This window comes from Clytia hemisphaerica, unplaced genomic scaffold (assembly GCF_902728285.1).
Source record: "Clytia hemisphaerica strain Z4C2 unplaced genomic scaffold, Clytia hemisphaerica genome assembly, whole genome shotgun sequence".
In the NCBI taxonomy this organism is placed as follows: domain Eukaryota; kingdom Metazoa; phylum Cnidaria; class Hydrozoa; order Leptothecata; family Clytiidae; genus Clytia; species Clytia hemisphaerica.
The window spans coordinates 547,871-789,970 of NW_027104594.1; the positions used below are offsets into that span (position 1 = coordinate 547,871).

Below are 242,100 nucleotides of genomic sequence, written 5' to 3' on the forward strand. Positions count from 1 at the left end.
GGGATTAGTCCTGAATACAAGAAGATGGAAATACCGAAAAGCTTGTTGAGAACTTTGAGCTATTAAAAAATATCGATTTATTATTTATGATTTTCGTATTCCACATAATTATCCATTTTGAATTATCTTTTCGAAGAGGTATACTCTACAACTCCAAACCAGTAAATCTGCTGCTATATGAATAAGTATGGTCGAGCATAAAGTTCGAGGAGAAATCTCTAATGAGGATACTATAAGATCGCACACAAGATCGAATCGAGGGACGCGAGAATGGCGCCATTGATCACCAACTTTGCCGCCCTTTTCCTTATTCACATAAAAAAGAGCAATGTTTTAAGAAAAAACGAGTAAAGTATCCAAACATTCCTTGCTCGCCAACACGCTTGCTTAGATCTTAGAAAGGCTACAAAATTATAAAATCAATGCAAAAATAAAATCTAAATATTAAATAATCAGAAAGAAAGCTCCTGTCTAAATGCTATGTAATCCAAATAATTTTACATATGTTACAAAAACGTGAAGAAAATTTCATGAAAAAAAACTTTAGAAAAAGGAAGACTGCGTCGGATAAGTACGAAAACAGCTGAAATTCAAGAAAGTGCAATGTGACGAGAACATCAAATAATAGCAAACGATTCGGTGCGCGTGAATGGTTGTCAATGCAAAACGTACCATACATACGGTCTCTGAAATTCATTTTTTACTAGATTGGGCTTTTCCAGAAAAAATTTGAATATGAGGGGGGGGGGGGAGGGTTTTACCCCGGACAAAGTGACTTTTGCCCCCCCCCCCCCGGACAACGGGTTTTATCCCCTGAACAAGCATCAGTTGACCCCCCGTACAACCCAAATTACCTCCAGACAGAGCAAATTTATCCCAACCCCCAGACAAAATAATTCTCCACCCCCCATGTACGGATATTTTCTGGAAGAGCCCAATTGTTCAAATTGCCATTGCTGAATATTGGTCTAGACATTGGTACAGAGTACTCAAGATAAGCTGGATACAATGAAATTGATATGCTCTTTTTTTGATGTGGAGCATTCTCTTTGTCCCACATAGTGTACTAACTTATCTAGAGCCCTCTGTAGCTATCAAAATCTTTTGGCAAAAAATACAAAGCGAAGTGAAATTCAGAGGAAACTCGAGAAATGCCTAAACTACCGGGATGTTCTGGAGTTTTTATAAGATACTTCAGTAATTGGTCATTTGAAGTAATAAAAATGACGTATTCTTTAGAAAAAGCAATAAAATTGTTGTATTACTGGTTAACAACCAACCAAATCAAGAAAGAGCTTGTAAAAACTCCAGCTTGTCCCAAACTACCACCAAACAAAAAGATCAAGTACGAAGATACCAATTTCCATTGAATATTTAGTTAGACTCAAATTGGAACCACTCATCATTTTCTTTCCGTCAGTTAAGGTTGAGGTTGTTGCATTTCCAACGACAGCTTCTTATGAATTTTCGCGATAGATTCTTCGTCAAAGGCGGGCGGTTTCGGGAGCGAACGTTTCTGCTGAGGCGGTGATTTCATTTTGGTGGGCGGAAGCGTAACAGGGACGACAACTGGTTCTAAGGGCATCACTGATGGTAAAGGGTCTCGCTCGATTAATGGTGGTGATAGGGGGGTCGAGGGCGAGGTATCATCTTCGGGAAGAGCAACAGCAGGTTTTTGTCCATTAGGATCGTCAAAGAAATTGACGAAAGGTTGTAGTGAGGGAGAAAGTTTTCTTCTTGGTGATCGCGGTGATGAAAAACCAGAAGATGAACTATGGATTGAAGTTGGTGATAAAGTATTGTTCCTTTCTTCTGGGAATTCTGTAGTTACAGCACTCAAATCAAGAGCGGGTGGAAGGGCGCTTTCATGAGATAAAGCGGGCGGTGATAAAGAGTTGCCTTGGCGGGTGGAGTTTTCATCTCCTTCATCGATGCTTTGGCGTTCGTCTCCTTTAGCGGACGAGAATCGGTCTCGCGACAAACTAGATAAACGCTGCGTCGACATTGTTGCTAGACCGGCGATTTTGAGCGACGGACGTTCATTACGGCGTTTGACGGCCGGTGAACGTGAGAGCGAAGGATTGTGGCTGAAACATCTTGGACGTTCTTTGAAACCATCATTGGAATCGATACTGGAGCTCACAGACAGTGTATACCTGAAAAGACAACGTAAGAGTACTTTAATGGGATTATCAAATTTCGCGGCTGGGTTCATCGGCGCAATTTTAAGATTTCACGGGAGCTTAATTTCAATGATGGTTGACAATATTCTCACGATTTTGTGCATTTTATTGTCAAATCATGTTGGTTGTTGCATAGAATTCTATGGTTGTTGCAATACGTATTATTAGCGCCTCTTTGATGCCAGTAAATATTCAAAAAGTATTTATTTGACATTTTTCGAGTTTTTGTTTTGGAATATTTCGTGGATAAGGCCTTTCCAAAATTTTATTGGGACTTAATTTCGCGAATGACACCCAAATCCGCGAAATCCGCGAAATTTAATCCCCGCGAAAATTTATCACATTCAAGTATAGTCTAATAAACGCTTTTTTTTTAAAACTAGTTTTTACCAAGCAGCCTCGATGTTTCTTCAGAAATCGGCCTTTTGAGCCTTAAATGTTTCTTACATGTTTCTAAACTTTTTGACATAATCAGCCTATTTTTCATGCAAAGAAAAAAAAATTGTTTTGATTGAAAGGTTCTTAAAAAAAACGAATTAAAAAATGTTATTTTCTCATTCTCAGCCTCAGGATGTTTCTTAGATGTTTCTTAGTTTTTAGGCATTCGAGCCTCATGTTTCTTAAAAGAATGTTTCTTAAAAAAACGTGTACTGGGTCCACCACAAAAAGAGTCATTGCATCAAAGGGAAAAGACAAACTTAAGATTTGTTGCTCAATTTGGCAATATTAAGAAAATGCATAAAAAGTGTGTAGCGCAGTAAGACGATGTAAAGGGTGAATGAGATCGATTATGGTGCCTTCTGGTGTTCTAGAGTTTATCAAACAGTAGGTTCGTCTTGCAAATCCTGCCATTGTTACACGCATGCGTAATTTGTCGTTCTTCTAAACCACATGTAGTTAATCCCCGTGATAAACAAAGAGGAATGAATCCGTAGGGGTGGTACAGTCACAAATTTGTCGTTCTTTTTCTATTTTTAGCAAAGCAGGATTGTTACATAGACCCCCTCCATAATAGCTACCACGAGGTGAGTTCTTCAAAATGTATCTTATCAAAGAAAAACACGAAGATCAGTCAGAAAAAAAAGTTGAGTAAGGGTTACCTTTCACCATTCTTCGGTGATGTGATGGATTCGTTGAAGATTTCCTCTTCACAAAACCTCCCACCACCTCCGCCATCTTTCTTATCGTCATTATTTTCTGAAGACGCCGTGGAAGAACTGGAGCTCTTCACCAGTTTCCCTTGACTATCATCTGACAATTCGTGATCATCATGAAGGTGGCGAGGCGGGCTTGAGCGGGCCGCGCGGTCATCATCATTCGGTATAATACTTTTTTCGTCATCATCGCTACAGTCTGTTGAATCTTGACGCCGAAACATTTTCATGTGTTTGGTACGTTTCGATAGTTTACCAATTTTCCGACGCGGCGACGACAAATTTCTTGTCGGTGACGATTGGAAATTCGTCGGTACTTCTTGCGTCGTCTCCTCCATGGTAATGTCGGTGTCATCTTCGTCGAGACTTGTTTTTGACGGCTTGAAACTGACTGTTTTGCGTAGACGTTCTTTTTCTTTCGGTGAAGCGTCAGACGTCTTCGTTTGACGTCGTTTCATGATTGAACCTGCAATTGAACAAAATCAAAACAATCAATCTCAAAGGTCCTCATTTGCGTCATTATTGAGAGAAAGAGATAAATGACCGAGAAATTTTCGAATCGCATCCAAAATGCCGTAAAACTAGAGAAAAAGATGAAAATTATCTGTCGTTTCGCTCGAAAAGGTGCCCAATCATAAAATAAAAGAAATAAGTCTTGCGTTTGTTACAGAAACCAATACTGCACAGTTGATTTATAAAATTGAAACAAGTTGAGTTCCAGAAGTATGCAAAACATTACTCATACCTTTAGGAGAGACACGTGACTTCTTAGTGTCACGGCGTCCACTTTTCCACGCGCGCTCTCTTTCCGTTTTGACGCGTTTGATGTACGATTCATCGTCTTCTTCTTGGGAAACACGGCGTACTGGAGTGTTAGATAGCTTGAAATCCGTCTCATCAATTTCTCCCTCTTTTACGGTATTGTCATCCAGCGTTCTTACTTCTCCTTTAGCTAAGGAGCTGAGCTCTACCAGGAGATGATCCAAGACTTGAGAACGGCTTCCCATGACGGGCGGGTTAGCGAAATCTTTTTTGATACGCTGACATAGTTGTTGAATCCGGAATGGATAGCGTGAAATGTCGGCAAGCTGTCATGGAAAGAATTAAAGAAATTACACGGAAACTTTTTCGATAAAGCTGGATTCATATAGAAATCTTTGTTATTTATTTCTAAGCTCCAGGTTGTACAAATCAGGTCTCATTCATATATTAACAGAGCAAGCAAGATATCTGCTACTAAAATTGAACTGTTCTTTAAGCTGTAACCAAACAACCGTAGTTGGCGGGTTGTAAATTACTAAAAACTGAGAGAAGGCTTTGAAAATGACTTGCTCTTAAAATACTTTGTCCGATGCCTTGGAAATGACCGCTAATACACAGCTTGCAAAAATAAAGTTTGAAGTCAAACCACGCTTTTACTCGAAATTGTTATGTGCTTATTACATGACCTTTATTTCTGATTGGTTCGAATTTATTAATACTAATAAGGTAATCAAATTTGAGTTGTAAAGCAAATAACATGGGAATAAAATCACGTGAACTTTTTCGAGTAATCACGTGTTTTGACTGCACTGCTATAATTTTGAAACCTGTGTATTGATGATGACGATTACTGTTACTGCCACAGTGCAGTAATTAATTTGTATATTTTCAAATGTGTCTCGTGAAAATTATCATTTTTATTGTATATAGTTAATTGTCTTTTATCGCCTTTATGTTCTGTAATTACACGTTTTAGTTTTAGTATTTTCCTTTGGGATTTAAATTGCATTTAGAAATTTATAGATTTTTTGTATAAATAAGAGACTTTGTAAGAGCAATATTGTGTGAGCTATGCTCAGAGAGCGTACGTGGTGAAATCCCCGTGAAATCACAGTTTTTCACCTATTGGAAAATATAATGTTTTATGTTTATTCAATTCTCGTTTCACCAAGTTTGGATTAAAAGTTTTGTTGGCAGTGGCCTGCCATTACAATTACCTTTTTCCTGATAACGGGGATGAGGTGCATTAGTACCGGCGAACGATTGCTGACGATGTGTGAGATAAAAAGCCATACTGTGTAATCACCTATGAACAACAAGGAGAGTAAAAATCTTCAAATCTTTGGCTTTTCTATCAATAAAAACTGCTTTGTGATGCTAAATGAAATTTGAAAAATATATGTTCCACCATTTACAAATTTAATACTTGAAGTTTCGTCTAATTTCCATTGACAGCTAAAAATGCTTGGTACTAGACACATAGTTTCCCCGTTGTTTCACCGAAGAATTAACATGAAAATCGATTTGGAATATAGAAAGAAAAGCTAACACATTAGCTGTCAAGGGTTAAAGGAGAATGGAACATGAAGAACACTTACTTTCATTGAAGTCGATGTAATGGATGAGAGCTGAGCGCAACGACTTCCATAACTTTCCAAATGCTTCGTTGAAAACATTCAATAGGATTTTCAAACCTGTATTGTAATTGAGTTTATGATTATGCTCTGAACCCTCTGTCTGTTAGACATTTTGAAGACATCCAACACAATCAATTCTCTGTTATTCTAACATTTTATCGTTCGTTATCTCTTCGTAATTTTAGATTTTTCACCAGTTCAAAGAAAATTTTTGGACACTTGAAGATCATAGAGGGCGAGACCCTGTTTGAACCCCTTTAACCAACTAAGTTACTTATTTTATTTGAAGTTTCATTGGTTTGAAATATCAGCAACGAATTTCAATTTTATGACTTATATGAAAAATGTGGTTAATTCTTACCCAGGAAGCAAATCTGTGACATGGCCGGACTGATCGTTTGATGTTGTCGACCGAAATTGAAAGTAAAACTGGTCAACATGGAGAATGCTTGATTTGCGACGTGCGTCGAACCATCAGCGTTCTTCAGTTGTAAAAGATTCATCAAGACGTTACTGACAAACGTGACGTCGTCCGTTGATAATGTCGGCATGTCTAGATCGAGAAGGTAAAAAGGAGTTATTAAGTCTTTCTTTGAATGTTCAAGATAATGACGAAAGTCAGTCGAACAAGATAAGATGTGATGTTAAAAAACTCAGAGAGCCTAAGTGTTGTCATTGGAAGAATATTTGCATTTAGGCCATTAGAACGGACGTGTTTAAAACGCCTGGTATTTATTAGAGGGTCTCCTCAATTTAGGACTTACCATAACGGCCAGTACCCATGCGAATACATAGAGGTAACAACCAATGGATCAAGAATCGTTCGACTTTTGTGGCGTCAGGGTCTTGCAAATACATCATCATGTTGGATTCAAGACCAAATTGATCGTTTCGTATGTACCTGTGACGGATGAGAAGTAGTACATTTTGGACTGTACCAACAATTTTCAATCTTAAGCAACAAGAGTGTATAGAGTTTTTCAGGTTTAGTACATTCGATTTGCATAAAGTAATCGTTAACAAAAAAACCTTGCAAAATGAAATAAACTTGATAAACGATTAATTGATAAACATTAAAGATACTTACAGTAACTTAGCAGCAAGCTTGATGACCATAGTATTGAAGCCAGGGGATGAGGGCGACCTAAGGCCGTCAGGAATGTCTGCCGTGGACGAGGTCGGTGCTGATGGGTCCAGTTGAGTGCTGAAATCTCCAATCATAACACGAGTGCAAGTGTGTAGCAATGACTGAAAAAGAGATTATTACCAGTGTTGACCTTCATCCTTCTAATCAAACTACGCTACAAAGGTCGTAACATTTGAGAAAAAGGGAAATCCACCTGGAAGTTTTGAAACCACGATCGATTTGTAAGTGCTCTACAGCAGGTTCAAAGGGTAGAGTTTTTAACTCTGAGCTTTAACGCTAGACTTAAGACTTAGCACCTTAGGATCTGAGGATCCAAAAGTTCAAAAAGTTCAAAAAATCGACTTTCTCTTCGGAACTTCAAATCTTGAAAAACGTTAAAATAGCCGGAATTCTCAATATATTTTGACCATGATTGTAGTATCATTTAACCGCAAACTATTTTAGCCGAGATGGAAATTGAGACGCAGATCTACAGAAAAGATTAATCATTTATTCTCATGCTCAAGTCATAGTTGAACCTGATAATTTTTAAAAACATTGAATTTCCTTCGGAAATGATTAAGATTATATCAAAGATTTGACTCATTTGACTCTTTCTACATTGTAAAAATGAAAGACACTCACTCTCAGGTCTTCAACGTCGGCTACGGATTCATCTTTCTTAACCGTCAAATTCACACCTATGCCATGAAAAAGAAAAGAAGAAACTCTCGGTCCGGGGTTTTATATGATTGTCATTGAGCTACATTGGATAAATGATAGATCTTTGATATATCGAGCTTCGAGATGGACTGCAGTTGTTTATAGTCTGTGTAGTATAGTAATATGGGTGTTATATAATAATAGGATAGTTTTAACGAGCTTATATTTGTGTTTTTATTTAATCATCAAGCCTGGTGTAGTATGCTAGACTAGCATAGAGATTAAGATACGATGAATTTTCTTTAGAAGAAAGGCTACTTAAAATTTTTGTTAAGCCTGATTCCATGTCTACCTCGCATAAATTCTATGCTAAATGTCACATATTAAAGAGATTTGAAGATATTTCTCGTTGGCAAAAAATAATAAAGTGCTTTAAAACTATTGCAGAACTTTATGCGGATTCTCATAGAAAACAAAACGTTAGTCCACAAAAAAAAACAGAATCCGCGGTTAAAGATGTTTATTAGAATATGGCGGAAGGTTTTTTGAATGAAACCCATATCATTTGGGGAGGGTGTCTGCTAATTCTAATTTCTACTCAACAATCAAGATTTTACCTTTAATCAACACTTCCAATCCATCCCAGTCCACGAAACTCTGGATAAGAAAAGTGAAGAAAGTCGATTGTTGAAATAGATAAATTCATTGTAATGTAATGAAAGCTTCGCTGAATTTTATGATTTTTTCGCAAACGCCGGTTAAGCTTGCGCTTCAAAAGCCCTTAGGATAATAAAGATGGAGGCTTCTTCGATTCGAACGTCAAATCCATTTTTGGACGGGGTTTTCATCGGAAGGCAGTGCTAATTTTCGCGCTCAATGAAAATGAAATTTTAAACATAAATCAAAACCAAGACGTATCATCAACTGTTTTTTCGAAAGACAATAAGATATTTTTTGTCACAAAACTGCACGAAATCCAACTTTCTTACTCGAATTCCTCGAATCAACCCCCTGGCAAAATTTGAGAATAACAGCTCAGCTACCATCTTGCGTTATACACATTTTTCATAAACTCAATTAGTATAGCATGAGATCCATTGGGATCAACTTATTTGTCAACATACCATGTAAGCAGGTTTGAGAAGAAGTTTATTGAATATACGGTTCATCCTCTTGATGATGATTGTGAAAGCTTCCAAACTCTCCGTCCAAGTGATGCTCGGCATTGCCTCCAATAAGAACCTTTAAGGTGAGAGGGAGAAATAAAATGAAAGACCTAGACTATTGAAATAATCCATTGCACTCAATAAGGTCAGTCTTCACTTTCGCGCGAAATGAGCGAAAAGGTAATTGTTCGGTTGAAAAATGAAGCAATTCCATCGGTCAAAATTGACGTAACAGACGAAAAAAGTAGAACTTCCTTCAACTTTTTTTTTGTTCACGCGAAACTTTTTATGACGTACATGGTGTTTGTTTTTTTATAAGCAAGTGTAGGCCACTTGGTCAGGCTCGTGTATGCTTAAGTTCTCAAAGCATCCAGGCATAACTTAAGCCGTGGAATTTCTTATTTTTTACTAGATAAAAATGACAACTTGAAAAATATTCCAGGCTGGCATATATGCTCATGTTATGCTTAGAAATTCTGCAAATCTGAGCCTTCATATGCTTATAAGCGTCATGCTTATAAAAAAAAAACATGTAATCTTTTCATCAGACAAAAAAGGTTAAGAAAAAAACTGTCGCCCATTTCGCGCGAAAGTGAGACCGGCCTTAAAAAAAAAACAGTAGACTGCTAGACTACGAAAGCCCGGGCTAGATTAAGAAAACAATTTTACGGTCTCTAATTGTGATATTAGAATTTGATTTATTTCATTTCGGTTTGATCATTTTGGCTCACAAGTAAACAACCAAATTTTTGAGCAACGATATATAAAATACAAAAACTATGAGCTAGCCTTGTGTGTTGTTGTTATTTTTCAAACAAAACCTACCAGTTAATTCAGAGATACTTTTGAGTAAAGGGAAGAGTATCTCATTGGGTACAAATTCAATTCTACACTACAAAACTTGTAAAATTCAATCGTAAATACAGTTGATGATCTTTAATTCGATTTTCAAGGGGAATTAGATTTTCATCGAGTTCTTTTTGACGGTGACTTTCACTATTATCGAATAATGGAGCGTGTCTAATAGTAAAACTTGTAAATAACGATAATTCAGTTCAAGACTGAAGAAATTGCAAATGTATTATAAATTGTCAATACCTTTGGAGTCCAGCATTTTTCAGCACATTGTGATCATAAAACACCAATTGCAATAAAGACATCGCTACATCGATTAGAATCTAAAATGAAATTGGAATTTCGCTAAAACATGTGTAGTACAAGAGTTCGAGCACCTTGGCCGAAAGGAAGTTCTTGGCAAGAAAGATTCATCACGAACAAATTAGTTACTTTTAGGTTCCAAATAAACGCCCCCCCCCCCGCTTGTTAATTTTTCGAAATTTTTCCAAACCCCTCCGAACCTTATTAGGACCCCCCCGCCCCCGTTTATTAATTTTTATGAATTTTTTCACTTTTTTCAAAGAGAAGGTCTCATATGTATTCTGCTCTAATTATCCTGATTTTAGCCTATATTTACCTTATTTTGGGGTTTTCGTAATTACAATTTCCAACCCCTCTCAGAAATAAGGTACCCCCTCCCGTTTATTAAAAGAATTTTGAAAAATTTTCTGACCCCTCCCCCCCCCCCCGTTTATTTGGAAGCTAAGAGTACCACAAACAATATTCGCATCGCAGGCAGTGTTACAAATAAGTTATTTTCTTATATTTCTAACCTTGTCAGCCCTGAATTTCTTATCCAACTAGAGAAGACACGAAAGGCTTTCTAACGAAAAATACAAAATCTTACAAAGGCATTTTCTTCATCGATGATATCTGAGAATTTGGTGTCATTCTGTCCGCGCGTGTTAGATTTGAGTTGGGAGTAACGTTGAGTGCATTGAAGCGTGAATTCAGATGCCAGTGTTAATAAAACAGTTCGTGGTTGATAGAAATCATCTAGTTGCTTCTTCTCATCTCTGTTGGTCGCATTGACGAGAAGCGGGTTCTCACCATCTAACAATGGAAAGAGAACACAATGAACGTCACTAGAAATCTTGGATTTTCACCAAAGTCAAAAAGTCTTGAAATTTAACAAAACATGGAATATTTAAGTTCACGTTATCACAAATTTTATCTCTGTAAAGAGTCATGTTTTCACTTAAAATTGTCTCTCTAAACAGACTCACTCTTGCTGCCATCAAGATGTGAATCACGACACGTCAAATTACGTGACTAAACCATAATGTGTACCAATGTAATAACTTCACTAAATTATGTAATCGTTTTCTTTTACTCAAATCGTCATTTGCAACCATTTCAAAGGACATTGCAGGAAACACTAAAGAGGCTTTACATGTTTTGTTACGTAATTTCAACCCTTATGGAAACAAACATCCGTTCGATTTGTGTAAAGGTTCACCACTACAGATTCGAACATTTGCTTTCATAATGTAGCAAATTTCATAACTTAACAAAACATTTAAAAAATCTCAATTTCTTACCTTCAAAGATATGTTCCGGTTCGTCGCCTTCTTGAACCATTTCGCCCGCGTTTCGCCACCAATTACGAACGGCCGTGTATGCGCTTTGCATGCGGTCAAGGATTCCACTTGACGACGGGTTGTCAAGGAGATTGTCTGCATTCATACTGCTATCGTTCCGGTATCGACTGTAAACAAAAAGAGATCCATAAAAAAAACCTTTTCGATAAACTTTATCAGCACCGCGAAAAGGACTAGTTTCGGTATTTGAAATTATTCCATCATAATTGGACAGATCCCATTGTATACACGTTTTTTGCTTATGGGTTAAATGTAGGACAGTCCCAACCCTCTACTGTGTGTGTCCCTCTAAAAATCATTTCTATGTTTCCACGGAAACAAAATTTATAAAATGTTAAACCCTGCTCGGTTTAGTCAATAATACTATGACATGGTGTTAGATTATAATCATGATGATACATTATTTCAAGCCGTCAATTTTCCAGTTCTAAGAAAACAGTGAAACAAATGATGAAACTTACATCACAAGAGCTTCATTGTGTTCGATGATAGTTGCGATGTACTTGATGAGTGATTTGATCTGGCGCATCTCGTGCTTCTTATGATCACTTTCGTGAGGGTTGGCATCGGTTTGAGATTCCAAATATTTCAAATGGTATGGCACAATGGCGGATAACACGAACTGGAATAAAAAAGCAAAATAAACTTGTTAAAACAGAGACAAGTTATTTTTTTACAGTCAACTCTTGCTAATACGAACTCGAACTCGGCTTTTTCGAATTACAGAAAGATTTGAATCATCATAAGTGTTTTATGAGGTTTTCCAATTGATGGGGACTGAGAATTAGTTCGAATTATAGAAGGATCCAATTAAAAGAAGCTCGAATTAGCGAGAGTTCTCTGTAACAAATAAAAACATAAGATTTCATCTTCACTGTAGATCTAACTTCATGTCAAAATAATACCAGTTGAATAGCCTTATGAACTATCCTGACTTTCCAAACGCACTGCACAAAGACTCCAAGATGCAGAAATTTCACAAAGTTTTACAATTGAAATCAGTTAAAATCAGTATTAATTATTTAATGTTATGTTATATTGTAATTAGTATTTTTTAAATCTGAGGATCAGGTTGTTCATGGCAAAATTTCAGCCTAAATATAATCTTATTTTCAAAAAGCTGAACCATTTTCTTATAAAGTGTAAAATTTTATCTCAGTAAAGCAAACATAAAGTCAAACTAAAATACTCATACCATCATTTGCAGGGCGCGACTTGATTCTGGTTTATAAGCAATGATGGTCAGCGCCAAACGAATGCTCAAGTCGATCTTATTGTGGTCATTATCTTCTAAAACGTCGTCCTATTAAATAAAAAAAAAGATATGAGAATGCAGTCATGGATGTTACAGTTAGGTTTTCAGTCGTCTTTTTCCTTAAAAATGTCAAAGTAAGTAAAGTCTGCAATCGCAGTCGGAGGCGTTCCGACAGCTACTTATTCGTTAGTTATTTAACCGAAGGTAAGGGGGTAAGGGAGGGCGCCACTATTTTCCCTAGATTACTTCACTAGAAGTCTAAGATTGTTAAGAAAAAGAGAATGTTGGTATTTCTAAATATTAAATTTTCGAAGCACAGTAATGTAAGCTGGGACCCTAACACCAGAATGTCGAATGATATAATTATATTTATAATTGAGGAAATGTGGGAGATCATGAGGGGTTTTGAAAAAATAGGTATAGTAGAGTCTCTCTAACTCGAACCTCTATAACTCGAATGTCTCCTAAACTCGAACAAGTTTTATGGTCCCTTTACTTAACAATGCCTTATAAGTGTTACCCCATAATTCGAACAAATTTCAATTCCCCGTGTGTGTTCGAGTTATGGAGAATCCACGAAAAGCAAACAATGGGCTACATACATAAGGTCGTATTGGTTTTTCACCATCAACCAAACTCATGATGTCCAATCGATCTTCTATTTCATGATCTAATGATTCCAACAAGGCGAACAAACAACGAGACGGAATCTGTGGATACAAGAAATCGAAATCGAGTGTCGTATTGAGTAGTGTTCAAGAAGTACAAGGACCTAATCAATGCTGTATTTCATTATTTAATACCGTCCCTCTGAAGAGGCACCATAGTCTCCAAACTAGAAAGTCTCAAAGATTTTTAAAGAAAGTTACGGCGCTTAAAGCTAAGTCAAAGCTTCCAACAAAGTAATTGAATGTAAACTCTAATGGAATAATGATATAAGTGAAGCGAAAAGGTTGCTTTGCTATTCTTGGATTGATAAAACTTAAAGCCTACATCTAAATAAAAGGGCATTGAATTTTTACTAAAAATTAGCAATTTCTCACCAATTCATATAGTTCTTCAGGTGTGAGGTCGATCATATCATCTGTCATCAGCATGGGAGATACACTGGCAAACATCTACGAAAGGAAAAATGTACATCTAAATATTTTCCTGTGTTAAATCATTAAAATCATAGCATAATACAATAGACACCATTAAGTTTTGGAGGTTACATTTCTCCGAACTTAAATTTTAAGATTAAGAGATTCAGCAAAGGAGACATCCATTTTTGACACCAAAAGAAATTCTATTGTAAATCTGCTTGGTCAGTATAAAAGAAGTACACAGAACCGATATTTACGGCTAATTTCAAAATTCAATGCCGTAGAGGGTCTGTTGTCAATGTCTTTTCTGACTTGAGATTTCTCAACACGACCGCTGCGATGGAGTGAGGGTGAGAAAGGGGAGACGACGAGAAAAGTGTTGCTATTTATAAATCAAACTTCATCACAGAAGTTTCCGTAGGGAAATTCTTATCAAACAGACAAGCTATATCATAAAAAGAATATCTTGAAGTAAAAAAGTTCCCTATTTGTGCATTTGGAGTTTACTAACCTGAAGTAAGAATGGGCTCCGATGAAGGTTGTAAAATTGTGCGATTGCAAACTGATTGAGAGAACGAAAATCAAAATAATTAATCTAGATTGTATACAAATTAATAAGGTGCTACAGTATACTAAATCGATTCTTAGTTACAAGAGCGCTAAATATACCGTCATTTAGGGTCCAAAGTCTGGTTAACCTTAGTACATGGATTTTTCTAAGCATTTTGAGCTGGGGCCGTTTTTGTGAATTAAGATTGAGTTTCTAATCTGCTCAGCGAAGCTGTGAATCCATGAAGATAGGAGTCTGGGGGACATTTTCAGGATTCAAAGAAAAGCTCTCGAAAAATGTTGAATATGTATAAAAAATTAGTCATTTTTACTTACAAACATCAAAGTTTTTAATTAGCTATTATTCTTGCCCACTAGAATAATATATTTATAGCTTTCAGACCAGAAGAATATGCTGTTTGGAGGCTATGAGAGTTACCCCTTGCTGATGAAAGTAACCATGATTGACGGTCAGCAAAGCCGATGAAGGTCAGTTTAGAAAACTGATTAATTCGATAAAAAACATTTCATTTTTTGAACTGATTAACCTTTCCGTTAAGGATAGTTTTGACCAATTTCGCATAGTGGTACCGTTAGGATAATGTAGTATTACCCTGATTAAGGCTATGATAGTTTGTGCCAAACCCACATAAAGCTTAGAAAAATATGATGTAATGTTACCTCGAGGACTTCTTTGACGAGCATGTTATTTTCGTGTTGTGAATACACTTTGAAAATGGTCGGTAAAACGTCGAAATACCTGGGATTGAAAGGGAAAGAGAAAATTTGGTAGGTCAAATATGTTGACTAAGTTTATACAAATATTACATATCGGAAAATGACAAAAGTATATAAAGGAATTTTCTAATTTCTTAAACGTTTGATTTACCTTATTGGAACTAATTTTCGCGGGTTTTAATTTTCGCGGTTTTGCCCTTTTTTGGACAAATTTCTTTCATGTTCCTAGGGATTTTTCAAATTTTTCGATAAAATTGGAAAAAATTGTATTTCGCAGGAATTAATTTTCGCGGTTTTTAACTCTCAAAATTTTTCGCGGGATCAAATTTTCGCGATTTTGACGAAAAACCACGAAAAACGGTAAAATTAATTACTGTAAAAATTGGTTCTAATAAGGTACGTAAGGAATCGCCTCTATAAATTCGAACGTTTGCTTCCATAATTACAATAATTGTAACTTTGGCAAAACCTGAAACCTCAATCTTGGGAAAATAGTTTGGGAATTTTTCTCGTTCAGTATCCCAAGTAAGTAAATTGAAATGTTGAGAGAATAATTAGGACGTTCTTTTAAAATAAAACTTCAAGACATAAAGAAGCTTTGTTAGGGACAGTGTGTATCGCCAACAGCCACTCGAAGCCATGATGAAAGCGATGTAATATTTCCGTCTAATTTAATCTAAATTTTGAATTCGGTATACTGTAAAGAATTATTATGTTGCAATATGGTATCTTATTACACCAACAATGTTAGATTAACATGTTTACCCATCGTTAGAGAATTTTTTGCCATACTCTCGAGCAACGTTGATGAGAGCTGCAATGGATGATCTTAAGATCATGACGTCTTCACAATGCAAGAGGAGAGCACCGTTGATTGGCTCCAAGAATATTCCGATTGCATCTTCACCAAAATGATGCATTGTGGATAAATGCCCCAACAAGTTGTTGATAAACTGTGTGTGAAATGAATAAAAAAGATTGTAAACAGATTAGTCGAGTAAAAGAGCTTACAGTTGGATTTGAAAGGGACATATTTAACCCTTTGAGAACCTATATGACGGATATATCCGACATGTTGTGCTCATGTGAAGTCCAGTCTTCATTTCGGATGCAACACATGTATGAATTGTATTTTTTTTTTTGGAGTTTGAGAGAGAAAGTTTAATTTTTCCTTTTTCCAGCAAAAGTAATGGCTGGGATATACTTAACTCTCTCTAATTCCATCTTCAAAGGACAAAATGTTTTATTCGAACTAGAGAAAGATTCAAATTAAAGATCGAGTAATTTAAACCACTTTTCAGCTGAAGGGACCACTATTTTAGTTCGACTTAAAGAAAGATTCGAATAAAAGAATTGAAAAGAATTAAAAAAGTTGATCATATAGTACCTTCACCCATGTATTCTTGTAAATGATGTCGAGATCCAAAATTTCCTGCAAAAAAGACAAGAAAACTTTGAGTATATATTCCAAAAGTAAGCAACTCTGCCATTCGATGACGGACTGAGTAAAGCGCTTTGTTTGACTTTCGAAAAGCATGTGACCATGCATCTTGTGTAAGAATTACTCATCTTATTTAGGAAATTACTCATCTCCGAGCAGATCCAGATTACTCCACTCTGCATCCACTCTTAAGGTCAAATTTGGCAACTTTCAAAAAATCGTAAAAATTCTAGCCTTCTCATTCTCATTGTGTTACGTTTTTGAGCGTTTTAAAATCTTAGGCAAATAGTCCAATGCCGAAAAATGAAAACAATCAGTTAGAAAATATAGCGTTTAGCAAAAATGCATAACGCATTAAATTCCATTATTGTTTGTTGATGGGGGAGAGGTAAGGGAAGTAGGGGAAAAATTAGAAAGTTCCGGTTGCAAAAATCAGTTTTATTGACAATTGAATCATGCTTGATGGTGGGCATTGTTATCAATAATATTTTTGTGTGAAAGAAACAAAGAAATATAAGGAAAAAGCCCAATAAAAATCTGTAAAAACGGCGATTTCCAGCATTTTCGGCCGGAAAAAAATCTTTCTCAAATATCGGACTCGGCCATGTTTTGGGCATTGCTACTTTAAAACTTTGTGCAAAATGTCAGAAAAAAAAACTGATGCTGAAATATCGAGAAAATGCCAAAAAACGGTTTTCCAGCATTTTTGGTCGGAAGATTTTTTTCTCAAAAATCAGGCTCTGTCACATTTCAGGTATTTCTATTTTGCATCAATGTGCAAAATTTCATGAAAAAAATATAAAGTACATCTCGAGAAATTCAAGAAAAACCGTTTTCCGGCGATTCTCGGGTGTTCGGACAAGTTTTAGAAAGTTCCAGCTTCAAAAATCAGTTTTATTGAAAATTAAATCATGCTAATGGTGGACATTGTTATCAATAAAGTTCTTGTGCGAAAAAACAAAGAAATATCAGGAAAAATTCCAATGAAAATCTGCAAAAAACGCCAATTTCCAGCACATTTCCGGCATTATCGGCCGGAAAAAAATGTTCTCAAAAATCGGACTCGGCCAATCTTTGTGCAAAAAAATCAGAAAAAAATTAATGATGAAATCTCGAGAAAGATACTAGTTAAGACATAAAAATGCAGCTTCACAAAAAAATAAAAACTTGCAATGGAAAATCTTATAAAAAACACTTAAAAAGCTGCTTTTTCCAACAAATTCAACTTTACTACAACCAACTAGTTGACCAAATGGCATCGGCTACATCATCCGTAAGGCCAAAACAATCTACTGCTTCTAAGAAAATCTTAATGAAAGAAGATATCATTATATGCACCGAAAATCGATGTGTTGACGACAGGGATTCAGATTCGCTAAACCTGTGCAAAATGTAAGAGATCCATTCACTACAGATGTTGTATGCTTCCTGCATTCCATATTCAAACACTCAAAGCCAACAGAACCCAGAAATACATTTGTATCAACTGCGTTGAAGTTGAATCCAAGCTGCTCGAACTGGTCCCCAAGAAGGAAAAGGCTCAACCATCGCTTCAAACCCAATTAATGAAATTAAACGCCTTCGCAGAGAAATCGACGCATGCGAAGGAATTATAAAAAGTAGTCGTGACTTTGAGGATCACCTTAAGAAACAGCTTGAAGATAAGGACGCAGATCTCCAACTCTTGAAAAATGATTTGAAAGCTGACCCCGGCCTACATACACTCGAGTTTGCTGAAAAGAAATTCGAACGAAAGCTTGACGAATTCAAGGACAGTATCCTGTCAACAATAAAGAACGAATGCCAACAAGCTATGAAATCGTATTCAGAAGCCACAAAATCTGGTCTCCCTCAACAACCGACGAGTGACACGAGCGGAATCAAACTTGCTATTAAACAAGCCAGAGACGAAGAGATCGCTCTTGAGATGGAGAAGAGGAGAAGAGCCACGAACATCATCGTTCACGGAAGAAAAGAAGAAGAACAGGTATGCGATAATAGTGACAAAAATAATCATACTAGGGACTGTGAATGGGCTGATCAATTAATTAAGGATTTACATGTTTCTTCTAAGATCAAAAAAATATTTAGAATAGGTAAGAAACCAAATCGTCCACTGTTAATTTGCCTCGATAGTGAAGATGATAAACTTAAGATCATGGGAAATCTCCCATCACTTAAAGGTAACGATACTTATAAAGGCATAAGTATCACAGAAGACCTATGTAGGTCCCAACGTGAAAAGTATAAAGAGCTATCACAACAGGCGAAAGACCTAAATGATGACCTAGAAACCGATGAATTTATTTATCGGGTTCGAGGATCGTCAAAAAACGGCTTCGACATAAAGAAGGTGTACAACAAAACACAAAAACGATACAACAACCCAATCAATCAATAAAACCGATCGATAACGATAACGACAGCTTGAATGAAAACCCACCTAACAAAAACGATTCAAAAAACACAACCACAGCAATTAGTGAACTTACTATCATCTACACAAATGCAGACCAAATGACATCTAAGAAGAAAAACGAACTTTTAAAGCACGTTGCTACTGAACAACCTCATATAATTGCGATCACCGAAGTCAACACCAAACGGATCTCTGAGAGAAAAGATCAAGACTACTCAATTGAGAATTATTCTACACCATATAAAACTAACATAGGAATACAAAAAAAGAGAGGAATCATCATTCTAGTCCACAAGTCTATTGATCACCTCATCCTACAAATACAAACGAAAGTTGAATTTGAAGAGACTTGTCTGTTAGAAATTGCAATGGAGAACAAAGACACCATGTTACTCGGATGTCTTTATAGAAGCCCGACAAAAACTGAAACAAATATCTTCGATGAAAATAACAAGAACATGAATAAGCTCATAAAAGATCTCTGCCTAAATCCGAAATACACTCATATATGTCTTATAGGTGACTTTAACTATAAGAAAATCGATTGGGTCCATTGGTCCTCACCTTGTGAAGAAGATAGCGACGAGGAGAAATTCCTTCATGCTTTAAGAGACTGTTTTTTATACCAACATGTCCTTGAGCCGACACGGCGACGAGGCACCGACAAACCATCAATACTCGATCTCATCCTTACAGGAGAAGAAAATCAAATTTCCGAGATAAAATAACTAGCCCCACTCCATCTCAGTGATCACAGTGTCCTCTCCTTTAAATTCTATGGCTATTTCACAATTAAAAATGAGCTTGATAGATTTCAATACAGCAAAGCCAACTACCAGTTTATGAGATCTCATCTAAGCCATATCAATTGGTCTATCGAATTCATCCAAAATTCGATTGAATCAGATGTGAATGAGAGTTGGGACCTATTCCCAAAACAAATGATCGAGCTCCGAAACCTCTATGTGCCACTTACCCATAATAAGAACAACCTGTCAAATCAAAGAAGGAAAGGGAAGCATCCCTTAGATCCAAAAATTTGTCAGATAATTAAAGAGAAACGTAAGGCGCATAGAAAATGGATCATCTCACTTCAAAATGACGACACTGAGAGACGTAGAAGGGAGTACGTAAGATGGCGCAACGCCGCTAATAGAGCCCTGACTCGCTCCAAGAGAGAGTTCGAAAAAAAGATCAGCGAACAATCAAAAAGATTCTGGAAATATGTACGCAGCAATCTGAAAGCAAGAACGGGAATACATCCTCTCCTCGAAAGCCCTAATAATGAAAATTCGATCAAATATGATGACAAAGCCAACATACTCCAGAGCCAATTCTGTAGTGTCTTTACACGTGAGCCACTTGAACAACTCTCTGAATTCCATTCCAGGACGGATAAAGAAGTAGAGATAAATATACTAACTGAAACTATTAAAAAGGAGCTCAAGGCGTTAAATCCAAACAAATCCATGGGGCCAGATGAACTTCACCCAAGGATGCTCAAGGAGCTCGCTGAATATATTGCAGAACCGCTTTTCCTTATAATGACAAAATCTCTCAACGAAAGTTGTCACCCAAACGACTGGAAGCATGCTAATGTATCACCTGTTTACAAAAAAGGAAACAAAAATATAGCTGAAAACTACCGTCCGATTAGCCTGACATCCATTGTGTGTCGAATGATGGAAAAGATTCTTAAAACACATATTATGTCACATCTAGAGCAAGAGAAACTACTTTCTAACAAGCAACATGGTTTTATCAATCGCCGATCAACAGTAACACAACTGCTAAACTATCTAGATGTGTGTACCGAAGACATTGCTAACGGTAAAGCTGTTGACGCAGTATACTTCGACTCAGTTCCCCACCAAAGGCTCTTAATCAAATTAGAAGCCTACGGAATAAGAGACAAGTTGCTTGAATGGATCAGATACTTCCTGAAGGATCGATTTCAGATAGTTAAAGTAAATGGAGCTGAATCCGAAAAACAATTAGTTCTTAGTGGAGTACCCCAAGGTAGTGTCCTAGGGCCTACCCTTTTTGTTCTATACATCAACGATTTACCGGATTCAATTAAATCACAACTCTTTCTATTTGCTGACGACACTAAACTTGTCAATAAAGTAGAATCAATTGAAGATGCACTTATAATCCAGGAGGACATCGATCGACTACAGCAATGGTCAGATACGTGGCTTTTAAAATTTCATCCCGACAAATGTCATGTACTAACGTTAGGTAAGCCGAATATAATTAAACATGTACATCAATACACACTCGGAGGAAATTTACTGAAAAATGTACAATTCGAAAAGGATCTCGGAGTTATCTTTGACCAAAATCTCTCATTCGACCAACCATAGAGGTATAAAGAAAGACAGGAGATGAATTTGTCGGTAATTGGTCGTTAAAGTCTTTTGATTTCTTTTATGTAATAAATCAAAAGAAATTCTAGGCTCGCCCGACGAAATACGACTTTTTAGTAGAACTCAAATCTGTTCTGAACATTCTTACTTTCAGCATCGAAGATTTCTAGCCTTCTAATATACGAGAATAAAATAAAATTTAGCACCACGAAATAAGTTTGCGTTCAATTTTGGCATCCATTAAATTTTGTTTTGAAAAGATATTTTCTCTAGCCAGAAAATAAAAAGTTCTTTATAAGCACACACAATTTCAGACCCAATTTGTAGACAAAAAGTCGCTGGAGAATTTTGGAGAAAAGTATTAAGCAATAGGGTTCACCTTGAAGAAAATGTTGATCGAAAAATCTTGTCATTTGATGAAGGACTGCAAAGTTTACAGGCCCTTTTTTAGTCCAAATATTTTCTTACACCAATGTCAGAAACAATGAATCTCGTCTCATCTTATTTCCAACACTTAAGTTAGCCAATAAGATTTCACCTATCAACAAAAGAGCTCATTAAAAATGCACGATATATGAGATTATAAGCATGCCTACCTCGTAATTTTTTTAATCGTAGGGCGAGCATGGTTACAATAGCATACTTCTCCTGTTTCTTTATACCTCCATGGACCAACATATATCAAACCAAGTAAAAAAGGCAAACTCAATGGCTGGTCTAATTAGAAGAACCTTCACGTATCTCACTCCTGAATTATTCCGTAAACTTTACATAACATTTGTCAGGGCATTACTATCGGGGCATTCAACAGTGGAATAGCCTACCTGAAAAAGTAGTTAAATCATCTACAATACAAGAGTTTAAAGAAAACCTCGGTCTAGCTTGGAAAGAGAAAATGTTTGAGTATGATTGAAATTGTCACTATTGTCGCATATCTGTTTGAAGTTAACCTTTGTAATAAACCAAACCAATGTATGAGCGATTTATAGAGGCCCATGTGCTTGCACGGTGGCCTGGAAATCTGTAAAACATTATTATTATAAGATTATGAAGATTCTTTTTATCAGGAAAAAAACAACCAAAAACTATACAAATTGTCTTTACATTATTATATACAAAAAAATCCATCGAACACTCAGTACAACAAAAGAACGGGTTTAAAATATACAATAATTACAAGTGCCATAAATGACATGATCAAATAATTTTAAGATGCTTATCAAAACGTCTCGTATCTCTGATGTGATCATCTCGTCTGACTGCGATCTAAAAATGATAATATGACCATTCATCTTAACGTCAGGTTAGCAATCTGCTTATCATGAATTGGATGATGTTCTATTCAGTGAACCGCCGCGTTGTTGTTGATTCCCGTTTGTCTTTGATGTTGTAACATATGAGGCTTTGGAGATTGCAGATGCGGGTTTAGACTTCTTGGTTAAACAGAACGTGAGATTTGAATTGATCGGTCGTGAAGGGTGCATGCATAATTTTGAAGATTGAAGAGTTGATGAACTTGAAGATGGCTGCATTTTATGTTTGTAGTGGACTTGAAATTTACTTCAATGGTTAATGGACGAGGCTCCTCTGAGGCGTTTGTACAGAATCAACCTAAAAAAATATAAGGGTATTGTTACTTAACTTGAAAACTTTTTCCAAAAAAAAAAAAAGAATTCAACCAGACTTATATGCTCTCAAACCTCTGCTTCAGTTAGTCAACCAACAGAGACCACACCATGAAATTGAAAGTGGAGGGGGCAATGAATATGGAGCCTAAGGAGGCACAACCAAAAGTTTTTGGACATGCTCCCCCCCCCCTTGTGGCGTGGAAACTGATCAAATATGTACTCAGAATGAATAAAAGAGAGAGGAGGGGGAGGGGGGTAAGCGATTTTTGGAAATCTTCGTTGAAATGACAGATGAACTTAAAAGGTGCAATATAACAGAGAAACAACGAGAAAAACATTGTAGGAATTTGTACTAACCTTTATGCGTGTTCTTCTTTACTTTTATCGTTGTACTTGTGCTTGATGTACACAAGATGTACGCTTATTTATACCATCACTCTCTCTCTTTGTGTTTCAAGATAACGCAATGTTTCCTAGGTGATAACCAATCACATTGCTAGTCTTAGCCTCTGAATATCGCTGATTTCAAACAATAAGAAAAAACTCGACCAACCAAAATGATTGTATGTAGAATTGACGTAATAGTTTCCAGTTAATCAACCAATCAGTGGGCCATACAAATACCATACCAAATATAGAAAGAAGTATTCTTCAAAAAACGGCACATGTGACCAAAGAAATCATATGACCAGCCACCCATAAAATATTGAGCACATTTTTTGGAGATTGCAAAAGAAGATTTCGAAATCCTCTTTTTTATTGCGCAAATACACGCTGTTTTTTTTATAAGAATGGTGTAAATCCATTTCATCATTCTTAACTTTTTGGTCGAAATCTCTTAATGATGATATTTAGATTTTAGTCATAGTCTCAAAATCATCGAAAAGTAATGTAAAAACAGAAAACTTTCATATGTGTATGCATAAAAAAACAAATACAATGTATTAAACAGCTATGTAAAGTAATAAGGAAGATAAAATAAAATGGGCTAGCTAAATCAGCTCGAAAAAGTTATAGATGCATTTCATTTGAAAACATTTCATTAAAAAAAGTGAAAATTTTCATGATGACAATACTCTTACGATATTCTTAAATTTTTGGTAATTTTCATCATGGACATTCTTATAGTGTATTCTTATAAAAAAAGGGCGTGTATTTCCAAAATTGAACAAAATTTCCCAAGAAAGTTTTGTTGAGCGGCTGATTTATCAACACAAACTAATATAGTAAGAAAATCATAGATCTAACAACAGCTGTGATCCAGGAATGTCTCTTTAAAAAAAGGTTCCTGTAGCAAAATTGAAATCTTCCTAGTGTGTGTAAGGTGAGGTTTTGCAACTGGCCCTCCTTATTGCAAAACTGTGTACTATTTAGTCTACACAATAGACAGATCCAGGCTTTTAGGCCTTACTCTTGGTCTATAGGCACTGCTATAGGCGGCCACTAGTGACCCCCACCGGGAATTGCTTATTAATAGGTTTAAACATAATAGACAACATTCACAAAAGATGTTTATCAATAGAGATTTTAAATAAAAGAATGTTTAAAACATAGCTGATTGGCTTAGGTTTCGAAACTCTCTATTGTTTCATTAAAACCTCAGTGCGCATGCGATTTATCTGGAGAATTTCAATATTCAAAACAAGAGCAGTGCTCATAGCCCGAAGAGTAGGAGTTTTACGCTCGAAACGAAGGAAGATATGACGTAGCCTATGTACTATTGCATTAAAACAGTTTTTATGTGATTTCTATAGATTTAAAAATATTCACTTGAAAACCACACAATGTTATTTTGCAAGAAAACAAACCCGATGTTTTTATGACTTTATTTCCGATTTTTGGAATAATTAGAGAGTTCTGGTTCTGAGAGTTCTAAGTTTACATGGTATTCTAAACTAGCTAGATCTTTCATGGTGATTACGATGCAAGTTTATAAGCTTAAACCTTGTATCCCCTCCTACCACCTTATAAAGTTGTAGACATGCTTTAATAATAAACCATAACAAACATCAAGTATATACAGGGTTCAGACAGACCTTCGAAAATAAAATTCCCTGATTTTCCCTGAATTTTAATCAATTTTCAAAGGTTTTTTCCCTGAGAAATTCCTCATTTTAGCTATTTTTTCCCTATTTTTTCCCTGAGTATCAAGCAAACCATAAAAACTAAGCAGAGTCAAAAGAGATGTATCTTTAAACAAAAGGCACACAAATCAAATGGTAAACCTAAGGTAAAAATTGAAGCTACAAATACTGCATATGAATAAACACTTTAAACCTAAAAAAACTTTTAAATCTGTTTTTCCATTCATTCTTCAAAAAATAAAATTCCCTGAGTTTCCCTGAGCAGACTGGGAAAAAAAAAATTTTTTCCCTGGGTTTCCCTGAGTTTCCCTGATTTTTCTGAAAATTTATCATATTTCCAGGTTTTCCAGGGTCTGTCTGAACCCTGGTACATAGACAATGTCCACTTAAGGCTTTTTGATAGACTGGATGGCGCGATTAAGTCCGGCCAGAAGTAGACTCTAGTTTACACTAGACCATTTACCGTCAGGCCATTAAATCGCACCATCTAGACCCTGGCTCAACCAAACAAATTTCACTTAGCATACCTTTCCAAGCTCTGGAGCATAACACAATTCATAATCCACCTCGATGGCTTTGCGTGGAAACGAGGCTTGTTGATATAACTCCGAATGTAAGAACATCACGTGTTTCTGAGAGAGAAGATCGGGAAAATTATTCATATTGAGTCTTATAACTTCGTAGGGTAATGATGCACGGTTTTCATTTTTCTAAACCTTTACATTGAAGAAAATGTACTAGGCTGCTGGTATCCACTAACGGATTCGCTCTCCTTATAGAAATACTACCTGCGGTTTTGTAGAGGTCTGGCATTCAGACTAAAAATATACTTATTTTATTTCGGGTTAGGTTAGAGAAAATTTGGTTTCATGAAGAAGGCCTCCTTTGAGAGCCATTTAGTTTTACCCTCTAGAAAGATAATAAAAATATCATCGTCATCCATATGCGCATACAGAAAAAAAATCTGAAGAAGGCTTGGTTATAAGATATCGTTTAAAACACTTTGCAAACAGCCAAATTTTGCAGGCCGACGCAAAATCTTTAAAAGATCTTAGGCCAAAAATAGAATGCAGAGGGGTCCACCCCTCAGCAATTTTGAGTAAGGAGGGGAGCTAATGTAACCTCAGCTAAAGCTTTAGAAAGTTGGCTCCACCCCTACGAAACGGAAAATCAAGAAAAAAATTGCACTTAAAAGTCACCCTGAAAATCAGCAAAGAGTTCACAAGGTTTTTAAGGATTTGGGAAGCCGTTGATTTTGTCAGCTGCCTTGTAAAATCACGATAAAATTAGCATGCGTGTAAAACAGCCTTTAAAGTGAAACAACTATGAAGATAAACGGTAAGACCCAATACACATTAACATCAACACAACATACCTTATTAGGTAGGACGTCGAAAATGGACATTGTTAACAACAACTGATTCAAACTCATTTGTTTCCCTGTTTTCGCCTGTAGACCACGTAAAAAGAAAAAGAAAATACAGTCTATAATTATCGATAAAACAACCAGATAGCACACATAATTTTAGTACATTATTGCTCTGAACGAAAGGGTGAGCTTCCTAAGATTACTGTAACTTACTTACAAGCATTTGTAATAATATCATTAAACGTGTAAATGACAAGGTTGTCCGACTAAAAAATTTTAATTTACAAGCTTGATAAAGGAAAATCCTAGATTTGGTCTGATCTACCTTAAAGTACTAAGAACATTGACCAAATCGAAGATTTTCAGCCCGTATCGATAGATTTCCGGGGGCTTTTCCTACGTAAAATATAGAACAGTAAAATCACCTGCTGTTGCCGTTTGGAAAGAACGAATCCATCGCTAAGCTCTTCCAATTTGAGGACAGGACATTGATAACCACGTTTGAAGACGTACACATCGCGAATCTTGGCGTTGTTCTCCAGTAATAAACCTGGAGAGACGGAAAAGTAAGTAAAATTGAGGGCAACTTGAAGGAAGGAAGCACAAAATTCAGATGAAGCTGGATGTAATCATCATCACAACTAGATGTATAGGGCGGCCGATATACGACCATACTAAAATGTCAAATCATTCAAAATATATTTCTAACCCACTAATCTCTAACTACATGACTCGTCCAATCAAGTCACTCAGGCTTCCCATATAAAAGGTAGCGTGTCCAGTTTTAGAGCTGACTAGTGCACCATCTCGTTTTCAATTCTGGTCTTCAGAAGGGCAATTCCATAATTTTGAAATTCGGACGGTCGAAAATCCGAGGTAAATAAGAAAAAGACGTATCGGACTAGTTAGCTCTAAAACTGGACACGCTTCTACGGGAAATCTGTGGGCATTTAGCCTATCTAGTCTGTGCGTGTTTCTACCTGAGTATTTATCAACAAGCCAATAATTTCCAGCCTCGATTTCGAAAGCACCTTTCATTTGTGTTAACAATTCTTTGAACGTCATCTCCTACAATTTGTTGGAAAAACAAAACAGATTTATAATTTGCGGTTGACGCTCTCTTAAGGCCGGTCTCCACTTTCGCGCGACATGAGCGAAAACTTTTTGACGTTTTTGTAAAGTCATTGGTTGGTTGAAAAATGAAGCAATTCCATTGGTCCAAATTGACGTAACGGATGAAAAAAGTAGAACTTCCTTTAACTTTTTTTTTTGTTCGGGCGAAACATTTTTATGACGTAATCTTTTCTTCAGGGAAAAAAGGTTACGGAAAAAACTGTCGCCCATTTCGCGCGAAAGTGGAGACCGGCCTTTATACGATTTTCAAAAGGGAATTGGATTTTCATCGAATAAGGGAGTGTATCGAATAGTAGAGCGCTGTTCATATAAGTCTTTTGTTGACGATGACTTTCAATATTATTGAATAATAGAACATATTGAATAGTAGAACGTCGCTCTTTGAAGCTTTGGGAGCATTTTCAAGATAAAAAAACACAATAACTTGATGAACGAAGATGAGTAATACAGTAAAGGAAACAAATAAATAAAACATTTACGAATGGGTCAAATAAGTCATACCATCACTCCCTCCTAAACCCTTCTTTAGTAAGGGAGGTTGAAAACTTTGTTTCCAGCCTTATTCTAAGAACTTTTCGTAAGAGCTTCCCTGAGAGGGGGACTCAAGGTAAGCAGACTACCGTAGGTGCGGCCCTTAATGTTAATGGTGCGTTTTCAGGCTTCTCAAAGTGCATTGTAAGGGTCAAAATGAGAGAAAGTGAGAAAAAGTGTACTCTGATGATGCAGAAGGTGAGAAAACAAAGTAAATTGGGCAACATTTTGAGAAATCTGGCCATTTTTTGTATGACAAAAATTTCAAGAAAACGCAACATGAGAATCGATAATCCACCCAAATATAATGAAATCTGGGTAAATCCCTCTGTACTGTAACGGTTGGGTTTTTCTAACCTAATTTCGGGCCGCACACGGTCGTTTTCAAATCGTGTACTCCACCCATCCCCCCGGGAAAGCTTCCGTTCTATGTTTTCTTTAGACAACGCTAGGAGCATACTACTTACATCCATAATGTTAAGGTTCTCTCGTTTGTTGCCATGTCCAAGAACAATCAATTCCTAAAGATGTATGAATAAAGAGCCATTTATCATTTAAAGAAAATAGTCGTTGTATCGTCAGACAAAGGTACCAGCAATTTATCTCTAGATGGAATAAACGTAATTTTTACATAATCGAATTGCTTTCCAATTACCTTAAATCCTCGAATAAGCGCCCCACTCGAATAAGCGCCCCCTTATACCGGGTGCGCCACAAAAAAGTTTCTCTCTTTAAAACTAACTTTCTAGAAATCTAAAAATTTTGAAAGAACCATTCCTATTTCATTGGAAAGAAGAAAGATAAATTTAAATTTGGATGGGTCATTTATTAAATTCGGTTCATTAGATCAAAAGTTATGCTCAATTGAATAAAAAAGCTACTTTCAGAAAGTGCCCGAAAACGTTAAAAATCGACCTATCAAATTTTTATTTTAAAACTGGCAATCGCAATAGCCTTTACATGATTAAAAGCATTTTTCAGTAATTAAACACATGAATTTTGAAGCTGATGGGTCGGAAGGGTTTAAAATCTTCATCAAAATCATTTTAATTTACTTTTACCGATATTTTCCTCAGATTTTTGGTTGTAGACAGAATAAAGTCTATTTAAGGCTGGATGTACGTCGAAACCCCAATTTGATGTATTTTTATGAATATTACAAGATTTTTTTGGCTTTTTTCGACAATTTTTCTGCCTTTTATTGAAATTCAACCTTCCTTTATATAACAGAAGGTCATTTAGACAGCTAATTATCATTTTTAATGACTGAAACGAAGATAATGATGTATCGTGTAGTTATGCTTCTGTTTAATTTGATAGGTCGATTTTTAACGTTTTTGAGCACTTTCAGAAAGTAATTTTTTTATTTAATTGAGCATAACTTTTGATCTAGTGAATCGAATTTAATAAATGACCCATCAAAATTTAAGTTTGTCTATCTTCTTTCCAATGAAATAGAAACAGTTTTTTAAAAACTTTTAGATTTTGAGAAAATTAGTTTTAAAGAGAGAAACTTTTTTGTGGCGCACCCGGTAGTTAAAATAATATTATAAGCGCCCCGCTCGAATAAGCGCCCCTCCCCCCTTTGAATAAGATATTGAGTAGACACTTGTGTCTTAAAAAGAAAGAAAGCGATTAAGAATAAAATGATAGAAATTGTCAATTGGATTTTTCCAATTTTTCTTTTATTCGTCCTTTTTTGAAAAACCAACCCTTTGAAACAGTTAAGTTTAAGCAGATTCCGAATTTATTGATATACGAATTTCTGAAATAAAAAAATAAGCGCCCCCCTTAAAGCCTGAAAAATTAAATAAGCACCCTAGACTAGTAAACTAATCGGTTATTATTTATAACCTTATAATAAAACTGTCAATCAAATAATGTAAACACTAATTAAATATTCAGCCCGCGTGAGAGAAAAGGAAAATAACCGACTAGAAGCTACTTCCAACGCCTTTTTTTCTTCACCTAAAATCGTAAGGAGAGACATACAGATTTCTGTATGTCTGACCCGTGCGGCATTGCATTTTTTTTTCTTCTGTTTATTGTGTTTTTGGAAATACTCATTTATTTATATGTTCCCATGTTCAATGTTACTATGAAATATCATTTAGTCAAAAAAGTTGGATGGATTCTCAAAAACCTAAAAAAAGTTGTAAAATTAAACAAAGTTTTTGGAGGGAAGTAGCTTCTAGTCGTTGAAATTCAGAAAAGAGACGCAACTTCACCCCTTCGATTCTTTTTATTTGGAGCTTGATTTTTTGTATATGATGGGTCTGTTTTCAACGACTAGTTTACTAGTCTATAAGAACCCGGGCGCTTATTCGAGGATTTACGGTACGAAGATTAAAACATTTCCTTGTCTAGCATGCTGTAATGAGGAAATATATCATGCTATTATCGACCGCCGGAGGCGGTTTCTTTCATAGTGGTACGCTAATCTCGTTTTGCCTTGGCTCATTACTTTGTCTACCATTTACTTTCGTTTTTTTTAACTAGATTACCCAGGTGTTTCTCTTTTTTTTCCCTGAATGTCTTTTATTCGGAATTGAATAATCGAGACATGAAAAATGACTATATTGTAATCTGTTTTCAATGAATAATCTAAAATGTACTGGAGATGACATGTAGGCGTTAATAATGTGCGTGCGCTCTTTCGCGAGCGTGATGCGTGATGGAAGGCGGTCGTTTCAGTGTGGTTTAGATCCACACTGTGACCTAGTTATTATTCTATAAGGGCTACTTAGACTACACAATATATTGACGAACAATATTCGACAATATGGTTTGCGGACCGTAATGTACGAAGTAAACAACAGGTACTCTATTATAAAAAGGAATTTTCTTTCGGTAAACAATCCCCCTTTATTGTTGGAATATTGCAAATCGAGCTGACAATATATTGGGCCATTCCAGAAGAAAAAAAATTACCCCCTAAAAATGGATGACATCAATTTTTGAAATAAATTTTGGCACGGAATTCCAGGCAAACTTTAAAGAGAAAGTATCGGAATTCCATGAATTTTACTTAATTTTGCATTAAAGTATTGGAATTCCATGATTTTTTTAGGTTACAGTAACGGAATTCCACGGTTTTGATAGGTATTTTGTAGATTTGTTACGGAAATTCCGGACTTTCTTGAAAGCAATTTGCTACGGAAATTCCATGTCATCCATTGGGGGGTAACGAATAAAAACTGGAATGGCCCATTGCGGACACCTTTTCAATATATTGCCGACATTCAGCAATATATCATCAATATATTGCCTGACAATATATTGTGTAGTGTATGTAGCCCTGTCCCACTGTCCGCGGAGATCAACTACACTAGCACCTTTTTATGATAATGTACCAGAAAGCTGAAATAAAAAGAGTACCTTGACACAACCAACGTTAGCCGTCACCATCAGTGTGTGCTAAAAAATAAAAATTGAAATATCATAAATATAATCACTATGTGTTTATCTTTTGTTGACAAACATAAAATACTAAAAGATCATAGCAACAAAAGCACGTTGTTACTAAAAGTGGTAACACAGGGTAACACATGGTAACAGGGGGTAACACTAGGGTAACAGGGGGTAACACATGGGTAACACATGGGTAACAGGGGTAACACTAGGGTAACAGGGTAACAGTTTGAAAATGGTGGCTCTGAGGGGTCGGAAATTTGAAAATTGACTTAACCAATGTTGTTGGTGAATACAATGATAGAATGAATGATGCTGGTCAATGCAATGATGGTGTTACTGGTGAATGCAATGATGGAATCAATGGTGCTGGTGAATGTAATGCTGGAATCAATGGTGCTGGTGAATTCAATGTTGGAATCAATGGTGCAGGTGACTGAAATGATGGAATCGATGTTGCTGGTGAATGCAATGATGGTGTTACTGGTGAATGCAATGATGGAATCAATGGTGCTGGTGAATGCAATGGTGGAATCAATGGTGCAGGTGACTGAAATGATGGAATCGATCTTGCTGGTGAATGCAATGATGGTGTTACTGGTGAATGCAATGATGGAATCAATGGTGCTGGTGAATGCAATGGTGGAATAAATGGTGCAGGTGACTGAAATGATGGAATCGATGTTACTGGTGAATGCAATGATGGTGTTACTGGTGAATGCAATGATGGAACCAATGGTGCTGGTGAATGTAATGCTGGAATCAATGGTGCTGGTGAATTCAATGTTGAAATCAATTGTGCAGGTGACTGAAATGATTGAATCGATGTTGCTGGTGAATGCAATGATGGTGTTACTGGTGAATGCAATGATGGAATCAACGGTGCTGGTGAATGTAATGCTGGAATCAATGGTGCAGGTGACTGAAATGATGGAATCGATGTTGCTGGTGAATGCAATGATGGAATCAATGGTGCTGGTGAATGTAATGCTGGAATCAATGGTGCAGGTGACTGAAATGATGGAATCGATGTTGCTGGTGAATGCAATGATGGTGTTACTGGTGAATGCAATGATGGAATCAATAGTGCTGGTGAATGCAATGGTGGAATAAATGGTGCAGGTGACTGAAATGATGGAATCGATGTTACTGGTGAATGCAATGATGGTGTTACTGGTGAATGCAATGATGGAACCAATGGTGCTGGTGAATGTAATGCTGGAATCAATGGTGCTGGTGAATTCAATGTTGAAATCAATTGTGCAGGTGACTGAAATGATTGAATCGATGTTGCTGGTGAATGCAATGATGGTGTTACTGGTGAATGCAATGATGGAATCAACGGTGCTGGTGAATGTAATGCTGGAATCAATGGTGCAGGTGACTGAAATGATGGAATCGATGTTACTGGTGAATGCAATGATGGAATCAATGGTGCTGGTGAATGTAATGCTGGAATCAATGGTGCAGGTGACTGAAATGATGGAATCGATGTTGCTGGTGAATGCAATGATGGTGTTACTGGTGAATGCAATGATGGAATCAATGGTGCTGGTGAATTCAATGGTGGAATCAATAGTGCAGGTGACTGAAATGATGGAATCGATGTTACTGGTGAATGCAATGATGGTGTTACTGGTGAATGTAATGATGGAATCAATGGTGCTGGTGAATGTAATGCTGGAAGCAATGGTGTTTATCTTTTGACTAACTCGGGTTAAGATGCATTCCACTGCATCGCCAAATTTATCAAAAAAAATCGAAGTGTCCAGGGGTAGATCTTTTCAAAAATTAAATGATTTTTCATATCCCGTAGAACAATTTCTTACTAAAATAGCCTAAATTATAGAATTATCATTTTCCTTGCTCTGAAAGTTTTAAACTATTGAGACATATTTTTGATTACTTCGTTTGCATTTAGGGGGAATGTAAATTGCATTCACCAGGACCATTAATTCTACCATTGTATTCACCAGCACTGATTGCATCATTGCATTCACCAGCAACATCGATTCAATCATTGCATTCACTGGCAACATTGATTGCACCATTGCATTCAGCAGTAACATCATCATTGCATTCACCAGCAACATCGATTCCATTATTTAAGCCCTCTGCACCATTGATTCCACCATTGCATTCACCAGCACAATTGATTCCAGCTACAGATACCAGCAATATTGATTCCATCATTGCATTCACCAGTAACCATCATTGCATTCACCAGTAACATCGATTCCATCATTTCATTCACCTGTACCATTGATTCCACCATTGCATTCACCAGCACCATTGATTCCATCATTGCATTCACCAGTAACACCATCATTGCATTCACCAGCAACATCGATTCCATCATTTCAGTCACCTGCACCATTGATTCCAACATTGAATTCACCAGCACCATTGATTCCAGCATTACATTCACCAGCACCATTGATTCCATCATTGCATTCACCAGTAACACCATCATTGCATTCACCAGCAACACCATTGCATTCATCGATTCCATCATTTCAGTCACCTGCACCATTGATTCCAACATTGAATTCACCAGCACCATTGATTCCAGCATTACATTCACCAGCACCATTGATTCCATCATTGCATTCACCAGTAACACCATCATTGCATTCACCAGTAACATCGATTCCATCATTTCAGTCACCTGCACCATTGATTCCACCATTGCATTCACCAGCACCATTGATTCCATCATTGCATTCACCAGTAACATCGATTCCATCATTTCAGTCACCTGCACCATTTATTCCACCATTGCATTCACCAGCACCATTGATTCCATCATTGCATTCACCAGTAACACCATCATTGCATTCACCAGCAAGATCGATTCCATCATTTCAGTCACCTGCACCATTGATTCCACCATTGCATTCACCAGCACCATTGATTCCATCATTGCATTCACCAGTAACACCATCATTGCATTGACCAGCATCATTCATTCTATCATTGTATTCACCAACAACATTGGTTAAGTCAATTTTCAAATTTCCGACCCCTCAGAGCCACCAATTTCAAACTGTTACCCTGTTACCCTAGTGTTACCCCTGTTACCCATGTGTTACCCCCTGTTACCCCCTGTTACCATGTGTTACCCTGTGTTACCACTTTTAGTAACAACGACAAAAGCAACATTGAAACTTCACAGTAGAGAATTGATGGAAATAAACAACTTCAAAAAAATTGCCCTTTGAACACCCTTTGATTTTATCCCGAAGATGATCTTCTTCAGCACTAGGATGTGACAAATGATAATGGGAAGATATCCAACCTAGCTGTGAACTTACATCGATGTGCTCTCTCCTTAAAATTTGTTTCATCTCGTTGAAATACAATTTGTCCACACTTGGTACAATCTGAATTTTGTAAGAAAAAGACGCTTGTTGTATGATGCATACACTATTTAGGTTAAGCTTAAAGTTTTATGCCAGAAGTATGGCTTTCTGAATATCAGTAGTTCAGGATGATACCATAAATACAGGGTTATCAAAAAACGACAGTTATTTTTGTGGGATAATATTTCCGTTTATCGCAATAGAGTTAAAATAAGTATTTCAATAATAAAATCTTTTCTAGGCCGGACTGTTGTTTCTGTCATCCGACAGACCCTACCACGAAACTATTTCGACTACATTTTTATCGGATTCAAGGAACATTTGTTACTTTTTAGCCGATTTTCGTTTAAAACTTCTCATTTTTACTCAAAAAATCGCAAAAAAGATATTTGTTCCTCGAATTCGTGAAAGTAAATGTCGTAAATTTCGCGATTTTTCGACCTCGCGAAAGTTTCTGCTCCCGAAAGTTTGTACGCCAAAAGTATATTTTTTGAGCGGCATTCAAAGCGCAAAACTTGTGATTCTATTCGCTGAACACTTTTCTCATTCCAATGAAACCTTCATGTTTTTTGATTTGTAACAAAACAATAGCAATGACGCAGAGAATGATAAAAGTGATTATCGGAACGTCAAATATTTTTTGCTGAAACGTCCCATACCACGAAGTAACAAATCCCCTTGCAGGGCGAAAATTTCGACCGAACGACCCACCTCCAAAATATAGGGTCGGATGACGGCAAAAAACAAGTTTTCTTCAAGTCAAGCCCTAGGTTAATTTGAAAATGTTTTAAAAGGCAAACTGTGATTTACCTGCCACAAGAGGGGCATGATTTCCGCAATTTTATCATGATACAACATGCGTTGTGCTTTGTCGTTTGTTCGCTCGTAAAATGATATCAATCCAATCTATCAAATGAAAAAGATAGTTACCTGAAGCGCCGAAAACGTTATATTTCATAAGCCATGTGCTTGTGAATACGGACTAGTTAATTAGGCTGGCGTTCCTGCGTCTCAGGAAAGGCAGACGCTTGCCGTTCTAGAAATGACTCGACACAAAGAAAATGTTAAAACACTCAAGCTGATCTAATGGAAGAAACATATTGAATGACAGATCCTTAATCTTCAGATCAACAAGTGAACTGTAATACGTACCAAATTATTGAAGAGAATCACAGCTGCGTTGCCCGGTAATTTCGGGATGTGGAAAAGCAATTTACGAAGCAACAAGATAAGCTCCTCCTAAAACGTACGAAGATAAGAAAATTTTAAGGTCTTGTTAGACAACCCAATTTCTGCATTGACTTCCATTATTTTTTACGAAAGTTTGAAGAAAGCGACTTTTTAATGTAAGCCCATATCAGATCGGTCCATCTTTCAGGTCATGTACTAGTAGGTCTGAGCCTAGGAGTGCCCACCCAAAAGCTGCTAGAGAATTAAATTCAAAAGAAAGTGCGGGTATGGTAAAAAAAAAACTGAAAAAATATTATTATAGTAGTTATAATATCATAGTATAGTAATATTTACTAACTAACATTATCCCTAACAGTTATTGTATGATCTGGTATGATCATATAACAACTATATTATTGCATAGCACGTATTATAATTGACACATCAACTAGGTTGTTTGAGTTTTCAACTGTTATATACGCAGTGCTGCAAATAAGGAAATTTCAGTTGGCCGGTAATTTTTCGAGTGTAACGAGCAGGGGGTCTGGTTGAATCATCTTAGAAAATTTTTTAGTATGTGATGATTTAGATTGGTTAAACACCTATTTCAGTTTGAAAACTGTTCCTCTTTTAATTAGAAGCGCTATTAAGTATTTATCTAAGCCTCTAATCTTCAAATTTTAACCGGACAAAATGAAAAACTGAGCCTCAGAATGACCGGTAGAAACTACAAAATGGCCGGTAATTACCGGTCACCGGCCGTTATTTGCAGCACTGTATACGACAAGTTAACTTTCATTTAGAATCTCTAGCTGCAGTCAGTGAAATGAATAATCACACAGAAAACAGCCAAAAGTATCAAACGACAAGTATCGAGATTCTTTAAAAAGAATACCTGTTTATTTTTGTTGGTGATTTTCTCGAAAAATCTTCTGAAGAAAGTTTGAGGGTCATCCACTAAACAATACCACACCAACGAGTGAGCCAAATCACCCACTGAAAAAATGAGAAAGTTAATACTTATTTCATCATTTCCTCATTTTTTAATGAATCCGCCATGATAACAGGAGCTAAATCTATACTTTAGTGAGCAGTGAGGAAATACATTGATATTGATATAATTATATAAAATAAAGTAAAAACGCTAATTTCTTTGGACAAACGGAACGAACGAACGAACGAACGAACGAACGAACGAACGAACGAACGAACGAACGAACGAACGAACGAACGAACGAACGAACGAACGAACGAACGAACGAACGAACGAACGAACGAACGAACGAACGAACGAACGAACGAACGAACGAAACGAACGAACGAACGAACGAACGAACGAACGAACGAACGAACGAACGAACGAACGAACGAACGTTCATTTAAAGCCCTCCAAGGAATTAAGTTTGCCAAATATAAAAAAATCATTCAAGATTTCTTAAAATTAAGTAATGAGCAGTATTTAAGCGAGTGAAGTTAATAGAGTCCTGGTAACGAGAGAAAGACTCACCTGATTGGCTGTTGATGGTGGTGATGGAAGCATCATCCAGGAGCGGGATAATGCGTAGAATGCCAACATTCATAGCAGGCGGGAAGAAAGGTTGGTGGGCGGTGGCGATTTGACACGCCATCGCATTAGTCTCTTTCGGGGTGTTCTCTGTGAAAAAAAATTACAATAAATGTTTGACGAGTTTTCAGGGAAATGGTTCAAAGAAATAAAAAAAATCCTTCATTTTTTCTTTTAAGATGTTTTCTAAGGTGCATAATATACTATATATATAACGAGCATCGAGCTTCAAGCTCTGCTACAGGTTTCAACAGTACCAAAGTGAAATTTTTAGAAAAACATGCTTTTTAGATTAAAGAATTAACCGAAACATTTTATTTATAAGTGACCATGAATTAAAACTTGTCCAAAAATTACACAATACACCTTTTCCACCGTAGTCGCGTGGCACTTTATTATTCAATTACCCCCCCTAAACTTTTTTTCCACCTTTTTCTATTGTCTATAGGTGAGAAAAAAGACTGGGACGGTGTTAGGGTGGTAGAACGGGCAAAAATATTGACGCGAGGCATTTGGGTCCGGTTGTCGTTTCAAAGTTACCGTCAGCGATTTCTTCAACCATCCACGTCTCAACGGATGCATCCAAATTTAACGGAACCGAAGTGATGGGAAAGTCTTCTCTCATTCTTTTCAACTTCTTCAAACGTCTTTCTTGCTTGATTTTCTTCTGTTTCTCGCTGTCATGGAAATACAACGACACTTCATCGTCTGAAACGTCTAGTTCATTGAAAGCTTGCTCGTCCGGATTCCATGGAGCGTCCGGTAGCTGTTCTGGATCCGGTTGCTGTCCAATGAAGCGTGAAGGTACGGTATATTCAATCTTCGGGAACGGTACCTGAAAATCAAAGTGACAAGGAAGTCTTGAGAATAGAAAAGAAACAAAAAGAAAGGTCCAATTTTTCAAAAAAACAATTTTAAAGTTCTAACGTGCAGACTTTCGACCATATTTAAAATTTAGATGACAGATTTTTTTCGTGAAAAATAAACATACCTTCAATGCAGTTTTACTTGTTTCTTCCAGATGGTTATAAACAGTTTTCCGACAATTCCATAACACTTCGTATCTGAAATATTCAAATAAGAAACAAAAATGATTTCCTTGTTTGGTTTGACTTAGTATTCGGGCATTGATGTCATACTTCAGAGGCTTCCCTTCACTCCTTTACTTTTCCGGTCTACTTTATTGACGTTATTAGAAAGTTTTGTGCCCGCAGTTGGAGGCGACCCGAAGGCTCCTTCTTCTAGGGGGGGGGGGCAATCTTTTTTATCCCTTAAATTGCTGAGAGTATTGAGAAGAGATGTATAAAATACCATGAGTCTTTGGTATGATCCGGCCAGGGATTTGACCCCCGGCCTCTATCTTTAAACTACGGCAGCTCCTTATTGATCAGAATGTCAAATCGAAAGGTACAGGAAAGACCAAGCAATAGTTTCTTATCATTGCTATGAAGAAGAATTGACAAAGAAAATACAAAAGTTTCCATTATAAAGAGGAACAATGGCGTTTTCAATCAAGTCGATCGAAAATCACGTATCTACTTTTTCCAAATTTCTCTTGATGCAAAGTATGTATTAACCTTTGGATAGCCTTAGCTCTGTCAATGTCACCAGAACACGTCAATTCTTTGGTCAAGAATGTGGATACTGTTGCTTCCATCTTCGATGCTGCCACCAGAAATAAACAAGCTGGAATAGAAAATTGGATAACAGTCATTCAATTGGAAATTCAAAACTTGTCTATACACCTTATATTGAAGAGGTTTCAGTAGCGTAGACAGGGGTGAAGACCGATCTGCGAAGGATAGCATATTTTTACGACAAAGCACTCACCTATTTGTGGTATAAAAACATAATATAAAACATAATTACTGTGTCGTTTGAATCTGTTCTCCTATGCTAATGTTCCTTCACTCCTGTCTACGTTACTGAGTTTCACAACTAAGTGCAGCGGCTCAAATTTATTTAGGCAAATTATTCCTAGTTATGGAATAATATTTTAAAGTTTAGTAGATAAAAAAGCCGAAAAAGTCAAATCCAATGTACAAGTGTCGGTGGAGCATCCAAAGATCGGGTTGAAGCCCGACCTCCTTAACACTCTAATTAACAATTCAATTATTCATGGTATAGTCAAATTGACTGTTTTAAATCAATTCTTTCTCCAGCGTTTTTCCTCACTCTAAATTATAACTATTTCGAAGATATAAAGGGTTAATACTGGGAAACTAGAGAGCCCTGCACGCTACGGTTTACATAGGGAAGGGCGGTCAAAATAAAGAGTATCTCAAATCGCGTTGTTACCTGCGGCAGATTTGAGTTGTTCATCAGGGTACAAGAGGACTTCCCACGAAGCAGCAACAATGTCACTGAGCTGTTGGTTATCCATAACGAAGGCTCCTTTACATAGCACAGAGTATGGAACGTGGTAAAACGACCCAACCTAACATTGAAATAATAAAATACAAATTATTAAAAGAAAAATTAAAGTACATGGTTTTAAGCATGGTATTAGGGGCACTTTCTACCAGTCTCTGAAAGCCATGAAGAGCTTTTGAGAAAGTAGATCATTCGAAAGTTGTTATCGAATGTCATGAAATCTCAAGATGTAGACATTTGAAAGTAGAGGTCCTGCGGGAGAGTAGAAACTCAGACATCTTATATAAAAATCTAACGATCAAAAAATGAATCAAATTTTTTTACATAAAATACTAGATGGAGCTACTCTGTATTTCCCAAGCAACGGCAATTGAAGCAAAATCTTTACGAAAAGTAGGATATAGGATGTCTGTGAAGAGAATGAAAAAACAAGCTGCTCAGTGATTTACTCGTAGTGTAGCTCTATCAGATGTTATATATGAAGATATCTGTGGGGAGAAATGGACCAACCTGTTTAGTGATATACTCATAAACCACATCTTTTTTCTGCGCATGCGTACTATCCACGTGATCTAGTTCTTTGTCATCCAACCTGCCTGGTTCATACAGCAGCTTCAAGGCGTGGAGTAAGGTATTGCACGATTTCACTTGTTCCAATGGACAGTCTTCAGGACATTGGGTTGTGGAATGAACACATAAGAAATTGATGGAGCGGTTCATATCAATAATGACTGATAACCAAGGAAATTCTGACGTTTCTTCGCTGTTGTCCACTAGTAGAGAATCGATGTTTTGATCTTCTAAAGGGAGACGGGAGGTCTGTTTCGAGTAACGGCGTCCGAATTTCGGACTCCTACTCCGGAAAACATTGCTCGTACTTTTTTTGCGTGCAGGGATGTGGCGATTCGGCGAAGGGCTTGAGCTTGGTGAGTCACGACCGTCAGGGTTTGAAGCAGAACCGACTAAAAGATTGACGGAGCTTTTCTTCCGTTTCACTTCAATGATTTTCTTTGAAAGTGCTGACGCGATGGATTGTTTTGGGCGGCGGCTGCTGGCTGCACTTGACGAGTGCGAGATCTCCCGATGAAACGTCATAGGTGAGTCATTGTCCGACGGGATTTGAGCGGCGATCAGGGAAGCATGACGTTCACGTAGATAGGCCGTGATTTCTTTGAGAAGGTGGCACGCGACGAAACGCAAAGATTGAGGACAATATGAGGAGACAGACCCAATGTCACCTAAATGAACAAAAGGAATAAAATAAATCAGCTTCAATTTATATTACACCTGATTACACAGAAGTTAGATTCACCTTGCTTTAGCCTGTAGAGGTGGGTTTATTTTTATATTTTCAAATTTAATTTGAAATAATTTTTCAAAATGTTTTCACTAATCCATTGCAATTTTCGCAAATTTTTTTAAGGGTCTAAAATTAGGTCTAACAAACTTATTGTAGGAAAGTATTGTAGGAAAGCTCTGGATCTCAACTTTTCTGCATTTCTGCTTAAAATCACATGTTTCTGAGATATCACGTGTTGCCGTAGGGCAGGTAAAATGTCCTTTTAAATGACTAGACATACCTTGATAAAGAAAATTGACTTTCTCTCTGTTCACCGGCTTCGATAAATCTTCAAGAGACATTCGGTCTTCGTTTAACATGTCTTCCAATTTTCGACCAATCACAATACCCCATTTATAAAACAAGCGACCGGCTTGAAGTTTTGTGGCGGTGAGTTCGTGAATGGATGTTTTGATGTGGCCAGACTTCATCAGTTCCATGAGCATCGGCCAGTCCTCTTTATTGCATTTGTTGACGAAATAAGCAAGTTCCATCAGATAGCTGGCCCTAGAAACCACTGGAGCCTCCTAGAGAAAAAAATACGGGGGTTCATTAGTACCAGTGCCGTAGCAACTGGGGGGGGGGGGGCAAGGGGGGCCCCAATAATTTTTTCAAAAATGGTTATTTTTCAAAATGCAAAGTTTTTCTTTTTTAATTTGTCATAATTGTCTTTTATGTGCATTTTTAAGCAATCTAAAGCTCAAATTTTCAAAATTCCCCACCTCCCTCGGCCAAACCATGGTTGGCCCTCGCGGTGTCCCTAAACTTTAACCCCCCCCCAAATATGAAAATGCTTCCTACGGCACTGAGTACAATATGGCTAATTAGTGTAGTTCTATGGATTAGATTAAGCTTGAGAATTTGGATCTGGAAGCTCCAAATATTAGAAAGGGGTTCGGTTTGACAACTTGAAATGAGGGGCTAAAGTATTTTCAGTGAAGCATTTATAAAAATAGGTCACAAAAATGTTCGACAATTGTTATTATCAGCAATGATTTTTTAAAGAATCGAGCCCAATTTACCCGTTTCTCACTTTGCAATTGATGATAAATTATTCTTAACACATGAAATACCATTAATTTCACATAGAAATTAGTTTTATCTGTTAGATATTAAGAAGGTTTTTTGGTTCTCGGACCAAAACCTGGCTGAAAGATGGTATTCTCAGTTTGAATTCAAAAAAAATTTGGGCTAGTGAATAATCTTTTCTAGAAGAAGAGCCCGATTATTCCTACAAATAAATACACCGTCGTACCAGATCTAGCAGAGCACCAACAATCAACTCATCAGGGAGGACACCAGGTGACATCAGATCAAATAAACACCTCAACTGCTGTACACCGGCTAGCAAACCATGCATATTAGTACTCTTCCCCCATTTGGTACGTATCTGCGCTCCTCCTTTGGGTGATTTTGAATCATCTGACATGGAGAAATTTCTTGGAAGGCTTGTGGAGAATACAGATGAGGCATTTTGTGATGATTGCGTGGTGTTTCTCGGTAAGGTTGCGAAGGAGACTTCGACATCTTCAGTTTTCTGCTTAGCATGCATCATTTTCAAGATCTCCTACGACAGAGTAGAAAAAAGTTTACATTGTAATGAGATTTTTGTATAAAATGTTGGTCTTCTTTTTAGCTTGGTTTTCGTTTTTTTTTTTTTTTAATTTGAAATTGATTATTAAATATAACACAATTTTGTTTATCTGATATTTCGACCTCTTACGTGTCTTTCTCAGAATTCAAGCTAATAATCATTGAATAACAAATATTTTCTGATGGCACTGATTATTAGTCCAGAATACTGCGAGTTTCTCAAACAATTTTGGGAAAATAGACCCTTGGATGGGGGGATAATATTTTTCTCAAATTTCCCTTAAAGCTGGTCAAAGTTATACGCTAACTAACACAGAAAAAAAAATATCCTTACCCCTCCTCTTCTCCATTTTTTGCCACCACCACCGCCACTTGCAGTGTTTTCATTGCTCGGTGAAGAAGAACTATTCAAAGAACTTCCATTAGAAAATACACTAGCATTAAATGAGTCTTGTGACGTTGCTGTTGGAGGGTTGGTTGTTTTGGTGAAGGAATCTAACAGACCTGACATAATAAGTTTACGAAATATCATGGGATGCTTGACCTGCACAAACTGGATGAAATGGTGCGCCAATGTGAACATCTCCTATAATGAGTAGGAATGAAACAATAAAGTCAGGCTAGACATCAATGCCTATAATTGGTATATTTCAAAATTTCTTTAATTTCTGGTGCTGACAAACGGAGGGGTAGCATCAGTAAAACGGATTACAATGGATCAAAATAATGAACCAAAAATCATAGCGTCAACCTGGGTTTAGGTCCCAGGCCAAAATTAGGTCTCCCTGAGTTTTAAGTGCCTCCAAAGATTCCTGTTAATTAATTAATTTGATACTGTCTTTTTCGACGTTTTTTAACTGTTTTTATAATGACTTTTGACTTTATACCTCCATATCTCGATAACTATTTTTCCAAAATTAAAGAATGATACATCAAAATGTAAGTTAGCTTTTCCTCTTTACCATGAAAAAAGAATTTAGTTGAAATTCAATTGTTTTTGGACACAGTTACCCTCCAAACTCTTATACTTTTTCGTGGGTCACCCGGTACCTAGGGTTCAAATCTTGTTTGATCCATAAATGTCACTTACCATGTGATTTGAGGATTTTTCTTTTTTCCATTTCAAAAATATAAATTTGATTAAGGAAGGCGTGACCCATTCAATAATATTTTTCTCATTAGAAGCGCGATTTTCAAGATATTTTTCTTGCTGTTGTGACTGGCCATCATCGTCTATTAATAAACGTAAAGTAGACTTTCCGATCTGCTGGTGGTGTGGTGAGCTTTCACAGATACCAAACAAGGCGTGAAGGAGATGAAGAGGAATCTTCAACTTTCTCAGTTGCCACAAAATTGATGAACCATTCTTCTGCTTTCTCCTTGTCTGCATATATGATCCTCTTCAAATAACTGTGAGCCAGATAACGATAATTCTCTGCTTTCCCTCGTATACCAATCCCACAATTACGCTCACAGCCAAATAGCTGCATGATTTTAACTTGACAGTATAAAAGCGGTGAAAAATGTTTCAAAAGCATTTTAAAGATGTTTTGATCGTCAAGTGAAATCTCCACAATTTGTGAGTGGACAAATAATAGGCTGCCAGACAATTGATGAATATTAGGATTTTTGACAAGTTTTTCTATCAGCTGAAGAAGAAATTCGGTCCTCAGTGCACCTTCCTTATCTACATACATTTTAAGTGATTCTGGAACGGTTTCACTTAAAGGTGGAAATGCTGTGGGATCAGAATTTGAAAAGATGTCAGCTGGTTTCATTTCCCCTTGAGAATCCATGGTCAATAAAACACTTTTACGATGAGTGAACCTATTAATTGCTTTTATGACTTCACAGTTCTCGCAATCGAAACCCAATTTGAAGAGAATATTTTGGAAATGATTTTGCAGATATTGTAAGCCCCATCGATATCCATACAAAGTCCAATGGTCCACCATCATGACTTTCACAAGAGCGATATCAAAATATGTGGCTGTCGTATAGAAAGTTGGTATCTCTTCTTTGCCGGATGTAAAAGTTGAATGATCCTTAGGTTTGATGACTGGTAAAGCTAGAAGTGTATCTCTTGGTGGTATATTGTTCCATAGGGGTTGCCAAAGATGCATTCCACTTTGAAGACTGTGTGTGTCAGATCACTTCATCATGAGGTTAGATAAAAAAGGTATACACATGTGTAAGAAGAGTTCAATATCTGTCAAATCTAGACCTTCATCTTTAGGTTTGGAACATTCCTTGTAAGCTTCAGTGACAATCCAGTGAAGTGTATACAACAATTTGATGACAAATGGTTTCAATTGATCTGTCATCCCCAAAACATATCGTTTTTCTAATATCATTGCTACACAATGAATGACATAGGATAAAGACCCTTTGATGAACGTCCAACGGGGTATTGATTTTATTTCAGAAAATAATTCAGGTGAAAAGAATTTCTGCAGCTCCTTGACCTTGTCGTGTACCAGCATTTTTTCAAGCCGCTATGAATAGAACAGTTAAGAGATTTAAAACAGATTACGAGACCAAGAAATTTATTTCGTTTGTAGAGTGAAGCTACAGTATAGATTGTGCAATAAAAAAATTCCATAGTGCCTGCATTGCTGTTCTTTTTGTAAGAATAAACAAAGAATAGAGGAAGATCCAATGAGATTAGGCTGGATTGTGGATTCAAGCTGCTTAGTCATAAGAATATCATCAGTATACTTAAAATTATTCTCCTGGTCTCTTGTATCAGCTTAAGTTTTAAATTTCAAGACTATGTATCATTTTGCTCAATTTGGAGTCAGAAAAGCCTCATTTTGTAAATATTGGTAAAGTTGCATTAATCTGTCATCCCCAAAACATATCTGATGATTGTACGTAAGTGCATGAAACTTTTAGTTATGTTTTTAACATTTTGATTTTTGGAAAATACATATTTATGAATCACTACAACTGTATTGTGCACTCTTTGGATGTTTGCTACGCATTATTCATTAAAGTTGCATTAACAAAAGTTGATACCTGGCAAACAGTACCAGTCGTTGCAAGTGTTTCTTGTGATGCATGTTGGGTTTTCAGTTGAAAAACAGTGCTATAAAAATACAGGAAACAAACAAACATAGTTGATAGAAAGCTAGATGGACACTCCCAAAAAACTTGAAGAATATCCCCTCCTTTTGAGGATGATAAACTTTTCAAAGGCAATTCTCACAATCCAGTTAGTGAAGAAAAGACCCAACACTTCTTACCAAGCCACTCTTGAATATTTATTAAGAGTTGGCTCGAGGAGGAGTATTGGATCTTTAGGTCGGATTTTTAAATCTGAAAAATCATTTAAATTCTTGTTTAAAATATCGAACATATTTGAAAATATTCAACAGACCTAAAAATAAACCCTTCAATTTCTAAAAGGGGGAGGAGTTCACTATTCAAAATTCTATAAGAAAGTCTTTCAGACTGTATCGGACAATGTTCTATATACTGTGGGGGAGAGTTCGTTTGACATTTCCTGAAAATTGGGTTCTAGCAAAAATGAATTTCTAGGGAGAGGTATTAAACAAAATGGGTGCAAAGATCCTTTATTATCATCATGTTACCTTATTTGATCCCAGAGATACTTTTGAACGGCTAGTGGGAGGATTTTGGAGTCAATTTCTTTGAAAACAACCATTGTTGTATTGATCTATCTCATCTTATCACATCCATGTTGGTACACCATTACATTTGATTTTTAACATTATTTTTCATTTAAATTTTCTAAAAAGATACAATTTAATATTATGTCTATATTAAGCAGTTATTGGACAAAGTCGAATCCAATTTGCAAAATTATTGGGTGTGCGAGAAAAGATATTGGACGAGGCTTCGCCAAGTCCAATATCTTTTCTCGTAGCCCAATATTTTTCATATTGGATGACACTGCATCCAAATAAATGGTTTATTATCCGTTTATCGCTAAAATATTTCTCGTTTTCAAACATAATTTCAATTTATAAGCTCGTAAATCTGATTTCTTGGTAGTTTTTTATTTTTTAAAGTCTTATTTTTATTTTGTGACGTAACGTCAAAAAGAAGATGCTCAATTGTCATCGAACTCGTTGTGTGACGTCAATTTTTTAAATATGCAGCCTCCATGGAAGCTCTATATTAAGTGGGACACTCAATGCAAATAACTTTTCCCCATGAATAAATTATTTGGCATCTTCCAGATTTCCAGGATTTTTCTTGAAGCCCTGTTATTTTTACAAGGCTAGCTTTGAATACATCTCAAGGATGAAATAATACGAAATGATGTTTTCCTTTTTATAAGAGACATAAACTAAAGGTTTTTAACCTAGGATAATTCAGAAGGAGTGAAGAAAACTGAGATTCAAATAAAACATATCTTTAACTTCTAAAATTCCTCTTTAAAAATAATTCAAGGGGATGACAAAATATACACGTGTTCTTCCTTCTTTAAAAGCAATCAAGTTCAAAAGGAGCTCAAGAGCATGGTAGTGCATCAAATTCAATGTTCTCTATTGTGAATCGAGCTATGTCGGGCAAACTGCCAGGCACTTAATTAACAGAATCAAGGAGCGCCTCAACGTAAACACTCCAGCTGGGAAGCCATTTTCAAAACTGTCATTGCGAAATTTCGATGAAATGTAATGATAATAGATTGCACAATTAAGTCTGAACAATGCTTAATGTCCCTTGAGGCACTATGGATTAATAAACTAAAACCAAAATGGAGTACCAAAGATGAATACAAAATTAGAAGCCTTACAATAAAGATTTAATTGATTTTATTGCCTTAGGGGAATTCGTAGTGGAATTCATTTTGATTTAGTGAATTTTAATTTTGATTTTTAGATACAGAAGTTCTTTGATTAGAGTATGTTGTATGTATGCGTGTAGTTATGGAGAATATATATATATTTACTGTATGAATCACAAGTATTCGAAATATACTGTTTAAAATAAAATAAAATTGCTGGTCCGATTTCATTGATGTGCCAAAAATAAATTAGCCTTTTGAAGTGAAATTTCTCGAGTTCTATCAATTTTTCATTGGAAAAAGGAATACTAAACTTAAACTTTGATATCCTATCCCTATCCTAAAATGGGATGAGCTGGAGTTTTTACAAGATGCTTAACTGATTGGTTATTTCTAAACAATAGGGATGACGCGTTCTTTAGAAAAAGTAATAAATACGTTTGTCTCAACATTTAACGATCAACAGAGTCATCAAAGAACTTGTAAAAACTCCAGCTCGACCCCCTAAAATGAGCACACAAGTTTCATCATTCATTAAGTCATCAAAACAATAACAAAGATTCGGCTAATTGCATCAAAACGAGAAAATTGCAAGATTTTGAGTTAAAAAAGAAAATTTCATTTAAAAAGCTAAAAATTAGCTGAAAAACCTGTCGAACAATCTCAGAAAATCATTTATTTAATTTCAGAATGATTTTCATATAATGAAATTAAAATTAATTTCCAATTAAAAAGGTTTGATTCTTTAAAAATTCGATCAAACTCAAGAAATTCAACTCCAAAGAGGGTAATTTATTTCTGGTACACTCTGTAAAAGCCGTCCATAAAACAAAAAAATTGTAACAAAATGCTGAAGTAAAATCCTATAAACTTTTTGACTTATGCTGCAAATCAGTTTACCAGGATAAAAAAACGGATTTCAAACACTACATTTGTAATCAAAATGATAGTGTTTTTTCAATATTTGCTGACGATGCTCTTCAGACAGAATCTTTTCACAATGAACAATATCATCATCCATGGTGTCACCAAATACAACTGACTTAAACTCGTCATCCCACATAGAAAGAACACAGTTTTGTCTTATTGACTCAAAACCTAAACGCTTCTTGAAAAAGAAGTCATCATTGCTTAAGTGATACTGCAAAATGTCATCTACATCTTGAAGATCAATCTCCTTGGACATGTTCATTTGGAATTCATTATACCATTTGCCAGGGTTTTGTGCAGGATAAAAAAGTGATCGATATTTGTCTTTGCTTTGCAAAACCCAAACAGAACCATTCAATTTTGATAATTTAAATGATCCATTTCTGCCTTGATCAGTAACTCCCTCAGCTAACTTTATGGGGCTGTAAAAACCTCTAAGGCAATAGCCAACATCAACAAGATAACACTCGTTTGTAAAACGAACTATCAAACAAGTATGGTTGGGATATGGCATAAGTTTATTGCTTAACCCACTGTAAACATTGCACGGATACATTACAACATTGTAGCCAAGGTCTTTGAGTAGACAATAAAATGAACTGTTTATTTCGAAACAAAATCCACCTTCCTTCTTTGAAATAACTTTTCTCAGTAAATAGTCTTTGGTAATTTTCATGTCTTTCCCCAAATAACAAGCACTACTATTGAACACAACATGTTCTAAATGTTTTTGTTGTAGTGCAAATAAATTTTCAATGCTTACAGATTTCATATCATTATTGAAATTTAATATCTCGAAATATTTCTCAACAAATTCAGTCATTTTAAACTTAAAAATGAAATTTTCAATAAGTGGTGAGAGTAAAATGGAGACATTTGAGAAAAAGAAAAAAATCATATAAAATGGATAATTTTGCCAAATCAATTATTAGACTTCAAACTTTTGTGGTCATTCCTCAAGGCCTAAGCTTGGTTAGGACATGTAATATCTAATCACCTGTATGTTATGGATAAAAACGTCATGATTGTCACTTTCTTCTCATATAAAATAGATAGCATATTTTTGTCTTCTGCTTCGTTTGGAAAGGAGTGATTGATCCTTTAAAAAATCAAAAATTGATCAAGGTAGTGAGACATGATTTTGTCACTAATTTTGGCAAAATATAGTCCTACTATGTCCTAAAATTTATATTTTGCTTTAAGATATGAAAAGCTGTGGTACAAAGAAAGCAAAACGAGCAACATGCTGAATGACCTACCTGATGATGAGATAAATAGGACAAATAGTAAGAGAGTAAAAAAGTGTAGTGAGCAGCTTGAATAGATTACCGTGATGTATAGTTAAAGTCACAGTATGACTTATAATCGTAAATACTGGGGTGAATAAATATTTTAGCGTGATTTCCCTATTGACGATAAAAGGCGATTTTCCCCAAAAAATATTCCCAAAAAAATCTGCTTGAGCCATTTTTTAGAGAACCTTGCCCTCTATATTTATGCAAAAAATTTGATAAAACTAATGAAGCAATTTCACACAAGGTCCAAAAAACCCCATTTTCAGGCACTTTTTGGCCCAAGTTTGCCCAAAAAAATATTTTTTTTCAAAAATCGGGCTCCATCACTTTTTTGGAATCACCATTTTGCATCACTGTGCAAGAAATCAGAAAAAAACAAATGAGCCAATCCTGAGAAAAACTAATAGACGAACGAACGAAAAAAAGAACGAACTCTTGTCTACTATCTGGCATAGTTATCTATTAATGATGTAAAGGAATAGACCTTGTACAGCCCCAAGATGTGACCCCTGCCCTAAGATGTGAAACCTGCCCCAAGATGTGACCCGATTGCCCCAAGATGTGAAACCTGCCCCACGATGTGAAACCTGCCCTAAGATGTGACCCGTTTGCCCCAAGATGTGACCCTAGAAAAAATCACTGGGAAAGTATAGGTTTTGGTATATGTACTGGTGGAGTTGATGGTTCTGGTGGAGTTGATGGTTCTGGTGAATATACTGCTACTGGTGGAATTGATGGTTCTGGTGAACTTGCTGGTGGAGTTGATAGTGGTTAGTGCAGTTGATGGTGCAGCTCCTTGTCCTGACGGCTTTCCTGCAATTCTCTTAAAACAATGTAAAGAAGAATTATCCACTCCCCTTTGCATCCTTTGGAGGAAAAGCCTTGATAAAGGAATAGTCCCAAACGGACTGAAACAAAGCACAATTACACCAATACACAAAGGGGGTAGCAGATCACTGGCAGTAAACTACAGACCAGTAGCGCTTACATCACATGTCATAAAAATATTTGAAAAAGTACTTAGATCACATATAGTACAACATATGAATGTAGATAATCTGTTCAATCCAAGCCATGGCTTCAGAAGTGGACGCTCGTGTCCAAGTCAATTGCTTGAACAATATGACTTGATATTGAATATACTTGACAAAGAAGCAAATGCAGACGTTGTCTACCTAGATTTCTCAAAAGCCTTCGATAAAGTTGACCATGCAATTGTCCTACACAAGATAAAGCAACTAGGAATTGATGGAAAAATACTACAATGACTCAATTCCTTTCTTACAGGAAGAAAGCAGTCAGTGCTTGTAAATGGTGTGAAGTCAAAACCACAAGATGTCTTATCAGGAGTCCCTCAAGGAAGTGTTCTGGGTATAAACTTACCAAAATCCCTGGCTTCACTGGCTGTGTCAACTGTCTATCTCCAAGAATCAAACATCCAAGCTTAGAGATTGCACTCTTTCTGTACAAGGTGCAAAACTATTCAATGCAATGCCAAAGAGCATAAGAAACTTAAAAAACATTTCAACTGAAAGATTTAAAAATGCCCTTGACACTCACTTAAAGTCGATCCCGGTTAAACCCCAAATTCATGGATATACTGGGTGCAGGAGAGCTAATTCAAACTCAATACTTGACATGAAAATATTTGCTGAGATTCTTTTTCCCTCGACAGATTGATCAAACAGATAAAGTTGACCATGTGGTTCATCAAGAATCTTACCTGGGCACTTTGCTCGAGTCGAACACCTACACAAGTAACACAAGTAACACAAGTAAGTTGATGGTTCTGGTGATTCTGCTGGTGGGGTTGATGGTTCTGGTGAAATTGCTGGTGGAGTTGATGGTTCTGATGAATCTACTGGTGGAGTTGATGGTTCTGATGAATCTGCTGGTGGATTTGATGGTTTTGGTGAATCTGCTGGTGGAGTTGATGGTGCTGGTGAATATGCTGGTGGAGTTGATAGTTCTGGTGATTCTGCTAGTAAACGTGATGGTTCAAGAGATTCTGCTAGTGAAGGTGATGGTTCAGGTGAATATACTGGTGGATTTGATGGTTCTTTTGAATCTGCTGGTGGAGTTGATGTTTCTGATGAATCTACTGGTGAAATTGCATCATGAATAATTAAAATATATACCATAGAGGCCTTCTTTCATTCTCAATAGATTCGTGCCTTTCTCATGCCACTACGCAATTTTGGCACGCCAAATAGGGCCATAAATAACACCAAGTCAAAAATGAAAATTGACAAAAACTTTTGATGAGGAGTTGATGTTTTAAGCAAATGACAGGTAATTGTCATTTGAAAGAGCAATTTGCACTCAGCAGATTGAACAAGAAACATCAAATCCACCAGCAGATTAACCAGATCCATCAAATCCATCAGCATATTCACCAGAACCATCAAATCCACCAGCTGATTCACCAAAACCATCAAATCCACCAGTATATTCACCAGAACCATCAACTCCACCAGTACATTTACCAAAACCTATAATTTCCCAGTGATTTTTTCTGGGTCACATCTTGGGGCAAGTGGGTCACACCTTAGGGCAGCTTTTTGGGGTCACATCTTGGGGCAGCTTTTCGGGTCACATCTTGGGGCAGTTTTTCGGGTCACATCTTGGGGCAAGCAGGTCACATCTTAGGGCAGGTTTCAGTTTCCCATCTTGGGGCGCTCGGGTCACATCTTGGGGCAGGTTTCACATCTTAGGGCAGGGGTCACATCTTCTTGGGGCTGTACATGGTCAATTCAAAATACCTTTTTGTGAAAATCGTGAATATTCGTTGCACCCAACCGGCACCAACACACTATACTTTTTAAGCTGTCAAAAATAATTATATTTGTGTATGAATTACATGAAAATTTGCTCGCATAATCCCATTGGTTCGCACTATAATATCATTACATCATATTTTTATTGTTTGCGCGATCGAGCGAACCACATCGCACAAATGGGCAAAGAAGGTGGTAAGCCTAAAGTAGGGTGCACACTCGTTGGGATTTTTGCGCGGAAAGAGGAAGAATTTACAAAAATGAAATTCAATGCATTAGTACTTACGTTTGAATCATCCAAATCTGTTATTTCTTTTTTTTTTTAACTCAATCAGGAATTATCAGGGAAACAAGTAAAGAAAACTGCATCCAGGTATCTATTTTCTTTCCAAAGATATTGATGTTTTTGACGTCAAGGTGAAAACACGAATTAGCGCTGACCTGCACTGACCATGGCACCGGAAAATTCTCGATCCACATTGAAACAAATGGCTGTCGCTATTGAGCTGGTTCATCTTTTCAATCACGGTTTTTTTAGTAAACCCAGGGTAAGATTAGGCTATAATCTATCACAATACGCTTTATTTGAAAATCTACAGGCCGTTTGGAATTTCCAAAAATAGAAGAAATTGCAAATTCAAATTGAACGCGTAATTACTAATAGCAATTAACATTACATAACTCATCGATATCTCTTCACTATAGTGAAAATGTGATACAAAATTAAAGTGAGGAGAGAATTACAAAAAAAATCAAGAATTGAAAAAATTGGACATCCATTGGAATCGAACTCCCAGCCCCATGCTTATGAGACAGAAGATTGAGCTAACCACGCTTTGAAATTAGTGAGAGAAAGCGTGAACTGATAAGAAAGAAAAAGGAAAGAAAGAATCGAGAAGAAAATTAATTCCCGCTTTGATGTTATTATCGAAAAAAAAGGTGATTTTCCGGTGCGGAGATGCAGAAAAAAATCTGGGCAAAGCAATTTTGTCAGTGTAGACCTAACTCTTCATACAAAAATTATGGGAAACGCATATTTAGACTTTGTACCCTATGCTGCACTCAAGCACTTGAGCAAAGGCGGGACAAAAATCAGTTTTTTGAAGTTTGCAAAAAAACGCCACATAGAAGATCTTTCAAATTCAGTATGTGAATAGAGCAGTAAAAAATACAACTTTTCTATTTTCCCTTTTTCTAGGAAATGAAAATAAAGGGATAATGATAATTGAATACAATCCATTGATGATCCGCGGCACTATCGTAAAGCTAGAATCGCTTCGCCTACTCTTCGCATGAGAAAAGAATTGACAGATTGAAGTTTTTCATCACCGCGGTGCGCACCGCGCGGGCGCTCGTGCGCTCTGCGAGAGTTCTTGGCTCAATCCCCGGACCGCGCTAAAAATGGTAGACTGAGCTGTGATAGATAATTTCGATGGAAGTTGTTGGAATGTTTACAAGGCTCTTGACAGAATATTGTTTGTTTTATTGTCAATGATGACAGTGCCGTTATAAATTTTGTTAGATCTGACAAATTGATGTTTGTAAGTGCACTTTATAGTTTTGATTCCCATTGAAGAATCATATTCTGGTTTTCATGTTATTAGATGCTGTTTTAGAGCTTTAGAGCTCGGTTAGTGTAAAACGCAGGTCACAGGTCACAGGTCACAGGTCATATAAAACCATTTCAAACATCAAAATTTAACCATGTGCTTTTATCGATCTTTCGCAGTTTGAGCCGTGTATAACGCAGACCAGAACATATTTGAAACCATATTATACGTATAACAGGTATATTGTAATGTTTGTAATGTTAAATGATGGTTACATATAATAAAACACATCGCTCTAAAACTACCTTCTCAGAGAACTCACGAGCTTCTGATTGGTGTAATTTTATATCCAGCCATATTGTTATCATCACATTCGGTATGCTAAATATTTTTGGTGTTTTTCTCTTGTAAGACATGATATTTTGTGATTCTGTCAATATTTTTGTCAAAAATTGTCATTAAGTCATTAAAATAACAATTGAATGATTAATTAGTTTCATCCTTCTAAAACCACTCTCTTAGGGACCTCACAAGCTTCTGATTGGTGCCGTTTTATATCTATTCACACTATCAACATCACATTCTGTATTATAAATATTTTTCGTGTTTTTGTCTTGTTAGGCATCATATTTTATGATTTTGTCATTATTTTTGTAAGTAAGTGTCACTAGGTTGTTATTCTATTCATTTTATAATATCTAAATAACATGTATTACCTTTTTGTAATTTAATGCGTTATGTATTGATGTTATGTTATGTATATGTTATGATCTTATTATCTTTTTTCCGGTTTGCACTTTGTTGACCTGTAACCTGTGACCTGTAACCTGTGACCTGTAACCTGTAACATGTGACCTGTAACCTGTGACCTGTAACCTGTGACCTGCGACCTGTAACCTGCGGTTTACACAAACTGGCCTCAGAGCCTCTACACTAAGTTCTACTTTGGCTGAAACTTTGCGTTTCGATAATTTTTTATGACGCTGAGCCCAGTGACGTAGACTAGAAGCATTTGGCGAGGTCGCATCATTTTGAGAAAAAATGTTAAAAATCCAAATAACAAGAAAACTACCGTAAGTTGGTCTAATGTCGACATACGTCTTCTAATTTCGACACCCTTCTATAGAGATAGGAACAATAGAAACTGAGGAAGGTCGGAATCGCTGATTTACTTTGATTAGCGCGATGAGAGGAAAAAATCTTTAGTATATCAGTGATTTCGATCTTCTTATTATTCCAATCTATAAAGAAGGATGTTGAAATTAGAAGACGGATGTCGACATTAGACCAACTTACGGTATGTAATTGCAATTGAAGTTGAGAGATATAATCCAGACTCCCGCACTCGATAGGATCGATGATCGGAACAGCTCGATGACGGATCGATATGTGATCGATGGATTACTTAACGATCCGGATAGGAGATCGATGGAAGATTCAGCCATTAAAAAATCTTGAGTATCGATCCTTCGTTGACCCATTTATCGAGCTAGTATTTCAATCGAGTATATCGATTCGCCATCGATCGTTAATTGATTCCTCATCGATTCGTCATCGATCGTTAATCGAGTATGCATCGATTATAAATCGATTATGCATCTATCATGTATCGATCATACATCAATCGATAAAAGCATAGCTGTCAACTCTCCCGCATTGAGCGGGAGACTCCCGCATGTCAACGATTTCTCCCGCGTGAAGAAAATTCTGCCAAATCTCCCGCATCTTTGGGATTTTCTCCCGCATCTCCCGCATTTCCAAAAATTTTCTGATTTTGGAAAAACCAAACGGCGAAATTTCTGGATTTTGAAAGATCGGAACGAAAATTCCCCAATTTCCCGAAAAAAATTTCCAAAAAATCGGATTTTACGAGAAAATTTCCCCGATCTCCCGATTTTCCGATTTTGAAAAATCGGATTATCGGGGAAAATTTTTCCGACTTGGAGCTCTCCCGCATTTTTGTGAGGCGAAGTTGACAGCTATGTAAAAGATCGATGATAGCTATCGATAAATAATCGATAACTAATCATAAGCTTAAAAAAATCTTGAGTATCGATCCTCTATCGATCTCCTATCCGGATCGTTAAGTAATCCATCGATCACATATCGATCCGTTCCGATGATCGATCCTATCGAGCCGTTCCGATGATCGATCCTATCGAGCGCGGGAGTCTGGTATGATTAAAAATGAGAAACAAACATCAATAACAGATTTGCAATCCCTTATTACGCACGAGCGAGCGCAGCGAGCGAGTGCGATTCTTTTGGCAAAAGCGTGGGAAAAAAAGCTGATATGCGGAGTGATAAAATCGATTTTTACCCTTTTTCAGCCTTGTTTCCATTCAGACTTTCGTCGTCGTGTGCAACTGTCTTAATAGTCGCGCGGCTGAGGTCGAAAAAAGTGGCTAGAAAATGATTTTCGTGATACACCTCTTAGATTCCACTTTTTTCGATGGAAACTCTTGAATTAGTATATGTAGATTCCAAAATCAAAAAGTTTCCACGATATTATCGTGCAAGTAACGAGTAAATGGCGATTTTTTGCGTTTCCAGGCAAAATTGCAAGGCTTGGAAATTCATGATTTTTGGGGGGTATTCAATTAAAAAAAACCTATATCACATGATAGCTTTCAAACTGAGCAAAAAAGTGTATTACACCAAAGTCCAACTTCTCTAGATCAAAATTATGGGCCTATTTGTGGTCAAAAAGGTGTTTAATTTTGCATAAATTATGCGATTGTGGGGAATTCCTGCTTTTCCATCAGTTTTTTACCACAAATAGGCCCATAACTTTTGATCTAGAGAAGTTGGGACTTTGGTTGTGTAATACACTTTTTTGCTCAGTTTGAAGAGCTCTATCATGTGGTATAGGTCTTTTTTTAATTTGAAGACCCCCCAAAAATCATGAACTTCCAGGCCCCTTCCAGGCCTTGCAATTTTGCCTGGAAACGCAAAAAATCGCCAATTACTCGTTACTTGCACGATAATATCGTGGAAACTTTTTGATTTTGTAATCTACACATACTAATTCGCGAGTTTCCGTTGTTTTTTTTGGAATCTAAAATATGTATCACGAAATGAAACGTTTTTCGACCTCAGCCGCGCGACTATAAGTCCCAATATCGAGAATTGTCAGCTACACCCGACTGTCTGTTGGAAGCATTACGTAATGGATTTTTTCCAAATCTCTTTTTAAATCGAGCTCCGGCGTGAAAAACAGTAGGATGTTTTTCATACGACGATGAATACGTCATTTCTTCGAGAAACGTCGAGGGAAAATATAAGTATCCTTCTCGATCGGGAAACGTCGCTCGGTTCGGAAGCGTATTGTTGATCGGACCATACTGCCTTTTAACAGTCAAAACAAAGATGGCGGCAAAAATAAACAACTGGTTGCTACCGCTCTTTCGCTATTTTTCTTTGTTTTTTATGCTTTAATGAGTTGAATTGGATCATGATTTTTGTGTGATTGTTACAAGAAATGGTTGATGAAAATTTCTTATCATTCCTTCCTGAATTTGATGTTTCCTTTGGTTTGGCATGAGAGATTGATGCAATCTCTTCTTGAAAAACAGGATTATTTTATCCGGTCGATATTTTATCAACTTTCACAACAAACTAACTTCAATTTTGCCCGTATATTTACACAAATTCTAACAAGGCAGTTGTCTGAATATTTGTGGATAAAATCTGTCCATGCTATATTTGAAAAATTAAATACTTGCGACATCAAAAAAGTTTGAACTCACTTTTTTATGATGGTCAGATGGTAGATGCGGCACCCAAGGAAATGGTTGTGGTTGGATATGAACTGGTTAGCTTTAATGTAAAAATTTAAACCCAGAGCAAAATTTACTGATTGATGATTGCGATGTTTTAAAAATGCAACGTGGAAAACTTTTGGTTGTGAATTTGGACATTTTCTTGCACACGTGTGTTTAAAACTTGGAAATTTTTGCTGTGAATTTGGACACTTTCTTCTACGTGCGTTTTAAACGTGGAAAACTTTTGGTTATGAATTTGGACATTTTCTTCCTCGTGCGTTTAAAACGTGGAAAACTTTTGGTTGTGAGTTTGGACATTCTCTTGCACGTGCGTTTTTTAAAACGTGGAAACTTTTGCTGTGAATTTGGACATTTTCTTCCACGTGCATTTTAAACGTGGAAAACCTTTGGTTGTGAATTTGGACATTTTCCTCCATGTGCGCTTAAAACGTGGAAAACTTTTGGTTGTGAATTTGGACATTTAACGTGGAAATTTTTGCTGTGAACTTGGACATTTTCTTCCCCGTGCGTTTAAAATGTGGAAAATGTTTGTCGTTAACTTGACATTTTCTTCCACGTGCATTTAAAAAATGTAGAAAAGTTTTGCTGTCAGGCAAAAATAAAAAAAAATGTAGTGTTTCCGGAATGCGGGTGAAGGAAAAAAGCTTTGATGCGGCCGGCCAGAAAAAAAAATTTTATTTGATTTTTTTGATGACTTTTTAAAGTAATATGTAAGATTATGAATAGAACTTTAACAATAACTTTTATGTACAAACAGTATGAAGTAAGCCCTGAATATACTAATGTATCAACTACTAACTAACAAACAATTCTTGATCTACAAGTGGGAATATCTAACCAAACTACTTTTATAGCTTAAATGCTCCAACTTGATTTCTTTTATAATGAACTATATAGATGAACCCATAGTCTGCGACCAGATCAGAAAATTATTTTTTTTCCCGGTTGGTTTCCAGAAACGCTACATTTTTTTATTTTCGCCTCAATTGAAAATTTTTTCAAGTAATATCCTGCCATGAAGACTTTTCTTCTTTTTGGAAATTTTGGAAATTATGATTGCCAATCATGTGACATTTTTGCTTTTGCAGCATGCTTTTGAAAATCACAAAATGCCTTCTGCTAGGGGAATTTTTTCCTTTCGACGTTCTTTCAGATTATGAGAATGTTTCCCAGTATATATATATGAGATTATTTTTTCTTCTTTTGCATTACACTTTTTTTTATATAAGAACCAGTAAAATTTTTCTGAGCCTCGACTGTTCTTTTTTTCTTTTTTTTTTTGCACTTTAAGCTTCTATCATGTTCTTATTAATAGGATGTAAGTCGGGTATTTTAGGAATTATACCCAATTTTTATTACTCTGACTCCTAAATTGATTGAAATTGAGTAGTTTCAGGCTCAGCATTGTTCTTATAAAATTGTTCTTATATTAAAAAAAGTGTATGTTTGAAATTATGAAATTGTTTCCCTGTTTTGAAAGTTTTTTACTTTTTGACATGCATTTCAAAAAATATAACTTTTGGATGGTATAATTTTTTACCTTTTTTTCAATATTTTATATATTTTACCTTTTCTCCAATATTTTATATATTAAATTTTTTTTCCAATATTTTATATATGAAAGTATATGCAAAATATTTCATCTATTTTGAAAATATAAATTTTCCTTTGGTTTTCTTATTGTAAAATATTCTCAATTTTTGATGAACAAGATCAATTTTTGTAGATATTCATTACCCCCTGATTTAAGATAACGAGAAAAGAGAAAAAGTATTTTACGTTGAAATTTTAACATATTTGAGTTAAAAAAACTTCAAAAAAGCAGTTTGTTTTGAAAATAGAATATCAATACTTCTTCAGTATACTTCAGTTTGATTTGATGATATTCATCTGTCCAGCTCGTTGAGCCCAACACGTATTATTTGATCGAAAAGAGCATTTGATTCAGCCAATCTTGTTTGTCGCGACGTAGTGTGAGGTTCGTCGGGTATAGAGCACAGATATTTATCGAGTCGTTTCTTGAAGGAATCTTTTGAACAGCCAGTGATATTTCGTATGTCAGAGGGAATACTGTTGAAGAGTTTTGGACCCTGTACAGCTAAGCTCTCACAAATAAATTTGCGAAAGCTACTTCGTTCGATTGTTCGTAGTTCGCATTTTCGACCATGACGGCTTGTATTTGAAGACGAGACACCACCTTTTACAGTGCCATCTCCTTCGGTGTGGCTGAAATTTGGTACTATACCCTCTAGTATCGACCAAATATAAATAATTCTGTATCTCTCTCTCCTCCTTTGTAGAGAATACATTTTCAACATTTTCAATTGTTCCCAATAATCGAAAGCACTAAGGCCTTTGATTTTATTGAAGAAGTTCTTTTGTACTGATTCAATCTGTTCAATTTGGTGGATGAGATCAACTTTCTTTTGGTTCACCAGAGTTGTTTGTACATGTTTAAAATGCATTGATAGAAATTTTCCTTGCTCTCGTGACGATCATGAAGTTGAAGTTGGTTTGATATTCTACGTTTGACGTTTGATATTCGTTTGATATTCTCAAATTTGCGTTTTGAAGTTTTTGTGACTACTTTTGGAATTGGAAACTATTGGAAGCCAATAGAGTTTATTCTCAAGGGTGTGTGTGCAAAATTTCAGCGCTCTCCCTCGCAGCGTGCTCCCTCTAAAAATTTGTAACCGTTAAACTCATTTCGGCCGAAATGACAAGTTGGGCTCCTGTGGGGGAGAGCGGTTATCTTTGGAACTGGAAACTATTGGAAGCCAATAGAGTTTATTCTCAAGGGTGTCTGTGCAAAATTTCAGCACTCTCCGTCGCAGCGTGCTCCCTCTAAAAATTTGTAACCGTTAAACTCATTTCGGCCGATATGACAAGTTGGGCTCCTGTGGGGGAGAGCGGTTATCTTTGGAACTGGAAACTATTGGAAGCCAATAGAGTTTATTCTCAAGGGTGTATGTGCAAAATTTCAGCACTCTCCGTCGCAGCGTGCTCCCTCTAAAAATTTGTAACCGTTAAACTCATTTCGGCCGAAATGACAAGTTGGGCTCCTGTGGGGGAGAGCAGTTATCTTTGGAACTGGAAACTATTGGAAGCCAATAGAGTTTATTCTCAAGGGTGTGTGTGCAAAATTTCAGCACTCTCCGTCGCAGCGTGCTCCCTCTAAAAATTTGTAACCGTCAAACCTCGCATTTCGGCCGAAATGACAAGTTGGGCTCCTGTGGGGGAGAGCGGTTATCTTTGGAATTGGAAACTATTGGAAGCCAATAGAGTTTATTCTCAAGGGTGTGTGTGCAAAATTTCAGCACTCTCCGTCGCAGCGTGCTCCCTCTAAAAATTTGTAACCGTTAAACTCATTTCAGCCGAAATGACAAGTTGGGCTCCTGTGGGGGAGAGCGGTTATCTTTGGAATTGGAAACTATTGGAAGCCAATAGAGTTTATTCTCAAGGGTGTGTGTGCAAAGTTTCAGCGCTCTCCGTCGCAGCGTGCTCCCTCTAAAAATTTGTAACCGTCAAACCTCATTTCGGCCGAAATGACAAGTTGGGCTCCTGTGGGGGAGAGCGGTTATCTTTGGAATTGGAAACTATTGGAAGCCAATAGAGTTTATTCTTAAGGGTGTGTGTGCAAAATTTCAGCGCTCTCCCTCGCAGCGTGCTCCCTCTAAAAATTTGTAACCGTAAACTCATTTCGGCCGAAATGACAAGTTGGGCTCCTGTGGGGGAGAGCGGTTATCTTTGGAACTGGAAATTATTGGAAGCCAATAGAGTTTATTCTCAAGGGTGTGTGTGCAAAATTTCAGCGCTCTCCCCCACAGGAGCCCAACTGTCATTTCGGCCAAAATGAGGTTTAACGGTTACAAATTTTTAGAGGGAGCACGCTGCGACGGAGAGCGCTGAAATTTTGCACACACACCCTTGAGAATAAACTCTATTGGCTTCCAATAGTTTCCAGTTCCAAAGATAACCGCTCTCCCCCACAGGAGCCCAACTTGTCATTTCGGCCGAAATGAGTTTAACGGTTACAAATTTTTAGAGGGAGCACGCTGCGCGACGGAGAGCGCTGAAATTTTGCACACACACCCTTGAGAATAAACTCTATTGGCTTCCAATAGTTTCCAGTTCCAAAGATAACTGCTCTCCCCCACAGGAGCCCAACTTGTCATTTCGGCCGAAATGAGTTTAACGGTTACAAATTTTTAGAGGGAGCACGCTGCGAGGGAGAGCGCTGAAATTTTGCACACACACCCTTGAGAATAAACTCTATTGGCTTCCAATAGTTTCCAGTTCCAAAGATAACCGCTCTCCCCCATAGGAGCCCAACTTGTCATTTCGGCCGAAATGATGTGTAACGGTTACAAATTTTTAGAGGGAGCACGCTGCGAGGGAGAGCGCTGAAATTTTGCACACACACCCTTGAGAATAAACTCTATTGGCTTCCAATAGTTTCCAGTTCCAAAGATAACCGCTCTCCCCCACAGGAGCCGAACTTGTCATTTCGGCCGAAATGAGTTTAACGGTTACAAATTTTTAGAGGGAGCACGCTGCGAGGGAGAGCGCTGAAATTTTGCACACACACCCTTGAGAATAAACTCTATTGGCTTCCAATAGTTTCCAATTCCAAAAGTAGTCACAAAAACTTCAAAACGCAAATTTGAGAATATCAAACGAATATCAAACGAATATCAAACGTCAAACGTAGAATATCAAACCAACTTCAACTTCATGTGACGATCATGAAAATTACCAAAAAAGGTTTGTTCACCATGCAAATATCGCGAAAATAGCCCAAATCATGCCTCGAATTATTTCCCGATCACGCATCACGCAAACAGCTGGGTACAACTTTTTAAAATTGTATCATAAAATGGCTAACTTTCTCATTTCCGGAATAACATATCTGCCCCGTCTCAGGGATCTTTTTGCTTCTAGGTGTGTCTCTGGCTAAAATCGGTGTTAAATCTATTTTTGTGGCGTTTTGGTCCTTTTCCGTTGTACACTAGCAATCGGAAAGTTTCGCTGGGAATAAGGAAGTTTAGCAATCCTACGGTATGTAGTGTAAAAAACCTTTCGCTTGCGAACACGAGATTTTCGTATCGTGCGTAACCCCTTTTACAATTGATTCTCAAATAAAAACTACAGAGCCTCCTACTCCTGCAACTCAACTTAAACGAATAGAAATAGAGCAACATACCAAAATATAAAGAAAAAGAGAACTGTTCATTGCATTGCAAGATTGTGTTCCTTATACTTCCACCGACTGACAATTTGCATACAGTCGCATTTAACTGTAGCATACTAAGACCTTGCCGTATTTCTTAGTATAATAAGACAACGTCATAATAATGTTTTTAACATTTCAATTCTACAAAGTGACTGTGTAATACGACTTAAGTCGTAGTATACTCGGTGGTCTTAGTATATTACAGTTAAACCCGACTAGATTTAATCCTTACGAATTTTTTTTGAAAAGGATTGTGTGAAGGGCGGGAGGGTTGAGGCGAAGAAGAGGCGGGGGCGGTGAGAAGAATTTTTTAATCTAGATCTACACAATTTAGACCCTTTTATCATAGTCAATAGAATAAAGAACTATTATGAATCTGACAAAGAAACTTGCTCTGACCTAAACTGCATGCATCCCCCTGATTAAAAACATTCATATCCTCGACCTGATTGATAGAGTTCACTTTTCAAACGCCAGCGGCACACCTCTATACTGCTATATTACAGAAGCAGCGAGCCATGCCAACAAGCCCATTTCCCCAAAATATCTGTTTCCCTTTTCCAGGAGAGAGCTGGGGAAACAGATCCGATTTTCTAGGAAAAACCTTTTCCTTAGAACTATCTGTTTCCCTACTTCCAGCTGATGACGTCATATGATAAATTGGGAAACAGATATCTGTTTCCAAAAACAGTGGCGGTGTCTGGCAGGGGTTGCAGGGTGTGTTCTGCACACCCCAGACAGAACTGAGAGGGGCGCCAAAAGAGCTATTCAAGGGGGCGTCAAAATTCCGTCGATGTTTAATTGGGCGATTTAGCGCCCTTCCGCTACAATCTAACGATCGTTTAGCGCCTTTTAAAAAATGCAGTGTTAATTTTTTTTCGCGCTTCGTTTTAATTTGCGCTCTTGCATGATTTGCTCTTGACTTTTCCATTTTTCCATGAGTTGGAAACGACCATCATTATTAAATCACGAAAAGCAAAAGCAAGAGGAGTGTTGTGTATCTACCAGGGGTTCAAGAGGGCGCTTATTCCTCCCCAAAATGAGAGATTGCCAAAAAGATCGAAAATTGTTGCTGCTCACTGTATTTTTTGTATCTTACGCTGACTAACTTTCTCTTTTTAGGGGTTCTTTTAAGCTGTTTGACTTTTCTTACACCATGAAAATTTTACCTTTGGGGCCAAAATTAAAAAAAACGTTTTTCTTATTTCTGTGCCCCTTATTCTAGCCAATATTTTTTGGGACCTCTTTTAGCCATTGAACTTATTCATCAAACCACCTTACTAGTTGCAAAATTTTGATTTCAATTTGATTAATCCGATTTGAGTCCAATTTGAGGGGAACCATCAGATTTTGAATATTTTCAAAAAAATAATTTTTTGCCCAGCCACCTGATGACGGCATCTGGCAGGTGGCCAGGTGGCAAAATTTGGTGTTACTGTTTAAAATTAAGTTTTAGACCCTCTGAGGATCATCTGTGCCAAATTTCATACTTTAATCACCATCTGAAGTATTCTTACGTTTTATGTGCTACCTGACCTCACTATTGGAAACAGATTGAACTTTATGGGCAAAGACATATATCAATAACAAAAGGCAAGGGAAACAGATGAAAATTTCCAGGAGAGGGAAACAGATATCCTATTCCCTATGGGAGAACAGATCAAAATTTTGATTTTGAAAGTTCTAAAAGTTGTGGAAACAGACCAAATTTTCTAGGTAAGATACTTTGAGATTAAAAATATAGGTTTTGAGGAGAAACAGATCTTCATTTCTAGGAATAAGATTTTTGAAACTTTTGGCCAACAGATCAAATTTTCCAGGAAGGCTATGCCTGGGAAACAGATGTTTAAAACACATGGCTTTAAAATTGAAATATTGTTATCTGAATCTTTTATATTTGCGATACCGAGGAAGCACTCATAGCTTCACGCAAGATATTGGACAGGTAGCTCATATTTTTGTTTGTCATATACTACTGTTCCGTGCAGTTCCCAACACTTTCCTGTATTTTCCAATGTTTCAAGAAAATTATCTAATTAATAAAGCAAACATTTGCTACTTTCGCCAAGTTGATTTTTCTATGAAAAAATAGTGATTGATTTTTCCTCGAACGCATACCCAGCACATTTCCTAAAAATCTTCTTTTTTGAGAACCGAAATTGACATTTGAAGAAGTGAACCAATATATCTCTAGATGGAGATTAAGGGTTAAAAGTACTCTAAAGTCCCGAATAGTAGAGGGGTCCAGATAAAAGGGGGCGGGGTCCGAAATCTTTTCAAAATCTAATAAACATGGGGTCCAAAATTTTACCCTCAAAAACCGCAAATAAGACAATTATAAGATAATACCAGTGGAGCTAAAATATTTTTTTAAATAAATAAACACGGGGGGTTCAGAAATTTTTCAAAATCATTGGGCGGGCGAGACGTTTATTCGGGACCTTATTCCCTTTCCAGCATCAAACCTCAAAAAAATTCATAACAATGTACAAGTTGTTATTGTTTTGAGTCACATTTAAGCTCAATATTCTAATTGAATTAAAGTAAATCTCAATGAATACAAAAAAATAAAAGTAAATATCAATATAAATTAGATCAAAATTAAAAATTAGGTCACCCCCAACCAAACGACAAAAAATGATCGGCCCAACTCTCGTAACTAAAAACTTTATTGAATAGGAGGAAAATAAATAAATTGTTTATTCACGGAATTAAGGGGCGAAGATAAAAGTTTTCGCCCGGCCGTAGGAACGTTCTTTTATTAATTTAGTCAAATGAAAATATACTTAAGGGCTCTGACCATAGTCAGAAAATTGATTTTAGTATCTGAACATAAAAGTTATGTTTTAGATTCTTTAACACTTTTAACAAAGAATTGCCTTTATAAATCGCTTTTTAATCAAACCCCTTAAGAGTAATTAAGAACTTAATTGCAAAAATGACGTTATGAATTTTAAAAAGACGTTAACAATATGTTGCATCACCTTCTTTTATAAAAAGTGCTAAGTTTTAATGGGTAATTAACCTTTTTGTTTCGAACTTTTTTCAAACTTTCCGCAAAGAATTGAGCTATTTTAAATTTTGCGGAAAATTTTTCTAAAAAGATGTGTCAAAAGTTATGAATGTTTTTTTAAGCAAAATCCAGATGAAAAATTGATGAAAAACCACTATTTTGAAGATTTTGAGACAAAGAAGCATTTACAAAAATTTTCCGCAAACATTTTTATTGTTTGGTAAAAGATACACCATCTACTGCGTAAATTTTTTCAAAATGTTTTTTCTTCGCCGAAACTAAGCTCTTCAAAGTTGAAATACTCTTCCTCGCAAAAGGAAATTCATCCAATTTTTTCAATGCAATTTTTAAATTTTCAGATTCAGGAATAGTTTGTTTAACAGAAAATGTATAACATACCATAGTTTTGTTGGTTACATCAGTCAGAAAACACATCTTAAACACGGCAATTATGAAAAATTCACTATGGTCGGAGCCCTTAAACACGAAAAAAATTTTCCCGAAGCAAACAATTTATCATCATCACCCTATCATTATGTACAAACACGGCACTGAATTTTATTCAAATTCCCAAAAAAAAACACCCAAAGATTTCAGAAATTTCTAAGTGTTCCTCAGTTTCTTATATTTAAAAGTGGATTGGGATAGCGGTTAGTTTCGTTTTCATGAAAAAATACATAGAAGTGACCCAGTAGAAGAAGTAAAAATAACGGAAAAATTTCTGTACAAATTTCTACAAAAAATTCATTTGACTTGAATGTCTTGTGGAGTAAGCGGTTCTTTGCGGTGAGTTGCGTGCGGCTGAAAATACAAAAGAAATCTCTAATGTCACTACATGGGTTTCATGTAGAAAGTCACGGAATAATTTCGAGTAAACAAGTTTCCATCACTAGAAGAGTTTCATTTCAATTCACGTTTCTCACTGTTTTTACAAAGAATATCGGAGGAGTTGCTTTATATAGAGGTTTTCCACTATTTTCCAGACTAATTGTAGATTAGTCTACTCTGAAGAAGAAGTTTTAAATCTGAAAGGATGAGGTGTGACGTAGCCTAACTGTGCACGTTTTTCAGAAGAGCAAACTATATAAGAATATAAGGCTTCATGGGCCAAAATATTAAGAACAAGTTAAGAACATTTTAAGGCTACGCAGACTCTATTTCTAAGAAATTTTTCAAAAATACTTAAAATGGTGAGAGTGAGAATATTTTTTAAGAACATTTTTAGGCTTGAAACTAAAAAAGTTAAGAAACATGTAGATGAAACAGGAAAACGTGTACCTTTACAAACGCGTGTGTTGGTAACATCTTTTGAGTGATTGCATCACTGTTGAGCTGTTGATATTGTGGCAGGTTGACGTGAAACTGTGGTAACAAGACTTCTCCACAAACCAATGGGTACATATTGTACGACAAACTGTGCTTCTTATGTGGGAGGATACGTAATTGTACCTGAGGAATAAAAAGAAAAAAATCATCAGAATATGCAGTAACATTTTTGGTCAAAGGTTCTCAATAAAAGCAAATTTTTAATTCAGTAATCATGTTTTTATGTCTGTGCACTCTTTTGCGAATCGAGTTTCACAAAGACAATTAAATGATGACGGAAGATAATTTTTCAACGTATTTCTTGAAGAGAAATTTGAAAATATTTATGCATCCCCCCTGGTCTGTAAATTCGGTACAAAATAACATGCAACAAGCAACATGCTGAATGGACCTACCTAATGATTAACATCAGATGAAAATAAGAAAAAAGTGACAATAACTGTACAAAAATTCAGAATGGAAAAATAAAGCTTGTGTGTTGAATAATGTAAAATGGTAAAAAGGAATTTCCCCAAATACGAAAATCACTTTAACCATTCAGGCCCAAAAAACCTTTTAAGCTGTTTTTGGCCCAAATTTGGCCAAAAAAAATTTCCTTAAAAATCTGGCTCCTTCACATTTTGGGCATTGCCATTTTGCATCATTGTGCAAAAAATCAGAAAAAAATTATGAGTCAACATTGAGAAAAGCTATATTTTCTTATTTGGTTAAAGGGAATTTCCCCAAAATACGAAAATCCGTCTTTTAAGGCGAATAAGAATTTTCCAGGAAAAACCACTTCAGCCATTCTTTAGAGAATCTTGCCCTCCATCTTTGTACAAAAAATCAGAAAAAAGTAATGACAGGATTTTGCACAAAGTCCAAAAAACCCTATTTTTAGGCAGTTCTTGGCCCAAATTTGCCCAAATATATATTTTTTCGAAAATCGGGCTCCGATACATTTTAGGCATTGCCATTTTGCATCATTGTGCAAAAAATCAGAAAAAAACAAGCAACATGCTGAATGGACCTACCTAATGATTAGCATCAGATGAAAATAAGAAAAAAGTGACAATAATTGTACAAAAATTCAGAATGGAAAAATAAAGCTTGTGTGTTGAATATTGTAAAATGGTTAAAAGGGATTTCCCCAAATACGAAAATCACTGAAACCATTCAGGCCCAAAAAACCCTATTTTTAAGCAGTTTTTGGCCCAAATTTGCCCAAAAAAACGTTCCTTAAAAATCGGGCTCCGTCACATTTTGGGCATTGCCATTTTGCATCATTGTGCAAAAATCCTAAAAAAATTATGAGTCAACATTGAGAAAAGCTATACTGTCTTATTTGGTTAAAAAAAATTTCCCCAAAATACGAAAATCCGTCTTTCAAGGCGAATAAGAATTTTCCGGGCAAAACCACTTCAGCCATTCTTTAGAGAATCTTGCCCTCCATCTTTGTACAAAAAATCAGAAAAAAGTAATGACAGGATTTTGCACAAAGTCCAAAAAACCCTATTTTTAGGCAGTTTTTGGCCCAAATTTGCCCAAATATATTTTTTTCGAAAATCGGGCTCCGACACATTTTAGGCTTTGCTATTTTCCATCATTGTGCAAAAAATCAGAAAAAAATAACGAGTCAACATTGAGAAAAGCTATATTTGCTTATTCGGCAGGTACAAAATGCATAAAACATAATGCATATTGCATAATGCATAATAGTATTGTGTAATTTACAGAACGATTTTATATTTTCTAAAACCCTCCTTTGCAGAGGCTAAAACTGCAAAAACCTCTTTAGAAGAGTTTCTTGTAAACATTCCAATCAGAGAGATTTCCCCAGACATAATATTTACTTTTCGAATCCGAACGAAAGAGAAAACATTCGAATTATAACAACAAAGGGTTTTTCAGCATAAATAATAAGAAGATGCAACAGATCAGAAAGGTTTCCCCCTTCTTCTTTCTCAAAAAAAAACATAAACATTCGAATGTAAAAAGATTCGAAGTCTATTTTCTTTGATATACCTTTCTTTAATTTATATTGGCTGGATATTGGCTTATCTAACAAAAAGCATTCACATGGTTAATGCTTTGTAAGAAGGAAAACCCGAGGAAAACCCGTTGAAATTTATTAGCACTTTTTCGAAAAAATCTCTGAGAAAACCCAGAAAGATCTTGCTTTAAAATTTACGTTTTCGAGTCAGAAAAGTAATATACGGAGGAGATATTTTCGTGTTTTTACTACACTATACTACGTTCTGTAAAATACAAATATGAAAATCAAAATGGCGACAAGCATTTTCAGTGGATCATGGATTTTCTTCATCATCCAAAATTCAAATTTACAGCTTTCTACCCTTTATTTTCTGGTAGAAAATGGTATATTTGTTTTGTTGAAAGTATTATCTTTCAAATTCTCCTTATTATAGCCTCTAAAATTGACATTTTTCAAATATTATGCTTTATGCATTATGCAATATGCATTATGTTTTAAGCATTTTGGACCTGCCGTTTGCTTATTTGGTTAATAGGAATTTCCCCAAAAATACGAAAATCCGTTTTATAAGGCGAATAAGAATTTTCCGGGAAAAACCACTTCAGCCATTCTTTAGAGAATCTTGCCCTCCATCTTTGTACAAAAAATCAGAAAAAAGTAATGACAGGATTTTGCACAAAGTCCAAAAAACCCTATTTTAAGGCAGTTTTTGGCCCAAATTTGCCCAAATATATTTTTTTTCGAAAATCGGGCTCCGTCACATTTTAGGCATTGCCATTTTGCATCATTGTGCAAAAAATTAGAAAAAAATAATGAGTCAACTTTGAGAAAAGCTATATTTTCTTATTTGGTTAAAGGGAATTTCCCCAAAATACGAAAATCCATTTTTTAAGGCGAATAAGAATTTTCCGGGAAAAACCACTTCAGCCATTCTTTAGAGAATCTTGCCCTCCATCTTTGTACAAAAAATCAGAAAAAAGTAATGACAGGATTTTGCACAAAGTCCAAAAAACCCTATTTTTAGGCAGTTTATGGCCCAAATTTGCCCAAATATATTTTTTTTCGAAAATCGGGCTCCGACACATTTTAGGCTTTGCTATTTTGCATCATTGTGCAAAAAATCAGAAAAAAATAACGAGTCAACATTTCAACATTGAGAAAAGCTATATTTGCTTATTTGGTTAATGGGAATTTCCCCAAAAATACGAAAATCCGTTTTATAAGACGAATAAGAATTTTCCGGGAAAAACCACTTCAGCCATTCTTTAGAGAATCTTGCCCTCCATCTTTGTACAAAAAATCAGAAAAAAGTAATGACAGGATTTTGCACAAAGTCCAAAAAACACTATTTTTAGGCAGTTTTTGGCCCAAATTTGCCCAAACATATTTTTTTTCGAAAATCGGGCTCCGATACATTTTAAGCATTGCCATTTTGCATTATTGTGCAAAAAATTAGAAAAAAATAATGAGTCAACTTTGAGAAAAGCTATATTTGCTTATTTGGTTAATGGGAATTTCCCCAAAAATACGAAAATCCGTTTTATAAGGCGAATAAGAATTTTCCGGGAAAAACCACTTCAGCCATTCTTTAGAGAATCTTGCCCTCCATTTTTGTACAAAAAATCAGAAAAAAGTAATGACAGGATTTTGCACAAAGTCCAAAAAACCCTATTTTTAGGTAGTTTTTGGCCCAAATTTGCCCAAATAAATTTTTTCTCAAAAATCGGGCTTCGTCACGTTCTGGGCATTGCCATTTTGCATCATTGTGCAAAAAATCAGAAAAAACTAATGAGCCAATCCTGAGAAAAGCTGGTAACAGACGGACGGACGGACGAACGAACGGACGGACATGGGTTAATTTATAGAACCTCCACCGGGGTACCCGGAGGTAGGTCCAAAAAGATACAAGAATTTTATGAAATAGGCTTATTATAAAAATAATAATCTGATTGTGGGTTGATATCAAAAGCCATGATTACTCTTCAGACCTTGTTAAAAAATATATGCAACAGTTTATTTAAAAAACTGGCTAAAAACAATAAAGATAAAATATTTCCAATAAAATTCCTGTTATATACCTGACTGCTACCGGCTAACATGAAAGCGCCGCTTGCTTTAACCACCACTTCCACTTCCAGGACGCGGTTTGTATGATTGTAAACGGTGTAATGACATAACATACATTCTTGCATACGTCCGTAAGGTGGAATCGCTAAGAAAAAGTGTAACAGTTTCAAAGTAAAGAAAATTTGGCGGATTTGGTCAAAATCCGCCCAATTAAGTTCCCGCCAAATCTAATTTATCCTCCCAAATGTGTGCTTTTTCAGGCTTTAGAGCAATTTTTTTTCTTATTTGATGGCGTTTTTTGGACAACAATGTCCTTCATCCGCCAAATTAAATTCCCGCCAAAATGTCTTAGGAATGCGTGCTCTGTCCATTGCTTAATCATTTGAAAAAGTACAATTTTCAAATTTCAAATGGATACTGTTTTTTACAAAGCCCTTAAGATTCTCGTTGTTTTTGATAGTGGAAAGACAAGGTTTTCACATTGAGTTTAAAGTCCGAAGTGAAGCCACTTTGTTCTCATCCAGAACGCGCCTAGAACGCGCCGCAATCATGACGACGGATTATATCTAGTGGTTCCTTCGTTTTTGAGGACTGCATTTTTTGAAATCTAGCGATAGATTTTACTTTCAATTCGGTGTTTATTTAAAAACCACACGCGGGCGTTCTAGATGGGAAATAAGTAGCTTCATTTCCCATCCAGGAGTCTCGAGTCTAGCCCGTCGGGCCTGGAAGTCAATAGAAAGTCAATGGGTTCACGCTTAAAAGTTAATAATTATCCCAATGAAAATGAACTAACTATACATGCATTGGTAGTGCCCACTTGGCATTGAAAGAATGGCCATTATCTTGATGTACCGTCGTTTTGGGTAAGTGCTCTATCTGGACTAAGATTGCATTGCCACCTTTAGCGGAAAAAGACCAGGTTTTTTAAGAAGAAGACAAGGAAGCACTCCGGATAGTTGAAAAACGAGCCGTGGAAAATTAGCCAGTTTTCTTAGTCAACCCAAGGTATTTTCAGTACCTCTAGAAAAAAATCTTTTACGATACTCAGATGGCTATCCCGGGAAAAAAAACATCACAGAAGAGTGAGTGGAATCTTAGTCCGGAAAGTAAAGTCTTGGCCCGAAACGACGGTAAGAGGGGTTGAGATGATATTTTGATAGATAAGGGTACAACAGGGAAAATTCCATTTTTCAACATAATTCCATCGTACCTCAAAATAAAGGCTGAAATTATCCCGACTTTCTATGTCTCTGTGGGAAACTATTTTTCTAAAAGGATCGTATTGTGTCAAAATGGTAGACGGAGTTGTGGAAGCTTCGACAACAAAAATGCTTACTAGCTTCGACAAAGAAAGGGATGAACTCCACATTGACGTTCGGTAAATTCACTTTCGTTGTCACTACTTTCTTTGAAGATCTCCTGAAAAAAAGAAAGATAGAAAAGACATAAGACTAGTCGTAATGTATAATAAGCGTTGCAAAACGTTCCAGATCCATCGTTTCGCAAGTTCCAAGCAATATAGAGGCTTGAGACAACTTGCTATAAAAACTGTCTGTAAACCCTAACCAGAGACGGCTCAAGAAAGGGGGCGAAAGGCCTGAAAAGAAATTATGTACTTAAATTTCGCTGAACTTAATTTCGCGGATGGCACTAATTGGTGACAGTATTTTTAGGATTTTTTACTTTTTACTGTCAAACCATTCATTTTGGTTGTTGAAATATGCATTATTAGCGCCTTTTTGATGCCAGTAAACTTTCAAAAAATATTCATTTGACATTTTATTAGATTTGTTTAGAAATATTTCGCGGATATGGTCTTTCCAAATTTCCATTGAGGCTTAATTTCGCGGATGACACCCAAATCCGCGAAAATTTAACCCATTAAAGTAATACCTCTTCCAATTGACGAGATATCGTCCCATTTGTAGTGTTTTATGTGGAAGGTTCATCAAAGATCGATGAGTATCCAAAGGCGCCAATAAACAAGAACATTCACTGGCGATATCGTTTTCCTGTAATTCAACTGGTGGAAACGAAAGAAACAAAAATTTTATATCAATTAAACAGGAAATTATCTTGTACCCAGAACCCCTAAATATTAATTAACCAGGAAACCAGGACCATTACATTTTGATTTCCTGATGACTATGGTACAACCTTTTGCGAGCGACTTCGAAATCATAAAATTTCTGGCTCGATATTGACGTCTAATAAATACTAAAGTAAACCATCCTCTCAAATGTTGATATTACAAAGTATTGCTGTATATTTCTACACGAAGGCTTCTTTGTGGAAGGAAGAATAATTGAGTTTTAAGCTGAAGGGCTTAGAGGCGTATCTTCAACGCAAAGTGATGCATTATAATGTGCTCCAAATTTCGGCTGACAGAATGGGATCTCGCATTGTCCTTTGTTTTCGCGTCATTTTTCAAATTAATGTCGATAAATGTTACTTCCAATCCAGCGTTTATAAGAAAAGCACGCAGGCCGCGCAACTTACCTTATCGGGAAAAATTCGTCGGGGAAAAGTGACGAAATTTTGGCCAAGTGACGAATATTTTTCCCCGACGAAAATTTTCCCCGGCGAAGTTTTCCCCGATAAGGTATGTAGGAAATAAATTGCTTCAAATCGTAACCTTCTTTTTTGGGAAGAAAACTTAAACAGTCAGTGAAACAGAAGTAGACTGATTCTATTGGTAGGTCTATCGAGCAAGGGTTTAAAAGGAGGAGTTGTTACTTACGACCGGCTATCTGTGACGTCAGATTTCCATTTGCTTCTTGAAAATTTTTAGTCTGCAAAAAAAAATCAAGAAAGTCTTATTACTACCCTAACCATGCCCTTCAAACGAAATACGCCGAAGGTACCATAGTGTTTATCTCAAGTAGCGGCAATGAATTTTTGAAATTTCCATGAATATCGGGTCTGTTTGAAGACAAATTACCTGAGTTAGAAGAAGAATTTGAAGGATTCTTGACATATTTGAAAGCCATTTAAAAAGACTGACACGCTGGACTATAAAAAACGTTTGCATTAGAGACTTGTTTTAGACCTAGAGACGCTGATTATATATCTGGATTTAGATCTCATTTATTTCTTATGATTATACTATTAACTTGATATGACCTTTCAATATTCTTGATGGACTTACCAACACCATTTCACTGGATGTGATATCAATTGGCCATGGCGATGTACTTTTGATGTATGTTATTGCTGTGAACGTCTCGCCCACGTGCACTTTATCGATTTGTTGAAACTGATCGATCGCAAAAAAAAAGAGGAAACGAGAATAATTGTATTGTGGAAAAGGGTTGGGTTCATGTTTACAGTAGGTGTGAATATTGAAGGTTCCAAAGGTTGTGTATTTAATTTTTTTCTTGTGCGTACGCATTTTAAACATATTGTGGAGCTGCCCATGAATGTTTTGGCTAGTGGAAATACTGTCAGTGATAAACGGATTTTCAATTAGCACATATTCTAGAAATTTTGGTGAATTATGCAGATTAGGAGACGGAAGCTTCTCTTTATACAAATCAACGGAACGTCAGAACTGTACTGTAATCCAAGAACCACAAGTTGGATTAAAAAGTAGGATTATCCTAGAGTTACGGTACCGAATAGTTTCTAGAGAAACATACCTTGAGACTTGCGATCTTGACAGAGATGGAGAAGGGGATCTGGATGTTCACTTCCACTGATTCATTCTGAAACAATTTGTATTTTTACAACAATTAAATACAGCATTGTAAATGCAAGAACAAGAAATAATACAGTAATAAAAAATTATAAAACTATTTCGCAACTCGAATAGATCTCTTCAATGTTTCAAGAATTTCCGTTAAAACTCTTTTATTTCGTATACGGGAATGAAGGAAATTTTCAAAATAATTAACTTCCTAATTTGTAATATTTAATCTCCCTCAAAACAATGGGTTCTAACCTAAGATTAGCACAAGTACACTCTCGGTCATTATCACAATTTTAAAGACAAATTAAATCACTGTTAAACACACTAAACTAAAAGAAAAAGAAAGAAAGGGGGCAACGATAAAGAAAATCAACATACCTTTGAACAAGAACAATTGACCATTTCTTCACCAACCGAAACACTCATATTATACGTCACCTAAAAATGAATTCAAAAAAATGTGTTTTCGTTCAGCTTTGAGAAAACACTATTTTAATAAAATTTTTGTGCTTTTCCGCGGAAATTAATCTCGCGAAATCGCGTTCAGGATCTACGTGAAATTTTGAAATTAGACTTTTTGGCATAAAACACAGACAATCAGAAAATTCGCGATTATTTTTCCTCTCGATAACTGAACCCTCAAAAAAGTGCTTAGTTTTAATGGGTAAATAACCTTTTTGTTTCGGATTTTTTTTAAATGGTCTGCAAAAGATTGAACTAAAGTCTGTTCACGATAAGTGTGCACTCTTTTTTCTTTTACATATAACTTTTGAAGGAATTCTTCAATCTTTATAAATTTGGTATCGTTGGAGAGATATTTGTGAGTGGAACAATTTGAAATAAAAAGTTTTGAAGAAAATTCTAAAAACGAAGATGAAAACGAAGAAGAAAAGAATGAAGATCTTGTAGAAAAGTGCTATAACTTTCATTTTCACTGGAGAGATTATTTGATCTTAGGAGGTCATCAAGGTGAAAAAATTTCACTAAAATATTTATTCAATATAAAGTTATGATACAAAGTAGATAAGTGATTGACCCCAAAAAACAGCAGAAAACAGCAAAAAAACAACATTTTTAGACGTCAATCACCTTATAACTTTGTTTGACATCTTTTGACTGAATGATTATTTTTGAGAAATTTTTTCACAGTGATGACGTTCGATGATCAAGGATTCACTTCAGTGAAAATGATAGTTATAGCAATTTTTTACAAGATCTTCATTTTTTTCTTCTTCATTTTCATCTTCATTTTTAGAATTTTTTAAAGATTTTTTTATTTCAAATTGTTCCACGCACTAATATCTTTCCAATGATACCAAATTTATAAAGATTGAAGAATTCTTTCAAAAGTTATAGGTAAAAGAAAAAAGAGTGCACACTTATCGTGAATAGACTTTAGGTATCTAAAATTTTCGGAAAAATTTCCTAAATTAATGTATCAAAAGTAATGACTCTTTTTGTACGAAAATTTGGGATGAAAAATTGGTCAAAAGTCACTATTTTTAAGATTGAAACAAAGAAGCTTTTACAAAGATTTTTCGAAAATCTATTTTCAGTTTGGTTCAAGATACACCATCCAACGAAAAAAAAATTCCAAAATGTTTTGCCGAAAAATAAGGCCCTCAAAGTTGAAATACTCTTCTTCGCAAATATCTTCATTTTCTTCACCATCAAATTTTTTCATCCCGATTTTTACCTTTTTAGATTCAAGAATAGTTGGCCTAACAGAAAACATATAATATGTCATGGTTTTGCTGCATAGATCAGTCAGAAAAACACATTTAATACATTTTAAAAATGGAGTGAGTAATTGCATACTGGCGTACACGGCATCTTACCTGAAATTCAATCGTCCTTTGACCCATCTCATTTGCTTTCAAATAAATTGTTGATTTTTCCTGTGATGAAATAAGAGATTATTACCGCATTACTTCGAATAAACGCCCCCTTCTTTGAAATGCCCCCTAGAATAAACGGGATGAGCTGGAGTTTTTACAAGATACTTCACTAATTTGTCATTTAAAGGGATAGAGATGACGCGTTCTTTAGAAAAAGTAATAAGATTCTTTTATTACATCTTAACGACCAACCAAATCAAATAAGAGCTTGTAAAAACTCCAGCTTGTCCCGAATAAACTTCCCTCATAAAATCCAAAAGAGTTTAACGCCCAGGGCTTTATTCGAAGTAAATACAGTAATCGTCAGCCCTGAAATTACACTCCCAAAGGAGGTCAAAAATTCTTCAAAGTTCAAAGTCAAAGTGTCGAATCAAATCTTAAAAGTGAAAACGAATCGTTTTGTTTGCAAATCAAGAGTTCAACCCAATTATCTAGTTCAATTTTATTCAGGCTATTTATTCTGTGAATTCTATATAGTTTGTATTTTCTTCTAATATTGGTTAAGACTATGGTTTGTAAAAATTAGGCCTTTTTTCACAACAATGACATGATTAATTTCTTACTGTTTGACCTGTCTCCATGGTTTTGAGATCTACCTCGATTACGCTCACTGCGTTTTCATCTTCAGCCGTATCTTTGTATAGCGAAGGGAGAGCTAAAATGGGGAAAAAAATTGTTATCTTACTTCTTTGCAGCGGTATGACGTCAGAAGTGGACACCATGGTTTAACTCGCTAAAGATGAAATTATATAAACAACACCTTTTGGCTAGCCACTTTATGCTTTTTGATAGCCTGAATGGCGCTGATAAGTGATAAGATTTTACTGGACTCAGCGCCATCGAAAATTATCAGAAATCAAAGTTCAGTTAGAAGTAGACTCTAGTATTGTGTGACTTTCCGTGGCGTAGAATATTCTAAATACTCATAAAGTATTTTGTACCAACACACATGATTATTACTTTACAAATATACTGCTACTGATATTACTTACTTTTCTCAGTGGTAAGGGTCTCGGTGATCTTTAATCTGCAAAATGGAAGAAAATAATGTTCAAGTACTGTGCAAACTTTCTTAAGGACTAATGGAAAAAATTGTTTCCAAGAACATCTTTAAAAAGTATGCAATCAAAAATATTGTAAGCTAAGCTGAGGGTTTAGTAATTTAATTCAATTTTACTCCAGCGGTAATTTAGCAAGATAGAAGAATGTATCACTAAAATGCGTCTTTCCACTTTTTTACTCAGTGAAACAAGCAATTTCCACAGCTCAAGCTACAGTTTTGAGACACAGAGTCTTCCAGGTTAAAAGTCTATTATTTTAGGTCTCAGGTTAGCTGTTATAATACCCCTCTAATTATTTACTTGAAAGTTCGCTGATTCCATAATACTACTTGTGAATATACATACCTCGTATTATTGATCTTGTCGCTTTCAGTATTTGTGATGGTCACAGTCAAAGGATAATATTCGTCAACCAATGCTGGTGCATCATGGTGTACCGACATTGAGATGAGTGAATCACGTGGCAAAATACTGAAAGATGAAAGGAAGGTGAAATTGACTTAAAAGGACCGAAACCACATTTTTTATCTCGTCAGGAATCTTTTTTAAGTACCTAACTTCCTTTAGGAAAAGATGGATAGCTTCAAAAGATGTAAAGCAAAGGTCAAGTCAAACATTAGTCAATTATATGATTCTGTCTGTTTGAAATGCCATTCACGCACCAAACAAAAAAAAAAGGTTCTCTACCTAAGAATAAAAATTCCACTTCTTATAACCATGGGAGATTTCATGTAATTTCACTTTTGAGGAGAGTGGAGTCGTAGTTTTGACGCGCAAAATCGAGAACGCTAAAAGTGCTAATTTACCGTCGTCCTCAGTCAATCGGGATCTACTCAAAGCAGAAACTAACCGTCTCCGTCACAGAAAAAAAACATAAACTTGATGATGATTCTGAATTGCAAAGTCAATAATCTTGATTCTACTGTTTTTTCTCAAAATTTTCAGTTACAATGCCAGTGAATTTGTTCAAATTGAGGAGACGCTACTGTTTATAACGAGCTCGACCCGGTAAGGTATTTTATTTTCTTACTCAGTGATGGGTGAAATATGAATGGAATCCCAAAGGATGTTTCCATCGGTAGAAGTTTTGATGGGTAATCGTCCTCCACCGTAATTGGTTGAATCGAAAGAAGGAGAAATGTTGGCGTCCAAGCCAGATCCTGTCCATGACAACACGATCGAATCTCCAAGGCGTAGATATAGTTGTTTGACCTGTTTTGGGGAAAAAAGAAATCGTATAAAGAGTATATTTTTCATCAAAGTTTAGTCCTCCGACAGCATAAAGTCACAAAGTATCTAGTATTTTTATCTTATTCTGGAAAACAAATAATGGCAGAAAGCTTTATAAGAAAAAGTCATACCTCTAACTTTTGTTCGACATCATCAGGCGAAAGGATGAATTTGAATTCTTGTATCTTCACTTTCTTTGGCTCGAGGTATAAATCGGAATTTTCGTCCGTTGCATGATCTGTCTTATCTTGTTTCACGCAACGCTCGTCATAAAGCTGGAAAGAGAAAGAACTGGTAACGGCAGCTAACGAATTTGAAAAAAAGGCTACCTTTTACGTTTATGTAAAAACAGTTCAAGATATATATAACTATTGCTAATGGGAGCCTAGCGTTTAAAAGGGCATGCGAATTGACGGATACAGTACATTAAAGGTAGAAATTTTGACGGGAAGAAAATTTGGCGGATTTTGAGGATATGGTCAAAATCCACCAAATTAAATTCCCGCCAAATTTAATTTTTAACTTCACCCGCCAAATTAAATTGCTGCCAAATTTAAGTTGCCAAATTTAAGTTGCTCTATTTATTCCCCCAAATGTGCGCTATTTCAGGCTTTAAAATAAGTTTTTCCAAATTTAATTTTTCAAGTTAACCGCCAATCAAATCCCCTCTGGAAAAGCTTTTACGGCCATCCGCTAAATTAAATTCCCGCCAAAATTTCTTCCTTTAATATCTTTCAGTTGTTTAACGCGATCGTGTTAAATAAATTTAAGCCAACTTAATAAAATGACAAGCAAAATACTTTCCTCAGTTTTCAATGCTAAAACCAGATTTTTTCTTTCTATTTTATTCAAAATTGTACATACCGTGTTATTAAATTTGACGCCCAGCTCACTGAACCTGATTGGATACATACTACACGCCCTAAATGAAAAGTGAAGACTCTCGAGTTAAAAGACTTGCAGGAAAGCCTGTAACAAGGACTTAGGGTTTTAAATCACTTCTTTTCTATGTAATTTGCACGACACACGTAGTTATTAAATTACATTGAAAGTAACACAAGCGGCTTTCTCTAGCCTGGAAAGAGTAGAAGATTCGCTTCTAGTAGCTTTTGGTTATACTTCATTCTCGTGTTCGCATCAATGGTAAATTCAGCGACGAGTTTGACGTAAACGTTGGTGTGCATCAAGGCTCAGTCCTGAGTCCTTTGCTATTTATAATTGTCATGGAAGCTCTCTCTCGGTCATTTCGTACCGGTTGTCCTTGGGAATTACTATACGCAGATGATTTGGTTATTATTGCAGAATCTAAAGAGGAGCTTTTGTTCAAGCTAACCCAGTGGAAACAGGCCATTGAGTCAAAGGGTTTACGTGTGAACACTCGGAAGACCAAAGTAATGCATTGCAAACATGGTCTGAGGGAAAGGCAAAAGACAAGTAAATGGCCTTGTGGTGTCTGCTACAGAGGTGTAGGGAGCAACTCTATTTTATGCCGCCAATGTAAAACATTCATAAACGATGCTCGGGCATAAAAGGGCGTTTAAGGGAAGATTTTAACTATGTTTGTCCTGCTTGTCTAAATCCTGTTGTTGTACCTCCCTCCCCTGTGTTTTCTATAGACGGTTCAGATCTTGAGGTAGTACCCGCATTCTGTTACCTAGGTGATATGATTGGGGACAATGGAGGCTGTTTTGATGCAATTACCTCAAGGGTGAAGTCTGCGTGGAATAAATTTAGACAGTTGTTGCCAATTTTGACTAATAAGAGCATCCCATTGCAATGTCGTGGTCGTGTCTTTACTTCGGCCGTAAGGGGTGTTTTGCTTCATGGAAGCCCGACCTGGGCAGTCACGGTGGATGACTGTAGCAGGCTTGTTCGAAATGATAACGCGATGGTTCGTTGGATCTGTTCAACTCGTCTGGCTAATAGGATTTCGATGACCCAGCTTAGAGAAAGACTTGGTATTCCATGTATTGAAGACTTAGTTTCCCAAGGTAGACTTCGTTGGATTCGGTCATGTGCAGCGTATGCACGACGACTGTTGGCAAAAAAAGATGCTCACTCATGTAGTGCAAGGGAAATATGTTGGCAGACCAAAAAAGAGATGGTCGGACAATATCAATGCGGACATGAAGTCCCTCAATGTCAACATCGACCTGACAAACGATCGCATTGCATGGCGTACGGCCATCAAGAGAGGAAGGCGTCCAACCCCAGCTGCTGGGAACAATGGACGATAACCGTGCAGTAAGTAGTAAGTAAGTTCATTGTCCGGTAACAGTGGGTGTGTCACGTAGATTTAAGTAACCACCGCAAGTATTTATTCTCTGAACTCTCTGAGCTCTATCGGTATCACAACCAATACTTTTGAAATTATTAAAATATCGTGTATGAAGGGAGCTAGCAGGACGAAAGTTGTTATACTTCACCGAGACATTACTTCATCTATATCTTCGGGTTGCGTTGATTGCATAAGACTTACTGTAAATAGACTTTGATGGAGGCCATTTCATTCAAATGGAAATTGTCAGCTTCTAAAGAGGTCTTGCATTGAACTAAAAGAAAATGAGCACTTATCATTATCATTTCAACCGAGAATTTTTGTTAAATTTGGAGCTATCAAACGGGACAAATAATTAAGCAAAGTTGAGACCGCTACGTACAAATCTATATAGCTCCTTTCTGGCTATCATCGTCTTCCTCACATTACATGGAAAACGGCAGCTTAAGTAAATTCATTAAGCAAGTTTTAAGAATTTCCACCGAAATCAGCAAACAGTGACTTTGAAAATACTACCTTATAATAAGCCTTTTCACGCTCGCTCTTAATTCTCCACAAACTAAAAAACAACGCCAACAAGATCCAGCGTAAAAATGGCCGATAAGGTAACAATATCTTACCGAAACCAGCTAGACTGGTGACATCGATAGTGTAAATAACAGTATTTTCGTTCGTTTGTTGTAACAGTTCTGACCATGATTGTTTAGCCTGTATGATCGATTCTTCATCGCATCCAGGCTCTGGTTCTGGGATAGTGTTCTGAAAAAAGAAGTCACAAAATAAATCTAATAGGCCTTCAGGAAAGGAGGGTTCCAATGAGGAATCTTTACAAAGGATTCTAGGAAAATCACATCTTCGAATCGATTCTACTACTTCTTAATAAGAGAATCTGCCCTAGTAGACAGCATTGAGTTTAAAGCCCGAAGGGCTAAGGCAAGAAAAAGTGAAGTCACTTATTTCCCATCCAGAACGCGCCTAGAACGCGACGCAATCATGACAACGGATTGTATCTAGCGGTTCTTTTGTTTTTGAGGACTGCATTTTTTGCTGGCGATAGATTTCATTTTCAATCCGGCATTTGTGTAAAAACAACGCGTGGGCGTTCTGGATGGGAAATAAGTGGCTTCATTTCCCATCCAGGAGTTTCCAGTCTAGCCCTTCAGGCTTGGAAGTCAATGGTAAACAGTACCGCTTGAATATTTCTGATCCTGATTTTCGGTGGTTATAAATACACCCCCTTCTTACAGACCCAGTGGGACTCCTTCCCAGTGGAGAAATTGGCCAAAATATCATCCCCAGTGAAAAATTATACTTTAATTTTTTCATCCCCGCTGAAAATAATCGGATGCGTTCAAAGATTTTAAAGGAAGAAGAATTAGAACAAGGAAAAGTGTAAATATAAAGAATGGTGTAAAAGACTTACATTAGCGACTCTCATCAAGTTCATTTGAATCCTCGTCTTTTCATCATTTGATATTGAACTGTCTGTTTTCATATGATTAATATCGGGTTAAGAAATAATATTTTGGACAGATAAATGATTCTTACAAGAGTTGGCGGACGGCTCGGTATTTATGACATGCATCACTGCAATGTCTTCAACATCTCACCATAGACCCAACAGGCTGATTGGTTGAAAATGACGTAAAGTCAGCCATACGAGTGGCATCAAGCTAACTTACAGTGATTGACTTACGATAACAAACACATTCATATTTCAAGAAGAACAAGTGATGCTTTTATGGGCCTACCTACTATTTAACACATATATAATTGATATCTACGTGAGCATGACCGTTAAACAATTCATCCAGATTAGTCGTTTGTTTCTTATAAAAAAACGTTTAGAAACCAAAATTTCATACTCTTGAAATATTTTTTCATGTTCAAGACTTAGTGAGCAAAAATAACATCTATCTCATCAAAAGATTTAGTAATTTGGCTAAGAATATTGATGTATGCTTATAAATAGTGATTCTTATAGATAAAGATGCGTTTTTTTGAGCTGAAAAATTCTTTTTTAACAAAAGTCTGCTTGAGCCATCTTTTACCTACTTTCATGCAAAATAATCTGAAAAAAAACAATGATCCAATATTTCACAAAGTCCAACAAACCCGTTTTTAGCCGTTTTTTTTTGCCCAAATTCGCTCAAAAACATTTTTTTTTGAAAATCGGGCTCCGTCACATTCGAGGATTTATAGTTATGCATCTTTGTGCAAAAAGTCATAAAGAATGAAAGAGCCAATCTTGAGAAAAGCTAATACCTAAGTAATTAATAATGTGCTTAAATAAAAAATTATCGAATTTGGCCAGTTTCTCTATAAAAACACGCCAAGCAACCAAAATTTCATTTATAAACACACATATTCTTCAAAAGAAAACCCTCATGAGCAAAAAAAAAAACATCCACACATTTTGGCCACCACCATTTTGCACCTTTGTACCAAAAATCAAAAGATTCCCATGATTTAATCCTGAGAAAAGTTAGTAACAGACGAACGGACGGACGAACGGACGAACGAACGAACGAACACAGGTTAATTTATAGGACCTCCACCCCACAAGGGTAGGTCCAATAAGAAGAAATGCTTTTATGCTTTTTTACCACAGGCCCTCCTTTTATTCGAGTTAAAAATATAAAATAGAAAAATAGAAAAAAATAGCAAAATTAATGAAAAGATACGTTCTCCAAGTAATTCCAAGGAGAAGGTTATATAATCTTGAGCACTTGCTGTTAAGTATGCACATCTAAATAAAAATAATTTGAAAGTTTTCAGACCATTCATTATTTAGAACTCAATAGTCAACACTCGAGCGAGCCTTTTCATTGAGCACTCTTGGTGAATTGATTTATTTACACATACATACTTGTATAGTAATATTTAAAAAAGGAAAGAGGTCTCAGTCCAATGACAAGAAAAACGTATAAATATCTTGAAATTTTAGTGAAGTTGCGCCTTGATTGAATAGATTCGATTGGTTTTCAAAAAGAGCTTATCTATTATCAACCGCTTCATTTGAAGACGTCAGCATTATAGTTACCATGTCAACCAAGATTCTCCTATGCAAAAAAAATTTTTGATAGATTTAGAAAGAATAGAAAATCTCACCTAAGAGCGGTGACTAGTAGACTGGATAAGAGTTCAAACCAACGTTCTGCTCGATAATATGGTGCAACACGGTTCAAAAAGCTAAAGAAAAAGGGAAAATCACCAGGTAACAACAAAATTGTGAACATAGATAATCAGTTGCAATAGCGTGGTTGGTCGACCAAATTTGGGGCAACATGGAGAGGCAATTTTCGAAAGTTGGGATTATGGTGCTCTCTATTATTGAAAGTGAAATAGATTGTAAAATTTGGTGAGCGAAGCGAGCACGAAAATTATTAGGTAATTTTTACTGAAAACTGCAATTGCTAAGGTGTAAAAAATTCAAGATTAGTAATCAGAAACATCTTTTTGCTCACTTTGTCTCTCAGCGCCCCCCAAAAAATCGGCCTCTAGGGGACACTGCCAACTACCCCCATTCAGTTAATCTGAATCGGAATCATCTTGAATTTGAGATTCGTATTAAAAGGCTCGATTTTAGCAAATTTTTATAATGTTTCCAGTATGTTTACTTCAGAGCTTTAGTGTAATCTTTTGCTTTGAAATATTCTTCTCCCATTTGTGTCACTAAAAACAAAACATAAGTGCTTGCAAATAAATTAAAGATAATCAGAGATAATTGAAAACATAATTGAAAACATTATTACAAACATAATACGAAAACACATAACTCCAGAGCTACACGGTTCTTTATTGGTGCTTTATCCTCGAAATGAAATCATTTTGCGAGCCAGTCTAATCGGTGAATAAAGAGAGTCGAGACTATCGAAATTTTGAGCTAAACGAATTTTTCCCCAATGTAAATCTCTACAGGTCAATCTCAGCCGTGCTGTGACAGAGTTTTAGAACTAATTAAAATTGTTTCAAACGTAATTTCTAGTTCCAACTCTTCTCAGATGCAATCATCAGGCACGACGGAAGCTTTTTTAAATCTGTTACGGCGAATGAGGAAATTTAAGCGATTTTACCGACGACGAAACAAATTTCAAGATTTTTTCAGAAAATCTGCCGTACTCGGTGCACCGTGCCTGATCATTGCAGTAGGAATAAAATCACAAAACAGTCAGTCTTACTACAAGATCTCTTCATGCGTCCACATTTAAATTCTCGGAATTGGCCAACAGCATTGCTCAACAAAGGTATGATCACCAACTGCAAGACAAAAGAAATTAAAGTCACATCTATTTTTTTCAAACAGATGCATGAATCGAAAATTGAGACAGATTCTGAAAATCTAATTTCCTTTAAGTAAGTTCGGCATATTATTTGCGTCACCCAATAAAGCTCAGAATTCTTGAGACAGATCCTAAAAGTTTTTGTTCTCTTATATATGGCTGGAACCCCCCCTGGCCTGAGGGGGGGGGCTAAAAGGTCGAGCAGCAATTGGTACCTGATTTTAGCCTGTGGCTAGGGGGGACTAACCATGTTAGGGGTCACCTTTTCAGATGGACCTAGGGGCTAGATTCTATGTTTGATGATTGAATTATAAGCAGCCTACCAGACCATAGGTTGGCACTTTCTCATCTTATATTTTAATCTAAGCAATAGTAATCTAATAGTAACTAATCTTACACTTTGACATTTTGAGTCTACACCTACTGTTGTGCTTTCCATATTTTCACCAGCGTCTTAGAACATCTTGCGCTAATGTTTTTAATTTTTAAATTTTATTTCATCCTTTATGTTTAAAATCACGAAAATGTCCGTAATGTATTATGTGATAATTCAATAGAACTAGAATGCTAAAAAACTGACAATTTGGTATCTAATATATTATCTGCAGTGACGTAGCAACCTGGGGGGGAGGGGGGCTATGCCCCCAATAATTTTTTCAAAAATGGTTATTTTGCAAAATGCAAAGTTTTTCTTTTTTAATCTGTCATAATTGTCTTATAAGTGCATGTTTTGAGTGCATTTTCAAGCAATCTAGAGCTCAAATTTTCAAAATTTCCCCCCTCTGGCCAAACCGGTTGGCCCTTGCGGTGTCACTAAACTTCAGCCCCCCTAATATAAAAATGCTTCCTACGGCACTGATCTGTAAAAATTCTTTAATCCTGTTGCATTTACTAAGATAAAAATTTTGTTTGGCAAGGGATTTGCACCCTGACTTACAAAACCTTGATAATCTGGCATGAACCTTCAATACTTAGCTTATCTCTTATTTCTTAGGGCATTTATTCTATTTAGCAATAAGCTAAACTAACTGCTGTATTTGTTTGATTGTTTGAAAAGGATTTTCGAAAAAATGTGACGTGTCATTGGCTTAGGGGTCACCTAAAATATTTGGCAACCAGGGGTTACCTAAATCTTAGGGGTCACCTGAATTCTTAGGGGGCACCTAAAACCTGCTGACAAGACTTGTTATAGCTGTTACATTTTATACAAGCTCGGCATGATATTTATGGCCCCTAATTAACTTTAGCTCAAACTTTGGCAGTGGGGGATCAAAATCTGGAATAACAATGGAAATCAAGGTATGATAAGGTATAAAGTATTGATCTGAAATTTGATTTCGTGACTATTTTTGTATCATCCACTAAAAGATTGACTTTTTACTTACGAAATGTTCAACAGCTAATTCTTGAGCTTGTAAACATAAAATACCAGCTTGTTCAAGCCCTGGGTCAGGTGCTTCGTTAGCTAGAAAAGGAGAATCATAGTTGTTATCAAACCTGAATCTATAGTGAAACAAAATAACATTGAAGATTCTCTCTCTAAATGATCTGAATTTTCTTAATTCTTATTTCTTCCGTTATTCTCCCGTTATCCTTGGATTAGAATTCCCAATACATTTATAAATGAAAATTGTGATACCTTGACAACCAGGTCTCCAGGGTCGCTGACCGTAAAATTCAAGATGACCAGACAAAACATCTGAATTGACTGCCTCTGAAAACTATAAAAAGTACTAAAACTTGTCAATTGATGAATTTTTCAAACATTTCTGATAACTAGAATCCGTTTAAACAGTAAGAGGGTATCTTAGACACAAAAGCTGACAATCCAATCCAGACAATCCAAGGGGCTATCAGTCAGGCCAACAAAGTTAAAATTTTACAGGCACTTCTCAAAATGAGATGTATGAATTCAAATGATTACCAAATGAAAAAAGAGAGATGCAACAATGATTGTACCTGGCAAATCTTTTTACAATATTCTCTTCTAGTCATAGTTGCATTCGCTGCAGATTGGTAGTAGAAACCTGGATGTTGTGTCTGGAGAGAAAAAGAGGAAGGAGGAAAAGGGTTATGGTACTTTCTCTAACAACAGATAAACAAATATTTATTAAAGAATTCGGCCATTGGTAAAAAGATCATATTTCAAAGAGGATGTGTTAGAAAGCTTCTTGGTAAGTAGAACACTAATTTTTCATTTCGTTTTGAATGAACTTCGAAAGCCTCACAAAAGTTTTCATTAGCGCAAACTTGTACAGTGGTCAAAGCAAGGTGAAAAATGAAAAATATAGATGAAAAATGGATTTTTACACAGCAAATTAGCACAAATTCTTGAAATTTTGGTGAATTATGCAGAATTTTGAGATGGAAAAATTTGGGACGAAAAAAATTTTAACATTGCTAGTAAACCTGTATGGCTTGTAATCCATTCTTGATAGCCTCCTGGAAAAGTTCTCCAAATAAATGAAACCTAAATGAGAAAATGAGAATAGTTAATTGCTGACTGAAGCTTCTCTTTTCTTGCCTTGTCCTGTATTGACCATCTAAGAGCCGTTAGAACCGTCTACGCTATAATGTCCTACCTGGTTATGAAACACTGACACATTTGGATTAAGTTAATCGAGCAATAACCTTAAATAGTTTAAGATTAACTCCAATCTACCAAAGATTTAAATAATACTTTATTGAACAAAGTGATAAAAGATAAAAAAGATATTCATTCAAATTAATTGCGTCTGAATCCAAATGAAGATAAACTAACTGTTTTGCCACCCAGGCAAAGTGTTCGAAAAGCAGCTCAGATGGTCCAGATTTTTGTTTAAAGTAATCCATGTGTTTTCGGAATTGACCAATAGCATCTAATGGTGCAGTTAGTTGAAATGAAATCTTGCAAATCTAAAAGAATAGAAACATCCGTGACATTTTGACTCCCCCAAAGTTTGATGACATTGCCCCCCGCACAATTACCCCCAGGACAATTGCCTCAAGACAATTGTCTTTGTCCTGGGGGCAATTGACTGGGGGACAATTGTCTGGAAGGCAATTGCCTGGTGGGCAATTGTCCTGAGGGCAATTGTCCTAGAATCCAAAGTTTTAACTCAATGAACTGTAGATGAATGGAGCAACCAACAAACCTTGTAGTTCAAGAATCCTGCACATAGTTTGATTTCTAAGTTGTTGATATCAGTTAAACGATGCTCCAATAAGTACTGGTATGACTGTTTGTAATGTCTGAAAAGAAGAACAATAAAATAAAATAAAATGAGCATATGGTTTGTCTACATTGCAAGTCTGACCCTTGCAATTAAAAACACTTTCTTATTCGACCAGACTTCCTTAATTTTCACAACCCTTGTATTAAAAACAGCAAAAAAAATTAAAAAAAGGAAGTTTTTGTGGAAAATGAATCCATTTTAAACGCCATTTACCTTAATCAAAATTTAATTTATTTACAATTGGAATTCAAAAATTTGAGAAGACAATAAAAAACATACTTTAAGGCAGCATTGGGATCTTGTTTGAGTTCATTATAAAATCCAATCTTGAATTGATGCCTCACATACAGAAGCTAGAAAAAATGGAAATAATTTTTATTATTATGCTGTGTTGCTTCGTTCTCATTCAAGAAAAACAAAGCCAGGAAACAATTAAAGGGGAATGCATCTCCAAAAATGATCAAGAAAAGTTTAATTAAGTCATTATACCTGATGTTGAGACTTGTTTAATAATTCCTGAAAGAAAATGCAAAATTTTGGCTCATTGATTGACTTTTAACACTACGTTACACTTTGTGACTGATTTCATTTCAATTAAAATCAGCTTTTCAAATACTGTAAATAAATCACAAGAAGTCTAAAGCTACAGAGGCATTTAATTCCCAGCTCGAATTTGAAAAAATAATGCACTCTAAGTCAAGTTTGAGAAGAACCAACCTTGTGTTGTTTCACGTATTTGGCTTCTGCTGTGTAATAAGCTTGGGCTATTTCGTAAAATGCACCTTCCAACCTAAAAATAATAAAATGTTTAATTTCGCTGCTGTAGAGGCAAAAGGTGTCTGAGAAAACTAAATATTTTTTTTACTTTGCTGACTTAAATATTTGAGATGGGACCTTTTCTCTTGTAGATAGGATCCTTCTTCTCCACTAAAGAAAAAGTTTAGTTTCTTACAATTTTAGGTTAGAAAAGCAAACTTTCTCAAACACTAATTTTGAGATTGGACCTTTTGCCTCCATGGTAACGATTTAGTGTTGTAAAATGTTCAGCTAAAATTGATGTTATAAAGGAAAATTTAAGTTCAAGGAGGTTTCTTCTGTCTTTTAAGAATTGAAAATCCTCTGAAAACTAAAATAGGTTTACACCAAAGACAAAGTAGAATACAATGTCTTAAACAATGACAAACTGATAACCCAATTTTTGAGAAATGCAACATGCAAAAAGAATTTTTGATGGAGAGAGGGAGAAAGGGAGACCTTTTATAAAAGCACAAATCAAGAAAGATATCTAGCGCACTCAATTTGTTTTCAAATAACATCATAATTCTAGGTCAAAACAAACATATTTAAGTCCATAGGTAGGACTTACTAAACAAATAGGTCTAAAATCAATCATATAAGAATAAAAACCTTGTTACATAGCCATGAAGGTGATCACTGAAGGGAAGCACAAAGAGTGATTTTGAAGGAAGCTCACAGGCTTGACAAAGCGATTCTGCCCTATGAACAGCTTGTGGATCCTCACCTGTGAAATGTTAATAGAAAACATTGATTTTGAAGGAAGCTCCAACACCATTAGATCAATTTGACATTTAAAATTTCAGAGCCAGAGAACTAATTATACAAACCTACCTAACCTATTTGAATTGTAAAACATTTGACCTACCTGGAGGTAATGGCATGTTCTTTTGAATCAAGACAACAGCAATCTTTGAATTTCTGCCATACAAACTTGATCTGAAGAAAAAGATAAAGACAAAGATACATTAGGACACTCCTTCGGACAAATATAAATTCAAACTTTGAAATTTAAATTCTAGCTATTGAAGAAAAGAAACGTGTGCTTTGTTTTTCATATTTGCATTTTAATTTATTTTCGATATTGCAGTGACAACAGAAGTTATAATAACAGTCCATGTAAAACTAAGCAATTTTATCCATGAGGAGAGGAGTCGCTTGGTGTGTGTCTTTAATAGGTTATATTTAACCTCTCTACTCTGAATACCAGCACAGCCAAACATGGGAAAAAGCATACCTGATAACAGCAACTCTCGAAGCACATTCCGTTTGTTTTTCTTTCCATTGAGGATCATTCCAATCCAAATCATAAAAGACCACAACAAGTGCTGGGAGCCCACTCATATGCTTTTTCATCCAATTTGTTTTGAAAATCCCTTTGGGAATGTAGAATTCATAGGATGATCGCTACAAAGAAAATTAGCGAAATGCAATTTAATAGAAAACAAATACAAATTATAAAAAAGCTAAACATGTGATTGGTTTATCTTACCCTATTTTTCATGCTGCGAAAATAGAAAACCAAAATGAATTATTTACTTACCTGTTTTGGCTTTTTTCTTGGAAATTCTGCATCTCCAGGTATCAATTGAATATTTAGTACTTTCTCCTGCCTCCTATTCACCGTAAAAGTATCCCAAATAGACCGGTGCATTGCATTGTTTTGGGAATCTAACCCAGCCAATGCAACATAACCCAAAGGTCTTGTAATGAGCTCATCTGGAAACTCACAAGCAGACGCCATTTCTTTTACTTTAGTTCATCTATAAATAAATAAATACAAAAAAGATAATCAAAGATGATTTGACAAATATTGCGAACACCTTGACTCTTGTTTTATGAAAATCTTAATACTACAATAAATTGAGTGGCCAATTTAAAAACACATATTGCATTTTGTTATAACTGTCTTATTTAATTCTTGGCTACTTAAAACAATGTATCTATTGTGCTCCATAATACAAAACAGAATTTTGAAGTGTTTATCACTAGTAGCATTCCAGTTGAGATGTTCATAAAGTTGACACCTAAATTTTTCAAACTCTAACTCGGTGTTACTACCTAGTTTTCAAAATGTATCATGTTTGCTGATTAGATTAAGAAAACTATTTTTACAAAATATTTCATGTGTACTTTTTAAGATGTAATTTTGTCCTTATGAAGTTAATCTTCCAGAAAAAAAGGAAAACTTTTTGCTTCCTGAATAGATATTCATGATGAGAAAAATTCCTACAGTATCAAACACAAGGAAAAGTTTATGGCAATGTGACCCTCCTATTGCTCCAAAGACTTTTTAGGATGGGTGAAAAAAGGCTGATAGAATTAGTTAGTAGTAGAGGGTGTTGTAAGACATTAGCAATTGGGTTTTAACTGTACATACTAAGACCACATAGTATACTACAGTACGTTCTCTCATTATACTAAAATTTTGGTCACTGCAGTTATCTGCGTTTCGGATTTCATTCTTAATGAGTTAGCAAATGGAAAGTATGTCAGGGCTGTCCTTGTCGACATTAAAAAGACATTTGATACTGTTGACCACCAAATCCTTTTGAAAAAGGTATTCTGTTATGGTATCATGGTATACACCTTTCGTGTGGTTCCAGTCATATTTGAGTAACAGAAAACAATGCTCTATAATAGATGGAACTCAATCCTCAATGGCAAAGGAAGAAGTATATGGGATACCACAGGGTCTCTTCTCTTCTGTCTCTTCCTTTTATATATCAACGACATCTTTGACCGTATTGACCAACCCAAAACGTTTTGCCACTTATATGCTGATGACACAATCATTGTTTAAAGTGCTCACAGCCCTGTTTCTTTAAAAAAAGGACTGGGACAACAGCTTCAGGATCTCAGTGCCTGGTTTTACGACAACAAGCTGTCAGTCAATACTGACAAAACTGAAGTTATCTTTTCCGGAAGAAACAAAAAGGTTAACGAATGCAAGACTCTTCCACCAATTGTTTTTCAAGACGCTAAAATTGAATGTAAAAGTGACATGAAGTACCTCTTGGTGTCATATTCGATGAGCATATGCCCTGGGAAAAACAAGCTAGTAATGTCCGTAGCAAAGTATATCTGAGTCTAAACAAGATTAGAAGAATCTCACATCTGGTTGATGACAGTACTAAACGCTCTTGTATTTACACATCTCAACTACTGCCTCAATTCATGAAGCAAGGTGTCTGCTGCTGTGTTACGAAAGTTTGATTATTTTTCTCTGCAAATAAATCAAGTCCACCCAATGAATAAAGATTTTCGTCAGCTCTGTGACTATATTCTTCTGCACTGATGACTTTTAAAGCTATTAATAATCTTGCTCCCAAATATATTTGCGAGCGTGTAAATCTTGATAGAAACATTCACGACCACTACACTAGATTAGCTGCTCAGAATAATTTATAGCAGTACGGCAAAACAGAAACAGATTTGAAGCAAAAAACTTTGCAAGCTCTACAATCCCTATATGGAATATTCTACCCAAGAAATGCTGTGAATCGATAGTGTCTTTCAAGGGTAACGCCAGAAAACACTTTTTCACCTAATTATCCAATTATTTATTAAATTTTCCTGTTCCTTTTTGTTACTGTTCGTAGTGGCCCTTTGTGGAAACAATTCTTGAGCTGTCTAAAAGCTCAAGGATTTTTCAGAACCAGCCACTTAAAACATTCATTATTATTTTTATTGTTATTTATTTGACTTTTTAAAAAAAATAATTCCGAATGGAATATTATCAAAAAATAAAGAGTACAAAACCCTGAAAAAACAAAGATGAAAAATGAAGAAGAAGAAATTCAACTTTGTAAAATAGGGCTACTATCTCCATTTTTATACCAGACATTCTTCAATCTTAGAGTCATAAATACGAGAAAAAAAATCAACAATATTTACACAGTCAAAAATTATAAAAAATTTTCCCTGATCGACTTGAAAAAAGGCTCTTTTTTGTTGCTTTTTTATAGTTTTGAAAGTTTAAAGCCAATCAGATCGAATTTTGGACGATATTTTTTGATTGAATGAAGTTTTTTGAAAAAATTATCACATTAATAATGATGTTCTAAGATCAAAGAATCTCTCGTGTTAACATGATATATTTATCTAGTAAAGTTATTGAAGAAGTAACTATCCCCCTTGATCATTTCAACAAGAATAATACCACTAATGGTAATGAATGGAATAGTCTCGTTTCCGGAAACCCACCGGGTGAACTAACCGTATATTTTTTTTTAGTTCCTCGTAGTAACAATACTATATAGGTATTTGATAAATTTGGTTTCTTTCTTTTTCTGTTTAAGGACTGTCTTTACACTTGATGTATGGTGTTTGTTTTTTCAATATAACTTTTTTTCCTGGAATTCTTTCATGATAAAAGTATATATTTCCTGAAAGCCAATAAAATTATCTATCAAAAATGCAATCAATAGCATACCGCAGTGATTCTAAAAATAGACATCAAAATTACTGTTTGTCCGAGTTTTAATCCCATCATCCTTTGCATTAATTGCTTTTGCAGACTGCACGCTAAAATGGTAGACATAACTGTGGCAGATCATTTCGATGATATGGAAGTTGTGTTGCCTGTTCATGTGCGTTTGCGTAGAGTAAAATGGCGAAATGCGAAAATCAAATTTGGCAAAATTTTTTTGAAAAATGACCCTACAAGATTTGATTATATCTTTTTATTCCATGAAGAGATTACTTTCAAATAACAAATATATTGACAATGAATGGGTAAGATTTCTAGAAATCCAAACATAAATTGCATAGCTTTTACCAAAAAAATAGCACTTTAGGATCAGAAACAGTCAAAAACCAGCTTTTTCCAGTTTTCTTCGAGTTACAGGAACTAATTCCTTGTTTGTTTTGATCTGAAATTTCAGTAGGGGTGACCAACATATGGTTCCCTTGCTCATATTAGAGAGGCCCGAGACGGGGGTAAGAGAATTAAAGTTTCTAAGTAAAATCTTAATTATCACCCAAAAAGTGCCTTTTTTGTCCATATCTTGTAAATAGATAGTCCCAGCCTTATCCCTCCTTCAGTACCCTGGGGCGGGTTTCAGGGGGTATATACCCGATTCCGCAATTCCGTAAATTTTTTCTCCAATTTCCGTCAAACCTTCTTAAATTGAACCAAAATTCCGTCACCGAAAATTCCTTTAAAATTCAATATTTTTGTCGAAAATTCGGCAATTTTGAATATCTTTTACCAATTCCGAAATTCCGCAAATTCCGCCACTCCGTCCGAAAAAAGGACCGATTCCGCTCCTCCGCCAACCATGACCCCCCCTACCCTGGTAAACTAACTCGGGTAATACTAGGGTAAAACTCAAGTAAATTGACGTGAGGTATACCCGAAAATCCCGATGAGCAATACACCGTTTAGGAGTCTTGCTATTTCACGGTACTCCATTGCAGAGGCCCGGTAAAAATGGTAGGTAAAAATGCGCTTTTTAGTACTGTGAAAGGTTAGCGGAATGTAAACATTGTGAATTTTTGTCTCTACTTTTTAAAGAGAATGATTTAGATATTTGAACATGATATCAATGATAATTTTATAAGTCTCTCCTGAAAATTTCACAAAAATTCATCAAGAGGAAAAGAAGTTATGATTAAAAGGAGTTCTTTACCTACCGTTTTTCTGCTATGTTTCCTTATGAGAACCAGATGTTTACCTACCGTTTTTTTACGAAGGAGAGTGAATTTTCCGTGATCGCTAAAATCAAAACAATGGAAAATTGCATTGATGCGCAGTCGACACTCCTAAACGGTGTATTTACTCGGGTATTTCAGGTGGAAAAATTCCAAAAATAGAAACCTGTCTTACCCGGGTAACTAGGGTTCTCGGGTTTACCTGATTTACCCGTTTGCTCACGTCAGCCTCTTTACAGTTCAAACTCGGGTAAATCAGGTTTATAAATATCAGTGGTTTTTGCGAAACGTACTCGAAATTGTTTTGTTAAAATACACGTTTTTTTTTATTAGAACACCTAAAATTTGGCTGAGCCTGGATGTGCTTATTTTTTTTAGCAATTTTCAGCCTAAAATGTTCTTAAATGAGTTCTTAATTTTTCAGACTACTCTAAATCGACAATATGATACAAAATAAAGAGGACTTAAATTTAGCAAAATTTGGACCAATATTTATTTGACTCTCGACTTTTGAAGATCCACCCCTAAATTCGGTTAAAACTGCTTAAAAAGAGGAAAAAATTGTAGTTTCTTGTCATTTTTTTCCAAACTGAGGCTGGGCATGTTCTTAAGATGTTCTTAATTTTTCGACGAATTTCAGCCTATATGTTCTTATAAACTAGGTTCTAATAAAAAAAAAACGTGTACCGCAAGAAAAACGAGGAAGCATCACATTTTGCATTACTTTACTTGATATATTTTCAGAATAATCACATAAGAATTCGCAAATACCGTAAACGGCCATAACTTGCAACACGGACTTAACTTGCAACAGCTTTGTTTATTTACGTTTTCTCCACGTTGATTGCTTCGTTTTCTTTCATTTTTTCAGGGAACGTTCGAAATGGTAAACTACACGTTAATCAAGCAAAACAAGCCCGATTGAATAATTTGTTGCAAAGATGAAGATGAAAAAGTGAAAATAATTAGGTCACTCCAATAGACCCCCACGCTTGGGCGATTGACGTTCTTTTACGATGCGGTTTCTAGAAAGTTCGAAAGAAGAAAGACGAGGCCGTGCTGGGTCGAAATCCGCAGCTCGTACAGTTTTTCGTTCTTCCGTATTCTTCGATTGAAGTTGCTAGATTACATTTCACAACGAAGAGACGTTTCGATGCATAAATTGGATAATTACCAATGCTTACATGTTAAATCAATCAACCATTGTAACTGAAGGATCTCAGCTGAAGTTCTGCTTCCTAATGTCCCATACGAAAACTAATCATGTTAATAACAAGACTGGTGTCATAAAAGTGCCTCAAAAGAAATCAATAAAATCATTCGTCGTTAAACTGTAACCATCAATTTTACGATCAGGGGGTCAAGGATTGTTCAAGTGCCTTTCTTTTATAAGAAAAATTTAATTGAAATAAGTTCTACAATTCGTTGGATTTACGGAAAAAGAATGACCAAAAGATAGGACGGATAAAAAAAGCAGCCCTTCAGGAATGAGGAGTAAATATCAGAGCCAATCTTGTAAGAGTATAAGAAATGCAAGAAGGATACAAGCTTCGGAAAAGAAAAACACACCCTGTACACGCTAATTTTGAATTTTTCTTAAGAACTTTTTTAATCAAAAGTGATTATTTTTCCTTCAAACCTGTTCCGAATTTAGTTAAGATACAGGGGTGTAAAAGAAAGTATATGTAACACTGTATATGGACGTTTCGTCGATCGATATAGATTGTGAGACAGGGGTGTGTGCAAAAGTCAACGTCAAATGTGCGTTATGAGTATTCCGATGAAGATGAGATGAGTATTCTGGTGATGAATATTAATTCCGCTATCTCGTCAATAGGAACCAGAGGGGGAGTAGCGTATTAGACAATCATTTCTCAGTCTAAGAAGTGTCACTCTTTGCGCACGCAGAACTCCGGGCAAACAGTGACGGGATACATGGTAAAAAGTAAATATCAGTTTTCTTCTCGAATTTTTACAAATCTCCATACGGTAAATCATGTCATGCCGAAACACCTGCCTCAAAGCCCCGGTGGAATTTTTTCCCACAACGGGGCCAATAATTTCTATCAAAATCTCTATGGGGATAGGAATTTTTTTGTTCCAAGCTTTAAAAAAAATACACAATGAAGATGGTTTTGGAGTGCAATGTCAATCAAAGTCAATTTTTTCCGAGTGGGCATTTGGGTATTTCTTCCAACGGGGACGAATTTTTTTGTATCTATTAAACGATTCAATGCATCAAAAATTAGATTCTGTAATCTATTATACGTAAGATCGAAAACACTCTCTCTCCTCTCTCACCCCGAAAGTAAAGTTCAATAGCAAAACGAGGAATGAATTTGGCATACTATGACGAGGATCGGGGATTCCAACGGTAGAAGACGAAAGACTTAAAACAAATAATATATTAAACCGTTATTTAAACGTATAAGCTTTCCCGAGCCTATAATCTTCCTTGAATGTCTTCATTTTGTGTTTTATCACCACCAAAAAAATGTGTCAAAGTTAAAATTTGAAAGAGCAAGGTGGTTGTTTTTTTGTGGAAACCCGCAAATAGTGATCCAATAATATTCTCTAAAGATTCTTCCCGAAAGTTTATACGTTTTTAGTGTTCTATCCCTATGAAAGTATATATTATATATGGTTGAATCTCTCCAGTCAAAAACATCTAGTACTATATTTCGACAAAACTTTCCATTTTGTTAAGGGAAGACTTCTTTCCTTACAAATTTGGCGAATTCGGAAACTTCTTTCACTCAAAAATTTTCATGGAAATCCATCTATAAGCTATTTCCAAATTTCCCATAAGATGGTAAATCACAATAGGGTACGGATGATGGTCCTTGATTTGTTACCGTAACCTGCCGTCGTAATCCCAACTTTTAATTCAATATTTTATTCCGTTTTCATCTCAGCATACTTTAATTTGATTAATTTTTGCGAGCTGTAATTTTGCGAGGCAAAAGATTCGTTTTTTGAATTTATATTCACTAATCGGCGATTGCAAAACAAAAGTTTTGCGAGTATTGAATTTTGCAACTCAGTTTTCTCTCGCAATTTAGCAAGATTTTATTTTCGTGAATGAAACGCAAACATTTGCAAAAAAGCGAAAATATAAATTCGCGAAAATTGATCCAATTAAAGTAGACTTTATTTTGGTTTAATTGAGATGGGGGTGTAGAAGAATCATTCAACTCGTCGAAGGTACGAAATTCCAGATCTTCGTTGCACGGAGCTTCTCCGCTTAGTAATGCCCCCGTCTTTCTATCGCTGTTTTTGCAAATGTTCCCTTATCGTCATAAAAAAGCCAAACCAATTATGAATTTGCATGTGTGAGAAATAATCGTAATTCACAAATCGATCCGTCTTTTGTCTACAACATCGCACACCATCGTTGCGCCATTTTTTAATTATGCTATTAAAATTTGTTGAAATCAAATTTTTTTCATGTGATAGAGTTGGCGCGTGTTCAGTTTGTTGTTGTTATGAAATTAGCACCGTTGCAAGTTGTGGACTTTGAAGAAAATTTTCTGGTCATCTTTGGATTAACGACATTTTCGATTGAAGTTTCTGTTTGGATCAATGTATGGTAATCTAAAAAGGAATAAGGTAGAAGCTTATTTTGTGAAAGTTTCATTGCTATAACTGTTCTAGGTTAAAAGATATAGCATCGTTTAGTCAAAAAACGCTGTTTTTCGTTGCAAGTTATGGCCGTTTACGGTACAGTTTAACAGCATAAGAGTAATATAGCTTCGAAATACACGATTTACAAACATAGAGTACCCTGCCCAGTTGGCGACCGAAATTTTAGACTGTCAACGATCCTTTTGGGGGAAAATATTTGTTGACTGGCTCTTTTATTTTATCAACTTGATGTAACGTCTGTTCCAACTATTGTATAAAACAAAAAGATTTCTAGAATTCTTACTCTATATCTTGAAACATTGAACTACATTGATCATCTGTTCGACCCTTTTTAAAACTAATTTTGTAAAGTAAAGGTATGAGGAGGAAATTCGCCAGTATAACTGGCTGAAATGGTAAATGGTGTTTTCGTCAGGTCCGCAATAACAAAACCCGATTCGGGAGACTGTTCATCTAACGTTTCCAGATCATCTAAAAAGAACGACAAATAACTATTAAAAAGCGACAAAAAGAACGACAAATTTTTTATAAAAGAACGACAAATTTCATATTTCACCATCCACAACCCCGACCGAAAGTGACTGTTCCACCCCTAGAAATTCATTCCTCTTTGATTGTCACGGGAATTAACTGCTTGTGGTTGAAAAGAACGGCAAATTACGCATGCGTATTAGTGTCTATTTGGGTGAGCTGGAGACATTACATGAACTAACTCTCGGAGTCAATCATGGTGGGCGTCAGTTAATCACGCCCACGTTTACGCCGTTTTACGGGTGGGGGATGAGTGTAGTATCAGAGGTCAAGTTTTCAAAGAGAAAATATCGAATTTATTCGCGCTGTGATACTCACGGTAGGATGAGGTGCTGGTTTCAAAGGTTTTCGGTAACACGACATTGCCCTTTTTTGTGTACGGTATTTCGGTATTTCCCATAATCTCTTTCAATTTTTTTTCAAAAATCCGGGTACAGTATTCGGAGGTCCGGCCCGCCTGTACATACTTGACATTTTCCAACACAAGTGCCCTCTAAAAAAAACGATGGGGGGGGGTCATTAGGAAACTGGCAAACTTAAAAAAAAACACAAGTTTGTAAATACACAAGCACCTAATAGCTTGTTCCCTGCGCATTCATTATTTTTTTGATTGAGAAAAAATCATACTTCCCTAGAACAAATTAGCTATTATATAAATACTATTACAGGAGACAGCCCTGGCACGGGTCGTCGGTCGTCTTTTGTGTAACAAAAGTTATGGGCTCTGGCCATAGTCGAAAAACTGATTTTAGTATTTGAACATAAAAGTTATGTTTTAGGTTCTTTAACACTTTAACAAAGAATTGCCTTTATAAACTTTATTTTTAATCAAATCCCTTAAGGCTAATTATAAGAATTTAATTGCAAAAATGACGTTATGAACTTTAAAAAGACGTTAGTAATATGTCGCATCACCTTCTTTTATGAAAAGTGCTAAGTTTTAATGGGTAATTAACCTTTTTGTTTCGAAGTTTTTTGAAACTGTCCGCAAAGAATTGAACTGTTTTAGATTTTTCGGAAAATTTTTCTAAATTAATGCATCAATTTGCAAAAGTTATGGCTGTTTTTCTATGAAAAATTTGGATGGAAAATTGGTCAAAAAGCAGTATTTTCAAGATTTTGAAGCAAATAAGCTTTTAGAAAAATTTTCCGAAAAATTAATTTTAGTTCGGTAAAAGATACACCATCCATACCGCAAAAAAAAAATTCAAAATATTTTTTCTTCTGCGTCGAATCGCGACAATCTTCATGCAACTTTGCTTTTCTGAGATTTTCTCGGAAAGTCTAGTCAGAAATATCGAACATTCGCGGGAGGTTCCACCAGTGCAGTAGTAAAAAAAATCAATGTGATGTGAAAGTCCCTCTTTTCACAGAGTTTCTACAACTTTCCACAATTTCCTGGATCCGTTGGTTATAAGATCTTTTCTTCTGCTTCTCAAAGCTTACTAATGTAGCTGAAACGGATTTTTCACGAGAACTCGGAGCTAGAAGGTTTCGAAACCTTAACGTTAAAGAATGCTCTCTGAAACCGTGTCCAAAACCCGTTACTGCTAAAAATCAGCATTATCAGTTCTCGTGAGTTCCAATCTTGTGTGTTCAGTATGAAATTCTCTTCCCTTAAAGGAAGAGCCGTCAGCCACGATGAAGCACTCGGACATTGAGCTATTTCCAATGCTGTTGCGTTCGATAGATGGTGGAGTAGGCTCAATTCCGCGAAAAGTTTGTTCATAGTTCTTCAGTCGTTCGTTCTATCTTCCTCGCTTTTGATTATCGACATTAGATTTTTGTAATCTACGGGCTCTTCATATTGTTTGACGACACGATTTTGTAGTTCGGTTGCTGCATTTCGACTGGTTTCGTGTTGGAATTTCGCTTCTTCTATTACATTTATGATCCAAGTCCCCATAATTTCGTCGGCAAAGCCATCAAGCGACGTTCAACATCGTCGCATAGTCTTCCATCGCAGAAGGCGGGAATCAAGTGGAATCTGATGACGTTTTCGAGTGGTATCAGGTATTCGTCGAGGTCTTTGACCGTACGGAATATATAGTTGAATTTTTGGCGATATCCAACTACGAATGAGACGTACACAGCTTGTGGTTGTGAGCATGCTGCGCATTATTAGCTTCTTGATGCTTACCGATAGCGCTAGATAATACCCTATGGCATTGGCTGGTTTTCGAATGCGTAATTCAAAAACAAAACGTCAGATTTCATTTGTTCCTGGATTTGAAGTGTAGTTTGCATTGCAGTGTAGTTTTGTAACGTCAGATTTTGTTATGACGTATTGTTTTGAGAAGTTTCCCCTGGGAACTCACATCAACCAACATCAGGGTATTCTCTGGCGTCAATCAGTAACGTAAATAATGCCTGGGTTACACGGGGACGAGGTTGCGCAGGCACTAAATTAAAAATGGAACAGCAAAATGAAAATAGCGATCTCCTCTATTACTGGAAAGATATCAAATGGTGAAATAAAATGAGACATGGCCCATCAGGGTATGCTAAAATTGCTTACAAACATGTTTCAAGGAAAATTCATGGAAAGAAGTTTAATCTAAAAAATATTTACAATAATTTTTTTGATAAATTTTGAAAAATAAAATTTGTATATTTTTTATTCGTTTTAGAATTTTCGTTCGGAAAAATTACAAATATTGATAAAAAAATGTTTAAAAAATATGAACCAAACGTGACGATTTCTGAGTTTAAAGAGAAACTAAAATTAATATCGTCAGCAAGTATTGTGATATTCGTCATTTTTCTAAATATGCTCCAAAACGCGCAATTCGACAAAAAATGCAACATAAGAATTTAGGGTTTTCGTTGAAGTAATGGCTGGATGTATTATTAGCTTTAAGATAATCAAAATCCAAAACAAAATCAGTGAATATAAAACTGTTCACCGCCAGCAGATTCTGATACAGTGCATTGATAGTTAAGCTAAAAAAGTGCTCCGTTGTTTGTCATGATAATTTTAGGTTTTGAACATATATCTCAAATAATTTTGTACTGGGAATTTCCAGAAGTAAGGCACTGTGAATTTGTGCTTTGTTATTGTGTTCGTGGATAGTTTTTAGGTGATAATTTAAAGCAGGATTTGCAACATTTTGTACAGACCTCAATAACAAAAATATGGGGAAATTCAATTATTGTTTCCTTCCGTTCCCTTCCCCTCTTCTTCAAGTGAATCGTACAACGGATTGTCGAAACTGTATCGACTTGGAATGTCCGTAGCTAAAGGTAGTTCCGTTGGAAATTCATCTTTGCCAATCACCGTGTCACCCTCCAAGGGCGTGTAATCAAATGTAACGCCCTTATCATTATCGGGTGAATAATGGGCGGTGAATTCGACTTGACTTTCTTGTGACTTTAATTTGTGCATGTTTCGACGGCCTCGATGACGATGAACGGCAACTATGGATAAAAAGTAAAAGTTTGATTTGTCTTCGTGTGTGCAAAAGTTGACAAAAGAGATTATATTAAAAGTTATACACTTTTTTGACCGTAGCCGCCAATTGCCGCGCGGGCATTCTTTTGTCCGTTTTACCACCCTAAAACCACCCCAGTATTTTTTTCGCACCTTAAGACAATAGAAAAAAGTGTAAAAAAAGGATTAGATCGAGTTTAGGGTGGTAAATTAAATAATAAAGTGGCACGCGTCTGATTGCGTGAATACGGTCGAAAAGGTGTATTTTATTCAATTAACGTGTTCACTGTAGCTGGAACAACTGGTTGCCACGGGTTAGTTGATTTGTTGATATTTGACAAGGCCGTAAGGAAAAGTTAGTGGAATGAGCTCATCAGAATATGGAACATCATTAAGCCCTGGGAAATTTGATACCAATCCTCTCATCTCCAAAAAAAAGATAGTGAGACGCTTGAATTAATAGCACTTTCTACCACTATATTTTGATACGTTAAAAAAAACTTCGAAAACTGTTATGATAAATAGTTAAGAACAGGCTGAATGCTGATTGGACTTACTTGATATGATGGCGATAATAAGGATGATCACTATTACGGGGATAATAATTGCGATAGCGAAAACGGAGGAGTTCTTTTCTTCTTTCTTTTTGTTCCCTTCTACGTGTTGACTTTTATCTCCTTTATCATCAGCCTTGGTTGCACTCATAGTTGTATTCGGAGCTATTGGTGGTAGTTTGGTTATGGGTGGTAGTTTTGTGTTCACAGATTCTGTGGATTTTGTTTTTGGAGAAGGCGCTGGTGGACTTGTGGCGACCGTGGTGGTAGTGGAGGTAGTCGTTGTTGTAGTTTGAGCATCTTTAAGGTTTAACAAAAAAATAGTGTTTTTAAAACTAATTCTTTATCGTTTAGATTTTAAATTGTAACAAATTAAAGCCCGTTACCTTCTTGAGGAACAATAAGCATTCAACCTGAGAGGCATTGGGTCTGTAAGATTGAAAGCGCATGCGCGACACAAAATGCGCTTCTAGAATCGCACCCATGCAATGCATTTTGCAAAAATTTTAAATACGCTTTTGGAGTAAGGGTCAGTCTTTGTTATCAGAACCATTCGACTTTCTAATAATGTTTATGAAGCATCGAATTAGCGAAAATGATAACAAAAAGAAGAAAAAAGCTTACTGCATTGTGATAACGCGAATCTTCCTTTTGAATTTGTAGTTTGGTCATCAGGACAATTCACACAGCTCGTGCTACCATCTTTGTTTTGATATGTGTTGAGAGGGCAAATTTCACATTGGTTCTTTGTTTCAAAGCTTCCTGGAGAACACGATGCTGGAAAGAAAATATGGAGAAATTGAGACCTAGTGAAATAAATCAAGAAACTTAAATAAATCTTCAATGGTTTTTTTGGCTTAGATGACAATGATTAGTTTGATCAAAACTGGACAGTCCGAAGGTAGGTTCGTAAAAAAAAAGTTTTGAAAAATCAGACTAGCGTTAGGTGTCTTTTGTGGTTGTGGAGGTGATGGGTCAGTATTATTACGGGAAAGATGAATCTTTTGTAAGGTTTCATTTTAGAGTTAAATTTTGAAAAACACTATTCGGAAGAGTTTTAGTTTCTGTACTTTATTATTAGACATTATGGGCGACTTACCACAAATGAATCCGTTCTCCATCAACGATTGACCATCACCACATTGGCTGTCGATCGGTACTGTTTGCAATGTCTCTGTCACAACCAACAAATCATTACCATCTTTATTGGTAAGTTTGATCTTTTGGTCTTTAGCTTTATCATGCAGAGATTGAGCTATGTCTAGCAATGAATCACGTTGGCTGATGAAATTTTTGATATCCTCGTTCCAGTCTGGTGTGCTCGTATCCATCAATGGCGGTTGTCCTTTGAGTAGAATCTTAGCCATTTTCTGGTCATGACTAATAATGACGTATTCAATTTGGTCTTCATTGGCAGAGAGTGCTAACGCTAAGCGTACTTTGTTATCCGTAGATAAGGGTTCAGCGCGAAGTCCTCTTTGTGGGTTAGCTGGTGTCAGATTCATGGTTAACGACATTCTTGGTGCAGCTAATGTAGTGTTGATGATGAAAATTTCAGCTTTGGTACTGGTTGTTGTTTGCAATTTTTGATTTCTTGCTTTACACCAGTAAAATCCAGAACCTGTTCCACCTTCCAAGACGTTGTATGAGGACCCGGTAGCTATTGCTTTAGAATCACCAGTAAAGGAGTCAAAGCTTTGGTAAAACCATTGAATCTGATTGACGTTGGATGCATTGCAAACTAGTAAAGCTGCAGTTGAAGCATCTGGTGATTTCAGATATATAGTTGAAGATTCTGGACCTTTGTTGATAACAGGTTTCTGGTACACATCAACCTCCAACGTTCCACAGCTTGTTTCACCGAATTTGTTGGCAATGCTACACGTATAGAATCCACTATCTGAAACAGTGAGGTTTTTCTTGGTGAATGTCCATCCAACTGCATTCCGGATGACTTTCTGATTGTAATACCAATGGATTGTTGTTGGATAATCAGATTGAAATGCAATGCTCAATGTGAGATCGTAACCAGGTAGCAACTTCTTTGATTCTCCATCGATGTTTGTGGTTATCTTCGGTGGTTTGCTGCAGTATGTGGAATAGATATCCGGATTCTTGGTGAAAGACAGAAGATCATCAATGATGGTTTTCGTTTGCTCCAGCATTGGTGAAGCATCAAATAACATGGCCAATTGAGATCTGGTAGATTTGAGTTGTGAGATCACATAAGTCGTTTTGGTAGTTTGAATTTCTGCTTGCAGCTGTGGTAACAAGTGGTCGATAAACATGATAAAACATTCTTTCATATTGAAACAACCAAAGAATGACACGTCAACGATATTCTCACGCCATAGAAGTTCCTGTAATGTTTCGTTCCACGATGGTATCGTTTCATATGTTAACTCTTGTTCCATACTGAGCTTCGTGTTCTGGGAAAATGATATTTTAATTAATTTTAAATTAAGCTTTTCTCAGCACTTTGCACTACTAGCAGAGTGTCCAGGGATAGCCAGGCAAAAGGGGTACATTGATGAATAAGAATACTTCTTAACGTTAATGAGCCATTGAATTGACGGGCTTACAGATAAAGAGGACGTTACAAAACCCTGCTAGTAAACTCAGACTTAGCTTAGTCCTTGTCATTGTTACAGACAACAGAAAATGGAAAGTTGTTTCAAATTGTTTATAGAAAAAAGATTTGAAAGATGTCCTTGCGTTAAAAAAAGATATCGCATTACCTTTTTAAGGATAGACCACTTTCTACCGACTTGAATACATAGCGCGTTTATGTACTTGCACTATTTGGAAAAACCTGCAGCTATGACTCGCAAAATCGAGGGACGATAAAAGCTACGGTTTAATGTCGTTTTCAGCCAATCAGGATCTAGACAAATTAGAAGCTAACCGTCTCAGCCGTAGAAAAAGACAGATACACAAACTCGTCAATATTGAGGGTAGGAGAGGAGAGTTAAGATAGAAAGCAACTTTTTTAGGCGTTAGGATGAATAGATAATATAAGTCAAATCATATCTCAAATATCTTCGAGGTCATTGCAGCGATGAGTATCTTGAATAGAATTCAAACATGAATACCTACCTTCATTTCTTGGTTATCCTGGTCAAAGTCAAATGTCGCCAAATCCTGAGTAATGGCTTTCATCAAAACCTGTCGTTCTTTTGAGCTCTCTTCATTATCAGCTACCATTTTCTGATATTTCTGAATCTCATTGTGGAAGGTTTCAGCGAACTCCAAGAGTAGTTTGACAACGATTTGCACCAAACCACAATCCGTTTGCAGATCACTTAACGATTCTTCTATAACCGTACTCGTCGAGCGACGCGATCTCGAGTGCTTCAACGCGATAAATGCTCTATTAAGTTCGAAAATGATTTTCTCAGCGAAATTACGGACACTGGATCTCGTCTCATCGAAATCAAATAGGATGGATCGTATCTGAATATTATTTGTTTTTGCCGGGTTCGTTACATTCTCGTTTATTTGTAAATCGACCAATACACGCCTTGGATATTGTCGTGCAGTCAAATGATCCAGTTTGAAAGTGAAGTCTGCAATCTCAAGAGGGTTTCGACCGGCGTTTTGGTAATTCTCAATAACCTTGACTTTATCACCATTCTGAAACTTTAGTGTTTTGAAAAACGATTCCTTATTAGCGAGCTTGGATTCTAATTTCATAATGGTAGCATTGAAGCCTTTGATGATTGTTTTGAGATTAGTAATAGTCATCTGTAATGCTCTCTTGCGGATGAACATTAAATCCAACATGACAGATTTCTGACGGATTATTTGTAACTTTGAATCAAGGAGTGTGGTATTTATTTTTTTATTGTTGTCTATTTGTTGTTTCAGCTCAGAGCATTGTGTTCGATTGACTCGACAATCTGTGTTGTTGTTGAAACGTAGTTGAGCACAGTCGATCGTTTTCTGACATTGCGTTGTACCAGCTTCTGAAATCTAGAATATTGTCAAAATATCAAATTTTTTTTTTCAAGAATTAAAACGTGTACTACAGACACTGCAATGTATCTGATTGATGATCAATCAAGTCAGATAATTCAGTGGGGATGGAAAAGATGGTACAATATGAGAGTACAGTGAGAATTTGTTCATTTAACTATTTTCAGCGGACAAAAATTGGAGTAATAATTTCATAGTGAGGATGGTAATTTATCCAGTTTTTCCAGTGGGAAGGGTTCCCACCGGGTCTGTGAGAGGAGGGTGTTTTATATTCAGTTTTCGAGAGTGTGTACTTTGTTAGGGTTAGGGGGAGTGGTGGTGCTGGGATTAAAAAAACACTGGATGGGAATACTTTAATCGTAGAAATTTTAGTGAGACTAATTTTAGCGTATATTAGCGGGTCAGAAAAATCTTATGTTTTTTGAATTTATTTTAGCGAATCACGATTTCAAAAAATTTTGCGTGGATAAATTTTAGCGAATACTCGTATTACATGATTGACTGAATTCGTCTTCTATCATTTCTTTGCATTGAAACCCTTCCTATTGATAAAAATATATCAAGGCAATATAACCAGAAACTTCGCGTGGATAAATTTTAGCGATCTGTCGATTCGGTGTGTTCTAGCGAGATTTATTTTAGCGAAAATAGGAAAAACTCGCTAAAACGCTAAAATTAGTCTCGCTAAAATTTCGACGATTAAAATAGATCGAAGCTTAGAATATTTAGTGGCAATGTCAATTATCAAATTGGAGACAAAAATATGCCATCTTTTAAATAATGCCGGGGTAATTTTGGCTGTTTTTTCAGCAAGGCTGTGATATAGGGGTGTAACAAAATTATTTTGTTTTAAATTTCCTTCCTATGTGTACCATCTTGAAGCAAAAGTTAAAGTAAATTTCATTAGGATGGACTTAAAAAAATATTGGTTTGCCGTCAGCCGACCTAAAAACTTTAATTACTATTTCAACGAGGAGAATTTCTTTTCTTCAAAAATTACAAAATGTAGACAAAAATTGCATGAATGACCGAAATAAACAAATTTTCCGACCGACCGACCCACCTCCAAAATCTATGGTCGGGCGACGGCAAACCAAGAATTTCTTAAGTTTAGCCATATGTTAGACCAATAAGAATTGTAAAAAAAGTCGTTATCACTGACCTCTATTTTCTTCTCATGGAGAGTACAAGTGAATTCTTTGGTCTTGACCTCCACCGACTTGCTGATCCATTTCCACACACGAACTTGTGTTCTAACCAACACAGACCTCCATCGACATCGCCAAAAATAATCATTGTATCTGAGAATAAAAAAGTTATCAACATATAAAACTGTTGACGCTCTAATCTAAATAAGTTTGCGTTTATCGACCCAGTGATATTCATATTGGAAGTTTATCGTGTGTTAATGTCGCTAGGCGGAAACTCTATGGTATGGGGAAACCAAAGTAAAAGATCAATTATGTTTACACAAGATTTTTCTTCCTTTTATTTTGAAAAGTATATAAAAGCCTCGATTGATCACGAAATATAAAGGCCTATCTACACGTATATTTATTCTCCTTTTTCGATGTAACACATTAACCAAGGTAAAATTTATTGATATCAGAAAAATGAAATCTATTTTGTGTCGTGTTTGTACACTATTCTGTAATGCGGAAACCCTCATTCTAAGTGCTTGTACGCTATTTTGTAATGCGGAAACCCTCATTCCAAGTATTTGTACGCTATTCTGTAATGCGGAAACCTTCATTCTAAAGTGCTTGTACGCTATTTTGTAATCCGGAAACCCTCATTCCAAGTATTTGTACGCTATTCTGTAATGCGGAAACCTTCATTCTAAGTGCTTGTACGCTATTTTGTAATGCGGAAACCCTCATTCCAAGTATTTGTACGCTATTCTGTAATGTGGAAACCTTCATTCTAAGTATTTGTATGCTATTTTGTAATGCGGAAACCCTCATTTTAAGTGTTGGTATACTATTTTGTAATGCGGAAACTTTCATTCGAATTAGAGAGAGTATAGATACTAAGAATCATTCGGACTCGAATTAGAAAGATAAAGTACACGTTTTTTTATAAAAACATCCAAAACTTTTGAAGCAAATAAAAGAAGAAAAGTTCATGTAACAAAAGTGGCAAGTGTGAAAAGAGCTCAAACCATACGCGTTTAAAAAGACAGAGAGAAAAAGAAAGAAAAGGTATCAGACGATCATGTTTATTTAACGCATCAATAGCTCTATTTATTTAATTTGATCACACCATGAATATTTTAGTGGTTTCCACATTCCATAGAGTTTCCGCATAGCGATATTAACAGACCCTCTCCTCAAAATAAATATATCAGACCACTACCATAAAAGGGCTTTCTCAGTGTAGCTCCAATCGCTACCTGGTGACGTCATAATTCTTTGAAAAAACTGAAAATAGAACCCCCTATAACCAGACCACTACCACCATAAAAATGGCTTTCTCGGTTTAGCTATAATGTTCATAATGACTGAGCCTTACCTTGCATAGGGACTGAATAATCCCTCATAACCAAACAATCGTGGACAATGAACGTTGCAGAAACGACGTCTCCGATAAACCGTCCTCGTTTCATTGGTCGCTACACGGAAGAGCCTTTTGACTTGTTTGGTAACCGGACCGTGACTACATGTCGTCTCGTTGATCACCATAGTGGCATTGCCCTGACAGAACTCCGTCACCACACCTGGTACATGTAAATAGGAGTTATTGAAAACCTTAAAACCTACATGGCCTAAAAGATTTAAGTTTGTTATACCTTAAGACCTTAAGTTTGGATTATTTTGGATGGAAAGTAAATTTGGCGAAAATTTTTCCAAAATTTCAATAAATGACCACGAGCGAAAAATCTTAAATCCCGCTAAATTTAACAAAAGGATAATTCAATGAAATTTGTTTCTTGATAAATTTCATACTTTAAGGGCAGAAACTTTCGCGGGCAGAAACTTTCGCGTTTTTCGCGTTTTTCGCGTTTTTCGCATTTTTTCGCGAAAGTTTCTGCCAGGTAAGAAATTAAACAAGAAATTCGCGAAAGTTAATTTCGCGAAAAATGAAATCTTGAAAAGTTCGCGAACGTTTTTTCCAAGTTTTAAAAGCCGAGGTGAGTCAATATTATCGATATTATCGCAGTGACTAGGATTTTTGAAAATTCACAAAAAACCGCGAAAGTTTCTTCCGTAAATTTTCTTCAAAAAGTAAAAATCGCGAAACTTAAATCCGCGAAATTTTGCAACTTTTTGGTCTCGCGAAACTTTCTGCCCGCGAAAGTTTAAAGTAGTAATAAGCGTTTCCTTTCGCTAAAATCGTATTATAGCCGCTAAATCAAATCCTCTAAAAAATTATTCCACCTAACATTTCGTATCGCAGCCTCCATAAAAAAACCAAGAGAAAAATGTTTTCAGACTATCATACAACCCTCAGATCTAAAACTACAATTAAGGTCATAATATTTGACACAAAAGGAATTCCCCAGCAAAATTTAAAAAGCCGCAATTAGTTCTTAAGTGCATTAACTTAGGGTTGGAAGGGTAGAGTTTTAAGTCTGAGTTTTACGCGACCTAGGATCTGAGGATCCAAAAGATTGTGAATGGTCTGATTAGGCTGAGAATACAGCCTGGAAATACCTCTCCAAAATCGAAATACCCGATTAGATAAAAAGTAGAAAGCCTGAAAAAGTCATTCTCGTCCAAACTTTAAGTTCTGCAAAACGCTAAAATACCAAGAAATGCTAAAATATTCTTATCATGGTTGTACATTGTAGAGATTCGGGTTTTCAATGACGTCACAACACCGACGTTGATATTCCATCCCAAAAAATTGGGACCTCATGAAGTTAGGATTAAAGAGATATTACCAATGAATACAGACCTGGTACACATGTGTATAATTCACATGTTTTTGGCTGACATTTCTCATTAAACTCTGACTTCAACTGTTGAGAACCTTTCAGAAGGTCGTTCACTTCATTTCGTGTTTGATTGACAACGTTGTGATACTTGGTAATATTTTGCAGAACGTTCAATAATGATGCTTCTGGACCTTCCACCTCGTTCTGTTTTTTACTCATAGCATTTTTTAAAGTAATAATCATATTGACAGCTTTTGATAAATCCTCCTCTAAATGTTGCCGACGTAGCTGATATGTTGTGTTTTCATCACGAAGTTGTTTTTCTACTTCTTGTATTATAGACATTTCAAGTGATGTATTTGTAGATCGCCCGTTTATGTTCATGGCAGTGTCATCACCTATTGAGTTGAAGAAAAATTGCTTAATCTTTTGTTGTTCAAGAATGGAAAGAGACAGACTAATAAGGTCGACTTTAGGCCAAAAATTCATATTTGTCTATTATGAAAGCGTCTACCATATAATGGGGCCAACGAGAAGTTATGTCGACAGTGTTCTTGAAAGTACTTGGAAGGGTTGAGTGCTCACCTTTGATCAAAGATGTGAATGAAGACTGGCCTGATAAACTTTTGATTGTTCCCAGTGGTTCCATATCAAATGCTTTGTTCACGTTCAAAAAGAGTTCACCTCCTCTGATTTGAAATTTGGTGTGTTCAACTTTTGTATCATAAAATTCCCATACAGCTCGTTGCGATTGCATTTGATATGTATTTTTCAAGATGTCAGGTTTGAAGCAGATCTGAGGTAGGATAGTGAATTATGTTTTTAAAAGTTACATAGTGAAAGGTTATAACTTAGAGAGGATTAATTTCCTTATAAGGAAATAGGGCATGAATTACAATCTCCTAGATCTGCCACTGGTAGAAAAATAAGGATAGTAAGCAGTTTGTTAGATCATGTATGTCCACACGTTACGATTCCGTTTCGCTTCGAAACGAAATGAAGCCATTCTATTGGTTACATTCAAATTCTACGTCACTTCTAACCAATAGAATGGCTCCATTTCGTTTCGGAGCGAAACAGAACCGTCACGTGTGAACATGGTCTCAAAGGAAGCAAGGAACAAGTGACGCCAAATTTATGAGCATTTGACCACTCGTAAACTTGATCCATTCTTCCATGGCTATGTATGTTATGAAAGATGGACTCTGAGCCAGAAGTCATACAGCCAATTCTAAGTTATCGAAAGGTTTTGAAATTCTCAAACTTTAAATGATAGCTCTTTAAGCTTGAATAAGCTTATCAAAATATCCCCGTAATTCAAATCTTCATCTAATATAAAATTCGATCGTTATTATTGGTTCCCTTCGAAGATCAAATAAGAGACCAAGAGGAAGTCCACTGTAATCTTTGTTTTTTTTTACAAGCGTCACCGACAGATCAAAATATACCTCGAGTTCACTACCAGTTGGCAAATCGATAATCGATTCAATCGTTTCTGTTGTCTTCATTGTTGCCACAACTTTTGTGAAAGTGGTCAAGTTTTGTCCATTGAAGTCAACACATTTCACGCCATCTTTATTGAATGTAATCAACAGATTATGAGAGTTGAAACAATAAGAATCACTTATGCAAATTTTGCCGGTACCGAGTATCTCATACTCATTGATAGTAGCTTGTCGTTGATCAAAACTGACCACTTTATGTGTTATTTGAGATTCTGCGTTGGCAGCGATTTCAATGAAATCGTTCAATGGTTTGTAAAGTGCATCTGAGAAGTTAAGTTCCGACAAAATCACTTGCATTTCACGGCGCATATTAAGGTATCTAAGGAATTGCTTAGATCTTGTCTCTAGTGATCCACTATTAAGTGATAAAATCTCTGAAAGGCTTTTAGAAATTCGGATGAATGTGTCTAGCGATTCTGTTGCGATTGCTGTAGAAGCTGTTTGTAATTCTTTTACCAGACCTCCCATATCAAGCAAAGGTGGGAAGTCAATCTTGTATTTGGTATCTTCGCGTTTATAGTCGATGTTAAGAGAAACGGGTTCATCTTCATCGAAGAATAGAAGTTTGTCTGGTTGGATTAGCTTGGATTTATCGTTGGTGAATTTGACGTTGAAAGTGTTGTTAGTGAATGTAGCCTCGGATAACTGTCCGGTGAAAACAGCTTCCAAAGGCGGCGTTGATGAACTCGTGAAAGATCTGACTGTAGCTTTGACTTGACCTCCTGATTTCATTCTAAATGTACCAACATCCGGAAATTGGAAAGTATCCCAAAGTTGAATACCGGTCACTGTAACATCTGCTTTGCTTATGTTTTTTTGGAAAGCGTTAAAAGATTGTGTTCCGCTGGTAAAAAAATGCCGGATATTCTCTTTTCCGTTTATGAATCCAATTTGATCGACCATTATGTTGTCTTGTTGACGAAGCAAGAATTTCAATAAGCCATCGAACGCTTTTGTTTCCTGTAAAATGAAAACAAAATATTGAGACCGTTGAGACTGGAAAACAAAGGTAGAAGCGAAGAAGAATTTGCCTCGTTCTCAGAATAATGTTATGAAAATCCATTCCAAACGATCATTATTAGTTAAAGATATTCTTTTTTGTGATATAGCAAATGTCCTTAACTTGTTTTAACATTTTGGCTACCCAAGTCCTTATGTTCTTAAATAGTTTGCTCTTTCATTGAATATTTCGATTTGGGAGGGGTTTAATGGCTTCCAGGCTATGTTCTCAGCCATATTGGATTATTTTTGAGCTTCTAGATCCTAAGATCCTAACTGTACTTTAAAGCACTTAATAATCACTTGCGGTTTTAAAGTTTTAAGGGAATTCCCCTTTTGTGCCAAATATTTCTGCGCCGATTGTAGATACTGGACACCGATTCTGATTTTACCTGGTCATCTTCCTGGGCCACCGAGAAAGCCATTAGTTGATCATCACTTGTGCTTTGCAAGAAACATTTCTTGACTGTTTCATTCAATCTTGTTATACCGCTTGGTACGACGATCTCCAAAGGTTGATATGTGATATACTGATAATACAAGGCATTCTCCTCCAGTTCTAGCTTCTTCATACAGTCTTTATCAACTTGGGCACCCACAACCAGTCGAGCGTGTAAGTCATCATGTATGTTTTGATCATCCGATGTTGGTGCATTAACAAATATCCAGTACGGTGATTGCTTGTTGAAGACATTGAAAACAGAGTAAGTGAATGCGTTTGTAAGAATGATTTGTGACGTCACATTGAGTTGACGTCCACCAGACACACAAGTACCACTATCGATGATATTGTTATTTTCTTCATGCATCAGTTGTGAGAGACTCAGCAACGGGTAACTTATGAATCTGCCAGTTTTGTCAATCTTTCCACCGGTGGCCGATAGTGGTAATAGGGTACCGTCTTCGAGACGTCTTTGGATAACGCCACGCGTAGCTTGATCAACAAACGGTTTATTGGAGACGTATCTGTATCCGTAAACTTCTATCGAGTAGCAACCAGGTTTAATGAGACCTTGATCGTTGACAATGTTTCCAGCCGATTTGTTTTTATAACCTCCAGAGATGACAGCTATTGGACTGGGTAGACTAAATTTTTGTGAATCATTCCCGTTTGTGAACTCGAAAGTTAGATTGTAAAAACCAGGTTTTGACGCTTTTACCGTTAAAACAAATTCAGTGTTTTTTCCGAGGAATTTAATTTCAGTTGGGTCAACTTTCAGATTGGAACTACTTGCAATTGCCTTGATGTGGAGTTCGCGGCCATTTGTGGCGGTAGTAAGTTTTAAAGTTTGGTCATCAGCGACACTTGTCAGTAATAACATTGATTCATCGGTTTCAATCTTCCTGATTTGACAATTTTTCCCAGTGTAGACAGAGCCTTCACAATCACATTTGTATGTCGTGTTTGTGGGAGCTGAACATTTGGTCTGGTGTAGACAGGGACTTGGATTACATGGACCACGAGCTGAAAATGATTTAAATCAAATATCATTGCATTGTGAGGGCAAAGTAAAATTATGATAATAAAAAAGGCCGGACAAAATGTTTTTATCTTCTGGAAGAGTTTCTGAAAGATTTAATTTGTATTCTACTATTTTCAGCGATATGACTCGATTTGGCAAAAGATTCACACAAAAACGCGAAATAATATCGGGAAGATAAATCCACCAATACACCTTTTTCCGGTTAGCCGTTTCGTATAAAAAGTCACCAAAATTTCGAGTAAACAAACCATCTCATTGGCTAAAAGCAAAAACATAAACAAAAAAATGTGCAGAGTATGAGAAGAATGTGCTTTCTGTGCTCTTCCTCTGGACATTTTTTTGTTTATGTTTTTGCTTTTAGCCAATGAGATGGTTTGTTTACTCGAAATTTTGGTGACTTTTTATACGAAACGGCTAACCGGAAAAAGGTGTATTAAAGTAAATACGACATTAATAATAAGCACACTAACCGGTGCAGTTGGGCGTGGGATTGGTCCATTCCATTCGTCCATCATTACCCACAATGCATTTGGTCATTTTATTTCCGTTAAGCACCAGACCCTCGTCACACGTTATTTTACATGACGAATTGAATAATTGAGAACATGGCAATGTGATGTGTCCGAAAGAAGGTGGAACTAATTCCGGACAGTCTCTTCCTAAAAAATAAAGAATAATTTTGAACAACTGCACTGAAGTTTTCATATCAGTCAAGAATAGAGACAAATCTGACTGAAGACTGCCTGAAACGGCACGAAACTCCGAGTATCGGAAAATAAATTTGTATCTATTTTTGTCTGATAAATCGCTCTACCGATGGTATAGAGCACTTTCTTGAATCGCAAGTCAGATTAGCAAAGAAGTTTTCATATCCATATAAGAAACACTGTAATTATCAGCACTCATTCTGCTCTGGATTTTGACCTTAAACTTAAGTCGTGTAAACCTATATTTGAAATATAATTTGGCTTTGGTTATGCCTTCATTCTTTAAGGAGCGATGGCCAAGTGGTCAAAGGCGTCAGCGTCATAAACTAGGGGTTCGCGGTTCGAATCCCCGCTTCTTCCAATGTTCTGTTCAGTTCATAGAAAGTCGAGCCGGCTGGACGTGGACCCCGTGAAAACAATCGAAAGACTGCCTAAAAGTCCCAGATTACTGGGCTATCCACGTAAAATATCGATTCTATTCATTTCATCCGAGCCGGCACTACTAAACTTAATCCGTTGCATTTCCTAAAACAGTATGAATGAAGAGATAAATCTTACTTTTACAAGTGGTTTGGACACCACTCCATGTACCATCGAATTGACAAGTCCTTATTTGTGATCCTTGTAAAGTAAAGCCCTCGTTACACGTCACCGTACATTTATCATCAGTTCCACCAGATAAACAAGTTGAATTACCATTCTGCAGAGCGTTCAGTGGGTTACATTGCTTTGCTATAATAAAAAACTTTGTCAATTAGAAGGGTTACTGAGTATCTGACCTTTAATGTTGACATGCATGTTTTACTTCCTCGAAAAAAATATGGTGATATTGCATGACAAGAAACATATGGACTGAAGAATCTATCCCTGTAGAGGGCACTTGATGTGAAACGGATCTTATGTGCAACCAAAGTTCTTTCAAATCGGACCTTTATAGTATAGGACGAAGTTGGCCGAAAATAGATCCTTAAGGAGCCCTTTCTCTTTACATACAGGGTCGAATCTTTTGAAGTTTCCTCCAAACTTTCTTATTTACTCAAATTTTAAACATTTAATAGAGAGTAACTTCAGAAGCGTCAGAAACCTAAATATGTATCTCTTGGCTTAGCCAACCCACTAGCATCACACGAATTAACTTAAGGTAAGTGGAATAAAATTTCTATACCAATGCACAAGTTTGGGGATAATTTATTGACTTCGTAACCCAATCTACATTCACATTCAAACGATCCAGGGATATCGAGGCAAAGTTGTTGACAGTTGTGAGTGCCAAGATCACATTCATCCAAGTCTAAACAAAAGAAAATGATAAAGAAATCCACAGAAACATCATCTGATTGGTTGAAGTAGCCCTAACTTGAATGTGTATTCGACAAAATATGGTGCCACGACTTTAGGGTACCTTAATTCAACCTAAGAAAGATCAAGGATCCCAAAACCACCGTCTCAAATACTTCAACGAACTTTTCTTCATTTTGTTTATTTTCAACCTTAAACATTATACCCTACACATTTTTTTCTATAATCAACCAGGTTGCTAAGGCTCGAGCCCTGAAATTGACCAATTTTTTTTCACTATCTCGTAAAGTAAAAGCTTTTTAGATAATCTAAGCACGATAAACGATAGCCCTTGAAATAATAAGCATAAATATGGTACCGGGTGCACCACAAAAAAGTTTCTCTCTTTAAAACTAATTTTCTCGAAATCTAAAAGTTTTAAAAGAACCATTCCTATTTCATTGGAAAGAAGAAAGATAAACTTAAATTTTGGTGGGTCATTTATTGAATTCGATTCATTAGATCAAAAGTTATACTCAATTGAATAAAAAAGTTACTTTCAGAAAATGCTCAAAAACGTTAAAAATCGACCTATCAAATTAAACAGAAGCATAGTTATATGATATATCAGTATTTTCGTTTCAGTCATTAAAAATGATAATTAGCTGTCTAAATGACCTTTTGTTATTTAAAGGAGGTTGAAGTTATTTAAAATAAGGTTGAATTTCAATGAAAGGAAGAAAATTCGTCAAAAAAGGCCAAATAATCATGTAAAATTCATAAAAATACATCAAATATGGGTTTCGAGGTAGATCCAGCCTTACATAGACTTTATCCAGTCTAGAACCAAAAATCTAAGAAAAATTCCAGTAAAACCAAATTAAATTAATGTTGATGAGGATTTTAAACTTTTTCGACCCTTTCGTTTCAAAATTTATGTGTTTTGTTACGGAAAAATGCTCTTAATTATGTAAAGGCTATTGCAATTGCCAAATTTAAAGTAAAAAATTTGATAGGTCGATTTTTGACGTTTTCGAGCACTTTCTGAAAGTAACTTTTTTATTCAATTGAGCATAACTTTTGATCTAATGGATCGAATTAAATAAATGACCCAACAAAATCTAAATTTATCTTTCTTCTTTCCAATGAAATAGGAGTGGTTCTTTTAAAAATTTTAGATTTTGAGAAAATTAGTTTCAAAGAGAGAAACTTTTTTGTGGCGCACCCGGTATAATATCAGGGGTGGTCTAAGCAAATTTTTCAGGAAATGAGCTAGAATACTAAGCAACCCCAGCCCTGACCCAAAAAATGAAGTTGCTTCTTATAAAAAAATATATATAGTCAAGACCCGTGCCCGAAATACTATAAAGCGGTTAGGGGTAATATAACGTAATCAGCGCTTTAAATATTTTTGAAGTTTGCTTTTTTAAATTTCTTTGATATTCATCTAACCATCAGATTAATCTTGGTGATAAATCAAACAAACTTAGATCTCTAAGCTAAACACCTGTCTCAGTGATTGAATGAAGTTTTTAAATCCACTGGTGTGGCTATGAAAAAAGTATAATTTCACCAGGTCTGAAAATGAGATCTCAAAAACTCACAAAGTGGGAACTTTCAACTTTCACGATTAATGTTAACCGGACATGAACGGGGTAAGACCATCAATTTTCCAGTTTTGATCGGGGTAAAAAATTCAAAGTAATTTTGGCCAGGTTTACTCATTATACCACTGTTGCTTTTAAAGGTATAGGTCATTCTATGCAATTTCTGTTCACCGTTTTTTTATCGGGGTGGATTTGACCAGGTCACTGATATAGGGGTGTAGCTAAGGATCAGTAGAAATATATACGAAATAATTTCATACTATCACACGATATGCCATCTTCGTTCAGTTTATATCCCGAATCACAAGAGCAGTTGAATGAACCATTGAGATTGTTGCACTTTTGTTCACATCCTGCCAAACTGATTTCTTTGGTGATGGTTTGGTTGGTGATCGGTGAGATGGTGGTAACGTTCCTTACTTCACATTCATTGGTGTCTAATGATGTGCAAACAAATATTGTTGAAAACATATAACACTTTGAAAATGTAGAAGCATCAATAGATTAGGCTTCTTCATATTTTCCTTCGTTTCGAGTGTAAAACTCCTAAGGCCTTAGACTATAATAGATAAAACAAATATAAACAAGCTACATGCTGAATGGACCTACCTGAAGGCTAATGTAATAAGAAAATAGAAGAAAATGGCAATTTCAGAACATTCGAATCACACCTGTTGACGGCCAGGATCGAAAACAAGATGGCGGACTAGTCAGGTCTAAGACTAGTCAACTCTCCTTTTGTATGGAAAGCCTGATCTAGTCAAATAGTTAGATATTAGTGGTACCAACCTGAGCATGTTTTATTATCAGCATTCAGTTGAAATCCTTTTGCGCATGCACATTGATAAGAGCCATGGAAATTCTCACAATGATGTTGACAGCCGTGCGATGATGTGCCACATTCGTCGTGATCTGGTGTGGAAAAAGCAAGATTTCTTTTTGTGTGATTTGAAATAAATATCCCTCAAACCCTCTTAAAATCAATAAAAGACTTGTAAAGATCGAATAATGGAAGAGACATCTTAAGAAGTGAACACTTTATCCGATAAAGATTGTTTTCGCCGACAATACTAAAAAAAAGAATTTCGGCACTAAGATTACTTTCATGGTCCTAACCTTACAATTTTACACGCTTATTGTTTTTTGTTGAAAGTAGGATGGTTTCCGTAAGAAAGCCGGTAGATTACCTGAGCACGTGTGATTGTTACCATCAAGGATGAAACCTTTCTTGCATAAACATTGGTAAGATCCATCTGTGTTTTTGCATTCATGTTCACAGCCTCCATTCTGTACAAGACATTCATTTTTGTCTAAGAGAGAAGAATAGATTAGCCTGGAGTCGTTTATAATGTGTGTAATACTGTAATATATTCGAACCGACACAGGAAACACAAATTCATTCGAGTTAAAGAGTTCTCGAGTTATGGTGTCTGGTCTATAAGGTGCAAACTTCTTCGAATTAAGGAGGCATTTGAGTAATGAGAGGTTCGAGTTCTGGAGACTCAACTGAATAACAATGCATTATAGGGTAGTATAAGATTATATAAACAATAACCATTTTTGAAATAATGCTCTAGACACGTGAATTGCAAAACAATTCTTCCCTAAAAAGGAAAACCCAAAACTCTTCCTTTGACGACTTAAAATCCTCGAGTTTTGTTGAAATTGACAGGTTTAAATTTCTGCATCGCTTCTTCTCTACTCTGACTGATCTTTGTTTCTTGATGATTCTAATAACACCCAGTGAATTGGACTCGAGGATTTCCGCTTTCTTGGAATTTTAAACTTTTCTTTTCAAAATTTATATACTTATTAAAAAGTCATTACCTGCAATATACAGAACAGAATATAAAACTTACCGATACATGTTTTCTTATCAGTATCCAATTGATAACCAGGAGGACATGCACAATAAAATGAGCCCGGTGTGTTGTGGCAAAAATTTGAACATCCTCCTTTATTTCGACTGCATTCGTTAAAATCTAGGGGAAGAAATATGGATTGATCATATCTATTTATTTAGAGACTCTAGGCTTGGCAACTGGATTTAGGGCGAGAAATAATAGCTCGATTGGTTAATTCAGGGCTTACATTACATTTTCTCTGGGTGACTCTTTTCTTACAAAAGAATAGCTGAAAAATCTCGATGAAAAACTGACAAATTCATTAAAAAACTGGCAACCGGATTAGGGAAAAGATGGAGCGGTTGATTAATTCATAACTGAAATCACTATAATCTCAATGCAGCTTAAACAAGTTCATAATAAATTAAATGCTAAATATGTTTTCACCTTGGCAGGTGCGATCGTGAGATTTCTTTTTGTAGTAGCCTTTAGAACATACGCAATTGTAACCATTATTCTTGTTTTGACACGTGACTGAGCACGGAACAGCGACCGGGGTTCTACTTCTGCTGTAATCGGGACATTTGCATGCATTTTTGTTCTCTGCGCACACGTCTATTCCTACGGTTATAGAGCAATATTGAGAAAATGATCAGATTTCCAGAACCAAGTACAGTACAACTATAAAGCAAAGTCTTAGTGTGACTATTTAACATGAAAAGGCGTCAGGGTCATGCAACACAATATCGGTGAGTATTCCACGTAAAATATCGATTCTCTCTGTCTATGAATTAAAGCTTTGTGTGGTCACCGTGGTGTGTCTATATCATAGAATTTTCTCACCGTGGAAACTACTATTTGACGATGTATCAAAAATAGACCTTCTTCGAGATATCGGAGGACTTGTATGAACATCGTCCCTGTGTATCTCAGGGTTTATCTATGTTACTGATAGACGCCATAGAATATTATCTGGCTCTAAGTAGGCATCAGACAGCCAATATTACGCAGGGAATGAGACTTGACTCGCATAGCTATCCAAATTGCGCTTGGACAGGATTTTCTTTGAATGACACGTGCTTTCATTGTCAGATGGAACGGCCTTCCTTGTAGTAGAGGTTGTTGAATGTTTAAACAATTTAGTCATATTATGGCATTTTCTTTCCACCTAAATTCATGATATTTATTATGCAATGTTTTCTATAGTGGCAAATTTGATACTACTGGCAAAAAGCAGGGTGTTTCCATAGAAAACATTAGCTCATGAATTTCATGAATTAGATCTTGAATAATAGACAATCTGTACTGATTGGGCTATTCCAGAAATAGTCTGTACCCCATATGTTGAGGAAGTGTGACGTGGTCTGGAAGATAAAAAATCCAGGGTGGTCTGGTTTTTTGAATGATAAAATCCAGGGTGGTTAGTAAATTCGATTTGAAAATCCAGAGTGGTCAATATAACGAGGTCAAAAATCCAGGGTGGTTCAAATAAAAAATAAAAAATCCAAGGGGGCCCTGAAGAATTGTAAAAAAATCCGGGGGGGGGGGCACCTTTTAAAAAAAAGATCTCCTCAACATAAGGGGTACAATCTGTTTCTGTGCAATCTACTAATCTAAGTACTGAATCTTACTTTCACAAACTAGACGATTGTTTCTTGACCTTCGATGATTTTGGTAACACTGACAATAATGATATCCCCTTCGGTTGCGACAGTATGCGTTTACACAGCCTCCCTTGTTGATGTTGCACTCATTTATATCTAGAATGAAAAATCAATGTTCAAGTAACTTTTTGCTGCTCACATACCGTCGTTTTGCATAAGATTCCCATTTCCGCACTAAGATTCTCAGCACTTTTCCAGAATTTTTCAGCTATTTTTCCCGGGATAGATTGGAAAGGGTTTTTTCTAAAGGTACGTGTTTACTTACGAAATTGCCTAACTTTCCGAAGCTCATTTCTCAACTACTCAGAGTGGCAGAGGAATCTTAGTGCGGAAAAGGGAATCTTATGCGAAACGACGGTAGAAATGCCAAAATTAATTTCTCAAGATTTTTTTTACTTATGTACAACTTTTTAGGACTGAGGCGAACTACATCATTTTTGTCCTATACAAACAAACGGTATTTTTGTAACACAAACACATTATTACATCATATAACTATTAAACTATCTTAGTTTGTTTTAGTTTGTTTAAAAAATCAGAAAAATTGAATGAGTCAGTCCAGTAGTAAATCTGACCCAAAGGTTATTTAAAGTGATATCCAAGTAGGTCCAAAAACTTACCAGATTTGCAGACAGGTCCTGTCCATCCACTAGGACATGTACACGTATTAGGAGCTGTGCAACTTCCGCGGATACATCTACGAGCACATATTGCTAAGATGATAAAATACAGTCAAGTAAGATCTGATAGCGACATGAAATCTTTTGCATAAAAGATATATTATAACATAAAATTTCTTTAAAAAATACTCAACCTGTCTGGAGAACTAGGTTAGGCTATCACTGGTATAAACATAAATTCCAGCTCACTATTTACATCGCAAATTTATTCGCCGAAAATCACGATCTCTCAACCAAAATTACAGTAAAACCTCTAATTAACGGACACTCTAAAAAGCGGACATTGCTGATTAGCGGACAATTCTATTTCCTAGTCAAATCCCCATAAGAAAGTTTCCAAAAGGGGGACACTCAATTAGTGGACCCTCTAATAACCGGAGAAAGTTTTTGCACGAAATAGCCAAAACCCTACTTTTTCCTCTCTAATAAGCGGACAAAAATTAGACAGGATTGATTTTTCCAAACTATTTATTTCTTAAAAACTTCAAAGTTTCATTGAACAAATTGCTTATAGACGTTTGGAGCGCTCCCTTTATTCAGTCAGTGAATTTGATTACCTCATAAAATGATAAATTACAGGGACCTGAAGACTACTAATAAGCGGGGAATTTGGAATAAGCGGGATGGGTTGACAAAATGTCCTGGGTGGAAGATTTTTAACAATCCATTAGTTATGATTCATAAAAAATAAATTGTTGCATTTGAAGAATTATTTTCTTGTGTCTCTAGAAAAGTACTTCAGACCAGAATTTTACATACTTTACCCATTAATAGTATGTTTTACCAAAATTAGAGCAAAGAATTAAATAGTTTTAAAAATGCGGACACTTCTAATCAGCAGAAACTAACCCTATTTCCCGATGGTGTCCGCTAATTGGAGGTTCCACTGTACTTTCAAATAAAGTAGAAAGCAAGAAGAAGTCTGAAATAAAATGTTGTTGTTTTCTGGCTTGGAGTACTATAAAAGAGAAAATAAAATATAGGATTTCTTAATTTCTAAGCACCCTTCAGTGGATTTAGCCTACGCGTTAGAAAATGACGAGCCTCTGTCTGTTATCAGGTTATATAATCATACTGTACCTCTTGTACATTCGTCACCGACTTGTGCCCAGCCTTCACAGCATTCAGGAATTTTTGTAACATGTTCCTCAGTTACATATCTTATTCTATACAATCCTCTGAAAACCAGAAAAGGAAAAAAAATAGTGTAATGATCTGCAAAATAAAGGTGATCCCATAAAAAAGGGTTACATTTAAGAGGGAATTGCTCTATAAACGGCTAGAACAAGGAACACTCACTGTCCAAGTTATAAAGCCGTGGTCATCTGGACCAGATATTAAAGTGACAATGACATCATTTGAGGTTTGAGGTCAGGAAAGTGGTCGAAATATATTTAAAGTTTGAGTGTATGTTAACGTTTTTCAGAATTTAGAGTTCGGCCGAGAATTGTTATCTTAAAGTCTGTCTCAATTTTGCAGCGCGGAGACAAAAAAGCCTATACCTTTTGATAAAATTTGAACTAGATAGCGGTCTTGTGCTTGTTGGTGTAATATTATCATCAATAAAAAAATAAAAAAGACCGGAAAATCAAGATTTAAAATGAAAAGAAGAAAATCAACTTCTTCAATAATTGTGCTTTATTTTCACACGAGTGATTTTTATATCTTTCGTCATTTTATTTTTTCATTTTTATTCTTTTTTGATAATATTCCATATTAATATATCTTTTTAACGGGCACAAAAGTTCTATCTAATTCAAATTCTATCAAAAGTTACAGTCTTTTTTTTTGCTGCAAATTATATTGAGATAATCTTTAATACTTCCGCCACATTGATCATTTCAATTTTGAAGGGGTTTGGTTGGCTTCTGGGCTATATTCCAAGCCTAATTGGTACAATTTTGAGCATTCAAATCCTGAGATCCTAAGGTCCAGTTAAGTCTCATGTTAAAACTCAAAGTTAAAGGCTTTGTTTTTAAATAAGAGTGATATCGTTTGCTTACTCGTCAATTTTAATTCGCAAGCTTTTTCACATTGGATTGACCCGGATGTGGAGCAAGATTGGTCGGAAAAAGGAAAAGAAAAACGTTTTTTTGCTTATATCAGCATATATATAGCCTGATATGAAATATGTGTCTGATATGAAACAGGAACACTTAAATGTAAGAATAAAACCTTTAAAACTCAACTTTCCAACTGCATTTAACGCGCTTAGAAATCATTTGTTGTGTTTAAAATTTCGCAGGGAAATCCCGTTTGTCTCAAATATTTTTGTCCGAGAGTGTAGGAGCGCCACGAAAGGGTAGTTCTCAAACAAAATAAAGCAAGAATGAAAATTTCTTTCTTAGTTTCGGTACGTAGGTGCACACGGAATCGCAAAATATATATATGAAAATTAGAAGTTAAGGAAAGATATTATTTAAATGACATACCTTCTACTTTTTCTTGTTCTTGAACAAATAATATAACCAATTGACCAACGATATCTATACGCTTGATCGCCACAATAGTACACCCACCTAACAAAAACTCGTTGTGGAACTTGAACTTGGTCTATGTGATCGAATGGACATACGTTGCGTCTGAAAATGAATGAAAACAATGTAGTAACTGACGATGAGTGGATGCCTCGAGTTTGGTACATAGCAAACCTAGGATCGTTGTAATCTAGCAAAAAACACATGCCTATGTGCAGAGTAAACCTCTGCCTTTTTTGAATTTCAGTTTTTGAAAAGTTTTTGAAAAAATTTTCAAAGCAAATTTGGCATTTTGTCTGTGCTAAAAACCGTAGAACCAAAAAAATTAGCTTATTTATGACACAGCGATAAAATTTTCATTTGAAGGGCAACAACCCTCGGTATCCAGACTAAAAATTTTAGAAAAATCAAGTGACCTCACCAACACATTAGAAGTTTTTCGATTTTAGAGTCTAGAGTACCTACATGTTTTTTATAAGAATGTCCAAATCTTTCGAAACCTTCAGATGTAGTTACAATTTTCTTAGAAAATGTTTCAGCGACCGCAATAACTTAAGGGCTCTGACCATAGTGAATTTTTAATATTTGCCACTTACAAAATATAAGGTTCTACTTGATGCAGCCCACAAAACTGTGACATGTTATTTTTTCTGTTAGGCCAATTATCCGCGAGTCCGAAAATCTAAGAATCCCAATGAAATAATTGATAAAGAAGAAAATGAAGACTTTTGTTGAGTATTTCAACTTTGAAGAGCTTATTTTCGGCAAAGAAAAAAACATTTTGAACATTTTTTGCGGTAGATGGTGTATCTTTTACCGAACTAAAATTAACTTTTCGGAAAATTTTTCTAAAAGTTTATTTGCTTCAAAATCTTGAAAATAATGCTTTTTGATCAATTTTCCATCCCAATTTTCCATAGGCTTTGATGCATTAATTTGGAAAATTTTTCCGAAAAATTAAAAAAAGTTTTATGTTCAAATACTAAAATCAATTTTCAGACTATGGTCATAGCCCTTAAAATATCCTAAGCATGTTTTTAAATCACTATTGCCTCGAAGCGTCATGTATTTTATATATTTAGTGTTTTTATGAATAAAACGTGTTGTAAGAAAGAAGTAAGCACAAGTTTGGCTAATTCTTAGTTGCAAGCCATCATTGAGACAGAGAAGTGCACATGCGATGCACCATGAATTTTGGTGATCTGAACCAGAACAGGAACAGGTGTCACTGATCTTTATATATCCCTGGACCAAGCTATATCTGCCATCTTTGATTGGAGTTTTTTTGGAAGTTGGTACCCGCAAAGAAGCCATTGTAGTGTTTGAAACTTTGCTTAACTACAAACGGCGCTACAACATTAGTGTACAAGCGAAACTAGATATAGCGCTCTCTCCGCGGGTACCAATTTCAAAAAAACTCTGATCATAATATTTTGTTTGGCCGGCATTGAGTAACTTGGTCCAGGGATATATAAAGGTCAGTGCCAGGAGCATCAAAAAAATCTTTTTGCAGTTCAGACATGCAGGCTAAAGGGGATAACTGAATGCCATGGAATCGACGCACATATCATTTAAAAAAAAAAGTTCATAATCACATACAATCGATATATAAACCTACCCATCTAGTCTAAGCTCCGTTGCATTCGTCAAATAAAAACAAGTGAAAAAGGCGATAAGAAGCAAAACTATTTCTCTCGTTACACCCATCTTCTTCGCACTTAACCTTTCAACTGAGAATATTCCATCACAAACACGAGCTTCAATTTTTTCTAATTGCCTAAACATTTTAACGACTTTCTCTCATCATTATACTTGAAACGAACCAAACCAAAACTGATTCATTCATTTAGGCTTGGTATACATTGTCAGGAATTGCATTGGGCTGTTCCATATATGTCCCTACAGGGGGTGGACGAAGAATTTTCAAGCCAAAAATAATTCTTAGAGATAATTGGATACCCCCTGGGAATGGCAAAATTTGCAAAAAAACTACTTCATACCTTTAGTAAGGATAGACGAACCAAAATCAGTCTGTTATCCATTGGATGTTTTAGAATAGATTTCTACCCCTCCCCCTGGGAAAATTAAAAAAATTCCTTATACCATCTGGAAATTCTTTCTTGGATTCCCCCCTGGAAATGCTCGTCCACTCCCCTTATTATCTTATAAAAAAGAACAATTTAAGAATAAAGCTGAGCCTGAAATCGTTGAATTTCCGGGAATGAGAGAACTTCAGTAAAGTGGTCGTGTAATGCCCCCTTTTCATGATTTTTTTCATTTCCACTATCTTCAATGGGAAGGTAGTTTGACATTTCCATTGATACTTGGTGTATCTATAGCCTAAGCTTCTTCAAGAGGTATTTAAATGAGATCATTATTTTAATTAATTGCTAAGAAATAAATATTGATTATATTTTGCAATACGACAGTGTTTTGTTTTGAAAACAAGAAGTCGGGTATAATGAGCGGATGTTGTACCATTGAGTTTCAAGCCCGAAGGGCTAGAGGCGAAACTTTAACCCTTTAGGCTTTAGGCAAGAGAAATTGAAGCCACTTATTCCCCATCCAAAAACGCGCATAGAACGCGCCGTAATCATGATGATGGATTGTATCTAGCGGTTCCCTTGTATTGGAAATATTATAAAAGCATAAAGAAACCCATCTTGCAGTACAATAGCTACAGAAATTATTCATCACGACTGCCTCAATGTTCTTAAAGGTCTTTACTAGTTAGGCCTCCAAATCTAATCACGTTAGCCTTCAGATGTTAGTAACTTTCTGGATTTTACGGCTTTAACCAGCTACAGTATTCAATTGCAGAATTTTTATAGTACCTAGCTACCGAGTGGGGAGGGGGAGGGGTTTCTAAGGAAAATAAAATTTTAGGGTTCCAAGAAAGATGAAATTTTCAGGGATTGAAAGCCACTTCAATACAAAAGTCATAACCTCTGAACTTTGACCTTAGGAAAGTGAAAATGATATTTGGAAGGCTTGCCAAGTATTTCATGAAAATCATTTATAATTTTCTCGTTTGCAGTCTCATGATAGAGATTAAAAACAAACCACATTTAGAACATGTAGCAAGCGAATTGAAATTGGCCAAAGTCATATTTCACAATTTCGCGCTGATATTAAAAATAGAATTTGTATTAATTAATTGAAACATTCTTCTAATCACTTTAAGTGAACGCCTAATTAAATCGATGTTCGTCACTTCCTGCTGTGCACAACAATAACCATTAAAGAAATTAGGAGGTTTATTGGTAATAAATGCAAAATCCAAAACCGATTATTGATATTGACGTTAGATATCCATGGCTACATACCAAAAATCAATACCTTATTACACGAATATTACTAGGCAAGTATTCAACGGCCTTTCAAGGACACTACGGCTGGTTTTAATTAAAGGGGTTTTAATTAACATAAAATTTCTTGATTCGTGTTAATTACATTAGGTTCTAAATGTAAAATTTATAGTAAAAAACTCCAACGTGATTCAGCCTAGGTCCATCACGCTTTATTTAAGGAAAATTAAAAAAGACTCGGTTATTCCATTTCGAAATTCTTAGTGCTCTTAACCTGTTCTTTAAGCCCTTGGTTTTTTTATTTAAGGTCTTAAAGGCAATAAAAAGGGTAGATGATGCTATCGCCCGTGTAATATATTATCATGATATGTTGATATTTAACATAATTGTATATTATAAAACGTATTATTATATACCTGTAGGCAAAAACAGCCATTGAATAATTCCTGATATACCATGGCTATTACAGTATACCACGGTAGAATTTTTTTTTCAAATTTTGCTTTCAAAGTTTGATTTTTTTGTCGCTCTTGTTGTTATCAAAGAAATTCATTAAAATAAATCTATTGTCAATTTCAAGAACAAATTTTATGACTCAAAGTAATTAAGAAAATCATTTAAAAAGAAAACATTCGAACGTTCGATTATGGGAGTGTTTTAAGTGAAACGTTTGACTATTGACATAATGATTTGTTTTTGCCTCTAGGTATATAATAAAACATATATTCAATAGGTTTTCGTTGGTTATTGGATTTATCAACCCTCGGTGATGTATATTCAACTCGGCTTCGCCTCGTTGAATATTACATCACCTCGGGTTAATAAATCTCAATAACCAACTTTTACCCATTGAATATCTGCTTAATATGTTGCGTGGCGGAAAATAGAATCTGTGTTTACGACATTGACATTGAGCCTCGCCGACTATTTTTCGCCCGCGCGGACAAAATTTCCGCCCGACTGCTAATTTGCGTGTTTGAGGTTATTCTTTATTATTCGAATTCGTCTTAGACTATAGCATAGTCTATAAAAAAGGCACATACTGTTTAGCTAAGTTTTTCAAATTTGAAGCATAGATTATTCTTAAGTTGTTGTTTTAATCTGTTCTCTTCTGTTTAATCTAACTTAACTCTCTTCTGTTCTCAGGTTAACTTTCCATATTTTCACTCCTACTCCATTCCAAAGAATTATTTTCTCATGACAACAAACCACAAGTGGTCAGTATTTTTCATACTTTTTGCAAGTTAATGACGGACCTGTCTCTCCAGAAACCTTTCAGGAATGCTGACTCATTACATTTTCTTTTTATAAGAACAATTTTAAAAGAACAATGAGGCTTAAACATGCCAACAAATAAGATTAATTTAAGAACAATAATGAATTTGGAATAACTATATTTTGAGCAAGTTCAGGGTCAAATATGTAAAAATAGCTTTATTACTTGAAACACCTTTTTATAAACAGTTTTTTTGCCCTAGAACCAAGAGCAGGGTAAGATAAGAACGATTTTTATGCTCAAAGTGCTAAATATTGCTGTCATGGCAACTGTTAATTATGAACTTCATTGATTAAAGAACAATTAGAATTATACTCGAATCTCCGAAGGAGATCATGACGTTTTCATGTTGCCTCCATGATGGAGCGTTTGCGTCCTTTGTTGAAGTATTCATTTCTTGGGCTTTCATACACCACTCTTTGATAGTCTTCCTTTCACTTTTCGCAAGATCTTCTGTCACACGGAAGGGCAATCTTTCTCCTTTAGTGATTGCTCTTATTTGCACTGCATTTTTGTCTTCTTCGTTTACAAATCGGACTTTTATTGCTCGATAGCGTTTCTCATGTTCGCTTTCCTTCGAAAACTTTCCGATTCTTTGAGTTTCTTCAATCTTTATATTCCTTAAGCGTAGCATCATATCTAAGACGTTTTCATTTAGATATTCTTCGTTGTAGATTTTGGTTGACTCCTCTGAATTTTCAGTAGATTCGTCAACTCCATGAAGAATTAGATTACATGCTGCAGATTGAATCTGTCGTTCCTCCTGTCTTTCCCTTCGAAATGTGTTTTCTATGTTCTTCTCGATTTGCCTCGATGCGACTGCTGCGTAGCTTTGTGATTTACTTTCTTCTTTCTTTTCAATGATATTTTCCATCTTTTTTTCGATTGTTGCCATTCTGGTCTCAAAGCTTTCCTTTATTTCCCTGATCGTAGTATTAACGTCCCATTAACGTCTTTGGACATTAGTTGAGTGATTTCTAAGATTTCTAAGTACTGTGTTTTCGCAAGCTTTTATCTCCTTTCGGAATCCTGAAATTGTTGAAGTTTCACATGATTTGACCCGTTCCAATAGATCAGGAGTGATCACGACACAGTTTTGACAAATGAAAGCTCTCAATTTGTATGTTAGACGTACCCAGGTTAGACATAACTGGATTTGATAGACAGGGAGCTTTGAACAAATGTAGTGTACGATTCGATTGTACTTCTTACATTCAAGTGTATCTTTGGATCTTCCTTCTTCACTTGTAATACATTCAGATGGGCTGCAAAGATCGTAAATTGATGCTGAATTCGGTTGTTTTTGTAGATTTTCCGGAATTTTATCCGCCATACTGTATTTAGATCTTTTAACAACACATCCGTTCAGTTTTTATTTGACGTCAGGGTGGAAAGGTCAGAATTCTTATTTTAATAACAACCTACGTTTTTGGGGCCGTCTCCGTTTTGGGGCCATATACTGTAAAAAAGGTCTGAAGTCTATACTTTTCATACTAAATTTTACACAAATGTACAGTGATATAAAATAACTTTCATAGACCTATCTGGTAATCAAAATCAACAGGAAAAATTTACTTCAATTGAAAATTAACCATCCAAGGGGCCAGTCACATATGGATTCTTTTTACCATAAACGTCATTTTGACGCTATGTTCAAGTCAGTTAGCGTCAGCCGCCAAAAATCGAACGGACGGACGAACGGACAAGGGTTATAGAATTAGACTTCCAGGTAGGTCCAACAAATGTTTTTTCTGTAAGGTAATTGCTCCCTTGCTTATGAAAACAAAGTATTATGTAATTTGACTTCTACTTTGATCTCGAAATGTTGTGTCTATTATTGTTGCAAGATAGAAAGAAGGGTGTGTAAATAAAACTTCGATCAGCACATGGCAAATATGAAAGTTCTTATTTTCTACATCATTCTACATCATGTTTTTGCAACTTGTTCAAATGTTTAAAGATTCACAAGAGATATAACATTTTGCTTAGAGAAGAGAAATGTTACAATAATCAGCCTGGGAAGAATTCCAGATAAATTCTTAAATGTATACTTAGCAGAATTGTCAGACAACAACCCTTGCTTTACTGTTTATATGTATTTACTACATGAAGACCGTACCATTCGATGGGATTCTACAATGACCAACCATTATGAGAGAACATTCGAATTCGTATCCATGGCAATCTTCAAGGAATTGATTCATAGGGTTATTCACTTCACAAAGCAACTTGAAAATGAAAAGTTAACATCAAAACAAACTTTGGTTGTTACTTTGACCGGAATTTCCAAAGAAGGACGGAAATTTTTCAACCAATTAAGAAATCTACAGGAAACAAATAATTGGGATATCATCATGTTCTGCATGGGTAAAGCTTGTCCATGTCCTGCAGAAGTCCTAATACATGATATGCACCATTGCAATGTCTTCCGTTCGACCCAATAGCTGATTGGTTGAAAGTGACGTATTGACTGCTTTTACGTCACTTCCAACCAATGAGCTATTGGTTCATTGACGTAATGTCAGAAGACATTGCAGTGGTGCATATCATGAATACCAATCCATACAATAATCTTTCCCAACAAATACGTCTCAGATTGGAATTTCAAAAACTTGATAGATCTCATCAAACAGCCAGATTATGTCCGATATCAATTTTACCAAGCTCTCCCACTAGATGATGATTTTTTTAATGAGACTTGCTTGCATGGAATAACCAGGATCGAAATTTCACTCATTTCTACAAACGAAGCTTTTCTCCCAATGGCTTTAATATAAGACAAAAGGAATTGAAAGCGGAACCTTTAAAGATTATTTTCCATGTCAGTTTACGAACTAATGGTATCTATCCAAGATATATTGAAAACTTACAAGAAACTCATGAAAAATATGTTGAAATGTATGAAAGTACCTCTTTATCATCTGTTATCGAACGATGTAATGAAGGGAGAAGCACAGTTTGTGTGAAACTCGACCGAAGAGGATATTCTTACTGGTTATTCTTACCACCAGATGCGATTTTTTTTCATGAACACTTTCACCGAAGAGCTTTAATAAATAATGATAATCCTGATTTTTTGTTCGAATTCATCAACGAGGATATTTGCAGATTACACGGAACTAAAAACTAGGCGGAACAAAGGCTCAGTGGAGCAAGATTTAGTCATTTAATGGTCATTTAGAACCACTGCGTAAGGGATGAGTAAACACTTATACTAAAAATATATCACTTTATCTTAATAGAATTGACTGAATTTTCAATTAGTTCATTTTTCCAAAAATTCTTTGGAATCATTCTTTTGCCCTGTAAAGTCCCGGGGGAGGGGATATCGTCAAATTTATCTTAATAGAATTGACTGAATTTTCAATTAGTTCATTTTTCCAAAAATTCTTTGGAGTCATTTTTTTGCCCTGTAAAGTCCCGGGGAGGGGATATCGTCAAATTTATCTTAATAGATTTGAATGAATTTTCATTTAGTTCATTTTTTCTTTATTTCAATTCAATTTTTTGCCCTATAATGTTCCAAGGTATTAGGCCTTACTCTTGAAGAGTTTTATGCTCGGAAGAAAAGAAGGTGTGAGGTAGCCTAGGCGGTCGACAAAAAATTGCGTAAAGGAAATAGGACGCGAAAACCCCCAAAATCAAGAACAATTCAAGAACAATCTTAATGGCCTGTTATTTTCTAAAGCAAATGATAGGTCGAGAAAGTAAAAAATAGGCCTGAAATTGACCTCAAATGTTTCATAAAGTAACAAGGAATAAGATTAGCAGTGATTCTTATAAAAAAATTGGCATCTATGAAGCACATGAATATGAACTTTGGTACTACCTTGATCCAATAAGGATATATTACCAAAACCATACAAAAACCTTAGCGTCACTGAAGTATAACCGCAGGGAATAGAGCTGAATCTCCTATGAAGGATTTTCAAAAGCATTTATTTCCTCGTGCTAGATTCAATCTATCATCTAAAATGTGACGCTCTGAAATTTTAAGGTAACACTTTCGATCGCCTGGGAAAGCTTTAAGATTTCTACTTTAATCGTAGACATTTTAGTGAGACTAATTTTAGCGTATATTAGCGAGTCAGGAAAATCTTGATTTTTTTTGGATTTATTTTAGCGAATCACGATTTCCAAAAATTTCGCGTGGATAAATTTTAGAGAATACCCGTATTGCATTATTGACTGAATTCGTTTTCTAGCATTTCTTTGCACTGAAACTCTTCCTATTGATAAAAATGTATCAAGGCAATATAACCAGAAATTTCGCGCGGATAAATTTTAGCGATCTGTCGATTCGTCGTCTTTTAGCGAGATTTATGTTAGCGAAAATAGGGAAAACTCGCTAAAACGCTAAAATTAGTCTCGCTAAAATATCTACGATTAAAGTAGCTTTCGGTTTTATTTCATTAATGAGCGTAACTAGGCTAGACAATAAGGAAGTGAAAAGCTTGTTGGTGCCAAAGGAATAAAGACTAGAAACAAGCAAATAAACCTTGATAGAAATAGCTTACAATCCCCGTTTCCCCGTATTTCATAAAACCGTCACTACAAACACGGGTCTTTGATAAGAGTCGGAAATAGGTCCGGAATTCTTAAGTGTTTATAAATGGAACATGGAAACATTATTAGTCTACTATTGACAGTTATAACAGACTTTGCTATTTTTATTATAAGAACAAGTTGTAATAAGACACCCCTTCTCACAGACCCACTGGGAACCCTTCCCACTGGAAAAATTGACCAAAATATCGTCCTCGGTGGGAAAGTATCCTCCTTTTGTCCCCACTGAAAATAATCAAATAAACCAATCCTCACTGCTAAATATAATGCTATTTTCCCCATCCCCACTGAATTTCTAACTCGAAAACAAAAGAATAGAAATCCCCAGCCATTAAAGCTATGGAAATATCAATCCTCGTCGAGTTTGAGTACGTTATTTTCAACCCCTGGTTGAAAAAATCCTACTGGGTCTGTGAGAAAGGGGTGTAATAAGCACGAACATCTCCCTCAAAAAGCACTAAGGGTTTCTTATAACCAAGAAAAACTAGATGTTACATTTGCTTAAGAGGTTGTCTATAGAAACAAGAGAGACACTTAAAGTCTGGTCAAGTACATACAAGTATTAGAAATTTAAATCTCTGCCTTCTTTTGGTAGACGTAAATTTTCTCTAAGAACAATCTTAAGAGCACATATGAAGCTCGAAGCTCATAACTTGTGAAACATAAAAGAAGGAAAACTAAATGGCAAAGATATCAAAAGCATTTTGTAATCAAACAACTTTTGAACATTTCAGCCTCAGGAAACATGTTATATTCTGAGAGTTTAGGTAGACTACCTTTGGTTCTTAATATATAAAGCGTATTCTACAAGTGTGAGATTATAATACCATTCGCATGCTAACAAAGGTTTTACACTTTGGGGGAGAGATGATTTTTCTACAAATATGGCATTAGAGTCTCAGAAAAGATGCTGCACCATCGTAGAGAGTTTTATTAGGGTTTGACGACAAATTAAGTGTTGAATAAAAATAAAACTAGTTTGTTTTTTTAGACTCCTCTCAACTCATTAAAAATCACAGTCAGTCGAAATATTTTCGTAATCTCGTTTGTTTTTGGGTTAAACTTTTTATCGATGATGATAGATTCAACATTGCAGTCAGAACACTTTTCTGGGTGACAGAATGATGGGAATTGATGAGTGAAAAATGAAGTTCGCCGATAAAATTAGAAAAATTAAGGTTTGACAGACAGAAATATCATACAAGAAAGGATTTCATTGAGTTCGAAAGGGTTGCTTTGGACGAGGGTTTCTCAACCTTTTCGAGGGTCGGTTTTCGGAGGTCGAAGTCCGTCCATTACAGCGGTTACGTTACGCGCGGAGTTTATAGCCCTTATGCCGTTATATTATAAAATCGTCGGTAGAGTTTCAAAGAAACTGGCAAACCGACTGTAAACTCTTTTAGGCAAACAAAACCCGTTTGGGAATTTTCTTCGACTGTGGGATTTTTTCTTAGATAGTGATTTTAGTCTACTACGCATATCGCCGGGATTATCCAACCCTTTGAACGAGCGTGGTCAATTTTATCCTGCATAACACAAATGTAGACTTATTTGCTTTAAGGGCTCTGACCATAGTGAATTTTTCATAATTGCCGTGTTTAAAATTTGTTTTCTGACTGATGTAGCCAACAAAACTATGGCATGTTATACATTTTCTGTTAGACAAACTATTCCTGAATCTGAAAATTCAAAAATTGCATTGAAAAAATTTGATGAAGAAGAAAATGAAGACTTTTGCGAGGAAGAGTATTTCAACTTTGAAGAGCTTATTTTCGGCGAAGAAAAAACATTTTGAAAAAAAATTCGCAGGAGATGGTGTATCTTTTTACCGAACAATAATGATTTTTGCGGAAAATTTTTTTAAATGCTTCTTTGTCTCGAAATCTTCAAAATAGTGGTTTTTCATCAATTTTTCATCTGGATTTTGCTTTAACCCTATTCGGCCTAGGGGGGGGGGGGCTCTTTCTGTTCGGCGGTCAAACTATTGGTAATAGTTCTTGAAATAATAGAGCTTTTGCCGTGAAATTTTCTGTAAATTCCTAACTTTTATTTAGCTTCAAAATAAATAAAAATTTGACACCTAAATATTTTCACACCTTGAGCATGATGACATTTCTGACAGTAAGGTGTCACAAAAATTGACACTTTTCTAATACAAATTTATTTTTGATGTCAAATATATCATTTAAACCGTAATTTAATGAATATTTAGGATGAAATAAGCATTTTAAACTCAGACAACTTTTTTCTAAAGCCTTTGTTAGAACATAATAGCTATTTATAAGAACAAAGGAAATTTTCGGTTTTTGCTCACTTTGGGCATGATGAGTGACGTCATCAAAAAATTTTTTTGTCAAAAGTTACCTTACGTGACAAGGATCTTGTGTGCCAAATTTCATCCAAAAAAACCGACTAGATCAAAAGTTAAGGGGTGGTACAGGAAAAGCCCCCCCCCTAGTTCTGAACCGCCCCTAAAAGCCTAGGTTGAATAGGGTTAAAAAACAGTCATAACTTTTGACACATCTTTTTAAAAAAATTTATCGCAAAATTTAAAATAGTTCAATTCTTTGCGGACAGTTTGAAAAAAGTTCGAAACAAAAAGGTTAATTACCCATTAAAACTTAGCACTTTTTATAAAAGAAGGTGATGCAACATATTATTAACGTTTTTTAATTTCGCATAGCGAAAGTATTACGATCGTCTTTCGCGGCGGCGGTGCGGAAAAAAAATTAGAAAACGAAAGTAGTTGAAACTTCTAGAACATTCTCGAAGATTCTATAATATGAACTCACTCAGGGGGGGCAAGCAGTTAGTACAGAACACTATGTGTACTAACTGATTTTTGGAAAAATCTGTACCCCACCACCACCCCCTGTCACTAAGTACACCGTGTACTAACTGCTTTTGACCTTGCTCAATATATATACCACCCCCCAAAATAAGGATCCGTCTCTCTACGGTGCATTCCAGGTGAATTTCACACTCCAGAGAGGTTTTATGAGGTGTGTTTTTACCTGTTTTTACCACTAACTACTTTCAAACAAATGAAAATATAACAAATAATGGAGGTCAATGATGAGAGTGAGTACGAATTTACAAGGACTAGCTGGGACTAGGAAATTTTAAAGTATCTTTTTTATCCTTTTTCATGGTTCCGACTGGGGTTCTAGGCCCCCCCCCCGCCAAATTTAGGTCCCCCCTGAAAGCAAAGTCCCCCCAGCTTGATAAAAGTCTTTATATAATCTGTTTTTCCCGATTATGGATCGGATGATCGGATTACCAAAACAAAATAAAAAACGTTCGAAAGTTCGAAATTTTCAAATTCAAATGTTTTTTTTGACCTTTGTTAACTGAATTCGATTGTTTTATTTTGAATTATTTCTAAGAGTTCTAAGAGTTCCTGGAAGTGTGATGTCATGTGTCAAGCTGTTAAAAGGTATTCCTGACTGTCCTAGAAAGAAGATCCATAAAAAAGATAGAATCATAAACCTGTCATAAACTGATAACAGTCAAAATCTGAGAAAAACTAGTTTAAAATTCTCAGTTTTGAAAACAGTTACTACACCTTTTTACTTCCAAAATTCTGTATACACCACCCCTTTTGGCAGTTAGAACAAAGGTGTACTAACTGTATTTGCAAATTTGAAAATATACACCACCCCTTTTGGCAGTTAGTACACAGATGTACTTACTGCATTTCGCAAATTTGAAAAATGGACCCACCACGGTACTAAGTGTCATGGGTGTCGTGTACTAACTGCTTGCGACCTGCAAGTACTTACACACACGACCTGCTCCAAAATCGATTTCCTACTAGTCATTCAATAAATTCTCAAATATGTAATTCCACGTCGCAATGATATGGATGCAAGGCAAGTAACAGCAGTAACAAAGTAGCAGTAGCTTAAAGGTAAAACATTTTTGCAGAAAAAAAATTTGCCTTAAAAATTTAAATTAATTTCCATCAAATTTAAAATATTCATGTAATTTTCCAAATTTGTGCTTTTCGAGCCTTGAAACAGTTATTTTTGATTTATCTACAATTTTGAAAATAGTCAAAGATATTGGTATGATATTGAAATGTAACTTGGCCACACTGGGACAGTTCACATTCTATTTATTGCATTCTTTTAATGGTGAAGGTGTTGGGGTGTACTTGTGCATAAATAGGTATATACCAGGTATATGCTGATGCTAAGGTTCTGTTTTTAACCTTCCCAAGTCGTCTCGGAATTATTTAAGGTACGAACTTGAAAAGTCAAAAAAATCTCTAGAAGGTTAGAACATTTTTTGAAAATGTGCTCTAAGAGTCACTTTTTCGCCTTGTCTCTGTAAGGGTTACTTTATTCTCTGTTAGAGGTCCGATTGGCATTCTTCAACCCTTGTATTCCCCAGTCGTTTAATATGATTATTTCATTTATGAATAATAGTAGAGGCCACTATGTCTTCCCGTGTGCAGCAGCTTGTTGATATTTTCAATTTTTGCCTGTCGAAGGTTGGAGCTTGGGAGTACGCCCAGCCAGCACATTATCACAGGCAAAATTTAAAAATATCAATTTTGGCTAATGCACTTCTTAAAAAGGATTTTTTGACTTTTTCGTTATAATATTTTATGTTCACCATAGGTATTCTTTCCAAAAAAAAGTAAAATTTTTGAATTTTGACAAATATTTATTTTTCGATGACGTCATCGTTTCATGACGTCATTTTACCTTATTTCCTTAATATCTCATGATATATTCATTTTCAGATATATGTTGTGATCTTTTTTTTCATCAGTTTTTCATGCTCTTTCGAATGGAACAAAAATGTTTTCAATTTTGACGACTTTTTGGTTGCCATAGTAACCAATGACGTCAGTTTCCATGGCAGCGGGTGGTCCCACCCGGCCCCACCTCTCAAATTTTGATCTTCTACATTTAAGGAACAATATTCAATCATAAAATCCCTTTGCACAAGCTGCTGCACACGAGAAGCTTTTTCGCGACATAGTGGCCTCCACTATAATCAAATACTTTGCGAAATTTTCGACTCTGAGTCGTCTTGTTTAAAGTTCATAACGTCATCATTGCAAATAACTTCTTAATTACTCTTAAGGGGGTTGATTAAAAAGCAATTTATAAAGGCAATTCTTTGTTAAAAGTGTCAAAGAATCTAAAACATAACTTTTATGTTCAGATACTAAAATCAATTTTCTGACTATGGTCAGAGCCCTTAAGCAATTATCCGTGTGTAGAAAAGAGAGCTTGGCTAATAAATTTCACCTTTAGAATCATTGACCTTCATTGACTTTTTTTCAAGTGGAAAAAACATTAAGTGAGAACCACAGAGAAACACTTTAAATTTTCTCTTTTAAACACAGGTATTTTCTATACTGTTTACATTTTTGTATATTCTCGAGTAGCCATCGCTTCACTGTTCACTGTCAAGAAAAGTTAATACCAACTACAATTGACGCACTCTAATTCGATTTTCAAGGGGCATTGGATTTTCAAAGGGCATTGGATTTTCAAGGGGCATTGGATTTTCAAGGAATATGTGTAATAGAGCGTCGTTTAAGAGAGTTTCTTGCTGAACTTGGTTCACAGAGAAACGAGATGAGCTGGAGTTTTTACAAGATACTTCACTAATTGGTCATTTAAAGTGATAGAGATGACGCGTTCTTTAGAAAAGTAATAAGATTCTTTTATTACATCTTAACGACCAACCAAATCAAACAAGAGCTTGTAAAAACTCCAGCTTGTCCCAGAGAAACCTGGTATATAACACCCCTGTCTCAGTGCCCCGGTGGCATGATTTCAGTACATGATTTTTTTCAGTACATGGTTTCAGTACATGATTTTTTCCTACGTCACTGCAGTAATCAAATTTTTATTGCACTCATTTGTAATCATCCTAAATGGCTTGGGAATTCAAGAACTGTTTTTTATTGTCGCTGTCTTTATTCAATTTATATCTCAATTCACAAATGAGTGCAATAAAAATTTGATTACTGCAGTGACGTAGGAAAAAATCATGTACTGAAACCATGTACTGAAAAAAATCATGTACTGAAATCATGCCACCGGGGCACTGAGACAGGGGTGTTATATAGGAGTACTGAGTCCGAGTGTTATTATCATAAAAAATTCTTCTCAGCATTTCAGATATAAAAGAATCAAAAAATATGTATAAGATATTGACATTTATATTACTGGCTTCAGAAATTTGTTGTCAATGGATACCAGTGGAGAAAAACGAAGATTCACCTTGCTACAACTATAAATGTCCTTTCGGTCAACGTTGCGTCATCATCAATAATCAACCTATTTGCAAGTGCAACCACAACTGTGATAAATCAGAGAAAACTGGACCAGTTTGTACGAAGAGTGGTCGCACTTATCCTAATTTGTGTAAATTAAAACAAGATGAATGCAAGAGAGGCGATTACATAATGGTAGATCATTTCGGTGCTTGCAAAACCGGAGGTTAGAAATTAAATTCAATTGTGCTTTAGCCTTTGACGTACCTTAGCCTGCCCTTTTGTGTGAAAAAAAATTAAATCTTTATCAGCTGAGCCAAGCTGGAGAAATTTAAGTTAGAAGTTGCCTCATATTATTCATCGTTAGTTGACTTGGCTAGTCATCATCTTTCGGGTTAGAATTCCTCTTTTAACTTTACAAATGATTCATTGGTTTTAACTTCGAAAGAAAGAATGGAATTTGATGTTTCTTGATGCTTTTTCTATGATGTGAAATTTCATCAAAAGGATTACAAAAGTGTAAGCCAAATAAGTATTAAAAACGCATTTAAAGCACTGTTTACATTGAACATAGATAATAATCAAGGGATGATCTCCTGAAAGTGTAGTCAACACATTGGTTGCATCGTATTACTAAGCGATGAGTTACCAAGCTCATATATGAAGAGTTTAAGATTATAATCAACAAAAGAAGAAAAGCTTTACACCACCTTTGGTCAAATGATTCGAAATAGAAGGCCAAAAAAAAGCGGGATGAGGTCACAAAGAGACTTATAGTAACCAATTTGTTACAAGCCAAAATATGTAGAGTTTAAGATTAGAATTAACGAAAGAGGAACCTTTTTTTACGCCTTTTGTGTTCCACAATTTGATATAAAAGCCAAAATCGTGGGAAGAGTTCGAAATGAGAGGCACTGCTAAGCGTGAAAAAGCAAGGTCATTAAAATATTGATAAGAGCACTTTTCATTTTGTTTATTTCAGCCATCCGTTGTTATGACAACAAGAAAGAGAGTGAGTTGGGATTGTGTAAACAATGGAAAGAACACGGGGCATGTACCAAACACACCAATTTAATGAAACGGTTCTGTAGAGCAACGTGCGACATGTGTGGTAAGCCTTACTATTTGCTTTATTCGGGAAATAGTTCATACCCCTATGTTGAGGAGGTGTGACGTACAGGGTAATATGGAAAGTAAAAATTCCAGGGGGTCAGGTTTTTTGCTTTTTTGTGTAAAAATTAACAATGGTCAATAAAATGAGGTTGAAAACATTTTCTGGAATAACGCAATTTTTCTGATATTGTCCAAATAAAAACTAGATTTCAAGCAAACGAAATTTGCCGAATCATCAAATTTTTGCAACTTACTATATTTGTCTTTTGTCTTTTTTCTATTCACTAGACGTGAAAGCATTGCCAGCTGCTTGCATGGAATCCAAGTTCGGATGTTGTCCTGGTAACAAAATACAAGCTTTAGGTCCTCGAAATAAAGGCTGTTTTAATGGTAAGTCAGCAATATCCATTTCGATCCCATTAATTTCCCATAATGCTTCTTGTTCTTTTTGTGAAACCATAATTGGCACAAAAATAAAAACTTTTTAGAAAAGCAAATTATACCAAACTCTTGCGTTATCTGATTTTCAGATGGGGGATTGGCGGCCGCCAAGGCAAAAGCCCTGGTTGGACCATTGAGTTTCAAGCCCGAAGGGCTAGAGGTCAATCTCTAACCTTTCTCAGGCAAGAAAAATTGAAGCCTTAAAATAGGCGCCGTATTTTTGATGACGGATTGAATCTAGCAATTCCTTTGTTTTTGAGTGATATATTTTTCGAAATTAAGCGGTAAATTTTAGTTTCAGTCTGTCATTTGTGTAAAAACCAGACGGGTCGCTCAAGGCCGCGCAACTTTGGTAGGATTTGTTGGCTTCAAATCCTACCAAAGAGATTGACCTCTAGCTCTTCGGGCTTGAAACTCAATGGGTTGGACCTGCCAATCCCCAACAACGAGGGCTGGGTTATCAGGCCTCCCGCACTGATTTATAAAGTCCGAAGGGCTAAATGTCATACTTTAAGCCATCGCAGGCAAAAAAAGTGAATATCGCAAGAAGAATTTTTTCCATTGTTTCCGGAAATCCTCGAAGCTTCTGATTGGTCAAGCATTGAAATTCTATTATAATGTCGTGTGACGGAGGTAGAATTTCCTACCTAACCACGGCGGCACACTTTTCAGCCAAAGCACGACATCTAGCCCATCGGGCTTTCTAATCTGTACCTCCCGATGAAAAATCCTTGACGCGGTCTCGCAAAATTCCGTAATGTAAACCTTCCAGATGTTGAAAATTTTCCCGACATTCAGAGCTTTAGCGTGTTGGAATTAAAATTTCTGCATCTGAGTGCCAGATAAACTCTGGCGTGGAGCCTGATGAGTTGCACGGAAATATGTATGCAAAGAAAAATATTTTCATTCACCTTCTTGCTTGTTTGCATACGACAGGTTGCCGAGATGGTCGCTTGTGCCCATTCTTCCCAAACTTCTGTGGTGATGAAGCCAATAAAGAAACAATGAAGAAATTTTGTCCTTACACATGTCGATATTGCGGTGAGTATGATAGATCCCAACTACTCTGGAAAGAGAAAGAAAACTTACAATAATAGATAATCTATAGAGAGCCAAGATATTACTGAATACCCGAATGAATACCCTTGCAATGTTTTATGAATGTTCTTAAATATTGAAGGCTTCGAAACCTCGTGTTGTTTTTGTAGAGCCAAAACATGCATTTGATGTCATATCGATATCAATAGCAATACCTACCATAACGATTTAGCCCCCGGGGAGGGGAGGGTACTTAGGCAAATTGAGGGTACGGTATGTGTCGCCCTTAAGGGTACCTTTTGTGGATTTCCAAAGTCCCGCTAAAAGTCGGAAAAATCAGAAAATCAAATTTCAGTCCCACCAAGGGTCGTAGAAATAGGAAGACTTCAACTTTTTAACCCCCGGAAAGATAAAAACTTGGTCAAATTTGTCCCAATAAGGTTCGTAAAATTTACAAAATTTTCCTTTGTTTTCTCTTTTTTAGTCCCGGCAAGGGTCCAAGGGTCGAAAGTCGGGCGGCACCCCCCGTCAGCTAGCCCTAGTACCACCCCCCCCGGGATTTATCTAAACTGAGCCCGACCCCGATTTGAACCTAACAACTCAATTTCTAATTCCGTTGTACACTTCCTTTCCGGTCATAATTTATATTGGAAATTTATTCCTCTGTTATAGTACCTGAAGGCAACGAGCGTGTGGAGATTCTAACCGAAGATAACTTGTAAAAGAGCAATTATAAAAAATCATACAAAGAGACACGTTGGTTTGCTGGCTTAACCAACAATGATTACCCGTCTACCATCTTTAAAGGGAGATGGTTCTTCTTAAAGGAATACTTCGAAACAACCAAAACTAAATAAAGCTTTTTATTTCAAGTGAAGGGATATAGTGTTAATTATAAAAACTTTCTGAAACAGGAAAAGACTTTTTAAGATTTTAATTGAGGTATGGCTTTAGAAATCCTTTCATATCTCAAGCATCACATTGAAATACAACTTGAAATTTTGCACAAAGACAGTCTGATAGTTTCTCTAGTATAAAAACTTTTATAATTCAATGCCAATCATTTTTGGAAATTTGTATTTAAAAATGCTGTTTCCATTTTAGCGAGATCGTATGTTATCTCAAAGTATAGCTTTAAGGAGAACATTCTCCCTTTAAGGAAAAGCAGCTAAGAAAATAATTGACAGCTCATGTTATGTTACAGCTAGCTTGCTTATATCACTTTCCAATTGAGAACACATCTTTTCCACAGAATTTTTAGAAGTCGAAACAATTTGCTTTGGAGAACTTTGATCTGGTGTAGAAAATGCTGTAGTCGTGAAAATTCATGACTGTGTATGTTATACGGAGCGAAGATTTGGATGAAAAATAGAAGAGCTACAATTTAATACAAAACAAATCGATATCAAGTAAAATAGGTAGCTTTGATATATTTTGTAAATAATGATTTTATATAATTTTACCAAAAAAAAGTTGTTACAAAGTCAGTACAATAGTGAGAAAATCCGATTTTTACGGACAAAAAAAATTTTTCCGGGCATTGCAATTTTGTATCATTGTGCAAAAACTTAGATAAAACTGATGAGCAAATCCCAAGAGAAAAGCTGGTAACAGCAGACGAACGGACAAACACCGGTTAATTCATAGGACCTCCGGGGAAGGTCTTTCAAGGTGGGTGATATTCTTTGCTTCACAGATGTAAAAGGTGTACTCTTAGACCATGTTCAGACGTTACAGTTCCGTTTCGCTCCGATGTGATTTTCGTTACGGATCGAGAGTATTGATATTAGTTTCGGAACGTTTCGGAGAGAGAAAACAGAGCAGTTCCGTTCCGATGAAAAATAGTGGAGCGAAACCGTTTCGATCTGTTTTTCTTTGTAACGTCTTCTTTTTCGACGTTTCGAATTTTTACGTTCACACTTGTTTCGGAACCGTTTCGTTTCTGAACATGGTCTTAGGTTCCAAATAACCACCCCTGATTGTTAATTTTCGAAAATTATTTGGAACCAAAAGAGTATTTGTAATCTTTATAAACTCTTCACTTACTCTAAAAAGAAGAAGAAAACATACGTCCAAAATATCCAAAGGCGAAGTCAATCTAAGAGTAAGGTCAAGTAATTACTGTAATTACCATCGATCATTTAGGTTTAAATGGAGGTCTTAAATTGAAAAGTTGATTAAATACGATAAATAATTCGATCGACTAATCCAAGGCTCCACCCATAAATACAATTTCTTGGAAATGGATAGTTTGTTTCAAATGTAGTTTACACCATTTACTGAGTATAAGATCAATTCATTTCAAATCTTATGCAACACTATCATTCATAGTTATGTTCTTGAATAAGCCGTGCTCAAATGCTGACGGATTTCCAAGCTGGTAAGCCCATGGATTAAATGGTCTTTTAAATGAATCTTTCAATCTACCTCCTTCATCTGTACTTCTTATCACAGTTTGAGCAATTTCAACTCCATTAAAGATTAAAGTGAAAGTCAACGATTTCCAAGGCATTGGCCATTCTAAAGTATCGTCACGAGGTCCCACCTCATTCTCATAGTAAACTGATACATAAGTTTTTGTTTTGTCTTGATTGGTCATGCGAAACCAAGAGGAAACATATCCTTTATAACCATGCTTAGTAAAAAACATTGGCGAATTATGTGGCAACCAAGTCGGGCCAGTGTCAAATTTCTCTTTGAAATTTTCGATGGTCCATGTATAGTTACATAGTGATGGTGCGCAGATAGCCAAATTTAATTCCTCTTTTTGATGCCGTTCTTTGACTTTTTCAACTTCCTGCTTAGTCAGCATAAATTCTTCTTTCAAATCAAAAAGAGATTTATCGGTTGTCTTCAACTTCGTCAGCAATTTTTTCTCCAAGGACTTGATGGCGGTTTGGTTCATCTGAACTTTGATTTCTATTTCGCCGATCCCTTTCAATTTCTCTTCTGCAATTTTTAATCTCTCCGCTAATACATGAATCAATTTGTCTTTTGCTTTCAAGTCTCGATCAAGATCCAACCGGACTTTTCCGATTTCGTTATCCCTCATTTTCAACTGTTCAGCAAATTCATTTTTCATTTGTTGAGCTTTAAAATCTTTCGCAGTCAACCTTTGATCGAATTCTTTTTTCATTTTGAAAATCTCACTTTTCATTTCAAGAGACAAATGCATGTTGGCCGATTGTGCTATATGATTGTCCACTTGTAATTTTGTGCCCTGAAACCCAACAATTTAGAAACTGCGTTAGCTTTTTAAATAATATATCTGGCTTATTACCTATATACTTTACTGTACTTACTTAGATGACAAAAAACTGGATAGTGCTGCCGTACAGCTACTTTGAAAAATAAGACAAAATAAAGATACTGTAGCACTTTATCAACGAAAGAGTCTTTTTTAGCCAGCCAGCTTAGTTCGTCTCTCGAATTATTCGGAAATTTTCATTTCATTCCTTTGGAAACTGAAAAAAGCAGCTTTAACATAAGAAAAATTTACCTTAAAGTAGCATCCTGAGTCTTTGTATTCACAAGAGGAGATCATTGGACATATTGTATCAACGTGATTCGTTATCTAAAGAAGAATCTGTAAACTAAAATATTAGTACTAGTAATAACATGTATTCTTTTCGAAACTTATAAAAACATTCGAAACTATAAAAAAACATTCGACTGACACTCTTATTTTGATTGGGTTAAAAATTTCGTACAATATTTTGTTAACCAATCAAAATATCGTACGATACTTTTCTTTCAACCAATAGAAATTTTTGTTTACATCAGGGCGATTACAAAAAAGCGGGGCTATTACGGATTTATCGCCCCGCTCGTCCTTTACAAATCTAAGCTAAATGTAATGAACCATATAATTATGTCTGCAATTGTAGAATTATAAGATGTTATGAGATGGGATTTAATCCAAAAAATCCCTTGAAATACTAATCTTGTCTCACGAATAGACGTCTCCCCCCCACTAATTGTTAAAAGAAAAAAAATCCATCCCCACGCTCTTATTGAGACCCCCCCGCTAATTAAAATTCGAATAATTCAATGTTTTATTACAGTGTAGATAGACCTTAAACTTAATAAAATTTTCCTTTTTGTTAGTAAGTTGGTTCTTATTTACGTGTTCATTTGTTAAAGTTTCTTTTTTGTTCTTGAAATTGATATCAGTTAAACAAAATTCAAATTAACCCACTCTTATTCTCCTATTAGAATTCAGAAAATTTTCCTGCCCCCTGCTTATTCGGACCCCTCCCCTGTCTATTCGGGAGACAAGAGTAAGTTATTTCCACTGTTGTCGTTATTGAAGCAAATGTTCGATTTGCGTAAGGGGTCACCTTTACAGATTTGTACTAAAATGACCTCTTAGTAAGATATTTCGAGTTTTTCAACCTCCGGTCTTTCGGGCATCTTAAAAATCGGAGTCAAGTAACTCGAAAAAAAAAATCATACACCAAAAAAACCAAGTTAAAAGATTCCAAAAAATAAATTTCATAAGTAAATTTTTTTTTAGTTTCATAAATTTAATAAAACTTTCATAAACAAAAATACGAAAAATTAAGAGGCGCCTTAAAAATAAGAGTTTGCTAACTATAAAAATTAAGCTTCATCATAATCAAACGAGTTAATTAACTCGAACGATTAAGGTAACCACAAAAAAATCGAATTTTTATAAATCTTCTAATATGACGTCACACCTCTCAAGTTAAGACGTCACAAATAGGTAACTAGGGTTTACCAAACTCGGGTTTTCAGGGCCTCACAAAAAGTTATCCCGAAAGTTTTAATGGTTTGTATTCAAGGCCTAAAAAACCCGAGTTAAGAAAACGCGAGTTACGACGTCATAACTTTAGGGTTTTTTAAGGTCTTTTAACTCGTGTTTCTCAGGCCCCTCTGATACTATACAAAAGATAACAAATCGTTCTTACGTTTTTACGGAGCACGAATTCTCCACAATCCAATTCACAAGGAACGGTCACAAAACCACAAGTTTCCAGGTGAACCTAAAACAATGATAAAGGATTGTTATTAAATCTATTTCAAAATGAAATTGAAAAGGGTTTACTACCTCAGTTATAGATAACCCACTCTACCCCTCCTCTAAATATCATCAAGTAGACTCCCCCCATCCAAGGTGATATGGTTTCACTTCATAAATTGGCCCTAATGAGAGCATAAGTTAAAGTATCCAATTTAGTAAAAATTTGCGTAAAGTGTGGAGGGTCTTTAGGATTTTAACACAGTGCCAGATCCCAAAATTAGAATTTGGAAAGAAAGATTCAAAGTACTATCCCCCCACTTTTCAAAACTTCTTTATTCTGCGTACAGATGACATCAAATGAAATAACGACTGAAAACAAACCTCTTTCCCTCTGAGCTCATGCTGCCACGTACATCCATCAACAAAATTCGGACATCGAATCTTCAAACTGAGTATTTCTCTTTTTTTTCCCATTGAATCTCTTGCCAATCTTTGGGGCATTTTCCCGGACTAAAATAAATTAATTTGAGTAGTAGATTCTTTGCTTAACGAAAAAATTCATAGAGCACAAGAAAATGACGACTAACAAAAATATAGAAAATTTCGACGTGAACTGACTACTGTTCACACTTACTTCTGAAGATGAAATTCCCCAATACATTTTTCACAAAATCGATGCCCGCATTTCACGGCTTGCACTGGTTCTCGCAAAACCAAAAGACATATTGCACAAGTGATGTCATCTCTATTGATTTCTTTGGCGTTCTGTACAGAATTTTCTTCTGTTGTTTGAGATATTTCAGATTTTTCGTCTTCCCAGATGAACGTCACATCAAAACCATACTCTTCTGGTTTACAAGCTGCCATATTTTTTAAAAATCTATCGGCGACCAGGATCGAACTTTCACAAATAGTTATAGGGTCAGATTAAAAAGAATTTTCCGTTTCTCTTCCCTCTCCAAAACTATAACTTGCTACGGTAAGCTCATATCTCGATACTATCACTTTCAAAATACCTCTTGAACAAAAAAATCTATCAAAAACAGAATATAGACAAATCAAGGGCCTTGAAATTTAAAGACACAGCATTCCTTAGAAAAATGAAACAACTTAGGTAAGAGTGATAGTTCCTTTATAATAACACTGTAGAACATTTCGCCCTAAAAACACACGTTTTTCTCAAGAATTATCCTATAATACGCTATCATTTAGATCAGCAATTTGAGCATAAAATCGAAAAATCAGTAAGCCATCAAGGTTATTCATTTTTTTCGAATTGTTGATTCATTGTTCTTAGTAACAGTTAATAAAATAGTGTAATTCAATCTTTTCATATGGGCATTAATGATTGTATTCCATATTCACTCATTTTATTTTATTTATTCATAGAATTATTACTCTCGGGTGCCTAAATAGCCGCCCCCCCCGCTAATTAATTTTTCAAAAATTTTCCACCCAGGACATTCTTATTCCACCCCCCCCTGCTTATTAATTTTTGGGAAAATGTTTTTGAAAGTTCCCTCTTTTGTCCTAATTCAGCTGTATTAGCCTCCTTTTCAAAAATTTTCCATCCAGGACATTTTTATTCCAACCCCCCTGCTTATTAAGTTTTGAGATTATTTCCAACCCCCTGCTTATTCCAATCCCCCCGGCTATTACGTACCCGAGAATTATTAGTTATCTACGAAATGATTTTTGAATTTAGTAATTTTTATAAACTCTTCATACATTTACTCTAAAAAGACGACGAAAGTGCAATACGTCCAAAATATCCAAAGGTTAAGTCAATTTAAGGTAAAGTAATTACCATCGATCATTCTGGTCTAAATGGAGGTCTTGAATTGAAAAGTTGATTAAATACGATAAATAATTCGATTGACTGACACGAGGCTCCACCCATAAATACAATTTCTTGGAAATGGATAGTTTGTTTCAAATGTAGTTTACACCATTTACTGAGTATAAGATCAATTCATTTCAAATCTTATTGCAACACTATCATACATAGTTATGTTCTTGAATAAGCCGTGCTCAAAGGCTGACCGATTACCCACACAGAAACATGTAAAAGCTGGTCTTTTAAATGAATCTTTCCATTTACCTCCTGCATCTGTACTTCTTCTCACAGTTTGGGCAATTTCAACTCCATTAAAGATTAAAGTGAAAATCAATGATTTCCAAGGCATTGGCCATTCTAAAGTAACGTCATAAGGACTCACTCTGTTCTGAAAGTAAACTGATAGACAAGGGTTTTTTTTGTCTTTATTGGTCTGGCGAAACCCAGAGGAAATACATCCTTTATAACCATGCTTAGTAAAAAAACTTGGTGAATTATACTCTCTCCATTCCGTAGCAGCGTCAAATTTCTCTTTGAAATTTTCGATAGTCCATGTATAGTTACATAGTGATGGTGCGCAGATAGCCAAATTTAATTCCCCTTTTACAGCTAAACCTCTACCCGATGCTTTAAAAAGGTCGTCTTTTTGATGCTGTTCTTTGACTTTTTCAACTTCCTGCTTAGTCAGCATAAATTCTTCTTTCAAATCAAAAAGAGATTTATCGGTTGTCTTCAACTTCGTCAACAATTTTTTCTCCAAGGACTTGATGGCGGTTTGGTTCATCTGAACTTTGATTTCTATTTCGCCGACCCCTTTCAATTTCTCTTCTGCAATTTTTAACCGCTCCGCTAATCCTTGAATCATTTTGTCTTTTGCTTTCAAGTCTCCATCAAGATCCAACCGGACTTTTCCGATTTCGTTGTCCCTCATTTTCAACTGTTCAGCAAATTCATTTTTCATTTGTTGAGCTTCAAGACCTTTTGCTGTTAACTTTTGATCGAATTCTTTTTTCATTTTGAAAATCTCACTTTTCATTTCAAGAGACAAATGCATGTTGGCCGATTGTGCCATATGATTATCCAGTTGTAACTTTGTGCCCTGAAACCAAACAATTTAGAGACTCTTAGCTTTTCAAATAATATAACAGTTTTTTTAACCTCTATACTTTACCGTACTTACTTTAAACAATCCAAACGTTCCTTAAGCCTCAAACGCGCCAAGATGACAAAAATTCGGATAGTGCTGCGGTACAGCTACTTTGAAAAAAGACAAAATAAAGCTAGCACTTCAGCTTCAACATAAGAAAAATTTACCTTAAAGTAACATCCTGAGTCTTTGTATTCACAAGAGGAGACCATTGGACATACGGTATCCACATGATTTGTTATCTAAAGAAGAATCTGTAAACTAAAATGATATGTCTTACAATTGCAGATGAATTATAACATGTTATAAGATAGGATTTAATCCAAAAAAATCTCTTGAATTACAAAGTTATTTCCACTGTTGTCGTTTTGAAGTAAATGTTCGATTTGCGTAAGGGTTCACCTTTACAGATTTGTACTAAAATTCCCTCTTAGTAAGATATTTCGAGTTTTTCAACCTCGGGTCTTTCGGGCATTTTAAAAATCCGAGTCAAGTAACTCGAAAAAAGAATCATACAGTAAAAAACTCGATTTTTTATGGTACACCTCTAAAATACGAAAAATTTAGGGGCGCCTTAAAAATAAAAGTTTGCTAACTAGAAAAATTAAGGTTCATCATAATCAACCGAGTTAATTAACTCGAACGATAACGGTAACCACAAAAAATCGAATTATTATAAATCTTCTAAAATGACGTCATACCTCTCAAGTTATGACGTCACAAATAGGTAACTAGGGTTTGCCAAACTCGGGCTTTTCTAACTTGGGTTGTTCTAACAATTTTTATAATTTTTAATTTTTATAACTTGGGTTTTGAGGGCCTCACAAAAAGTTATCCCGAAAGTTTTCATGGTTTGTATTCACATATCAAGGCCTGAAAAACCCAAGTTAAGAAAACCCGGTTTATGACGTCATAACCTTTTTTTTAGCTCAACTGAAGTTGAGAATCATAAGATGAGATTTCCACTGTCGTTTTTGAAGCAAATGTTTCATTTGCATAAGAGGTCACCTTTATAGATTCGTACTAAAACTCCCTCTTAGTAAGATATTTCGAGTTTTTCAACATCAGCTCTTTCGGGCCTCTTGAAAATCCGAGTTAACAAACTCAAAAAAACATACACCAAAAAGACTGGGTTAAAAGATTCCGGAAAACAAATTTTCATAACTCATATTTTCGTAACAACCGAGTTAACTAACTCGAACGATTAAGGTAACCACAAACAAATCGAGTTATTATCATAAATCAAGTTATCTTCTAAAATGACGTCATTTCTCTCAAGTTATGAAAATAGGTAACTAGGGTTTGCCGAACTCCGGTTTTCAGGGCCTCACAAAAAGTTATCCCGAGTGTTTTCATGGTTTGTATTCACATATCGAGGTCTGAAAAACCCGGGTAAAGAAAACCAGAGTTATGACCCGAGGTTTTTTAAAGTCCTTTAACTCGTGTTTTCCAGGCCTCTCACATATCTTACAAAAGATAACAAATTGTTCTTACGTTTTTACGGAGGACGAATTCTCCACAATCCAATTCACAAGGAACGGTCACAAAACCGCAAGTTTTCAGGTGAACCTAAAACAATGATTAAGGATTGTTATTATCTATCGCAAAAGAAATCGACCCTAAATAGGAAAATTGGCCTAAAGCTTAAGTACGGAAGGGGTTTACTACTAGGTATAGATCAACCTCCTCTACCCCTAGGCTCTTCCCCTTTGAATCAAAATCATTATAAATACCATCAAGTAGATTCCTCCCCCCTCCCTCCAAGGTGATATGGTTTCACTTCATAAATTGGCCCTAATGAGAGCATAGCTTAAGTATCCAATTTAGTAAAAATTTGCGGAAAGTGAAGGGTCTTTAGGATTTTAACACAGTGCCAGATCCCAGAATTAGAATTTGGAAAGAAAGATTCAAAGTACTATCCCTCCACTTTTGAAAACTTCTTCTTTCTGCGTACAGATGATATCGAATGAAATAACGCCTACAAACCTCTTTCTCTCTGAGCTCATTTTGCCACGTACATCCATCAACGAAATTCGGACATCGAATTTTCAAACTGAGTATTTCTCTTTTTTTTCCCACATCTGGAAAAACTTGAATCTCTTGCCAATCTTTGGGGCATTTCCCCGGACTAGAATAAAATGATTAACATAAAAGATTCTCCAATGCAATTAATTTGAGTAGTAGATTCTTTGCTTAACGAAAACTTTTTATAGAACACAAGAAAATGACGACCAACAAAAATATAGAAAATTTCGACGTGAACTTACTACTGTTCACACTTACTTCTGAAGATGAAATTCCCCAATACATTTTTCACAAAATCGATGCCCACATTTCACGGCTTGTACTGGTTCTCGCAAAACCAAAAGACATATTGCACAAGTGATATCGTCTCTATTGATTTCTTTGGCGTTCTGTACAGAATCTTCTTCTGTTGTTTCAGATACTTCAGATTTTTCGTCTTCCCAGATGAACGTCACATCAAAACCATACTCTTCTGGTTTACAAGCTGCCATATTATTTAAAAATCTAATTTTCAGCGATCAAGATCGAACTTTTCACAAATAATTAAAGGATCAGATTAAAAAGAAATTTCCGTTTCTCTTCCCTCTCCGAAACTATAGCTTGCTACAGTAAGCTCATATCTCGATACTATCACTTTCAAAATACCTCTTGAACAAAAAAATCTATCAAAAAACAGAATATAGACAAATCAATGGCCTTGAAATTTAAAGACACAGCATTCCTTAGAAAAATGAAACTACTTAGGTAAGAGTGATAGTTCCTTTATAATAACACTGTAGAACCTTTCGCCCTAAAAACACACGTTTTTCTCAAGAATCACCCTATAATACGCTATCACTTAGATCAGCAATTTGAGCATAAAATCGAAAAATCAGGAAGGTTATTCATTTTTTGCGAATTGTTGATTCATTGTTCTTAGTAACAGTTTCAAGAAATTATTCAAATTTTCATATAAGCATTAATGATTGCATTCCATATTCATTCACTTTACTTAATTTATTCATAGAATTATTAATTAATTATCTACGAAATAATTTTAGAATTTATTAAATATTGTCTAATCTTCATCTGTCGTCCAGTCGTCAGAAGATATGGACAGACTAGACGTTGTTTTGGTATTTGTTCGAGGTTATCGAACTAAATTTGAAAATTTTCCAACGCCCCCGTATTTCTAATCTTTATAAACTCTTCATACATTTACTCTAAAAAGACGACGAAAACGTAATATATAACGACATTTACACCAATTAATGACTAGAAGATTAATTCATTTCAAATCTTATTGTAACACTATCATTCATAGTTATGTCCTTGAATAAGCCGTGCTCAAATGCTGACGGATTTCCAAGCCGGTAAGCACATACATTACATGGTCTTTTAAATGAATCTTTCCATCTACCTCCTTCATCTGTACTTCTTCTCACAGTTTGAGCAATTTCAACTCCATTAAATATCAAAGTGAAAATCAATGATTTCCAAGGCATTGGCCATTCTAGAGTATCGTCATGAGGTCCCACCTCATTATTAAAGAAAACTGACACATAAGTGTATATGTTGTCTTGATTGGTCTCGCGAAACATGGAGGAAATACATCCTTTATAACCATGCTTAGCAAAAAAACTTGCTGAACTATATGTCCTATATGTCCATTTCGTACCAGCGTCAATTTTCTTTTCGAAATTTTCGATAGTCCATATATAGTTAAATAGTGATGGTGCGCAGATATCCAAATTTAATTCATCTTTTTGATGCTGTTGTTTGACTTTTTCAACCTCCTGCTTAGTCAGCATAAATTCTTCTTTCAAATCAAAAAGAGATCTATCGGTTGTCTTCAACTTCGTCAGCAATTTTTTCTCCAACGATTTGATGGCAGTGCTGCCATTGCCAACATTTTATTTATTTATGATTTTGGGTAATTAATTAGAAGATTAAGTGCGTGAAATTTGAATAGTTTGAAAATATTACAAAATTTGGCTAAATCGCAAAAATATTTTACCGTTAAAACCTCAATTTTTTAGACAATAAGTTCTATGATGGTAGTTTGAACTTCTTTGTTCAAATAAAAAAAGGAGAGCACTCGTCGCAGTCGTTATTAAGTTCTTATAAAGGGATTTGAACTTCTTGCAACTCTTCACCTTTTCAATTTTTCTTCGGCGACTTGTAATTTCTCCGCCAATACTTGAATCGTTTTGTCTTTAACTTGAATCGTTCTGTTTTTAGCTTGAATCGTAATTTCATGTGCTTGAATTGTTCGGTTTTTAGCTTGAATCGTAATTTCTTGTGCTTGAATCGTTATGTCTTTAGCTTGAATCGTATTTTCATATGCTTGAATCGTATCGTCTTGAGCTTGATTCGTTTTGTTTTTAGATCGAATCTTATGTTCATGTGCTTGAATCGTATCGTCTTTAACTTGAATCGTTCTGTTTTTAGCTTCAATCCTAATTTCATGTGCTTGAATTGTTCTGTTTTTAGCTTGAATCGTATCGTTTTTAGCTTGAATGGTATTTTCATGTGCTTGAATGATTTTGTCATAAGCTTTAATAATTTGGTCTTTTGTTTTCAAGACCTGACCAAGTTCGGATTTCCCGATTTCGTTATCCCTTTCTTTCAACTGTTCAACGAATTCATTTTTCATTTGTTGAATTTCGAGATCTTTCGCTGTCAACTTTTGATCGAATTCTTTTTTCATTTTGAAAATCTCACGTTTCATTTCAAGAGACAAATGCATGTTGGCCGATTGTGCCATATGATTGTCCAGTTGTAATTTGGTGCCCTGAAACCAAACAATTCAAAGAATTTTAGCTTTTCAAATAATATATCGGCTTTTTTTACCTCCATACTTTACCGTACTTACTAAAAACAATCCAAACGTTCCCTTAACACTCAAACGCGCCAAAATGACAAAAATCCGGATAGTGCTGTGGTACAGCTACTTTAAAAAAGAAACTTTTGCGGAACTCTTGTAAAATTTCCCACACTTAGCGAAAAACTCTGAACACCTTATATGGTTTAAATTTCGCATGCGTCAATTTTTGGGATTTTTGTAGTCTAGTATACTAAACGACTAATTGAGACAGACAGAAATTAATAAGAGGAATAAATTGCATACAAACTAATATTATCCCGGAACAACTATCATGTTATCATATTTTCATATAACACTAGTATTACTGTAATAAACGGACTATGACTCCGGTCTACGATTTTCGCATAGTTTGACCCTCTTCGCAAAATTTATCTTCGATAATCTTCGATTCGCAAAAAAAAGTTCACGCTGATTGTAATTTTTTTCATTCTTTGGAAATTAAAATAGCAGCTTCAACATAAGAAAAATTTACCTTAAAGTAGCATCCAGAGTCGTTGTATTCACAAGGGGAGACCATTGGGCATACGGTATCCACGTGATTCGTTATCTAAATAAGAATCAGTAAACTAAAAAGATATGTAATCAACTGTAGAATTATACGATGGACTTTTAGACATTTGTTTAGCATCGCTCACATCAATACACAGTCCATGGTATCCACGTTCGATGAATTTGTGCTCTTTGTTAATAAATACAAATTCGATGCGGTAACACTCACCGAAACCTGGCTAAAAGACAATCCTTTCTTGCTTGATTATGTTAAAATTGAAGGTTACAAACTTTACTATCATAACCGAGACAACAGGCGTGGTGGCGGTGTCGGCATATACATCAAAGATGACATCAAGCTCAAAATACGCAAAGATATCACCAACATCAACCCAGCCCTCGAACATCTATGGGTTGAAATTGAAGGAAAAAACAAACATTCTAAACTACTCCTCAATGTTGCGTATCAACCGAACTTCACGAACCAAGAAAAAGCGGATTGGCTTGAAAGCTTCGACAGAATCGTTGGAACAGCTATTCTTGACTGGACGGGAAACGTGGTAATAACGGGTGATTTTAATATCGATCTATTATCGAACTCTCAAATAAAAGATTCGTATCTCGAAACCCTTCGTTCGTTCGACCTCACCCAGCATGTCAAATCTCCATCACGTAAAGGAGTGTCGCTCATTGACCACATTTCGACCAACTCGTCATGCAAAGTCAAATTCTGCGAAGTTCTACCGACGCCAGAAATCAGTGATCATGATGCCGTGTTTGCCTGCTTGAATACTCGTGTCGCCCGATTCGAACCACGGTACAAAGTAATACGTGACATGAGAAACTTCAACTTACCTACATACGTAGCTGATGCTTCCACCCTACCGTTCAATCTCGTTTATGCAACCGATTGTACAGATGATAGTCTAAGCACACTCAATCATCTACTCTTTGAGTGCGTCGAACGCCACGCACCCTTAAAAAGAATCAAAGTCACTCGTCCGCAAGCACCCTGGATGAAAGACTTACAAATCAACGATCTACAGCAAAGCTGCCACGAGAAGCGCATCGCTGCTCATCGAACTCAATCAGACTCCGACTGGAACGAATTTCGTGACGCTCGCAATGCATTAAAAAGAAAGATAAAACACACTAAAAAGACTTTCTACCGCAGACTTCTTTCATCGAAAAAACCAAAAGAAATCTGGAGGCTGATTCATCGAATTCTCAATCCAACAAAAAGTGTGATAAATATCCAACCATCCGTACTAAATGCACACTACCTATCCACGGCACCAAGAATCCTTGGATCGCAACCAACTTCCACTGAAGAAATCCAACATCTCCTTCGAAATTTCGTCACTGAGGTTGATCAGGAATTTGAGTTTCAACCCGTCACTTATGATCAAGTTGTCAAAGAGATAAAGAATCTTCGAAGTGACTGCTCTGCCGGGTATGACAATCTACCAGTATCGCTGATCAAACCTATCGCCGACCATCTAGCATCACCACTAACTCACATCATAAACACAGGGATCGCTCAAACCACTTTCCATCAGCAATGGAAAATCGGTAAAGTAACACCGATTCCAAAAACTGAACATTCCGTCACTCCTGACCAATTCAGACCCGTCACTGTTTTGCCTATCTTATCAAAACTTTACGAACGTTTAATGGCAAAGCAGATCGTTGAGTACATCGAAAGAAACCAGATATATCAACAAACCATGTCTGGTTTCCGCAAGCGTCATTCTACCGAAACGCTCCTAATGAAGATACGAGACGACATCATTGGTGCGATGAACAAAAGCGAAGTCACACTAGCCGCCTTTCTTGATTATTCCAAAGCCTTCGATACCGTCGATTACAAAACGCTACTGGTAAAACTACGAAAGATAGGCTTTTCGAACAGTGCTGCCATGCTTATGCTTTCGTACTTATGTAATCGTCACCAATTCGTCCAGATTGACGACAAAAAATCTGACTACGGAACTGTATCGTTTGGGGTACCTCAAGGCTCTATACTTGGACCAATTCTATTCAACCTTTATACCGTCGACCTACAAGATAACGTTGATGGTGGGAGTAAAAACCAATATGCAGACGACACTACTATCTATGAACACTGTAAGACAGTAAACCTCCCAGCTTCAATCGACAACTTAACACATCGTTTAAACCAACTTAGAGAATGGTCAAGCACTAATAATCTGGCGTTTAATAACAAAAAAACCAAAATCATGCTACTGTCAACACTGAGAATGTCAAACCTTCACGATTTCATGAACCCCGATCACGCAACCTTTCATATCTATCACACAGACCAACTGATAGAACGAGTTACCGTTTATAAACTTCTTGGCATCCAATTCGATCAAAATCTAAATTGGCAAACTCATATCGATAAACTCTGTCAATCAGTTTACGCAAAATTATACGTGCTACGCTATCTTCGTCGTACAGCAACTTTTCGTCTGCGGAAGCAACTGGCCGAAGCCCTTCTTATTAGCCTCCGTCTCGGAAGAGGACTGGGCCCGAATTTGCGGACGTTTTCACAGTTTCACTTTCGTTTTCGGCTATACGACAGCGTTTTCAGGCAGAAAGCAGAGGAAATCTGTGAAATTATGGCAGGGAATGCTAACCTATTTTTCCAGTGTTTCTCAAGATTGGAGCAAGATTATTGTTCTAGAAAGTTCATAAAGGCCTAATAGTTTCCGATTAGTATGATTTCATCAGAAAAAAACATTTACACCAAAGCTCCTTATTGATATGTGAAAGCTACCAAAAATAGCAATGTCCTCCATCAGAACAACTTTAACATAAGGGACAAGGACAGTCAAGAAGTCTACTTAGTTGAACAAAATACTTAGAGAAAATGGTACTATGGAAGCCCATTCTATACTCCTAAATGATAGTTGAAAGATCAGCAGTTGAGAGGGTTGATTAAAATAGAAATCAAAGCACACAATAAAGTATACATATTTGTCCAGAAAGAACTGGCATGTTGTTTGGCATGTTTGCTTTGTTTTGGTATTTAAAAATATGTACTTATCAGTCCTAAAAAAATACAAATTTGAATATAATGAGGGCAATGAGTCTGGTTAAATGTTACTAAATTTACAAGAAAGGATTACTGAAAAAATACTACTGTAGATGAACTAAACTCAAAAACTAAAATTTTACCATAAATTTACACTACGACAATTTAAAAATCTATCTTTAATAGCAACAAAGAAAAAAACATGGCTCAAAGTTTTAAAAACAGAGCTAGTCAGAGCTTCAATTCAGTAGGTATAGAGCTTTCAAAATTTGAAAACAGACACTGCATTGGTTTACAAGACTAGAGAAAGATGTCAACCATCCACATGGTTTTTTCGAATCATGAAAAAAATAAAGTATTTATCAAAAAAAGGTTCTCTTTTCTTTTTTTTGGTAATCAATTCCAACAAACAACAATCAATATAACATTTTTTTGGAAACCATCCCACAGTGTAAACATTATCAACCAACTAAACCCACACCGCCAAAATTGTAAAAATAAGTCAATATAATTTCTATCAACAATTTCTCGTAAAATGTTTTTTTCCAACATTCTGATACCAATCATGGCTGGAGGCATCATGTGTAGAGTGACTGTGTGGCATTTCATTGCTTTAATGATCATGATACCAAACATCAACCAAACAAAACTGACGCCAAGCCAAATCTGTCGATTAACAATTTCCATGAATAATGATGAAAATTATAATTGAAACTTATCTCGTAAAATGCTTTTTTCAACATTCTGGAGGTGTTCAAAGTTAGAGGTATCATATGTAGAGCCAAGCAATACATGAAAAGTCATTTGCTATCCCATTTGCCATGAGATATATGAGTCAACAAATCAAACAAAAACCAACAAATCATGTCTCTTCACTTTCATGTCACATCGTGTTTATATGGGGTATATCAGAAAGCCAATCCACAAGAAGAGCCATCTTCCTTTATTATGGAGTGTTCCAAAACTATTGGTAGGTTGTTTGGAAGTAAAGAAACCCATACAGTTTGTTTTATTTTGAAGATTTAACTTGAAAACAAACTGCATCTTTCCAGCAGAAACTCATGTTTCAACCTGCTACATAACATTGGTCAGTCGGGTCTGCTACTAACATGTAATAGCTTTATTATAGCCGAGCTTGAGAATCCGTAGGCAGAACTTGTAACATGTATTATATGTATAATTATGTCAGTCGACTTGAATCATGATACATTACTCACATTTCACTGGATGCATTTTCGCTGTGAAATTATCCGCAAAATTTTCTGACCGCGTTCTGAGACGGAGGCTATCTTATATCGAAGTTACACTACTGTTGTTCATTGTTCTGGAACCTGCCACAAATCCAGTTGAAAAAACTTGATAAACTGCTATGCAGAATTGCAGCTTTTGTGACGCTGAGATATTCTACAATCGAGGATGTAGTACAGCTTGGTTGGTTACCGATCCAGCAGCAAATTAATTTTGAACTTTTGAAACTCGCACACAAATCGATTCACCAGGATGAGTTTCCATCGTACTTAAAAGGTTTTAAATTAAGAGTCGCTGGACGTAATACTCGTAATGTTGAGGAAGTTGAATCTAAATACGAGACTAATGTATCGGAAAAATTATTTGTTGGCAAGGCAAGTCGCCTTTTGAATGATATTCCAAAAGCGATCAGGGAAGAACCTGATCACAAAAAATTTCGCAATATTTTAAAAAAGTATTTATTAGATCGTAGTCTGGCAGTATTTTATACACGTTATATCTAATTTTTTTTTTCTACAATCGGTAACCTCACAGCAATCTATACATTACTTAATCTTATAGTTTTCTTCGTTCGAGTTAGCAGTATTCAACTCTACAATTTCTCATCATGTTCAAGTCTTAGTAACGTTTTTCGGGTCGTGTCCGTTTTTTTCGTTTTTTTTTTTTTTTTTTTTTTTTTCTTGGCACCTCACTCACTTTCAAAATTTTTCCTATTTCAAGCCAATATATTGTAGATTCTATGATCATGAGGTCTAGTGGTTATATTATTAATATTTACCTTAAAATATTTACTTGATATTTTAGTCTGGTGGTCTGATCAACACTGAAATTTTCGCAGGATTAGCTACTTCAATACTATTACAACTCAACCGAACTTTTCCTAATCAGCCACTACAACACCAACAAGTTATACTTTCTGTTTTCTTTTTCTGCAATTTTGCGAGCTCTGCCAGTATCCTTGAGTTCTGTTTTGTGTTTTGTTTCTACAGTTTTACGGTTTTACAATCTGCAATTTTGTGAGCTTTGTCAGTATTCTTGAGTTGTTTTTTTTTGTGTGTTTTGTTTCTACAGCATATTTTTTTTCATAGAATATAATTATCTTTTTATTTAAATATGATTATTTTTACATAGGACGAATAGCCATTGTAAAATATGGAAGAGCCTGAAAGACAATTAATAAATAAAAAATAAAAAAAATAAATAATCCAAAAAATCTCATCCTTGAAATACTAAGTTATTTCCAACATTACTGAAGCAAATGTTCAATTTGCGTAAGGACTCGCCTTTACAGATTCGCACTACATTCCTCCCCCCTCCCTCAGTTAGATATTTTGAGTTTTTCAGCCACGGGTCTTTCGGGCATCTTAAAAATCCGAGTCAAGTAACTCGAAAAAAAAATCTTACACCAAAAAAAAACAAGTTAAAAGATTCCAAAATATAAATTTCATAACTCGATATACACCTCTAAAATACGAAAAATTTAGGGGCGCCTTAGAAATAAAAGTTTGCTAACTAGAAAAATTAAGGTTCGTCATAATCAACAGAGTTAATCAACTCGAACGATTAAGGTAACCACGAAAAAATCGAATTATCATTAATTCATTATCTTCTAAAATGACGTCATATCTCTCAAGTTATGACGTCACAAATAGGTAATTAGGGTTTGCCGAACTCGGGTTTTTCTAACGGGCATTGAGGGCCTTACAGAAAGTTATCCCGAAAATTTTCATGGTTTGTATTCATATATATCAAGGCCAAAAAAACCCGAGTTACGACGTCATAACTTTAAGGTTTTTTAAGGTCCTTTAACTCGTGTTTTCCAGGCCTCTCACATATCTTACAAATGATAACAAATCGTTCTTACGTTTTTACGGAGGACGAATTCTCCACAATCTAATTCACAAGGAACGGTCACAAAACCGCAAGTTTTCAGGTGAACCTAAAACAATGATAAAGGATTGTTATTATTTATTGCAAAATAAAATCAACTCCTTAAATTAGAAAATTGGCCAAAAGCTTAAGTACGGAAGGGGGTTGCTACCTCAAATATAGATCAATCTCCTCTACCTCTAGGCTCTTCCCCTTTTTATAATCTTATTATAAATCAAAGTCATTATAAATATCATCAAGTAATTCCTCCCCCTTTCCTCCAAGGTGATATGGTTTCACCATAGTATAAGAAAGCCGCGGCTGGAATGAGTACAGCTGAATTTCTGTTGTTCTATCTATGTCGTAAGAACAAATTTTTTTATGGTTCGGTGACAATTTCCATTATCAATTTAATTTGACTTTTAACAAACTACCTCGTTAGACGTAATTTTGCTCATAAACGCAAATCTCTTGATAATTCACGCATTCATAACATCAAAGTAAAAGAAAAGACTCTTGGTTTAAAAGTACTAGAACGTCAGAATGTCAGTGCTTTAAGAACTTGAAGAAAATTGAGTGCCTTGAAATGCCTTCCTGATTATTCTGAAAAATTATTACTGGTATTAGTAAATAAATATTCAAGCTGCATTCTGTGAAAATTCCATTCAAAAAACAACAGTATTGAGGTGACAGAAAGCATTCAAAGTTTAGCATTTGAAAATTAGTTCTTTTAATAAAATGTGTGTTATTTGGTCCTAAATTTACAAAAATTTATTTGGAATTTATAAAAATATACTTCAAATAAGGTAATAAGAGAGGATAGTGAGAAAAATTTGAGACTTGAAAAGTAGTTGTTCTTCAATTGAATATTATGAACACTTTTAAGGTTAAGGATTTTGTTACCTTCGACTTAGTTCTTATAAACCACAGAGACACAGATAGAACATCTATTTACAACAAAAACAATAGCGTCATCATTCCAGCCGCGGCTTTCTTATACTATGGTTTCACTACATAAATTGTTCCTAATGAGAGCATAACTTAAACTATCCATTTTGGTAAAAATTTGCGTAAAGTAGAGGGTCTGTAGGAATTAACACAATGTCAGATCACAAAACTAGAAATTTAGAAAGAAAGATTCAAAGTACTTTACTGTCGTTTTTGGCCATTTTTCTAGAACAGCCATTTTTGAAAACTTCTTTTCGCTGCGTACAGATGATATCAAATGAAATAATGCCTACAAACCTCTTCCTCTCTGAGCTCATTTTGCCACGTACATCCATCAACAAAATTCGCACATCGAATCTTCAAACTGAGTATTTCTCTTTTTTTTCCTACATCAGGAAAAACTTGAATCTCTTGCCAATCTTTGGGGCATTTTCCCGGACTAGAATAAAATGTTTAACATAAAAAATTCTCCAATGCAATTAAAAATTTGAGCTGTAGATTCCTTGCTTAACGAAAACTTTTTATAGAACACAAGAAAATGACGACCAACAAAAATATAGAAAATTTCGACGTGACTACTGTTCACACTTACTTCTGAAGATGAAATTCCCCAATACATTTTTCACAAAATCGATGCCCGCATTTCACGGCTTGTACTGGTTCTCGCAAAACCAAAAGACATATTGCACAAGTGATGTCATCTCTGTTGATTTCTTTGGCGTTCTGTACAGAATTTTCTTCTGTTGCTTGAGATACTTCAGATTTTTCGTCTTCCCAGATGAATGTCACATCAAAACCATACTCTTCTGGTTTACAAGCTGCCATATTGTTTAAAAATCTAACTTTAAGCTACCAATTTACTTTTAGAACTAAAAACACTGATGATGATTATTAAATTGAAACATGTATGAAAAATAAAAATTAACATGCTTGGTCAAGTTTACCGACTATGCCTTCACTACTCATTTAAGCTACCAATATACTACCGAACTTTTACAAGTTACAGTAGGATTAACTAACTTTATAGATAGACTCTCATGAAAAATTTCATTATAGCTTTACTATTAGTCATTCCATACTATCGCTTTCAATTATCTCTCGAACAAAAAATATCACCAAAAGTTAACTTAGAGATCTATCAATAAAAATAAATCGTTTTAATAATTATTAAGATAGCATTCCTAGGAGAAGTAAAACTGATGAGGCTCTTTTTAAATTAGCACTAAACAGAGCATTGTGAAATTTAATCTTTCCTATTGCCACTAGTAAACTGCATTATATGTTGCCATGACGGAAGCGCTATACGAATAAAGTCAACTCTCATTATAATGTTGACATTACGAGATCTAAATTGATGGGTCGCATTGTGTACTTTTTGAAAGAAGAAAGTATATTGTCAAATATGCAATTTCACGGTCGAAAGGAAACATTGGTAATCAGGACCAATGCACTCTGATTTTTATATAAGAATACACTTTATAAGAATGACGAAAATGGCCAAAAATTTAAGAATAATGCTAAGAATATCACCATCATGGAATAATCTTTCCATAGAATAATCTTTCCATAGAATAATCTTTCTTAACAAATACGTCTCAGATTGGAATTTCAAGAATTTGATAGATCTCATCAAACAGCCTCCTGATTATAACCGATATCAATTTTACCAAGCTCTCCCACTAGATGATCATTTAATGAGACTTGCTTGCATGGAATAACCAGGATCGAAATTTCACTCATTTCTATAAACGAAGCTTTTCTCCCAATGGCTTTAAGGATTACTAACAAAGCGAATATAAGACAAAAGGAATTGAAAAAGGAACCTTTAAAGATTATTTTCCATGTCAGTTTACGAACTAATGGTATCTATCCAAGATATATTGAAGCCATTGAAAACTTGCAAGAAACTCATGAAAAATATGTTGAAATGTATGAAAGTTCCTCTTTATCATCTCTTATCGAACACTGTAATGAAGGGAGAAGCACAGTTTGTGTGAAATTCGAACGAAGAGGATATTCTTACTGGTTATTCTTACCACCAGATGCGATTTTTGTTCATGAAAATTTTCACCGAAGAGCTTTAATGATTAATGATAATCCTGATTTTTTGTTCGAATTCATCAACGAGGATATTTGCAGATTACACGGAACTAAAAACTAGGCAGAACAAAGGCTCAGTGGAGCAAGATTTGGTCATTTAATGGTCATTTAGAACCACTGCATATAGGATGAGTAAACACTTATTTCAAAAATATATCACTTTATTATAATAGATTTGACCGAATTTTCAACTAGTTCATTTTTTCATCATTTCAATTCAATTTTTTGCCCTGTAAAGTCCCGGGGGGGGGGATATCGTCAAAATCTCGTTAAATCGTTCCAAATAATTTCAAAGGTATTAGGCCTTACTCTTGAAGAGTTTTATTCTCGGAACAGAAGAAGGTGTGAGGTAGCTTAGCAGGCCAATCTCGCACTTATTTCTACCATATGTGTAGATATATAAACATCCGTAAATCTATCATATTGGTAGTTACGGTAAATACTATATCTACAATTACAGTATGAATAATATTGTAAATTGTGATAGATTCAATCTTTCATCTAAAATGTGACGCTCTGAAATTTTAAGGCAACACTTTCGATCGGCTGGAAAGGCTTTAAGATTTCTAGCTTTCAGTTTTATTTCATTGATGATCGTAACTAGGCTAGACAATAAGGAAGTGAAAAGCTTGTTGGTGCCAAAGGAATAAAGACTAGAAACAAGCAAATAAACACTAATAGAAATAGCTTACAATTCCTGTTCCCCGTATTTCATAAAACCGTAATTACAAACACGGGTCTTTGATAAGAGTCGGAAATAGGTCCGGAATTCTTAAGTGTTTATAAACGGAACATGGAAACATTATTCGTCTGCTATTGACAGTTATAACAGACTTTGCTGTTTTTATCATAAGAACAAGCTGTAATAAGACACCCCTTCTCACAGACCCACTGGGAACCCTACGCACTGGAAAATTGATCAAATTATCGTCCCCGGTGGAAAATTATCTTGTAATTTCTGTCCCCACTGGAAAAATTGTCAGTTTACGTACTAATGGTATCTATCCAAGATATATTGAAACTGACACTGAAAATAATCAAATAAACCGATCCTCACTGCTAAATATTATGCTATTTTCCCCATCCCCATTGAATTTCTAACTCGAAAACAAAAGAATAGAAATCCCCAGCCATTAAAGCTATGGAAATATCAATCCTCGTCGAGTTTGAGTCCGTTATTTTCAACCCCTGGTTGAAAAAATCCTATCGGGTCTGTGAGAAAGGGGTGTAATAAGCACGAACGTCTCCCTTCAAAAAAGCACTAAGGGTTTCTTATAACCAAGAAAAACAAGATGTTACATTTGTAAGAGGTTGTCTATAGAAACAAGAGAGACACTTAAAGTCTGGTCAAGTACGTACAAAGTATTAGAAATTTTAATCCCTGCCTTCTTTCGGTAGACGTAAATTTTCTCTAAGAACAATTTTAGAAGCGCATATGAAGCTCGATTTAGGTCATAACTTGTGAAACATAAAAGAAGGAAAACCAAATGGCAAAGATATTAAAAGCATTTTGTAATCAAACAACTTTTGAACATTTCAGCCTTAGAAAATATGTCACATTCTTAGAGTTTAAGGAGACTCTTCTGGTTCTTAATATGTAAAGCGTATTCTACAAGTGTGAGCTTATAATACCATTCGCATGCTAATAAAGGTTTTAACACTTTGGGGGAGGGATGATTTTTCTGCAAATATGGCATTAGAGTCTCCGAAAAAGTGCTGCACCATCGTAGAGAGTTTTATTAGGGTTTGACGACAAATTAAGTGTTGAATAAAAATAAAACTAGTTTGTTTTTTTTAGACTCCTCTCAACTCATTAAAAATCACAGTCAGTCGAAATATTTTCGTAATCTCGTTTGTTTTTGGGTTAAACTTTTTATCGATGATGATAGATTCAACATTGCAGTCAGAACATTTTTCTGGATGACGGACATGATGGGCTCTGATGAGTGAAAAATGAAGTTCGCCGATAAAATTAGAAAGATTAAGGTTTGACAGACAGAAATATCATAGGAAAAAGTATTTCGTTGAGTTCGAAAGGCTTGCTTTGGACGAGGGTTTCTCAACCTTTTCGAGGGTCGGTTTTCGGAGGTCGAGTCCGCACATAGACGATGTTAGCGTCCATTACAGTTACGTTACGCGCAGAGTTTGTAGCCGTTATGCCGTTATATTATACTGTTTTTTTTGAAAAAAAATCAGTGGTAGAGTTTCGAAGAAAATATCAAACTCTATCGACTGTAAACTCTTTTAGGAAAAAAAACTCGTTTGCGAATTTTCTATGGACTTTTTCGTTGGATGTTGATTAGTCTATCTCGCACATAGCCGACATTATCCAACCCTTTGGGGACAAACGTGCAAATTTATCCTGCATAACACAAATGTAGACTTATTTGCTTTAAGCAATTATTATCCGTGTGTAGAAACGAGAGCTTGGCTAATAAATTTCACCTTTACAATCATTGACCTTCATTGACTTTTTCAAGTGGAAAAAAAACATTAAGTGAGAACCACAGAGAACACTTTAAATTTCTCTTTTAAACACAGGTATTTTTATATTGTTTACATTTTTGTATTTTCTCGAGTAGCCATCGCTTCACTGTTCACTGTCAAGAAAAGTTAATACCAACTACAATTGACGCACTCTAATTCGCTTTTCAAGGGGTATTAGATTTTCAAGGGGCATTGGATTTTCAAGGGCATTGGATTTTCAAGGAAAAAGTGTAATAGAGCGTCGTTTATGAGAGTTTCTTGCTGAACTTGGTTCACAGAGAAACGGGATGAGCTGGGTTTTTACAAGATACTTCACTAATTGGTCATTTAAAGTGATAGAGATGACGCGCGTTCTTTAGAAAAAGTAATAAGATTCTTTTATTACATCTTAACGACCAACCCAAATCAAATAAGAGCTTGTAAAAACTCCAGCTTGTCCCAGAGAAACCTCTGGTATATATGAGTACCGAGTCCGAGTATTATCATAAAAAATTCATCTCAACATTTCAGATATAAAAGAATCAAAAATATGTATAAGATATTGACATTTATATTACTGGCTTCGAAATTGTTGTCAATGGATACCAGTGGAGAAAAAACGAAGATTCGCCTTGCTACAACTATAAATGTCCTTTCGGTCAACGTTGCGTCATTATCAATAATCAACCTATTTGCAAGTGCAACCACAACTGTGAAATCAGAGAAAACTGGACCAGTTTGTACGAAGAGTGGTCGCACTTACCCTAATTTGTGTAAACTAAAACAAGATGAATGCAAGAGAGGCGATTACATAATGGTAGATCATTTCGGTGCTTGCAAAACCGGAGGTTAGAAATTAAATTCAATTGTCACGCTTTAGTCTTTGACGTGCCCTACCTGCCCTTTTTATGTGAAAAAAATTGATTAAATCTTATCAGTTGAGCCAAGCCAAACAACTTTAAGTTAGAATTTGCCTCATATTATTTATCGTTAGTTAGCTTGGCTAGTCATCATCTTTCGGGTTAAAACTCCCCGTTTAACTTAACAAATGAATCATTGATTTTACCTTTTGAAAGAAAGTCTTAAGAAAAGTATGAAATTTGATTTGATTTCTTGATGCTCTTTTTATGATGTGAAATGTCATCAAAAAGGATTATAATGAAAAGCCAAATAAGTATTTAAAATACTGTTTACATTGAACATAGATAATAATCAAGGGATGATCTCCTGAAAGTGTAGTCAACACATTGGTTGCATCGTATTACTAAGCGATGAGTTACCAAGCTCATATATGAAGAGTTTAAGATTATAATCAACAAAAGAAGAAAGGCTCCACACCTTTTTTGGTCCAGTGATTTGTAATAGAATGCCAAAAAAAAAGCAGGATGAGGTCACAAAGAGACTTATAGTTATTGTAACCAATATGTTACAAGCTAAAAGATGTAGAATTTAAGATTAGAATCAACGAAAGAAGAAAGGTTTTTTTACGCCTTTTGTGTCCCACAATTTGATATAAAAGCCAACATAGTGGTATGAGTTCGAAATACTGATGATAAGAGCACTTTTCATTCTGTTTATTCTGTTTATTTCAGCCGTCCGTTGTCATGACAACAAGAAGGAGAGTGAGTTGGGATTGTGTAAACAATGGAAAGAACACGGGGCATGTACCAAACACACCAATTTAATGAAACGGTTCTGTAGAGCAACGTGCGACATGTGTGGTAAGCCTTATTCGGGAAATAGTCCGTACCCCCTAGTTGAGGACGGTGTGGCGTACGGGTAATATGGAAAGTAAAAATTCCAGGGGGAGGGTCAGGTTTTCGCTTTTTTTCGTGTAAAAATTTACGATGGTCAAATAAATTGAGGTTGAAAATTCAGGGTGTTTAGTAAACATGAGTTGAAAATCCAGGGTGGTCAATAAAAGGATGGCAAAAAATTCATGGTGGTCCAAGAATGAGAAAAAAATTATGGGGCTCCTAAAAATTGAAAAATAAGTCAATGGGGTTCTCCTCAAGGGGTACAATTATTTCTGGAAATAGAATAATTTTTTTGTAATTTTTATGATTATTCTAAACAACTAATTTTCATATCGTCTAAACAAAAACTACTAGATTTCAAGCAAAAGAAATTTGCCGAATCATCAAATTTTTGAAACTTACTATATTTGTCTTTTGTCTTTTTTCTATTCATTAGACGTGAAAGCCTTGCCAGCTGCTTGCATGGAATCCAAGTTCGGGTGTTGTCCTGGTAACAAAATACAAGCTTTAGGTCCTCGAAATAAAGGCTGTTTTAATGGTAAGTCAGCAAAATCCGTTTCGATCCCATTAATTTCCCATGATGCTTTTTGTTCTTTTTGTATCATTGGCACAAAAATAAAAACTTCTTAGAAAAGCAAATTATACCAAACTCTTGCGTTATCTGATATTCAGATGGCGGATTGGCGGCCACCCACGTTAAAGCGCTGAAGGAGCGGGCCAATTTCCCATCAGAGAGGAATGATAGTCAGCCTTTGATGTGCTGCACCCCTAGTCGGGTTCAACTACCCTTACGCGTAAAAATAAATCGGTCGGACCCGCCAATCCCCGAAAACGAGGGCTGGGTTATTAGGCCTCCCGCCCAGATTTATAAAGCCCGAAGGGCTAGATGTCATGCTTTAAGTCATCGCAGGCAAAAAAAAGTGAATATCGCAAGAAATATTGTTTCTGTTGTTTCCAGAAATCCTCTAAGCTTCTGATTGGTCAAGCACTGAAATTCTATTCTAATGTCACGTGACCTAGGTAGAATTTCCTTCCTAACCACGGCACACTTCTCAGCCAAAGCACGACATCTAGCCCCTCGGGCTTTCTAATCTGTTCCTCCCTCTTCAAAATCCTTGACGCGGTCTTTTAAAATTTTGTAATCTAAACCTTCCAGATGTTGAAAATTTTCCCGACCTTCAGACCTTAACGTGTCGGAAGGAAATCTCAGCACCTGAGTGCCAGATACTTTAATGGGATAAATTTTCGCGGGGATTAATTTTCGCGGATTTCGCGGATTTGGGTGTCATCCGCGAAAATAAGTCCCATTGGAAATTTGAAAAAGGCCCATCCGCGAAATATTTCTAAACAAAACTCAAAATATGTCAAATAAATACTATTTGAATGGTTACTTGCATCAAAGAGGCGCAAATAATGTGTATTTGAACAACCAATATGCATGATTTGACAGTAAAAGTCACAAAATCGAGAAAATAATGCCCCCAATAGTGCCATCCGCGAAAATTAATCCCCGCGAAATCTTAAAATTTCGCGGATGAGCTCAACCGCGAAATTTAATCCCCGCGAAAATTTATCCCATTAAAGTAAACTCTTGCGTCGAGCCTGATGAGTTGCACGGAAATATGCATGCAAAGAAAAATGTTTTCATTCACCTTCTTGTTTGTTTGCATACCACAGGTTGTCGAGATGGTCGCTTGTGCCCATTCTTCCCAAACTTCTGTGGTGATGAAGCCAATAAAGAAACAATGAAGAAATTTTGTCCTTACACATGTCGATATTGCGGTGAGTGTGATAGTTCCCAACCACTCTGGAAAGAGAAAGAAAACTTACAATAATAGATGATCAAAAATTAATTATAGAGAGCCAAGATGTTACTGAATACCCGAATACCCTAGCAATGTTTAATGAATGTTCTTAAGTATTGAAGGCTTCGAAACCTCGTGTTGTTTTTGTAGAGCCAAACCATGCATTTGATGTCACATCCATATCAATAGCAATACCTGCCATAATAATTTATCTCCCGGGGAGGGGAGGCTACTTAGGCGAAATGGAGGGTACGGTATGTGTCGTCCTTGGCTGGGTACCTTTTTCAGATTTCCAAAGTCCCGCTAAAAGTCGGAAAAATCAGAAAATCTTATTTCAGTCCCACTAAGGGTCGGAGAAATAGGAAAACTTCAAATTTTTACCCCCCGGAAATATAGAAATTTGGTCAAAATTGGTCAAATTTGTCCCAATAAGGGTCCTAAAATTCACAAAATTTTCCTTTATCTTTTCCTTTTTGGTCCCGGCAAGGGTCCAAGGGTCTATAGTCGAGCACCCCCCCCCCCCCGTCAGCTCGAAGCCCTTGTAACCCCTTCCCCCGGGGATTTATCCAAACTGAGCCCGACCCCGATTTGAACATAACTACTTAATTTCTAATTCCGTGTTACACTTTTCTTCCGGTCATAATGGAAATTTATTCCTCTGTTATAGTACCTGAAGGCAACGAGCATGTGGAGATTCTAACTGAAGATAACTTGTAAACAAGCGATTATAACAAAGCATACAAAGAGACACGTTGGTTTGCTGGCTTAACCAACAATGATTACCTGTCTACCATTTTTAAATGGAGATGGTTCTCCTTAAAGTAATACTTCAAAACAACCAAAACTAAATAAAGCTTTTTATTTCAAGTGAGGGGATATAGTGTTAAAAAACTTTCTGAAACAGGAAAGGACTTTTTAAGATTCTAATTGAGGTATGGCTTTAGAAATCCTTTCATATCTCAATCACCACATTGAAATACAACTTGAAATTTTGCACAAAGACAGTCTGATAGTTTCTCTAGTATAAAAACTTTTATAATTCAATGTCAATCATTTTTGGAAATTTGTATTCAAAATTGATGTTTCCATTTTAGCGAGATCGTATGTTATCTCAAAGTATAGCTTTAAGGAGAACATTCTCCCTTAAAAGAAAATCAGCTAAGAAAATAATTGACAGCTCGTGTTATGTTACAGCTAGCTTGCTTATTCGACTTTCCAATTGAGAACACATCTTTCCACAGGATTTTTAGAAGTCGAAACAATTTGCTTTGGAGAGCTTTGATCTGGTGTAGAAAATGCTGTAGTCGTGAAAGTTCATGACTGTGTAATGTTATACAGCACGAAGATTTGGATAAAAAATAGGAGAGCTACAATTTAATACAAAACAAATCGATGTCAAGTAAAATAGGTATAGCTTTGATATATTTTGTAAATAGTGATTTTATATAATTTTACCAAAAAAAAGTTGTTACAAAGTCAGTACAATAGTGAGAGAATACAAACTAAAAAAATTAGAACAAGCAACATGCTGAATGGACCTACCTAATGATTAACATCAGATGAAAATAAGAAAAAAGTGACAATAATTGTACAAAAATTCAGAATGGAAAAATAAAGCTTGTGTGTTGAATAATGTAAAATGGTAAAAAGGAATTTCCCCAAATACGAAAATCACTGAATCATTCAGGCCAAAAAAACTTTTAAGCTGTTTTTTGCCAAATTTGCCCAAAATCATTTTCCTTAAAAACTGGCTTGTCACATTTTGAATTGCCATTTTCATCATTGTGCAAAAGTCAGAAAAAATATGAGTCACATTGAGAAAAGCTATATTTTCTTATTGGTTGGAATTTCCCCAAATACGAAATCCGTCTGTTAAGGTCGAATAAGAATTTCCCGGGAAAACCACTTCAGTCATTCTTTAGAGAATCTTGCCCCCATCTTTGTACACAAATCAGAAACGTAACCGGATTTTGCACAAAGTCCCAAAAACCCTATTTTAGGCAGTTTTGGCCCCAAATTTGCCCAAATATTTTTTTTCGAAACTGGCTCCGTCACATTTTAGGCATTCCATTTTGCATCCATTGTGCAAAAAATAAAAAATAATGAGTCAATTGAGAAAAGCTATTTTTTATTTGTTAAACGGGAATTTCCCAAAATACGAAATCCGTTTTTTAAGGCGGAAAAGAATTTTCCGGGAAAACCACTTCAGCTATCTTAGAGAATCTTGCATCCATCTTTGTACAAAAATCAGAAAAAAGTAATGACAGGATTTTGCACAAAGCCAAAAAACCCTATTTTAGGCGTTTTGGCCCAATTTTCCCACAATATATTTTCGAAAATCGGGCTCCGACACATTTTAGCAGCCATTTTGCCTCATTTGCAAAAAATCAGAAAAAATAATGCGTCAACATTGTTAAAAAAGCTATATTTTCTTATTTGGTTAAGGAATTTCCCCAAAATACGAAAACCGTTTTTTAAGGCGATAGAATTTTCCGGGAAAAAACCACTTCAGCATTCTTTAGAGATCTTGCCCTCCATCTTTGTACAAAAATCAGGAAAAAGTAATGACAGGATTTTGCACAAATCCAAAAACCTATTTTTAGGTAGTTTGGCCCAAATTTGCCCAAATAAATTTTTTCTCAAAAATTGGGCTCCGTCCGTTCTGGGCATTGCCATTTTGCATTCATTGTGCAAAAAATCAGAAAAAACTAATGAGCCAATCCTGAGAAAAGCTGGAACAGACGGACGAAGAAGACGGAGGACGAACAGCATGGGTTATTTATAGGACTCACCGGGACCCGGAGGTAGTCCAAAATACCAAATTTTTACGTCTTCACTGTTTCGGAACCGTTTCGTTCTGAACATGGTCTTAGGTTCCAAATAAACACTGATTGTAATTTTCGAAAATTATTTGGAACCAAAGATATGTAATCTTTTATAAACTCTTCACTTACTCTAAAAAGAAGACGAAAAAACGTCCAAAATATCCAAAGGCGAAGTCATCTAAGGTTACGTAATTACTGTAATTACCACGATCATTTGGTTAAATGGAGGTCTTAAATTAAAAAGTTGATTAAATACGATAAATAATTCGATCGACTAATCCAAGGCTCCACCCATAAATACAATTTCTTCGAAATGGATAATCTGTTTCAAATGTAGCTTACACCATTCACTGAGTATAAGATCAATTCATTTCAAATCTTATTGCAACCCTATCATTCATAGTTATGTTCTTGAATAAGCCGTGCTCAAATGCTGACCGATTGCCCACAAATGAAGATATATCCCTAAATGGTCTTTTAAATGAATCTTTCCATCTACCTCCTTCATCTGTACTTCTTGTCACAGTTTGAGCAATTTCAACTCCATTAAATATTAAATTGAAAATCATCGATTTCCAAGGCATTGGCCATTCCAAAGTATCGTCACGAGGTCCCACCACATTATTAAAGAAAACTGACACATAAGTGTTTTCGTTGTCTTTATTGGTCTCGCGAAACCCAGAGAAAATACATCCTTTATAACCATGCTTAGTAAAAAAATATGGTGAATCACCAGATCTCCATTTCATAGCAGCGTCAAATTTCTCTTTGAATATTTTTCGAAAATCGGGCTCCGACACATTTTAGGCATTGCCATTTTGCATCATTGGTGCAAAAAATCAGAAAAAAATAATGATCAACATTGTTAAAAGCTATATTTTTCTATTTGGTTAAAGGGAATTTCCCAAAATACGAAAATCCGTTTTTTAAGGCGAAATAGAATGTTCCGGGAAAAACCACTTCAGCCATTCTTTAGAGAATCTTGCCCTCCATCTTTGTACAAAAAATCAGGAAAAAGTAATGACAGGATTTTGCACAAAGTCCAAAAAACCCTATTTTTAGGTAGTTTTTGGCCCAAATTTGCCCAAATAAATTTTTTCTCAAAAATTGGGCTCCGTCACGTTCTGGGCATTGCCATTTTGCATCATTGTGCAAAAAATCAGAAAAAACTAATGAGCCAATCCTGAGAAAAGCTGGTAACAGACGGACGAACGAACGGACGGACGGACGAACAGACATGGGTTAATTTATAGGACCTCCACCGGGGCACCCGGAGGTAGGTCCAAAAAATACCAATTTTTACGTCTACACTTGTTTCGGAACCGTTTCGTTTCTGAACATGGTCTTAGGTTCCAAATAACCACCCCTGATTGTTAATTTTCGAAAATTATTTGGAACCAAAGAGTATTTGTAATCTTTATAAACTCTTCACTTACTCTAAAAAGAAGACGAAAACATACGTCCAAAATATCCAAAGGCGAAGTCAATCTAAGAGTAAGGTTAAGTAATTACTGTAATTACCATCGATCATTTAGGTTTAAATGGAGGTCTTAAATTAAAAAGTTGATTAAATACGATAAATAATTCGATCGACTAATCCAAGGCTCCACCCATAAATACAATTTCTTCGAAATGGATAATCTGTTTCAAATGTAGCTTACACCATTCACTGAGTATAAGATCAATTCATTTCAAATCTTATTGCAACCCTATCATTCATAGTTATGTTCTTGAATAAGCCGTGCTCAAATGCTGACCGATTGCCCACAAATGAAGATATATCCCTAAATGGTCTTTTAAATGAATCTTTCCATCTACCTCCTTCATCTGTACTTCTTGTCACAGTTTGAGCAATTTCAACTCCATTAAATATTAAATTGAAAATCATCGATTTCCAAGGCATTGGCCATTCCAAAGTATCGTCACGAGGTCCCACCACATTATTAAAGAAAACTGACACATAAGTGTTTTCGTTGTCTTTATTGGTCTCGCGAAACCCAGAGAAAATACATCCTTTATAACCATGCTTAGTAAAAAAATATGGTGAATCACCAGATCTCCATTTCATAGCAGCGTCAAATTTCTCTTTGAATTTTTCGATAGTCCATGTATAGTTACATAGTGATGGTGCGCAGATAGCCAAATTTAATTCCTCTTTTACAGCTAAACCTCTACCCGATGCTTTAAAAAGGTCGTCTTTTTGATGCTGTTCTTTGACTTTCTCAACTTCCTGCTTAGTCAGCATAAATTCTTCTTTCAAATCAAAAAGAGATTTATCGGTTGCCTTCAACTTCGTCAGCATTTTTTTCTCCAACGACTTGATGGTGGTTTGGTTCATCTGAATTTTAATTTCCATTGCGTCGACCCCTTTCAATTTCTCTTCTGCAATTTTTAACCGCTCCGCTAATGCTTGAATCATTTTGTCTTTTGCTTTCAAGTCTCCATCAAGATCCAACCGGACTTTTCCGATTTCGTTATCCCTCATTTTCAACTGTTCAGCAAATTTATTTTTCATTTCTTGAGCTTCGAGATCTTTCGCTGTCAACTTTTGATCGAATTCTTTTTTTATTTGAAAATCTCACTTTCATTTCAAGAGACAAATGCATGTTGGCCGATTGTGCCATATGATTGTCCAGTTGTAATTTGGTGCCCTGAAACGCAACAATTTAGAAACTGCGTTAGCTTTTCAAATAATATATCTGGCTTATTACCTATATACTTTACTGTACTTACTTAGATGACAAAAAATCCGGAGAGTACAGCTACTTTGAAAAATAAGACAAAATAAAGATACTGTAGCACTTTATCCACGAAAGACTCCTTGCAGAGTCTTTTGTAGTTAGCCAGCTTAGTTCGTCTCTCGATTTATTCGGAAATTTTCATTTCATTCCTTTGGAAATTGAAAAAAGCAGCTTCAACATAAGAAAAATTTACCTTAAAGTAGCATCCTGAGTCTTTGTATTCACAAGAGGAGATCATTGGACATATTGTATCCACGTGATTCGTTATCTAAAGAAGAATCCGTAAACTAAAATATTATGTCTGCAATTGTAGGATTAAAAAAAATTCCCTTGAATCAGTACTCTTGTCTCACGAATAGACGTCTCCACCCCCGCTAATTGTTAAAAGAAAAAAAATCCATCCCCACGCTCTTATTGAGACCCCCCCCCCCGCTAATTCAAATTCGAATAATTCAATATTTTATTACAGTGTAGATAGACCTTAAACTTAAGAAAATTTTCCTTTTTGTTAGTAAGTTGGTTCTTATTTACGTGTTCAAGCGACCGTAGTACAGTGGTAGAGCATCCGGCTACGGTTCGCAAGGTTGTGGGTTCAACCCCCAGCCGGATCATACCAAAGATTCCCAAAATGGTACTTAATGCCTCTCTGCTTGATGCTCAGCAACTAAGAGAAGGATCAAGGGTAAGTGGAGAAATCCAGGGAGAAAGAGTGGCGCCCTCCCCTACCTTCGTGTAGATAGCTATCGAAAGAGGAGCCTTCGGGTCGCCTCCGACTGCGGTCGCAGACTTACTTACTTACGTGTTCATTTATTAAAGTTTCTTTTTTGTTGTTGAAATTGATATCAGTTAAACAAAATTCAAATAATCCCCCCTCTTATTCTCTTATTAGAATTTAGAAAATTTTCCTACCCCCTGCCTATTCGGACCCCTCCCACTGTCTATTCGGGAGACAAGAGTAAGTTATTTCCACTGTTGTCGTTATTGAAGCAAATGTTCGATTTGAGTAAGGAGTCACTTTTACAGATTTGTACTAAAATTTCCTCTTAGTAAGATAATTCGAGCTTTTCAACCTCGGGTCTTTCGGGCATCTTAAAAATCAGAGTCAAGTAACTCGAAAAAAAAATCACACCAAAAAATCCAAGTTAAAAGATTCCAAAAAATAAATATCATAGCTAAAATTTTTTTTAGTTTCATAAATTTCATAAAACTTTCATAAATAAAAATACGAAAAATTAAGGGGCGCCTTAAAAATAAGAGTTTGCTAATTAGAAAAATTAAGCTTCATCATAATCGAACGAGTTAATTAGCTCGAACGATTAAGGTAACCACAATAAAATCGAATTATTATAAATCTTCTAAAATGACGTCATACCTCTCAAGTTATGACGTCACAAATAGATAACTAGGGTTTGCCGAACTCGGGTTTTCAGGGCCTCACAAAAAGTTATCCCGAAAGTTTTCATGGTTTGTATTCAAGGCCTAAAAAACCCGAGTTGAGAAAACCCGAGTTACGACGTCATAACTTTAAGGTTTTTTAAGGTCTTTTAACTCGTATTTTCCAGGCCTCTCACGTATCTTACAAATGATAACAAATCGTTCTTACGTTTTTACGGAGCACGAATTCTCCACAATCTAATTCACAAGGAACGGTCACAAAACCGCAAGTTTTCAGGTGAACCTAAAACAATGATAAAGGATTGTTATTATCTATCGCAAAAGAAATTGACTCCTTAAATAGGAAAATTGGCCTAAAGCTTAAGTACGGAAGGGGTTTACTACTAGTTATAGATCAACCTCCTCTACCCCTAGGCTCTTCCCCTTTGAATCAAAATCATTATAAATACCATCAAGTAGATTCCTCTCCCTTTCCTCCAAGGTGATATATGGTTTCACTTCATAAATTGTTCCTAATGAGAGCATAACTTAAACTATCCATTTTGGTAAAAATTTGCGTAAAGTAGAGGGTCTGTAGGAATTAACACAATGTCAGATCACAAAACTAGAAATTTAGAAAGAAAGATTCAAAGTACTTTACTGTCGTTTTTGACCATTTTTCTAGAACAGCCATTTTTGAAAACTTCTTTTCGCTGTGTACAGATGATATCAAATGAAATAATGCCTACAAACCTCTTTCTCTCTGAGCTCATTTTGCCACGTACAGCCATCAACAAAATTCGCACATCGAATCTTCAAACTGAGTATTTCTCTTTTTTTTCCTACATCAGGAAAAACTTGAATCTCTTGCCAATCTTTGGGGCATTTTCCCGGACTAGAATAAAATGATTAACATAAAAAATTCTCCAATGCAATTTATTTGAGCTGTAAATTCTTTAATTAACGAAAACTTTTTATACAGTTATTTTCTAGAACACAAGAAATTGATGACTAACAAAAATATAGAAAATTTCGACGTGACTGTTCGCACTTACTTCTGAAGATGAAATTCCCCAATACATTTTTCACAAAATCGATGCCCGCATTTCACGGCTTGTACTGGTTCTCGTAAAACCAAAAGACATATTGCACAAGTGATGTCATCTCTATTGATTTCTTTGGCGTTCTGTACAGAATTTTCTTCTGTTGTTTGAGATATTTCAGATTTTTCGTCTTCCCAGATGAACGTCACATCAAAACCATACTCTTCTGGTTTACAAGCTGCCATATTGTTTAAAACTAACTTTAAGCTACCCATATACTTCCGAACTTTTACAAGTTACAGTAGTATTAACTAACTTTATAGATAGACTCTCATGAAAAATTTCATTATATAGCTTTACTATTAGTCATTCCATACTATCGCTTTCAATTATCTCTCGAACAAAAAATAACACCAAAAGTTAACTTAGAGATCTATCAATAAAAATAAATCGTTTTAATAATTATAAAGATAGCATTCCTAGGAGAAGTAAAACTAATGAGGCTCTTTTTAAATTAGCACTAAATAGAGCATTGTGAAATTTAATCTTTCCTATTGCCACTAGTAAACTGCATTATATGTTGCCATGACGGAAGCACCACGAAAAAAGAATTTAGTCAACTCTCATTGCCACCGAGCGGAGCGCAGCGGAGCATAGGTGGAGTAATAGTTTCGCGATGAGTGAGAGGTTAGTGAAAGTTTTTGTCTGTTTGTTTTTGTTGTTTTTTTTGTCGCTTTTTTTTCCGTATGTTTAGCATTCCGTAGTTTATCCGGGCAATACTTTTGGGGCGCAAATTATGGCGTGGGTGTTTAGCTGTGGGTGTTTAGCTGCGGGCGTACTACGGCCAATATTCTAAAGGTGGACTCACTCACAAAGATTAAAAACAGCGCTTTTCTTATTAATAATTAAAATACGCTAGTGTAAGAAGTGTAACCAAGCCTTTGTAAACATTCATCGTGAGAACTTTTTAATGGCTGCTTGATTACACATGCTTTTGAAACTTGCTGCTGATGCTAATAAAAAATTAACCCCTGTTTTGTGACATTTTTGATGTCATCCACTATTTTGCTCATAGAATGAGGCCATCATGTGGCTTACATGTCAAAATACATCCATGGTTAAGCTGAATAATTTATCTACCTGTTGCAAAAAGAACGAAATTTTGTGGCTTACTCAACTTAAATCTATTAAAGCATGAAGTGTGAGTAAAATATGTGGCTGACAAAAAAGCCACAAAAAAGTACATTTAACAACGCAAAAGTATGTACATTTAACACTTTTTGGAAAATTCAGCCTTTCTTTTTTCAAGTCTAGAAGGTCCCATTCAGAGATCACTTTTCAATATCGTGTGGCTTACACTAAAAAAAAACTAGAATTTTTTAACTGCAGCCACAATTTTGACTCAAATAACAATTTTTTTTTAAATCATATCTCCACGTTGAGGTCTTTTTTACCCTGTGAAATCTCTATGGCTGACTCAAAAAATATGAAGAGTTATTCCAAAAAGTTGATTTTGAGCATTTTTTACAATGTCACACTATTTTTGATTGGCATCTGCTGCTGTATAAATTTTTATCATGTTTTCTGGTCTTTTGTAGAGTGTTTAAAGAGGTTAATTATTCGTTTACTACTAAGTATTTTATGTTTGTGTAGTTAGTGAATGCACCAATAAATTGATAATGCTCAGTAAGTAGTACAAAAAGAGTTAATTTTACACACAACAACAACACTAAACAGCAACACGTAGCCCTCTTTTTCACTAAACTACAAACAGCACAGGTATGATTTTTTTTTTCCTTTTTTCACCAGAGTTATGTGTTAAATGTTGACCAGTTGTGACAAACAGTCAGTTTTAGCAAGAGTATTTCCACGTGTTTCCTAGAAATCATTTAGTAATTATTTTTTTGTAATCGAACTGTCGAACTATCCAACGAAATCAAACGATAGCTGTTCGATTACCGTGCCTGATTTGGTAAGAAAATTTTTTGATTAGTTTGATTATAAACTGTCATCAAACTTATATATTATATATATAAGTTTTAAGACAGTTTTTTATCTGATGAAGTTTGATTGGTGTTCGATGTCAACCGAACCCTATCAAACCGATTTTCGTTATCGAACCATCAAATTTCATCGAACGGTTAGGTGTTTGATTACCGAACCTGATAGAACAGTAATCGAACTTTACCGGAAAATCTTCAGTTTGATTAAAGTTCAAATTACTTTTATCGTAGTTCGATCAACTTCAATCAATGTTTTTTGTAGCTCAAATGGTTCCCTTACAATCATTGGATTAGCAGAAAAGAGTTGTTCATGTGCTCCGAGAATGATTTGTAAACGAAAACCGTAAATCAAACACATGAAACATCAATCGAACTAATCGAACCTTGCCGGAATTTCTTGGTTCGATGGCTGTTCGATTTGGTTCGGTAATCTAATAGTTCAATTGACATCGCCCGGTTGATGGGATGATAGATATTTGCCTGCTCTTTAAGCTTTTTAGCGTAGGCGTCTGCTAATAAGCCGCCAGAGATGGGCAACAAGGTAATAAATCAAGCTTCAATATCTAACTTCACCGATCTTGATTCACCATTTGCTATTCAGGATTTTTATTTTGAGTCATTAACAACTTCCCATTTCTGTACTAAGATTCTTGATACTTTTCTGGAATCTTTTCCTATATATATTTTACGGGATAACCAGCAAGAAATTGGGGAGGGTTCGTTTAATGGGATGCAGTTTAAAACAGTTATAAAAGAGTCATTGTTGTGATTTGTACTTATTAGATTATTTGGATGGATTGTTTATATTGTCATTTTTAAAACTAACCCATCATTTTTATTTATTTAAGATAGATTCTTTACATTGTTATTTTTAGAAAAAAAGAAAATCTTCACACTGATTTTTTTCATGTAACCAAATGTATGCTTATATTTTATTCCCCATGCATGCCGAATTATTGTCTTATAATTGCCTCTCTTAAAGAAAGTTAATCTCCTATTACAGAACTTTTTTTTCATCATAAGATCGACTTCCCTAAAATAAAAATAGGGTTCTTCCGTCTAGAAATAAATAAAAAGGATAAAAATAAGTAAATGAATAAATAATAGTAATAATATTTCACCAGATCATTTGAAAGGTGGCAGTTAGTGTTAGACTAGAGTCTACTTTTGGCTGAGCTTTTTGATGATTTTTTATGACGCTGAGTCCAGTGAAGTAGACTAGGAGCATTTGGCGAGGTCGCCATTTTGAAAAATAATGTTTAAAATCTAAATAACAAAAAAACTACTTGGAGTTGAAAGATGTAATCAACAAACATCAATAACAGATTTTCAATCCCTTATTCTCAAATAAAAACATTGCTTCGTACTGTTTTTACCTTCCAAAAACAACTAAAATCTGGCGGACTGTTTTACAGTCCGCCTAAGCAAAAGCATATTACCATATACAACCGGGCCACTTAATCGCGCCATCCAGTCTATCAAAAAGCTTTAAGTGGACCCCGGGCTACAGTTAGTGTAAGCTATATCTAGATATAATGTTGACATCGGTTAGTGTAAAACACAGGTCACAGGTCACAGGTCACGGGTCACGGGTCACAGGTCACGGGTCACAGGTCACAGGTCATACAAATTACAGACCGGAAAACTGTAACGCACTCGTAACATACAACCCATAACATACAACTCATAACAAAACTTCCTGAAAATATTATATGTAATGGAAATGTAATATCAAAATATGGTATTATATTATATTATATATTTAGAAGACTTAAACGACAAATCATCAACCCCAAAAATTGACAACAAATGACACTTAAATTATGTAAATAATGATGTTATCTCAAAGTATGAGGTTTTGTACACCAATTAACAATAAAATATTTATCATGCGTAATAGGATGCCGACGCTGCAAGTGGATATAGATTGACAGGTTTTGAAAACAATAAATACTCCAAGAGAGCTGTTTTAGAGAGATGAAAATAGTGACGTCATTTTATCAAAAATACGAAGCAGGGGATAAAAATATTAAAACATTTATAAAATATAATCCCATTGACGCTATTTTCATCAATTCTTGTTATCATACCCAAGGTGATGCAGGAGATAAAATGAGATATGACATTAGTGATTGTGAAATAGCTTTTTTCCTGTTAGGGGCTGTTTAAGGCAAAGGTGAGATCGATATTCGAATATTTCTTTATTCTTTGTATATAACATTCGTAACATGCGTATAACATTGAAAAGATAACTTTTTTGCATGTGTGATATAGATGTAATATATAATACAAGTATTACAGGTCCGTGTTATACACGGCATAAAACGCGAAATCACGTGGTAAACACGTGGGTAGATTTTTAGCTTTAAAATAGTTCTAGATCAATAAAATACCTTTGGAATAATATCTGAACAAGTTATGTTGATTCTTATTAGTTTTTATCTTTAAGAATGTTGTTTTGTATCTAAACGATAATAAAAGATAGTTACAACATAAGCTCTGAATAAATGAATAAATGAATATACCTAATATCCCAACATCTCCCCCCAGATCACAGCAGGTCCTGCTGGGAACGAACGAACAAAAAACGAACAAAAATCAATACAATCAACAGGTGCTATAAGAGCACAGAGAGAATGAAACTCTCATAATGTATCAAGGACAAGTCAGTGTCCTGTAACAGTTCATATAGCAAATAAACTAATGCCATGCTCTAAAAGCACCGAGAGTATCAAAAGTCCCTCGTATAGTTCAATCAGACGGAAAACGTCAAGCATCAATAAACATCAAGAAAGTCAATGTCACATCAACGTGGCAATTATACAGTTCGTTTGATCACTTTCATCGTGGAATAACGTATCGACCAGTTTCAGGCTCGTACACCTTTCTTGGTTGACGTATGCGTGATGAGCGTCGTGGAGAGACAGTCTCACGAACAACTGACTGCTCTTTGTTGACGACCGCAGGTGGCTCTGCGATGATAGCCGCAGGTGGCTCTGCGTTGACAGCTGTGGGTTGAGCAATCGGGGTCATTGGTTGAACAACAGGATCCCTCTGAGTTGCTGGAGAAGGCGAAGGTAGTTTGAATGATACATCAGACGACGGCTTGGAGGCAACTGGTAGTGGTCCGGCTTGACGTTCTGAACGAAAGTCGAGTGGCGTATACTTCCGAAGGAATTGTCGGTTCCTCAAACTCAATCGACCAGAGCCTGACATTCGAACACGATATTGATCAAAATCTTTCACCTCCATCACGGTACCTTCACGATCCCAACGTTTAGGGTGGTTGCCGGTCTGGTTTTGAATGAACACCTTATCTCCGAATTTCAATGGTGCCAAAGGACGAGCGTGTTGGTTAAGCGATTCCATTGAGCGGATGCAGCGATTCTTCAATGAACGTTCTTTTAGGTCCCAAGCGTCTTTCCAACGATTGCTGATCTCGGGGTTGTCGAAGGCGGAGATGTGTTTGGAGATTGAAGGAAGGGTATCTCTGAGGCGTCTACCAAACAGAATTTCAGCGGGCGACAATTTACAACCAGCATCGGGCGTGTTGCGAAGTGTCAACAAGGCACGTACCATCTTGTCTGTGTCAAGGGAACCATCGGCGGAAATATTGTTCATCAGAAGGCGTTTAGCGGTCTTGACTGCAACTTCCGCACGACCATTGGATGATGGGAGATAACTTGAAGAATTGCGGTGACGAATCCCCCAGCGTTCGAAGAATGACTGAGTTTCGTGTGCTGTGAATTCTGGTCCGCCATCACTGGATACTTCTTGTGGTACGCCAAACGTTGCCATCAGCTTTCTCAAAGTTGTACATAGCCCTTTGGAGCCAGATGTTGAAGAGCCCTGGAGGATACGGTAGATCTCGGTCCAACTTGATAGGCGGTCAGCTGTGACGAGATAATACCATCCTTTGAACAGGAAGTAGTCGCAGACAATCGCCTCGAATGGCGTGGTAGGTATGTGTGGTTCGAAAGGTACTGGACGGGCTTGTGATGGTGCAATACGGTTGCATTCATGACAGCTATCCCGAGTCTTCTGTATGTCGACGGTGATGTCTGGCCAGTATACCTCGATTTTGGCTCGTTCATTCATTGCTGTGACACCCTGATGTGCGGAATGAAGTGACTTGAGGACTTCGAGGCGAAGAGAGCTAGGAATGACGATGCGACGCTTCATCAAGACTACTCCATCGATGATGTAGAGGTCGTGTCGAAATTTCCAGAATGGTTGAAGATCAGCTAATAGGTTCTCTCGTGATGGGGGAAAACCAGATACAATGATTTGTGACAGCTCCTGGATTATCGGATCTTGGGAGCTTTCACGCCGGACGATGTCCCAGGTGATTGCACGAATGTCGTTTGCTGCAATGTCGATGAGATCAGCTTCCAAGTTGTCGTCAGGTTCTTCATTGTCGTGGACAGCAAGAGCGGTAATCCACGATGAGTCATCCTCGTCTGGTGAATCAACAGGATGGCGAGATGTTGCATCTGAAAACGGGTTGTCTTTGCCGGGTTTGTGTTCGATTGCAAAACGCCACAGTAAAGTCTTCTCTTTCAGACTTTGAAGTCGAGGATTTGTTATTTCATCGAGTGAACGGTCGCCGAAGATGGCAATCAAAGGCTTGTGGTCGGTGATGACGAGGAGGTTGTCACAACCTTGGGTGAAGTAGCGTGTCTGTTTCAAGGAGTAGGCGATAGCGAGTGCCTCTCCTTCAACTGGAGCGTAACGTGACTCTTCTGGTTTAAGGAACCTGGACCCTGCGAGCGTGATTTTCCAGCCGTCTTGACAGCATCCTGGGGATTGACTCGGACAGGAGCAGTGCTTTTGTGACAAGAAAAAGCCGATGCCAACTTTCGACCAATCGGGGCGGAGACAGGTTCGGCGATGGAGATCGAAGATGGTGACCCCCTCGATGATGGCATCGATGATGATTTGTTTGGATCGACGAAAGGCTTGGTCAAGTTCTTCTGTCCAAACGAATTTCTGCTTTGGGCTAAGCAACGGTTTGAATGGTGCCATAACCTCACAGAGACGATTGTAATGTCCGACTTGATTAATGAGCCCAAACCACGACCGGATGTCAGTAATATTGCGGGGCACGGGAAATTCTTTGATTGCGTTGATGAATTTTTCAACAGGTTTGATCTTGTCCTCAGTGATACGAAAGCCTGCAAATGTAGCTTCCTTCTGGCAAAATTGAAATTTGTTGCTATTGAGGACGATGCCACCTTGACCCACAAGAATTAAAAAGTCAATAATGCGCCACCAGTGTTCCTCTAATTCACTGTCCCACATGATAACGTCGTCAACACATTTCGACTTTCGTTGAATGTCAGCGATCAATTCGTCGTATCGCCTTGCGTACCCGTCACCACTAGCAAGAAAACCTTGTGGGGCAACCTTGTATCGATAGCGACCCCAAGGAGTTATAAACGTGGTAAAATGTTTGTCTTCAGGTCGGAGGGGAACAGAATGGAATCCGTTCCAAGCGTCTGTGACAGTTTTCCATGTATGCGAGGGAACTTCTTTGGCTTGTTGGAACGGAGGCTTTACGTAATGCGTTTCGCGCAGACAATGGGGGTTGAGAGGGGACAGATCAACCGTACGTCTGGGGGTGCCATCTGGTTTGCGAGCGATTACCATCCTGTGACACCAAGGGGACGGCTCACCAATAGGGACCTTCTCGATGACCCCCATGGCAACGTCAGCATCCAACTGTTCTTTCACTGCTTCTTGCCAATGGATTGACACCGGGATAGGTGTGTGGACAGCACGAGGTGTTGCGTCTGGCTTAACGTGAAGACTGATTGCTGGACCGGACAATGATGGAAGGCGTTGGTGTTTACATTGATTGAAGGTAGATGATGAGTACGTCTCGACCAACCATTCTTTCATCTGAGGGATGTTCTCGGGGGTAGGTGCGAACGGGAGCTCTTTAGGGCGGGGTGGTGGGTTGATTCTAACGGAGCAGCCGCATGGAGCTTTGTTATCATCAATCGCACATTCCTCATCAGCTGAACCGACACGAGGGAAGTCCTTTCTTATGACGCCAAGTTGAACGAGTGCTTCTCTAGACAAATAAAAACGTTGAGTGTTAGGGCTAACATACGTCATCACAGCTGCCATACGAGTTTGGCCAGCTGAGTCAGTCCCTTGCAAACGTAATAGAATCGCACCGGAAACGTCAATCTTCTCCTTGTTAGCTGCATAGAGGGTGTGTTTCACTGGTATGAGGTCATTTACGTTGAACCCACACCGAATAAAGTCAGATAAACCCCACAGGCAAGACTGAGCGCCCGTATCGGTTACCACATTAACTTGAGAAGGTTGAACTTTTGGAGTAGGTCGACCTAATTTAGCATAGTCCCTTGGGTCGACATTTACTGACAATTTCAATGTAGGGTGTTTCATCGAGTCGTGACTCTTCCAACCTGAGCTTGGATCAAATAACATATGCTCAAGCTTTGTATTGTTTGTTATACAGTCAATTGAGAAAGCAATAGCATCAGCATCATCTCCTGTCGGTTCTCGTTGTCGTGTACCCCCTTTTAGATTGTTCCTAGGGTTATGCTTGCGCCAACACGTAGCACACAATTTACGTTCGACCATCTTCTTTTGACGCTTGCTCCAAAACATTTTTTCCATATCAACATTACACGACTGACAATTCGTCCGTTGAATGTCTCTTTTTCCAGGTTTGTTTCTAGCAGAGCGGTGAGCAGAGATGGCACTATTCGAAGAATGTCTATTAAGCGCATCTCTAGCCATTTCCTTAGCCTCGATAAATGATACAGTTTCCTCAATAGAGCTGTTATCAAGCCCAGGCCATCCCAAAACCTCTCGCTTAACCTCGTCCTCAGCCAAACCAGAAATCAAAACGTCCTTTGCAATAATATCAGTGAAGTCGACGGATTGATTACAGTCATTACTAGGGCAGTCAATAGTGTAGTGGCAGGTAGCAGCTTTGCCTTTAATTCTAGCGAAAAACGATCGAACGCTCTCCCCATCACATTGGTTCACTGATAGTAGATCGGATCTACGAACGCTAATTGCAACGGGAATGACGGCTAAATGTTTGATAGCTTTGAGAACCTCGTCTTCTGTTTTGGAAACGATATTAGGGTCACCCCGCAAAAGATTGTTTCCAAGGGATTCATCACAACACTGAAACAGCTGCTGGGTTACGTCCTGAGGGGTGAGCTGGGTTCCACGTTTGAAGAGGGTCCAACGAGCTTTAAAGGCGTTCCAGGTCTCTTCAGTCGACTCAGACGAAATGGACGGTCTCAAAAGTTTAGGTGCCTTCTGCTTGGCATTATGGGGGGCTGCAGCTCCGACGTGGGCGTTGTTATGAACGGTTAGGAGGGCAGCCGCTACTTCTGGGGCAACATCACCAGTATTGTAGTCACAGCCAGCAATCGGGCAAGCGTATGAAGGCATAATCAACAACCAGATATAGTGATACCAAACAACATGAACAAGTTATGTTGATTCTTATTAGTTTTTATCTTTAAGAATGTTGTTTTGTATCTAAACGATAATAAAAGATAGTTACAACATAAGCTCTGAATAAATGAATAAATGAATATACCTAATATCCCAACAATATCGTTGACATTAACAACTGTTTTTCAAACATTTTCTTTGTGTTTTACAGTAATCAAAGCTGACCTGTCAACACTGACCTGTGACCTGTGACCCGTGACCCGTGACCCGTGACCTGTGACCTGTGACCTGCGTTTTACACTAACCGATGTTGACATCATAACGATCTAAATTGATGGGCCGCATTATGTACTTTTTGAAAGAAGAAAGTACATTGTCAAATATGCAATTTCACGGTCGAAAGGAATTATTGGTAATCAGGACCAATGCACTCTGATGAAGATTTTCTGATGGTTTTAAAATTTGGATGTTTTTGCATCTAACCAACGGGAAGCCGTTACAAGCTTTTTTATATAAGAATACACTTTATAAGAATGTCCATGATGAAAATGGCCAAAAAATTAAGAATAATGCTAAGAATATCACCATTATGGAATAATCTTTCCCAACAAATACGTCTCAGATTGGAATTTCAAGAACTTGATAGATCTCATTAAAGAGCCTGATTATAACCGATATCAATTTTACCAAGCTCTCCCACTAGATGATGATTTTTTTAATGAGACTTGCTTGCATGGAATAACCAGGATTGAAATTTCATTCATTACTACAAATGAAGCTCTTCTCCCAATGGCTTTAAGGATTACTAACAAAGTGAATATAAGACGAAAGAAATTGAAAGAGGAACCTTTAAAGATTACTTTCCATGTCGGTTTACAAACTAATGGTATATATCCAAGATATATTGAACACTTACAAGAAACTCATGAAAAATATGTTGAAATGTATGAAAGTACCTCTTTATCATCTGTTATCGAACGATGTAATGAAGGGAGAAACACAGTTTGTGTGAAGCTCGACCGAAGAGGATATTCTTACTGGTTATTCTTACCACCAGATGCGATTTTTGTTCATGAACATTTTCACCGAAGAGCTTTAATGAATAATGATAATCCTGATTTTTTGTTCGAATTCATCAACGAGGATATTTGCAGATTACACAGAACTAAAAACTAGGTGGAACAAAGGCTCAGTGGAGCAAGATTTAGTCATTTAATGGTCATTTAAAACCACTGCGTAAGGGATGAGTAAACACTTATACGAAAAATATATCACTTTATCTTAATAGATTTGAATGAATTAGTTCATTTTTTCATTATTTCAATTCATTTTTTAGCCCTGTAAAGTCCCGGGGAGGGGGATATCGTCAAAAGGTTCCAAAAAAGTTCTAAATGTTGTTAAAACGTTCCAAATAAGCTCCAAGGTATTAATTAGGTCTTACTCTTGAAAAGTTTTATGTTCGGAGCAAAAGAAGATGTTCGGTAGCTTAGGCTGTCGACAAAAGATTACGTAAGGAAATAGGACGCAAAAACCCCCAAAATTAAGAACAATTCTAGAACAATCTTAATGGCCTGTTATTTCTTTAAATTAAAGCAAATGATAGGTCGAGAAAGTAAAAAATAGGCCTGAAATTGACCTCAAGTGTTTCATAAAGTAACAAGGAATAAGATTAGCAGTGATTTTTATAAAAAAATTGACCTCTATGAAACACATGAATATGAACTTTGGTACTACCTTGACCCAATAAGGATATATTACCAAACTCATACAAAAACCGCAGGGAATAGAGCTGAATCTCCTATGAAGGATTTTCGAAAGCATTTATTTCCTCGTGCTAGATTCAATCCATCATCTAAAATGTGACGCTCTGAAATTTTAAGGTAACACTTTCGATCGCCTGGGAAAGCTTTAAGATTTCTAGCTTTCGGTTTTATTTCATTGATGATCGTAACTAGGCTAGACAATAAGGAAGTGGAAAGCTTGTTGGTGCCAAAGGAATAAAGACTAGAAACAAGCAAATAAACCTTGATAGAAATAGCTTACAATTCCCGTTCCCCGTATTTCATAAAACCGTAATTACAAACACGGGTCTTTGATAAGAGTCGGAAATAGGTCCGGAATTCTTAAGTGTTTATAAATGGAACATGGAAACATTATTCGTCTGCTATTGACAGTTATAACAGACTTTGCTATTTTTATCATAAGAATAATTTGTAATAAGACACCCACTTCTCACAGACCCACTATGAACCCTTCCCACTGGAAAAATTGACCAAAATATCGTCCCCGGTGGAAAATTATCTTGTAATTTCTGTCCCCACTGGAAAAATTGGCCAAAATATCGTCCCCGGTGGAAAATTATCTTGTAATTTCTGTCCCCACTTAAAATAATAAAATAAACCAATCCTCACTGCAAAATATTATGCTATTTTCCCCATCCCCGCTGAATTTCTGACTTGCAAACAAAAAAATTGAAATCCCCAGCCATTAAAACTATGGAAATATCAATCCTCATCGAGTTTGAGTCCGTTATTTTCAACCCCTGGTTGAAGAAATCCTACAGGGTCTGTGAGAAAGGGGTGTAATAGGCACGAACGTCTCCCTTCAAAAAAGCACTAAGGGGTTCTTATAACAAAGAAAAACTAGATGTTACATTTGCTTTTAAGAGGTTGTCTATAGAAACAAGAGAGACACTTAGAGTCTGGTCAAGTACATACAAAGTATTAGAAATTGAAATCCCTGCCTTCTTTTGGTAGACGTAAATTTTCTCTAAGAACAATTTTAGAAGCGCATATGAAGCTCGATTTAGGTCATAACTTGTGAAACATAAAAGAAGGAAAACCAAATGGCAAAGATATTAAAAGCATTTTGTAATGAAACAACTTTTGAACATTTCAGCCTCAGGAAACATGTTACATTCTGAGAGTTTTTAAAAGGAGACTCTTCTGGTTCTTAATATATAAAGCGTATTCTACAAGTGAGAGATTATAATACCATTCGCATGCTAATAAAGGTTTTAACACTTTGGGGGAGAGATGATTTTTCTGCAAATATGTATCTCAGAAAAGATGCTGCACCATCGTAGAGAGTTTTATTAGGGTTTGACGACAAATTAAGTGTTGAATAAAAATAAAACTAGTTTGTTTTTTTAGACTCCTCTCAACTCATTAAAAATCACAGTCAGTCGAAATATTCGTAATCTCGTTTGTTTATGGGTTAAACTTTTTATCGATTATGATAGATTCAACATTGCAGTCAGAACATTTTTCTGGATGACGGACATGATGGGCTCTGATGAGTGAAAAATGAAGTTCGCCGATAAAATTAGAAAGATTAACGTTTTACAGACAGAAATATCATAAGAAAAAGTATTTCGTTGAGTTCGAAAGGCTTGCTTTGGACGAGGGTTTCTCAACCTTTTCGAGGGTCGGTTTTCGGAGGTCGAGTCCGCACATAGACGATGTTAGCGTCCATTACAGTTACGTTACGCGCAGAGTTTGTAGCCGTTATGCCGTTATATTATACTGTTTTTTTTGAAAAAAAATCAGTGGTAGAGTTTCGAAGAAAATATCAAACTCTATCGACTGTAAACTCTTTTAGGAAAAAAAACTCGTTTGCAAATTTTCTATGGACTTTTTCGTTGGATGTTGATTAGTCTACTCCGCACATAGCCGACATTATCCAACCCTTTGGGACAAGCGTGCAAAATTTAATCCTGCATAACACAAATGTAGACTTATTTGCTTTAAGCAATTATTATCCGTGTGTAGAAACGAGAGCTTGGCTAATAAATTTCACCTTTAGAATCATTGACCTTCATTGACTTTTTTTCAAGTGGAAAAAAACATTAAGTGAGAACCACAGAGAAACACTTTAAATTTTCTCTTTTAAACACAGGCATTTTCTATATTGTTTACATTTTTGTATATTCTCGAGTAGCCATCGCTTCACTGTTCACTGTCAAGAAAAGTTAATACCAACTACAATTGACGCACTCTAATTCGATTTTCAAGGGGTATTAGATTTTCAAGGGGCATTGGATTTTCAAAGGGCATTGGATTTTCAAGGAAAAAGTGTAATAGAGCGTCGTTTATGAGAGTTTCTTGCTGAACTTGGTTCACAGAGAAACGGGATGAGCTGGAGTTTTTACAAGATACTTCACTAATTGGTCATTTAAAGTGATAGAGATGACGCGTTCTTTAGAAAAAGTAATAAGATTCTTTTATTACATCTTAACGACCAACCAAATCAAATAAGAGCTTGTAAAAACTCCAGCTTGTCCCAGAGAAACCTGGTATATATGAGTACCGAGTCCGAGTATTATCATAAAAAATTCATCTCAACATTTCAGATATAAAAGAATCAAAAATATGTATAAGATATTGACATTTATATTACTGGCTTCAGAAATTTGTTGTCAATGGATACCAGTGGAGAAAAACGAAGATTCGCCTTGCTACAACTATAAATGTCCTTTCGGTCAACGTTGCGTCATTATCAATAATCAACCTATTTGCAAGTGCAACCACAACTGTGATAAATCAGAGAAAACTGGACCAGTTTGTACGAAGAGTGGTCGCACTTACCCTAATTTGTGTAAATTAAAACAAGATGAATGCAAGAGAGGCGATTACATAATGGTAGATCATTTCGGTGCTTGCAAAACCGGAGGTTAGAAATTAAATTCAATTGTCACGCTTTAGTCTTTGACGTGCCCTACACTGCCCTTTTATGTGAAAAAAATTGATTAAATCTTTATCAGTTGAGCCAAGCCAAACAACTTTAAGTTAGAATTTGCCTCATATTATTTATCGTTAGTTAGCTTGGCTAGTCATCATCTTTCGGGTTAAAACTCCCCGTTTAACTTAACAAATGAATCATTGATTTTACCTTTTGAAAGAAAGTCTTAAGAAAAGTATGGAACTTGATGTTTCTTGATGCTCTTTTTATGATGTGAAATGTCATCAAAAAGGATTATAATGAAAAGCCAAATAAGTATTTAAAATACTGTTTACATTGAACATAGATAATAATCAAGGGATGATCTCCTGAAAGTGTAGTCAACACATTGGTTGCATCGTATTACTAAGCGATGAGTTACCAAGCTCATATATGAATAGTTTAAGATTATAATCAACAAAAGAAGAAAGGCTCCACACCTTTTTTGGTCCAGTGATTTGTAATAGAAGGCCAAAAAAAAGCAGGATGAGGTCACAAAGAGACTTATAGTTATAGATGTAGAATTTAAGATTAGAATCAACGAAAGAAGAAAGGTTTTTTTACGCCTTTTGTGTCCCACAATTTGATATAAAAGCCAACATAGTGGTATGAGTTCGAAATACTGATGATAAGAGCACTTTTCATTCTGTTTATTCTGTTTATTTCAGCCGTCCGTTGTTATGACAACAAGAAGGAGAGTGAGTTGGGATTGTGTAAACAATGGAAAGAACACGGGGCATGTACCAAACACATCAATTTAATGAAACGGTTCTGTAGAGCAACGTGCGACATGTGTGGTAAGCCTTATTCGGGAAATAGTCCGTACCCCTATGTTGAGGAGGTGTGGCGTACAGGGTAATATGGAAAGTAAAAATTCCAGGGGGTCAGGTTTTTCGCTTTTTCGTGTAAAAATTTACGATGGTCAATAAATTGAGGTTGAAAATTCAGGTTGTTTAGTAACATGAGGTTGAAAATCCAGGGTGGTCAATAAAAGGAGGAAAACAATTCATGGTGGTCCAAGAATGAGAAAAAAATTATGGGGCTCCTAAAAATTGAAAAATAAGTCCATGGGGTTCTCCTCAATAGGGGTACAATTATTTTCTGGAATAGCCTAATTTTTCTGATATCGTCCAAACAAAAACTAGATTTCAAGCAAAAGAAATTTGCCGAATCATCAAATTTTTGAAACTTACTATATTTGTCTTTTGTCTTTTTTCTATTCATTAGACGTGAAAGCCTTGCCAGCTGCTTGCATGGAATCCAAGTTCGGGTGTTGTCCTGGTAACAAAATACAAGCCTTAGGTCCTCGAAATAAAGGCTGTTTTAATGGTAAGTCAGCAATATCAATTTCGATCCTATTAATTTCCCATAATGCTTCTTGTTCTTTTTGTGAAAGCATCATTGGCACAAAAATAAAAACTTTTTAGAAAAGCAAATTATACCAAACTCTTGCGTTATCTGATATTCAGATGGCGGATTGGCGGCCGCCCAGGCTAAAGCCGTAAAGGAGCGGGACAATTTCCTATCAGAGATGAATGATAGTCGGCCTTTGATTTGCCGCCTCCCCAGTCGGGTTCAACTACCCTTGCGCATAAAAATAAAAATCTTTCGGTTGGACCCGCCAATCCCCGAAAACGAGGGCTGGGTTGTCAGGCCTCCCACACAGATTTATAAAGCCCGAATGGCTAGATGTCGTGCTTTAAGCTATCGCAGGCAAAAAAAGTGAATATCGCAAGAAATATTGTTTCTATTGTTTCTGGAAATCCTCTAAGCTTCTGATTGGTCAAGCACTGAAATTCTATTATAATGTCACGTTACCTAGGTAGAATTTCCTACCTAACCACGGCACACTTTTCATCCAAAGCACGACATCTAGCCCTTCGGGCTTTCTAATCTGTGCCTCCCTCTGCAAAATCATTGACGCGGTCTTTAAAAATTCCGTAAAGTAAACCTTCCAGATGTTGTAAATTTTCCCGACCTTCAGAGCTTTAGCGTGTCGGAATGAAAATTTCTGCATCTAAGTGCCACATAAACTCTTGCGTCAAGCCTGATGAGTTGCAAGAATATATGTATGCAAAGAAAAATGTTTTCATTCACCTTCTTGTTTGTTTGCAAACGACAGGTTGTCGAGATGGTCGCTTGTGCCCATTCTTCCCAAACTTCTGTGGTGATGAAGCCAATAAAGAAACAATGAAGAAATTTTGTCCTTACACATGTCGATATTGCGGTGAGTATGATAGTTTCCAACCACTCTGGAAAGAAAAAGGAAACTTACAATAATAGATGATCTATAGAGAGCCAAGATATGAATACCTGAATACCCTTGCAATGTTTAATGAATGTTCTTAAATATTGAAGTCTTCGAAACCTCGTGTTGTTTTTGTAGAGCAAAAACATGCATTTGATGTCACATCCATATCAATAGCAATACCTGCCATAGCGATTTATCTCCCAGGGAGGAGAGGGTACTTAGGCGAAATGGAGGGTACGGTATGTGTCGCCCTTAAGGGTACCTTTTGTGGATTTCCAAAGTCCCGCTAAGGGTCGGAAGAATCAGAAAATCAAATTTTAGTCCCACTAAGGGGCGGAGAAATAGGAAAACTTCAACTTTTTACCCCCCCCGGAAAAATAGAAATTTGGTTAAAATTGGTCAAATTTGTCCAATAAGGGTGGTAAAATTCACAAAATTTTCCTTTGTTTTCTCTCTTTTAGTCCCGGCAAGAGTCCAAGGGTCGAAAGTCGGGCGGCACCCTCGCCCGTCAGCTCACAGCCCTAGTACCCCCTCGTCTGGGGATTTATCTAAACGGCAGGTCCAAAATGCATAAAACATAATGCATATTGCATAATGCATAATGCATAATATCTGAAAAATGTCAATTTTAGAGGCTATAATAAGGAGAATTTGAAAGATAATACTTTCAACAAAACAAATAACCACTTTCTGCCAGAAAATAAAAAGTAGAAAGCTGTAAATTTGAATTTTGGAAGATGAAGAAAATCCATGGTCCACTGAAAATGCTTGCCGCCATTTTGATTTTCATAGTTGTATTTTACAGAACGTAATATAGTGTAGAAAAAACACGAAAATATCTCCTCCGTATATTACTTTTATAGCAAGATCTTTATTTTTTCCTCTTAAAAAGCATTAACCATGTGAATACTTTTTGTTAGATAAGCTAATATCCAGCCAATATAAATTAAAGAGCTACATGCGAAAGCTAGATCAAAGAAAATAGACTTCGAATCTTTTTACATTCGAATGTTTATGCATTTACCTTTTTTGAGAAAGAAGAAGGGGGAAACCTTTCTGATCTGTTGCATCTTCTTATATTATCTATGCTGACGGAAAACCCTTTGTTGTTATGATTCGAATGTTTTCTTTTTCGTTCGGATTCGAAAAGTAAATATCATGTCTGGGGAAATCCCTCTGATTGGAATGTTTACTTAAGACTTAAGAGGTTTGACGGTTTGCTCCCAGCTTTAGCCTCTACAAAGGAGAGTTTTAGAAAATATAAAATCGTTCTGTAAATTACACAATACTATTATGCATTATGCAATATGCATTATGTTTTATGCATTTTGTACCTGCCGTTTATCTAAACTGAACCCTCCCCCGATCTGAACCCAAACAAATTAATTTCTAATTCCATAGTACTCTTTTCTTCCGGTCGTAATGGAAATTTCTTCCTTTGTTATAGTACCTGAAGGTAACGAGCGTGTGGAGATTCTAACTGAAGACAACTTGTAAAAGAGCGATTATAAAAAAGTATACAAAGAGACACGTTGGTTTGCTGGCTTAACCAACAATGATTACCCGTCTACCATCTTTAAAGGGAAATGGTTCTTCTTAAAGCAATACTTCGAAACAACCAAAACTAAATAAAGCTTTTTATTTCAACTGAAGGGATATAGTGGTAATTATAAGGACTTTCTGAAGCAGGAAGGAATTTTTTAAGATTTTAATTGAGGTATGGCGTTAGAAATCCTTTCACATCTCAATCACCACATTGAAATACAACTTGAAATTTTGCACAAAGACAGTCCAACGATGTAAAAATAATAGATAACCAACTACCTCTAGAAGGCACTTCTCCCAAGAGAACAATCATTGTTTTCCTATAGTGCGTGTTATGCTTTTAGCTAGATTTTGACACACTTTTTGACATCCAGTGAATTGATAGAAAATTGAATTGTTATTTACTGCAAATTTTGGATTTTTTTTCAAAAGATAAAGGTACCAATCTTTAGACAAATTGACTACGGATCGGCCTGATACCACTTAATCTTCATCTGGATAAATAAACGCTCATAAAATGCTGTTATCTGAAAAATATATGTGTGATTTGAAATGCGATATCTAACGTATGAAAAGTGCATGAAGGTTGCATGATACAAAATAAACAGATGAATGTTTATAGAACAATAATATCTAATTAAAAAATTTTTTCTGTGAGGCTGCCTATAGGAAAATACACTTTTTCTAACCCAAATTTTGGAAAAATATACATCACGTGATCGATTCTGTCCAATAGAAGGTTGCAAATGAAGCAAGTTTTTATTTAATTGCACTTTTTACGATGCAAAATGTCATTAATATTTTTACAACCGTAACACGGATGTTTTTTGAGAATCAAGGCAAGTTGGTTATCTATCATTTTTACATCGTTGGACAGTCTCATAGTTTATGTTTCCCTAGAAAATCTTTATAATTCAATGTCAATAATTTTGGAAATTTGTTTTCAGATCGAATGTTATCTCAAAGTATAGCTTTAAGGAGAACATTCTCCCTTAAAAGAAAAGCAGCTAATAAACTAATTGGCAGCTCGTGTTATTTTTACAGCTATAGCTTGCTTATTCGACTTTCCAATTGAGAACACATCTTTTCCACAGAATTTTTAGAAGTCGAAACAATTTGCTTTGGAGAACTTTGATCTGGTGTAGAAAATGCTGTAGTCGTGAAAATTCATTTCTGTGTAATGTTATGCAGCACGAAAATTTGGATAAAAAGTAGAAGAGCTACAATTTAATACAAAACAAATCGACGTCAAGTAAACTAGTTAGCTTTGATATATTTTGTAAATAATGATTTTATATAATTTTACCAAAAAAAAGTTGTTACAAAGTCAGTACAATAGAGAGAATACAAACTAAAAAAAATTAGACAAAATACCAATCCAATCACGAGAAATGCTCATTTTCCCTAAAAATGACAAAAGGGAATTTCCCCAAAAAAGAAAACCCCGATTTTTACGGCCAAAAAATTTTTTCGGGGCTCAGTCACTTTGTGGGCATTGCAATTTTGTATCATTGTGCAAAAACTTAGATAAAACTGATGAGCAAATCCCAAGAGAAAAGCTGGTAACAACAGACGAATGGACAAACATCGGTTAATTCATAGGACCTCCGTGGAAGGTCTTTCAAGTTGGGTGATATTCTTTGCTTCACAGATGTAAAAGGTGTACTCTTAGACCATGTTCAAACGTTACGGTTCCGTTTCGCTCCGTTGTGATTTTCGTTACAGATCGAGAGTGTTCATATTAGTTTCAGAACGTTTCGGAGCAAGAAAATGGAGCAGTTCCGTTCCGATGAAAATAGTGGAGCGAAACCGTTTCCATCTGTTTTGCTTTGTAACGTCTTCTTTTTTGACGTTTCGAATTTTTACGTCCACACTTGTTTCGGAACCGTTTCGTTTCTGAAAATGGTCTTAGGTTCCAAATAACCACCCCTGATTGTTAATTTTCGAAAATTTTTTGGAACCAAAGAGTATTTTTAATCTTTATAAACTCTTCACTTACTCTAAAAAGAAGACGAAAACATACGTCCAAAATATCCAAAGGCGAAGTCAATCTAAGAGTGAGGTTAAGTAATTACTGTAATTACCATCGATCATTTAGGTTTAAATGGAGGTCTTAAATTAAAAAGTTGATTAAATACGATAAATAATTCGATCGACTAATCCAAGGCTCCACCCATAAATACAATTTCTTCGAAATGGATAGTCTGTTTCAAATGTAGTTTACACCATTTACTGAGTATAAGATCAATTCATTTCAAATCTTATTGCAACACTATCATTCATAGTTATGTCCTTGAATAAGCCATGTTCAAATGCTGACGGGTTTCCCACATAGAAAGATGTACACGCAAGTGGTCTTTTAAATGAATCTTTCCATCTACCTCCTTCATCTGTACTTCTTGTCACAGTTTGAGCAATTTCAACTCCATTAAAGATTAGAGTAAAAATCAATGATTTCCAAGGCATTGGCCAATCCAAAGTATCGTCATGACGTCCCACCTCATTCTTAAAGAAAACTGACACATAAGTGTTTTTGTTGACTAGATTGGTCTCGCGAAACCCAGAGAAAATACATCCTTTATAACCATGCTTAGTAAAAAAATATGGTGAATCATCATATCTCCATTTCATAGCAGCGTCAAATTTCTCTTTGAATTTTTCGATAGTCCATGTATAGTTACATAGTGATGGTGCGCAGATAGCCAAATTTAATTCCTCTTTTACAGCTCTACCCGATGCTTTAATAAGATCGTCTTTTTGATTCCGTTCTTTGACTTTTTCAACTTCCTGCTTAGTCAGCATAAATTCTTCTTTCAAATCAAAAATAGATTTATCGGTTGCCTTCAACTTCGTCAGCATTTTTTTCTCCAACGACTTGATGGTGGTTTGGTTCATCTGAACTTTAATTTCCATTGCGTCGACCCCTTTCAATTTCTCTTCTGCAATTTTTAACCGCTCCGCTAATGCTCGAATCATTTTGTCTTTTGCTTTCAAGTCTCCATCAAGATCCAACCGGACTTTTCCGATTTCGTTATCCCTCATTTTCAACTGTTCAGCAAATTTATTTTTCATTTCTTGAGCTTCGAGATCTTTCGCTGTCAACTTTTGATCGAATTCTTTTTTTATTTTGAAAATCTCACTTTTCATTTCAAGAGACAAATGCATGTTGGCCGATTGTGCCATATGATTGTCCAGTTGTAATTTGGTGCCCTGAAACCCAACAATTTAGAAACTGCGTTAGCTTTTCAAATAATATATCTGGCTTATTACCTATTATACTTTACTGTACTTACTTAGATGACAAAAATCCGGACAGTGCTGCCGTACAGCTACTTTGAAAAATAAGACAAAATAAAGATACTGTAGCACTTTATCCACGAAAGACTCCTTGCAGAGTCTTTTTTAGTTAGCCAGCTTAGTTCGTCTCTCGATTTATTCGGAAATTTTTATTTCATTCCTTTGGAAATTGAAAAAAGCAGCTTCAACATAAGAAAAATGTACCTTAAAGTAGCATCCTAAGTCTTTGTATTCACAAGAGGAGACCATTGGACATACGGTATCCACGTGATTTGTTATCTAAAGAAGAACCCATAAGCTAAAATAATATGTCTACAATTGTAGAATAGTCGAACACGCGCACTGGGCTCAACTTCAGTGCCTTCATAGGCCCAATTGTAGAACCCCAGATATTCAGCCAAGGAACAAGTGTGCAAAATTTCAGTCAAAATGAACAATTTTTGAAGTCTCCAGGCTGCCTCAAAGTTTTAGCCTCGTTTTGGCGAAAAACTCATCCCCAGGCCCCAAAAATCAAAATTTTCAAAAAATGAAAAAAGTACCCCAGATATTCACCCAAGGAACAAGTGTGCCAAATTTCAGCTAAATCCAAGCATTTTTGAGTCTCAAGGCTGCCCTAAAGTTTTTGTGACAGACAGACAGACACACACAGACATTGTCAGATTGTAGCTCAACTGAAGTTGAGAATCATAAGATGAGATTTCCACTGTCGTTTTTGAACATTTGCATAAGAGGTCACCTTTAAAGATTCGTAGTAAAACTCCCTCTTAGTAAGATATTTCAAGTTTTTCAACATCAGTTCTTTCGGGCCTCTTGAAAATCCGAGTTAACAAACTCAAAAAAACATACACCAAAAAGACTGGGTTAAAAGATTCCGGAAAACAAATTTTCATAACTCATTCTTTCATAACAACCGAGTTAACTAACTCGAACGATTAAGGTAACCACAAACAAATCGAGTTATTATCATAAATCAAGTTATGTTCTAAAATGACGTCATTTCTCTCAAGTTATGACGTCACAAATGACTAGGGTTTGGCGAACTCTGGTTTTCAGGGCTTCACAAAAAGTTATCCCGAGTGTTTTCATGGTTTGTATTCACATATCAAGGTCTGAAGAACCCGAGTTAAGAAAACGTAATGACGCCATAACGTTTTTTTAAGGTCCTTTAACTCGTGTTTTCCGGGTCTCTCTGATATCTTACAAATGATAACAAATCGTTCTTACGTTTTTACGGAGCACGAATTCTCCACAATCTAATTCACAAGGAACGGTCACAAAACCGCAAGTTTTCAGGTGAACCTAAAACGATGATAAATGCTTGTTATTATCTATTGCAAAAGAAATTGACTCCCTAAATAAGAAAATTGGCTTATAGCCTGAGTACGGAAGGGGGTTACTACCTCAGTTATAGATCAACCTCCTCTACCTTTAGACTCTTCCCCTTTCTAAAATTTTATTATAAATCAAAATCATTATGAATATCATCATGAACATATAAACAACTGGACGTCTATCTTTTATTGTCTCTTTGAAGCGAGCTTCGTTGCCGCCTGTATTTCAAAATTGGTATGAAAAAATCCGACAATATTCCGTCATAATTTGATTTCTTTGAATTATAAGTTTGCAATATATTTTATTGACATTTTCAACCCTAAAATGCAGAAATTCAACTGCGTGTATACTTTTGAATCCCTTTTGTCACTCAAATAATTTTTTTTATGACTTGAAAAAAATAGCTTGCCAAAGTCGAGAGCCTGTTTCATAAGAAAATCGAAATTAGAATGTAACACTCTCTAAAATTATTAGTAGGAGTGGGCTATACAGGGTGATTTTTCAAAAAATTTCAAACTAAATTTTTTAAGGTCTAAATTATAAGTGTAGACAGGATCAAATAGAATTTTTGAACAAAAATGAAGAAAAAAAATGTGGGAAGCCTTTTTGTAGACTGAGGTTTGTGCCCTCAAATCAATCTTTTTCCATCTACCCAACTACCCAAATTATGTTGGAAATGAGACACACAGTGATTGAATTCCGCTCAAATTTGGCACATTCACTTCTCAGGGACAGAAATAAAGTATATCAAAACATTTATTCGAGAAATATAATTTTTGACATTTTGGGCGTAGCCCAAAGGCTTTACGCAGGCAAAAAAGAGGAAGCTTGACTATAAAGGCGAGAAAACATTCTTTCCTGCTTAAATTTGGCACATTACCTCTTCAGGTGAAGATTTGTCAGTGTAAATTGTGAAATCTTAAAATTTTTATTTTTCCTACCTAGAGGGAGTGACTTCTCGTCCTAAATATATGAAAACTTGACAACCTTTTATTTCTATGATCTTGAACAACAGAAAATCCATCAAAATTTATGTTTGTGAATTGTAAGCACTTCTTCTATATCTGAAATAATGTAAATTCTCGTAGAACTGCCGACAATTTGCTCTATGTGATAAAAACACTTTCCTTAATTTAGCACTACCTCAGTGAAGTTCAGAAGACGTAAAAAGGGATCTGAAAGCGGAAAATTGAAACTTTTACATGAATTTCGACTCTGAAAGACTTCAAAACTGTTATTGTATCAAGAATACCAATTTCTAGAGGGAATTTCAATTGAATTACACGATTTATGAATGAGCCCTAGCCCGTCTATATTTCCCCTTTTTTTACGGACATCGAAACAATTATTTACGAAATAACTTACGAAATAAGAATTGACTTTGGGAAATATTCTCAGGATTCGTCAAGATAGATAACTGAGGGTAGGTATGCAAAACTTTAGGGCAAAAATATCATTCCAAAGTTTTCTAGAGCTACCCAATCCTTTTTGCCATTTTTGAGGTTTGGCCACGCCCTAAAACGTCTGATAATGAAATTTTTTAAATAATACTGACAAAATGTTATTATTGGTCAGCCTAAGCTGAGCATTCAAATAGGTAAAATTCGGTTCTTCTTCCATAAGACGGCAAAAAAAAAATCCGATTTCCCGATCTCACTTTGATTTCTAAACTTTCTTCCGATCGGGTTAACTTTTTGGGTACTTTTAGCGTGCGTTGTTTTTACAGATCATGTGGTGTTTCAAGATGGCGGCTCAAGCGATAAGTCAGATGTGATAAGTCAGTGTTGTACCAAAGTATTTCCAGTGTAAATCTGTTGCAAGCTTCAATTTCTGTTATTCATTTTTTTAACTCGGTAAATCAAACACATGATTTTCATCAAGGGGATTCTTTTTCTACATTTTTTGAAGGTTTAAAGCCGTTTGCTCAAGTTTTTGTTTATGTTGAATTTTCTGATACTTTTTATTGCTGCTTTTTATTAGTTTTTGCAATGAAAACATAATATTTCTTGTTTGCCTCTAGGGGGGATTGATGGTGTTATAATGTTATTGGAATTTGATAAAGTTTACAAAAGTACAGCTACTGTCTAAATTTGATAAAGACTGGATGCAATCGTGCTTTTTTGGACTTGGACGTGTTTGATAAAGCGAATCGCAAAAAAATGTTTGGTTCCCGTCATTTCTACTTTAAAAAGTGGGGGTCATTCGGTCGGTCGGTCGAAAATATTTTTCTGTTAAGAAGCAGCTACATCTTGTTGAAAGGGAATCCGTGTGGACTGATCCGAATTAAAAAATTGAGAAACCGTGGATAAACTGGTTTTCGGTTTACTCTCCATTAGCATGCGGCTCGCTACTTCGATTTGAAAAATTGTAAACACAGAGAGTGTGCAGATGTCGACAGTGGAAATCCAGCAAAGCAGCGGAAAAGTTTTCCAACTCTCCAACTCTACCTGCTGACCGTAATGTAAATCAGGGTCGGTCAAGAAGACGGGAACCAAATGATGACATCACATCTCCTATTATTGGACTTGCAAAATTATGACAAATGGTCTTTGGAATTTGATCAATTATATTAATATTAATATATACAGTTCTTGTTGAAATTGATCAAACTATTTTTCACGCAGTTCCGGAGGCAGATTGTGTTTTTCTAACCTTTTCTAACCTTGGCGCACGTTTTTACTGAATGATGGAATGGAATGAATGGCGATAACAGTTTATACATATCTCTTATCAGACTTGCAGAAAGTGTACTGCAGAAAGTTATGAAAAATGGTTTCTAGAATTTAATGAATTATACCGTCAAGTTACACAACATGCACACTCTCGTCACAACTTGCACAATCATGATTCATCTAGTCTTCATTTAACATTGTTTTAAAGTTTAAAAAACACTGCCAGTGCTTGGCACAGAAGAGAGGACTCCCAGTTGAAATTAATTACTACTCCGCTGCCCTGTTGAATTTATGTATTATGGTTGTGTGTTTATTCCGCCAAGGCGGTAAAGCGATTGCCCAAATTCATAGACCAATTAAAAGGGAGTTTAAAGCAAAATGGGGGAAAATGAGCTTCCCTGCATAGTTATGAATCTTAAGTTTTGCTTTCGATTATCATTTGCGACCAGCAAAGTCTTCAAGATGGTTGTGTGCATGTTGTGTAACTTGACGGTACTAAACTACAAAATTTATTTACGCACACTGGATGCAAATTATGTTTTTCTGACCTTGCCAAATTTTGGCTTTGACTGAATAGCAGTCAGTTTATACGTACCTCATTGGCCTTGCAGACAACTGACAAATGGTTTCAGTAATTTGACCAAGTCTACCAAAATACAGTTCCTGTTGAAATGTTATAAATATGAACTTTATACGTTTTGCAAAGTTTTTGATGCAAATTGTGTTTTTCTGGAGTTTGCGCTTTGTGACTTAAAGTTTGTAGCTTGTTAGTTTAAAGTGTTATTGGAGTTTTATCAAGTAATACAAAAAGTACAGTTTCTATGTATATTTGATGGATATCTTTATTTTGGTTCTGACGTTTTGGCAATTTTCTTATTTATTTCTAGTATAACACTTTGGTCAGATATGGATATTGTGTACATCCAACAGAAAAAAATGTATCATAACTGGCTGGAATGAAATTAACAAAAAGTTTTAATTACACTATGTTTCTCTTTTATTTTATAGTAATGAGCTATAGCTTAATTGTTTGATGTCATAGAAACAGTGCTACAATGCTAAAGAGAAGTATACTTTGAGCTTCTCGTGGGGAGGGGGGGGGTTGGAGGAGCTCTCAGGCTTTGTTTTAAATCATTTTAAATCAAGTTATTAAATGTTTCACATTTTGTACATTATTCAACATTTTTAGTCTACTCTGTTTCAGTCATCTCTTACATCTGTTAACCCACTTATTAAAGCTATCTAGCTAAGCTCTATTGGCTGACCTTCCAGCCTCGGCTGGTTTATTGTTATTCAAGGAGGACTTTTACCAAATTGCAGCAAAATTGAATGATTTTTAAGGTTTCCAGGTCAAATTGGGGATTTTTTTGTCATACTTTATATGAGTCTAATAGGGGGCCAGAAAAGGGGCTCCCACATTTTTTATATTTAAAATATCTCAAAAATTCTTTTTGATCCTGCCTAGATATGCCATACGGAGCTAAAGAAAATTTAGTTTGACATGATTTGACGAAAAAAATAAAAATGACCCTGTATAGCCCACTCCTATTAGTAGACACTTTTAAGTCAAAATTTAGAAATATTAGTCGGAGTTTTGACAAGCTGACGATGATTTTGCCTCTGTTATCTTTGTTATCATGATATAGATAAACGACTTGAGAAGAGTAGAACAACAGAGACTTTTGTCGAAGTTTTGACGTTGTTAGCAAGGTATTCCCAAGCGGTATATCATCAAAATCTATTTTTCATTTTATGCTTTTAACGAGGCGGCAACGAAGCTAACAGCCTTTTCTACAAAAAGAAAAAGGAGATGGATGTCCAGTCGTTTATATGTTCATGATATCATCAAGTAGATTCCTCCCCCCTCCAAGGTGATATGGTTGAACTACATAAATTGGCCCTAATGAGAGCCTAACTTAAGTATCCAATTAAGTAAAAATTTGCGTAAAGTGGAGGGTCTTTATGATTTTAACACAGTGCCAGATCCTAAAATTAGAAATTTGCTGTAGTTTTTGAACATTTATTCTAGAACAGCCATCCCCACTTTTGAAAACTTCTTCTTTCTGCGTACAGATGATATCAAATGAAATAATCCTACAAACCTCTTTCTCTCTGAGCTCATTTTGCCACGTACATCCATCAACAAAATTCGGACATCGAATCTTCAGACTGAGTATTTCTCTTTTTTTCCCCACATCAGGAAAAACTTGAATCTCTTGCCAATCTTTGGGGCATTTTCCCGGACTAGAATAAAATGATTATCATGAAAATATTATACTGTGATCTTCTTTTATACAGGCACACCGCATAATGCATTTTTGCAAGAATGGTGCCAAATAAAAAACTCTCCAAGGCAATTAATTTGAGTGCAGTAGATTCTTTCCTTAACGAAAACTTTTTATAGAACACAAGAAAATGACGACTAACAAAAGTATAGAAAATTTCGACGTGACTACTGTTCACACTTACTTCTGAAGATGAAATTCCCCAATACATTTTTCACAAAAGCGATGCCCGCATTTCACGGCTTGTACTGGTTCTCGCAAAACCAAAAGACATATTGCACAAGTGATATCGTCTCTATTGATTTCTTTGGCGTTCTGTACAGAATTTTCTTCTGTTGCTTGAGATACTTCAGATTTTTCGTCTTCCCAGATGAACGTCACATCAAAACCATACTCTTCTGGTTTACAAGCTGCCATATTTTTTAAAAATCTAACTTTTGGCGACCAAGATGGAACTTTCACAAATAGTTATAGGATCAGATTAAAAAGAATTTTCCGTTTCTCTTCCCTCTCCAAAACTATAGCTTGCTACAGTAAGCTCACATCTCGATACTATCACTTTCAAAATACCTCTTGAACAAAAAAATCTATCAAAAAACAGAATATAGACAAATCAATGGCCTTGAAATTTAAAGACACAGCATTCCTTAGAAAAATGAAACTACTTAGGTAAGAGTGATAGTTCCTTTATAATAACACTATAGAACCTTTCGCCCTAAAAACACACGTTTTTCTCGAGAATCACCCCATAATACGCTATCATTTAGATCAGCAATTTGAGCATAAAATCGAAAAATCAGGAAGGTTATTCATTTTTTGTGAATTGTTGATTCACTGTTCTTAGTGACAGTTTCAAGAAATTATTCAAATAAAATATTGTAATTCAATCTTTTCATATGAGCATTAATGATTGCATTCCAATTGGTCCATATTCATTCATTTACTTTATTTATTCATAGAATTATTAATTAATTATCTACGGAATAATTTTAGAATTTACAATATATTGTCTAATCTTCATCTGCCGCCCAGTTGTCAGTAGATTTGGACAGACTGGACGTTGTTTTGGTCTTTGTTCGAGGTTTTCGAACTAAATTTGAAAATTTTCCAACGCCCCCGTATTTCTAATCTTTATAAACTCTTCATACATTTACTCTAAAAAGAAGACGAAAACGTAATATATAACGACATTTACACCAATTAAGGACTAGAAGATTAATTCATTCCAAATCTTATTGCAACACTATCATTCATAGTTATGTTCTTGAATAAGCCGTGCTCAAATGCTGACGGATTTCCAAGCCGGTAAGCACAGTAACCAACTGGTCTTTCAAATGAATCTTTCCATCTACCTCCTTCATCTTTACTTCTTCTCACAGTTTGAGCAATTTCAACTCCATTAAATATCAAAGTGAAAATCAATGATTTCCAAGGCATTGGCCATTCTAAAGTATCGTCATGAGGACCCTCCTCATTATTAAAGAAAATTGATACATAAGTGTTTTTGTTGTCTTGATTGGTCATGCGAAACCTGGAGAAAATACATCCTTTATAACCATGCTTAGTAAAAAATATGGTGAATTATACTCATTCCATTTCGTAGCAGCGTCAAATTTCTCTTTGAAATTTTCGATGGTCCATGTATAGTTACATAGTGATGGTGCGCAGATAGCCAAATTTAATTCCTCTTTTACAGCTAAACCTCTACCCGATCCTTTAAAAAGATCGTCTTTTTGATTCCGTTCTTTGTCTTTTTCAACTTCCTGCTTAGTCAGCATAAATTCTTCTTTCAAATCAAAAAGAGATTTATCGGTTGTTTTCAACTTCGTCAGCAATTTTTTCTCCAAGGACTTGATGGCAGTTTGGTTCATCTGAACTTTGATTTCCATTTCGTCGACCCCTTTCAATTTCTCTTCTGCAATTTTTAATCGCTCCGCTAATGCATGAATCAATTTGTCTTTTGCTTTCAAGTCTCGATCAAGATCCAACCGGACTTTTCCGATTTCATTATCCCTCATTTTCAACTGTTCAGCAAATTCATTTTTCATTTGTTGAGCTTCAAAATCTTTCGCTGTCAACCTTTGATCGAATTCTTTTTTTATTTTGAAAATCTCACTTTTCATTTCAAGAGACAAATGCATGTTGGCCGATTGTGCCATATGATTGTCCAGTTGTAATTTGGTGCCCTGAAACGCAACAATTTAGAAACTGCGTTAGCTTTTCAAATAATATATCTGGCTTATTACCTATATACTTTACTGTACTTACTTAGATGACAAAAAACTGGATAGTGCTGCCGTACAGCTACTTTGAAAAATAAGACAAAATAAAGATACTGTAGCACTTTATCCACGAAAGACTCCTTGCAGAGTCTTTTGTAGTTAGCCAGCTTAGTTCGTCTCTCGATTTATTCGGAAATTTTTATTTCATTCCTTTGGAAATTGAAAAAAGCAGCTTCAACATAAGAAAAATGTACCTTAAAGTAGCATCCTGAGTCTTTGTATTCACAAGAGGAGACCATTGGACATACGGTATCCACGTGATTTGTTATCTAAAGAAGAATCCATAAGCTAAAATAATATGTCTATAATTGTAGAATAGTCGAACGTGCACAACGCACAGGGCTCAACTTCAGTGCCTTCAAACTATTCATATGCCCAATTGTAGAACCCCAGATATTCAGCCAAGGAACAAGTGTGCAAAATTTCAGCCAAAATGAACAATTTTTGAAGTCTCCAGGTTGCCCCAAAGTTTTAGCCTCGTTTTGGCGAAAAACTCGTCCCCAGGCCCCAAAAATCAAAATTTTCAAAAAATGAAGAAAAAAAACCCAGATATTCACCCAAGGAACAAGTGTGCCAAATTTCAGCCAAATCCAAGCATTTTTGAAGTCTCCAGGCTGCCCTAAAGTTTTTGTGACAGACAGACAGACACACACACTCAGACATTGTCAGATTGTAACTCAACTGAAGTTGAGAATCATAAGATGAGATTTCCACTGTCGTTTTTGAAGCAAATGTTTCATTTGCATAAGAGGGCACCTTTACAGATTCATAGACTACTAAAACTCCCTCTTAGTAAAATATTTCGAGTTTTTCAACATCAGCTCTTTCGGGCCTCTTGAAAATCCGAGTTAACAAACTCAAAAACATACACCAAAAAGACTGGGTTAAAAGATTCCAGAAAACAAATTTTCATAACTCATATTTTCATAACAACCGAGTTAACTAACTCGAACGATTAAGGTAACCACAAACAAATCGAGCTATTATCATAAATCAAGTTATCTTCTAAAATGACGCCATTTCTCTCAAGTTATGAAAATAGGTAACTAGGGTTTGCCGAACTCCGGTTTTCAGGGCCTCACAAAAAGTTATCCCGAGTGTTTTCATGGTTTGTATTCACATATCGAGGTCTGCAAAACCCGGGTTAAGAAAACCAGAGTTATGACCCGAGGTTTTTTAAGGTCCTTTAACTCGTATTTTTCCAGGCCTCTCTGATATCTTACAAATGATAACAAATCGTTCTTACGTTTTTACGGAGCACGAATTCTCCACAATCTAATTCACAAGGAACAGTCACAAATCCACAAGTTTTCAGGTGAACCTAAAACGATGATAAATGCTTGTTATTATCTATTGCAAAAGAAATTGACTCCCTAAATAAGAAAATTGGCCTAAAGCTTATGTATGGAAGGGGGTTGCTACCTCAAATATAGATCAGCCTCCTCTACCTCTAGGCTCTTCCCCTTTTTAAATTTTTGTATAAATCAAAATCATTATAAATATCATCAAGTAGATTCCCCCCTCCCTTCAAGGCGATATGGTTTCACTTCATAAATTGGTCCTAATGAGAGCATAACTTAAAGCATCCAATTTAGTAAAGTGGAGGGTCTTATGATTTTAACATAGTGCCAGATCCCAAAATCAGAAATTTGCTGTAGTTTTTTAGCGTTTTTCTAGAACAGCCATCCCCACTTTCGAAAACGTCTTCTTTCTGCGTACAGATGATATTAAATGAAATAATGCCTACAAACCTCTTTCTCTCTGAGCTCATTTTGCCACGTACATCCATCAACAAAATTCGGACATCGAATCTTCAAACTGAGTATTTCTCTTTTTTTTCCCACATCAGGAAACACTTGAATCTCTTGCCAATCTTTGGGGCATTTTCCCGGACTAGAATAAAATGATTAACATAAATAATTCTCCAATGCAATTAATTTGAGCTGTAGATTCTTTGCTTAACGAAAACTTTTTATAGAACACAAGAAAATGACGACTAACAAAAATATAGAAAATTTCGACGTGAACTGGCTACTGTTCGCACTTACTTCTGAAGATGAAATTCCCCAATACATTTTTCGCAAAATCGATGCCCGCATTTCACGGCTTGTACTGGTTCTCGCAAAACCAAAAGGCATATTGCACAAGTGATATCGTCTCTGTTGATTTCTTTGGCGTTCTGTACAGAATTTTCTTCTGTTGTTTGAGGTATTTCAGATTTTTCGTCTTCCCATATGAACGTCACATCAAAACCATACTCTTCTGGTTTACAAGCTGCCATATTGTTTAAAAATCTAACTTTCAGCAACCAAGATCGAACTTTTCACAAATAGTTACAGGATTAGATTAAAATAATTTTCCGTTTCTCGTCCCTCTCCAAAACTATAGCATGCTACAGTAAGCTCATATCTCGATACTATCACTTTCAAAATACCTCTTGAACAAAAAGATCTATCAAAAAACAGAATATAGACAAATCAATGGCCTTGAAATTTAAAGATTTAAAGACAGCATTCCTTAGAAAAATGAAACTACTTAGGTAAGAGTGATAGTTCCTTTATAATAACACTATAGAACCTTTCGCCCTAAAAACACACGTTTTTCTCGAGAATCACCCCATAATACGCTATCATTTAGATCAGCAATTTGAGCATAAAATCGAAAAATCAGGAAGGTTATTTATTTTTTGCGAATTGTTAATTCATTGTTCTTATGAACAGTTTCAAGAAATTATTCAAATTTTCATATAAGCATTAATGATTGCATTCCATATTCATTCATTTTACTTTATTTATTCATAGAATTATTAATTAATTATCTACGAAATAATTTTAGAATTTATTAAATATTGTCTAATCTTCATCTGCCGTCCAGTCGTCAGAAGATTTGGACAGACTAGACGTTGTTTTGGTCTTTGTTCGAGGTTTTCAAACTAAATTTGGAAATTTTCCAACGCCCCCGTATTTCTAATCTTTATAAACTCTTCATACATTTACTCTAAAAAGAAGACGAAAACGTAATATATAATGACATTTGCACCAATTAATGACTAGAAAATTAATTCATTACAAATCTTATTGCAACACTATCATTCATAGTTATGTCCTTGAATAAGCCGTGCTCAAATGCTGACGGATTACCCACACAGAACCATTGTCATTAGCTTTAATAATTTGGTCTTTTGTTTTCAAGACCTGACCAAGTTCGGATTTCCCGATTTCGTTATCCCTTTCTTTCAACTGTTCAACGAATTCATTTTTCATTTGTTGAATTTCGAGATCTTTCGCTGTCAACTTTTGATCGAATTCTTTTTTCATTTTGAAAATCTCACGTTTCATTTCAAGAGACAAATGCATGTTGGCCGATTGTGCCATATGATTGTCCAGTTGTAATTTGGTGCCCTGAAACCAATCAATTTAAAGAATCTTAGCTTTTTAAATAATATAACAGTTTTTTAACCTCTATACTTTACCGTACTTACTTTAAACAATCCAAACGTTCCCTTAACACTCAAACGGGCCAAAATGACAAAAATCCGGATAGTGCTGCGGTACAGCTACTTTGAAAAATAAGACAAAATAAAGCTAACACTTTATCCACGAAAGACTCCTTGCAGAGTCCTTTTTAGCCGTCCAGCTTAGTTCGTCTCTCGAATTATTCGGAAATTTTCATTTCATTCCTTTGGAAATTGAAAAAAGCAGCTTTAACATAAGAAAAATTTACCTTAAAGTAGCATCCTGAGTCTTTGTATTCACAAGAGGAGATCATTGGACATATTGTATCCACGTGATTTGTTATCTAAAGAAGAATCCGTAAACTAAAATATTAGTACTAGTAATAACATGGTTTAGAGGGTGATTTGGGATTAATAACCCCGAGGTTCATTGAAAACATTTCAAAATAGCCCTATATTTTGAAGTGTTTTCAATGAAACGAGGGTTATTAATCCAAAGTCACCGGAGAATACCATGTTATTCCGCGTTAATTATATGGTCAAAAATAGAATTGAAGAACACTCAATCGCTATTCTTTTCGAAACTTATAAAAACATTCGAAACTATAAAACTAGGTCAGCGTGTTTCAAACACACTGTTGGCGATCGCTTATTTCCGACAAAATCAAGAAAGAACCTTCTGTAGTGTTCACTCAGAAATTTTTAATTTTCACTTTGCCCATTTTTTCGTTTAGTCGTAGAAGGGCAAGGTTGATGGCTTATTACCTTACACCCTCCGATGCGGATCTGTCTCTGATAAATTATGGCAAGATTAGAGCAGCTAGAGGGAATTATAAAGTCGAGTAAAATGGTCGTGTGAACCTTACCTCTCTAAATTTTTTTATCGTTGTTTTGTTACTAAGGCCGTGCAATTTCAATTCAGGACACTTATTTTACTATCAAAATCGTTGTAGTAAAAAACAAAATGTTTTACGCATGCGTTTTAAAACAGCTGTGAAATTATTGTCTCGCTTAAAGTAAATCAATTTAACAGCTCTAAGCATAATTTTTTTTTTTTTTTTTTTTTTCTTGTTCTCTTTTGCCACCAATAATCTGGTATATATCAGTATATATAATAAGTCTCTGAAGGTAAATATTTACATTTAAAAAAAAGAAGAGAAAAATCCTAAATATATCTAGAAAAAAAATAAGTTTTCGTTTTTTAAAGTGCGTGCGAACAGAATAGTGATCAGTAGACCACTAAGGGCGAAAAGCGGGCTCTGGGAAGAAACAACACTCCGTTACGGGGCCTATCCGCAGGTGAGGGTTGTTTCTCCCGAGATTACGATAATGTGGCATAATGAACATGGATAAATGAGACGAACATTGAAATGATAGGGGAATGACGTCATAAACCATACAAGTGTGATGAATACAATAGACTACTTAAGGCTGTTATATATTTTATTTGATCTGCAACTTTTGCCATTATTAGTCAGTACATAACAGATGATCAAAGCAAAAGTAAAGCGTAGACCCTAGAGAAAAAAGTTACACCTTGAGGAAGGTACGGTGGCCCACAAGGGTCAATGAATCTTTGCTTTTATCAAGAATCTTTGTTTTTTACTGAGAATCTTTGTTTTTACTAAGAATCTTTGTTTTTTACTAAGAATCTTTGTTTTTTTACTAAGAATCTTTGTTTTTACTAAGAATCTTTGTTTTTTACTAAGAATCTTTGTTTTTTTTTACTAAGAATCTTTGTTTTTACTAAGAATCTTTGATTTCACTAAGAATCTTTGATTTCACTAAGAATCTTTGATTTTTTACTAAGAATCTTTGATTTTTGCTAAGAATCTTTGTTTTTACTAAGAATCTTCGTTTTTACTAAGAATCTTTGTTTTTACTAAGAATCTTTGTTTTTTTCGCTTCGGCTGACGGTTAAACTGTTTCGGCACCCGGTAAACCTTACATCTTCATTTTGTGTATTTTACAGACCAATTTTTTTACTTTGCGCCTTTGAACGACGAGAGCAAAAGCCGAATAAGTTTTCGGTCTGTTTTATTTCTCTGCCTTATCTGTTCTTCCTTTCTCGAAAACAACAGAGGCACTGCTAAAAGGTGAGCACGTGCATGTCTACAGTCACAGGTAGTAGTTCATTTCTTGGATTTTCCTTGATACCTGATTTGTAGTTTACTGGAATTGAATGAATACTTACATATTATATGGGCTAGTGATAGATGATCGAATTTATTGTCTTGACAGACAGGAGGGGGCAAGTGAGCCTGGAAACCTGGCTTTGACCTGCTTTGACAATAAGAAGTAGGACCCTGCCGACGCACCGGACTTAACGAACACCGGACACGCGAAAGTCCGGTGTAAAATAAGAATTTTGTTTACCACCGGAAATCTTTACACCGGACTTAAGGAAGTCGGATGTCCGGTGTCGGAGAAGGATATTTTTTCCACCGGACAATCAAAACACCGGACATGACCAGTCCGGTGCGTCCGGTGTTTCTTAATTTTGTATTTCGTAAATGTCCGGCGTCCAAAATTCCATGTATGCAACACCGGACTGACACCGGACTTATTGCATCCGGTGTAGCGAAAGGATACTTTTTGCCACCGGACAAATACACCGGACAGTCCGGTGCGTCGGCAGGGTCCTTAAGAAGTTTGTTGAATCCTCGAAAGCATCCACCGAGGGCAAGGACATTTTTTAAAACATCTGTTCCCCAGCTATAGTTTGCCTGGAAAATTTGATCTGTTACCGTAAACCCAGATGACTTCGGCCACCCTCTGTTAACTTCGGCCGACTTTGAAGGGCTGTAACTTTTTATAGAATGAATGAATCACATTCATTTTTTCTACACGTTTGGCCACAATAAAGGTCTTTCGGATGGTACAATAGAAAAAACAAGAATATTTATTCCTCGCGAAAATGGGGCAAAAAACGGAAATCTTTGACCGTCTTTTTTGAAACCGTGATTATAAAAGATTGCAGAAAGATATCTGTAAAAATTTTACACAGCAGTGCTGCATATAGACCAATTGTAAAGTGTACGAAATCTTTTTGAAAAATGATGAATCTTTGACGAGCTATAACCCCTTAAAGTTGACCCTATTTTTTAGCTTATTTTGGATAATAAGTCTATGTTGACAACTTGAAATATTCATGTCAATCGATTAAGTTGTTAAACTATTGCACGATCTAATTAGAATGACGTCACATTTTGTAGATTTCCTGCGAGAGTTACTTCATGAAGTTCATTGACATGCAAATGAGTTCAAGGATATTTTTAAGGGCCTCTTTATATCACGATCGATAAAAGTGTGCGGGATGAAAGTTTAAAAGCTTGCTCTTTCATGTTCTTTCACAAGCATTAATTCAAGATGTATATTATAAGGCAACGTAAAAAGGGGAAGGAAAGATACGAGAATTTCCCGAAGAAGTATCATTTTAAGATACGTATATCCCTGCCTCATGCAAATAGCATTTCAGCTCTCCCCGCCTCTCGCGCCTCTCTGGGTGACCGCCTCTCTGGTTCCAACGAAGGAAATACCATATTACATCCCTGTCTCGTGCGAGTGTGTGTATGTGAGCTTTCCTATTTCCCTGTCTCACAACGAAGAGAATACGCATTACACCCCTTTCTCGCAACGAAAGGAATACACGTTGTACACCCCTTTCTCACAACGAAAGGAATACACGTTACACCCCTTTCTCAAAACGAAGGGAATACACGTTACACCCCTTTCTCGCAACGAAGGGAATACACATTACACCCCTTTCTCACAACTTCTCACAACGAAGGGAATACACATTACACCCCTTTCTCACAACTTCTCACAACGAAGGGAATACACATTACACCCCTTTCTCACAACTAAGGAAATACGCACCAATTTTTTTAGTTATTATGGATTTTCAATTTAGCAAGAACTAAGTTTCGCGAAAAGGGCCAAAATTCATGAAAATCACGAATTTACCGTTTTTAATTACTCCACGGAGTTTAATCCACCTAAGGCGGCGGACACGTAAGGTATTTTGATTTGATTTAAGTCAATGAATCCAGAGTTTCGCCGGTTCAGGGATTGTAAAAATCTTCTAGCGCCACATGATGGACATTTAAAAATGTTAGAAAAGGTTTTGAAACGCTGTTGTGTGCCAACCGTTTCATATTTGATCGGTATTAAATGTGGTTTTGCCGGTTGAAGATTAAAATAATTTGAGTATCTTGCTTTTCTTTCAAGATATTCCAAATCGACACATCGAATAATGGTACAGCTATCAAGTATCCCGGATTAAGAAGTCAACGCATCGTCATATTGGACGGCATACAATTAGGAAAAGGTATTTCGTTCTCGAATGTTTTCACCTGGTTTTATCGTCATCCTTTATACCATTTTAATATGTATCTTTCGTCTAGTAAAAAAATTCTGTCATGCACCCCTATTTTAGGCCGTTGACTACTAAATGACAAAAATTTATCCCAACATCTGCCAACATAGATAAAGTAAAGTTACATCTTCTAATTTACAGGATTTTGACATTAACATTTGCGTTCTAGGTAGTATCAATGACGAGTAGCGGAATATAATGACATAAAAAGGAGGGATACCGTGAAAGTGCAGAATAGTGTACAAGTAAGTACTCTCGGGTACCTAATGGCTGGGGGGCCGCTAATTAATTTTCCACTTAGGACAATTTTATAACCCCCACCCCGCTTATTAAGTTATGAGATAACATTAACTGTAAATTTCTTTATATGTCTAATAAATATTCGATGGATTTGGTTGTGCTTTCTATCTAAAGAGCTAACGTAATGAAGCCCTGAATATACCTATTTTTGTTCATTCGTTGTCTTTTGTAGGAACCACTGGATAAACCGATTATCGAGATCGTTCTCAGGTAGACATGACCCTTAATTGTCAACTTGACTAAAACACGGCAGGAAAATCATTTATTCAACATCGAAGCGCTAAGAATTATGCACCCGACTGTATCCAAGGAGATTTTATATGCAAATATTTTTATTATACCCCTATATCAGTGACCCGGTCAGCTCCACTTGATGGATAACCCGGTGAAAGAAATTACATAGAACCCAAATCATAGATCTTATTTATGGTCTTACCCCGGCCAACAATCGTTAGTTTTTTTAAGAATTCTTGGAATATTACTTGAAATTACTTTTTTCCTACTCGACGAAGTTAAAACTTATCACTTAGTGAGTTTTGGAGATCCTATAGTCAGACCCGGTGGGTTTCAAAACTTCACTGGGTCACTGAGAAAGGGGTGTACTATTATATGTGAAATATAAAAAATGTACGTCTATGTGTGTCAGTAAATGTCCGGGACAGTGTATATCATCCGTTTATGTCCAAATATACGAGCGGCTTTACAATAACCACAGAGTATCATCAAATTTTACACTTGCGTTTGATTTCCAGTTTAGTGAAATCGGAGAGGTCATGTCGCAGCTATTGGTGAATTGCACCCAATGGAGAGAAGATAAAAATTTCAATTGGGGAAAGAGAAAGATCCATTGAGTAATTCGGAACTTCCAAAAGGAGATAAACTTGAACGATTCGGGGGGAAATTATGAAAAGTTAACAAAAGTTTATCCCCCGCAACAATTTTTCCCCGACTTAATTAAACCCCAAATCTTCTTCCGCTATAACATATTTTGCAACCGAAATTTACTACTGCTATTTCCCGTGTTAGGTCCCACCGGGTTCTGTGATACAAGTGTGTAGGGTAGATTATTATGTTCTTCTGTTGCTCCCTTTTCCTTTTGACATGTAATCGTTACAGCTTCGGTAAAACAACAAACGCAAAGCAAATGCTTGCAGAATTTGTTTGTTCTTATAAACTTCGTTTCTTGACCCATCCTGATTCCAAAGAGGACAGGGCCTAAAAATGAAATCGGAAAAACGATTAATTAAAAAGCACGTTGTTACTTAACACGATCCCACCGAACCGGTTTACTGCCTAGTAATCGTAAAAATATACATGAACAATTAACGAGCCGTAATTACTAACAAACAGATATATTTTCATATATTTGATTTTGAGGCTGGCCGAAGTCATCTTTTGCTACTTTTTGGGCTTCTTCGGGTCATTACTTTCGAAGGAAATACTTTTAGGTTGTGAAATTTTAACACATTAATTTGAGGGACTTCAAGATGATGTATAAGAAGTTTCATACTCGTACGATCCATATTTATTGCAAACGAAAATAAAAATGGTCAAAAGTGGCCGAAGTCATCTGGGTTTACGGTACCTTAACATTGAAAAATCTGTTTCCTAGATCTAGACATCTGTTCCCCGTCCATCCAAAATCCAAAAATACACCATTCCCCCCGTAATTCAAATTTCGCCCCCGGAAATGTCCGCGCTCCACTGTGTGTACAAAAATTTTATAGGTGTAACCTGGCTCTCTCTATATCAGTATATCCGAAAAGAGTCAGAGCTAGACATGTAGACTTATTGGCAAAACATTGGGTAGCTTCAGGGACGTGCCCGCCCCTGCCTTGGCACATGCTTATTATAAAGCAGGGGGGGTCAACATTCATAATACCAACACATAGCCCGAAAACCTAACTTTTGACCTTTTGAACCAAGTTAACACCACCACCAAAATTGGTATTGATACCAACTTGAAAGATAACTCTTTTTTCTAAAAAAGGGTTTTTCTCATGGGTTTGGTATCTGGATGTTGACCCCCGCCCCCGTCTCCCTGTATTAAGGTGTACATCTCACTAGTCTGACATCAAAACAATCCGAATCCAGACGAAATGGAAACACCTCGGAAGGTTTAATTACGTCGAATCAATCAATATCCAATGCATTGGTTGATTATTGACTATCGAGTGTGAGGGTCTGGTGAATGTGAACCTGGTGGGCATAGGGGGGTTATGTTTTGCAAGTTGGAAAATTTTCATATAACACATAATTTAGGGGACATTGTTAATTATCTTGAATACTTCAAAATATGTTTTGATATCTAATTTTCATTAATTTCAGCTTGAAAATGTTTTGTCGAAAGTGTGGGACAAGAGAAAATTCGATTACAAAGAAATGTGATTCGTTCGTGTGCAATGATTCCCCAGTTTTAAATTTTGAGGAATTTACCAGGAGGAAAAACAAGGAACGACAATCAAGATTTACATCAAAAAACAAGAGAATGAAAAAGGACAACAACAGTGATGACGAAATGAAGAGCATCAATATATCAATCTTGAGAGAGCACGAACCTGGCAAATTTCGTCAAGTTCAAAGTAAAACCCAGTACCTCTGAACCCTGACCCTTAGAGGGACTGATTTTTGCTGAAAAGGTGACCCCTAGAGAGATTTTTTCCCGAAAGTTTTCTTTAATTTAAAAAAAAATTCTCAATTTTTCAAAAATTTTCTTACGTTTTGACTTTTCACTCTACTTTGATGCGAGTATGTGAAAAAACAAACCCTTAGAGAGACTGTCTTTGAATTTTTGTTGTTACGGTAACCTTAAGAGAGACTGTGAGAAAACCGAAATTGCTTGTTATCCTTATGAGAATTTGCTAAATAAACGAACTGAGGTAATTGCTAAATGTAGACATCGAAAAAAACATAAACTTCTGTCAGTTTCCGCAGACTGACATAATGACGTCAATTCGTTTAACTTGAAGACATTATATTGTATATATTTTTAAAACGGTTCATTCGCTGATGATTGACGATACACATAAGTCATGAAACTATTAGTACGAAAAAAGCTGTAGTTTTTTCTGTTTATCATCTATAACTGAGATAGAAATTTCTGCTTAAAAAGAAAAATCATGAGTGTAAGAAAAATCTAAAAATGTAAAAATAAAATATTTTGCGGCCGGCCGGGTGAGTTTTTTTTTCGTCACCCGCATTTCCGGAAACAACTTTTTTTTTTTGGCCTGGGATGTGGTTTCACTATTTGAAAATTTTGATTTTTGGGGCTTGGGAACAAGTTTTTATGCCAAAACAAGGCTAAAACTTTGGGGCAGCATGGATACCTCAAGGAATGGTCTGATTTGTCTGAAATTTGGTACATTTCCTCCTTGACTGACTATCATAGCACATAGGGTGATTTTTTCCATTTTTTTTAATTTGATATTTGAGGCCTGGGGGAGTTTTTCACAGCGTTGCTACGATTTAAAACTTGTATACCTATCACCTTAAGGTATCTTGAGTTGCTTTTGTATGATATTTACACATCTAAAACCAATGTATTGTTTTATGTTGATAATTCTGTTAGATTCTGATTTTCTCATTATGGTGTACATTTTTAATAGGTACCCGTATCCCCGTCAAATGCGGAAAGAATTGGACCTATGACCAGGTCAAAAGAGCAGCATTTGATAAACTTACGAGATATTGCCCTCAACACTTGGAAGGTAGTGCCGAGGATTACAAACTGACATATCGATCTGGCCAGATAGCAAGGAACCTGCCTGGCACAAATACTGAATTTTCCCTTAAATCCTACAAGGAAGACTTAGGTACACCAAGTTACAATGGTATCAACTTGTACCTGTTGATGTACAATACTTTTTCTGACTCGTCGCATGATGAAGAGAATTATGACGAAACAAGGTAATCACAGTTAAGGCTGGTATTGGTAATTTTTGGTTTGCCTTCATTTTACCGTATTTGGTTTTGGAGTAAGGTCCCTTGGTCGTGTAAAATAATTTTATTTGTCAAATCTACATTGTCAGAAGAGAACTGTATGAGGTCCTGTTGAGACAACTTGTTCATAGTGTGGAAAAGGAATCTACCCTTTTCTTTTTTGCAAAAACTTACCCTCGATACCCCCAAGAAATTAATTTTCAGAATCTTTCGTATTTAAAAAACAGTAGTGTAGTGCTTGAGTCCCCTACACAGCTGAATTATTGACTATGGACTTGATGTTAAGCATGAGAAGCTCAATCTGGGTTTGTGTACCAACAGCACCAACTTTCATTTTTTAGATCTAAAAATCAACTTAGTCAACCAAACAACCAATCCAGTCAATCAAACAAACGTTCCATGGAAATGTGAGTTTTCTATGTTAAATATGCCTTGCCTTGTTGACCATGTACAGGGTGTCTATTGGTGGGACCTTGAAAACCTTGAGAGCCTTGAAATTGAACCAAGCAACCTTGAGAACCTTGAAAAAGTATGATTTTGACTTTGGCTGAAAATATTCTATATCAGCCTAAATTAGCTTATTTAGAGGTTTTGGAACCAATTTTAGTATAGCCAAGGGTGCTCTCAGTCAAATTTTCATAGAAAATGTCCAAACAGATTTCCTTGGCTTCTCAAAATTTCTGGGTCAGACAAGGGGGGTATATTGCAGGGTACCAACCCATAGATGGTGATGGATGTCTATTACAAATTCTACTTAGTACAGGCATTTTTTCCTGGACTAATTTAGAATCTTTGAACTGCTATCAGACTTCCCAATGCTGCAAATAAATTTGCCTTTGCTTTGTTTTTTTTTTCATTTAGAGCACATTAATTGAAAAACTCTCTTTGTATCGATATTTTTGGATGCATCAACTGCTAAGTACCAGGTACTAATAGGTGGTGGGGGTCACTTTTCTTTTCCAAATTAGTTAGTACCAGGTACTAAGGGATGGTGGTATCAAAAGTTTTAGTAAAACCTGAAAAACGGAGTTAGTACACAGTGGGTTACTACCCTGCGGATGTACCCCCCTGGGTCAGATTGACCTGCTATCTAGCCAAAGGGTTAAGGTAGTGTTGGAATAGTATGTATTATTTTTCTTTTTGTTTAGATGTCAGAAATGCAGTCACTCTGTATTGCGTGGACACGACTGTTTGCACTGTGAACAAGATGCTCAGTATCAACAGAGCCTGAAACAAGATAAAGAAAAGGAAGACAAACGGCAACAGGAAAATTATGTAAACAGTGAAGAATATCCTGATGAACCGCTATCTCAAGCCTCATTAAGGGAACGTCGTCTCGCTGGTAGCTGATTTTCTTCCATATATTGAAAGTTTCTGTTTTTATATATAACTTATTCGGATTAAATTTCGCAAGATTAAATTTCGCTTTTTGCAAAATTAAAACTCGCGAAAACGCGTGGGTTCATCGATTCGCGAAATTAAATCCACACGAAATTTTTGAAACTACCATTTTTGCAAAAAAAGTTGTCAAAACCATGTAATTTTGGCAAAATATGTCCATTTTTTGGGTCAATCGGGAAATTAAATCCACGCGAAATTTCTGAAACTCTTGACTCGCGAAATTAAATCCAAAAAATTTCGCGACTTTTTTGGCTCGCGAAATTTAATCCGTATAAAGTATTAAAAGTTTCTGTTTCAAAATTTAACATAAATCCCTAATATTTTTTGTTCCCTGAAAGGTTTTCTCTCAAATTAACAAATATTTTTTTTCTGCATCGAATATTTCTTAGTTTTCGGTGACTCCTCATTATTGTTTATGATGTCATGTTGCCTCGTGTTATTATTCATTTTCGGATAATTAATATAGGTTGTGGTCTTTCTTTATCATTTTTCATGCTCTTGCAAACTGTACAAAAAATTTCAAAATTTTTTGACTATGATTTTTTGATGCCATAACTAAAAATGTCAGCAAAAAATGAGTTATTTCCTCCCACTGGCCTCAAAATAGGTCTTTAGTTATATTTGGGCTGCCTAACCTATGTATATTCTTAAAGGGTATGATTTTTCAAAAAAGATTCAATGTTTCAAAACTCTCGCAGTCCCCTTTTTAGCAAAGGAATTAATAAAAAAGTCAGATTGAAAAAAAAATTGCAAAGTGTCAGAAAATTTCGCGAGTCAGGCCATTCCTGGCCATTCGTGAAATTTTGTGCATTTTGTGGGAATTTAATTTCAGAAATTGGGAGTATCAATTTTTTTCAATGGAATTTATCATTAAAAAAGCCATTAAAATGAGTCAAAAATCTATACCCAAAATCTACTTATTTGGGTCAAAAACTAAAAAAAAATTGAAAATTTTGTTTGGTTGAAATTAATTTTCCATAATTAGCCTTAAAAAATTATTTATGCGAACTTAAGCAAAATTGGATTTTTATTTATTTATACTTTTTATTCTATTGTGAGATATCCTAATTTAAAGACCTTTGGAGACTGGGACTTGGTTGTTCAATTTGCAACCATAAAGTACTCAACTCAGGAGCAAGGTCAAAAGTTTTTCAAAAATTGTTTTAATGGCTTAAGCAACTGAAATTATATTTTCAATCAAATAACTTATAAAATCCTCTAATCTTTGCTGTCCCACAAAACTTTTGGGACAACCTTTTGAAAGGTTGAACTTTCAACAGTTTGTCTGAAAACACCATACCTGATTCTTCTATAATTTAAGCGATTGGTGATCACAGCTACAACAAAAGAGAAAATGAGCCACCACATGAAAACATCGAATCTAATCCAAATGCGACTAACGAAGAAGGTATTCTACGTCTTTATTCAATTTTCACTTACCATTGGTAGAGGTGTATAGTCTTACAGAGTGTCCCAAATAAAATATCACTCTTCACTTTCGAGCTAACTTGTAATATTGTTTTGGAGTGACATTTTGTTGTGGAAAATCATTTGCATGCAAAATTTCTTTGATATCTTGCTTTGTGAAGGCGGGATTACCTTCTTAAAATTTAGCTGGGGACTATTTTCGCTAGCCCCCCCTTGAAAAATGCTGGGGGCTGGACCCCTCTACATTCTATGAATGGCGAAAGCATGACTGTGTTAAAAACACATGGTTATATTTTGACGTTTAAAATAGCTTTACATGGGTGAAATACATTCAAAATCATATTTTTGGTGACTTTAAGTGTTTTCCTAGCATTTTCCTTTTAAATTACATTGAATAAAGCTGACCTGTAACTACTTGCCCTGTAACCTGTGCCCTGTGCCCTGCGTTTCAAACTAGCTGGTCATAAACTATTTTTGTTGTAATAATTATGAATAATTATGTGTATACATTACATTTGTTAGACCTCCTACCCTTCTGGGTTTTCAGTCTGAAACAAACAGCATAGAATGCAGAGGCGTCCAGCCCCCAGCATTTTTCGGGGGGGGGGGGCTAAGGCAAATAGCCCCGGCTAAATTTTAAAAACGTAGCCCCCACCTTCACAAAGCAAATTATTAAAGAAATTTTGCATGCAAATTCTCAAAAAATGTATTGACAAAAACTTTTTTTAAGAGGGGTCAATACCTTCCCCACAGCATAGATTTTTAACCTAATTTAAAATATTTGTAACCTATCAGCCCTGCCCCCAGTTCTATTACTCAACACTTAGCCCCCCCTAGCAAACTAGCCCCCAGTATTTTTAAAAAATACAACCCCCAATCAGGCAAAAATAGTTTATCCCCCCCCTAAGCTCAGGGGGGGTGCATTCTATGTAACAGACTGTACCAAGCTGGGTTATTTACACCAAGCTCTAAAATTAGAACTTCGTCTGGCCAAGGTAAATTTCTTTTCTAAAATTTTCAGCTTGGGTTCCTGGGCCAAGTTAAGCCTTTTTAAGGGAGATTCACCCCCTCCCTTATTCAGACACCCCCTTCTATATAACAAAGAAAAGTCTTGTTCAATTTCAACCAAACTTTGTACTCTTTATGGTTTTATAGTTATAAGCAAAACAAATTTGTAACTTTATCGAACCTATCTAATCATAATATAATTTTTATCCTACTACCCATCAGGATTGAATAACAGTGTAATGGAAGACGAAGTGGTAGTGAAAAGAAAAGTGAAATTGAATAGATTGAATATCAAAACTCAGCTGATTGAACTTTTCAGCGAGCCCAACATACTATGTAATGAGCTAGACGTTAAAATCATTGCCCCTAATGGGTGTGAAGAATTTGGAATTGGCATTGGTGTAACACGAGAAGCGTTTTGTTTATTTTTCGATGAATTGCTAATAAGTTCAACAGGAAGAGAGGAAAAGATACCAACCATCAGACATGATATGGGACGTGAGCAGTGGAACGCAATTGGCAAAATGCTTGTGTATCTCATAAAAAGGGATGTTGGCTACTTTCCTTTGCAGTTTTCACTGGTCTTTATGTCCTCATGCTTGTTTGGTGAGGAGCAGATTACATCAGATGTGTTATTGGCTTCATTCAAAAATTTTGTTGCTTTGGACGAAAAGGACTTAATTGAAAAGGTGGGGAAAGAAGATTTTGATGAAATCAAGGAAGATTTAATGCAAATGATGGATGACTATAACTCGAAGAGAGTTCCAACAGCTCAAAATGTTGACGAGCTTCTCATTGAAATAGCTCATGCCGAGCTAATTCAGAAACCTCGCTACATTGCCAACTGTCTTGGAGAAATCCTCATAAAATTCAAGAAGCTACCTCTTGATACAATTGATCATTTAAAAGCATTTTACAAAACAAGATCTCCAACTGTTCGTGGTACTATTAATTCGATTGTCACAGTTCAAGACACCGCTGAAAAAGTTAGAGTGTTTGTCTTCCTAACTAAATATTTAAAAACTTTATCTAAAAAAGATTTATCTTTATTTCTGAGATTCGTCACTGGTGGCGATCTTCTACCAGAAGCAATTACCATTGAATTCATTGATAATCAAGATCCCAGGATGCCAAGAGCCCAAACCTGCAGTTCAGTATTGATGTTGTCGACAGGGTACACCTTGCAAAGTGACCTGATGCAAGACTTTACCAATATACTTCAATTCCCAGGAACCTTTCGGTTTACAAATGGTTAAATACGGTCTATGAACTGATGAGCAACGTGAACTTTTTTGGTTGGTTTTATTTATTCTTATCAGTTGCTTAGTTCTTATTGGTTTCATTTATTCTTGTTGAACAAAATTAACCCTTTTAAGGTTTAGGTTTTATATTTAGCTTTTTGAAGGTCTTTTTAATTTTGTTATTCATTTTTGTTTTACTTATCATTTATTGCAATCAGCACTTTTAAGTGCTTCTTACCCTGAAGAGGTGGTATTTAAGTATATTCCAAAAATTCCGGCAACGGTCGGGACCTTTCTATACACTTATCTGCGTAGAAATAAGCTATAATAAAAAGTATTACCTCATTGGAAAGATGATTATCAGTTCAAAAAAAAAGGTAAAATTATTCAGAATGAAGATGAAAAATGAAGAAAAAAGGAAAGATACGCCTGTATTTTGACAAAAATATGAGACTTTGAAGGTTGTTTCCATGGTCCTACTCTTAGTTCCCATATAGCTCATTAGAGTTTGATCTGAAATTTTGTACACAGCCTTCACAAGGATTGATCTCGCTTTTTCAATTCAATGTTTTTGGTTTTTATTTTTTTATATTCATTTTGAATAATTTTTTCATTTATGTTAAACTTAAAATATTCTGCTTATTAAGATTATTTTTCCAATAATGAGATATTGCTTTTTAGTATAGCTTATTTCTTTGTGGAGTAGTGTATAAAAACGTGCCAAATAATTTTTTCATTTTTTAAGGTTAAAATCGGAGCTTTTGGAATATACTGAATTATTTTTAGGCGAGACCAATTTAATTTATTGTTCTACGGGCAGATGGTAAAACAAATATGGGTCGGTCGGTCGGGATAATAAAAATAATAATTTCGAATTCAAAAAAATACTAAAGCAAAGTTTCTCCCTGTTTTAACCCTTGCTTTTGATTACCGAAAATGTCTAAATGTCTAAGACGTTGATTAACTGGGTTAATTGATTGATAAATTGGAGTCGGTAAATATTCGTTCAGAAGTTTTCTTTTTTAAAAGATTAACAAAAGTGGTATTTTAGAATTAAAATGCCTATATTATTATTTTTTTCTTTCTGGCAAAGACAGGGTCGGTCGGGCCCGTAGAACAATAAATTAAATTGGTCTTGCCTTAAAAGCCAAAAAACGAAACTAAATGTTTTTAATATTTTTTAAATGTATATAGCCTTAAAAGCCAAAAAACGAAACTAAATGTTTTTAATATTTTTTAAATGTATATAGTATTATGTAGAGTATCATAGAGAAGCTGATAACAATGAAAGTATTGCATAACTATTGTATAAACTAAAATCTGTCTCAAAATATTCCGCATTGGAAACAATAAGCTGTCACATTTGATAGGACTGAATTAGAATACAATTTTGTGCTCGTTGAAAAGATATGCGTGAGTGGAACATTGTCATACAAAAACTTTACGAAACTTAGTCGCTCAGTGATAAACTTCAAGCTGTATTTTTTTTGACTGAGTAAATATTTTTGATTTTCAAATCTTTTTTATAACGTTTTTATATGTCAATGTTCCACTCATCAATATATTTTCAACGAGCACAAAATCGAATTCTATTTCAAATCCTATCAAAAGCTGCATGCAATTTGAACTAATCGAAACAAAAATCAAATTCTCCCAGGGGACAGTTAATTAAAGTTATTAGCTAAGTATGATGCAAATTAAAAATTGTGATGTTTTGGATGTTTTTTATTGTTTTTATTGTTTTTAGTCTTATTACAATTCTTCTTATAGAGATGTTTTTAATTTTGAGTTGCAAATAAAGCTGTTATTGTAACCATTATTTTTTATAGCTTTTTTATAATTTTTGTTTTAACTCTTATAATTTATGCTATATTTTCAATTGGTGCCTTTTGCTCTTGAGGCTCAAAAATTTGGAAATCAAAAGTGCTTTGTATCTCAGAGTTGAACCATTTTTCAGATCATGATCCCGACTTTTAATCACCCTAAAAAACATTTTTCCCCAGGCATGGTGTGAAATTTGGGGAAAATCCACCAATATGAAAATCTTAACAAGACCCCAATAACGCGTGGCTTTTTTTTTAACCCTTAGTTAAAGCAACGATGTAAAATAACGATGTAAAGATAACCAACTACCTCTAGAAGGCACTTGCTCCCAAGAGAGCAACCATTGTTTTCCTTTTGAAATCAACTCTCTATTAAAAAGCTGTGTGTGCAGTGCGTGTTATGCTTTTAGCTCGATTTCGACACACTTTTTGACATCCACTGAAATGATAGAAAATTTGTATTGCTATTTACTGCAGATTTTGAATTTAATTTAAAAAAATAAAGGTACCAATCTTTAGGAAAATTGAATACGGATCGGCCTGATACCACTTAAGCTTGATCTGGATTAAATGAAAAATATATCTGTGCTTTGAACTGCGATATCTCACGAATGAAAAGTGCATGAAGGTTGCCTGATACAAAATAAACAGATGAATGTTTATAGAACAACAATATCTAATTAAAAAATTCCTGCTGTCAGGCTGTAGGCTATAGGAAAATACACTTTTTCTAACCCAAATTTAGGAAAAATATACATCACGTTATCAATTCTGTCCTATAGAAGGTTGTGGATGAAGCAAATTTTTATTTAATTGCACTTTTTACGATGCAAAATGTCATTAATATTTTTACAACCATAACACGGATGTTTTTTAAGAATCAAGGCAAGTTGGATATCTATTATTTTTACATCGTTGGTTAAAGTACCCATATTAGTTTTGTTTTTGTTTATTTTTTGGTCTTAAACAATTTTGATATTTTGTTAATATTTTATCCAGTTTATACGATCCTCCAAGCTAGACATTAAAAAGTCTTTTGATTAACTTGAATGTTATTTTTCTCTATATGCTTTTATTTTATGATGTTTAAATATAAACCCACATGAAAATCCACTCTGCATCGCTGTGCAAGTCTATCATTTCATGTTATGATCGGTAGTAGGATGTCTAACAAAGTATCTTGATGAGGCTGATGCACTTTTACTTTCAGAGTTCAGTTTTAGCATTAATGATCTAACGTTTGGAATAAAAGTACTTTCTAACCATTACATGGATTAATTTATCTTTTTCAGGAAAATAATAAAAAATAAACATTAAAAGCGAAAATGAAATGCGTATATTGCAGAGCTGAATTATTGCAAGGATTGCACTGTCACAAATGTGGTAATAAAGTCCCATCAACACGTGAAGAGGAAAGCATTGCTGCCCTTTTTAAAGGCGGATACGAGTATGCAGAAATTTTGGAACATTTAAAACTTAATGGCATCGAAATTAGCCTTTCGACACTAAAGAGACGGCTCAGGGATCTAGGCCTTAGTCGGAACAATCGTTTAGTGAGTCAAAATGAATTGAGAAATGCAGTACAAATTGAAACAATGGGCCCGTGTTCTCAGATGGGTTATCGTTCAATGTGGCACCAATTAAGGATTTCCCGAGGTATTTTTGTGTCCCGCAATCGTGTAATGGAAATGGCGAAAGAAGTCGACCCAGAAGCTGTGAACCAACGTAGAACCCGAAAACTAAGAAGGAGAGTGTACAACTCTCTGGGTCCAAATGGTTGCTGGCATTTTGATGGATATGATAAGTTAAAGCCTTTTGGCTTCCCCATCCATGGATGCATAGATGGTTACAGTCGAAAGCTGATCTGGTTAAGGTTACTTCCATCGAACAATGATCCAATACGAATAGCTTCTATATTTGTAGATAAAATTCAGGAAAACGGATTTGTTCCCTTGCGTCTTCGAACGGATTGTGGTACAGAGAATGGAATTGCTGCCGCCATGCAGTCTTACTTAAGACGGAACCATGTTGATGACTTTTCTGGCATAAAAGCTCACATTTATGGAACATCACACAACAACCAACGAATAGAAGCATGGTGGTCGCAGCTACGAAAGTCGCAGACAGGTTATATGATTCAGTTTTTCCAAACACTTGTGGATGAAATCTACAATCCTGGAGATCCTCTTCATAAAGCTTGTGCATGGTATTGCTTCCACCCTTTAATCAAAAATAATCTCGAGGAGTTCATGGAGCATTGGAATTCTCATTACATTAGGAATTCCAACTTCTCAGAAGTAAATGGTCGGCCCAACTCACTTTATGTTTTTCCGAAGCATGGGAAAACAGACCAGAAAATTCCAGTGGACAACAATGACCTTCTAGAAATGGAATGGTATGTGAACAATTCGTTAGATGAAGATACCGAATTCGATTGTTATTTTGAATATTTTGATTACGTTCTGAGTGAATTAAACTTACATAGAGAATTAACCTGGAATGGTGCCAAGAATTTGTTCTTGACATTATTAGAGTACGGACTTCGAGAATAAGTTCAATATACATATTTCATATCTTTGTTTTTTGTCTTATACTCGTGGTTTTCTGATGAGGCTCTTTCAATTTCTTTCTGGAAATGAAAATACAGCATAATATCGGTCCATAAAAACTTGGTTGCTTTATTTGGATAATGGTCCAAAATTCATAATGGTAGATTTTGGAGGTTTCTCCAATTTTTTCGACTCCTTACTGGAGAAGAGAATTTTTTAGCGTAAAAAGTAGACATATCAGCATAAAATTTCTGATCGCTTGATGTATAATATGCAGGCCTCCCAGACGGCATAAAAAAAAGAAAAGCATAAAATTTCACTATTGGCATAATTTTTCAGAAAATAGCATAAGATATAAGTAACAAGCATAAACTAGCATAAAATTTCAAATTTCGTCTGTTTATTTTTTTTTATTTCCCTGCAGTGAGAGAAGAAAAAAATGTTCCTGCCACTTTTCCTGGTGTGTCGTAAAAGGCGACTAAAAGATATTTTGGGATTCAGGAGCTATAAAACTCTTCATTTTTAATTCTTTTCTGGACGGTACATGATCAAATATTTTTGATTTTATAGGAATACTAAATAAAATTGACATAAAATAGCATAATTTAAGACAAATTGGCATAAAATATCATAAAATAATGGAAATTTTGGCATAAAATTCATAAATGAATTTGGAAATTTCGTCTGGGAGGCCTGAATCTACTTTTTACGCTAAAAACAATTTCCTCTTCAGTAAGGGGTCGAAAAATTGGGGGAAACCCCAAAATCCACCATTATGAATTTTCGAGCATTATCCAAACATGAAGTTATAATAAAACAGGAGTTCAATCCATCTGTAATTGATCGTTAAAGGCTAATTCTTTCAGTTACATTTCTTTTGTAAATGAATTGAAAAGAAATTCTAAGCTCGCCTGATGAAATAACACTTTTTAAGAGAACTTAAGTTCTTGTTTGAATATTCTTAATTAGATTTGGAGGATTTCTACCCTTTCTATGACCTAAAATAAAATATTTTTTGTCTCCACAAAATGATTCCGTGTTCAGTTTTATTTCGTTAGATTTTTATTCTCCAGGACATTTTCCATAGCCAAAAAATGACATATTTCGTTATAAGCACATCCGAATTGGGCTATTCCATTTTTAAACCATACAGGGGTATTGACGAACTTTTCCAGGGGGTCTGAGCCTTGATTTTCCAAGGGGTTTTTGTTCCTTTTTCAGATTTTCCAAGGGGGTTATTGAAGGTTTCCAGGGGGTTCTCTCTTCATAAACTGACATCAATAGTTGTTTTCCAGCCCCTGTTTCCCGAAATTTCAATTTGATTGACGCAACCCCCTCACGCTCACTTTTACCTTACCGAGCCATAGTGAGCCATAGAGGTGATTCTACTTTTTCTGGGTAATTTACAGGGGAGCGTCCTTCGAGGAAATCACATTGTCATTTGGATATTTTAAGTGAGTTTTATTCTATTATTATTATTGGACATGTATATAACGATTTTATATTTAAATACGTGAAATGGGTGATTCAAAGAAAAAGATTTCAATAACGACAACTTTGAAGCGTCAACGTTAACTTAGTAAGTTAGTAAGGTATATTTTATCCTATACCGTATTACTTCCAATAAACGCCCTCTCGAATAAACGCCCTCTTTTTTAAAAAAAATATAAACGCCCCCCTCTTTTAAACGATTCCCCTTAGAGGGGGAATTTATTTAGATTCTATTTAAATTCTATTTAGATCAAGTAGCTCTGGGGAAAGTATTATATAAAGAAAGGCAAAGAATCTAGTTAAAATATGCCTTCTTTTAATATTCAGAGTAATTTTACCTCGTACTTTGTACTTATAATAGCAGTATTTACGCTAAACGAACCTAGGAGAGGCCAAATTTCATTCCAGACCCACCGTCTATTAGAGACCTGAGAGTAAAAATGTGACTAAGTCCGATTTTTGAGGACATTTTTTCCGTCTGAATATACCCGAAATCACCGTTTTGCAGATTTTCATTTGCTTTTTCTTAGTTTTTCCCACTAAAAAATTATTGATAACAATGCTCATTATTACCTTAAAGGTTCGTGCTAAATTCTATCCATCGGCACAAAATTTAAAATTTCAACTTTTTGCTTCACTTTTTTTACTGGAGAACAGTTACCTAACTTAGACCATGCTTAGACCAGCGGCCGAGGTAGTGAAATGTGTCGATTCGTAGGACATCGTTGAGATCAGGGTAAATTTTTGCTAATTTGTTGCTAATAGATAGCGGATTTTACAAAAAAAAATCGCCACTCTAACGTCCTGCAGTTGCCGAGTAAATCGATTTTTAGTTATTCGATTAAAGTTAAGGGATATATCACTTTTTAGGAACAGGAAAACGCCAACAATTTGCCCTGATCAGGGGTGCCCTACGAAAACCTGTTTCAAGACCTTTTTAGAATTTGGGACGACGGTCTATCTAGCCTTTCTTGGGAACCGCCAGTCGTCGCCACAGATATCTAGCCCGAAGGGCTAGATTTGCGGCTTTTATCAAAAAGTGAAGCTCATCTTCCGAAGGATTTCCTACCAGAGTCACGTGACTAAAATATGCAATTTCACCGGTTTGAGAGATGTGAAGTAGCGTTTGCCGCCTACGTTTTTTGATCTCGCGCTCCGAAAACAAGTAAAATGCTAGATCCTATCCATCGGCACGAAATTTAAAAAGTCAAATTTTTGCTTCACTGGAGAAAGCTTAAAGTTGCATATCTAGCCCTTCGGGCTTAGATATCTGTGGTCGTCGCTTTTGTGCTAGTCGGAAAGCTTTTCGGAGCTAGAACCCGACTAGTTATGTCGGCACATCAAAGGGCCACTTCCAAGCTCTCCGATCAGAGCTTTACCTTGAGTGGCCGCCGATACGCCATCGATCAGAATAACAAAGATTCTTAGTAAAAAACAAAGATTCTTATTAAAAAACAAAGATTCTTATTAAAAAACAAAGATTCTTATTAAAAACAAAGATTCTTAGTAAAATCAAAGATTCTTAGTAAAAACAAAGATTCTTACCAAAAATCAAAGATTCTTAGTAAAAACAAAGATTCTTAGTAAAAAACAAAGATTCTTATTAAAAAACAAAGATTCTTAGTAAAAACAAAGATTCTTAGTAAAATCAAAGATTCTTAGTAAAAACAAAGATTCTTACCAAAAATCAAAGATTCTTAGTAAAAACAAAGATTCTTAGTAAAAACAAAGATTCTTAGTAAAAACAAAGATTCTTAGTAAAAACAAAGATTCTTAGTAAAAAAACAAAGATTCTTACCAAAAATCAAAGATTCTTAGTAAAAACAAAGATTCTTAGTAAAAAAACAAAGATTCTTAGTAAAAAAACAAAGATTCTTAGTAAAAAAACAAAGATTCTTAGTATAAAAACAAAGATTCATTGACCCTTCTGGGCCACCGTAGGAAGGGGATGGGATGTAGCCTGAAAAAATTCTAAAATCTCTCCTATTCAGACAAAATGTAAGGAAACTAATGAGATTATAAAGGTAAGCGAGTCAAACATTTACTTTCGATTTCAAAAACGAGATTTGACTTGTATATCTACACTGTTAAAATCGCCCTCAGGCGATCGAAAACATTCGACTGACACTCTTATTTTGATTGGCTTAAAAATTTCGTACAATATTTTGTTAACCAATCAAAATATTTCTTTCAACCAATAGAAATTTTTGTTTACATCAGGGCGATTACAATCGTCCTTTACAAATCTAAGCTAAATGTAATCAACCATATAATTATGTCTGCAATTGTAGAATTATAAGATGTTATGAGATGGGATTCAATCCAAAAAATCCCTTGAAATACTAATCTTGTCTCACGAATAGACGTCTCCCCCCCACTAATTGTTAAAAGAAAAAAAATCCATCCCCACGCTCTTATTGAGACCCCCCCCCCGCTAATTTAAATTCTAATAATTCAATATTTTATTACAGTGTAGATAGACCTTAAACTTAATAAAATTTTCCTTTTTGTTAGTAAGTTGGTTCTTATTTACGTGTTCATTTGTTAAAGTTTCTTTTTTGTTTTTGAAATTGATATCAGTTAAACAAAATTCAAATTAACCCCCTCTTATTCTCTTATTAGAATTTAGAAAATTTTCCTACCCCCTGCTTATTCGGACCCCTCCCCTGTCTATTCGGGAGACAAGAGTAAGTTATTTCCACTGTTGTCGTTATTGAAGCAAATGTTCGATTTGCGTAAGGAGTCACTTTTACAGATTTTTCGAGTTTTTCAACCTCGGGTCTTTCGGGCATCTTAAAAATCGGAGTCAAGTAACACATTCATAATTGATATCTACGTGAGCGTGACCATTTAACAATCATTCAGAACATAAATAGTGACGATCTATTAAAATTAGTCGTTTGTTTCTTATAAAAAAAACGTTTAGAAACCAAAATTTCATGCTCTTGAAATACTTTTTCATATTCAAGACTTTGGGAGCAAAAAAAAACATATATCTCATCAAAAAATTGAGTAATTTGGCTAAGAACATTGATGTATGCTTATTAATAGTAATTCTTATAGATAAACATGCGTTTTTTGAGCCAACAAAATTGTTTTGAAAAAATCTACTTGAGCCATGTTTTACCTATGATTGTACCCTACTTTCATGGATTTTTGAAAGTCGGGCTCCGTCACATTCGAGGGTTTATAGTTATGCATCTTTGTGCAAAAAATCATAAAGAATCAAAGAGCCAATCTCGAGAAAAGCTAATACCTAAGAAATTGATAATGTGCTTATAAAAAATATAGACTTTGGCCAGTTTCTCTATAAAAACACGCTAAGCAACAGAAATTTCCTGTCTAAACACACATATTCTTCAAAAGTAAGCCCTCATGAGCAAAAAAAACATCCATCTCATAAAAAAATTGAGTAATTTGACTAAGACCATTGATGTATGCTTATTAATAGTGATTCTTATAAACAAACATGCATTTTTAAAGCCAACAAAATTTTTTTGCAAAGATCTGCTTGAGCCATCTTTTACCTACGATGGTACCCTACTTTCATGCAAAAAATCAGAAAAAATTAATGATCCAATTAATGATAGTTTTTTAGTCGTTTTTTGGCCCAAATTTGCCCCAAAATCTTTTTTTTTCGAAAATCGGGCTCCGTCACATTCGAGGGTTTATAGTTACACATCTTTGTGAAAAAAATCAGAAAAAACTAATGAGCCAATCTCGAGAATAGCTGGTAACGAACGCACTAACTAACTTACTAACATGGGTTAATTTATAGGACAACCACCGGGGTAAGTCCAAAAATACGAAAAATTTAGGGGCCCCTTAAAAATAAAAGTTTGCTAACTAGAAAAATTAAGGTTCATCATAATCAACCGAGTTAATTAACTCGAACGATAACGGTAACCACAAAAAAATCGAATTATTATAAATCTTCTAAAATGACGTCATACCTCTCAAGTTATGACGTCACAAATAGGTAACTAGGGTTTACCAAACTCGGGCTTTTTTTAACTCGGGTTTTCAGGGCCTCACAAAAAGTTATCCCGAAAGTTTTCATGGTTTGTATTCATATATCAAGGCCAAAAAAACCCGAGTTACGAAGTCATAACTTTAAGGTTTTTTAAGGTCTTTTAAATCGTGTTTTCCAGGCCTCTCTGATATCACACAAATGATAACAAATCGTTCTTACGTTTTTACGGAGGACGAATTCTCCACAATCTAATTCACAAGAAACGGTCACAAAACCGCAAGTTTTCAGGTGAACCTAAAACAATGATAAAGGATTGTTATTATCTATTGCAAAATGAAATTGACCCTCAATAAGAAAATTGGACGAAAGCTCAAGTATGGAAGGGGTTTACTACCTCATTTATAGATTAACCTCCTCTACCCCTAGGCTCTTCCCCTTTGAATCAAAATCATTATAAATACCATCAAGTAGATTCTCCCCCCCCTCCCTCCAAGGTGATATGGTTTCACTTCATAAATTGGCCCCAATGAGAGAATAAGTTAAAGTATCCAATTTAGTAAAAATTTGCGTAAAGTGGAGGGTCTTATGATTTTAACACAGTGCCAGCCAGATCACAAAACTAGAAATTTGCTGTAGTTTTTGATTATTTTTCTAGAACAGCCATCCCCACCTTTGAAAACTTCTTCTTTCTTCGTACAGATGATATCAAATGAAATAATACCTACAAACCTCTTTCTCTCTGAGCTCATTTTGCCACGTACATCCATCAACAAAATTTGGACATCGAATTTTCAAACTGAGTATTTCTCTTTTTTTACCCACATCAGGAAAAACTTGAATCTCTTGCCAATCTTTGGGGCATCTTCCGGGACTAGAATAAAATGATTAACATAAAAAATTCTCCAATGCAATTAATTTGAGCTGTAGATTCTTTGCTTAACGAAAAAAATTCAGAGAAGACACAAGAAAATGACGACTAACAAAAATATAAAAAATTTCGACGTGAACTGGCTACTGTTCGCACTTACTTCTGAAGATGAAATTCCCCAATACATTTTTCACAAAATCGATGCCCACATTTCACGGCTTGTACTGGTTCTCGCAAAACCAAAAGACATATTGCACAAGTGATGTCATCTCTGTTGATTTCTTTGGCGTTCTGTACAGAATTTTCTTCTGTTGCTTGAGATACTTCAGATTTTTCGTCTTCCCAGATGAATGTCACATCAAAACCATACTCTTCTGGTTTACAAGCTGCCATATTGTTTAAAAATCTAACTTTAAGCTACCAATTTACTTTTAGAACTAAAAACACTGATGATGATTATTAAATCGAAACATGTATGAAAAATAAAAATTAACATGCTTGGTCAAGTTTACCGACTATGCCTTCACTACTCATTTAAGCTACCAATATACTACCGAACTTTTACAAGTTACAGTAGGATTAACTAACTTTATAGATAGACTCTAATGAAAAATTTCATTATAGCTTTACTATTAGTCATTCCATACTATCGCTTTCAATTATCTCTCGAACAAAAAATATCACCAAAAGTTAACTTAGAGATCTATCAATAAAAATAAATCGTTTTAATAATTATTAAGATAGCATTCCTAGGAGAAGTAAAACTGATGAGGCTCTTTTTAAATTAGCACTAAACAGAGCATTGTGAAATTTAATCTTTCCTATTGCCACTAGTAAACTGCATTATATGTTGCCATGACGGAAGCGCTATACGAATAAAGTCAACTCTCATTATAATGTTGACATTACGAGATCTAAATTGATGGGTCGCATTGTGTACTTTTTGAAAGAAGAAAGTATATTGTCAAATATGCAATTTCACGGTCGAAAGGAAACATTGGTAATCAGGACCAATGCACTCTGATTTTTATATAAGAATACACTTTATAAGAATGACGAAAATGGCCAAAAATTTAAGAATAATGCTAAGAATATCACCATCATGGAATAATCTTTCCATAGAATAATCTTTCTTAACAAATACGTCTCAGATTGGAATTTCAAGAACTTGATAGATCTCATCAAACAGCCTCATTATAACTGATATCAATTTTACCAATCTCTCCCACTAGATGATAATTTTTTTAATGAGACTTGCTTGCATGGAATAACCAGGATTGAAATTTCACTCATTTCTACAAACGAAGCTTTTCTCCCAATGGCTTTAAGGATTACTAACAAAGTGAATATAAGACGAAAGAAATTGAAAAAGGAACCTTTAAAGATTATTTTTCATGTCGGTTTACGAACTAATGGTATCTATCCAAGATATATTGAAAACTTACAAGAAACTCATGAAAAATATGTTGAAATGTATGAAAGTTCCTCTTTATCATCTGTTATCGAACGATGTAATGAAGGGAGAAGCACAATTTGTGTGACATTCAGCCGAAGAGGATATTCTTACTGGTTATTCTTATCACCAGATGTGATTTTTTTTCATGAAAATTTTCACCGAAGAGCTTTAATGATTAATGATAATCCTGATTTTTTGTTCGAATTCATCAACGAGGATATTTGCAGATTACACGGAACTAAAAACTAGGCAGAACAAAGGCTCAGTGGAGCAAGATTTGGTCATTTAATGGTCATTTAGAACCACTGCGTAAGGGATGAGTAAACACTTATACGAAAAATATATCACTTTATCTTAATAGAATTGACTGAATTTTCAATTAGTTCATTTTTCCAAAAATTCTTTGCAGTCATTTTTTTGCCCTGTAAAGTCCCGGGGAAGGGGATATCGTCAAAAGGTTCCAAAAAAGTTCTAAATGTCGTTAAAACGTTCCAAATAAGTTCCAAGGTATTAATTAGGTCTTACTCTTGAAAAGTTTTATGCTCGGAGCAAAAGAAGATGTTCGGTAGCTTAGTCTGTCGACAAAAGATTACGTAAGGAAATAAGACACAAAAACCCCCAAAATTAAGAACAATTCAAGAACAATCTTAATGGCCTGTTATTTCTTTAAAGCAAATGATAGGTCGAGAAAGTAAAAATAGGCCTGAAATTGACCTCAAATGTTTCATAAAGTAACAAGGAATAAGATTAGCAGTGATTCTTATAAAAAAATTGACCTCTATGAAACACATGAACATGAACTTTGATACTACCTTGATCCAATAAGGATATATTACCGAACCCATACAAAAACCTTAGCGTCGCTGAAGTATAACCGCAGGGAATAGAGCTGAATCTCCTATGAAGGATTTTCGGAAGAATTTTCGAAAGCATTTATTTCCTCGTGCTAGATTCAATCTATCCATCTAAAATGTGACACTCTGGAAATTTTAAGTTAACACTTTCGATCGCCTGGGAAAGCTTTAAGATTTCTAGCTTTCGGTTTTATTTCATTGATGATCGTAACTAGGCTAGACAATAAGGAAGTGGAAAGCTTGTTGGTGCCAAAGGAATAAAGACTACAAACAAGCAAATAAACCTTGATAGAAATAGCTTACAATCCCCGTTTCCCCGTATTTCATAAAACCGTCATTACAAACACAGGTCTTTGATAAGAGTCGGAAATAGGTCCGGAATTCTTAAGTGTTTATAAACGGAACATAGAAACATTATTCGTCTACTATTGACAGTTATAACAGACTTTGCTTTTTTTATCATAAGAATAATTTGTAATAAGAGACCCCATTCTCACAAACCCACTGGGAACCCTTTCCACTGGAAAAATTGGCCAAAATATCGTCCCCGGTGGAAAATTATCTTGTAATTTCTGTCCCCACTGAAAATAATCAAATAAACCAATCCTCACTGCCAAATATTATGCTATTTTCCCCATCCCCACTGAATTTCTGACTTGAAAACAAAAGAATTGAAATCCCATGCCATTAAAACTATGGAAATATCAATCCTCATCGAGTTTGGGTCCGTTATTTTCAACCCCTGGTTGAAAAAATCCTACAGGGTCTGTGAGAAAGGGGTGTAATAAGCACGAACGTCTCCCTCAAAAAGCACTAGGGTGTTCTTATAACCAAGAAAAACTAGATGTTACATTTGCTTAAGAGGTTGTCTATAGAAACAAGAGAGACACTTAAAGTCTGGTCAAGTACATACAAAGTATTAGAAATTGAAATCCCTGCCTTCTTTCGGTAGATGTAAATTTTCTCTAAGAACCATTTTAAGAACGCATATGAAGCTCGATTTAGGTCATAACTTGTGAAAAATAAAAGAGGGAAAACTAAATGGCAAAGATATTAAAAGCATTTTGTAATGAAACAACTTTTGAACATTTCAGCCTTAGGAAACATGTTACATTCTGAGAGTTTAAGGAGACTCTTCTGGTTCTTAATATATAAAGCGTAATCTACAAGTGTGAGATTATAATACCATTCGCATGCTAACAAAGGTTTTACACTTTGGGGGAGAGATGATTTTTCTGCAAATATGCCTTTAGAGTCTAAGAAAAAGTGCTGCACCATCGTAGAGAGTTTTATTAGGGTTTGACGACAAATTAAGTGTTGAATAAAAATAAAACTAGTTTGTTTTATTAGACTCCTCTCAACTCATTAAAAATCACAGTCAGTCGAAATATTTTCGTAATCTCGTTTGTTTTTGGGTTAAACTTTTTATCGATGATGATAGATTCAACATTGCAGTCAGAACATTTTTCTGGATGACGGACATGATGGGCTCTGATGAGTGAAAAATGAAGTTCGCCGATAAAATTAGAAAGATTAAGGTTTGACAGACAGAAATATCATAAGAAAAAGTATTTCGTTGAGTTCGAAAGGCTTGCTTTGGACGAGGGTTTCTCAACCTTTTCGAGGGTCGGTTTTCGGAGGTCGAGTCCGCACATAGACGATGTTAGCGTCCATTACAGTTACGTTACGCGCAGAGTTTGTAGCCGTTATGCCGTTATATTATACTGTTTTTTTTGAAAAAAAATCAGTGGTAGAGTTTCGAAGAAAAGAAAATATCAAACTCTATCGACTGTAAACTCTTTTAGGAAAAAAAACTCGTTTGCGAATTTTCTATGGACTTTTTCGTTGGATGTTGATTAGTCTACTCCGCACATAGCCGACA

The 242,100-nt window shown here is 35.7% G+C and overlaps 17 protein-coding genes and 1 long non-coding RNA gene across 20 annotated transcripts; 5 read left to right on the forward strand and 13 right to left on the reverse strand.

Annotated features, from left to right (window-relative positions):
- Positions 1-1,354: 1,354 nt before the first annotated feature.
- On the reverse strand, positions 1,355-46,358 carry LOC136823957 (protein unc-80 homolog). The gene is made up of 44 exons (XM_067080114.1): positions 46,197-46,358; positions 45,622-45,691; positions 43,694-45,098; positions 42,938-43,189; positions 42,266-42,577; positions 41,252-41,537; positions 40,182-40,909; positions 39,597-39,735; positions 38,876-38,984; positions 38,290-38,362; positions 37,839-38,133; positions 37,242-37,388; positions 36,630-36,730; positions 35,717-35,803; positions 35,375-35,470; positions 34,517-34,585; positions 31,170-31,208; positions 28,259-28,312; positions 27,107-27,194; positions 26,552-26,676; positions 26,133-26,207; positions 25,285-25,389; positions 16,204-16,248; positions 15,582-15,769; positions 14,760-14,838; positions 14,041-14,091; positions 13,488-13,562; positions 13,047-13,154; positions 12,385-12,492; positions 11,651-11,811; positions 11,130-11,296; positions 10,436-10,641; positions 9,790-9,869; positions 8,650-8,767; positions 8,143-8,182; positions 7,508-7,563; positions 6,824-6,984; positions 6,501-6,637; positions 6,098-6,289; positions 5,698-5,793; positions 5,317-5,405; positions 4,083-4,425; positions 3,284-3,803; positions 1,355-2,156 (listed from the first exon to the last, which is right to left on the reverse strand). Exons 3-44 carry the CDS (start codon positions 43,991-43,993, stop codon positions 1,421-1,423), a joined length of 7,236 nt encoding a protein of 2,411 aa, XP_066936215.1. The 5' UTR covers positions 43,994-45,098; positions 45,622-45,691; positions 46,197-46,358; the 3' UTR covers positions 1,355-1,420.
- LOC136823899 (protein unc-80 homolog) lies at positions 44,754-46,270 on the reverse strand. Its single transcript, XM_067080056.1, has 3 exons — positions 46,197-46,270; positions 45,622-45,691; positions 44,754-45,098 (listed from the first exon to the last, which is right to left on the reverse strand). The coding sequence occupies exons 1-3, from the start codon at positions 46,268-46,270 to the stop codon at positions 44,754-44,756; spliced, it is 489 nt and encodes a 162-aa protein (XP_066936157.1).
- A 1,920-nt stretch (positions 46,359-48,278) lies between the features above and the next one.
- Positions 48,279-49,112, reverse strand: LOC136823900 (uncharacterized acetyltransferase YvcN-like). The gene has a single exon (XM_067080057.1). The coding sequence runs from the start codon at positions 49,110-49,112 to the stop codon at positions 48,279-48,281; it is 834 nt and encodes a 277-aa protein (XP_066936158.1).
- A 17,316-nt stretch (positions 49,113-66,428) lies between these two features.
- LOC136823982 (trafficking protein particle complex subunit 11-like) lies at positions 66,429-91,549 on the reverse strand. The gene is made up of 36 exons (XM_067080137.1): positions 91,305-91,549; positions 90,999-91,168; positions 90,630-90,700; positions 90,374-90,488; positions 89,684-89,756; positions 89,456-89,482; positions 89,246-89,319; positions 88,886-88,982; positions 88,513-88,646; positions 88,161-88,221; positions 87,711-87,791; positions 87,391-87,472; positions 87,137-87,216; positions 85,650-85,728; positions 85,089-85,143; positions 84,580-84,660; positions 84,153-84,217; positions 82,892-82,953; positions 82,089-82,227; positions 81,670-81,742; positions 80,055-80,112; positions 79,322-79,465; positions 78,991-79,172; positions 78,306-78,431; positions 77,892-77,926; positions 77,463-77,554; positions 76,840-76,899; positions 75,380-75,439; positions 74,952-75,017; positions 74,462-74,569; positions 74,054-74,105; positions 73,207-73,336; positions 72,650-72,732; positions 71,322-71,455; positions 67,221-67,391; positions 66,429-66,743 (listed from the first exon to the last, which is right to left on the reverse strand). The coding sequence occupies exons 1-36, from the start codon at positions 91,503-91,505 to the stop codon at positions 66,687-66,689; spliced, it is 3,378 nt and encodes a 1,125-aa protein (XP_066936238.1). The 5' UTR covers positions 91,506-91,549; the 3' UTR covers positions 66,429-66,686.
- A 10,471-nt stretch (positions 91,550-102,020) lies between these two features.
- LOC136823991 (uncharacterized) lies at positions 102,021-127,410 on the reverse strand. Of its 2 annotated transcripts, XM_067080148.1 has the most exons (24): positions 127,292-127,410; positions 125,629-125,778; positions 124,277-124,374; positions 123,137-123,229; positions 122,484-122,612; positions 121,300-121,473; positions 120,868-120,990; positions 120,196-120,318; positions 119,798-119,920; positions 119,269-119,445; positions 117,289-117,414; positions 116,682-116,855; positions 115,887-116,075; positions 114,325-115,397; positions 112,877-113,893; positions 112,014-112,224; positions 111,449-111,826; positions 110,063-110,267; positions 108,714-108,852; positions 106,673-107,548; positions 104,676-106,005; positions 104,201-104,353; positions 103,580-103,876; positions 102,021-103,009 (listed from the first exon to the last, which is right to left on the reverse strand). In XM_067080148.1, the coding sequence occupies exons 1-24, from the start codon at positions 127,378-127,380 to the stop codon at positions 102,738-102,740; spliced, it is 7,719 nt and encodes a 2,572-aa protein (XP_066936249.1). In that variant the 5' UTR covers positions 127,381-127,410; the 3' UTR covers positions 102,021-102,737. The 2 variants fall into 2 exon arrangements, with proteins under 2 accessions (XP_066936249.1, XP_066936250.1); XM_067080149.1 differs by lacking the exon at positions 125,629-125,778 and having other exon boundaries at positions 124,277-124,475; positions 127,269-127,407.
- A 13,555-nt stretch (positions 127,411-140,965) lies between these two features.
- Positions 140,966-145,170, forward strand: LOC136823997 (tomoregulin-2-like). The gene is made up of 5 exons (XM_067080154.1): positions 140,966-141,290; positions 142,047-142,175; positions 142,466-142,567; positions 143,555-143,659; positions 144,329-145,170. The coding sequence occupies exons 1-5, from the start codon at positions 140,990-140,992 to the stop codon at positions 144,376-144,378; spliced, it is 687 nt and encodes a 228-aa protein (XP_066936255.1). The 5' UTR covers positions 140,966-140,989; the 3' UTR covers positions 144,379-145,170.
- Positions 145,171-145,734: 564 nt separating this feature from the next.
- LOC136823993 (TNF receptor-associated factor 3-like) lies at positions 145,735-149,525 on the reverse strand. The gene is made up of 5 exons (XM_067080151.1): positions 149,275-149,525; positions 149,022-149,150; positions 148,588-148,662; positions 147,156-147,230; positions 145,735-146,876 (listed from the first exon to the last, which is right to left on the reverse strand). The coding sequence occupies exons 1-5, from the start codon at positions 149,299-149,301 to the stop codon at positions 145,965-145,967; spliced, it is 1,218 nt and encodes a 405-aa protein (XP_066936252.1). The 5' UTR covers positions 149,302-149,525; the 3' UTR covers positions 145,735-145,964.
- Positions 149,526-150,273: 748 nt separating this feature from the next.
- Positions 150,274-154,467, reverse strand: LOC136823992 (TNF receptor-associated factor 3-like). Its single transcript, XM_067080150.1, has 5 exons — positions 153,908-154,467; positions 153,611-153,752; positions 153,119-153,193; positions 151,792-151,866; positions 150,274-151,576 (listed from the first exon to the last, which is right to left on the reverse strand). The coding sequence occupies exons 1-5, from the start codon at positions 154,138-154,140 to the stop codon at positions 150,608-150,610; spliced, it is 1,494 nt and encodes a 497-aa protein (XP_066936251.1). The 5' UTR covers positions 154,141-154,467; the 3' UTR covers positions 150,274-150,607.
- Positions 154,468-154,626: 159 nt separating this feature from the next.
- On the reverse strand, positions 154,627-170,920 carry LOC136823998 (thioredoxin domain-containing protein 2-like). Its single transcript, XM_067080155.1, has 3 exons — positions 170,835-170,920; positions 156,988-157,062; positions 154,627-156,422 (listed from the first exon to the last, which is right to left on the reverse strand). The coding sequence occupies exons 2-3, from the start codon at positions 157,030-157,032 to the stop codon at positions 155,781-155,783; spliced, it is 687 nt and encodes a 228-aa protein (XP_066936256.1). The 5' UTR covers positions 157,033-157,062; positions 170,835-170,920; the 3' UTR covers positions 154,627-155,780.
- On the reverse strand, positions 163,130-165,067 carry LOC136823901 (TNF receptor-associated factor 4-like). The gene is made up of 3 exons (XM_067080058.1): positions 164,702-165,067; positions 164,407-164,548; positions 163,130-163,231 (listed from the first exon to the last, which is right to left on the reverse strand). Exons 1-3 carry the CDS (start codon positions 164,932-164,934, stop codon positions 163,130-163,132), a joined length of 477 nt encoding a protein of 158 aa, XP_066936159.1. The 5' UTR covers positions 164,935-165,067.
- LOC136823903 (papilin-like) lies at positions 169,274-173,838 on the forward strand. The gene is made up of 5 exons (XM_067080059.1): positions 169,274-169,523; positions 170,268-170,396; positions 170,869-170,970; positions 172,110-172,214; positions 172,905-173,838. Exons 1-5 carry the CDS (start codon positions 169,274-169,276, stop codon positions 172,952-172,954), a joined length of 636 nt encoding a protein of 211 aa, XP_066936160.1. The 3' UTR covers positions 172,955-173,838.
- A 2,656-nt stretch (positions 173,839-176,494) lies between these two features.
- LOC136823904 (TNF receptor-associated factor 3-like) lies at positions 176,495-180,470 on the reverse strand. Its single transcript, XM_067080060.1, has 7 exons — positions 180,233-180,470; positions 179,931-180,072; positions 179,407-179,481; positions 177,997-178,071; positions 177,645-177,713; positions 176,881-177,553; positions 176,495-176,499 (listed from the first exon to the last, which is right to left on the reverse strand). Exons 1-7 carry the CDS (start codon positions 180,463-180,465, stop codon positions 176,495-176,497), a joined length of 1,272 nt encoding a protein of 423 aa, XP_066936161.1. The 5' UTR covers positions 180,466-180,470.
- Positions 180,471-194,027: 13,557 nt separating this feature from the next.
- Positions 194,028-199,210, forward strand: LOC136823999 (tomoregulin-2-like). Its single transcript, XM_067080157.1, has 5 exons — positions 194,028-194,343; positions 195,060-195,188; positions 195,619-195,720; positions 196,514-196,618; positions 198,090-199,210. The coding sequence occupies exons 1-5, from the start codon at positions 194,043-194,045 to the stop codon at positions 198,137-198,139; spliced, it is 687 nt and encodes a 228-aa protein (XP_066936258.1). The 5' UTR covers positions 194,028-194,042; the 3' UTR covers positions 198,140-199,210.
- A 908-nt stretch (positions 199,211-200,118) lies between these two features.
- LOC136823905 (TNF receptor-associated factor 3-like) lies at positions 200,119-205,661 on the reverse strand. The gene is made up of 4 exons (XM_067080061.1): positions 205,614-205,661; positions 202,709-202,783; positions 201,689-201,763; positions 200,119-201,397 (listed from the first exon to the last, which is right to left on the reverse strand). The coding sequence occupies exons 1-4, from the start codon at positions 205,659-205,661 to the stop codon at positions 200,432-200,434; spliced, it is 1,164 nt and encodes a 387-aa protein (XP_066936162.1). The 3' UTR covers positions 200,119-200,431.
- Positions 205,662-208,836: 3,175 nt separating this feature from the next.
- Positions 208,837-212,611, reverse strand: LOC136823879 (TNF receptor-associated factor 3-like). Of its 2 annotated transcripts, XM_067080035.1 has the most exons (5): positions 212,104-212,611; positions 211,807-211,948; positions 211,302-211,376; positions 210,250-210,324; positions 208,837-209,959 (listed from the first exon to the last, which is right to left on the reverse strand). In XM_067080035.1, the coding sequence occupies exons 1-5, from the start codon at positions 212,334-212,336 to the stop codon at positions 209,294-209,296; spliced, it is 1,191 nt and encodes a 396-aa protein (XP_066936136.1). In that variant the 5' UTR covers positions 212,337-212,611; the 3' UTR covers positions 208,837-209,293. The 2 variants fall into 2 exon arrangements, with proteins under 2 accessions (XP_066936136.1, XP_066936137.1); XM_067080036.1 differs by lacking the exon at positions 210,250-210,324.
- A 365-nt stretch (positions 212,612-212,976) lies between these two features.
- LOC136824001 (TNF receptor-associated factor 4-like) lies at positions 212,977-238,438 on the reverse strand. The gene is made up of 5 exons (XM_067080160.1): positions 238,069-238,438; positions 237,770-237,911; positions 237,260-237,334; positions 213,779-213,853; positions 212,977-213,456 (listed from the first exon to the last, which is right to left on the reverse strand). Exons 1-5 carry the CDS (start codon positions 238,299-238,301, stop codon positions 213,154-213,156), a joined length of 828 nt encoding a protein of 275 aa, XP_066936261.1. The 5' UTR covers positions 238,302-238,438; the 3' UTR covers positions 212,977-213,153.
- On the forward strand, positions 217,615-218,693 carry LOC136824003 (uncharacterized). Its single transcript, XR_010849087.1, has 3 exons — positions 217,615-217,839; positions 218,057-218,132; positions 218,360-218,693. It is a non-coding gene; the product is annotated as an uncharacterized lncRNA (long non-coding RNA).
- On the forward strand, positions 221,208-227,565 carry LOC136823865 (uncharacterized). The gene is made up of 6 exons (XM_067080021.1): positions 221,208-221,361; positions 221,793-222,093; positions 222,468-222,533; positions 223,275-223,468; positions 224,849-224,935; positions 226,186-227,565. The coding sequence occupies exons 2-6, from the start codon at positions 222,038-222,040 to the stop codon at positions 227,217-227,219; spliced, it is 1,437 nt and encodes a 478-aa protein (XP_066936122.1). The 5' UTR covers positions 221,208-221,361; positions 221,793-222,037; the 3' UTR covers positions 227,220-227,565.
- Positions 238,439-242,100: the final 3,662 nt, after the last annotated feature.

What these genes read in the sequence shown, in the direction of transcription:
- LOC136823998 (XM_067080155.1), bottom strand. Translation starts at nt 157,032, where the DNA reads ATGGTCTCCCCTTGTGAATACAACGACTCTGGATGCTACTTTAAG. An exon ending in ACTCTGGATGCTACTTTAAG is followed by an intron (nt 156,423 to 156,987) that starts GTAAATTTTTCT and finishes GTTTGGTTTCAG; the next exon opens with GGCACCAAATTACAACTGGA.
- LOC136823997 (XM_067080154.1), top strand. Translation starts at nt 140,990, where the DNA reads ATGTATAAGATATTGACATTTATATTACTGGCTTCAGAAATTTGTTGT. An exon ending in AGCAACGTGCGACATGTGTG is followed by an intron (nt 142,176 to 142,465) that starts GTAAGCCTTACT and finishes TCTATTCACTAG; the next exon opens with ACGTGAAAGCATTGCCAGCT. An exon ending in TTACACATGTCGATATTGCG is followed by an intron (nt 143,660 to 144,328) that starts GTGAGTATGATA and finishes CCTCTGTTATAG; the next exon opens with TACCTGAAGGCAACGAGCGT.
- LOC136823999 (XM_067080157.1), top strand. Translation starts at nt 194,043, where the DNA reads ATGTATAAGATATTGACATTTATATTACTGGCTTCAGAAATTTGTTGT. An exon ending in AGCAACGTGCGACATGTGTG is followed by an intron (nt 195,189 to 195,618) that starts GTAAGCCTTATT and finishes TCTATTCATTAG; the next exon opens with ACGTGAAAGCCTTGCCAGCT. An exon ending in AAATAAAGGCTGTTTTAATG is followed by an intron (nt 195,721 to 196,513) that starts GTAAGTCAGCAA and finishes TGCAAACGACAG; the next exon opens with GTTGTCGAGATGGTCGCTTG.
- LOC136823905 (XM_067080061.1), bottom strand. Translation starts at nt 205,661, where the DNA reads ATGATTGTGCAAGTTGTGACGAGAGTGTGCATGTTGTGTAACTTGACG. An exon ending in GCATGTTGTGTAACTTGACG is followed by an intron (nt 202,784 to 205,613) that starts GTATAATTCATT and finishes TCATCGTTTTAG; the next exon opens with GTTCACCTGAAAACTTGCGG. An exon ending in AATTCGTGCTCCGTAAAAAC is followed by an intron (nt 201,764 to 202,708) that starts GTAAGAACGATT and finishes GTTCTTCTTTAG; the next exon opens with ATAACAAATCACGTGGATAC.
- LOC136823901 (XM_067080058.1), bottom strand. Translation starts at nt 164,934, where the DNA reads ATGGCAGCTTGTAAACCAGAAGAGTATGGTTTTGATGTGACATTCATC. An exon ending in GGGGAATTTCATCTTCAGAA is followed by an intron (nt 164,549 to 164,701) that starts GTAAGTGTGAAC and finishes ATTTTATTCTAG; the next exon opens with TCCGGGAAAATGCCCCAAAG. An exon ending in ATGAGCTCAGAGAGGAAGAG is followed by an intron (nt 163,232 to 164,406) that starts GTTTGTAGGCAT and finishes TCATTGTTTTAG; the next exon opens with GTTCACCTGAAAACTTGCGG.
- LOC136823991 (XM_067080148.1), bottom strand. Translation starts at nt 127,380, where the DNA reads ATGGGTGTAACGAGAGAAATAGTTTTGCTTCTTATCGCCTTTTTCACT. An exon ending in AGAACAAGAAAAAGTAGAAG is followed by an intron (nt 124,375 to 125,628) that starts GTATGTCATTTA and finishes TCTGGTTTTCAG; the next exon opens with AGGATTGTATAGAATAAGAT. An exon ending in AGATGGCATATCGTGTGATA is followed by an intron (nt 117,415 to 119,268) that starts GTATGAAATTAT and finishes TCTTTTGTTTAG; the next exon opens with ACTTGGATGAATGTGATCTT.
- LOC136823879 (XM_067080035.1), bottom strand. Translation starts at nt 212,336, where the DNA reads ATGGCAGCTTGTAAACCAGAAGAGTATGGTTTTGATGTGACGTTCATA. An exon ending in ATGAGCTCAGAGAGAAAGAG is followed by an intron (nt 211,377 to 211,806) that starts GTTTGTAGGCAT and finishes TCATCGTTTTAG; the next exon opens with GTTCACCTGAAAACTTGTGG. An exon ending in ACTCAGGATGCTACTTTAAG is followed by an intron (nt 209,960 to 210,249) that starts GTACATTTTTCT and finishes GTTGCGTTTCAG; the next exon opens with GGCACCAAATTACAACTGGA.
- LOC136823900 (XM_067080057.1), bottom strand. Translation starts at nt 49,112, where the DNA reads ATGACTGAATTTGTTGAGAAATATTTCGAGATATTAAATTTCAATAAT.
- LOC136823904 (XM_067080060.1), bottom strand. Translation starts at nt 180,465, where the DNA reads ATGGCAGCTTGTAAACCAGAAGAGTATGGTTTTGATGTGACGTTCATC. An exon ending in AATTCGTGCTCCGTAAAAAC is followed by an intron (nt 178,072 to 179,406) that starts GTAAGAACGATT and finishes ATTCTTCTTTAG; the next exon opens with ATAACGAATCACGTGGATAC. An exon ending in ACTCAGGATGCTACTTTAAG is followed by an intron (nt 177,714 to 177,996) that starts GTAAATTTTTCT and finishes GTTGCGTTTCAG; the next exon opens with GGCACCAAATTACAACTGGA.
- LOC136823982 (XM_067080137.1), bottom strand. Translation starts at nt 91,505, where the DNA reads ATGGCGTCTGCTTGTGAGTTTCCAGATGAGCTCATTACAAGACCTTTG. An exon ending in CACCAGTCTAGCTGGTTTCG is followed by an intron (nt 81,743 to 82,088) that starts GTAAGATATTGT and finishes ATTTTCTTTTAG; the next exon opens with TTCAATGCAAGACCTCTTTA. An exon ending in TCAATTGTTCTTGTTCAAAG is followed by an intron (nt 75,018 to 75,379) that starts GTATGTTGATTT and finishes AAATTGTTTCAG; the next exon opens with AATGAATCAGTGGAAGTGAA.
- LOC136823865 (XM_067080021.1), top strand. Translation starts at nt 222,038, where the DNA reads ATGTACAATACTTTTTCTGACTCGTCGCATGATGAAGAGAATTATGAC. An exon ending in GAGAATTATGACGAAACAAG is followed by an intron (nt 222,094 to 222,467) that starts GTAATCACAGTT and finishes TTCATTTTTTAG; the next exon opens with ATCTAAAAATCAACTTAGTC. An exon ending in AAGGGAACGTCGTCTCGCTG is followed by an intron (nt 223,469 to 224,848) that starts GTAGCTGATTTT and finishes CTATAATTTAAG; the next exon opens with CGATTGGTGATCACAGCTAC.
- LOC136823993 (XM_067080151.1), bottom strand. Translation starts at nt 149,301, where the DNA reads ATGTATTGGGGAATTTCATCTTCAGAA. An exon ending in ATGAGCTCAGAGGGAAAGAG is followed by an intron (nt 148,663 to 149,021) that starts GTTTGTTTTCAG and finishes TCATTGTTTTAG; the next exon opens with GTTCACCTGGAAACTTGTGG. An exon ending in AATTCGTGCTCCGTAAAAAC is followed by an intron (nt 147,231 to 148,587) that starts GTAAGAACGATT and finishes ATTCTTCTTTAG; the next exon opens with ATAACGAATCACGTTGATAC.
- LOC136824001 (XM_067080160.1), bottom strand. Translation starts at nt 238,301, where the DNA reads ATGGCAGCTTGTAAACCAGAAGAGTATGGTTTTGATGTGACATTCATC. An exon ending in ATGAGCTCAGAGAGAAAGAG is followed by an intron (nt 237,335 to 237,769) that starts GTTTGTAGGTAT and finishes TCATTGTTTTAG; the next exon opens with GTTCACCTGAAAACTTGCGG. An exon ending in AATTCGTCCTCCGTAAAAAC is followed by an intron (nt 213,854 to 237,259) that starts GTAAGAACGATT and finishes ATTCTTCTTTAG; the next exon opens with ATAACAAATCACGTGGATAC.
- LOC136823957 (XM_067080114.1), bottom strand. Translation starts at nt 43,993, where the DNA reads ATGCAGACAAGGAGAAAGCAGAAGAATGGTTCATCAATTTTGTGGCAA. An exon ending in TCGACGTCCTACCTAATAAG is followed by an intron (nt 25,390 to 26,132) that starts GTATGTTGTGTT and finishes CTTCTCTCTCAG; the next exon opens with AAACACGTGATGTTCTTACA. An exon ending in CTGAAGAACTATATGAATTG is followed by an intron (nt 13,155 to 13,487) that starts GTGAGAAATTGC and finishes TTGTATCCACAG; the next exon opens with ATTCCGTCTCGTTGTTTGTT.
- LOC136823899 (XM_067080056.1), bottom strand. Translation starts at nt 46,270, where the DNA reads ATGGTTGTTTTCAAAGAAATTGACTCCAAAATCCTCCCACTAGCCGTT. An exon ending in TATCTCTGGGATCAAATAAG is followed by an intron (nt 45,692 to 46,196) that starts GTAACATGATGA and finishes GTATTTTTATAG; the next exon opens with CACTGTTTTTCAACTGAAAA. An exon ending in CGACTGGTACTGTTTGCCAG is followed by an intron (nt 45,099 to 45,621) that starts GTATCAACTTTT and finishes TTCTATTCATAG; the next exon opens with CGGCTTGAAAAAATGCTGGT.
- LOC136823903 (XM_067080059.1), top strand. Translation starts at nt 169,274, where the DNA reads ATGGATACCAGTGGAGAAAAAACGAAGATTCGCCTTGCTACAACTATA. An exon ending in CGGTGCTTGCAAAACCGGAG is followed by an intron (nt 169,524 to 170,267) that starts GTTAGAAATTAA and finishes TGTTTATTTCAG; the next exon opens with CCGTCCGTTGTCATGACAAC. An exon ending in TTACACATGTCGATATTGCG is followed by an intron (nt 172,215 to 172,904) that starts GTGAGTGTGATA and finishes CCTCTGTTATAG; the next exon opens with TACCTGAAGGCAACGAGCAT.
- LOC136823992 (XM_067080150.1), bottom strand. Translation starts at nt 154,140, where the DNA reads ATGGCAGCTTGTAAACCAGAAGAGTATGGTTTTGATGTGACGTTCATC. An exon ending in AATTCGTCCTCCGTAAAAAC is followed by an intron (nt 151,867 to 153,118) that starts GTAAGAACAATT and finishes ATTCTTCTTTAG; the next exon opens with ATAACAAATCATGTGGATAC. An exon ending in ACTCAGGATGTTACTTTAAG is followed by an intron (nt 151,577 to 151,791) that starts GTAAATTTTTCT and finishes GTTTGGTTTCAG; the next exon opens with GGCACAAAGTTACAACTGGA.